Raw genomic sequence first — 243,793 nt, 5'->3', positions numbered from 1 at the left:
CCTTTCAGCGCAATTTTTATTTTATTGAATTCATTCAAAACTTTTTGACACTTTTGAACCCTTTTTTATAACTAAGAATTTCATCACTTATACACTAAATGTTTTAATTAGCATCACGCATTGCCCTTTCATTGAGCATTTTTGAGACATTTGAAGCCCCATTTTCTACTTTTTATTTCCGTTATCGCAGATAATTAATTCACAACTTACACTCTTGATTAGCATCATCAAACATTACCTTTTCATTCTGAGCATTTTTGATGGCTTTGAACCTCTTTTCACCAATTATTTAAATTCTTTATTTCATCAATTAAAGTAATCAGTGATTTCTTGTCATCGTCTATCATACACCAATCAATCATTAATCACAGGAAACACGAATTACTATGAAACGATTTTTCTCATGCAGCACCCGCAGATAATTGCAGATGTCCACTACGCAGACGGCTTTGCAACGGAACAAGCTGCATAATCTATCGCTAAAAGAACAGGGCCCTTAGAACTTTTTCCTTGCATGTAATAGTGTAATTTTGTAAAAGAATGATGAATTTGTTCTTGGCTGTGAAGCACGAGAAATGTGCGGTGAGTCGTGTGAAGCGGAGATAGTAGTAGTGACGCATGTGTGCACGCTGACCAGTCGACTACAACAAACATGGCGGCGGGGCAACTTCTGGAAAATCGGCGCATGCGCAGATCGGTCTATTGGAATCGCTAGAACGTTTTAGACATCGATCCTTCCCCTGCACCCAAAAAAAATTGAGACCTATTTCCACTGTTCTGTCCCTTTAAGTTTTACGACAAGTGAAAAAATTAAAATGTACAAATCCATTAAAGCTTTTAAATTTGACTAAGCGAAGAGCCAAATCTGCTTGAGGGCGTTGATGGGCGGCGCACTGTTTTAAGAAGCAAGTAAATTGTGACGCGTCTGTTCTTTTAGCAGCGCTGTCACCTCTGCAGACTTGCAAGTGATATGTTAAAACTGTATCAAGAGTTATCGCTGCACATTGCGTTGTTGCAAACCTAAGTTCGATGAGTTATGTGCATTTCAAGCAGACCTAGGTTGCTGACACTAAATTTGTAAAACATATGCTCGCTGGGTGTGCTGTTCACGCTGCGAATGTGTGAAAGTATTTGCTCGACCTTCTGTCCCCTAAACTAAGCAAATGTATTGCTTCACTTTACCACTGGAATAGCACCTGTGCAAGCTTCGATCAGCAGTTTGCCGACTATACTGCCACTAGAAATGTGCGTTTTGCAGCAATGCCAGCTTTGGAATTGGAGCAATTAATGCACTGTTTCTTCAAGATGTGTTCTACCCCAGCGGTGACTAACAACAGATTCAATGAGCTGCAAGCCGTGTTGCGCACAATGGGCAGCCGGCCACTTTTGCTATTGAGCTGTTGTATGGGTGAATGCCTGTTGCAACACCGAACAGGCAGTGTTATGTCCAGGAGTATAAAAATACCGCTGCAGACTCCACAACGACAGGTGGATGTGGAAGTATTAAACAACTTGATTAATCTTTACAGATCACTTCCAATGTACAGCGGGCATCAGATACTGCGCGAGCCAATGCTCGCCAATACCACCGGCGACCTCCGACATGGCAGACTAGGTGTGACGATGCTCGCGCCATGTGTTAGTACAGCCTCAGTGAATACCTCTTATACAAGCTTCGGTAACGTGGCTTTGGGTAATCATGACATCACACATGGTGGATCAGGTGGTGGTGGCCATTGTACAGATGGTCTTGACTTGACCATCATCCTGAATCTAACAGCGACAGAGAAACGAACGAGAAACCAGCAAATGCAAGTAGCAAGAGACAACGCTCTTAAAAATCCTGCGCCTCTCCAGAGTATGCATCTGGGTAATTCGGCAGCGTCGACGGCGCTAGGGCGAAGTTTTGCTGCCGGCGAATTCATCTGCACCGAAAAGCCAGTACCTGTAGAAATAAAGTCGCAGTGCAGCCGGTGCGGCAGAAAGCCAATGAAAGCTGGGCAAGCCGCTGATTGTGCAGCTTAGCCGATTGAGCGCTTGAATACGGTGGAGCGTTTGCCTTGTAACTATACTTTTCTGCACTCGTCTAGGTGATTTCTAAAACCCTCACAACAAAAATGCTTGCAGAGGCATAGTGCACACTCATAGAAAATATGTATTTTAAAGCAAAACTACTCCTCCTTCGACTAGTTCAAAATGAAGTAATCGACACTGGAACAAGCTCTTTTTCTACCCCTGGTGGAATGTCCACAAAAACAGAATCAAGACGATGAAAATGGGATCACTCAGGCATGCACATTTGCAACTGAGCAGTACTGGGAATGTTATTGCCGAGTACAGCTGAGTGTTGAATTTTGGGTGCGTGTCTCTGGCTTGCTCTGCAGTTCGAGGTTTGTGGCAAAAATTCATGATGCGGCAAGACGTGGATGAGACCTATTCCAAGAAAGTGGCTAACTTTACCTCTAATCCAACCTCTACAGTGCCATGCTGATACTGCAAAGCTTCGCATGCTTACATTTACTCTCGACAAGACTGTAATTGTGCTTACAGCACAACCTGCTAAACATAGGCTCTTTAGTGGACATAAACAACAGCTTTTGCCAGGCTTAGCATTTGCAATTTGCTCAGTTCTTGGACAAAAATAATTCCTGAGCAAGCTAGTTGCTCTATTTCTTTCAATCAACCTGACAAACACCTCCCAGTGCACAAATGGGCTTTTATTAAAAAAAGTGCAACACATTAGTCTGAAATACTTAACCTCCACGTTGCTTCATCATGTAATATATGTAATATATATATATATATGTAAAATTACTGAAACAGTCCAACCAGCCAGACTGAAAGCAGCCTTGTAGCAACGTCCTCTCTGCAAGCAACACTGTTGACCACAGGACAAACACTGACAGTTACGGCGCAGAGCCGTAGACATGCACAAGCAGTACGGTAAACATCGTGGATAGCCAGCAGCCTCTCACAAAACAAACAGCAGGAAAGCCTCCCAAAAAACCTGTCCCACCTTCAGTCAGGGATACATTCCTCACACAAACTTGATCTCCTTTCACACAAACCGATCTCCACAAGAACAAGCGAGCAATACAGCAATGATAAAGATGATGCTTCGGTATATGGTGCAAACACTGAACACTTATGTCTAGTCGAGCAAAACAGGCAAGCGTCCTAAAACACAACACAGGCCAGCAGCAAGCATCAATTTACTTAGCATACGGAAAGGTTGCTGCAAGGCAACCCAGCTTTGACAGCAATGTGCTGCCGTCTGTCAGCTACAATAATTACCATGACAGATGTAGTAGTTTCCTATATCGTTAGCAACGCACATTGCAAAGTGTTCACAATATGTGGCAAGTAGCCTGCACACAAATGACCATGTTCAGAGAAATTGCTATGACATAATTGACTGACAGAAGTCAGCATGTATTCACTGTACTATTTTCCATAAAGACAAGTTGTAGAAGGCATGTTTTTGTGAAAAAGCCCAGGCAATTAGCCTTTGGTTCAAAGAGTACAAATGAAATGTCAGAAAAGAGCATTTAAAGAAAACTGTCTTACAAATTTACAGCTCATGAAAATGCCAAAGATGGGTCACATTTATTTCTCACATCACAAAGATGTTTCATAATACTTCCTATGCTAGACTACAAGCATCAATAACAGCTCACAGGCACCTTACGGCCAAGCTTTACAGCACATAATTAGTGTTCGAAATCACTGTTTGTGTGGGCTTTACAAGGTTTATCTCGTCCATAAAAAGCAAGTCATTATGAAAGTTAAAATTTTTCTCTAGTTTCTGCCTTCCAATCCTATACACTGCAAAGGTGACTATTATTTTATCAACATTAATAATCCCGGATGAACCTCCAGACAGCGAAAAATATTAGGCCGGTAGATAAAAATGACTAATGGCAAGAAAACTGAGCAGTGTCATTGGTGCCTAACCGAAGTCATATCTATAGATAAGAAAATGCCTTAGTGATGGGAAGGCAATTTGTAATTATCTGAACACAATTTCCCACTAAATACACCAGCAATAAAGTTTGTTGTCCTCACCTCATAAGAAATATTAAAAGAGGAGCGACTAAGGAAGTGACGAGGTGCAAAATATTCTTAGTTGCCAGTGACAGCCACCACACTTCAACATAAGGAATAGACTTGCAATACAGCCAGCATTACTATACAGTCTGAGGTTGCCTCTGTGAGGTAGCACTATTGGTCTGCGGTCCCAGCAGCACTGGTGATGATGACTAGTCGATTTATCATATGCAATGTGCTCAAATGACCACTAGCATCTGATGTTGCTGTTGAAGCATGGAGCCTCACTAGTCTAAATACGTAACTGGGCATGAATACACAGTGTTAGTTTACCAGTGGCCCTTGAGTACATACTGACTCTAGATTATTTGATCTTCACAGCTTAGGTTTGACACAATTCTAATCTCTTTGCCGTTTCCTGCAAATGACGAGCAGGCAGTAATGCGCAAGTCATGCAGTTAACATGCAGTACTATAAAATAGCACCCAAGGTCAGTTTGATAAAAAAAAAATGCAATATAAAAGAAAACTGAGCCACCAGCAACGGCATAGTTTGCACACACCCAGAAAGCCTTGTTTTGAGAGATCACTTGGGAACAATGAACAAGATCGTGACTTGTAAATGTCTAGCTGGAGTGCCTGTCCTGACCACTAGCGTATGCTCAAGACAAGTTTTAACATATACCAAACAACACAGACGACAACACAAACAAAGGAATCTAACGTGTCCCAAAGGATCTTGCCAAAAACGGCCTCCCAAAAGAGGCGCCATACACGCAAGTACAAATGCACTGTACAGTAAGTCACAGTACACATAGTAACTACAAATTCCCCCCAACAACCACTTGGTTACAGGTACATTTTTTACAAACGTGAGAAATCTCAACACCTTGTACACCCAAGGTCACCTCATGAGCAACGAAGCTATACCGCAAAAAGACACAATCCTGCTGTATGCTGAAGTGGAGCTTTTCTTTGGATGACAAGCTAAAGTAAATAAACTACACAGAACGAATGACAAGCAGCCGACAACATTAACAGCCTGAAGCAAGTGACAACTCTCTGAAGCAATTTTTTCAGGAAAGGACTCGCAGGCTTGTAAAGAAATATGCATCAGGTGTAGCCAAATTGACTCGAAAGAAAAAATAACGCCGAGGCCTTTCATAACGGTCTTGCTACATGGAACCACTAGCCAACGTTATGCTACCCAATATTTAAACACTGTGCGTTGGTCTCATCTTTGTTGTTTGTGCTCACGAGATAGATTGCACTGCAATTACACTAGCCCTGAACATGCGGTAAAAGAGCCTTGGCTTTCATCAACAGCTCTAGCTTTCAAGACCCGGGCATTTAGGATTTAAAAATATAGGTGTACATCTATCTAAATTAGCTTAACAATAGAGTGCTTGCATACGACCACTGGCCGCAACAGTGAAAGTCGGAACAACCGTACTCAAGCACCTCAGCTTCGCTGACAGGGTGCCCGTTCCTGTACAGGGCACTAACAGCACCTGCAGCAACTGTAAATGCTGAGCACTTTGCTCAGCAAAGGCCATCATTGAATGGGAACTAACTCATGACAATCTAACTGCTAAGACCACACATGAAGAAAACACCGGCTTGCAACCAGAGCGCCTGAAAATGTGAACCCGTGTGTAATCCTGGTTTCCTTTAACCAGGAACAACCGATATCTAATCAGTGGTAGCAAAAAAAAAAAAAAGGTTTATATTAAACAATAATCATGTTTACAGGCTGCAAGTCCGACGCGACGATCACCTCCGTTCAATGATCACTTTAGACCTATACTTTGACGCCATGTGCGAATGCTGCCCGCTGAGAAAATCTATAGGCAAACACTAAATCATCAATGCTTTCAGTCAAGACATAATAATAGTCAAGACAAGTCAATCTGCAGATCAACACTGCCTGTTACTTTTGTACTCGTGGAACAGTGCAGAAGTTAGTGCCTTGAAACTAAAAAAGTTACACAACTGAACGAGTGACAAGTAAAGGAGGCCACGCAACTTTCTCGCGAACAGCCCAGGAAAGAGCAATGCCCCTGCACTACCGCAAAATAAATAATGTGTCCGTATTGTATTCACCAGATGTGCTCAATAAGTTAGATAACACCGGATTTTACGTAACATGCCAAACATGCAAGGGGCGCTTTCTAAAGACAGAAAAAAAAAAGAGAAAAAAAGTGAACAAAAAAAATTTGCTGACAACTCCCAACAATAACACGACAGTTAACGGACAGTAAGGAGGCCGCAGAACATTCTTTATATATACAAGTGAAACGCGCTAATCTCGTGTGGAAAATGCTGGTGTAAAAACTCCCCTACAAGCAACTCTGCTTTCTTGCAATGTTCCCATTTTCAAAACAAATAAGTTAAGGAACTCTCTTCTGTCCCTCTGGCTCCCTAGAAGTCATTACAACATCTGTTCCAATCCTCTCGCATGCATTCGTCTCGTGAGAACCTCGTTGGTGAGATTGCTTACAAAACTCCGCCTTCAGCTCACCCATCACACAACAAAGCCAGCCTTCAAGTACAGGGCAATATCGGCACTGAGTTTTCGTTTTTGCAAACTACTTTCAAATGAACTATCAATAATTGTCAATCCCGAACTGAGAATAAAACATGATTTTGCACCCCAGCATCACCGGTAGTGATTGTTCCCTTTAGAATGGTTGTGCAAAGAGCTCACCGGCCAGTACAAAACTGTCAGCCCCATCAAAATGGCCACAGTGTACGAGTCTTAACCAGATGATGAAGCTAACAATTAGCCCAATTTAGACCGGAAACCACACTCCAAGCTGCAGTTTTTTTCCTCACAATGCTTAGAACCAACTTCCCCTGACAATACGCGGTGCCAAAAATGCTGTGTTTCCGCCCGCGACTAGTCCCAGGACCAGGAAGAATGCCGCCATCATGCCAGCGATGGGGGCGTGCTCGGGACTGGTGGCCGCGCGGGGTGCGTACATCATGGCCAGACTACTGAGATAGCCGCTCGACCAGGCAAAGACTATCATGGCGGCCACGAAGCCCCAGTCACTGGACACCCAGACTGGCAGTACTCGGTCCTCGGGCAGGTAGTTGCAGAGCAGGAACAATGGCAGGAACACCAGGCGGGCCACCACGGCTACCCAGAGGAACCGTGGACCGGGCTGTTGTAAAGAGGGTGGGCAGTGCCATTTCATTTGTCGAGCAGATGAGCATCTTATTTTGTTTCAAAACCATTCAAAACTGCTCCCATTACAAGGACAGCAACGATAATGTAGTCCCAAATTTGTTTTTAGTAAAATTCTAGTATTGGTAAGATGCCTGACTACTGTGTCGGAGTGCCCGGGTCAAATTCAGATTGCCGGCGGCTGCGTTTCAATGGAGGCGAAACGAAGAGGCGTGCGTGTCCTGTGCATGTCAGCACACGTTAAAGAACCCCAAGTGGTCTAAATTACTCCGTAGCCCTCCACTACGGCTCCTCTTTCTCGCTTTCTACTTTCACTCCCACCTTCCTCCCTTCCCTCACTGCGCGGTTCAGGTGTTATTATTCAACTATACATTCAACTAGGTGTTATTATTCAACTATACAAGTTCACCTTCCCAAGTTGGTTCTTGTTTGGCATAAAGTTTATTGTAACAACATTAGCATAGGTACATATTGGGGCCACTTTTTCGACCTACACCAGCTACTCTAGCGTAGCAAAACTTAAATGGCCCTGCTAATTTGTAGAAGACACTTCCTAAGCCTGTAGCTCTTACACACAGTACAACTGTGGAATGAAAATAAAAAATCAAGCAGCAGCAGCAGTAAGATGCACTCAATTAATCAAAAAAAGAGAACAGATGAATGATTTGGGAACTTGAGTGGAAATTGTTGGATAATATTTATAAGAAGCTAATAACTAGTGGAAGTAGGTGATAATGCAGACTGGCTGGCCTCAGAGATCGACGCCCAAGGAGTATCTTGTCGTTGTCGCAGTTAGCTTGCGAAGAACAACTCGTGGCATATTGACCACTCTATTTCATTTCCTAAACTCTTCTAACTAACGGAAACTCCATTTCCAGCCAATCAGTACAGGCCAGCTTCAATTTGTCCCCAGTGCCCCTTTAAAATATGCATTCAAATAGCAAATGGTAACCAAGAGGAGAAAATGTGGCCACTTTCAGTGGTGCCATCCAAAACATTGGGACGATCTATTAGTGGTGCCAGATTGACTATGGTTGAGATCATCTCGCACTATTAGCACGTTCCGTTGAGTTCCAAGTAATCAGCTGAATTGGCTGTCCGAACTCTTGAGATACGCAGCCGACACTCAGGCGAAATCTATACAACCTTGTCTTGACTAGGAACAGTTCAACGAGAGCCATTGTAGAGAAACAGCCTCATCTAAAAAAAACAAGGCAGGACATTAGTTCAAAGATTGCCAAGGGACCATTTTTTTCTTCATTAAGTGTTATCACTCAGCTCTTTATGATGTTCAAATAATGGTTCGACTGATGGGGCTTAACGTCCCAAAGTGACTAAGGCTATGAGAAACTCCGTAGCGGAGGACTATGGGAATTTCAACCACCCGGGGTTTCTTAACATGCACTGACTGACACTACAGAACACATGGGCCCCTTGCTTTTCGCCTTCATCAAAAAGCAGCTGCTGCAGCGCAATCTAGCACTCTAACCACTGAACCACTGCGCCAGGACTGTTCGAATAAAGGTCTTGCATATGCTAAGACGGATAGCAAATTGGCACAAAGTAAGCAAAACAAGAAGCCAGATGTCGAGAAACAGTATCCAACAATTTACACTAAGGAGCCACACTCCCCATGTGCAACGTCCTGTCGTGATGACTCAATGGTAAGGCTACTCAACTACTAATGCATGCTGTGCACTGGGAGTTCTATCCCCCCCCCCCCCCCCCTCCATATTAAAAAGAAGTCAGCAAGAATGTGCACTTTGTGCAGTATACTTTTGGTCTGTGTGAGGTCTGTGCATGTGTGTGTCTAACCAAGAAAGTGTGCTGCAACACAGGTTCCCACAGTGTTGCACGGGGGTGTGAAAGCCATGTTGTGAAGGTACACGTTCTTACCACAAAGGATTTTCCTTTAACATTTTCCTCAAAAACAAAAAAGCAGTACTAATTTTGTACAACCTTGATCAAATATTTCACTCATAAGTTTTACATACAGCAGCGGTAACTCCATACTTTGTACTTGGTTAAACCGAAATTCCTGATGTTTCAACGAATTTCTATGGTTCTGAAATTTCTGATGTAAATTTGATTCTATCGTTAAAAACAGTTGCTTGCACCAGTCTGGTTAATTCAAAGACTTGGAGTGCTATGCAGGAAGGCCAAATCCCAATTTTGTTGCAAACCAGTTACCGTATTTACTCGAATCTAACGCGCCCTCGATTGTAACGCGCACCCGTTTTTCGTGACCCCCACCCCCGAAAAAAAAAAAAGCTCCGATTGTAACGCGCACCCGTTCTCCGCGAAAAAGAGTACCGTGCACCTAACGCTTTCATACAGCAATACAACTTCGTCTCGTTTGGAAAAGCAAAGATTTAATCTCGGTGCACTAAAAAACACACACACAAAAGGAAACGGCTTATCTTGCCAAGATTGTCACTATGCCGGCACAAGGTTCACTCGTCGTCGCTGTCAGACAACTCCTTGTCACTGCTGACGGACCAAAGCATCTCATCCTTGGTGCCGTCCATGGCATTCGATATGCCACATTTTTTAAAGGCCTTGATGACCATGGCAGACGGTATCGTGCACCACGCATCTTTCGCCCATCCAGTGAACTCTTGCAGCGAGGCACGCTTCATTCTGTTGCTGGGAGTGAATTCATGGCAGCCACTCACAAGCCATTCGGTGTAGAGCACCCGAATCCTATCTTTCACTGGCTTGTTCAAGCAAACATCGAGCGGCTGGAGCTGCGATGTCATGCCACCTGGTATCACGACAAGGTCGGTGTTGCACGCAGCGAGCTTGTCCTTGATGCGTTGGTCGAGATGGCACTTGAAAGCGTCGAGCACAAGCATCGCACGCAGGCCCAAACTGCCGCCGGGTCTCTTGCGCCAGACGTTATCGATCCAGTCGGCGACCAAGTCCGTTGTCATCCAACCTTTTTCATTGGCGCGCACAATCACGCCACTCGGAAACACGATTCCTTTCGGGAGCGTCTTGCGCCTGAATATGAGATACGGGGGCAGCTTGTGTCCATCCGCGGTGCAACAAAGCATTGCGGTGACGCGTGTTTTTTCGTGGCCGGAAGACAACACGCGCACTTGATTCGCCCCCTTCTTTTCAACGGTTGTGGTGGCAGGCATGTCAAAGTACAGCGGTGTCTGATCGGCATTTCCAATCTGGCCGAGGTGGTAGCCTTACTTGCGGCGCAAACTTAGAACGAACCGCTGAAAACTGTGCAGCTTTTCTTCGTACTCTTCAGGTAACTTCTGGCATATCCCTGTCTGCCTTCGAAGAGAAAAGCCTTTTCTCTTCATAAAATTAGACAGCCAGCACCTGCTCGCTTTAAGGGGGGACACGGCTCTTTGGCACCGAAAATCGGCCTGAAAATCGGATTTTCAATTTTTTCATTTTCGTATTCCTCGCACCATTCCGCATCTGCACGCAAATTTTCATCCTTATACCCCGCGTATTTATGAAGTTATAGCGATTAAAAAATGCAGTACCACACCCACTGCCCTTTAAATTGTGGACAAACGACACCCAATTTCGATCGCCCGGCGCATGAGAACTACGCGCTCCACCGCGGCGATTTTGGTCTCGTTCGAAAGCGCGCGCTTTCGGCTTATTTTTTCTTTCGGAAAGCAACCCTGTGCGCTCCGCCTTCCCCATAAAAAACAAACAAAAAGATAGCATGCAGCGCGCGCTACTATTGGCCGGTTAAGGCACGTGATCAAAATGGCGTCGTTTGGTTGGTTCCGGCAAGCTAGCCCTGAAATGCGGACTCCCAGTGACGCCATTTTGTCTTTCTGCCGACCACGCTAGTGCAACGCGAGAGTCATGCCAGGCGCGAAGAAGTACCGCTCTTTGCACAAGTTCGGGCGAAAGCAACCAAAGAAACGCGTTAAGAATGCGACTTCGTTGCATACTGTGCAAGAAGCAAGTGCCAGTGCTGCGGGATTGTGTGACGATCACGTTGCGGGCGGCGACGCTTCTCCGATTCCGCTGGACAACGGCGCCGTTCTTCGTGCCGACTGCAGTCGTGTACGTATTGATACCGCGCCTGTCACTAACAGTGACATAACTCAAGTGAGTGCCCGTGAGCAGGCTACGCTTGATAGACTGGTATCGACGCCGGCGACGGCACGAAAGACCGCGCTGTTCGCCGATGCAAGTGGTGCGTCCGCAGAGTCAGATGCGGACGGAACAGCCTCCTATGCGGTAATTGACCTCAGCATTGTGAATATCCTTCTGGATGCCGTGCGGTGCAAAACGTGTCGTGGATGCGTGCGTTTAATTACCAGCGACCGGAGCTATGGCCTCGCCGTAAAACTGATCGTGCTGTGCGACAACTGCGGTGAGATTGCGGCCGAGTGGAACTCGCGGAGGGTTGACGGCGAGAAAAGGTGCAATCCTTTTGAGCTGAATATTCTGGCTAGTCGAGCAATGCTGTCGACCGGTAACGGCCAGACAGCAATGAACGATATCTTTTCGGCGATGGGGTTGTCGCGGCGCGGGATGCACAACAAGACTTTTCAACGGCATCTGAAGAACACACTGCAACTCGCTGCTACCCGAGCCGCCACGACCGTTATGGCACAAGCCGCGCAGGCAGTGGCGAAGGTCTACGATGACTTGTGTTTTGGGCATAGGGGGGAACATTGCCGTGTGCTACGACGGCACATGGATGACGCGCGGACACTCATCACATATAGGCGTCGGTGCCGTGGTGGAACTCTTCACTGGTTACGTGCTTGATTATGTGGTGTTGTCAAACTTTTGTCTGGGCTGCGAAATTGGTCCCAAGCCAAACACTGACGGCTACGAACTTTGGAAATCACGCCACCAGTGCCAAAAAAACACCAACTCCAAGGCTGGTCAAATGGAGGTAGAGGCTGGCAAAATTCTGTTTGAAAGATCTCTGCAGCGCCACAACATGCGCTACACAACCATGCTATGCGATGGGGACAGTCGCACGTTCAGTGCTCTTAAAGATGCTGCAATCTATGGCTACATTGAAATAGTCAAAGAGGACTGCATAAATCACGTGCACAAGCGTATGGGAGCAGCTTTGCGCAACCTCTTGCAGAGACACAAGGGTGCAGGGAAGCAAAGTCTTGGCGGCAGAGGAAGGCTGACAGCTGATCTAGTTGACAAGCTGGCAATATATTATGGCCGAGCGCTTCGATCAAATGTAGGTGATGTGGATGCCATGCAGCGAGCTGTGATGGCGACATATTACCACATCACATCTACTGATGACTGCCCCAAACACAGTTTGTGTCCTACCGGTGAGAAGTCATGGTGCCGCCACAACGCTGCAAAGGCAAAAGAGGAGCCTGCACCAAAGCACAATTACAGTCTGCCAAGAGATGTGGCTGATGCTCTTTTGCCTGTTTATAGTCGTTTATCAGAGAAGAGCCTGCTGCAGAGGTGCATTCGGGGGAAGACCCAGAACTCGAACGAAAGCTTCCACTCGGTCATCTGGACCTTGATCCACAAAGAGCGGCACTCATCACTGTTTGCTGTGGAAGCAGCCACAGCAGAAGCTGTGCTGCGCTTCAATGCCGGCTGCAAGCATACAGCAGCAGCAATTCTGCAAGAATGCAGTACAAATGTGACAGCAACTGGGTCCAGGAGAGCTGAAGAAAAGGACTTGCACCGTAGCGCACGTTCTGCAAAGAAGCGGGCGGCTTCGCTTGGCGTTGCTAAAACAGAAAAAAGAAAACACCGCGACAGCATGCACCCCGACTATGCTCCTGGTGCATTTTAATAGCATGAGGTCTTTGGGGTTGCCCTTCCTGATTAAATGCCGTGAGGCTTGAGTGCTTCCGACAATCCCCCAATTTTGGTAGTGTTGCATTTTTTAAAGATCAATATCTCTGATCCTGTTCTTGCTATTGCTTTAAAAATTTTTTTTCTAGAAAGGGAATCCTGCGAGTCTCATGAAACCAAGGTAAATGCAGTGACCACAAAAGAAAATTTGCTGAGAAGGTTATGTTGTCTTCGGTACCCAAATGGAATTTTACTTTCAAACGTTTCCTATTGCGTAACTTTGGCTCAAATTGGCATAGGCCATTAATTTTCGCTTCAGATCACTTTCCACCTGTTTCTGATCTTGTTGACATATCAATCATTGACATAATTTACACCTACATGCTGTGAAGTGTTTTTCCTCGTTTTCTCAAAACTGCAATTTTGAGGGTGCTGCAATTTTGGAGGAGAGATATCTCTTAGTCTATTTGTGCTATAGCTCTCATTCTTGTCTTGTTAGAAAGAGAAAACCTTCGACAGTGCCGTAGGACAAAAATATGTACAGTTGTTATGCGGCAACATTTACAGAATTAATTATCAATCTTAGGTGCCAACCTGGGCTTTTATTCATAAAAGTTTGACTTATTGTAACTTTGGTTCAAATTCTTCTACCACGTTAATTCATGACTAGCGGCACTCTATGATCCTTCTAGATCACTCTGGCAGGGCTATTCTCATCATGCCATAAAGTGTTTAGTAATTAACTCACCTCCAAACGAAGAACATGAATTAGGCAATATTTTGAAAGCTATTTCATCTACAAGAAAACTAACCAGATATTTGAAATCAGCATGCAAAAGTACATTAATGGTGCAAGTTTCAGTCAGATCCACCCATAAATAAGGAAAAAAGTTTTAAGAGGGGTGTCCCCCCTTAAAGTCGCTCCGCGTTAGCCCTGTTTGTAGGGCTAGCTGCATCACCCGGACTTTGAGCAGGTCCGTCGTCACTGGCCGCTGCGCCGCTCGCTGCTCTAGAACATATTCTGCGAGCCGCTCTTCTATTTCGGTGAACCGGCCCTGCTTCGGTCCACTGAAACCTTTTCGTGTAGCCTTGCTGCCGAAAATCTTTTCCTTCTGCTTGCGCCAGTCCCGCACGCATGTCTCCGGAACTCCGAATGCGCGTGATGCGGCCTGATTTCCGTCCGTCTCTGCACACACGATGACTTTCCTTTTAAATGCGGCATCATGATGAACTCGACGAATCTTCGGCACGTCCATACTGGTCGGTCAATCGCAGAAAACGGGTAGGCTAACCAAAGCACATGTACCAAAGCACACGAAGGACGCTACTGCAGCTAGGCATAGACAGCTAGACCAGCTAGTAGGCTCGATGTGCATACCAGGCGGCCATTTTGAAATGCCTATGGCGATATGATGTCGGAGATTTAGGGTCGTACTCGATTCTAACGCGCACCCAATTTTTGGACACGATATATCGGAAAAAAGGTGCGCGTTAGATTCGAGTAAATACGGTAAGTGACGACCACTCAGGCACGTGGAGCGGCGCTGTAAAGCGATGCCAGAGGTCTCTGATACGCCCTAAAGCTCCAACCCTGGAACTCCCAGCACAGAACTGCTGTGTCCGGTTTGCTGGCTGATGCACGGTTGAGGAGGAGGAGGAGGAGGAGGAGGAGGAGGAAAGTCTTATTTCACCAATGCAGACAGGCAGTCGACGGTTGCCGCTGCCATGGGAGAGTGCGAAGTTCACAAATGCCAAATGCCAACCAGGATTCGTACAGATTCAAAACAGGCAAATTCAAGGATGTTCAAGAATTTCAAGGCACAGTTGGAGTATTTTCAAGGACTCAACCAAATGCTACATGCAGCAGTTTTCAATATCAGGTACCAATTGTACTGAACAAAATAAAAAAAGAAACATTTCAAGGAACAGCTTGTATTGCGCTAAGCCAACATGTACTAAGCCAGCATAATAAAGCCAGTATTGCACTAAGCCAAAATAATTTAAAAATATTCAGTCTTGAAAAACACCCTACAATGCATTGCACCAATGTCGAAGAACAATCCATTCTGCAAAACTGCTAATGGCAACTTCAGGGGGGTTCCTGCTGCTTTTCCTGAATCTTCTCGTTGAGGTTACACAGTTCCTGTCTTGCTTCGTGCAGCCTTCCTCAGGCTATTGGACCTGACAATTTACTTCAGATCATTAGCTGCCTCTGCCTTTTGAGCACATGTATCTGCTGAAGCCGGTGTGAAACCTGTGCAACAGCAAGCGGTGCAAGCCGGTGAAACTCGTGTGCAACAAAGTTCAGGGGAAAAGTCTCCTGACCGGTAACTGCTGAGAAGTCTTCCCTCCTTGCAGAAGAACCATAGAAAAGCACGCTCAGATTGCAGAAAAGACAGTCAACTCCCCACTTGCTGTAACACCTGCCCTGTAGGCGTTGTGCATGGTGTGGAGGCCACAGATCCCAATGTTCAGACATTGAACTTGGTATGCTTGATGCAGGTGCCCTTGTAAATTCTTGAGTAACTTAAGGTTAACATTGTGACCATCCATTGAAATCTGAAGAATTTTCTCAAGAGGGAAAGGCTTGAGCGCACTCAGCAGCTTTTCTTGGATGCCCTCGGATGTAGAGTGCCCCATAAACACCGAGGTATAGTACCTCGTTGCCGCCTTGTGAGACAAATTCTAAAACCGGATGTGAACATCCATTTGTTTCCACTGGAGATAGTAATCACAATCTTTCATCTCCCGCTGCAAAGCAGATAAAAAGAGGGGCCTCAGACCACGGCACGTCACGTAGGCACATTTTTTCTCTCCGCAAAAAAATGCTTTAGCCACGTCACTGTCCGGGAACATACGCTATAATAGCTGGCCTGCTTCCAATGATGACCGATAGGAGAAATGCGATGTGACAACCTTCAAGGTCCACAGAATCTCTGCATTCATCACCAGCTCATGTGCCTTCACGGCTGATTGTTTGCTCGTACTTGGAACTAAATACTTTCGCACCGAGCTGTTGGCTGCAATGTTCATGACACCAGCATGCTTAGCACTCTTCATATGGCTCTTTAATGCCGACTCGCCCATGGTGGTTATATCGAATGTCTTGCTGCAAGGCCTGCATCTTGCGCGGTGCTCCCTCGTCGTATCTGGTGCAATCCAGTCCTTGTAAGTGTCATTAAGCCACGTGCCTTGAAATTTGCATTTCTCAGGCATTAGCTTTGCAGTCGGATGCTTCAGCCGCAACAAGTCGGATGCAGAACCAACGTAAAAATACAATGCCATCAACCACCGTAACAAAGCGCTAAAATCAGATTGGATTGAATCAGCTCAAGTTGGCTTCAGAGCGAAAGGTTCCAATGTGGCTAACAGTCACGCGACGTTGGCTATATTAGCATAAACTAATTTTTTACGCCTGAAACGCAGATACTGAAGCACATTATTGAAAACGTAAATATGTTGACCGTGTTTTTTTCTGATTAATAACCTTTTGCATGTAGTACGCTAGGAATTCAAGGATTTTCAAGGAGCAGAAAAAATTCTAGGATTTTCAAGTCTTGAAAACGAAATTTTCAAATTCAAGGGTTCTCAAGGTTTTCAAGGACCTGTGTGCACCCTGATACCAACAGAGTATTCTCAGAGACAGGGCCGTCTATTTTCTCCGAACCTCAATGCGCGCGCGTCAAATGTGTGTGGCTGACTCTGCGGCATGGAAGTAAGGCTCAAGTAGGAATATTTTGACGAAGTCCTGCAGCTCCAATCGTGTGGACAAGGCCTCACTTTGACTTTGAGAGCCAATTCAAATTTAAACGGTTTGAGAACTGCGGCTTTACAAATTAGTCAAGATAGTCATTAGGGCATCGGCCAAGACCACGCATGTTGTTCGAAATATCGAGGTTTCTCAATATTTTTCGTTACAACATTTAAGAGTCACCAAATGTGCACGAGTAGGTGTAGAGCTGCCAAACACAAAAAAAGGAAAAAAAAAGAGGGGGAAGGAGGGATTAAGGAGTTAACAAAGACACCCTTACAAGCAAACTGAGAAAACATGGTGAGAAGAACTTACCCAACGAACCCATATTGGAAGAATATTGCCCAGCATGGCAAATAAGTTGAAGAAGAGAAAACAGACGGTCGCAGTGAAGTACTTATCTGAAAAAGGCAAGAAAGGCCAGTAAAGGTAACTAGGGTACCCAAGACAAGCATGTTTAACAATCACACTGCAAGTGCAGGAATCATCAGCCCGATCAACTAACACTTTCATACTTATACACCCTCCTTCAATCCTCTAATACAGTGTAATCCACTTATAACGATACCAGATATAACGATATATCGGTTATAACGATCAAATAATTTAGATTTATCAATTTTCCCATTGCCCCTATGTAAAAATAAACCACATATAACGATACGATTATCGGCGATATATCGGATACAACGATAGAATTTTGACCGCCTGGAAAATATTTACTAGCAAATTTCGTATAAATATTTGCGAAAAATAAAATTATTTGATTAGAATGACGCGAAAAGTGCCGCAAATAGACCGTTGTGGAGAAATCCGCAAGGAGGCGATGCGTACGGCCTTTGGAAGCGAGCGCCATCATCATCGCAATCGCTGAAGAGAGAAGGTGGGGAGAAGGGGAGCGCGTCCTTGGCCGTTGTACGTGGAAGATGGCGCCGACTAAGCGGAAGGCAATCTCTCTCGAGGTGAAGCACCAAATTCACCAAGATTTTCGGCAGGGCTTCAAGGTGGGAAGCCTCACTAAAAAGTATGGGCTTTCGCAGTCGACGGTTTCAACCATAATCAAGGCTGCAGATGTCCTCGAGAAAGCCGGCTCCAGCGGCCACGACGACCAGCGAAAGAGGGTTAGAGACCCTTTGTACAGTGATGTGGAAGAGTCTCTCTACCAGTGGTTTCTGAACGCTCGCAACCAGAATGTTCCCATCACAGGACCGATTCTTTGTGCAAAGGCGAAGAAATTCGCTTTTCTTCTGGGACGAGAAAACTTCGAGCCCGGCGGAGGATGGATCCAAAGATTCAAAGATCGCCACGGCATTGTTTATAGAAACGTGGTCGGGGAGGCTGCCTCGCTGGACGTGTCGGCGAAAGACGAGTGGCTGGCGACGAAACTGCCCGAGCTGTTGGAGCGCTATGAACAGAAGGACATTTTCAATGGGGACGAGACAGCGCTTTTCTACGAAATGCTGCCTTCAAGGACGCACGCTCTCAAAGGAGATCCGTGCAGCGGTGGGAAGCACAGCAAGGTCCGAGTGACTGTGTTTTTGTGCGCCAGCATGGACGGTAGCGAGCGTCTGAAGCCTTTTGTGATTGGGAAATCGAAGAGGCCCCACTGCTTCAGGAACCAACACATTCCGGTCCGCTATCGGAATAACAAGAAAGCGTGGATGACTCGCGACCTGTTTCAGGAATGGCTGCTTGAATTTGACGGCCTAATGGAGCAAAAGAAGAGGAAAGTGGTTCTAGTCCTCGACAATTGCACAGCACACAGCGTCAGCGTGAAGCTGACGTCTGTCGAGTTGCTGTTCCTGCCCCCGAACACCACGGCAGGTCTGCAGCCCATGGACGCAGGCGTAATTGCCAATTTCAAGGCCCTCTATAGACGTCGTATGCTCGAATGGCTGATCTTAAAAATAGACCGTTTGGGATCGCCAGAGGATGCTTCCGGGCCTGCTCACCTGAAGGTGAGCTTGATCGAAGCGGTGCGGTTTGTGTATGGTGCGTGGTACGAAGTGAAGCAGTCCACAATCCAGAACTGCTTTAGAAAAGCAGGCTTCGTGCGCCACGACTGTGCGGTCTCAGAAGGGACAGATACAGATGACTTGCTCCCCGAAACTGCCGATGTGTGTGCACTATGGGATCATGTTGCATCTTCCGACAATGCCGGCGGCGCGCTCTTGGAAGACTTTTTAAACGCTGACTGCGCTGCTGCTTCGTGTGAGGAATTTACCGATGAGGCCATTGCCGAGGAGCAGCGACAAAAAGCGGCATCGAGCGATGGTGAAAATAGTGACGACGATGACGGCACCATGGACAACGATGGCAGTGACACCACCACGCCAGCTCCATTGTCGTCACGAAGTGCCGTACAGTCCATCCAGTCGCTGATAGGCTTCATCCATGCTACAGGACTGCCGCACATGTACGCGCAACAACTGGAGACTATGCAGACTGAAATTATCAAGCGTCAGCTGCCGCTCAAGCAAGCGCGGATTTCAGACTTCTTTAAGCGAGATTAAGTTATTTATTCCCTTTATATATAGTACAGCAATAAAGTGTTGAGTGTTCTTTAGTGACTAGCTTTGTTTTATCCGATTGAATCGTCGCTGGCAAGTAGGTAAGTCTGCATGCACGGGCAAATGTATGTGCGCTCTCTTGTTTTGTTTTTTTTTACTTTTTTTTTGCCGGTCCAGATATAACGATAATCGGTTATAACGATCGGATTTTCCCGTTTTCTCAATATCGTTATAAGTGGATTGCACTGTAATACTAGCCAAAAGGGAATGCTGAATGTTAAAAGAAAAAAAAAAAGGAACAAAAAGACAACAATTTTTACTTTGCCATTTCCCAGTTGCATACTCGTGCAGTGCAGCAAAATGACAAGATAAAAAAAAAATCTTTTGCAGTTGACCCCGAATACCTAGAACCTGGATATTTTGAACTGCTGGCTATATAAAGCACACAGACTATCCCCTTGAATATCCTGTGCAACAGAGTAAGGAAGCGAGAAGGGTTCAACACTGCTGAACCGAATGTGGAGCAAAAGCATTAGCTGCAGGTGACCGAGCGTTCTTCGTCTTTTTTTCTTCGCTTTCTTCCGTGCCTCTGTATCGTGTGGAGACTCTCCGCTCGAGTGTGGCGAGCAGTCTTTTAGTCGGGGCTAACGCAGGATGAAACAAGTGCATTCGTTGTGTGTGGTGAACGATGCGTTTCTTTTCAATTGAAAAAGACACCTCTGCCAGCCAAAAAGCACAAATTTTTGTCACTGCCAGATGAGGCTGCCATTACTGCCCAAGTAGGAAAAGGCAGGAAGAAAGATGCATGTCACGACGAGTTTGGAATTCCGTACACCTCGCTCTCTACCATTCCGAAAAGTAAGGCTGCTATTCTTGGAGCGCTCGACAATGGTGCTCATGCGCAGAACAGAATAGTGACGGCTACTGCCTTCCCGGATGTCAACAAGGTGGTGTTTTATCTCAATCTCGTTATCTCATTCTTGCAGCAATAAATTTCTTGCAACAGCGAACTTTTTTTGCTTTTCCCGGAAATTTCATTATTGTAGGTTTCGCCTATACAACAGTAAAAGCCGTGCAAAAAATGTTACACTGTTTTTATGACTGTGCTCCACATGGCAATGAAAGTGACAGGTGACCAGAAAAGTCCTCACAAGCTTACCATCTAGTGGGAACGCTTTGTCGATGCGTTTGATGTCGGAGGTGACGGCAGGAAATGCGGCCAGTGTGACAAAGAAGATCAAGAAAACGTTAAGGCACTGGGGCCAGACCTGGAATGCAAGAACAGCCCTCATAAATAGACAAAAGTGCACCAAAGCAGAGAAAAAGCAGAAAGCAGAAAGACTCCAAAATTAAGGGATGTCCCTGCTTGAGTACAACCTGGGGAAGCCAACAGAAAACGCCACAAATGTATAAAACCCTTCGAGCTCCAATGAGGTGACTCAATAGGCAGTATATTCTTGCTTACTTCATTAATTAAAATAAAATGGAAGGTGTTAAGCAGTAAAGCAGAGGAACAATATATGACCAAGGGCGTAGCCAGACACAGCTCCATAAGCAGCATTTTGGTGAAGCTTTGACAGTGAAACTGACTATGTCTACGTACTGCGCTCCTAAAGTAGTCAAAATCAGCTAGGTAAATCATAAACACTGCATTTTGAAAAGCTCTACTACTTTCATTTTTTTTTAAAAGAGTAACAACTACTTAATTCAACTCCACAACATTCAAGGAATAAGGCCCATATATAGGCAGCAAGTAAAGAATTTAAAGCTTTTTTCTGTGCTACCATTCAAAGTGCTGACATAGTCAACGAATAAAAACACGAGCTTCTCCTCACTGCATTGGAGCAGTATGGAATGGCTTGCCGATGTCACAGATGGTGGCATTTCTAAATTCCACAGCTGCCTTCGCCCACACCTCCCACAGAGCAGTGGTGATCACTGCTCTGAAGGAGGCCCTGCCTGTTGTCCCACTCAATGACAACAAAGGGTCCCTCAGTGATGATTCATTTGCATAAACTGGGGCTTCTTTATGCAGTACAAGTCTACTACAGCAAACTGAGATATACCTTAATGAAACTAAGTCCCAGTTCGTCTTCCATAGACAACTATGCATTTTTTTATGTTTATAGTAAGACACTTTTAATAAAACTCAGTTATAGTCAAGCGTGTCAGACTGCACCAACATACCTCTTGCTGCACATTGCTGCACACGCACGACTTTTTTTTTTCTTTTAGAAAAACAAATAGCGGCGTTTTTTTAGAGGAACAGAACACTGCACTTTAGGCGCTCCATTCTGTTCCATTATTTTCAGCACAATGAAAAGCTTTCTGTCTCAAGTGGCCGATTCCATAACAACTTTGTCAGAAATGCTGTGGAAACATTTCATCGAGAATTTTTCGGACAGAGCATGCACCCATTTTGAAGTAGTTTGACGCTGGAAATAAGGAGTAGCCGCCGTGATGACGACTGCGGATTGGCAGAAGTGATGTACCAAAAACTAATATAAACCTCACCTGGCAGGCAGTAAGTAGACATTTTTAGTACACAACAGCATTCATTTTATTATCTGCCGGTTACGGCACAGGAAAGTACACCTCACTGACAAAAGCATTAGTGGGCTAGGTTCACCGCTGTATCTGAGGAATTCAAAATATTGTGCCGCCATCTAGTGACAAACGCTAAAAGCACATCATAGGCGATGCGAAAGGAAGGTGGTTTTAGCAACCGACGGATGCACCGGAGAGAGAGTGCAAAATGTAGTAAAACAAGGCGAGCCCACTTCAAAGAATAGAGAAGGCTGTGCACTTCCGAAAACCAGTTACAGTTTCCCGAGATGTGGTCACGTGGGTTACTACAGTAATAATTACAGCGTTTCGCCGCTGCAACAAGAGGCCACTTCAGTCGCTTTCCCGCAATTTTCGGTGTGAAATTAAAATTATAAATCCTCCTTCCTCGGAGAACGTAGTGCTCGATCTATACCAAGCAAGATCTTTTCATTTCCACCATAATCATGCGGCATTTCATTCAATTGTTTTAATAAATTAGTACAATGATCGACAACGGCACGCATTGTCTCATTCTGTCATAGTTTATTTCGACGAAAACAAAACGAGGTCTAGAGCTTCGAAGCAATCTACGATAACGTAGTTGACGTCACTCTCGACGCAAATGTGGCATTAGTTTCAAAGGTTTATCCATATTTTGGTCAGTGTTCTGTCCCTTTAAGGCAAAAGCACTTCTTGGCTCATGGGAGATGTAGACTGAGAGCGTCCGCAGCAATTTCCCACTGGAAATGTCCGCAAGAACTAACATAAAGAAAAAGTGTCTCCAGCAAGAAACTATGTCATGCTGGACTCATGAAAATCAGATTGTAATTCTCCTTGTCTAGCAAGAGGACGATAACAGCAATAACTGCAGCTAGTGATAATGACAATGACGGTAGCCCTGATGATAATGACAGTGCATTTAGTTTATATTGACGAGAGTAGCAATGACAATAACGATGCAGTTAGTGAAAGCAGTCCTGCAATGTGGCTTTCACCATTTCCGCTCTTAAGCCGACTTAAGTGCAGTCCTGTAAATTTTTTTTCTCTAATGGTTTTACCAACAGGTTCTCCAGGTTCGAGGAAAAGCCATAGTGGAAAGAAAAAAAAAAAAGAGTAAACCTGCTATGAACACGAAAGAGAAAGGTGGCATGGTCTAGTGAGAAAGTAAAAAGAGGAAAAGTGCAGGAAGAAGTAGGGTGCAAAAGAAATGACTGAAAGTTCGCAGCACCGGGCAGTGTGAAACACGAGGCAGTGGTGGCGATAAGTGGAGACGCAGCATGTGCAGTTTTGGCACACTTAACTGTGTTGCGCGCGTTTATCAACTATTGCCTCTTAAACCACATGAGCAGCAGATGACGACACTGTGTGAATGCAAAACGTTAGATCTAGCTCTCCTAGTATTTTTAGACACGTTGCATTCATGCTAAAGAGGTACTTCCACAAAATGTAAACATAAAATATGATAAATGAAAGAAAAAACTGCATAAAGAGATGATGAGAGACGGATGAAAGGCATTGCGAAGTGTTTCTTTTATAAACCAATGAGATGTGTTTAGTATGTAGCACCTTCAGGGCCATGTCATCATGAAACAACTGATAAAGGCCCTGATAGACTAAACATTTTTGCTGGTCCAAGTGACTACTATATAGGGATTCTACTGTAGTCTAGCTTTGAAATGAAACCTAGACGGCTGCCCTGTTTTTTTTCCCGCATGTCATGCCCCGCTTGGGGAGGGCGTCGTCCACTGACAAAATCACTGGAACGCGTGGTAGAAGCAAACTTCTTTTGAAGCAAACAATGCTAAAAGTCAGAATCATAATCATGGCTGATTGCGTGCAGAGAGACATGGTGATAGGTTGAGTGAGTACCACTGTGCCTAGCTTTATTTGAAGCAGTCTCATGGGAACAGTTAGTGAATGAGGTTTAAAATAGCGAGCATTCGGTGCAATGTGTACTCAGTTTATTCATTTCACCTGTTGTGAATACAGTCGAACCCGGATATATCGAACTCGAAAGGGATCGCGAAAAAGTTCGATATATCGATAATTTGATATACAGAAATAGGCTTGTGATGGCACTTACGATGCAAAAAAACGATACCGTATTTGCCGCGTAGTCAACCCACTCCCATAATGAACCCTCTCTCCACTTTTGCGCCCGAGAATTTGAAAAAAAAAAATAAAAAATGCTTTAAGGCCAGCTCGCTCACATGCAAGCGATTGAGCGGCAGAACAGCGACGAGCGGCAGCGACAGAGCGAAAAATTTCCAACTTGTTGGAACTCGCCGCTCAAGCCACCGCAGCAGCTCAAAACAAGGTTTCTGTGTCGCTGCGGCAGAAAATCGCGAGCGTTTTCGCTTGCATGCCGATGGCGCGCGTCACTCTGTTTCGGTGGTCTCATCCACAGCTCATTGGCAGCGTGCCAAGATGTTGCGCAGCGATAACGTCAGGGCGCGTTTATCTTTTTATAGCTTCTCCGGTGGCGAGGAGCGAACTTGGCAGAGTGCCCGTGATGGATTGATTGCACAAGCCTGGTTCGATTTATCATGCCGCGCTTGGGGCGGGCGTCATGATCGCAGCAACTGACGGCATGCTTCCATTGATTCAGACATGCAAATATAAATGGCTCCCGCCAAAAAAAAGAAAAAAAAAAAGCCTGCCGCTTTTTAACGTCCGCAGCCGCCATATCTTACGCTACGTTGCGCGTACAGCACAACGATAAGAAAGAATGACTCGCAAAAAAGAAAAGAAAAGAAAAAAATAAAAACCAGAGCTGCCACTTCTCAACGTCCGCAGGCGCCATAATCACGTCAGCAGCCGCGCGCAGAGGGTTCACAACACACGCTGGAGAAAGCGTCCCACGTCTGTCTGAAAACGGGCTGAGCTGGCTTGGCGCATGCGTAGCGCGTGCTGAAGGAGAGAGCTCGGCAAAAGAATGGGCACACCCACGCACATGGCTTGCAAACGTCATGTGTTGGCGCGCAGAAAACGATAACTGCAGATACGTGCCTTTGGAGAATGGAATGGGCACGGCGCTGTCCAGAACTGTCCCCTCTCATTCCTTCCGCGCGCGGCTTGAAAACGCCACGCGGCAAACGGCCAAGAGTGATGCGATCGTCTTTGGAGAAGGCACACTTTCCAGTGCGTAGTGAGGAGTTCGATATATCGAACGACCGGCGAAATTGAGTTCGATATATGACGCGGCTTTCCTATACTTTTACATGGGATTTTCAACGGGATATTCCGTGAGTTCGATATAACCAAAATTCGATATATCCGGGTTCGATATAACCGGGTGCGACTGTATTTGCAAAACCTCGATACCAGTACTTCAAGAGGTTTAAAACTGTGACACTTAAAAGTGAGATGGTGACCGGTTTTTCACACACACACACACACACACACACACACACACACACACACACACACACACACACACACACACACACACACACACACACACACACACACACACACACAGACACACACACACACACACACACACACAGACACACACACACACACACACACACACACACACACACACACACACACACACACACACACACACACACACACACTCACTCACTCTCACACTCACTCACTCACTCTATGCTGAGGCATGCAAAAGGAAAGAAACAGACTGACAGACAGACAGACAGACAGACAGACAGACAGACAGACAGAGAGAGTCTCACTGCAAAAAAATGACCTTCAAGTCGATGAGAAGTTAACCAAGATCAGACAGCATATTGTACCATTTTTTTCTTCACAAAGTTCAAGTGCGGGCTGTGGTCTGTGCTTGTCTCAATGTGGCGTTTCATTACTATAACACTGAAATTCAGTCATTGGCTTAATGTGCACTAATATCACACTGTATATGGCAAAGTGCGGCCACAATGCCCCGATTGAACCGAGTCGCCCGTCTCAGTAGTCGAGCGCCCTAACCATTGAGCCACTTTGGCAGGGCCTAAGTTGGTGGTGAGTTGTACATTCCAGGCTGAAGGTGTATGGTGGGAACGGCAACTGCTGAGCAGCGCTGTAGTTCAATTAAAGCAAGAATGAGAGAGTCATGAGGAACAGTTGGGAGAGAGAAATGAGTGGGCCTCAATGTTAGACAACATATTATTTATGGATTATTAAGAAGTCTACGCTTGGCAGAGGAGATGTGCTTGCGTTCGAGACAAAGAAGATGAATGTAATGGGGAAAAGTTCCTCGTGTTGCGGAGATTGGTATAACGTTCAATTTTGTCTCAATGTATGCAAAATGCCTCTGCAGGACTGCCTTTTTCTGGTCCTTGGAGTGCTTTAATTGCTTCTTATTCCGGTGTTTGTTAAGCGCCTAAAATTTGGGGACCCTACTGATGCTGCTGACGAAAGGGCAGAGAGCGTATACTCACCTGCTTGAAAACGAGCCAATAGGGAGGCCTCCTGGAGCGTGGCGTCCTGCTGCTGGGGGCAGAAGCCATGGCGGCCAGCCGCTGGTGATGCCGGTAGCAGCGCTGTCATCAAAAGAGGGCACACAGGGCATGATTAGTGAAACTGATCCTGGGATTGGTCATAGTCAAACACCAGGCCATTGCACCGGAAAGGCACGGTGGCATATGCAGGAAAACCTGGCAGTATCACAACGAAAGATAAAGAGCTGACCAACCAATCTTTTATCTCAGTTCATTCTCGCCTGAGCAGCACACTTGAGGGCATGCTATAGCCCAGCAGTATGCATAGTAGTTCGTTTTGCCTTTCTTAAATTCATGCCCCAAGCCGATGCCAATGGCAAGCGAGTCAGCCAGTCACACCATTTCAGACACTGTTGTGCACGTCACAAGCCTTTTAGTTTTATTTCGGGATTACTTCCCACCCGTTGAAAGACCTACTCATATTTTTCCCTCTAGCATCCAGATGCTTGCTCTGCTCTTCCAATATGCCGAGTTATTGCATTTTGAAGAGACTTCACTGCACGGACAGTGGATTTTGCAGTGAAGCATCCTCAAAATGTGATAGGACAATTTGTGGAGGGGCACCAGTGCTACTGCTTCGTACAGCAAAAAGGGAGGCACTTACAATTTTGCAGCTATTTTTTGACACCCCAGGAAGTGTGCTAAAAATAAAGCCTTTGATGCAACCACAAAAACACTGTCGCTATCGCTTGGCATTCATCGCAACATATTGACAACTATGTTCCAGTTGTTCATTACAGTAGACTCTCGATAAACGGAACCTCAAGGGACCGGGAAAATATGTTCCGTTTATCAGGAGTTTCGTTTAAAGAGAGAATAGTTTCAGCATTGCGCAATCCGCTTCCGCGTGAACCCTACGCGGTTGGCGCGCGCGCGCGCAGTTGGCAGTCTCAGCGGATCTCAATTTTCGAAATCTAGGTAATAAGGAGAACGGTACACTATGAGAACAAACTTTATTAGAGAAAAATAAGCAGTGAAGTTTTGTTCTAGTAGTACTAGTACTGAAATTTAAAAAAAAAATTTCAAAAGAGTGGGAATTACCACTTATTGGCTAGTGAAAAAGGATTCCTGAAGAATTCTTGTTAGGCTGCTTTTGGGGACGGCGTACTTCGTCGCTAGCGCCGTTTTCGTGAAGCCACCACTCTCGAGTCGTTGATGATCTCCATCTTCCTTTCCAACGCAAGTGCATTGTGCGGTCGTTTTTGCGCTGCCATCGGACCGAACAAAAGCTCTAGGGCTCTAGGGCTTAGGCCTAACTCAACACAACCGCCGTGAACGCGAGCGAGCGATGCGGAGGGCAGTGTACGAGCAAACCGGAAACCGCCGGAGACGGAAACCGGAGTGGTGACGCGGGGAGGAGAAGGAGGGGAGCATTGATGCGTACCGCGATGGCACTGCGCTTGTCCAACTAGTTGCGGTTTCGAGTTTTTCGGTTCCGTTAACGCGGTGGTCGCAAAATTTGAGTTCCGATTAACGAGATTTTTTTTACATTGGCTTAATACAAAACCAACCAATCGCGAGGCGTTTGTTCCGTTTAAGCGGTAGTTCCGTTTAACCGATTTCCGTTTATCGAGATTCTACAGTATATAAAATTACTATGATGCCAACGGCTTTCGCCAGTTTTCTAAGGCCATTCGATAGTTCAAATTTTTCCCGGTGCCGTGAAGGCTGAACTAACAAGATTTTACTGTCTTTACGTTAAGCGCGAAGATATCAACAGTCATCATCATTATGCAGCTGAGAACTACCAAGTCTGTAACGAAGGAGAAACAGCAACGGCCGCTCACCAGCAACGGCAGGGCAAAGTAAGAGTCAAGGCACAGTAGCAGCACCAGCAGAGCCGACAAGAAGTAATAGATGGCCGCCGTGCGGGCATTAGGCGAGGCTGCACGGAAGACCAGTCATCACAATCAGATTGCAGCCGAGGGCCCGAGCGAGCAACTCCCTCTTTCAAGCTTAGAACCACACGCACCTTGAACTAGCACGCCTACTACAGACTTTTATTTTCGAGGGCGCAACTTAGGAATTAAATTAAGCATTGAAAAGAGAACGCATAAACACGTTAGCCAGCTGGAAGAGTGATACGTGCAGGGGTGGTTACTCTTTCTTACGAGTACACTTCATCCGAATGAAGTCAGATGACACTTTTTGGCATAGACCAGCCACATACAATGCAGTTCCTTTAGAATGAACATGAAGGAATTATGAAATTTTTATCTTGTCAAAAGTGTCCTCAGAAATGATTTGAGAGATTGCGAGGTGCATTTCAAACATCTTTTACATTACAGCAACAAATCGCATTACCCCAAAACGAGAAGGTAACTGCAGAGTGGGCATTTATCACATTATGCACAGCATGAAGTAAGCTGAAAAGTTATGGTACGAAGAAAGCTCATGTCGCCTTATTTGAAAACAGCATTTGCATAGCCTCTCTTTTCCCTTTTCTCTCCTTTTTTTTTTTGCCATAATCACTGCTCGCAATCGCTCCCCCCCACCCCCCCCCCCTCCCCTTTTTTTTTGTTAGCCTGTACCTGTGCGGGAAGTGGTCATAGGTAGCTCTGTTTTTATAAGTTTGCCGAAACCATGGTATGTGCGGAGCAGTTTGTCTTAAAATTTTGACTGATTTATTTTTTTTAACAAGCCACATGTTCTAATGTAGTCTACTGCACTATGAAACGGTCATCAAGAAAAATGTTTCAACTCGAAACAGACAATAATGTTTAGTCTAATAACCCGGCAGGTTGGTTCTGCCAATAAGTAATGTAAGCATGTACACAGCAGCAGACTATCTTTGCAGCCCAAGGCCTTGACAGGCGTGGGTGCGGAGCAATGTTTAACAATTTTTTTTTCTCTCTCGCTTTGATTTTTTTTCAAGCCCAGAAGGTATACAGGCTCTTTCACTCAAACTTATCAGTTAATCTGAAGATATTTCACAACTAACAACTAACATTCACAGATATGCATGAACAAATCTGCCTCAACCTGATCAATCTCAAATGCAGTGCTCAGTAGAGACGAGAGACCCTCTATACGCCTTGTTAGACATGCAAAAGAAAAAAAAACGCTTAAAACCTAAAAAATAAATACAACAATAATGCCAACAATGAGATTATTATAAACATAGTATATACCTCACCTGCTATGGTAAATATGTTTAGGAGAGATGTAGCGGTACCACTGATATTCTGAAAAGAAATATTCACAACAAAGGGTTAGTAAATAAAGCAGCAGTTCTGAAAGCAGTCTTCAACTTCTCTATATTAAGGCATGCTAGCAAGAGTGTGGTTCTCTAACAGTTTTCTGGGGGACAGTGCGACAGCGGGCAAAAGAAACCAAAAAGTCTGGAGAGTGGTAAGAGGAGGTTAAGATTGCCAGCCACTCCAGCAGTGATAAAATTAGGGTGACTAAGAGTGCAATCTCAGCAGCACGTCTTGATACACTAGGTGCATCTTTCATAAGAGAAAAAAATGTGCCAAAAAAAACTTCCTAAGACACCTCTCACAACATGACGCTGGCACGCAGCCGTATTGGCACAATTTGAACACACGCCATATAAGAGAATGTGCTCAACAATGTCACCATCATTTCCTGTTTCATGCATGTATGCCCTTTGTAAAAAGTTTAGAGCTCAGGGGGACTACTTTTGAGCCATAGTATGTGGCTCGTAATGCATTCCCAGGTTTCCAAACTTACTGAAGGCAAGAAGATTTTTCATCCTACCATCTCCAATGGCTAGGACTTCCACGGTTGTTAAACAAGTCATAATATACGGCTTAAAAGCAAACCTGCTGGGCTCTAAACTTTTGACTAAGGCTGTACCTGTGCCCTCTATGATACAGGGCACAAGAAATTGGAAAGGGCCAGCTGGGAAACCAAGCGGTGATGCCTCGAAGTATCGCCGCTTAAGTATGAGAGCATGCACACACGCAATTATTTACTTACAGAACCGAGGACGACGGCATTCGAGTATTTGCCCGGGAGACGAGCAGCAACGCCATAAATGCTGTTCTGGTACACACCGCATGCCACTGCAATAAGGAAAATCAGAATGGTTTGTAAGAAGAGCCAAAACGATAGAAACTGTAAATATTTACAGAAAAGTGAAAACACACAAAGCGGGTACAATGATTTCAGAAGTGCACTGCAGGCACCTTTCAATCCATTCCACTAGGGAACATGCCCTTTGAGAACATTGTTTTCTTTGAAGGGAGTGAACACTATACTATATTCAAGTCAAATTTTCTGTGGTGCAGAAGAAAGCTGGCTGTCTGAAGCCGTGAATTCCACAACAATTTTGTTAGAAATGCTGTAGAAAATTTTTACAGAGAATGTGTTGCTCATTGCACTCGCCCGCATGTTTTTATGTAGTCTGGTACTGGAAACCATGATCAGCGAGTGCAATGGCAATTGCGCAGTGGCAAAAGCGATGTACCGAAAAATAATAGTAGAACCTCGTTGATATGTTCCCGGTTCATACGATTTCCCATTTCATACATTCAAGATTGCGTGCAGTAAAAATGATCTCCCTTAGAGTTACACATTTTTTCTCCTAGTCAAGGGGGGACGCGGGCTTCGAAAGTCGAAAAATCGTGAAAAAGTCAGCTTTTCAAAAAGTACATATCTCGGCTGTATATGTTATAAACTACCTTTTCTATAATTATAAACGCCTAATTCATCGTGGAACTGCGCTAAATTAAATATACAACTGGGCACGGCAGCCTCAGAGTCGCGAGTGAACGACAAAAGTACCCAAACTTCGCACGCGCGCCATTTCTCTGCCACTGAACCGAGCGCCGCCATCTTGGTCTTGTTTTGTTTGTGAATGCTTGCCCTTTTCCAGGTTGCCTTCGCCGGTGGCATCCGCAGCGTAGCAGAAGCACGGCTAGCTTGTGATTGAGGGCCTCGCAGGGATTGTTGAGCTTCCCGCGTCTCTAATTCGAGCTGTGATTAGCGCGCGCTCCATGAGAATGCGGGGGATCGCGCAAATGCTATTGGCTGCTGCACACGCTGACGCGGTGGCCCCTCCCCGGCGCGACGTCTGCTCCGGCTGCCTATTGAGCTGGCGTTCTTTGTGCGCTTGTTGAATCGCTTCACGTTTTACCATTTTTGAGATCGCCGTCATCAACGCTCGTTACGGATTCTGGTGGCGTTTTTAACAGTTTTGTGCACCTTGTGGATCATCGCACAGTCGGCCACGATGTGTGCTAAAAGTTCATGTTGTTTTAAACTTCAAGGGCCATTTTTTCGGAATGAATTTTTTTCATGGTACGGTTGCTTATTCCTACAATATCTCTGGAACCACTAATCGGATTCCCATATGTTTTTTCAAAACAAACTTTAGACTTGAAAATGTTGTTTTAAACTTCAAGGGCCCTTTTCTCAGAATGAATTTTTTTCATGGTATGGTTGCTTATTCCCGCAATATCTCTGGAACCACTAATCGGATTCCCATCTGTTGTTGTTTTTTTACTGTGTGCCTGAATAAATTTCTGATGGCAAGACAAGCTCACGTTTTCAAAATATTGAATCTGGAATTTATAATAATCAAATTTCAGTTTAGTTCAGTCGTTCAGTCGTGTACGACTTTTCGTGACCCTATGGACCATATCACGCCACGCTTTCCGGTCTCTCACTATCTTCCTAACATCACATAACTTCATCTGCAGTGCCTCGAGGATGCCATCCAACCATCGCGTTCGCTGCCTACCCCTTCTCCGGCGACCCTCAACCTTTCCCAACATCAAATCTTTCTCCAGCGACTCCTCTCTTCTCATCAGATGACCAAAGTAGCTGAGCTTTAACTTTAGAATTTGACCCTCCAATGAGCAGTCAGGGTTTACGGTCGACAATATCAAACTGATTTGATCTTCTGGCAGTCCAAGGAACTCTCGAGTCTCCGCCAGCACCACAATTGAAACACGTCAATTCTTCGGCGGTCAGCCTTCTTCATAGTCCAACTCTCGCATCCATCAAAATTAGGCTAATGCAAGTCCAATTGGTGGAACTAACCTCAATGCAGTGCTAAAATTTTACAGCAGGGAAATTCAAAAAAAGGGCTCTGTCTTGCCCTGTGGTACCTATTCAGGAACCTTCATAATGAATTTCATAGCGCCAACACATTTTGCAAGTTCTCCAGGCATGGTACAAGGAACCCATGCGAACCATTCTGATATGTTTCTGTAACTTGAGTACCAATGTGCGCAGCTTCGTGAAACTCTGCAGTTATTCAAATGGCTGTGCCATGAGTTTACCCTGAAAATTTCATTCAATTATCTCAAGAAACAAAAAAGCTGGTATACAAAGGTAGCCTCCCCCCTTAATATGTTCCCGGATAACACGATTTCCCAGTTACTACATTCGAAATTTCGGCAAACTGTGGCAATATAATACATTTTGCTATCAACCAGACATATGCTAACGAGCGCTCGCGACATGAAGAACTGATCAGCAACGATCACCCGCCACAGTTGCTTTCCTACAGTTCCTATGTGCAACGGGGCAAAGCATCAAAGAAAGCAAACCAGCCAATATACAAGGCGCCCGTTCCCGCGGAAACATGACTTCATGAGGAGAAATGCGGTAGCTTCTTTTGCGGTACCTTAGGGGCATAAGGATGAACCATTTGATAACTACAACTATAGTGAAAGCTCGTTAATTCGAAATAACACCATAACCGGTGCGGTGCCGAAGGGTAGGGGTTGACGGCCTGCTCTTCTCTTCTGCGCAACCTCTGAAGCATGCAACTAACTACTTATTAATTCGACCCTCGTTAATTCAGAAATACGGATAAGTATTTCCGTCGGAGAGGTCCAAACCAACATCATGAAAGGCTATGACGTCGGACGGGCGCTACGGGTTTCCAAAAAAAAACCAAATACAGTCGAACCCGGTTATATTGAACCCGGATATATCGAATTTTGGTTATATCGAACTCACGAAATATCCCGTTGAAAATCCCATGTAAAAGTATAGGAAAGCCGCGTCATATATCGAACTCAATTTCACCGGTCGTTCGATATATCGAACTCCACACCACGCACTGGAAAGCGTGCCTTCCCCAAAGACGGTCGCATTACCCTTGGCCGTTTGCCGCGTGACGTTTTCAAGCCACGCGCGGAAGGAATGAGAGGGGACAGTTCGGCGACGGCTGGTCTGGGCAGCGCCGCGCCCATCTGCAGTTGTCGTTTCCCGCGCGCCAACACATGACGTTTGCAAGCCATGTGCGTGGGTGTGCCCATTCTTTTGCTGAGCTATCTCTCCTTCAGCACGCGCAACGCATGCGCCAAGCCAGCTCAGTCCGTTTTCAGACAGCCGTCGGACGCTTTCTCCAGCGTGTGTTGCGAACCCTCTACGTGCGGCGGCGCGGCGGCGGACGTGGCTATGGCGCCTGCGGATGTTAAGAAGCGCTAGCTCTCTGTTTCTTCTTCTTTTTTTTTTTTTTTGCGAGAGTCATCCTTTCCTATCGTTGGGCTGTACGCGCGACGTAGCGTAAGATATGGCGGCTGCGGACGTTAAAAAGCGGCAGGGATATTTTTTTTTTTTTGCGGATTGTTTATTTATTATTTTTTTTTTATCGTTTATCCTTGCATGTATGAATCAGCGAAAGCACGCGGTCAGCTGCTGCGATCATGACGCCCGCCCCAAGCGCGCCGTGATAAATCGAACCAGGCTTGTGCAATCAAGCCATCAGGGGCACTCTGCCAAGTTCGCTCCCCGCCACAGCAGGAGCTATCAAAAGATTAAACGCGCCCTGACGTTATCGCTGCGCAGCATCTTGGCACGCTGCCAGTGAGCTGTGGATGAGACGACTGAAACGGACTGACGCGCGCCATCGACATGCAACACAGAAACCTTGTTTGGAGCTGCCACGGTGGCTCGAGCGGCGAGAGGTACGCAGTTCCAACAAGTTTGAAGATTTTCGCTCTGTCGCTGCCGCTCGTCGCTTGCATGTGAGCGAGCTAGCCTTAACACATTTTTTTTTTTTTCAAATTCTCGGGTGCAAAAGTGGAGGGTGGGTTCATTATGCGAGTGGGTTGATTACGCGACAAATACGGTAGCGTTTTTTCGCATCGTAAGTGCCGTCACAAGCCGATTTCTGTATATCGAATTATCGATATATCGAACTATTTCGCGATCCCCTTCGAGTTCGATATATCCGGGTTCGACTGTAATTACACGGTGACAGTCGTTTATCCTTCCACCCGTAAGTCGGATCCTGCCCCAAACACGACACAATAAATTGAAAACAATGCCTGCATAACCGGACGTGCGCAGGCACTCTGTCTCAAGTTGTCCACCCCCCCCTCCCCCCCTCCCTACTTTCTTTTTCCCGATAGAGCTAGCATGAAAAGAAAAACATGCCATGATGTTATATAGCTGCATACAGCTGCGCAGCTCCTTGGCGCACTGCATGATGGAATGAAACGATGACGACGTCGCAAAACAGAGGAACGCACTAACGAAAGCTTTTACTTTTTTTTTTTCAAATACTCAGTGGCAAAAGTGGGGGGTGGGTATTATTCGAGGAGGTCGTTATGCAAGTAAATACGGTACATTTACCGTAATGCAAATGGTTTTTGTCAGTTCTTTTCAAGGACATGCCTCCGGGCCCTGAGGGTAAATAAATAAATAAATAAATAAATTCAATAATTCTAATTTTTATCCCTGTTCCGCGAAGTCAAATAAACGAGGTGATAGTTCAAATTTTTATCCTGGTTCCATAAAGTCAAATAAACGAAGTTTTAATCTATTCGCTTGCATACGAATGGGCCGGGTCTGTGGGAAGCAGCATGAGCAAAACCGCAGCGACTGTAAGCCATCGCGATGGTTTCCCCACATGTTACTGTTGTAAGGGGATGAAGCACCACATGTTACTGGTGAAAGGGGATGAAGCATCCTGAAACAATTAAGGAAGCGATCCCTGCTCGTCAATCCTTCTGTGAACCAGATGTGTTGTTAAATCTCTTCCTTTAGGAAAACACAAATATGAACTGAATTCTGCAAAAGTTAAAAAAGGAGCTGCGCATACTTCATGTCCGTAAGTGCTAGTCTACATTTTTATGAGTGAAAGTTTCCATCCTAAATGCCTTTGTACCTCATTCAGCAATTAACTTTTTTAATACTAGGCAGTTCGGATTATACCTGTTCCCGGAAAATGCGGTTTTTTCCGGCATTTTTTTAAATCTTATCAATGAGGTTTTACTGCATCTCAGCCACCAGAATGTAATTGGACATTTTTATAGTACATGGAGTAACCTTAGTTTCAGTTGCTACATGCAAGGAAGGCGCAGGGCATAAGCCTTGTTGATGAAACTTTCAGTCAGCTATGGTTACCGCTTCATTCAAGAAATTCAAAGCAGCGTGGCGCCATCTAGAGAGGAAAGCTAAAAAAACAAAAACAAAACATAATCATCGATGTGAAGGGAGCGTTGTTTTTTATTGAAGGCTGCACTGAGACCGCACAAAATGTGATAAAACATGACAAGCATTTGTGAAGTAAAAAGAACAGTGTACTCCAAGAATTCGATGATAATTTTTCAAAGGTGCGGCCACGTGGTGGACCTCACCAACAATGGCAGTGTTTCAACACGATTTTCACTACAAAATTAGAATAATAAATCCCGTATTTTGGTCACTCGAGTGTTCAATCTGTGCTATATGAGGAAAGACCTTTTCTTTTGCACCAAATCTCCTCATACCTTACCTGTGTTGGTCAGTGCTCATTCGCTTTAATATTAATGCTAAATGAGTAAATATTGCGTTCTATATAGATATCAATCTTTTAATTAAAATAGCTCAATGCTTTCTGTTCCTAAATGTCACACACAAGCAATAAAGAGTACATTCATGGCCTTTGGACATGGCAAACACTGAAAAATGGTTTTTCTGGTTGCTAACACACCACTGTATACAACAGAGCAAACTATTGTCATTTGATTAGTATGCATCATTTAGGGACAATTTCTTGTCTGGTGCATAGTTTTCAATAGCTGGTGCCCGAATAAGAAAGTTTGAGTCTTTAAAAGAATGCATCAAAAACGCATACAGTTTAATCCTTATGCTGTAGAGATTTTGCACGATGAATTGGGGCTTGATGCGACTACAATAACTATATGAACTGATATGTATCAAAGCCGTTTGACCTCAAAACAGAGAGGTTTAGAAAAACAAAATTAGAAGTTACAAAAAAAAAATATGCTTTATTGGTGAAAATGTTCCTTTATTTTTATATTACTTCAGGGATAATAAAGTGGCGAAGCTGGCCTTTGAAAGTAAAAGTTCAGGCCTACCAGCTTGCATTAGCCTGACTGCACACAACACCATGATTTGACGCCTCACACACTTCAAAATGGGTCAGATCTGCACCTCTGAAAGCAGCACTATCACAGAGCTGCAAATAAGGCTTAGGTTTTAATAGCTCCCCTCGATATTTGTGGCTCTGATCTTTTCATATATGAAAGAGGCTCGATAATGGTTGCTCAGAAATCAGAATAATAAAAGTCATTAAAAAAAAGCCTTTTTTCAAAGTGTGTGCCTTCTTTTAAGCTTTAAGGCTGCCACCCCCTCTGCACACAATGCCTCCCAACACAAGCGGCTTGGAATGACTTACTGTTCAGCAGAACAACAAGAGCCATGGTGACATAGAAGAACATGATTGGCCCTGCAAAAGGAAAGACAGGAGGCTATATCAATTCAACTAGACAATATGGGTGGGTGCGAGACAGCCTAAAATTAGCATTAGAAACTGCCATAACATGCTCCAAATGTTAATGAATCCATATTTCCAAAGAAAAAAACTGCTACCTGTAGCCATTTTTGCGAGGCTAATGAATGTCAGTACAAAAGGCAACAACATATAAATCTTTGCCCCGAGGCTTCAGCATGAAGCCCTAATTTTTCACAGAGATGTCATGCAAGCGCTGCTTACATGAGGAGGAATCCACCATGGCCAACACAACAGTCGCAATGAACACAACAGCCTCAATGAGGATACTGATGACGATTCTTGGCGTTAGACTACGATCTCTGTTGGGGAAAAAAAGATGAAATAATGACATGGCATGTGGAAGCAAGTAAAACATCCATTTGCACCTATGCTCGGAAGTTGGACACAATGGACTGCTTGGCTCTCTGTGACTATGCTGATGCTCGCTCGGCGGCAGAAAAATGCATTATTTGCTGATGAAACTGAGTTTAAAAGTGAAGCATCTTTCCCGCATACCTTGGATAAAGACTCGTGATGTCAGCAATCCTAACGGCCACCTCAAAGTAAATGATGGCATTGCCTAACCTCAGAGGCTGGCATGCAAGAAAACTGTTTCCACGTCATCACAGTTTGCTTGCGCATTCAGCTGATGATGGCAACATCCGTGTTTTAGTGTCTTTCATACACATGCAGTTATAGTGCTGTCAACATGGCCAAGCCTGCCAGCAAATATGATAAAAGATGTTGGGGCCCCAGACAGCATTCACGGCGGTCAGGATGACATAATACCGTATCTGCAAGATTATAACGTGCAGTGTTATTTAACGCCTGGAAACCACGAAAATAACTTGGTGCCGATTCTACCGCACACAAGGAATAATGCAGTGAACAAGTGTCTGAAAGTTGATTAAAACGTTTAATGAAACAAAATCGGCATGCATAAACACAATCATGAGACATGAACATCATAGGCTATGTGCCGTCAGAGTCGGAAGACAGTTCTTTCTCACTGTTTGTTCATCGACCACAAATGGTCATCTTGTGCAAGCATGACCATTGATAGCGGAAGCGTCGTCCATGCGCCGTGAATCCATCTCACAATGTCCCCAAGCGTCGCCCCCCTGAAATTGCGCGAGGGCTTGCTCACAGAACCAGTCGCTGTACGCTGCGCACACGCAATCCTTTACAGACTTATTTGATGTCATCATGATTTGAAGCACACATCGAGCGGCTGGATAAACACAACTCAACCGAAAAACACGAGGTGGCTTACTGGAAGCGTCCATGCCAGAAGCAAGACCAATGGCAATGTGGCTGGCTATGGTTTATTGAGCTGCTTTGTTTCGGGTTTTGAGATTTCGATTCCGGTTTTGAGTCCAATTGTAACGTGCATGTATTTTTTAACGCTTATTTTCGGGAAGTAAGGTGCGCGTTAGAATCGTGCAAATACAGTATGTCTGCTAGCTTAACGTGCTCTTGGTCCCTTACTCTGCCTACGTTTAAATGCAGGCGCATCGTCATAATTTCTGGTGACCCAATATCGGACCCAACCTTCAAGCCAACCGCAGACAAACATCACCATCCCAGTCAATGTTTTATCACGCCACATTCCCCTCTCAAAATTCTGGCCATACAAGTGCTGTTGGGGAATCCAAAAGGGCAATGTTTCCAAGCATTCATTCAAGCCTACTCACATCTCTTATTCAGCATATACCCAAATGATAACTTATTGCCGAACAACAAAGTGTCCACAGCATCCCCATAAGCCAATCCACATCCTCTTTTTCAGCATTACCATCCCCAGTATCACTCAGATTATCAGCATAACCCAACAAACTTACAGGTCCCACCCATTTCTCCTCTCGACCTTCAGATAATGCCCCCCTCCCCTTAATTTATCCTCCCTGCCACCATTGTATACAAAGCCTTCAAACCAAAGCAGAACCAACAAATCTCCTTGGTTACTCTGAGAAAAAATAAATTAACGAATAAGAAAAGAACACCACAGACTGATCAACACCCAAACCTGTTCACAGAATACTGCAATAATGCAAGAAGGCAACTCTACGGGAACCCAGCATGACAGTCCGATGTTTTACTACTACCTTTGGTGCACTCACCCAAATTGAAGAAAGAGGTTCAGAAAATTGCACAGCAAATTTGGCAGCTGTGAGGCCAGCGTGATGTAACCCATAAAGTCATTCCTGTACAGCGTGAGCTCATTGGCCGCCGCCGAGCCGTTAGTGAGCCCGCCTGGCGCCAGCTTGTAATCTTGAAAGTACTGCAAAGGCAACAGCGCACCGGAAGCCAGTGTTTTCCAGAGGCTATATACCAGACACCCAAAGAAATGACAGGGCAGAGCCATGGGAACCCATTTACTCATTACTGTATTCTGGTCATTGTTTAAGCATCAGTAATCATTCATTCCTATAAACGCTTGTAAAGACCTCAGTAGGAATCACCTGGGTTGGGGAAAGACTGGAAACACACTTCACTAGAATAGTTCGTAACAAATATATACAAACATACACACCGACTTCATAAAGGTTTGAAGTGAGACAATTTAAATAAGGAACAGAAGTGAAAGGTACAGTCTTTGTCAAAAGTACACTGCCCAGGGGTTTTCCTTCTAAGCCCCGTAATGGGGCTCGTATCGCAACACTGGCGTTCAAAATCTTATAGATAACAAAGCTCGTCCTCATTCTGCTCTTGCTTACAGTCATATTCCAGAATTGCTACCAGGCGCCGCGTTACAGGGCTTAGAAGCGAAACCCTTGGGCCGTATATTTTTGACAAAGACTGTACATCAAACTTTGAAAAGCTTGACAAATCCAAGTGATACCAAAGAAATTCAAAACAGTAAGGAACAAAAAAGAAAGATTTAAACATACAGCAATAATAACAGGAGCAAAATAGAAGCAGCATGCAAAATGCACTGACACAAGACGCAGAAAATTTAACATGCTCTAATACAGGTTACCCTCTAATTTTAGGGGCAATATGTGATTGTGCCCGGCAGGCTGCATAAAGAGATGAGCAACTGGTATGGTGTTTAGCTTTGTAAAAGATGACCTGGACAAGGAAGTAGCACGAAAGAGGGTGATTAAAAATTTTCGCACAAGCCACAAGAAGCACTGCAGTGAACGAAAATAATATTCCGAGCATCAGCATACTATTGCACCAATAACCCTTTCAAACTAAAAGCCCTAAACATTCAGTCTGAAGCCAATACTTTACAGTCAGTCCAAATAGATAACAGTACAACAAGGGAAGCAACTTGAGAGACTGGGGCAAAAAGATATGCTGACCAGCTTTACATAGCAGAATTTATTTTCTACCTGAAGGAGCCTAATTGATGAAAAGCCTGTTGGCTTCGCAACATAAATCACTCGCACGTTCAGCGTTCCGAAGAAAAAATGCAGTGCGAACAATCATCACTCCAAATTGTGCAAATAGACCTGACTAGATCACTCAAACGGCAAGGGGCCCCTGTCTCTAATTCTGACCTTTCCCTATAGCATACATACCTGCAAAAGCTTGCAAGGATCCCCCCCTTGATTGCTTATTGCAAATGTGCAACTACAGCACGGCAAAGCCCTTGGACACTCACCGATTTCGCATTGATGAACATGTTCCACGGCATGAGCGTGCCAACGCCATGTATGAGCATAATCAAGTACAGCAGGTTGTAGGAGTCCTTGGGGCTAGTCTTGACCGCCGGCAATCCATTCAGCTCCTCGCCCCTTTCACATACGTGCCTGCGTCCAGGGCAATTTCATCCAACGAGCCCATCAAATTATTAAGTAAAAATTGAATTGCCTCAAGAATTACACATTGCGTGCAGACTGTACGATGAAATTACGCTACTTTGAAAGCAAATGCAGTGCCCTCGAAAAATGGCATCTAAGCAGTAAAGAGCGATTCAGAGTCTCCAGAATTACTCTTTCTGAGCATAAAACAAATGAAATGAAAACGGAATTCAGCTGATAGGCACAGGGTTGCAAGGTTTGAACCCAGCCATGATGGCACCAAATGCAGTATTAACGCCTATGTGCCATCATTTTTTGCCAACTGAAGTACGCCATGTGGCAAAAAGCAATCCACAGCAATATACTGTGAATTCGTCACAACCAAAGACACACGCAAGAAGTGCATATTAATGAGACCTCATTTGCATTTTTCTGAAACAGCAGTGCGGTACAGTCCTTACGCATTAGATGTGCGGTGAACCGTTGGCGTCTGACTTGGCGGCAGAATGAGGACTTGGTTTTCCTCGAGCGGACGCAGCGGAAATTCGCTCCCTCGCTCCCCCATGGCGGAACTATGGATTTCAGCTCGGTTATTTGACTGGTGGAGCTAAGCCTGCAAAAGAGGAACAATGAAAATACAAATGACACGACGCCGCCATTCCATAAAATCATTTCTTAACATGCAATGAAAGATGGAGCTGAATTGGTTATTCCTTTCGGATTTATATGCTGCCAGCACTGACGTCACATGATCACCTGCATGCCATGGCCGTCACAGAACAGCAGCAAGGCTGCGCAGTCTAAACAGGTTTGCATTCAAAGCTATCGATGATGGTTTTAGCGCGAGTCAAAGCATCAAATTCATACACTGGAGCCTGTTATTGTTGTTAGCATAGGATAGCTGATCTCCTCCATTGAAGTGCAAATGTTTTTGTAACCCCAGGTGAGGAGTGGTATGTCAAATACCATAAATAATTCAAAAGTGCTGCACCATACTTCCGCACATACAGCACATGTTGCTTTGCTCTTAGACAGGTCACTTGGGATGTAGACACAGCTGTACCAGCATAAATAATGCTCACAGTTCAAAGTTGAGTCACACACACAGCTGTTCATTCGGAAGCTTTAAGCAGTGTCTGTCAACAACGGCAAGCACATATGTCTGTCAGATTTATTGTGTATTTTATGATAGTGTGAGCCAGCAACTTAAATTCCTACTAACGTGTGCAAGCTTCCTGCATAACAAAAGTCAGGAAGCTGCAAAACTGCAGCCTCACAGAGCTATCCCCTCTCCACCATGCAATTCATTGGCCTCGCGATACCAAAAAGTAAAAGAAGTATGCACAGATAATTAGTGAGGATGAGACTTATCGCTATCACCAGCAAGACCACTGTACAATAACATTAGGGAGATCAATTTCCAGCTTCGCTGCCTTACCGTTGTGATTACACTTAGCAGAGAACTCAGTGATCAATATGCAAAAAGCTTAATCAGCATGATTACTTCTCCAACTTTCTACACGAAGTAGAGGAAAGGGATCCGAAACAAATGGAGGCTATAGAATTGTACAAAACCAAAAATATTCCCAAATGATGCCACAAAGAAGGCTTATGTTTTCCAAGAATGCAAATGTTGTAAAGACAGATGAATGTAAAACACTGGCGCCAAGGTCAGGGTAAACAGGCTAACACCCTCTCACATGGACAGTTGAGTGGACAGAGATCGAACTCAATGGGGATCGGCCACTGCCACACAGCAGTTTTTAATGACCATTGAACTCAATCGACATTGACTCAATGAGATTCGCAAAGGACTATTAGAATGCCAAGGAATATTGAAAGCAGCCTCGCGCTCTCCATAATGTGAAAAACGCAGAAACTTAAAAGTAACAAAAACATTCTCTGGATTAAATTATCTAGACTACATTAACCAGTTCATCAACTAGTTTTTCAAGAGTCCAAAAGATCGCCTTGTAGAATGTGTGATGGTCAGACGTAAACAAACTGACGCTGTTCTTCTAAGGCGGTGTGGCGTGCCACAGCGTTTTGCTCATCTTCGCCTCTGAGAGCACTTTGAGACAACCGAGTACAAGGAGAGCCCCACAAGTGCTTCTAACGATAGTGACTATGAACAGAGCAAAGACGACCGCCGAGCTATGGTGCCATCGCTGGCGCGAAATGAATGCGGCAATTGAGCATCAATAGCCCATCGGCGTTCTGCCGTTGCTTGCCTATGGTGCCTCCGGATTATGCCGAGCTGTGAGGTATTCGATTACCCTCCTGCAAACGAACTTGCAAATAAAAATAGCACTCAGGGCAACATCAGCCTCGTTTTATCCTGCTTGACTTCATATTTTTTTACTGGATGTTGTTACCAGTGGAGCCACCTGTCAAATGATGAACTCACTACTGAATGGTTATTGAAATTTGTCATAAGGCAGAGGTGCATCACTATGACCTTCGAAAATTTAGATGGCCATTGACTCAATGGTCACTGAGATTGCCTTTGTGACAAAGGTATAATACACACAGTGTCAGTGGCACTGTGGTAAGGAGTTCTATCCAAAGTAGGTAATACATTTTCTCATTTATATTGGCTGGGGCATTGGACACTTTATCACTGATTCTAATCAAGAAGCAGTGGAGAGATTCATGTTACCAATAAGATACTACAACAAGGCTACTGGACTCTATGCAAGACTGGATAACACTGAGCAACTGCCAAAACAAAAACAGCAAAACCAAACCATGAGTCAAATAGCTGTAAAAAAAAAATGTTCACTGGCAAAAACACATTAGCCACAGACACAGAATCCATAAAACTATAAAAATATAACATTTTTCCCTGCCACACCACATAACAAAATAGAATTCAACAGTTGCAATAATGTGAAAAGTCAATTCTTTTTCTTTTTTTGTAATTTGTCGGAGGAGGCATGGACATAGAATCATGGCATTGAATCTGCAAGGAGTGTAACCATAACTAGAAGGAAAGGAAGAAGAGAATGTGCACTCCAGCACAAAAAAAAAAAAAAAAAAAAAAAAAAAAGACTAAGGAACTTCACAAGACACGAGAAGCAGCCTTGCTTTCACAACTCGTACAAAGTCGAAGCCTACAGGCAGGCACCATCAGAGAGCAGAGATAAAAAGGACAAGTTGTGATAAAGAAAAAAAGAACATCACCTTAACTTGGCAGGAACACGCCCGAAACCTCATACACTGTACAGCAGTAATACTGAAGGTCCTCGCACATCGAAAAAATATCCGTTCCAGTAGACACACGTGGGCAACGGACCTCACAGTTGACATCATCCATTCCATCCCTAGGCAGGGCAGTAGCCCTGCCCATTGCAACAAAAGCAGGAGCCTGCTGTGCGATACTCGCACTCGTAAAACAAGGAATGTAAGCCAGTCAGCGTTCAAGTACCGCTCAGCACTTGCACGGGTCATCTGGTGTCAAGACAGCTGATAAGCACGGCTCTCAAGAGTTGGACGCGTGGACGTGCCGTAACGCTCGTGCATATCCCATGCCACAAAGTACGGTAATATAAAATAAATTTTCCCCCCAAAAAGGATAAACTAGACGAGAAAAATGAGAAATGCACTTTTAATGAAACGTGAGAGAAGTTCAAAACAATGAAGCAAAGATATGCCGCACTCTGCGGGACCTAGCACCAGCTTTAATCCCCTCAGTGAAACAAGCTAGGCATAAGCCAAGATGAGAGAGGCCACACATATGTAAAATCGATTTGAAGGAGGAGTTCACTTTCATCCCGAGCTAGGAGACAAAAACTTGTCTGCAAATGGGCATTCCAACTGGCGACAGCTGCCAACGTGTACACGAAACATAACCAGTACTAGCCAGATGTCTAACATATATAGATATATTTTTCATTCCGGCCCACTTGTTTCAAAGCTATTATGCTCCTCAAATGAGGCCAGATAACCGGGCACTTCTTTCAGTCAAAACACATGCCCATGCTTTCATTATTCATCATTCACTATGAAACAAACTCAGAAATGATTTAAAGGAAGCTACACTATGAGGTTGATGCAATATCTGCGTAACTTTTCTAAGAAGATGGAGGGCACTATGTTTAAACTGTAGAGATTCACCCAAAATATGAATTGGGCACGCAGTTAAATGCTGCAATGCAGCGGCCTACAACAAAATAGGAGACATAAGCCATTAAACCTAATTCTTCTAATAGGAGACATAAGCAATTAAACGTAATTCTTCTAATAAGTTCTCACAGCAAACGACTGTGTTTCGTTAAACCAAATGAAGTTCATCCTTCAGGTCGATCTCATCAACCATTTTTCTCCCTTGATCCTCCTATTACGTGCAAGCAACTGGCTCTAAAAGAGCGTTGAAAACCACACCCTGCACACCACAATGAAAAGCACTTATTATTACCAATTGATGCACAATGTAGCTTATAGCTGGATATAAGCTGTTGTGTCAGATGTATTCCATGCAAAAAAAAAGGAAACACACACCGAAAACAGCCCAACAAAGTAGGTGAACACTGTGCTTACGCTGCATATGGAAATTCGCCTTGTCCAATCAGCTTTATAGGAAAAATTGAACTTTTGCGCATTAGTACATAAGCGACGGGTGCACAAATAACATATTGCAGAAGTAAAAATAGTAGGTTAAGCAAACATAAGCTGCCACATTATGTAAAAATCGTAACAAAAAGTCAAGGACAGCACCTGGCTTTTTGTGCATTCCTCTTCTGACGTGATAGCTGTTTCTCCACGAACTTGCCTAACATGACAACATCGACATGCTTAAAATGCCGGGCAGTCTAGATACAGCAATCAAAAGAGCACTCTTTTGTTCATTGAAGAATTAGTAAAGGGCCATGACATGGGCCTCAGTGGAATCATTTAAATAACAGACCTTCTTTCCACTCCAATACCAATCAGCTTTAGTACAACTCCATCATTTGAGCAGTCTGTCAGCTTCCTAATGGCTCCACACACAAAACTACCTTGACCTCAGTCTAGCCTTGGCAGAACAGCACCCTCTGTGTATGATAATAAGCAGCATGACTGGCTTATGAAAAACAGCACAGATATGGTTTAGCAGTGACTATTTCAGCGCGGTCGATGACATGTAGTACAGCCGCACTACTAGCCAGACACTGCAAATTAGTCTTCACTATCAGATTCATTGCTCCAACTTAAATGCTGCTACAAGAGAAAACCTGGCTAGGTGAAAAGAAGCAAAGAGTATGTGACTTTATAATGTGAGTGCCAACTAGATAGACAAAAGAGATCTTATCATACAGTGACTATCCACTTAGCTTGACAAGAGCAGACCTAGATGCCAAGATGCCAACATTATGCTAGCCCAACAGATCTGACTCTATTCTTCCCAACATCTATCTCACATTCAATATTTCACGCTGATTTGCTACGATTTCTTTTTTGACTAACACTTTCACTTTACAGTACCTTACATATCTGAGGCTAATTATGGGCCCTTACGATAACAATGTGGTGACAGTTAGACGGTTCCGACGGCGACGGCCAGCATTTTGGTGTGGCACAGAAAGCAGAGTTGATGCCCCCCACCGCTTGCTTCCCTTTAATGCTGACACTGGATAAAACACATTTGCCAGTCATTTCCACCATTTTACCTATCAGAAATACTAAAGAGGACCTTAATACAATGCTTCAGATTTCTAAATAAGCAGAGAGTCAAGTTTTCTTTACCCAGCAAGAAACTCCTAACACTTAGTACTACGCTGCTTGCATAAGGTTAGCATCACAGAAATTTTGTTACACTATATTATCATTTGCTGCAAACCTTGCACATTGCAGCATGGTTCGTGTTTTTTTCTGAGGAAAAACTTCGCTCCTTTATGTTATTTATTTACTAATTTATTTATTACATAATACCAGCTCTTTCCAGGATAAGGCAGGAGTAAGGTCAATACAAGCATAGTGGCAAAATACTAAGAGAAACAGCTACAAAAATCCCATATTGGAAATATAATTGCTAGATGCTACACAAACGATCATAAAGCAAGATGAAAATTGATCATGAGATATTGCACACAATGTCGGCAGGTAGCTGACTCCAGTCGTGGGAGGTCAGTGAAAAGAAGGAATATTTGAAGTAATCTTTAGCACCAATGAATTCTTTGACATGCTGAGTGTGTTTATTATGAGTTAAGCGAGACGTGCACTCCTTAATGTTTTGTCAAAGCTTACTCATATATAAATAATGAGAACCACCTGAATTTAACTGAAATCACACACAAAAATATCTGTAAAATCTGCACATTCCTGCGCCTCAACAGTTGACCCCAACCAATCCAAACACAGTTTTAGGTGTTACCTTTTTTTTTTTTTCTTCATAAAACATTAAAGTTTTGGACTGCCGGCTAGATTTTTTTACACCGAATTTCTTTTAAACACTCTTTCGTCCAGAATCTGCAATAAAACCTCGGCATACGAACTGCAATATGAAAAAGCAAGACTGACCAACCCAAAACCTGGGCTTGAGCTCCATGTGAACTGGCGCTTAAAGTCTCCTTATAAGCGTCAGGGCGAAAAAAATAATAAACGCGCTCAAATGTCAAGCCTCGGCAGTCTATTCTCCTTAATAATTTCACTTTGCGCCCAATTGGAAGGTTTTGTTATTACTTGTCATTCGTTTCGTCATAGCGAGAAACTTGCCCAATAGAAGCGTCAGACCAGTCCTTTCATGCAGCTATAAAAGAGTTCATGAACGCTGCCTCCTCCCTTCAAGTGCCCCCAATTTTTGCGCTCAAGTTTTATTTATTCCTAATAGCAACTACTTAAAATGCTCAAGGATAGCTCCCCTAACCTGCTTCCAGCGTGGACTCAGTTCTGCTATTTTCAGATTGCTGTAACGCGAAACAAAGCAAAACTCAAATATTAAAGCAGCTATTTTGGACAGAGAGGCACGTTATGCAATATATAGGTAGGCGGTCAATCGACATATGCGAAAGGTGAATCTGATTCTACGCTAGAAGTGCACGTCGTTAATGATTGCACAAACCTGACGCGCTGTGATGGTGCCACAACCTGTTTTTTAGTGTTTGACGCGCAAGGTTTTCTTTCGTTTTCTGGTGCGGAAGAGGTAGGCGACCGCATGCCTAGAAGGAAAAACGAACACTTCGGCGCCGTAACGCCGCTACTATTCTTAGAGCTTAAAGGCGGGAGATACCGTGGCTTTGGCGACCGGAGGAAAGCATCCATCGTCCGGCAGAGCGAGGTGTTTCAGTTCGTGAAATGTAAAAATAAAAACTAGGAACACGCCCTTAAAAATCTAACAGCAAGAATCATTGATAGGAACACTGCCACAGCAACCAGGCAAATTAACAGAATAAATAGAGGTTAATATGCATCCCTCCGCAAACGCGCCCGGAGACTTTCTTGAACAGACAATAATACGTGGACTACACAGACGTAGCCAGCCTTAAAAACCAGTGAACAAACATGTGCCGATTTGCAGGGCGCAGTCTACACGCGCTGCGCAAGCACGTTACAATAGCCGCGGGTTTCAACACGTGAGGCGAGTGGACCACGGGCGCACGCTCGGCGGGCTTCCCCGCCGACAAGTGTCGCTCTGAGCCGACAAAGAGTGGCTAATTGCGGCACATACCTGATAACGCCGCGCGACGAGATGTTACAGATGAGATAACAGCATTGTTAGCGGCGGCCACCCAGGCACCGCAGTTAAACTCCAATGTGCCCGATGAAGACCCAGCCGCAGGACGCGACGTTGAACCCCGCGTGCCCTAACACCAGCAACGCTAGGCGCTAGCTGGGAAAAGCGTGGGGGGAAGCCATCACTAAAGGTCACCGGTGCCGGTGGCGTCACTAGGCGACACCGAAACTTTTTCCGGAGTCGAGTTGGTTGCCAGGTTTAAAAGCGGAAAGCGCGGAGTTCGGTGTTCGGCACTCACAAATAACTAATAACAACGATCATTGTATCATTGTCAATGTTTTTTAATGGTTTGATTGGAATTTAACACCCCGAAGCGACTCAGGCTACGAGACGCAGTGTGCATGGCTCCGGAAATTTCGACCAACTCGACCACCTCGCGGGCACACGGACGCGATTTTAGATTTAAAATCGAAAAGCGTTCGCAACGGCCGACCGGGATCTTAACAAGAGCGTGAACAGACTGCTGCGTCTTTAAAGCCCTTGATATATTATACTAAAATTCTAGCACACCGCCTGAACTACTGTTCCTTTCTAGAAACTGATGCTAACACACGAATGATATTTGCCAAGTATGACTCGCTTAGTGGCCTGGTTAGAGCAATATGATTTGAGTGACGACCTAAACACTTAAAAGATTGTCTACTCCCCTTTACCCCCATCCATGGCCATGAGCCTTCCCATTCAATAAAGGACATTCAATCAATCTCGGGCCCTCGGCTTGCGCTGGTATCGCGACAAGCAAATATATCTGGTTTGATTACTTTAATTTAACTACATAGCAGCGACAGCAGTAAAGCCCACTTAGGCTCAGGAGATTATTACTTTAATTGACTTGCCTTTATCTAAATCAAACACTTCTTCATAAGCTCTAATTTTCGGTTAAGTGTATGAAATGAGCAGTAGCTGCGGTAGCTATGTGACATTTCTTTGTGTAGACCTGACCGCGTCGTAATGGAAGTGATCAAAGAGAGAGGTGCCATAGTGGAGGGCTGCTGATAATTTAGACCATGATCTTAACATGCACTAACATGGTACCGACTACTGTGCCGGAGTTCCCGGGATCGAATCCCGGCCTCGGCGGCTGCGTTTCGATGGAGGCGAAACGAAGTGGCGTCCGTGTGCTGTGCGATGTCAGCGCACGTTAAAGATCCCCAGGTGGTCGAAATTACTCCGTAGCCCTCCACTACGGCCCCCTTTCTCTCTATCCACTTTCACTCCCACCTTCATCCCTTCCCTTACGGCGCGGTTCAGGTGTCCACAGAGCAAGTGTGACAGATACTGCGCCTTTCCTATGAACCAACCAACCAACCACTAACATGGTACAGCATACGGGCGTTTATGCGTTGTAAAATGTAAAGTGGTTTAGAAAGGAAAGGCGCAGTATCTATACCTGTCACAGCGCAATGGGCCCAGCAAGGACAGCTGAACCGTACCGTTAGAGAAGGGGAAAAGGTGGTATTGAAAGAAGGAAGCAAGAAAGAGGTGTAGTGGAGGGTGCCGGAATAACTTCGACTACCCGGACATTTTTAACGTGCCCTGACATCGCACTACACCCAGAGTGAGTAAGTGAGTGAGTGAATCAACTTTATTGTCCGACAGAAAAGGGCTCTTTCCTACCCCAGGCCCTCCCCTCTTGAGGAGGACAGGGGCAGGTGGGAATCCGTTTCAGATGCTGACCAAAATCCCTTGTATCTTGGCGGCCTCTTCAGCCAGTGAACCGCTAGCAGCTGGTGTTCCGGGGTTGGGCTTTCCAGCAAGGACTCCCAGGCTTCTCTACTATCAATGTTGTTTGCCCTTTCTGGGGAATGCAAACACTCCCATATTATGTGGTTAAGGGTACCCCTCTGTCCGCAAACTCTGCAGCTCTAATCTTCAAAATTTGAGAATATGTATTTTTTTAAGACCGGATTTGGATAAACATCTGCTTGCAGACGCCTCTATGCCGGCATCTATTTTCCGTCTAGAATTTTTTCTGGAGAGGGTAGTTTCAGACGCTGCCTTCTATAATATTGCGTCACATCATAATACAACAGCAGATGCCCTTCTCTGTTGTAGCCTTTCTCAGCTTGCTCATTCCGACCTGCTTGGCAGTAGAGATTTCAAGCCAGGTTGTGAGCAGCCTTGCTGCCACTGACAGAATCGTGAGCCGGAGTCCAAATGAGATTAATTACCCTATCCAATTCTTGCCACGGGAGACATCATCCTACTACCAAATGTTTGAATTGCAGTTTTACTGTCGCTCAACACATACGTGGCCTTTGTGCCGACGCGCAAGCAAGAGATGCTGATCAAGCCCCCTCCCCCGTCGACTACTACCGCTAAGGTGACTTCCCACATTTTTCCGCCTGTCGCATCTAAAAATGCGACCTACTCCCTGGGATTCTTTGAATATATGCGTTCCTTAGCCTCAGCTCTTTTCTGCCTTCTCGATTAAACTCTCGTGCCTTCCATCCTATGGTGGCCTACATACCCCTTCCCCTAACCGGATTTAGCCCTGCTTTTTCCAAAATTACCTTCCCCACCCTTGTGGTGCTGAGCCTTTCTAGCTGCGAGACATTACATTCCCATAGCCAACAATCTCTCTGTGGATGCCGTCATAAGTAACCAAAACCCTCTTGATACACTTTCTCATAAGCGCATCAATTTTCCCCCTTTCAGCCGCCTCTAAGTTCAAGTAGCTCACAAAAACCGAACAAACCAATCACCTTTAAGAACATGCGCCCCATATCGCTCCCCTCTTGGATCGGGAAACTCCTTGAACACGTCGTGTTAGCACGTCTTACAGCAGACATGGACGAAACTTCACAGCACCCACATACTATGCTAGGCTTTCGACCTCGGCTGTCCGCTCAGGATGCCTTACTTCAGATAACTAATGACATAAGCGATCCGAACGCGACAGCACACACGAAGGCAATTTCTAGTCATTGACTTCAAAAAATTTTTCGATAACGTCAAAGACACAGCCATTCTACAAGCACTGATGGAACTCAACGTTGATACCAAGGTACACGGATACGTAAAGGCCTTTTTACAAAACCGAACAGCGACGCTGCACGTCGACAACATCCACATACAACCCTACACGCTGGCCAGCGTAGGAACACCACAAGGTTCTGCCCTATCTTCGTATTTATTATAACGCTTATTCCCCTTGCCCATAGATTAGAAGCTATCCCCCACCTTCAGCACAAGCTATATGATGACGACATTACTCTCTGGGCAACCCATGGGTCCGGCGGAGAAATCGAAAATACCCTACAAATAAAAGCGGACACCATAGCTACTATCACACATGCCATCGAATGTTCTTCAGAGAAATCGGAGCCGCCGAAAGGGGGATCTACTACACGAACATTGTAATACACATCCAAGGTAGATGCGTCCCTCGTGTGAACACGCTACGTATACTTGGTATGTATCTGCAGAACGACGGGGAGAACAAAGAGATACTAACAAGACTGAAACAAACCCTCGCCGCAACCGCGCAACTAATAAGATGAGTCACGGGGAAGGCGCACGGACTCAGAGAAGCTGATACTCTTCGCATAATCCACGCTTACACAGTTAGTCGTATCTCCTACGCGACCCCTTATCTTAGACTTACCGCAGGCGAAACTCAGCAGCTAGACGCCATGATTCAGCAAGCGATAAGAACTGCTCTGAATCTACAAGGGAACAAAAGAAACGATAAACTGCTTGCCCTGGGGCTTCGTAATGCAATACGCAAATTAAGTGAAGCACACCTTCAAACCCAATACACGCGCCTTGCTGCCACACCCACAGGTAGACAAATATTGCACAAACTTAACATCCTGATCCCTGCCAACGACGCAAAACTAAGCACGCTAAAATCCCACATCAGGGAATCTCTCTACATCAAACCGCTACCTCGAAACATGCACCCTTTGCGGGATAAAAAAAATCTGATTGATTTATAGGAAGGTAAAGGCGCGGTAACTGTCTCACTTGTTTTCTGTGGACACCTCAACCGCGCCGTAAGGGAAGGGAAGAAGGCGGGAGTGAAAGTGGAAAGAAAGAAAGAAGAGCCGTAGTGGAGGGCTGCGGAGTAATTTCAACCACCTGGGGATCTTTAACGTGCGCTGACATCGCACAGCACACGGACGCTTCTTCGTTTCGCCTCCATCGAAACGCAGCCGCCGAGGTCGGATTCGAACCCGGGTACTCCGACACGGCCGCAGGAATATACGGGCGAAAGCACTGCACAAGTTGTACGGGACGCCCCGGATGCGGTCTGGGTAAATGCAGCTGTAGACGACTGGGGAGCTACGGCCGTAGTATACCAACCAGATACCGACCCCCTCAGTTTCGAACTGCCACGAGGCACCACAGCAGAAGAAGATGAAGAGACCGCCATCGCCATGGCCCTGACGCCCTGACAGACCACTGTACAAAACTACAAATTTTTGCATCATATTTTTTCATTCAATAACTTTTGTGATCTTAAACCTTTTGTTTTTGTTTAGTTGTCAATTACTTTATTACACTAATTCAGTTTGTGTAGGACATTTGGCAGTCCACACTGAACCCTGGCCAATCCCCCTTCGTGGGTATGTGCCAAATATCAAGGTAGAAGAAGAAGAAGAAGAAGTGCCAACTACATCATCAGTGCGTCCAATTTTAGAGTTCGGTTCAGTCTTGTTTTCTGGATCAGCAACTTATAAAATTCGACCGCTTGTTCTGTTGGAGCGAGAAGCACTTCGGTTGTGTTTGGGACTTCCAAAATTTGTTGCCAACAATGTGCTCTATCTTGAAGCCCGGATTCCACCCTTGATATATAGATTACAAATTCTAACCGTTCAGACGTACTTAAGGATATATGAATCAGAGTTTCACCGATCTATGTCTATTTTTTGCTGTCAACCGACCTCCTTTTTCGGTGTCCATTGGTCTAAATTTCACACTCCGCAGGTTGTTATGGTAAAAAATTTGCTGGACCCTTTAAATGTTTCCCTTCCTAGTATTCTACCCATACAAACCATCGGTTCATCTATTAAAATTGTCTTTGACGACATATTCCCGAATAATGCTAAAAACTTATCATCCGTTATTCTAAACGGATTATTAGAAGATCATTTAAGAAGTCTTTCTGCTAGTTTAGTTGTAGCTACTGACGCATCTCAAAGTAATGAAAAGGCGGGTGTGGGTATATATTGTCCACATTTAGACTGGTCTTTTTCTGTCCGGCTTCCGGACTTCACCCCAATTTTTGAGGCGGAGTTTCTGGCGGTGGTACTCGCTTTACGGAAATTAGACTCCTCTTTTTCTAAAGTGGCAGTAATTTCCGACTCTCTATCCTTGTGTTCATCTCTCTCTTCGTCGGTGGATTCTGCAATAGTAAAAACCTTTGTCTCCCTGATCCCTAGACATTTGAAAATTTTACATATTCCAGGCCACAGCAATGTGACTTTAAATGAATTTGCTGACAATTTGGCAAAAGAGTCCCTTAATGGCCCCGTATTATCTATCCTTCCGGCGACCGCGTACATCACCGCAGCGAGGTTTCGAAGAAACGTCTTATTAAATATGAAAAATGGACATCTTTGAAGATCTGATGACTACCTGCATCTAAATTATTCTTGGAATAGAAAATTATGTCATTCACGGCAACTTGAAATTTCACTAACAAGGCTGCGATGCCGTATCCCACCTTTAAATTTCTATCTTTACAGGTCTGGTTTGGCACTGTCTCCCGTCTGCGCATTTTGCGGTGAACAAGAAACATTAGATCACTTTTTATTGTTTTGCCGCCGCTTTACCACGCTGAGAAAACAGTTGATGGAAAGGCCATTGCAACAGCTTGGCCTTAGTTTAAGCAGCCCGACATTGTTATCATTTGGCGCCACCATCCTTGGGCACAGTCACAGGTCTGTGTTTACCGCCATGCAAAATTTTTTACTGGACTCAAATCGTTTGCCTTGCTAAATATTTAAACATCACTTGTTCTACAATTGTAGTGTCAATCTCCCGTGAGTGTTACCACTTTTCATTTTATATTTCACTTATTTCACGTTTTGTTTCCTTTACTCTACCCCTCAAATCATTTTTTTTTGTAATGCAAGTATATTAAAAAAAAAATTCTTTGCTACCCAATTCTTGGCCGATCCCCCTGTGTGGGTATGTGCCATAAGTTATTTGGACAACAACAATAACAACAACAACATCAGAGACTCCAAAACCGCAATCTTAAATTACGCTAGAGGCAGGGTACATCTCTCTGCCAAATGTCTGCTAGCCACACCAACCCCCCACCACCCCCGACGCGCTGAGCTCATCTGGGTACCTGCGCACTCGGGAAATCACAGCAACGAGGCCGCCGACTCCTTAGCCCGAGGGTCAAGAAACCGGGTTCAGGTGGAACTCGGGGGCGAGGGGGGGGGGGGGGGGGGGGGAGATTTCTCGAAGGAGCGCATGTATACCTTCGCTGAGCTTACCGCGCACTTCCGCGCCGAACGGAAACAATACCCACTACCACACTCCTCTCTTACCACCAGGGAACAGCATCTCTGGCAACGATTACAAACGAGGACCCTCCCCACTCCCTCCCTATTATCTCACTATCAATAAATCCGCAAACCTGCCCCTTCTGCCAAGCCCCTAAAGAGACATTGACCCATATCTTACCAAACTGCCCGACGTCTCCTCCTCCCCCGGCAGATCGGTGCCACTCCGGACTTGGGAAGACTGGGAGACCGCACTACGCTCCAAGGACCCGGCGAAGCAAAAGATCGCAGTTTGCCGGGCTGCTGACGTCATGGTCAGATTGAACATGAACGTTTGAGTGTGGTGGGGCCCATGCGGGGACCCAGGGGGCCGGGGGGTCAATACCCTTGCGTCAATAAATGTTTTGTCTTCCTCGCCATAGTTTCTGGTTAGATTAATGTTCGACCTTCCTTAGAGGCAGATGAAGCCGCAATTGCCTTGCCAATCTCCTCAGCCACTGCCACACTAATCATTAGTGATTAAAAAGCAGCAATCCGCAATTTTGCACGAGGCAGGATTCACACACCTGCTTTCAAAATTCTCAGTTCCATTCAACCCCCGACCAGATCAGCTCAACTTCCATGGTTACCTGCCACATGGGAACCCTGGGAATGAAGCAGCCCGCAATGCAGCTCGAGCAAACGTAAGTCGATCAGGACCAACTACAGACCCAGGCAATGCACGCAAACGCCTGGTTACATATAGGGAGCAACGGCTCCAGTATCCACCCCACCCCCTACAAATATCTTTAAGCTCTAGCAGGTGACCTGGCGCCAGATCCAGTTCCGTATCTTCAGCTCTCCTCGCATGTATCCACCCCGATCGTTTGTCCCTTGCATGCACCTTCTGCGGGGCACCCAGAGCACACTTTGACCATATAACGTACTTCTCTGAGCTCCATCCACCCTAAGAATAGAAACTAATCTACATAGAGCGATGAGAGATCGTTTACAGTTCGATCCCAACTGACAAAAGCAGCTGGCAGGCTGGGCTCTGATCATCGCTGAGAGACACAAGCTCCCGGCTACCCTACGCGATATCGAGCCGACCCATCAGTATAGGCTGTAACTCTAACTCTTGAGAATCGGTAAAGTTTCGAAGCCATTCCAAAACCAATTAGTTACTATATTAAATGGCCAAAATGTGGACGCAAAAAGTGAATCCACAACGGTTCAAGTGTTCAAAGAGAAAGTGCGAGAGATGCAGCACTTGTGCTTTCCTGTAAACCGATTTACATTTACTTTGCCTTCGTTTGAGGTGTTCACAAAGAAAGTGTGACCTTGGTGGTCTGTCAACACCGTGGTATTCTAGAGCACTGTGACAGCGGCCGCAGCTTCCGAGTCGCCATCTTAGCTCGATCGAGCGGTCGCGTGCCGTTGACATGTACTCAGCTATGCGTGCTTTCTTTATACCCGAGAACCTCACAATATCTCGATAAGAATTTTTGGTCACTCTTGAGCTTCAGCGCTGTTTATACTGCTTATATTTCACCGATTGTCCTTTCTCGTCATGAGAGCCAGCATGCTTCCTACCGCGTCTTCTGTTTCGATTGGAAGTTTCGTTTTGGCGATGGCAGGAATCGACACAGTATGTGCGAAAGAGTCTAACACTGTCCCGTTGTCGTTTTAATGCATGTATTTAGACACTGGCTCAATCTTCACGCATTATCATCATTGTTTATTATTGCGAAAGCAATACTCCAACAGCCAGCGAGACCTCGGGTGGCCGCAGCTACGCCGTGAAGAAGTGTAGCTACGGTCTCCTCATAAAAAAATCAGCTTGCCATGACATTTGAATTCACGTGACTCCTATTCCACGGGCAGGAGCTGCCAAATCAGATCGATCCTTTAATATGGGAGGGTGATGAGCTTAAGTGCCCCCAATAATGTAGCACCTTACAATGATAGGGCGTGATAAGGGAATAATGTAGCCGCAAAAGAATATTCCGCCGTTGCTTTCGCAATTCAACTAGGGTTAACCAGAGCTTAACCACAACTAATTTTTCTTATGTGTACCAATATTTTGGTAAGGTAATGAGCGGTTATTTTACCCTGCCTGCATCTGTTGGCCGGAGCAACGTGTGTGGCACTGCATACTTTCGTATACGAGACCACGTGTACTGAAGTACGATCGTTGGTGAGCCTCGATCAACTGCGTAGTGCTAATATCCCTTTAAGCACAAGGTGCGATGCATATCGTTTTATTTTTTTTTTTGCGATGTTTATTCCTCGGGGCATAAATGATATATTATGATGGCTGAAGGGTATGATCAAACAAATGTATAAAAGTTAGCTGATGCAATGAAATGCACGAGTGAACGATGATGCGGTCCCTGCGTCCAAGCAGCATATGACGACGGATTGTGAGAGACCATGCTGCCTGCCACCAGGTTCCGGGCCGCGTCAGCTTGGGCGCTGGACATTCCCACAGCGTGTGGTGGATATCGGCTTCAGCATCTCAGGACTTGCAGACGGGACACCCAAGGTGGGGATACAAATCTCGAAACTGAGGCCGCTTTCGAGTCATTGTAGGTATTATGGCCACACCAACTTGAATCCTCGAAGCGCAACCTCCTCTGCACGGACTAGACCGCGGGGGAGGCTTACCATGCGCGGAGGTATGAGACCAAGTGTATGGAGTCGAAGGTGCTCCTTTCTTGTTAAAAGGAGTGTAGCATTATCCAATTTAAGGAGCTTTGGCGATGAAGAGGTTGGGGTGAACAGGCGGGTCGCAGAATCCTCAAGGCTTTGGGAACTCAGAAGGACACGCGGAATTCATTCAGTACGAATTTGCTGCGGAATGCATGCCGCTGACAATATATACTTTGGAAGATTTCTATGCTGCTACTTACGTCCCTAAGCAGCTGTGTCACCTGAACGGCATCAGTGAATATTAAAATACGGGCCGTGGGAAGCATGTGTGAATGACGGTCACGGAGCGAAGTGCCTCTTTAATACCAAGTAGCTCCAATCAAAAAGAAGATGGAGGTTCCGGTAACTGAAATCTTGATGTCTTATTCAGTGAAGACATAAAAGGACAGTAAACTGCAGCTGTCACTTAGCAGGCCTGGTTACATCAACGTAAATTACGATAGCACCTTGTGGCAACCGGGCGTCTTGTTCCATAATTCGGTGGCGAAATGACGACGACGATTCCTGTGTTCTTGATCTTCGTAACTCTGTTGGCTTCTTGTCACTCAGTTGTATAAAACGCCAAGCAGCAAGAACTGACAGTGGCGGCGTTAGAATGGAATGCGATGAAGCACAAGCCCTGATAGCGCACGTTGCGTGAGAGAGGGTGGCCTTAATGCCTGCGAGCCTCACGTAGTTGCTGCACCAGTTCATCTATTGTGTTCAGCTGTGTGTTTCCTTGGAGCGCCAAGGTTGGAGTGAGGAAGGCAGGTGATGAGCCTCCTTCTTCTTGATTTACAACTTCAAGGCGATCCCATTGTGCCCTTGTGAAATGTTGAAGCTTGATAAACAAGGATTGGTTGCACAACTGCCCGCACCAACTGTCGTCCAACATTTAAGCGGACACCCCTTTTTAGGAGCAATGCGTCCGATCAGATCCAGCGTCTGGATCGCCTGTACTTCAGCGTGAGACAGCCATGCAATTCCAGTCCCTGACTCGTGATTTGTTAAATCCAATATTTTTACTCTTTTGGTTTTCTGAAGTGGTGTTCTGGACAGATATAGACAAATAGGTGTTGCAGCTAGTTTACGGCGCCCGTAGCGGTTGGCGACTAGCGTGAACGTCGTTTTACTGGCGGCAAGTTAAAGCGCAATGGGAGAAGCATATGTAGACCACAGTGGAAGATGTAGACGTAATATACCTAAAGCTGATTGCAAGGCAGTGGCTTGAGTCAGTACAGGTCCTTGTGTGTGCTCCGCGCCGTGTTGTCATCAGCGTATATTAAGAATTTTACATCACGCACATCATGTAACCACCACGCAAGGGAGATAAATGCAGTAATAAGTAATGTTGATGACAACACTGATCTCTGAGGTACGCCGCGAAGAGCGGCTAATGATCCGATGGCATCGCCACTGACGCGTATTGCAAATTGTCTGCCTTCAAGGAAATATTTAACAAAATTGCGTACACTAAGTGGTAAATGGAGCATGTCGATTAAGTCCAGAATGGAAGCCTGACTGATACTAAAATAAGCCTTTTGTACGTTCACGGCGAGGACGGTGCGTACATTGTGGTTGTGGGTGGATACTGAGGACGCCAAGACATCCAACCTTATGGATGGTCTTTTGTACCTATAATGGTCGAAACCATGTTTGAGTCGGTTGATGGAAACCGTGATGTTAAAGGCACAAGAGGTTCGTGTAGTGAACATTTTTTTCAGCAAGCTTGAAAATTGTTGGAGTAAATGATATAGGTCGATTATTGCTAAGGTCTGTTGGCGCTTTCCCGGCTTTAGAATAGGAATGATGCAGATTTCCAGCTCTCTGGTACTTAGCCGTCTTTCCATACATTGTTAATGGTGTCAAGGAGTGGAGGAAGTGCATCACAACTGAGGTTCTTGTAAACCTCGTACGTAATGGAGTGCAGACCAGGGGCTGTCTTTCGGGTGGCATCATCTACGGTTGCAAGCAATCCAGGCATGGAGAATGGGATCACGATTCCCTTTGTGTCAGCAGCAGATGGCAGCTTATCGATATGGGCTGGCATGCCCAGCAAGTAAGTTCTTGTAACTGGGGCAGGCAACACATTGTACTTGGGGAAAAACTTGCGCGCTGTTTATCTTGAGAAATCATGCGGAGACAAGTTTGCTGCAAAGCATGCTGTAGCCTCTGCATCAGGACGACGGCAACCATGCTCCATGGCATGGAAAGTTAGCCAGAGAGAAGCATTCGATGAGTGTGTGGAGAACTGCTCGCACTACAGATGTCATATTGCCATCGTGAGATATCCCACTCATATCTTCGACGTTTAGCAGGAATGTAATTAAGTCTTGCATGTGCGTGCGCGGAAGTTGAGTCACTAGTTGCAGTCAGTTCCGCTTGTTGACGAGTGGCCCACTAGTTGAGCAGAGCGACATCCGGTGCAGATCGACCAACCTCCACCCAGGTGACGGTTGTAGACTCATTCAGCGCGCTTTTTATTATTCATTCTAAAAGCAATGATGTCGACTGTTTTGAAGAATGGTGAGGAAATTGTCCCAGTTAACCACTGAATGCTTGCGGCGCAATCGTTGGGCTTGTGACAGATAGAGGCCGATGATGACAGGGTGATGGTCACTTTCCCAGGAGTCCGGCTCCAAGTGCCATGAGGGAGTGCCGTGTCCTGACTACCACTTTAAGTTCCACTTCGAGTATGAAGCACGGCCATCGTTGTTGTATGGGGACGGTTCAGGAGAACAAACAATGCATCCGAAAAGGCGTCCTGCATTCGCCTGCCACGAGGACTTAATGTGGAGCACCTCCAGTCAGAGTGAGGGGCATCGACTCACCGCCAACTAAAGCTGGGCATCCCTAGTATTGTTAACGAATATTCAGTAACCATCAGTATTTATGCCGGACGGAGAGCCACCGCCAGGTTTTACAAAAAACCGACATAACCCCGACAGTTGCTTTACTAAACTTGACTTCCACTGCAACTACCTCCTGGTACACCAGTTTTCCAGAGCAAGGCGGACCTGAGGAAACCGTGTATCAACACACTTCGCCGCCTTTCCCGGAGGTGTATCCGTGTACACACATCAGTCGCACATTGAAGGAGACACGTACAGCAACTGAAACCCGGTATGGCTGGCAACGCGTTGGTCTCCTGCAGTGACAGGGCCCATACGTGGAGACTGTTCATTCGAAGACGGTATTTGAGCTCTCCAACCTTCGTGCAGAGCCCTCTACAATTCCACTGAAGCACACCGCAATATCCTGTAGTCGCCATCTTGATTATGAGTCCAGGTGTTGCAAAATCACAGATGTCAGGTTAGATAACTGAGTGACCATAAACCTCAGTAAGGATGTAGAGTTATCAGGCAGGGTAGAAGACTTGTGTGAATCAGTGAACCACACAGGAGGATGGGACATAATTGATAGTGAAGCGGCATTGATATTCATCATCATCATCAGCAGCAGCAGCAGCGTGACTATACCCACTGCAGGCCGAAGGCCTCTCCCATATTTCTCCATTTAACCCGGTTCCGTGCTAGCTGCATTCACTTGACCCCTGCGAACTTCTTAACCTCATCCGCCCACCTAACTTTCTGCCGCCCCCGGCTACGCTTTCCTTCCCTTGGAATCCAGTTTGTTACCCTAAGCGACCATCGGTTATCCTCTCTTCGCACTACATGTCCCGCCAATGCCCATTTATTATTCTTGATTTCCACTAGAATGTCAGTAACTTGAGTTATTTCTCTGACCCACTCTGCCCGCTTCCTATCTCTTAATGTTAACCCTACCATGTTTCGTTCCATTGCCCTCTGCGTTGTCCTCAACTTAAGCAGAACCCTCTTGGTTAGCTTCCACGTTTCAGCCCCACAGGTGAATAATAGTTAAGATGCAACTGTTGTATACTTTCCTCTTGAGCGATACCGGTAAGATGCTATTCATACCTGCAAGTGCTTGCCAAATGCGTTCCCTCCCAATATTATTCTTCTTGTTATTTCCTTTTCATGGTCCGGATCTGCGGTTACTACTTGTCCTAAGTAGACATATTCGCCTACTACTTCCAGTGCTTCGCTACCTAACGTAAACTGCTGCTCCTTCCCGAGGCTGTTGAACATTACCTTAGTCTTCTGCATATTTATTTTGAAGCCTACCTTTCTGCTTTTCCTGTCTAGGTCACCAGTCATTCTTTGCAGTTCATCTCCTGAGTTACTTAGCCAGGCAATGTCAGCAGCAAATCGCAGATTACTGAGGTAGTCTCCATCTACCCTTGTCCCTAACTGCTCCCATTTCAAGTCTCTGAATACTTTCTCTAAGCAAGCTGTGAATAGTACTGGGGAGATCGTGTCTTCTTGCCTAACACCTCTTTATGGGGATTTTGTTACTTTCTTTATGCAGAACCATGGTTGCTGTGCAGCTACTATATATATCTTCTAGTACTTTCACGTACGGCTCGTCTACTCCTTGATTTCGCAATGCCTGATCACCGCCGAGGTTTCTACTGAATCAACTGCTTTTCCGTAATCAATGAATACTATGTATAAGGGCTGGTTATATTCTGAGCATTTTTCTATCACCTGGTTGATGGTATGGATATGATCGATAGTAGAGTGTCGTTTCCGAAAACCTGCTTGATCCTTTGCTTGATTGCAGTCTAAGGTTGTCCGGATTCTATTAGCGATTACCTTAGTAAATACCCTATACGTAACAGGCAGTTAGCTGATTGGTCTGTAATTTTTAGGGTCCTTTCCCTTTCTTATGAATCAGGATAGTGTTTATGTTCCTCAATAGTTCCGGTATTGTCGATGACACCCGGCACTGTGTATACAGGGTGGCCAGTTTTTCTAGCACGATATCAGCGCGACACGTGTAAGGTAGCGCGAAGGTCGGACTTGGCGGATCAGGTTTTATTGGAGACCTGAGGCCCAGGACGCACACTGTAGCGAAGCACACTCCGCGATGACGATGGGTATCTACAAGAGAGAGCAGGATGAAGATGAAGCTGCACGTTCAACCGTATGAAAGATGAAGCGCCACAGAGTGCTCACAATATGTAGTCCCAAGTGCGCTTTGTGATATGTACCTCGTTATCAAACTCCCACATTAAGCCATAAAGATTAGAACTAGCAGCACGTACGGGGCTCATTCTGCGCTTGTGGAACTTCAAAACTTGTTCAAAACACTGAATTCGAGATACCACTAGACAAGAGGTTCATCAAGGGATGCCTGAAGAAATTATTCTTTCATATGTTAGAAAACCGGGACATTAAGAAACTCTTGACGCCGATATAAAAGAAGGAGTGAAAGAGCACAACGATTGTATTAATAAATAATTACGAAATACAAGCGTATTCTTTCACGCGCCCTTCACTCGAAAGCATCGCACAGATCCACTACACGCTTGCTAACTTTGACTTTCCTGCTTGTGGACTTTAGAGAGCGTGCAAGCGCAGGCGCTGAAAATATGCCTTGGACTGCCCAGATGTACCTCTAACAAAGGCACAATAGAAGAGGCACATGCTCGCCCAATATTCATATACTTGTTGCACGAACCACTTCGTGTATATTTACAAGCACTTACAAGACACCGTTTTCACGCACTCAGTAAGATTGTGAATGAGCGGCCGGACTGCAGTTTTACTAGTGCACTCCGCTGCCATCAGTCGCAAGTACCGAGAGGATATACCCTCCCATATCGTCCCGCCCAACCACCATGGGCGATGGATAAACCTTTGGTGCACCTTCGTGTTCCCGGAATACTAAAGAAATCAATGGTGCCAATTAGTGGACTCAAACAACTTACTCTGGCGCACATCTGGTCAGAATTTCCTAATTATATTCACGTATACACCGATGGATCTGTGTCAGCACAGGCATCCGCTGCAGCTGTGGTCAGAAAACGACTCTACATTTCCTTTTGGGACATACTTCTACATCAACCGCTGCTGAACTTGTAGCCATTCGGGAATCTATTCGCTACATATGTGGGGAACCACCTCAAAAATGGTCACGGACTCAAAGACTGCATTGCAAATTTTGGAAAACTTCTTACGCCACACCTGGCACTAAACATTATGCAGCTCCTCACATCTGCTCAGCTCCAAAATCACAGGATAATGTTCCAATGATTGATTGGATCCCTGCACACTGCGGGCTCCACGGGAAGGAACAGGCCGATATTGAAGCGAAAAGCGCACTCAGCAATGGCCTCCAAACAGCTGTGCCTTTTTCAAGAGCGGATACGAGATGCCTTCTTACGAGTTGCATGAAGAATTCTGCAGCAGCTGCCTAGCCAGACGCACGACACATTCGTCTAAAAAGGCTCGATCGAACATTGAAATTTTATGTTCCGCGTTATATTCCGCGTCATCAGGCATGCTTGCTACATCGACTTCGTTTAAACGCGGCTTTCACGCCCAAGTTTTTGCATTTAATTGGACAGGTGGACTCACCGGAATGTTCAACTTGTGCCATCCCAGAGACTGTGGACCCTATATTATTGGTGTTCCCAGTGTATGCGGCCGAAATAAGTGTGCTAGCCGCTTCCTTGAAGCGTTTGGACAAGAGGCCTTTGTCGGAGGAATGCTGCTGAGCGCTTGGCAGGACAAGGGGAAGGGTGTCCAGGCAGTGAGTGCTGTGCGCCAGCGGACTTGACTCGCGCTTATGAAGCAAGCTAGCTGCTGTGCCTGTATATATATGTCATATGCCTTCTCCCACATTGTCACCCATCATGATCTTCTTTCGTCTCCCCTTCCCCTTCCCCAGTGCAGAGTAGCAGGCCAGATTTGAATTATTCCGGCCGACCTCTCTACCTTTCCATTCAATAAATCCATCTATTTGACGCACAAACACAAACAGTTTTTGCACCGTCGCCTCTACACACACACACACACACACACACACACACACACACACACACACACACACACACACACACACACACACACACACACACACACACACACACACACACACACACACACACACACACACACACACACACACACACACACACACACACACACACACACACACACACACACACACACACACACACACACACACACACGCACGCACGCACGCACGCACGCACGCACGCACGCTCACAGAACAAACAAATGAAACATACATCTAAAATTCCCCTGATTTCATTGATTGCCCAGGTGCAAGCTACGATGCCAGTACACGTAAATAACCACGGATGGTTGGTGGTCAAAATTATCTGGACTCCTGCTCTACGATGTCCCTCGGAGCTTGAGTCACTTTGGGATCTTAAAGCTTTTCTTAAACCAAACCAAACCTATCGAGCCCCTCAGCCCTTCATCTCCCTGTCCGTGAACAAGTTGAGGGCTTTTGAAAGCTAGGAGCCTGCCTACGTAGCAAGTGTTACAGTAACATAGCTTCCTCCTAATCGCATCACCCATACAGGCAAGGGGGGTACGCATAAGGTCCAAGTTCACGGCGAAATACGTGCGCGCAGTGAGGATATGCGTCCACGACCGTGCTGAAAACGGTTCCTTCCCGACCAGTGCGGCACGCGAGCTCGCGTCGGCTGCGCAGGTTCCCACCGCTTGGAGGCGTGCGCTGCACTTTCCCCCATCGCGGCAGGCAGAGAAAATAAACAGAACAGAAATGAGGATTAAGAGCACGCCTTCCGTTCCTATTTCGGTGCCCCAAAGCCGGGAAGTGCATGTATACGTAGATCGTTATAGAATGCCCCGGTGCTTAACTTTAGCCACCGCATCGATACTGGTCAAGGGGCAGGTCACGTGGTTTAAGGCCTGTCCTATCAAAACGCCGCTTTTCCAGAACAGCCGCCGGCAATGCGTGCCCGCCCACAGATTTCTTCGGCCATTGCTTTAACCGAGAGCGTAGACGAAAAACCACTCATCATCTCAAGAGAAGCCTGTTTCTCTTTAACGAATGCTGTTGCAACGAACGTGCGGCCGGTGGAGCTAGGCCTGAAGACCCTTTGGTGCTGAAGTGGTTTGGGCCTTTACTTAATCTGACCTGCGGATTGTGCTGGCATATAAGAGTCCCTTACTTCTCTTTTACTTGGACGGAGAAAATATTGTGAAGCAGGCAAGAGTACCTTGTGAAAACATCCTGTCGGCACAGTGCGGAAATATATTTATGTATGCCCCACTAGGGCGAGTGACTTAGTCGTACTGTGCAAGCAGACAGGTCACCGTTGAAGCTTCGCTTGAGCTAGGGGCTTTCGACTAAGCAGCATACCCAGCGAAGTTCTTGAAGGCGGGTTGACCCAGCGGCGACAGCGAACAAGAGCCGAAGAAGGATGAGTTCGGAGACGCACCTGTCCAGTTTCGACCCTCGGCGGCCGACGAGCCCCAGCTACCTCCGCATGGACCCGGAAAACCGGCCCCGGCGACTGCTGGACCCCGAAGAGATCCCCTTCCTGCCCAGGGCTCGCTCCTGGCGGAGGGTAAGTGAAGGAGAAAGGGCGGCCATCTTGCCTCCGCTCGTCGCGTACTACGCTTCTCGTTCGACATGCTCTGAAAAGAAAAACGGACATGGTATCAAGAAAAATATGGAAGGAGAAATATAAAGACCCTGTTCTCAACATCCATTAAAGGGCACGCTGACATCCCTCTATAGAAGCCAAGCTTTTCGGGAAAGCTCGTACCCTCTCTTAGTTGATTGATTGATCTCTCTCTACCTCTATCTCGATAGCGTTCCCTGTAAAGTGTCCCGATACACTTCCCTTCTTGTTGAGGGCTCTAATACTTGCATTAGCCTGCTTTTTATTCGTGGTATAAAGAAGTGAAAAAAGTAAAGGTAAAAAGGAATATTAGGCAGGATTAGGTAGATTTTAGAAGCTCGGATAAGCAAAACTAACGCATCAAATCAGGAATAACACATCAAATTAGGAAGAGCTGGAGAAGATTAGATTTCTGATGGAGTAAGATGCTAATGGAAACACTGCACCACCTTTCACACAAATTAAAATACTATAGCCGAGAACATATCAAGGAAAATTTTAGAAAAATGAAGATCCAGAATCGGGATGAAATTTAGATTAAGGTACGTAATAAATATGATTGACGGTAATAATAAGGGATGAGGGGTGGTAGCCATTAAGCCCGAGCTCAGGAGAAATGGGAAGAAAATACACCCCTACAACGAGGACGTGCTCAAGCCTAACCGTAGGGGTCATTAAAGTAGGCGACTTCGAACTCTGCCGAGCAAGTACTCTGCTTGCTTTGGGCATCAGCGGTATTTGGTGACGCCATTTCCAACATTTGAGCTGCCCAACCATCTTGATGCCTTGAAATGTGTCGCAGGTAGGACAAAGAGAATATTTGGGATGCCACTACATCCTCGCACGCTCCGCCCCATAATTACCCGTAAAATTCCGAGCAAGAGCCATCTCCCCCATTTCCCCAGGCAAGGTGAAACTGACGCCAAAGTGGGGGAAGGGGGGGCTGCCCAGGAATAGTACAGTAATTCAAGATGGCGACGACAAAATCTTTTGCTCCAACTCCTACAGCTGCTCTTTGACGGGCGCGAAACGGTTGTCTCGCTCGTGGTGGGGAACGGACGCCCTCCGTCGGCACGCAGACCAGAGAGTCAGGGACGTTTTTCCTGGGCGCAGAGGAATGCAAGTCGGGGGGGGGGGGGGGGGGGGGGGGTGCTCCTGCACAGGTGGGGGGCTTGTTCGGAATTTGTGGCACTCTCGTACTGTATAATATACTTCACATGAACCGAGCCTGGTGGATTACCGCGACTGCAGTTGAGGGTTACAATATGTGGTAGTATGATTACCTCAGATGGCATATTACCGCAAACCATTTTAATCTTATTTTCTTTCTGACAGCAACCACTGAGCCTTATCATTTCGCTCGAAATGCTAGGAACTGTCTTGTCCTCTTCGTTTTTTGTTGTTTTGTTTTTCACGCTCAGAGACGCCGAGACCCGCTTTTATCACTCTTGTACAGCGCAAGACGCGCCGAGAATTGTCTCGAAAGGCTGCTTAAACGCCGTTGCATTTGTACTGCTCCAGATTATTCTAGCTTTTTTGGCCGGTTGATCCAGATGTTTCTTCACAGACTTTAAATTCAGCTCTGCCAAATGCAGACATTCGTAGTTCGATGACTGCCAAGCGCGTTTGCTACTAGAGTTTTAGCTGAACGTTTTTAAGGCCAGCGGAGCTGAGCGGGCGAGCGGAGACGCCTCTGCGCATGCGCCAAGCGCAGAGGCAGCCAGTTGATTTATATAATTATTTATGGATTTATGAATTTATGGCCCGCTGGGAAGCCCTCCTCAGCGGAACCATACGCAGCGCGCGAGAATGCGCAAGCGCGCACGAGAATGCCTGCAGGATACCAAAGCAGAGAACGCCAATCTTATCCGCTCGGGAGGATGACGGATCCGCCAAGCTAAAACTCTTTTCTCGCGCGACGCTAGCTGATGTTTCCGTTGGACGTAAAAACGTTCAGCTAAATGTATCTACTATCGTCGCCACCGAGTTGCTTAATTCTCTAGCAACAGAGTGAGTCAGAGTGAAACCTTAGCCTCTTCGTTTCTTGCTTTCAGCGTTGTCTCAGTAACGTGGCAAAATAATCATTAGCCCGGCCTGCCATTGGACCCATCTGTGATGTAGAATGCACTTTCTGAACCGAGAGGACCAACGAACGCCTGCGATTTACTCTACAATGTAGTAAAAACCGAAAAGTGTTCTTCAAGCAGCCTTGATGAAGGCGCGGTGGAGGAACACAGGAAACTCCTCGGCTGAATTTCATTCGCACAGATAGCCCCAAGAATGTCACACCTATTTAGAGGGAAGCAGCGAGCATTTATAATATCAGAAGCAGAAACTTCATGCTTTCTGTCTATTTTATCCGGATGCCACGGGAAGAGAGAAGAACATGCGCGGACTGATATACAGGAATAGTGCACTCGCTAACTGATTTCCCGTCACAGCCTGTTGTACGATCGGTGTACGGGAGAAAAATGGGTGCTAGGGCATCCTACTAGAGTGGCCCAGTCGACAGCAGCGTGGTCACAGGCATTATGATCGATTTTTTCTCTAATCATCACCATCAGCATCGCATGTATAGAACTGAATTCGCGGTAGCGCAGATGAAGTTGATATGTATCGCAGGATTCGCAACTCGACCCAGTTTTGCGAATTTCTATCTACCTTACACAACAGTTCATACATAACCATAATATATGCACGTTTAACCAGTGCTTATATGGGCCCACAGGTCAACCCAGAATTTTAGGTCACGACATATTGCAGCGCCGATAAGTAGCGCAGAGAAAATCCCCTGTACATACATTACCCTGAAAAAAAAAAAAAAGGATTTCAAACTCATTGCCACGTTTGTGAATGGGGTGACCATGCACTATAGCCCAACAGCAATTCTTGTACGTGAACTTGCTTGGCTGATGCCGGTGATGGGAACGGGTGGAACCGGAGCCGCACACCGCGCGAAATGCAGCGAGTGAAACGACAATGGACTGACTATAGCATGGTAGGCACGGAAAAAGGTAGGCTCTGGCAAAGGGCGCTTGCGGTAGACACAAAAAGGATGCAGTACGCGATATTATTATCGCGGTTACGCATGTGACTTTAAGCCACAGAGGAGAAGTATCGTGGAATACTGTAACAATGAGATGAAAAAGCTCAGAGGTGGATTTTGCAAGATATTGACAAAAAAAAAAAGAAACTTAACGCCACCCGATTTGGGGAAATCAACAGGGGGATGGATGAGTGGGCAGATATGTATGTATGTATGTATGTATGTATGTATGTATGTATGTATGTATGTATGTATGTATGTATGTATGTATGTATGTATGTATGTATGTATGTATGTATGTATGTATGTATGTATGTATGTATGTATGTATGTATGTATGTATGTATGTATGTATGTATGTATGTATGTATGTATGTATGTATGTATGTATGTATGTATGTATGTATGTATGTATGTATGTATGTATGTATGTATGTATGTATGTATGTATGTATGTATGTATGTATGTATGTATGTACGTATGTATGTAGTTGGTAGGTTTGTGGGGTTTAACTTCGCAAAGAGACTCAGGTTACGAGAGACGCCGTATAGTGGAGGACTCTGGAAATTCCGACTACCTGCGGTTCTTTAATGTGCATGTGTGTGTGTGTGGGGGGGGGGGATGCATGAGTGGATGCTGCGATAGAGGGCCGGACAGAAATATGAATGAATTGGACGGATTAATCGGTGGGTGGCTGGATTGATGGGCGGATGAGTGGGCGATTGGGTTAATAAACCGTTGATGGGGGAAGGGGGCGGATTTATGGATAAAGGGATGGGCAAGTGGGTGGATGTATGGATGGTGGGATGGAGGAACGGACGCATGGGTCGATTTATGGAAATGAGCGGATAAATGGATGGATTGATGGTTGGTTCGATGAGCGGCCAAATGGATGGCTGAATGGGCGGAGAGGTGGATGGATTGGAAGCTATAAGAGCGTCCACTTTGAAACGAGGTGATGTCAAGCCGCTGGCGAAGCGGCCTCTCGATTCTGTGATAAAAATAAAACAAATGAAGTGATCAGCGCGCAAGATATGATTATTGTTATCATCTGGTAGTGGTCGTTACATCTGAAAGTGGTTGACAGCAGGGACTATCGTGGGATGACCTTCTAGCAGTGGTATATAGTGCCACTGTTGCACGGCCCAGAAATTTCATTACCAAGCAGTAAGCTTCAGGCAAATGTATAGCGCATCGTGACCGCGGAACATCAACCCGATATCATAAGTATCACATGACTATGACTGGCAATGACGTCGTCAGTCAGACAGGTGGAGTCTAGAGCAGGACAAATTCCCATTCATTGACAGGCAAGTAGCCAGCTTATAAACCAGCCGCGACTTTACCCTATCCTACCATATTTCCCGATATCCCTTCCCACGTTATCTTTGGGCACCTTACGCCTAAGCTCCGCTCATTTTGGAACCTACTCTTTTTCCTAAATGACCAATTGGTATTCACGTCTCATGCTGTATCCAAGTGCATTTCCCCGCGCTGTGATTTCGCCTAGGGTATCCCGATATAGAATGGTCTGATAACGAGGCACCGTATCCACTTAATGCGCACATTGAGGGTTCAGCAGTTCCAACTCCAAGCCCATATTTTTCATTTCTCGAGGCAACTGCTGAAGGTTAAAAGGTGCCCGTGGAGGTCGAAGAGTCGCCGCACGAGAGTTCTTCAGTCCATGCCCTCGTCAGAGGCCATAGTTGGGGCTTTTGAGCCTAAGAATTCGTCGAACTTGACCCGTCGGTGACCAGAAAGTTTAGCTCTTTAACGAGACTCATAAAAAGTAAGGAAAGCGTTTGAAGGCACCGCGCACAATGGCGTCGTCGCCACTGTTTGCTTTGCTTCGCGAGGGTTCATTCGCAGCCCGTGAACTTCGCGGTCACAAGCGACGCGAATCGCTCAACGCCCCACCATCCTCTTTTTAACGCTCTCATCCAAAGGCACGAGACCTGGTCACGAAGATTGTGGTCGGGGCTAGCTTGCACTCCCCACTATAAAGCATATGTAGCATATTTGTACTCTGCCACGAGACGTGAAGTTGGGCATAAGCTCAGAAAAGGGCCCTGGGATGTAGGACATCAATGAAATCCATTCAGAGTTTTATTAATCGACGCGTGTTACCGTGCCTTCTCGTTATGGGAGCCTCGGTCATGTTTCTGATACTGGTGCCCGTCATTACATATGGTCTGAAACGTGGTCAACGTGGGGACTACAGCTGGGCATTCAGTTAGAGTTAAAAAGCATCGAATTGCTGGCGGTCTTCAGCAAAGCGTGTCTTCTGAAGACGTTACCCCACAACCATTTTTAAAAAGGGTAACTTATTCGGGAAACCTCGATTTCATGTCATAGTAAGAGAAGCGCGCTTTTTGCAGGTTTATAGTTGCGAGAGTACAGAAAGCTATCGTTACACCTTTCGTAGCAACAGCAGAGTAAGTGACGGAACACATCTCCAAAGTTATCGACGCCTGTCGTGGTATATGTCATAACTACAAACCACTGCATTCACGTGCGTCCTAAAGAGAATGGAATCACGATCGGCCAAAATCAAAGCGATAAGTTAGTGTGCTAGCAAATGCTACACCACTGGTCAGGTGATCCAGGTGTGCCTCATGAACTGGTCCATCTATCGGAGCACGTGAAGACGGGGAGCTAAGGATTCCGCTGTCTCTTTCCTGTCCTCTTCAATGGAGAAGAAGGCGGAAAGAGACTCCAAATCTTTTGCGTTGTCCGACGATGACCTTCGCTTCTTTCGGTCAGCAGCGGTCAGCAGCTTGATATTGCGCTCTGTGACCTCAAAACTGCGTCTCAGCGTCTCAGCGTCACAGCGTCGTCGCCCAAGCCGCCGTGGGCAGCGACGTTCGTTCATCTTCCGGCAAGGATGTCACGCCGCTCCCGGCAGCGGCCAGCTGGCTCAAAGTGCGCCACCTGTGCCAACGTAAACACCACGTTGTCGCCAGCGGCGTCCGCCAGCCTCGTCGCGTAAGGTACGCACGCTACTACTCGCATCGGCGACGGTAGCAACTGAACCTCCGTCAGCTCGCTGCTGCGCCTGTTATACGCGCTGTGAGTGCACTTCGTTCCCTCGCCGCGCAGCCGGTCGACCGGTTTCCCGTGTACGTCGTCGTCGGTGTTTCTGGGCCGCACGAGAGAAGCGCGGCCCACAACGGAAGCGTCGTCGCATTCCGACCGCGACGGGACTTGCTGCTGTCGCCGCTCGTCAAGATCGCCGGCGTCGACAGCCATGGACGCTTAGAGCGCCAGCCGCCGCTCAAGGAGTACGTACCCCGAACGCCTTGCCGGAAAGGCGCCTTCTTGAATCGCGGACCGTTACTGGCAGTATTTATCGATGAGGTAATGATCTCTCCCAGGCATGCTATATGTCGCGACTGTCTTAAATTTTTATGACATTGCGCTCGAGCGCGCGGTCTCAAAGTTTTGCGCGAGTGTTTTACAAAAAAAGAAAAATGAAAATTTGAACACATTTAGAGATCCTCATATCGTTTTTCTGCGTGGCATATTTTCCAGTCTTAATCAGTCTTAATAGAGGACATCTCAAAAGAAAAATGAGCTAATGCAGCGACTTCATTTGAAGTGTGGTGGACATGTATCCGCCTGGCCTTCCCGAATTTTAGTGCTTTCAATGACTCCATCTTCACCGTCCGCTCTATACTCTGACGTCGCAAGTGTTTTCGTTAGCGCGTAAGTACGCGCCGGCGACTAAAGTCCCTGAAGGGGCTTTACCGGCGATTAGCCAGCCCCGCCCCTCACGACGCATATGCACTTCATTCAAGGGCAGGTGCACCTGACAGTTCTGCGGGTGCCTTAGAAAGAGCAGTGCGCCCCGAGATTTATTAAGTTGGCCGCTCTGAGTACGGCCCGTCGGATAAAAAACTTGGATGTGCGCATTTAAAATGTGCGATTTTGGAGCAGGGATGACAGAAGCTGGCCACGCGAAGCCAAGAGCCGCGCTGTTTGGACCTGTGCGGTTTGGCCGATATAAACGGAGCGTCCGGCGAAAGCCTTGATTGCGGAAGCTTTGGTGTACGTCGCTGTCAGTATTATTGAATATAAAATGTGGCGTATAATGATTATAACCAGTAGGTTTGTGTGCAGTATTATATGTGCTATAGTATTAAAGCGAAGAACATTTTTGAACAAGAGTTAAGAACGAATTATGGTATTATTTCTCTCTTGAAAATGAGATTTCTTGCTGGTGCTATTCGTCCGAAGGAAACTTATTTTGAATAGTAAAAAAAAAAAAGGTTTGCGTAGTAGTAGTAGCAGTAGCAGCACTACTAGTAATAGTAGTAGTAGCAGTAGTAGCAACAGCAGCAGCAGCGGTAGTAGTAGAAATAGTAGTAGTAGTAGTAGTAGTAGTAGTAGTAGTAGTAGTAGTAGTAGTAGTAGTAGTAGTAGCAGTAGTAGTAGTAGTAGTAGTAGTAGCAGCAGTAGCAGCACTACTAGTAATAGTAGTAGTAGCAGTAGCAGCAACAGCAGCGGTAGTAGTAGTAGTAGTAGTAGTAGTAGTAGTAGTAGTATAGTAGTAGTAGTAGTAGTAGTAGTAGCAGCAGTAGCAGCACTACTAGTAATAGTAGTAGTAGCAGTAGCAGCAACAGCAGCAGCAGCGGTAGTAGCAGCAGTAGAAATAGTAGTAATAGTAGTAGTAGTAGTAGCAGTAGCAGCACTACTAGTAATAGTAGTAGTAGCAGTAGTAGCAACAGCAGCAGCAGCGGTAGTAGTAGCAGTAGAAATAATAGTAGTAGTAGTAGTAGTAGTAGTAGTAGTAGTAGTAGTAGTAGTAGTAGTAGTAGTAGCAGCAGTAGCAGCACTACTAGTAATAGTAGTAGTAGCAGTAGTAGCAACAGCAGCAGCAGCGGTAGTAGTAGCAGTAGAAATAGTAGTAGTAGTAGTAGTAGTAGTAGTAGTAGTAGTAGTAGTAGTAGTAGTAGTAGTAGTAGTAGTAGTAGTAGTAGCAGCAGCAGCAGTAGTAGTAGCAGTAGCAGCACTACTAGTAATTGTAGTAGTAGCAGTAGTAGCAACAGCAGCAGCAGCGGTAGTAGTAGAAATAGTAGTAGTAGTAGTAGTAGTAGTAGTAGTAGTAGTAGTAGTAGTAGTAGCAGCAGCAGTAGCAGCACTACTAGTAATAGTAGTAGTAGCAACAGCAACAGCAGCGGTAGTAGTAGCAGTAGAAATAGTAGTAGTAGTAGTAATAGTAGTAGTAGTAGCAGTAGAAATAGTAGTAGTAGTAGTAGTAGTAGTAATAGTAGTAGCAGTAGAAATAGTAGTAGTAGTAGTAGTAGTAGTAGTAGTAGTAGCAGCAGCAGTAGCAGCACTACTAGTAATAGTAGTAGTAGCAACAGCAACAGCAGCGGTAGTAGTAGCAGTAGAAATAGTAGTAGTAGTAGTAGTAGTAATAGTAGTAGTAGGAGTAGAAATAGTAGTAGTAGTAGTAGTAGTAGTAGTAGTAGTAGTAGTAGTAGTAGTAGTAGTAGTAGTAGTAGTAGTAGTAGTAGTAGCTGTTGTTGCTGTCGTATTAGCAGCAGTAGTATGAAAATGAACCCGAGGTACTATACGTCCACAGTGCCCGTACGGTGTACTGGCAGTGGCGATGTAGAAGGAAAAGCGTTGCGAGCATAATCGTACGTGCTCAACCTGTAACTTTTGGCCAAATAAAAGTTACAGGTTGAGCACATATGATTATGCTCTTAACGCTTTTCCTTCTACATCGCCACTGCCAGTACACCGTACGGGCACTGTGGACGTATAGCACCTCGGGTTCATTTTACACCGGGCATATCAATCCAAGAGCACCGTTATCGGGCCATCATATGAGAGCGCGCGCGAGAGCGTCCTGTTTACCGTTGCAGCGCGGCACAAATGACCGCGGCCGTCAAGTAGTAAAACTTAGGCCGTGTCCTCGAGATCACCGCGGCGTGTCGCCTTGTCTGCAACGTCGTCACGACTCACGCAGGCAGCACGCGAGTGCACGGTACGTGACACGCTGCCGTGCGCGCATCGTTGCATGCGCTGACTTATCCGACGAGAAAGGCCGAGCGTGCAGGAATTCTGCTCGTGGAGAGATCGTTTAGAGTCAGCTGACAACGCTGCTCGTATAGCGACCCACATCGCCACCTTCCATTCGCCCCATAATGTGTTAGAGCGCATTGATTTGTTGATCAAACGATATTCGAAGCGAAATGGCTTCACTACGACATGTATAGCCAAGGTGAACCTGGTAGGCCGTATGATAGTATCATCCATGTTGTACCCCTACTTGACCTTTGACGGCAGATACAGGATCATTTGTTCCCTCTTGTATCTGACTGCCTCCTCAATTCCATAGTCTCGGCAATTAAATCGCTGCAAAATCATGCTTACTCATATCTGAACCTAAGCCTAACCGAATCAAAACCAAGCAAAACGACGCTTTCGTTTCGCCTAACTGGGTTTAGCAGGGTTAAATATCAGTAATTTTTGTTTCGACATCTGAATGAGATGTAGTTGGGGAAGTCGTGTAAAAACCCGCGTAACCAGTCTGAGCGTATATAATCATAGTACGGTACAACTTAAGAAATAAAACTGCATTTCATAAATTATGGGCAGTGGCCCTGGATGTATATATGTATTACGCCACTGAACCACAAAGAGGTCAGCTTTTTTTTTTTTTTTTTAGTATTTAACTATACAAAACAAGCCAGAGGCATCGAAGTTATGGAGTTTTTAATCGGTCTGCTGGTTAACTTTTACCAAACTAATTTAATAACTAATGGTTAACTAATTGACATAACCAGCAAAGCCTTACAGCGAACTACTTTCTGCCGCGGAGAAATTGTGTGTGGCGGTTACTGCACACTTGAGTTGAGTCCGACAATAGTGTCCTCGCTCCAGCTTGTCACTTACGGCATCTTCGTTAGGCGACAGATGTTTCTGATAACTGACTGTATGTTGAGTTAACAGTACTCCACAGGAAGGGATGCGTTAGAACAGGGCAGCATGGGATTCTGATTGTTTGGTTTGGTTGGGTCGCAGAGACGATGCATCCGGCACAGAACAAGCTGGGTTAGATGGAGATGCAACGGAGGCATCTTCGACCCGAGATGAAGTTAATCTGGATGTTCGTAATAATAGCAACGATGCTTCAAATACACAGTGGTTACCAATCAAATATGATGATAGAGACACCTAAGCTGGCTAGATCTCGTCTGTAAGCACAATTTTCAGCGCATAATAAATCTTTGGAGAAAACCCAGATGAAGGCCTCTTGAAATTAACGAATAATTGTCTTCAAACAGTGCCTTTAAATGTGCCCAATGGGAGAACACTGTTCTTTTAACCGAACAAGAATGAATAAACTTTTACAGCCTTCTTCGTACCGACGCCAAGATGTCCATGAGCAGGCTGACTGACGGTGTGCTAACGGTACAATTGAGAACTTTTCAGCCTTCGTGCTATAAATGCGCAGCACACTTTCCCGCATTGCGCCAAATTTTCCTGGACTTGCGGGGCGACAGCCCAATCCATAGAAAAAAGGTATTACCGCGGGCCCGTAATGCATGTCAGCACCACGTCCAGCAAAAGACGGCAGTATCGTATACAGCGCAGTGCATTGATATCATATACTTTCTAGATATCGTCCGTTCCTGAGTGCTTTCACCCACCAGCTCCACGTTGATCACCCACTTTAAGTACACTGCAAAATAGTAAACCTACCGCAATGATTCCCAGCTGATATTACCTTCCGCCGGCCGGGACCATTCTATCCCAGCAGTTTTCCTCGTAGTGTTTACCTGCCTTAGTCCAGATTTTTTTTTTTTCATGGCTTACAGAGTCATCTTCGAGCGTTGGTATAATGGCACGTTTTGTTTCCCCTCCACTAATAAAAAATCCTTCCCAAGAAGTTAGCGAATTATCAAACATAACTGAATTACAGATTATCGGTAGTGTGACGCACATTGTAAACACTCTCGAGCGAGCACTCGTGGCCAGACCGGCAGACGTGGGAAATCGCTCAGCGGTTGCGTTAAAAGGTCGCAATAGTCTGCGTCACTCTCCAAGGTTGCGAATCACGGAAGTATCGGCAGCCTGCCGAGAGAGGAACGTGCGAAGAACAGCCAACCGCGCAGGGAGGCACAATTCGGACAGATACCGGGTTGGCGCCTTACCAAGCGTGGGGAAACAACAGCGAGCGAGCTCACCTGGTCTGTGGGATCGTCTACGGTACGAGAGGAAAGGTGAATACTTCCTTCATTAGCTCCGTTTGGAGTTTACCTATAGCACGCGATGCAAAAGTTGGACGTGGTTAATGTTCCTTGTGATGTCCCAGCTGCGGGCGTGAGCTGGAATCGTATCCTGCTTTTGGCGAAGGCCTGGTTGGTGGAAGGCGCTTCGCATTGCTCCTTATATGGCGTCCGAGGCGCTATATACCACCTCCACCGGTTCTACGCGCTGTTAGGTTAATGTCAAGGAGAAAGGGTGTCAGATTGACTAGCCGTGCTATTGAACTTGCTTTTGTATAGCGTCGCTTCCAGCCACCTGGGATTGCAAGCCAGCACCAGTTTGAAGCAGGAAACTTTAACCAGCAACAATGCCTCTCAAGGTGTGCCTTTGGTCATACTTACGATTAACTTTCCAATACGGTGCTGCTCCTCATACTCTGTGTGCAGATTCAGAATCTTGAAGCATATACATACCTGTCTCAATCAATACCTTGGTGGTCAAAACTAATACACAAGCAAGCGCTTAGGGCCGTGGCATGGCATGGGCATGGCAGAATTACACAGTATTTGCTGCACAACATGGGTAACTATTACTAACGAATATCAATTACCAAAAGAGCATATGTAGCCAGGATAAGTAATAAGGTGTCACCTCTGAAGCTCTTTTTTAACCTTTCGTAAGCCAGGTACAAATCAGCCGCTGGTAGTGGAAGAGATAAACGAGTAGAACTGGAGAATGGGCTGGCGACCACCATCGACTGAATTCCAGAGAGAGAGAGAGAGAGAGAGAGAGAGAGAGAGAAAGACATTGTTACCGCCTTCATTTCGCCACGCACCCGAGATTCATTTACGTGCCGAAATCGTTATCATAGAAATTGATTCAACCCAAGCGCCTTCGGCACTCGAAGCTTTTACTAGGAATGCAAAGTAACTATATAACTTCAGCATATACCGTTCCCAGAAAATCGTAGAGCACTTTACCTTTCCATGGTTATCTGGGTATTTCAATATGTTTCGCCAGAAGGTACGCTCACCGAAATGTTAGAAGAACTTTGTAACTGTTACTAATACGTCGTTTCTGGGGGAATTCGGGGTTAAATGTTTACTTTACTTTTGTAACTGAGCGGCGAATTTTATAACTTCTACAGAACCAAGAGAGTCGAAGTGGCATGCCTTGATCCAAACCACGTGCACTGGCATTAGCATAAGATCAGGGCCTCGCAACAAGAGGTGCAGGGGAGAGACATTATTTGTAGTTGAGGTAGCAAGGTTCCCTCAATCAGAGCCGTGGTCATGGCTGGGCGACAAAAAAAGAACGAAAAACAAAAACAAAACAAGGATGTTAAGCGGATTGTGAAATACCTTCGAGGCAAACACTGTGTGAGTAATGAATAGTTTTGTATTTAATGGTCAGTTATGCTTTTTACTTGTTATCTTGTTATCTCTACATTATCTCAAGTTAGAGTAAATCCCTTGGTTTAAATTTAGCTGCCCAAACCGGGTACTATCGCATTTTTTTTTTTTTTTTTTGGGGGGGGGGGGGGGGTAGCACGGCAGCATTTAAACACTTATAGGTGAGGTAGAAGCCTCCTTACCAGAATCTCTCTCCACGGAAGTGACATATGTGACGTGGCTTTACCACGAAATGTATACATTTGAGCCACATAGCCTATTGATCACGAGGCATTTTTATTAGCCCCCAAGAAGTTTGAAGTTATGGCAGTATGATTAAATAGATTATCGTTAAAAAAAAAAAAAACTCAGCACAAAGAATGCCTTTTTGGCACAACCTTTAAAAATATTGGCCGCAGAGAGCAAGTAAAGGTATAACAGCCATATGTCGTGATGATGATGATAATAATGGCTACAACAGCAGAATAACCGCTCAGCGTGAAAAAATAGTTCCTCCCGTTACAGCCTGCAAAAACAATATTGAGTACGAAAAGGATTGGGTCACGAAGGGGGTTAATGCCGAAAACAGCACACGTGTGACGGCGCTCGCGGTTCTGTTTATTACGCGCGTCTCCCTCAGGTTGGAATAACCGGATGTTATGCCGCCATGTCAGCAATATCTCCCCGTGAACAATATTACCATCGCTGCAGGAGATGACGTCGCAGTAGACCTAACGGTTAGCTCAGGTGTTTTGAAAGTGCTTCAAAAGTTTTCGTCGCGTTTGCAGCCTTGAACCGCGAAGCAAAAAAGAAATCACTTTAGAGGTAGATAACCGATAAATACCGTATACGTATGGTAAATAAATGCCCGAACGCAAGGCTACAGGTTCGCACCTGTAACTCCCTCGACGCGAGTGGCTGCTTATGCATACTATAGGGTTGGCACGCAGTTTATGACCAGCTTATTGAGCAAACACCACTTTCAGACTTTTACAAGGCGCCAGAAATACTGCAGTGAACGGCGTAAACTAAATCTGTGGGCAAGAGAAAAAATGCTTAGCGTTCGTGCGCCGAACGTGCGCCGCTGACAGAAAGCTGAGCAAAGCATTCGAGAGGATAGACGAGTTGTACCGTGCTTTGTCTAACCATGTAATACACTGGATGGCACGCACAGTTCAGACTGTACGATTGTCAGTGTTTTCGTGTTAGCGTGATAAATATGCCTGAAATACTACCAGTGCCTTACAAAGCGAATTCCCTAACTCTTTCCCAGCGCAAAGTAGAAGTGCAAGCTCCTGGGAATACAGCAGGCTGGCCGAGAGATTGCTGTCTCCAGACGTCAACCTCCCCAGCGGAAAAGGTCTTATGTTCTGATGGGTTTTCAAACTTTCTCAAATAGCGTGATTTGGTAGTTATTTTTCTCGCAGTAATAAAGTTTTACCTAGTAACCATGATAGATTTTTTTTTTTTTTTTTACATCTTTGCACTGTATATCGTGCTACAGTATAGAGACGCAATGATGGAAATTGTTTTATTACTTTTTCAAAACTTGCTTTCTCAAAAATAGGCAGGGAAACTATCAGCTGAAAGGCAAACTAATTTCACAAACAATGCAGGGCATAATATATGCACGTCGCCACTGACCGCAGGTAAGGTCTACTATCACTAGGCAAGGCATTTCCATTCGCTTCGTGCCTAACGTCAATGCTCGCCAAATGTCTCGTTACCGCGTTGTACAGCACAGACTAACAGCAGGGTTGATAACAAAAACGACGTCCGAGAAAAACAAAAAGTAATCTTTTACGGCTTCCTTCCGTCCGAATTCCCGTGAACAGTTTCTCGCACCACGGTGATAAGCGTTATCGGTCCTCACGTCTTTTTTACTGTCATCGGCAAGTACTGGCAAAACCGGTGGAATGCGGGATTACATTAGTTCAAATAATTGGCTAGACGTATTTTTTTCTACTGGTGGCCAAGGGCCTCATTCATTCATTCATTCATTCATTCATTCATTCATTCATTCATTCATTCATTCATTCATTCATTCATTCATTCATTTGATACATTTCTTCTTTGTCGCTGTAGCTCTGTTTTCCTGAACTCTTTGTCGCGAAATGAGTCATTGCAGAAGCCACAGAAAGGGGCTAAAACGCCAGTATAACAATTAAATCTGTCGCAGTTCGCTGAAAACAACGTTGAAGTTTGACACTAAAAGAGTCTGAATGTGTCCGACGCACTTTGTGTTTCGCTCTGCACTTTAAATGCTTTACTGGTTTCTTCATTAATTCCTTCGCTCTGTTTCTATCCCTCCCCCATTCATTTTCATTCGTCCTTCTGTTTATTTGTATCCTCAGTTTTCTTTCCTATCGTCCTCTATAATTTTTCCCTTTCTGTTCTTCCTGCTTTTGTTCACCTCTCACAATATCTTTCCTTTTCCCCCGTTAACAAATTTCTCTCTTCGTTTCTTTCTGCTTGTGTCTGAGCTGATGAACGTGTTACGCAATAAGCACGGACAGGGGCAGTTCGGTCCATTTCAAAGTAACGCCGACGGGACTAAGATAACTGTGCTTTCGCCAGCGCTTAATAATAAGACGCAGGGTATCTACAATCGGCCCCAGCACAGAAACGGAGAAAGCATGGCATTGCGACGCACATACACTCAGGCGCCTTGATCACTTCTTTCCTTCTCCAGCGAGGCCACGGTGAGCGACCTGTTTTGCGGTACGTGTGAATGAAGAAGCTCGCTCCGTCTTGCACCACGGGCGTGCAACACGTGGTTCTGCCCTCCATAACGGCCGGGAAGAGAAGAAACTTCCTGGGGGGAATTCCTGCGAACGAACGGTTTCCTCTGTCACTTACCGTGCGGAGACAAGCGCTTCATATCCTGCAGATAACGGAAGTAAAACTACCAAGTCCACTACGCCGATGTTTAAACAGCCTGTAAGAACCCCGCCGCCCAGGCACGTCGTCGCGTACACACGATACCGGTTTCGCCTGGGGCGACTGTCCACGGCGCTGCCGTAATGCGAGGTCATTGCTTCTTTTGCATTGCGTGTGGGCCATGCCAACTGATACGTGCGCTTAGCCGAACTCGTCCCGACCGCGCAGCCACTTTTCGTGCTAAGCTAGCGTATCCATTATCTGCTCACTGATGCCATAAAGAACGGCCGTATCCCATGGCAGACAACACATGCGTTAGAAATTACTGCTGCGATATTCAACCGTTATTCCGCTATTTGCTCTGTTGAAGGGCCCACGTTACTGTAACTGCCTTGCTGCGCCTACTCTACAGCCTTGCGCTCGAAGCGTTTCTTCCCACCCTAAAGATGAAATTGATTCGAATCATGTGGTGATCGTGACGAAATGCCAGCCAGCTGCGAAGAAATGAATACTCTCTTTTCTTCTTCGCTTCTAACAAGCAAATGGCAGGAAGCTAGACTAATAAAGCCAGGTAAGAGAGAGAGAGAAAGAGACCCTTTAATGAAGAACAGAGATTTTAGCCGGCGTTTAAATTTCGCTGACATGCTACTCTGTGTAAGAAGGGGAATTGGGGAGGAAAATATGGAAAAAGAATCGTGAGGAGATTATAAGAAATGAAGGGGGAGATAAAATGCGACCATTAAATGCGCTCTAAGGGGCATCGTGGAGTAATGGTATAAAATGAAAGGATGAAATGCATAGTGATATAAATGTGCTTATAGAGATCCCAGCGCAAAAAATGTCGAAGGGTAGCATTCAAGGTGAACTTAAAGTTTGTCTAAGAGTCCAATGTCTTTTAAATACGCAAATAAAAAGCTCATTGCGAATCTCTGTTGCCTAGGGCAGGCTAAGAAACCTAAAACAATGTCCATTGTTAAATGCACTGGGAGGAGGGGCTAAAAAAACTGCTACCGAAGCAAGTTATCGGCTTTGGAGCTTGCCGACAAATCACAATAAATTTCTCTACTCGAATGACCCACATCTAAGATCAAGACTCCCTCCGGAATTTCCTCGCCAACTAGAAATTCTTTACCACCGACTCCGCCTGAACTGTGCATATAGAAGTAGCTTCCGATACCGTTTCTGTCAAATGAACAGTCCGCTTTGTGACAACTGTGGTTCGGTTGAAGCTATGCACCATGTCCTACTCGAGTGTCCTGCGTACGCTGACGAGCGTGCGTACTACGAGCATAGCATGGAAAAGCCAGGTAAAGACCATGGAGCACCAGTAGATTAGTGTGCATAACTGCAGTTAGACATTTGGCTCAAATCACCAATTAGACAAATAGCAGCTCATTGTCTGCTATGTTATTGATGGTGTTTAGTGTAAATCTTAAGCACCTGCAAAAAGACGATTGCTAGGGGCAAAGTCCAACACACTTGCGCCGTACTTCATCTTAATTAAAGCTTTTAGTCACAAAGATTAACTGCGACTAATTAGCAATAATATCGTTTTTGCGCGAACGCGAAAAGAGAAATCCCGATTTAGGAGCGATAATGACAGCTGAAGTGATTCGTCTAACCCCGATGACAGGAACTGCTCTAAGCTACTTTGCCAGTTATGTTTTTGAAAGACATCGAAAGCAGTTAGGAAAAAAACCTTGGAGAGAAATTTTGAGTTGCTGCCGAAATAATTATTTGAGTGTTATATGCAAGTGATTTGACTGGTGAATATGAAAATGGCGTTATTTAAAAATTACAATGCGGCTGTGATGACCCGTTGTGCGCCGATACGCCATGTCCCTTTGCGCATGAATGCAGTAAATGTAATGTTCGCTGTGCTCCCAAGAGGCAAGCAAGGCAAGAAACTTGCATGTAGATGAAGTGTGAAAACTATGAAAACGTTCCTATAGCAGCATGGAAAGCTCCCCAGAACTCTCACAGGTCCTTGCACCGGCTCGTTGTTCCGCTTGCTTGTGGGACACAGCCCGTACGGGTCTTTTTTTTTTTTTTTTCGGTGACATGTCTGTCAAGGGCGCGTCAGTGAGCCGTGTCGCGTTTAACAGGGTGTCAATTAGCGCTTGCCCTGACACTGTGCGAGGCAAGTGCTTAGTTCGCACCTTCAGCGAAGTACCCCAGGATGGTATACGCACGCCACGAAAAAAAAAAAAAAATAAGCAAAGTTTAGTCTCAGTGTAATCATTATGACGAGGCCGGATAGTAATCGCTGCATCACTTTTCTTTGCCATTGGCATCGCAGGCGAGCTGCTTTACTCCTAGCATTCAAGGACAGACATGTTTCGCAATAGCGCACAGCACGCACGATTACCATGTTTTTTCTCTCTTTCACTTTTTTTTTTTAATGATTACACAGCACCAGGGAATAAACGTACTCCTTCGGTTGTTGCAAACGCGTAGAAAAGGCTATTACAGCGCATTCACTAAATTTTACGACGGGGAGCAATCGGGACTCCTCGACAGCGCCCACCCTTGACGCACAGTGTGCTCTTGGCGGAAATGTTCACGCGTGTGCATTCAGGCGACTTGAATAGCGTGACCCGGAATCCATGCGAAGTGAGATTAGCTTTGTCGTTCCTGGAATAAACAGCGAACTAAGAACTTCAAGGTCGCTACAGGAACTGCAATGGAAGAATGGGAAAGGTAATCATTTCATCGCTAATAATCTCATCACAAATTACCTTATCACTAATTATCTATCTGTCGATATCTTATCACTGCTTATCGTTAATTATCTTCATCATTAATTGTTATCGCTACCAATCATCATTTTTATTATTACATTATTATTACCATTAATCACTATTGTTAATGACGAATACTAATAATCTCATCACAAAATTCCCTTATCACTAATGCATATCGCTAATTGTGTTCATAAATAATTTTTATTACCACCAATCATAATTTCTGACATTACATTATTATTACCATTAATCACTATTGTTAATGACGAATACTAATAATCTCATCACAAAATTCCCTTATTACTAATGCATATCGCTAATTGTGTTCATAAATAATTTTTATTACCACCAATCATAATTTCTGACATTACATTATTATTACCATTAATCATTATTGTTAATGACGAATACTAATAATCTCATCACAAAATTCCCTTATCACTAATGCATATCGCTAATTGTGTTCATAAATAATTTTTATTACCACCAATCATAATTTCTGACATTACATTATTATTATCATTAATCAGTACTATTAATGACACATGGCTCAATATGACATCACCAGGTGATGACGTCGCATCCGGCGACACATTTTGATGACAGATCTTGCGGACAGGTTTTGCGGGCCCAACATGCCTAATAAAGTTTTCGCCTTAATAAGAGGCAGGCGTTCACGTGGGTAAGCACGGAACAAAATTTCTATTAGAGCGATGAGAAGCCTCACGCCCTTTGTGGGGTACGACGATATCCGACTAGATGCCGTCACGACTACCGCGGCTCACGCAGGCGCAGTCATCGGCGCAGGTGATCGCCGTTCTTGTAAGCCACAGGTTGGCTCAGATCTTTAGTAAAGCAAACAGAAGCGATAACAGAACCAGGTCAGAACTCTTTTGATTCAGTACTATTGTCTCTCGCTTTCCGTCGCTGACTTAGACACAGCCACGGCAACTTAATCAAGATTAACCACTCGTCGCGGCGAATCATTATAGAAGTACAAATTTGAAATAAAAAAAAAAAAGCTATTTTATACTGGCCCAGTATATCAAAGGTCGAACCGCACGTAGGAGTGATAAGGCACGTTCAAGTTCGAATGATAGAAGAGAACTTTACCATCCTATTACAATTCGCGAGAATCCTATTGCAGTTTCTATTGTGAAAAACTGCGCCGAAATAAACACACCACAAGACAGAGGACGGGACAAAGGCGCTATTGTCCCGTCCTCTGTCTTGTGGTGTGTTTATTTCGGCGCAGTTTTTCACAATAGAAATATGAACCAACTAGCCCAAGAAACGGTATTAATGCAGTATCTTTCTTCTACAGTGGGCCCTTTCTTTTGTGTTCCGCCTTCTTCTCGAACTAAGGACCTTTTATTGACGCACATCGTGGACGCAACCTGCCAAGCAAGACGGTATGCCTTCTGAGCGCCTTTGTCCCGTCCTCTGTCTTGTGGTGTGTTTATTTCGGCGCAGTTTTTCACAATAGAAATATGAACCAACTAGCCCAAGAAACGGTATTAATGCAGTATCCTATTGCAGTGTATCATATAACTATGTCCGACCACTGCGCGCAGACTGCTGCCAGAGAACAGCTCCTACAGACGCTGTGTCTTGTAGACGTGGTGCGAACCCTTTCAATTAAGCCCTAGCCTGCCCGCAAATGAGGATGCGGAAAAATGCACCTTTAGCGTATCTAACACAAGGGACATGCCAAACGAGCGCAGAAATCACATTTTATTTAGACATACTGCAGGCCAGCACATTGGCCCAAGCAGGAGGAGAATTGGATAAAAATACAGATAGCTAGCGAGCGCACAAGACCACTGTACAACAGAACAATAAAAACAGGCATCCAGTTCACTCTACAATTGTTTAAAATGGTTTCCCAACATTTGCATAAACGCATCCGACTGAAATATGTCAACGGGGAGGGAATTCCAGTCTGCAACCGTTCGCGGCAAAAAGCTGAACTTATGAGCGTTTGTTTTGGCAAAAATTGGGGCTAATGAATGGTGATGAGTGGGTCTAGTTTTTCTAGTGTTAAGTGTTTTCTCACAGTCAGGCAAATGGCAAAAAAAAAAACAACAATATATTTTGCTAATTTCTACTCTCGTCTTTACTTCTTAAGTTGACGACAACCCAGAGGGCTATGGAACGAAAAATGGTAGGGGTAACATTAAGAGATAGGAAGCGTGCAGAGTGGGTCAGAGAAATAACTCAGGTTACTGACATTCTAGTGGAAATTAATAAGAAGAAATGGGCATGGGCAGGACATGTAGGGCGAAGAGAGGATAACCGATGGTCGCTGAGGGTAACAAACTGGATTCCAAGGGAAGGAAATCGTAGCATGGGGCGGAAGAAAGTTAGGTGGGCGGATGAGGTTAAGAAGTTCGCAGGGGTCAAGTGGATGCAGCAAGCACAGAACCGGGTTAAGTGGAGAAATAGGGGAGAGGCCTTCGCCCTGCAGTGGGCATAGTCAGGCTGATGATGATGATGATGACTCTCGTCTTTCATATTGCATTTTAGTTTGGGTAGTTACAACCATCCATAATAATAAACTCGAGCGACTGCAAAAAAAAAAAAAAGTGCTACGAATTCTTGAAAACTTTTATGGAAACCCTAGCCAGCTACCTACTGATCTCTTGTTTACTGAACATAATATGCTTAAAGCAACTAAATTACATGATTACAGACTGTCTCTCTATATGCATAAACGTAACCTTCCCAATGATACGCACCGTCCCTTGCATGCTTACAGTTTACGCAGGGAACTAAAACCAGTGCCACACACACGAACAAATTATGGCCGGGTCACTCTTGACTACCGCATACCATCACTTTATAATAAACTCGAAGTCCACATTCTCTTTACTGCCCCGCTTAACACATTTAAACACAAATTAACAAATTTTATGATGAGGCAATGAATATTACTGCGATGTTCATATTGATTTCTGATATCTGATGTGTGTATAATTATTTAGGAAGTGCAGGCACTGTTTTTGCTCTCATATCCATTTTTAAGTGTGCTGTAAAATCCACTGCGAGATGCTGCCTGCAGCCCCCCCCCCCCCCCCCCCCCCCCCCCCCCCCCCGGGCCCAGTCAAGCTGTCTGAGAAAGCTTTTTTTCCTGGGGGACCCCCAAACAATTGTAGGTTGGAAATAGTGGATTTGGATATTAATTTTACCTGAGAGTACCTGAGTCAATATTGTCGACCATAAACCCTGACTGCTCATTGGAGGGTCAAATTCTAAAGTTAAAGCTCAGCTACTTTGGTCATCTGATGAGAAGAGAGGAGTCGCTGGAGAAAGATTTGATGTTGGGAAAGGTTGAGGGTCGCCGGAGAAGGGGTAGGCAGCGAACGCGATGGTTAGATGGCATCCTCGAGGCACTGCAGATGAAGTTATGTGATGTTAGGAAGATAGTGAGAGACCGGAAAGCGTGGCGTGACATGGTCAATAGGGTCACGAAGAGTCGGACACGACTGAACGACTGAACTGAACTTTACCTGAGAGGCTTTTGTGAAGCAACAGAAGACGGTTGATATTCCTTCTTATCTCTAACGTTTGGATACTATATATATATATATATATATATATATATATATATATTTGCATTAACTGAGTTGGTGAATCATCCCTTTTATATTTGCCGAAAATATATCCAAATATAAAAGGGATGATTCACCAACTCAGTTAATGCAAATATATATATATATATATATATATATATATATATATATATATATATATATATATATATTTTGCATTAACTGAGTTGGTGAATCATCCCTTTTATATTTGCCGAAAATATATCGGGTCGCCTTTCTTTGTACTTGCTCTAATTGACTGATGTCTTTCTTAGTATGAGGATCCCACACTACAGCTACACATTCCAGTCGGGATCTTGCGAGAGGATTGTAGGCTGTCATCCTAGTACTTACTGGAGCACCTTTAAGTTTTCTTCTAATGTACCACAGCTTCCTAACAGCCATTGAACAGATATCGGAAATGTGCGCTGACCATGTAAGATTGTTAGTAAGAGTAACGCCTAGATATTTGTACTTATCAGCCTCTAAAACAGATTTGCCGCAAAGCATGTAAGAAAATGTACTAGGATACTAGAATATATTTTTTTTTTTCTGGTAATGCGGAGCACTGTACTGTTCTTTCACTGTTCACTTTCATCCCCCATTGACGGTCTCGAAACTACGTCTCGCAGTTTTCGTCTAACCTCAAAGCCACGCCTAGAACCAGCATAACAATGTGACCACTCAGAAAATGCTAGCGGCCCACAATTGGTGGGTTGAACATCAAGCTTATTTAGCTTCTGGCCTAATATTTGTACTATATAGGAACATAGTGCTAAAATAAGTGGTAGGAAATTTGACTACAGGTCAGTGCTACAGCAGCGAGATCATGTAACCGGAGCTCGAAAGCTTAGATGAGTTTGATGGGTTTTTCTTTCCCAGAAGAGTTTTTTTCACGCATGAAGTGCAGTAAGTTCCAAAGTGGACGGCTCAATGTTGATACTGTTGCTTGAAAGCTTTAGCTGAAACCCGTAAAGCATGGCTCGGTCCATATGGGCAACCATGTCGTTAGGCAGCAAATAGAGAACTTGGAAACTTTAGGTTACGTCGCACCTCGGCCGGAACTTGCTTCAACACGGGGTAGATTTCTATTAGGTGGGGTATATATACAACTTCGAAGAAATAAAAAATCAAAACAACCAGAGTTCGATTATCCTTTCCCTTCAATACCAATGTCCTTTCCCTCATCCTCGAGTGCGCGCCTGTCTTCTCTCGAAGCCGGAAGCACTTGCTCACAATAATGAAGCAGGCCAAGGTCTACTTGGTGTCCTTCCCTACAATGATTTTATATCTATTAATAGCGATGCCTAGTGTCGTCCTGCATACGAACTGTCGGATCGTTATTACGCACGCGCACTAGCAGACGAAAACTTACGCGTTCGTTGCAGGATGCCGTCGCATCCTGAAGAGCTTGTGCTTCATGGCTTCGCTGCTAAAGAGCCGAGAAAAATCGGAGCTGGGCGAGCGAGGCGCGCGCCACTCTTCGTGAGACAATTACAACAGAGAGGCTATTTGTTTTTTTTTTCTTTATTCTGTTCTTTGCTGTGATTGCAAGCGAACGCCGACGAGATAGTGTTAGCCTAGCCGCAAACAAAGCGTGGAGGGGCGCGAGCAGACGGCTTTGCTTCGCGGAGCAGTTCTCTCTCGACTCGTCTGCCTTCTTTCTCTTACGCGACGAAGATAAGTCGTTGTTTAAGCGCTCCACTATTCACACGCATCGGGGGCGCTGTGAAGGAGAGAGAGAGAGAAAGGAATATTGTGTAGCTGGAGTGAAAATGTCGCACATATGTGTCGCAGGAGCCATGTTGCGAAGTGGCGGCTGCTAACTCGGAGTTATTAGAGTCGTGTGCGCGCGATGAACTGCGGCCACCGTGTTTGACAAGACGGCTATACAGCTGCAGGAAGTGGTCAGCTGATGACCCAGGTGATCGCTGCTCTTTCCCACCACGGCGTCGGCTCTGTTTTCTTGACGGCCGCTTTATTGTTTGTTTATTTTTGGCTCTGTTGCTTTTCTCGACGTTTTTGACCGAGAGACGTCGCCAGTGTCGAAACTCTGCACGCTGCTTGTGATCAGCCTTCACCTGTCGGTCGACGCTTACGCCGTGAGAAATGGTTGAAGGCCCAGCAACGATGAGGCTCGTGAGTTTTTTCGATTAATTTATTTTCTTTCTTTGTTCTTACACGAGTTCCGCCAATTTCCTCGCCGTCGGGTGATTCCTTCTCATCAGTCGTTCGAGAAACGTAATAAACTTATACAAGCCAGGAGGATGCCGTAGATGTCTTTATTTGGCGAAAGGCTCGAGTGCATCTCTAGAAGATCGTATTGCGCAGCTCCGGGTATGCGTAGTTATATTTCGTAGAATTTAGGCAGAAATGGAAACATGCAATTGACGAAAATTTCACTGGCCTGCTTTCTTTTTCTTTTCTTTTTTTATTTTCAAGTCCCTCGCCGATGACATATTTAAGGAACGCTTACATTGTTCACACTTCAAACGAGCCTGGTAGACGGAGGCAGTTTGCTCGATAAATACAAGCAGTGTAAGTGGCGAAACTATATAAGCATAACCAGACTAAAATGTTTCGAGTCCAGAAATTCAGACAAAGATAACTCTTCTCGTTGAAATGCAGGACAGCGGACAGGTACCCGCTTTTCCAGTCCTTTAACATCTTTTTTGCCTATCCCTCCCCCCCCCCCCCCCGCATTTATAATTAACTTGAGAATAAGTTGATGGTCCCTACCGTATTGCCACAGTAAAAAGTCGACTTTCTGATTGCAGCCGAAGTACACGCGTGTAGCCCAACATATTAAGGACAGCTGGCTGCCATTCAGTGAGGCGCGCTTCGAAACACGTGGTATGGTTTTCTGAAAAACTTCTTCATATTATTGGACAGTTAAGCATAACCTGTGACGTGTGCTAACATTTGGCTCGAAAGTTTTGGATATTTATCTATCTACGTTGTGAGGCCGAAAATCCCCTTCTTCCTTCACATAATCATTCTCCTTGCTTCTCTTTCTTTAAAATAATTAATGCGAAAGCCTTAATCCGGGAGCTACTACCTCGAGGAAAATCCTGTCATGGTTGTGAAGCAGCTGTATAGTAACAGTTGCATAGCAACAGCTGCACAACAATGCGTTGCCGAGGCAACGGCAAGTCCTTGGCTATGGCGCTGCAGTCTCGCAGCCAATCAATAAAATCACAGATTTACTTGCGACAAATGGGTTCTCTATTCCAGCCAGCTACACAAATCTAGGCGACAGAAGAGCAAAGCCTGTGCAACATCGCTTTAGCATAATATTAGAATTTTAGCAATATTTTCACAATTTATTATTTTTATTTTCATTTCCTCATTTCAGAAAACTGGGTCGGCTTATTACGGGGAATATCTAGTATGCGCAATGAAAGGGGGCCAACAGACGTGAAAATAAGGCGTTCATTGCGTCCTCGCGTCTTGTCTTATCACTTGCCTCCTCTTTCCCAAGTTGCTCGGGTGGGTCCAAGCAGGTAAACTATAGTAGTCGGTCAAGAATAAGAAAATATTAGTGAATGATGCAGAAATGGGCTCTTGGCATCCCAAAACAATCACCGGCGCAGTTTTTGAGAAGTAAGACCCCTATTTAGGTTCTTTTCCAAGAAAAAAGGATCTGGATACAGTGCCTGCGATAGATGGAGAGCACCTGGATATCCCTTATAAGATTCAGTGCGGAGCCCGTGCGAAAAACCATGAGAGCATTTGGCACAGTTGTGCCTCATTCGTGATGTTGCCAGTTGCTTTACCTTCCTGAATACGTTTTCGATTGCTTTGAAGGACTTATTCGCGCTACTGGTAAATGCTAAGAAAAAGTGTTATTGTGCAAAAGCAGTAGTGAAGAACGTATAGACACTTCCTTTTGTTTCTTGTGCGCGTCCGCATTTTCCCTTTTACGGTAGAATCATTCACATTAGGATTTTCAAGCTTATTCACGGAAAGATTTCCGCTTGCTGAAATTTTGCTTGTTCCAGCGCGGCGTCACAGAAACGTTGGTATATTGAAACATATTGTTCGCAATGCGGTTGAATTTGAGTGCACGAATTCTGGCGGAGAACTGCTTTCCACTATGTACGCTGGCCGCTCGTTCTTACTCGGTAGGTATAAAGAGTGAACCCTTTTGACCCGTGTCTTTCTGACGAAGCACAAGGAAAAAAAAAAAAAAAAAAACAGGCACAGGGCAAAATGAGACGCTAAGGCAGCGCGCTAAATGGGAAGTTTCTGTACCACTCGGGTAAATTTTATCACTTCGATGGTTCACCGCTCACGATGTCGTTCCCTAGTCCTTCGGTGTCCAAGTGTACTTGCATGAACTCATCTAGCTCGTATATGCAAGACACCCATGAGCCCTGATACCCCCAAGAATGATAATGACGCGCTGTTTCAACGCCGTAAGACGTTTGGATCTCTCGTGTACTTTGGTCTGTCAGGAGACGTGTCGGCCTTCTACATTTAAGTCGGCCAACAAAATGAGAATGGGTCTTTCTGGCGGGATATTGGTGATCCCTTTTAAGCGCTTTCTTCATAAATCTTCCAAAAGTCACGCCTTCGCAATATATGATTTAACGGGAGTCAATTTCTCTACAGGAGAAATATGGGAGAGGCCTTAACTTGCAGTGGGTATAGTCGGGCTGATGATGATGATGATGATGAATTTTTCTACAAAACGAACGTTAGATTTTATGTCGTTATCTGATTAGGTTTACTGTTAAAAAAAATTATTCCCTCTTCACTGTTCTCAGTACACCAGTGGAAGCAAGATATGAAAAAGAAATAACAAAGAATCGGACAAAAAAGGGGCATGTCGAAAAGGTGCGAGCATAAAACACATAATTTCACACGTTTCCTCACCGCATCCTGAATAATTAAATCGTCAGTAACTCTTCATCGTTTATTTCTTTTTACATCGTTAGTTGGTGTCAGATAAGTCATAGCCCGATTTTAGGAATATAGGTGGTCTAAAAACAAATCTCTCTCTTCCCTTTCGAAACATCCGGATTCATCCTTCCTATATGCATAGTGCCAAGTTATATGTACAAACAATCGATTGTACATGTAGGTGGTATAAACACCCCATTTTCAATGTGTTTATTAATCTAGCTTGTAATGCATGATACAACGAAAGGTTATAATGACACAGATGTGGAAGAGTGAACCGTGGCCACCTCTACTGCAAAATCCTCCTCCAACCTCACCCAAACACAACCCTGCTGTCTGAAATCCCTCTTTTCCTATGCACCGGCATTCCCAGAATTCGCCTCACGGATTCGTAGTTGCACTGTGCATTCTCATTTTGATTGTTTCAGCCTCAAATGTCTTAGATTAAGACATTATGCGACAGTCGGGGAACCTCAGTGCGATACGGCAAAGCGGAGAGGTAAAACGATTGTCCGTATTTATTGACAAGTTATCCAATCTGATGCCCACATCACTGATTACGCGCTGAACAGCACATTTGAGGCCATGAAAGCAATGCTCGACGTATTCCAGCGATGAAGCACGCGAAACGAAACGACGCCCGACTTCTGCCTTCATGAGAGTTCAGTGATAGCGGTGCCGAAGACTCAAGGGAACGTTCGCTTTCAGACTGACGTTTAAAGCGCGGGGCCGCTTATGTCGTTTGACAACAGGTGGCACACATCTGTATACACAGATGTAAGCACAACATGCCACTCGTTGAACTCGAGGTGAAATAGCGGGGTTTGCACGTTGCAGCGATGACGTCAGATGTGAATTGATCACAGATGTGCCTCCCGAATGCGCCGACGCGTGACGCTGTTCAACGAGACATGTATACACTTGCCGTGCAGTAAGCCGGCAGGCAACAAAAACGCGGGTGAGTTGCGCTCATTCAGCGTTTCGTCGTTGCTGACTTCTACATTGAAGAAATAATTAATAAACGAAAGGTGCCGCATTCTTTGATTGAAAAGGGATGCTTAACATTCGGAAATTAGGGAAAGCATTGCTGATCAAGTCAAATGAAGAAACAGCTTGCTCCTGCCTGGATGCTTCAGTTAAATCAATTGCAAGGCTCAAAATCACTCAATCAACCCATCAATCTAGTTCGTTCAACTCCTTTAAAACAATAGAGGCTATATGCAAATTAGTGAAGTGAATTGTTGAAGACTGACAGCTCGAGCGGCTTTATTGATAACGAGGCTATAGCATTCAGCCTTTTCTGTCGTTCTCCTCTGTCTTTGCATGGTTTTACTTTTGTACGCTGTATGTTTCTCATTTAAATATGACTTAGTTATGCATGTAAGTCCAGTTCAATGACCAGCTAAGATAGCTTTCAGTAACACTCTTTAATATGTGTTCTAACTTCACAAGACCACGTCGACGTTTGTGTCCAGCGCCTATCCGTGTACAATGCCCCTTTTCTCGTTCAAGCGACCTTCTTTGTTTAAGCGTTTTGTCTAGACATGCAATCGCTGGCACCGCCTCCCGCTGTGCAGATCAGTTTTACAAACATTTGACTCGACCTGTCGACATATTTCATTCTTGTTTTACGTTTAGGACATCTCACTTTGAGGGGGTCATGTTGATTTTAAAGCGTGCCCACTTCAGCAAGCCTGATAGCTGACATTTTTCTTTGAAAGATGTATTGGGAAACACGATTCTAGAGAATTGTTTATCTTCAGGAGAAAGAAAGAAGGGAGTTAAATGTCTTTCATGCAATGTTATGATAGTGCTTTGCGTTCAAAACCGAGGAATGTGTTTTTAGTGTTGCCTGTAGAGAGCGTGACACCGAGATGCCCAGCCTCAGACGTACGCGCTTCAGCCCAACTTTTTCTGTCAAAACACGCTGCCCCTGAATTGCCGCCATCCTGCACGCAATCGAAGTGCGAAACCATTGTTTGTTTGTTTTTTTTTTCTTTTGACGCGAGTAACAGTGTATCATCATCATTTAGGGTCCCTGTCAAGGTATTACATAAGGGGGATCGAAAAAAAACAAAAAAAGCAAGGTACTGAACGAAAGGTCACGGTGGGTATAACATAATACCAACAAAGCACAAAAAGAAGCAAATAACGCGATAGTCCTGAACAAGGCTTATTAATATGCGATGAACATCCCACTCGCTGGCGAGAGGAGCGGGCAGCAACTACACAGTAATTACAAAATAAAAGATCAATATAGAAACAAAAAAAAGTACAGGAACCGAAGCAAAATAAGCAAGTCAACCCAGAATATATCTCAAAAACATCTCCTTAAGGCTCATTAGCGATTTGATCGGGCAGCAGGTTCCAATCTTCGATTTCGGCCGGGAAGAAGCGTTAAAAGTGTTAAAAATTATTATTAAAAGTATTAAACCAATAAAAGCATTAAAAGCGTTAGTGGAACCGTGGAGTTGTTGGACGCTATTAGAACTAAACAGGCAGCATGATGCACAAAAGGGAGGAGTTATAAGAACCACGTAGATAAGGGAAACTGATATAACTTATGAACCAAACACAGACACGCAATTTTGCGTCTCAGAGTTATAGGAGTAAGGCCAAGTGGTGATTTGATGACAACTGCGCTGGATTGAAAGTCTTAAGTTGGCGATATGAAGCGTGCCGCGCAGTTCTGAGCGAATTCAAGCATGGTAATTAGGTAGGACTGAGGGGGACTCCAAATCGCGGATGCATATTCAAGTTTACTGCGAACAAACGTTTCATATGCCAGTTTTCGTATGTTAGGAGGGGAAGTGGAAAGTGACCTGATAAAAACAAGTGTAGATGAAGCTTCGGAAGGTATTTTTGTGATATGGTCTGCTCAAGTTAGTTTGATCACGATAGTAACGACAAGGTCACGATAATGATCTACTTGCGATAATTCTCTTCAGAAAATAAACTGTAAAGGTAAGTTACGTTCGAGTGCTTCCGTGAAATTTGCAAATAACTTCCCTTCCTAGTATTAGGTTCATCATCTGCAATGTGTGCCAGTTTTCAATGAAATTCAGAAGGTTTTGGAGGGCAACTTGATCATCTCTGTTAATTATACGTCCGTAAATAATGCAATTGCCGGCGAAGAGGCGATTGATGGATGGTATTTTGGAGGGGAGGTCGTTAATAAAAGTTAAAAGAAAAAGAAGTAAGCCCGACGCAGACTCTTGTGGAAGTCCGGAAGTTATTCTATTAGAAGACCGCCTTTTACATAGGGCGAGCAGTGAAAAAGTTAAGTATAGAACAAGTGGGTGGACCTGAGAATTTCGACATAAGATGTTGATGGGGGACACGGTCGAATGCTTAGGAAAAATCGAAATAGATGACATCGGTGTGGAACAAAGAATCAAGATTTAAGAGGTCCACAGTGAGCTCAAATAGTTCAAATAGTTACGATCCGCATCAATAACCAAGACGAAAGCCATGCTGATTTTTGAAGGAGTTGGAATTCAGGGGGCACGCAATATTGGAGGATATAATATGCTCGATAAATTTACATGAAATGCAGGCTAGCGAGATAGGACGGTAATTGGACGCGGGTCACTCCGGATGTCTGCCATGACATTCGTTTTTCAATTACTAGGTAATGAGCCATTAGCTAGTAAAAAAAAAAAATCAAAATAGATGACATCGGTGTGGAACAAAAAATCAAGATTTAAGTGAAGGTCTATGGTGAGCTCAAATAATTGCGATCCGCATGAATAGCCAAGACGAAAGCCATGCTGATTTTTCAAGAAGTTGGGACTCAGGTAGTATGCAAATGCAGGCTAGTGAGATAGGACGGTAATTCGACGGGTCGCTTCGGATGTCTGCCTTGATGTTCATTTTCCAATTACTAGGTAACGCCAAGGGAAGGAAAGCGTGGCAGGGGGCGGCAGAAAGTTAGGTGGGCGGATTAGGTTAAGAAGTTCGCAAGGATCAAGTGGATGCAGCTAGCACAGAACCGGGTTAAGTGGAGAAATATGGGAGAGGCCTTCGCCCTGCAGTGGGTATGATCAGGCTGATGATGATGATGATCAATTAGCAAGAGATTGATCAAATATTGTTTAAAGAAAGTGACGGGATATATTTTTGTGGCTTTTATTATCTTCGGAGTGATGTTATCTTTGTTTGTCTACCAGAACACAGATGTCAGCTGTAGTGATGTTGATAGCAGCCATCTCAGGGTAGTAAAAAAAAGAAAAACAAATTGTAGGGTGTGTATTCCAGGCAGGTAAAAGACCGTACATATTTAGTTTAATCTCTTGCGACATATCTGCGCGGAGGGCTTTCTAGGTATTGCAATACAAGGGCTCACCTCCACTTTGCTTGCACAGCTGAACGCCATATGTGTAGGCGGCCAAGCCAGTATAAGCAGGGAGGTTAGCACACACGCACGCGTGACCTTTAGGCCAGTCTGAGCCATTAAGCCAACAATAACACAACAATGGGTGACGAACAACGACCACGTGAAATAAATACGGACGAATGCTAATATTATAACGAAGAAGGGGATACATTTATAATAACGTGAATTATCTGACGACATCTACAGGAACAGGCAAAACTATCAAAGGCGTCTACCATCCGCAAAGCCTCATCCCTTGTTGGATCCAAATGTGGATCGCGACGGCTATTCGCAGAACAATATGAAAGACACGCCGAGAAGCTGGGTGCAGTCACGTGTCAGCCGCCTGATGACAATGCCGCCCCTGCACCTGATCTCGTCGGCAGAGGTGTAAAGAGAGACGACGACGACGCACGAATGTCGCGCGCGCTCACTTGAGGGTGAGGGCGGTCCAGTCGAGGGCGCCTCTACCGCACAGCTCTAGGAAGCGCCGACGGGAGAACCGCTGCTGTCGCCGATGTGGTTGCGCCTTTCGAAAGCGCCTTGCTTGCGTCCCACTGCGGCACGGTGTTGGGCTCCAGGGAACGGATGAAAGGCGCCGTGCTGGGCGGAAGTCACTGGCTCACTTCTCCTCTTCCCTTTCCTTTCCGACGATATTTGTGGCCTCGGCAAGCATAGGATGTCCACGTCGCCTGTATTGAATGTCCGTCCGGCGCTACAATATAAAGCGTCAGTACTGCAGTTTCATAGGTCTCTCATGAGGTGCTTTCGATTTTGACGCTCCATTTGTTTTACTTGCAGTAATGTACGTGGTTATTTATGTTACGAGGTCTAAACAACGAAACTATTCGGCGTTTCGACCTAGGCTGTTGAGGTTGTGAGTGAGTGAATAAACTTTATTCAATTAAGACAAAAACAAAGCTAACGTAAGTGGGCCCTTAGTCCAGAGCCACAAAAAAGAAAAATGATTAAAAAAAAGAATTAAGCACCCGGAAGGACCCTGTTGAGGTTTGAGACGCTTGTCATTGATTGTAATATTTGGCTTCGTGAAATGCAAAGCTAATCTATATTTTCCATTAAAATATTTGAAGGCTGACCCAACGCCGACCTTATGACTATAACAAGACACTCATTAGAGCGATGACAAACCTCTGAGCATTGTCAAGAGGGTATCATCTAACCTTGAAAATATTAGAGTGACGGTAAGTTACAAAGGAAGTATAGGATCAGTGATTTCCTTCAAAGCTTTCTTCTGTTCTTTTTGGGCGGCTGGGTAGACGCTGCAAAGGCAGTTCTATAGTCAACATAATAGGCACGCTGCATATCTTGCAGGGGAGGTGCAGCTCCCGGGAACGTTCCTGGAGGAGTATAACTGCTTCGTTAACAGCTTGTTAGAAGTTGTTAGTAGCACTGGGTACGTTTACTTCGTTTACATCATCCCCACCTTTCAACTTTAAATGTCCGGCAAGAGATGTAGCTGTCAAAATAAATTAAACATGGTAAGGCGCGCAGCTTGAAGGTAGAAAGGAACTATGTCGCCTTTTTTGATAAAAACGACAATAAGCGCGCCTGCATGCTGTTGCAGCAACAATCGCAAAAATATTAAGGCGTTGGACGAGACGTCGCATTATTAGAGGCTACTACAACTCTTGAAATCAAGAAGCAATGGTGCTGGGCAAGACATGTAATGCGAAAGATGATAACCGATGGTCGTTAAGGGCAACGGAGTAGTTCCCAAGACGAGGAGAAAAGCGCAGAGGCGTGCGGCAGTTTAAAAGACGAGATTAGGAAGTATACGGAGATAAGACGATGTGCAGTAGGTGTTATGTAAGAGAGTGTCGATTGGCGGTTGGTGTGAGAGTCCTTTGGGCTGAGGTGATCGTAATTGGGCTGATGGTAATAGTTACCTAGAATAAAAATGAGAGGGGTTACGCCATAGCTAAGCGCAAGTTTTACGCTCGAAAGCCAGAAGTGCTTTCACACTAAGTAAAATTAGGTTATTACTCTTAGCTTAGCATAATCAAGCCGAGTTAAGGCTAGGAAGGCGTAATTACGATTAGTGTATTCGGACACGTTCAGACTCCATTCTTTAACCCGTGTTTCACAAGGTATATAATAAGTGTTTATTAGTCGTAATTAGCTTAGATCTAGGTAGTGGGAATTGTACTCGTGGCAGCCAACGTCACTCATGAAAAGTCATGCAATAACCATATATAATAGAAATAGGCTTGCTTGTTGCCATAGCAACACTCGGTTAGGAAATCGGCGAAATCTATCGTGCTAGGCTAAAAGTATTATCTCACTGAAATGGCATCTAGTCGAGAAATCATAGTTGCATATTTTGATCAAACGCCACTTTACCTTGCAAAATGTATATGACCGTCTATGAGCGCAAACTTTCGCACATGACAAGAGGCACGTGTGCCATAAAAGAGAAAACAATATATCGGGAAAACATCTCAGGAGAGGCTTGCATTTTTCTACCATTTATGGTAAAAAATGCACCCCAGTGTGTTCTTATGATATACTGAACTTTGAAATCAACATTTTTCTACGTATCAAATGGTGCTGACGTCAACAACAAAAATTCGCCAGAAAAACATTCCGAGCAACGACGTTTCTCAGAACTGCCAGCACACCCAATGTTTTCAGAAGAATTGGCGGTGGTAGATGTTTCCTGACCTGAGATGTTTCACGTGGCATGACGTCTCAGTCAAACTACACCAAACGCACCAGTTTGGTTTTGTTTGCGGGGTTTAACTTCCCAAAGCAGCTGAGGCTATGAGAGACGCCGTAGTTGAGGGCATTTCGACGACCTGGATTATGAACAGCACACGAACGCCTTGCTTTCCGCCTCCACCAAAAAGCGGCCACTGCTGCCGACATTCAATCGCGCGTTCTCCGTGGTCTCTCATCTGATGTAGAATTCCAAATCATTTATATCGTGGAGATCATAGTGTTGCTCTGGATGCGAGCCTCTGTCTTCTGGTAAGCCATCATAATAATTATTGTATTGTTTATGGCAATCAATAAAGATATATAACTAACATTAATCATAATAATAATCATTCTAGTGAAATTTGCTCAGTAAGGAGTATTGTATGAGTATTTCGTACTTTTTGTGTCTTATTTGTCAAAACTACTCATTAAAACTGCTTTACATTTGTTTTCATTTCTTGGCCTTAGTGGTGAGCATTTTCAATGCTTTCTTCAATGTATGTATTTATCAGTGATCTTTTTAGTGTTATATTCATTCTGTGCTTGGCTCGGCACGTACGTAATGCCACTGTTGCCTGCAGCTCCGTTCACAAGCATGTATGCTTGAGCTGACTGTTTACTATCTTGTATAACTTCTGCCACTAAATCTCGTATTATTATTATTACTGTTAATATGATTATTATTCGGTCGCGAAAAGAAATTCGATAAATTCATTGATGGCTTTGACAGTTGTTAACGTAATATGCAGTGAATGAGTGTTAACCGTGAAATTGTGGTCGCAAGAGACATCTCTTGTCACAAGCCCAAAAATAATAATAAAAGAAAGAGATGAGATGCTGAACCTTGAAAATAGCTTGCGTGTAACTGCACGTAATTTCGTGTCTAACAATTACCAGTAGAGGTTGGCAAGGCGGACATGCTTTGCGTGTAGCTGGTTGTCTTTGTGATAGCTTATAAGCCAGGTTCGAAAATAGGTGAATGAGACAATGGCATCCTGTTAAGTGAGATGCCTGCCTACTTAGTGACGCGTGTAGGACAATGAGACGAAGCAAACAACGAGTTCGTTCGTTTCTGCGGGTGCTGCTGATTGCTCCATGGCACGCCAAGGTTGATCCGAAGGAGGTTTCCACCCATTTTTATCGAGAACGGACCACGTGTTCTTCCACGTACGGACAATGACGACTCTTCAAATAATGACAGATGAGTGGTCGTACTGCGACAGTGATCGAGTTTCTGGAGCAATCGGATTACATAAGTGAGCCTTGCGATGTGGCATAGGAGGTGAATTTACAGGAGAGAGAGAGAGAGAGAGAGAGAGAGAGAGAGAGAGAGAGAGAGATAAAGCGCCTAAGGCTATGAGAGACGCTGTTGGGGAAGACTCCGGAAATTGTGACCATCTGGGGTTCTTTAACGTACACTGACATCGCACAGCCTCCATTGAAAAGCATCCGGGATTCGACCCCACATACCAGGGCACAGAATTCGAGCGAGTGAGCGAGAGAGAAAGAAATAAAGTGGATAGAGATCGAGACGCGATTAAAACAGGCTTAATGAAAGCAATAAAAGTTTATTGTTTAAAGTATTCCATTCAGAACAGTCCCGAGAAAGCGAATATTTGAAGCAGTTATTCAGAGTGGAATAAGGAGTTATTTTTAAGACGTGCCTTTGTCATGTAGCGCATCCTGTAGAAAGTGAAATTAAATGCGAGAAGCTCCTTTATACTGACCCTTACCCCTGAGTGTATAATGAATGTAAACAATAAATTCTAAGGCGCTAAATGTTTTCCAAAACAGTCTTAATGCCTTACGCTCCCCAGCGATCGGCAATGTCTGGGAAATCGATGCATATAAATTAATTAAACTCCATAAGCTCCGAATGTGCGGGACTGTTTCGTTCGCCTTAAAGGCACTATCGGATGCAGCTTGCATCTATGTTGAACTCGAAGTCGAAATGAACAATAGATAACGCAAAGCTGAATGAAAGCACCCACACAGTGCTTGCCATCATATAGCACTCCTCACACTGTTGTTATAATCTGCTTAAGTAGATTAATTTACCCAAATGATTTATGCAAAACTTGCCTTATTCACTCCGGGGTCAAGTACGCCTTCTTATGCTGCAGAGCGGTTCGAGGAACAGCCGACCCATTTTAAGGGGTCACCTTTTGCGACATTTAGGGAGTCTGCGAAATATGAAGGGACGCCACAGGATTGGTTGGTTTGGTTTGTGCGGTTTAACGCCCCAAAGCTACTTAGGCTATGAGAGACGCCATAGTGGAGGACTCCGGAAATTTCGACCAGCTGGGGTTCTTTAACGTGTACTGACATCGCACAGGACACGGGCGCCTTGCTTTTCGCCTCCATCGAAAAGCTGCCGCCGATGACTGCGGAGGACGGCACAGGACTCTGCGCATGTACTACTAGCGTTACTGGTAACCCATTCCCTACCACACTGCAGTGCTCCAAACCGCGTTTTGAACGAACGGAATGTGTACACGTACCGTATCAATAGCCAAAATTAACGGCTGCTGCTCAATTTTACTATTACATAATGACAGAAATAAAAAAGAAACGCAAGCTGCTTTAAACAGCGCAACTGCACTGCTTTCCTTTCATTTTTTTACTGTGTCTGCGTGACATGTCGTAAAAGCTCCATCAGAATAAGCTGTAGGTGGCCTATGTATCGCATGTCGCAGATTAAGACACGCGTTTCGCACGCCGCAGCAGCATGTGCTGACGCACTCTCAAGACTGTGCTGACATCAGCATCGACCGCTCACCTCGTTACGACAAACACGTGGGCTCCTTTTCTTTATTTTTTTTTGTAACGATATTTATTGCCTCAGGGCATCAGTAGGGTGTGAGATAAAGAAGGAAGAGATGATTAAATTATGGAAAAAAGATTGGCTGATTTCCAGCAGTGAGCGAAGCGTTAAAAATTTGCTTGCTCATGTAAATGCTATAAAAGAAAGATGACCATGTCGGAGATACGATAGCAGAAAAAAAATGCATAGGCTGCATCTCAACCACACCTACTGGTTAACGAAACACACTTGGCCGTGAAGTGAATCATTGAAGTTTTACATTGTATATTTTAGCTAATTTGGTGGAGATCAAAATTACTGTCAAGAACGCCATGTGGCGGGGAACAATAAGTCGTTGTTTTTATCCACTTGCTGTGTAGTTATTTTTTATATTCTTTGTTCAAGTCACGTGAAATTCTCTGTATGCACGAATTTACAACCGCGTGCCCACGGCTTCGGAAGCGTAGTTGCCTTTAATTTTCACATCTTCCCTGTCCTTTCTGTTTTTCTTTTTGGTTTATAGTCTGTTCGTTTGCAAATCCGTCTCTAGGAACTGGTTCCTCACCGAGTAAAGCTTGATCGTTGCATTAGTGTTACACTACCCTATTGTATATGTGCATGTGACAAGCTTACGAAAGCAACCATGCGCCGTTTGTCTTGTCTTCAGTATGTCGTCCTGTGGTCGTTTGTGTGGCGTCATTTTATAATCAAAGTTTTCTCTACACCGACTAGTATTGCAAGTGTTGAACTGCAGCATTTGACGTGTCCACGATGAGGGTCAAGCCTTGATGCGCAAGCAATTTCAACGCCACGAATGAAAAAGCACGCTGACTTTCGGAATATAATACAGCGCCACAGCAGTGAGGTAGATACAGGAAAATGCATTACAACCAAGCAAAACTTCGAACGGCACTCACTTCATAAAAAGAAGCGACATCACCGAGTCTCGTCTGGCAACTGGCGTCGAGACTCGCTGGCATCAGTGACGTCAGAAATCTCTCAACAACCAAATAACAAAATAACAAAAATTCGCATCCTCTGAGGAGCGGAAAAGTAAACGAAACATAACAGGTGTACTTTTGTTTTCTGGTTTATAGAGCGCATTAGCCTCCGGCAGTTTATCACCCGATTAGCTAAGGAAAACAGTCGGTACATGTTTATGCAGTGAAAGCTGCAAAGACAAAGAACAATGAGTCGCACGCGAATAGAAACTGATATATCGCTGTTCGATGAAAGGGCACCCTTGAGTGTTGAGAACTTGGAACAAAGCACGTGTTTTCCACATTTCGACAAACAACAAAGCGAACATATGCTGATGCGCTTAATCTTTGTAAGTGAAGTTGAGTGTACCGACTGCGGCCCTGGAAAAAATGCGCGATCTAAGGGTGATGGACTGGGTAAATGCATACTCTCCCTGTCTGGGTAAGGAAAGCGAACGAAAAAAAAAAAAAAACTGTATACCTATTCCAAGCCACCTATCTCTCTGTTCGCGTGGGCTCTTGGGCGCTTGCCGCTTGAGTTACGAAACTGGTTTTTTCCTTCGGCGAAACGCCAGACCTGCAGACAAAGGATCGATTGCATCTCTTCGTGAACGTCACCGAGTAACTTCAGCCTGTCCAATACGATACGGCCAATAATCGTGTGGCACTGACTCACACTCTGCTGGAATAAAACGGTGTGGGGGTTTCGTTTCCAGACAACGCAACCTAACCCGAGCAGTTCTGGCTAGTTATAGGTTTTATTACGAGACGCTTCACGAGGGTTATAGAATTGACGTCCAAATGAGGACACAGAACTCCTCGTGGCATAATTTTTTGCTTCATGTCAGATTCCTCAATGCGGAATTAGAAGGGGACACGAACAGTAGTCTTTCACGACGGCGAGGGAAAGTTTTCTGCTTGGGAGACGACGACCAGCAAAAAGATAAAAAAGGACTCCACTGTTATTTACTAATAGTTCGAGCGTGGAAAGTCAAACGATTTACTTGTGTGCCTTCCAGTTATCTGTGGGTTACGCTCAGATGACATTACAACGATGGATGGAAACGCTAATTTCAAATGCTTATATTTTCTTCTTGAACAGGTTGTGCCTTGAACCAAGATAATTACTGTTTAATTTCACTCTTCATTTGACACTTTTTCAAGTGGCGTTTATTTTTGAATCGCTTGTGAAAACAGGAACGTATAATTCGGGATCGGTCGACTCCAGAGTTTCCAGGTAATAAATAAATAAATAAACAAGCAAACAAACAAACAAGCAAACAAAAATAAAAAATAAATAAATAAATCATCAATCCACCAATTCGGTGTGCACTGAATTACTGAATAGGCGGATGCTTTGTAAATTATAGGCAATGTTTAGAACACTTTTTTTATGCAAGCATATCTGTTAAATGTTGTTCATATATAATGTAAATATCTTTATTTCTCAAATAAACTTTTATATAAGCCATGAATGACATTTACGAAGCATGTATTGCGAGATAAAGGTGCGTTTAAGCTTCATTTTTATGTAATAAATAATTGGTGTATAAACCTCATATATTCTGGGATCAAAAACATTGCGAAAGCAAAAAGAAAACATGCGGTAATCTATGTCCCGAGGTACAGGAAAAAACTGAAAGTTTTGACATTGACACCGAAAAAGACTCCGCGATCAGCGCTTTTCAAAGTGATCGGCGACGTAGTGCGGCTTATAGGTTTCCTTTCACACAAAAGTAGCAACGCCTCCCCCCCCCCCCCCCCTCCTCCCCCCTCTCCCACTCCTCTCCCTTCCCTGAGAAAAAGAAACTGTCTCGAAGCGCTGCAAGTTAAATGCTGAATGAAACGCTGATATTTGTTTTTTGCCCATTTCTGACTTACAGAACTTTTGTCAATTCTGGGAGTAACTTTATTCTTTTTTGTTAGGCTGATTGGTCTATTGGTAGCGGCTAACTTTAATCTGCACTCATTGTTCGTTTAAAAGGACAGGTGTCATATAGCTTTTACACCGGGCGGCGTGATAAACCGTTTCCATTTGTCTTTGTTCCGTAGCCGGGAACGACTTGATAAGATTACTGGCTTTATGCCGCACATCCAAGCTCGCTTCGATGTGCACCGATATCGCTTCCATACGAAGTTTCAGGGAAGTTGACATTTTGTGGAGCAAACACGAACCTGATTTCTAAAGCTTCATCACGACACAACTGCCGCCTTGTAAAAATCAGTGATGAATGAAACCACGCTGTATGCAAAAATACTGGTTACAACACGGTGACCCCACAGCGGCATTTGTATGCGCACATTCGTCGTTGCAGTGCTGTGAAAAAAAAAAAAAAAAAGGAAACGTGATTAAATAGAACACAGCAACAAATTGTGTGCGCGCGTGCGAAGGGAAAGTTAAACCAGGAATGAAAGATAGAAAGGAAGGTTAAAAAAAACAACAAAAACGCCGTTTGCTGACGGTGCTGCTGAGTTCCATGACTTCAGATGTTGTTTTTTTTTTTTTAGTCTGTTATTTCTATTTTTGCTTTCGCGCACGTGTTCATCACCCCTTTTAATTTGTTCCTGGGAGTTATTTTTGTTCTATTCACGAGCAAAGTGCCGGTATGTGAATGCCATTTTTGCGTTGGAAACTGTAGTTCCGAATCAGAACCCTCACGCCGCATTCTTAGTTCTCCTTTCTGTTATTATTATCTTTTTTTGCCGCCTAGTCTTCCGGAAATAGGAACGATGTTTATGTTGACAGCGAATGGCACCATTAGTGCTATGCATTAAATTAGAGAAATTTTATAAAATTAATCTAAAATAAGAATTCAACTAATTTTTCAGTAATCACTCGCTAATAATTAACTAAGCATCGCCACACATCTGCAGAGCTGCCTGTACAGCAAAGCAGCTTCGTGCTGTAGAAGAAAACTTGTTGAAGGGAAATAGGGGGGGGGGGGGGGGGGGGGGGTAGATCGCAGTCAACTAGGCGGCTAGCAGAGGGCAAGGTGCGGTCTAATCGAGTAAGAACTCGAACTCGAAACGAGACTGATATCATCCAAACGTATTTAGTGCCAACACGTTGGAGGGTGTTGCATTAAGGCCCGGGGGCCGCCGCGGATTTTAGATAACTTGTATGGTTTACTTTGGTTTGGTTTGTAGGATTTAGCGTTCCAAAGCCACTCAGACTAAGAAGCGACGTCGTATTGGAGTACTCAGGATAGTGCGACAAACTGGATATCTTTAACGTGCACCGGCATCGCACAGCACGGGCGCGGCGCCTAATTGCTTTTCGCCTAAATTAAAAAGCGGCCGCCACGACGGGCATTTACTTTTGTGTATTGGAATGAAAATTAGATTTTTTGTTATATTTCAATGACATCTTTTTGTACAACTCTTTCTCTATTTTGTCAAAATCCTGACCTATACTGCGCGTTTTAAATCTGGATTATCATCCATTGGGCTCATTGCACCCGCCACCGCTTCGGCGGTGGACGACGGCTGTTGCAGCGCGCGTCTTTCTCTCTTCTTTTTTCTTTCTTCTCTATTGCCTGCACGAGGCAGCGGAGATGGCTCAGCTACAGAGCCAGTAGCAGGCCCGTGCATTTTCTTTTCCACGCCGTGATGGAATGGAGCGAAAGCGAAAAGAGAGAGAGCTGACATAGTGGAGTGCTTCGGAGTAATTTCTATCGCCTGGGGATAACGAGCACTGGCATCGCACAGTACACGGACACCTATCCGTTTCGCCTCCATCGAAACGCAGCCGTCAGCGGTCGGGTTCGAATCTGGGCACTCCGATACAGTAAACAAGGGTCTTAACCACTGCGGCAAACCGGCAAGACGCACTGAAGGTCGTCTCGCTAGATTTGGCACGTCTCCCTCTTCTGACGGTGCTTTAGAGGTGTCCACCACGAAGAGAGATAGTTTAGTGCCTTCTCTGTTTTGCAACAGTTCAAGTTCACCTCCATGTTGATGGTGTATTTGGGGTATCCAACCATGAGTGAGACAGATTGAAATATAAATGTTGATTTGTTGATAAAAGAGCGACAGCTACGGCGCCTTTATTTTCTTCCAAGCCAATTTATATTGTTTAACTCGCGCGCGGTTATGCCGTTCCTCCAGTTGATGTCATGCTTGCGTCTACTGTCCACACTGAAATCGGCGATTTTCGTATCCCATTTGCGCTGTCAGCTTGTTCCCTTTCTGTCATCGCCCATAGTAAAGCTCCTTTATGTATGTTAGTTATGATTTTTAGAAAAAAAGTCATACGCGATCTAAGAAATGCAATGTATGAATTCAGCTCTTCTTGCGGCACTACAGAAGAAATTAGTTCCCGGAAGGAAATTTCCGGACTACCCTATAAATCAACCATGGTTGTCTGGCATAATATTAGGGCTTGTGTAACCGTGCATTGGGCTGTGAAAGCGTTCTACCCTATAAATCAACCATGGTTGTCTGGCACAATATTGGGGCTTGTGTAACCGTGCATTGGGCTGTGATAGCGTTGAGACAGATAAGGAGTACGTTGATATGGCTTGTTAGGTGCACGCCTCAATTCAGAAAAAAGAACACTGCATTTCGGAGGAGGAGGGAGAGGACAAAACATATATATGTAGTCAGCGGGGGGGGGGGGGGGGGGGGGGCTGCAGTAACAGCGCGGCGAGCCAGCCATTGCTGGCACTCCGGGCAGGGGCCCCGCAGGGCGGCCTCCCATTATTCCATGCAGGGGTAGGGGAGTGGACTCAAAGAAGGGGTAACTTGGCACGCCCAAACCTTGTGGTAGAGAGTTGCCCGCTCACCGCAATGTGGGCAGTCAGGGGAATAAAGGGAGGGGTACCAGAGGCTTAGGAGAAAGGGTGTAACAAAGATATTACTTTGCAGGCGGCGGTAAGCTGCTGCTTCTTGAGCAGACAAGGTGGGAGAAGAGGGTGGTGATGTAGCAGTTCTGTGTATGTAAGGATCGGGGAGGCATACGTGCGATCTGGGAGAGGTGAGGCTCGGGGAAGGAGCACGCGAGCGTGTCGATGGGCAGCTTCATTGCCGGGCATCGACTATTGTCCCGGAATCCAGATCACACTGATCCTTTTGGGAGGGTTAAGAGCAGCCATCGCTCTGGCCGCCGCCACTAATGCGTTTCGGAGATTTCAAAGAAGACTTGTACCTATGGTGCGTCTGGGTAGATGGCCTGAAAGTACTGGGTGTTACATTCCTGTCGTCTGGTGAGGCAGCTTGCACCACCTGGAAAGAAATAAAACACAAAACTGAGAAACCTATCGAGGTAGGCAAGACATTCCACCTACCCTTTTTTTTTTTTTTTTGAGAGAGAGAGAGAGCACACCTAATCAAGACCAGTATTGTTGTGCTCCCTTTTTACGTAGCCAAAGTGGACCGTCCTCCTCGTAGAGTTCTGCAGAGGTTAGCTACTGCTTTCGCTCCTTTGGAGCAAGTGAGTTTCGAGGGCTCTGGTACACTTGCCAAAAAAAAATGGGCAGTTTCAGTATCCCAAACTTTGAAATAATGTGCCGCGTCTTGGCCCTAAGAGCCACTCGGGACATCATCGCAAATGTAGCGTACCGTGGCAAACAACTTATTATCTGATGGAGACCTCTCGCCGTCTGTTTGGAATGGCGGTATGTACGGGCCCGGCGGCTGAGAGACCACTATAATGTTGTACATCTACATTGTGAAATCGCTGAACCTACTGCAAAACACATTACAAACTGTGACCCTAAGGAAATGACCCCACAGACATATGTGAAAACATGGCAATTAAAAGTCTGGAGGACATCAGCGCAGGAAGGCTTATAGAAGCGGAGGCCGATTATTACTGCCTCCCTCTCCGCTGATGTCCGCGATTTCCTTTAGTTAAAAGAATGGCAGGCACTACCAACAGACGACCGCCTTGCGGCGCGGGGCGTGGTGCCCTCCGCCTCATGTAAGCAGTGTGGTCAAACCGAAACCCTGAATCATGTCTTGCACGATTGGTGCGTGGCGAGTACGGTCTGGTGCCTAGTGACGCGCATGTTTCATGCAAGAATGCAGTGGCAAGGTCGCCACAGAGACATTTTCATAGCGCTTGTCATGTGCATAGACATGTATGGGCTTTGGAAGCTGAGGGGCCTGGCTGTTTTGCGGGGACGCCCGCAAAAAAGCCATGTTTCCAATTCTCTATAAGCTAAGGACAATGCTATACATACATTTAAATGAGGAACTGACAACACTGGGGGAGGAAGAATTCCTCCGACGCTTTTCTACGAGGTTTATTCTTGTGGTGAACGGCAGAGTGACCGCGCCCATCCTTCCGTACTAGGAAGGTAGCAAGTGGTTTTGGGTGGGATGATGTCCGATTCGAAAGAGTTTGGCTACACAAGTATTTATAGCAAAAAGCCTGTATGGCATGTGTATTGTGTGTATGTGGATGACTAAGTGCCTGTCAGACCAATAAGTGTCCAAGAGACATGTGCTTGAGTTTTGTAGATAGTTATGAAAAATAAAATTCCCTTGAAAAAAGTCACTTCTTTTTAGTTACATGCATAGCAGACTTAGGGGTTGCTTTACCACGAACGTTTTCGTGCTTCACACTTACGCCTGCGTGTAATGCTGTAATCGCGGGGAAAATTCTTACGGGGGATATCCTACTTCGATGTTTTCTTAAACTTTATCTCCCACGTGCGCTTTCCGAGATAGGTTACGAGGCTATAAAAAGCCTTGAATGGTAAAGACGCGGTTCCTTCTCACCATAGAAATAAGCATATCTTACTCATGCACTTCCCCGTGGAGGTTACGAGGCTTTGAACGAAGCCTTCAATGATACAGATATTCCTCACCACAGAAATAATTTGGCGCTTCATGGGTCCAATAAGCGATCTTATTAATGCGTGAGCATTATGTGGCTGTGTTTCAAGTTTGTCACCAGAACTTTGTCGGCCGGATTCGGTCAAAGTGAAGGGAAATAGGAAAACGCGAACGGTTGCAGTTGATAAGCGATAGAAAAAAATTTTCATCAGGGAAACAAATTGGGCCCACGTGAAGCCATTAGTTAATTAATTAGAGCTAATTAAGCCAAGTAAACGTCTAAATAGCCAAACGGGGTAATTTCGACGTCCAAAGTGGTGACACATACCTCACTCGGGGGTCACGTTGCCTATGAAGACATCGAGATAGTGACGTAGTTATGTCGACATCGGGGATGTGACGGCTTAAAACCGGAAATGGACGTGTTTGGACATGAAGGAGCCGAATAAATTAGTGAAAATGATCAAAAAGTTTGTAAAGGAAGTTAATTAATCAAAGGAAGTACAATTGAACACGGTAGCCGCTTGGGCATGCTGGCTAAACATCGGTACAGCGCATACGACGATCGTTTCGATGGAGGCGAAACGGAGAGGCGCCCGTGTCTTGTGTGATATCAGTGCACGTTAAAGATCCCCAGATGTATACCAGATGTAATGATGTATACCTACACAGCACGACTGTTGACTTCAGTTGGCAATTTCGCTATGGGCTACACCGGCGGCAGACACAAACCGACATTCGTGTATCAGAGGTAAATATACCAGCCCAAATGCCAAATGTCACGTCCCCCATGTTACATAACGTTCATTCGTGTGACCATGCGTGAGCAGGGGCACACGTATCCATACGTCATTTGGCTATGTACCGTCTTTGCCAAAAGTAACCAGGCTGCGTGTTCCACCTCTCAGTCGCGTAGCAGAGAATTGGTACCACTTCTCAAGCTGTAAATCTCTGCAAAGTAAAGGCGAGCTCCTAGTCCTCACTTCTCAACAAGTTGGGATCCTCTGGAAATCCATGTTGGCTTTAGAATACAAGCGAGAAGCAAAACATGCAGCCTGGTTACTTTTGGCAAAGGCTGTACATGGAAGTTTCGCCAAGGGCACCTATTTCGAGACAAGTTCGAGCTTCACAAAATACTCGTGATCAGACTCGATCATGTGAGGTAGTGATTTTGCAATAGAAATTTAATTTGTCGGGAATGTAGGGGTGATTTAACATAGTCAGAATTGCGGGTCCACTGCCGAGTAAATTCAGCTCGAAAACACAGGCGATCAAGACAAATGCAAACGCAGGCAAGCTGCTCGAGCTTCTACTAGAGCCAACGCTTGTTATGTACGTTTTGTGCATCTTTACGTCGTTTCTACTGGGTTTTCGTGCGCAGGGAGATAAATATGCAAAATATAAGGAGTAAACCTCACTAGTTAGCGCACTCGGCTGCTGTCGTGGGTTCAATCCTAGTCTCACTGCATGAGGCAGCTCCTTCCAAATCCCCTCCCTTTCTGATCCTTGATCAATAATCATTCTAGAGAAGCTTAGGGGGGGGGGGGGGGGGCGGTGCTGCTGAGCTGCCATGATCTCAGTTCCAATGGACCTTGGTCACCAGGTCTCGAGTGGCGTTAAGATGCCATTGGGGCTCCGAAATAGAATCTTAACCTAGATTTGTAATGACCTAGGACAACAGGGCCTCAGGCCAAACACATCCTTGTATATAAAATTTAAGTAATGTATACCACCACCACGATGTAGGCGAAATGCAAGGCGCCCGTGTACTGCTCGTGATTAGGCAACATTACAACACACACCAGGTGGTCGAAAATAACTCCGGAGCCCTCTACCGCCAGATCCTCTTTCTGTCTTCTCTTACTGCCTCTCTCCTGCAACCTCTGCCTCATGACATAGCTGATGTGTAAGACGGTTACTGCTCCCTTCTTTTCCTCAAAACCCCTTTTTATGTTATGTCCCGTGCGCAGTCGTTCCGAGGGGGCATGTACCGGAGCACGGCGGACGGCTCAAGCATGTCCACAACCAACCTTGCCGAAGACGCGGCGCCTCCGGCCGTCCACCTCCCGCCTGCACTGCCTTCGCTGCCCACGCAGGGCTCCAAGGAGATGGACGCGGCCGAGGAGGACACCGAGTCGGCGGGTGGAGTGGCCCCGCATCGTGGAGGAGCGTGCCGCACCTTCCTGCGCCACAACCGGCTCACAGTGGCCACCATCGCCGCGGTGGTGGCTGGCATTGTGCTTGGCGTCGTTCTGAGGCCACTCGGTGAGTGCCGGCTGTGAGCGCCGAAATTATTCCATTCGCGAAGCACGCCTAAAGCCCCTGTCCTGCCTGCTTTGTACAGGGACCTCCACTCCTAATGCGAAAACCTTTGCACGAAGTAGCTCCCTTCAGATCGCCGCTACGGACTCCGAAGCGGCTGAACATCGCTGTGGTGTAGGAACAGATACATTTGGAGGCGGTGTTTAGCATGACCTGCCGATCCGCTTCATTGCACGAGATCTGTATTGCTGATACAAGAGATATCTCTAGGAGACGAGCTAACATTAGTCTAACATGGGCACTGCACTTATTCTAAGACTAAAAGCAGAAATTATGAGATGAAAAAGTACAGAAATATGAAAAGAAACACGGGAAACACGGCCTCCGCGCTTTGCAAAGCGCTGTACGAACGCAAGACGAGAATGCGTGGCACCAAGGGTATGCTCGGGAGGAGCAGCCGAACAAGACTACTTTGGATGCGTCTTTACCACTGATTCTTCGCATTTGAAAGCATGGAGGCCACGCGCTCCCGTGTTCCCTTTCATATTTCTTGTAGCTGTACACTGGCACCGCTTTCATCCTGTGACTTTTAAGAGCGACGCTACATCTATGCTCATTACGGTAATGAATATCCCTATAGCTACATGATGCCAATATCCGGTTTAACTGAATTGATTTCTTCATAACTACAGGGCGGCGGCACTCTTTTTCCTATCGTTGTATATTTTTTAACTCCATTTCTGTCATCTAAATACTGCGCAATCGCAATATTAGAGAGCTATGACAGTTGTAGACGGTCAGACATCATGAAAGTATCGAGATGAACACATGCACTAGAGGAGAACCAAATAAGCGCGTACGATTTGCGGGTTCCTCACTGTGCCACCGCCGGCGGCCATGTTCTGACGTAGGCGAAACAGAGAGGCATCCGTGTGCTGTGCGATGTCAGTGCACGTTAAAGTTTCTCGGGGGGGGTCGAAATTACTAAATAGCCCTCCACCACGGCTCCTCTTTCTCTTTTTCTACTTTAACTCCCACCTTTCTTCCTGCATGCCCTCGCGGTTCATTTCAGACATCCCAGGAGAGTGTGACAAATGCCGCGCGTTTTATTTCATGACAAACCAATTTATTATTTACATTTATTATCTCTGGCGCCTTTCCTCGCAATCATCTGTTTCATGGAATGGGTGTAATTTGTGCGTATATGTCGAACTATCACTGAGGGGTTTATTTGATTACCTTTCCGACATATAAGTATACAGCCGGGAAGAGTCCTTTGTATCACTATGCCACCTTATATATAATAGCCGATTTAAAAATTTCGGAGTTTCCTTGTTCATTCTCATGCTTCCAAGGCACCACGAATCAATTCTATGTTTTTGTTCCCCCTTTAGGAACTAAAGCACACAGGAGACTTTAATAGTTAGTAAATTATGATTGATTAAAATAACTTTAGTTTCGTATACAACGGTACACATCCGCTTAAATGGAGGCTCAGAGCTCTTGGGTCCGGACGGCGTCTTCAGCTACTTGTAAGAGAGCAAGCTGTGTTGTCGAGTCCGAGCTGAGCATCAGAGCCTCCCAGTAGGTCTGTTCTTTCTGCGGGTAATTTATCTTACAGCAGGCCAAACTAACGCATGTTCAATGTTTGAGTCATGTTTGGGCATGATAAAGAAACTGCCGCGCCATCTTGTGCTCTCCTGAATGTCTTAGTCCCTCCCGCTGATTTCGTTCAGTGCGGTGCACACATGTGAATCCTACACTCATCGTTAACTGTGGCGCAGGGCCGTTCAACAGGCGCCAGCTGATGTACATCAACTTCCCGGGCGAGGTCTTCCTGCGCATGCTTCGCGGTCTAATCCTTCCCCTCATCACCTCCAGCATGGTGGCGGCCGTGGGGGCGCTGGACGCCCGGCTGTCGGGCCGCATCGGCCTGCGCGCGGTCGTCTACTACTTCTCCACCACCTTTCTGGCCATCGTGCTAGGCATCGTGCTCGTCACGGGGCTCCAGCCGGGTGCCGGGGATGGAGATCCGGCCGCCTCGAAGGAGTCCAAAGCCCGCCTTGTCACCACCGCCGACACCCTCATGGACCTCATCAGGTGCGCCAGAGTCTCGGATGTGCAAGCACTAGTCTTCAAAGCAGAAAGCATTTGATGCGACATCGAAAGAGGCCGACGCGAGTTTAATGACAATTGTGGCATTAAAATTATGGAGGACACTTAAGCTCCGCCTTTAGGGGATCGACGCGATTGGCTTCCCTAGCAATGCATTGTTCTCATGCACGTAGTCTCTGCTTGCTTAATTATCAATCTCTTGCTATCTTTAGTATCTCACACAATCTTATTAGCCTACAGTCGTAAGCTACAACGTTATCGAGATAGCGGTCGTAATCGCCCACCAAACATAGAATAAAGCCCCTCTTTATAGTCAATCCATGCGAACACGCCCGCATGGCCTAGAAATATGGCATTTCTGACTCGGAACCCAAAGGCCCCATAGAAGGTTGACCCCACCCTACCGCCTCGAATGCGCAAACCGAGTTGGCAACGCCTCCAAATTTTGTGACATCATGTGGTACCATTGTCGTGCACTTCATCGAAAAATCGGTGTTCGGCCATGTAACCTGCCGACTGCATCCTGCCAGATACAAGCTGTGATTTTTTCACTCACAACTCAGACAATGGCGGATTTTATTAAAGAAGGAACCAATAACACTGTCACGTTAAAATTACGTGGGACGTTTAAGCTCCGCGTATAAGCTCCGCGGGTGTATAACGCGACAGTATTGATAATCATGCATATTGCTGCCTCTCTATCACAAATTCCTTAATTTGTTACGCTATACCTCGTGCATACACATGAGCACGCAGTCGTGAGCTGTAGTAACCTATCAGGTAGGAGACCAGATTCGACCAGATATGAAGCCCCCTTTTAATTAAGATACATATGTATACTTGCGTGGCTTAGGACTAATTTGTCTGAATCGGGATTTATGAATACTGGGAGTTCCGTTCCAATTTCACCCTTCCCGTCGCAAAGGAGCTAACCTACCAACTCGCCCATGCCTTGTGGTCTTGGAACGCTACACAACCCAACGAGCAATCATTTTCCGGCCACGTAACAATGCCAGCTGCCACCTGTCTGAGGCATCCCTAGTGATAAAAAGCCGTATGAGTCGTAATAACTCATACAAACTTCTCATACTAAACTCATACAAATGTCATACAAGCTTAGAAATTTCTTATACGTTCAATGAGATTTATACGAGTTTATTATGAGTTTAGTATGAGAATATGTATGAGGTTACTGGGGCTCACAGAGATTTTTTCACTAGGCATGCCAGTTATTTTCCGCTCACAATGCCAGCGCAGACCAGGGGCGTCTAACGCTGTTAATAGTAAAGCAGTTATTCATTAGCATCTTCCCAATTAGGCGCAGTCATACGGCTACAGAAGAAATTAGCTGCACAGCTTGCAGAGAAACATCGTAGTAGAAAAAAAAAAACGTAGAACAACTTTCGCTTAGGGAAATTTTACACGATCTAGAAAGAAATGTAACACAACTCTCCCCGCCACCGGAAGCGCGCGCTCCTATCGAGACCGGAGACCTTTTCATGACGCGGGTCTCGGAAACTATAGGCGACATTGGCGCTCGCGTTCAGAATGCCCACGGAATCCTTTTTGTTCTTGACTAAGCGAGTTTCAATCGCACGAAGGGAGGAAAATAACCTCTTTTTGAGCCGAACGTTCTCAGAAACAGATGTCCATATTGCTTCCGAATAAGAATTAGGTGGTGAAAACAAAGCGAAGTAATCGACTGTGGCCAAGAATGGTAACATTAAGGCTATATGCTCCCTACAGCCGCTTTGTAAGTTGGGCAAACATTTCTGCTTGGCGTGCTGAGACCTAAACCCCTTTCACAGTATGTTGTCTGAAGTTTTCCGTGGGTGGATCTATAGGGGAGGATTGAATATGTGGGCACAACATGTATCCTTGTACTGAATCTTGCCCGTCTACTTCTTTTCAGAAACGCATTCCCGCCAAATGTGATTGAAGCTTGCGTCACACAAGTAAGTCTTGCCTTGCTGCCGTTGTACTTTAGCGCTGCCTCAGTTGTGTGCAGAAAACCATTACACGATTTTTTGGGGCGTTGCTTTATTAGACAGCTCGCACAGCGAAGCAAAATAAGCCATCATTTTGCATCTCACTCTATAAAAAGCGAACGAACACATTTGTCTCGCAGAGCACCTCGAGGTTGAGGCTGATAAAACTTTATTCACAATAAGTGGGAGGAATAGGGAAAGTCAGCTAGCGTGCCGCAGGCCGTGGAGACTTCTGGCAACGCTGGCTCATTCGATGGCCTTGAACTGAATGCCAGGGTCATCGCTGGACCTTAGCTTGTCCCAAGCTTCTTTAGAGGGATCAGGCAAGAGTTCTGAGGGAGGCTTATGGGCTTTGCACGCCTAGATCATATGCTCGAAGTTATCTTTCTCTCCGCAAAACCGGCAGATGGGATTCATATCCTTATTTATGAATTTTGATACGTAGTTTGGATTGGGGAGGTTTCCCCTCTGTAGAAAGAGGAACACTGACCAGACCACCTCGAAAATTCCCGAGATTAAGTTGAGCCCCTGATTAGCGCTAAAGCTAACTCGCCTCCAACAAAAAGGTTTGCTCGATAGTTCCAGCAAAGCAGTACTTTGCAGCATTGTGTCTGAAAATAAAATGAGCAATTGATGGGCTCGTTTCGGACTCGAAAAAAAGAAAGAAAAGAAATTCAACTAGAGTAGATCTTGCTTACAGCCTTGAACATATTTAATATTAACTGTTCACGTGATATTTCCGCAGTTTTCAACCATCGTTATCAAGCCACCAGGAAATGCAAGCAACAGTAAGTGCTTTTTCTGTCACACTTTGCAGCAATTGATCAGAGGTTAAAGAGAGCCATTTTTCGAGTGATACAGGATTACCATGTCGCCATTATCAGCTAGTTCATATCTTTCTCTTGCTTCCTTGATTACGTCTCATTGGATTTGTTCTCATTTCTTATGCACCAATCTTTGAACTTCTGAAATTAATTTTTTTTTACTATAAGCTGCAAAGCACACATGACTATTAACCATGATAAACTGCAGCAAGGTCTGCTCCAATTGTGTCACGCCATCTGAGCTGAGTTTCTAAACCTCACCCGACTCTTTACCGGCCGCGGCTATGCTTCTCAGTCCACCAAAAAACAGCTACCCGCCAACCTTACTATATTTTCTCTGCTGAATTTTCGATTCGGAACTGGAGTTAGTTTTATAATAGATGTCGGTTATTATTATTTTTTTGTTTAGCTCTCAACGCTCTCCCATCCGATTCCCTTTATCGTTATCGCTATTTTCAATTTTAGCCTCTTCGTAAAACTCCTGTCTTGTGAGGCAGGATCTTCTGCCTTCCCACTTACCAGATACTTTTGCGTGTAAAAGTGAAACGTTGATTAACGTGCCCACCCTGTCAGGTGAAATAGAGAGGGGAGGCATATAACAAGACGCGAATTCATTGTCGGAGTATTCCCGGCAGTCCTGCAGAGCCACGCGATGGAGACGAATCGGTTAAAGCTGCCAAGTGCAGCGATGCAGTGGCCACATAGAGGTGTACATACATTTCACAACCGCAGAAATAGCATATAATCACGTCAGGTTGGCCCAAGGCACTCATGCCTGCGATGGTCTCCGAAGCCGAGGAGGCTAAATGAAAAGAAAAAAAAAATGCTGTGGTCTTCAAAGCGCTATACCCTAATGGCGCAAATATTACTATCGAGGCTCCACCAGACCAAAGAATGTGTTGCATATTAGCACTTCTGATTTGACCGCGTCAGACAGCTCGCCCCTTCAATGATTCGGAGAGCTATTCCAGATCGCTAATTGGAATGCTTAATTATTTTACAGGCATGTGGTAGTAAAATAATCCTAAGTGTTGAACCAGGAACGTCGTTGCGGGGCCTGCTATGATTTCGTTCCTTTAAAAAACTCGCCATTGTACTCCAAAGGGAGCAAATAAATAATAATGTGGTGATTATGCTGGAACCAAATGTACATATATAATAGGAGGGAATCACTAAACTGTCTCAAATGGATTGGTAAAGAGAACATTTACTAGGGCATCTATGTACGCTCTGCGATTGGCAAGTGCACAGCTTAGAACTATGCATCTACATGTACGCTTATAGTAGAAGCAAACAAACGTGTTCAGTGAATAAATTACAATGTACATTTAGAATAGGGGGGTCACTAAACTGTCTCAAATATAATCGTAAAGAGATCGTCTACTAGTGCATCAGTGTACGCTGTGCGATTGACAGGTGTATAGCGTGGAACCATGCATCTACCTAAACGCTTATAGCAAAAGCAAACACACTTGATCACTGAATGATTTCAATCGGCTACTGCATTTGCTTCTCGTAACTTTTTCCAGCGTCAATGTACGAGTGGGACTACAAGACGGTGCATGACCCCGGCACCAACATCCTCGGTCTCATCGTGTTCTGCATCGCTCTTGGTGCCACCGTAGGCCAGATGGGCGAGAGTGGCAAGCCGCTGCTCGACATCTTCACCTCCCTCTCTGACGCTATGATGATCATCACTAAAGTGGTCGTCTGGTGAGAGCGTCTCCCATCCTGTTGTAACTAGATTGCTGAAGGGCCACCTCTTTCTTCGCTGCAACTGTCCGTAACGGGCTAACATTTTAACGTTAACATCTTTGCGTTCATGGCTTTGCGGCGGTAACATTCCTGCATTCCTGCCTCTTCATTAACCAATCATAAACGCCCGGCGTATGGCTGCTGACATACCTCTGGGAGAGACAAGCGAGTCATTTATGCTAAAATTCCTGGGTCTGAATTCGTGACCTCGAGAATATTATGCAGAGTCTGTCTTTAAAGTCCACTACGGCGCCTCTTTCTCCCTTTCAACTTTCATTCCCACCTTCCTCTCTTCCCTTACGGCGCAGTCCAGATGTCCACAGGACACGTATGACAGATACTGCGCGTTCCCTTTCCTGTGAACCAATTATTATTATTAAATTGTACTTACGTTCAGCGTTCAACTTTGGCAGCGTTCGTGCGAACATGCTTGACGGCGAACTAAGCTTTCCTCTCCGTTGTTGAAGTGACTGAATTCCACCCGCGATGATGGGAAATTCTAGCAACGTGTGCTTTAAACCTGCAGAGTCGGTGTGATGACCAGCGTGGTGATGACCAATCTATGCGGCGCGAACACGACACGAAGCATCTAAGTGTGATGTGACGCCCAGCTATGTCCTTTTTGTGTGTGAGCGGACAGTTTTTAAAGAAAAGGGCTCGTAATTGTAATCGAATCCTGCCGCAGTTTTAAATTTTATCCCCGTAAGCGATACGAGTAGAAGGACCTAGAGACGATTCCGAGGACAGACTAAAAAAGTGTTGTTATATTTTAAAATAACTGATGATCTTTTATTTTCGCCAAATTGTTTGGCAATTGCACAATAACACATGCAGTTAATCACGGCACCAGTGAAGTGCTTAGACGTGATTCAAAGTTAACGCCTTCGTACGTATTGCCTTGCAGGTTCTCCCCTGTGGGCGTGATGTTCCTGGTGATGGCCAAGATGCTGGAGATGGAGGACTTCACGGTGGTGGCCGGCCAGGTGGGGCTCTACGCCCTCACCGTGTTGCTGGGCCTTCTGCTGCACGGCTTCGTGGTGTTGCCGCTCCTCTACTGGCTCATCATGCGCCAACCGCCATTCCGGTTCCTCGTGGACATGCTGCAGGCCATCACCACCGCTTTCGGCACCGCGTCCAGGTACTAAACGACGCAGAAGCGGTACCTAACATAAGCGGTACCTAACATAGTACCTAACATTCGTAAATACGGAGGACTTGCTGCTTTGATAGCTGTATATTATAGCGCGATTTAAATGTAATCGCTCGAGCGTTGACCGAGAACATGAAAAGTGTCATGGTCCAGAATATTCTCCCGTGGCGAGGTAGGTATCAGGCCAGCTTCCCTCACTCTCTTTGCTGTTCCTTTGGCAGCCGTCACTCCCCTCCGGGCGAATAGCTTTATAATTTCCTTTTTTTTTTTTTAGTGTACAAGCAGTGATCGTATTGTCGTGACATATTTCTACAAAATTTTGTTATCGTCCGCGAAGATAAGAGGCAATCAAGTTCACACTTTATCATAATGACTGGAAAGCTTAGAATAGAAATAAAGGGTGGTGAGTTCATCGTGGAGGTGATGGTTGTAGCACGGAACCTGCGAAAAAAGGAGAGAAGAATGTGAAATCGTGATTTTCGCTGTTCCTAAACCAGCCGCTAGGCGTCTGGAACGCTGGCTGGTCGACGCTCGCGCGATAACCTTCAAATCGCGCTAAACTGTACTGCTAGGACCGCTGTGCTTGGGCCGAGTAGCACTTATACACATGCTTCGTGTTTCGGGGTTGTAATATGGATGTCTGCAATCTCGTGGCCTTATGGAATTAAGCATACGTGGCTTGGGCCTCATGTTTTCCAGCTCTATTATCGTTCCTTCTCATCTCTTAATCACTTCGTCCACTTTATCCCTTCTCTTATAGCGGAGTTTGTGTATCAACACAAAGCTAAACAGACATAAGGAGGATATCATCCACTTATTTTTCTCTATAAATGTTGATTCTCCGGCTCTTTGAGCTGTGTGGACACTAGTGCCGAAATAGTATATTTAGGCAGGCCTGCCTATACAATTGCATTAAAAATCCAGCCAGCCGATTCAAACACATGTTTTTCTTACCAAAAGGACGGACTGTCATAGTGTTGGGGTATATGGCAGTGTGCTATGATCCATGCCCAAATGTTTGTTCGAGCATGAACTTGCGAGACAGACCGATGTCAGCATCATCTGCATACCGTTTCTTTCTTTTGTAGCTTGTAAAAGCTCAGTTTTTGGTTAGAATGGCCTCTTTGTGAATAGAGCGCACTAAGGTGTGTAGGGACGAACTTATATTTCTTATAGGATATCTTTAAGCAGGCACCGCATCGTGCTTCTCCTTAGCTGGGGCACTTGTAACTTGCTCCTTCTCGAATAAAGTAGCATTCAGTAACTGCTCTATGCAGTCAGCCAGTAGGTGGTAGGGCCCGTGCAATTTTGAAATTTTACCTTACTATTAGACGGTATAGGATTCTCGTGTGGAGGGAATTTCGGCGAGTCTTCTCCGTGGAGTGGTGGTTACCGATTCAACAGCTTGGCTCGTATGAGGTTTCTTTAGGCATACAAACTACTATCGCAAATCAATGCCCATGTTTTATTGGCTGCACCCTCGATCGTGAAAATCAATACTGAATGCTGTGTCTATACTTCCGGCGAGGTTCTTGCGTCCGCGAGGGGACCACCGCACAGTCCTGTCCGCAAAATTTATGACCTTTTCACAGTTCGGCCACGCTTCCGGTGACAATATCGACTCTGGAGGACAAAGTGAAGGTAGATCCGAAGGTGGTCCGTTTCTGCATCCCCATCGGAGCCACCATAAACATGGACGGCACGGCGCTGTACGAGGCCGTGGCGGCCATCTTCATCGCCCAGGTGCGGAGAGTACCGCTGGACATCGGCAAAGTCATCGCCATCAGGTACGCCGCCAGCCAACGCTTCTTTGTGTGGCGCTTCGCCGCCAACCATATATGGTGGTGGCTACGGACATGACGGGGACAAAACTATAACAGCACCGGGTTTGATGTCTTACAACGCATTTAAACGCATAAACATCTTCGCTGAACATGAGGGTTCTAGCTCTAGTGTGTGGGACGAGCATTTATAGCGTCTGGACAAAAATGCAATGCGCGAGAGAGAGCTGTTAACGCCATGACTAAAATGTGGACTGATTGGCTGTGTACATAAATTGTATCAAAAGTCGGGAACAAATGTTTCCAGTTCGCATAACCTGCAAATGAAGGCCATAGCTCACTTTAGCCACGGCTCCAGACCAGTTTTGAGGGGGTGATGAAAGTAGAAATCGCGCCCTGTAATGAGCAGTAGCGAAACTAAGTGATCACTTAAAATCATGGCGCCTGCGGCCATTAATTGCTTTCCGAACTTATTAGAGGCATTGGCTCTTTAGATTACGAGGTAGCTCATCACAGAGACTTGACACCTGTAGTATATATGCAGCAGTCGTTGAAAACAAACATAGTGATTATGTTAATGCAATACCATAAAGTCTTTTTGAAGAGTATCCACTACATTGCAGTGTTACGGCAACGGCTGCCAGCATCGGTGCCGCGGGGATACCCCAGGCAGGCCTGGTTACCATGGTTATGGTCCTCAACGCCGTTGGTCTGCCCGCCGACGACATCACGCTCATAATTGTCGTCGACTGGTTCTTGTAAGTATACAGCTCGTGTGTACTTTGAAACGACGCTTCGCGACCCCGCGTGATTAGCTTCTCCTTCTTACATAGAAAGCGCCGAAAGAAGAAAAAATGAAAAAAAAAAAAAAAGAATTGTGTATCTTCAATACAGCTCGTGTGTATTGCTTCAGTTTGTTGTAGTTATGTCCGAGAACACAAACCGATTAACCCGAAAGCCAGCCATACTTCCACATCCCTCAGCTCTGCTTTGTTTAGAACCTATAACATATGCTCCGGCCCGGTGGCTGAGTGGTTAGAACGCTCGAGAGCTGATCCCAAGAATGCGGGTTTGATTACAGCTTTGGCGACTGCTTTTGGGTGGAGGTGAAAAGCACGTCCATGTGCTTTTCGACGTCAGTGCACTTTAACGAACGCCTGGGAGTCGAAATTTCAGGAGTCCACTATGGCGTCTGTCACAGCCTGAGTCGATGTGGGACGTTGAACACCTATGAACCAACCCAAACCTGTAATGTATAACACCCAGTAGTCGCAAAACTACATTACCTGAAGATAGAAACAGGGTACATTTTAGGGGATGCACGAGACGTCTGATGCCATAATGTCGGCGGCTCAGGATTGGTCACGCCTCTGAATGTTTAACTTGTCAATGCTTCTCTTACGCTGCTGCGTTTTATTGCGAAATCAATACTACGCCAGGTCTAACTACTAATCGCTGTATGCCGTGTCCGTGTCTGTGTCCATGTCCGTGTACGTGTCCGTGGTCCCTAATAAAAAAGTCAGCCTGTTATGACGTTTGAATTCACGTTATCCCTATGCCACAGGCAAGAGCTGCCAACTCGGGTCGCTCATTTCATATGGGAGGATGATATCAGAATCAGCTTGCCAGGACCGCTTGCATTTTCGTTACCCCTACGACACGCAGGCACGTAGGAGAATAATGTAGCTGGCCAAAGAAGCTTCCGCCGTTGCTTTCGCAACTCTACTAGGGTTAACCAGAGCTAAACCACACTTAATTTTCTTTTTTTCATAAACTAACTTGCTCAGAAGCTTGGATTCCTTGCACTTCATTGATATGCTGTGCTACGAACCTATAAAGTAGCACACTGTAATTGTGGAAAGTGAAGTTCTTGAAAGTGGAGATATAAAAAGATCCACTCAGGCTGCTTTGAAACGATTTAGTATTTTGAATACACGGTATTTGGCACGGGAATGTGTGAACTTTCTCACTCCAACGTTCGGAGCCATGTACAGTCGAGCGCGATTTGAATGTTATCGCGCGAGCGTCGACCAGCCTAGCACTCCAGGCACCTGGCGGCCGGGTTTGGAACAAGAAAAATTATCATTTCGCACTCTTCTCTTTCTCGTTCGCTGTTCCATACAACAACCATCACCCCCGCGACAAACTCACTGCTCTTTCTCTCTATTTTAAGCTTTCTATTTGTTGCGATAAAGAGTCCAATTTCAGATAATACCGAAGAATACGTCGTGCGCACAACGGTCACTGCCTGTTCGCAGAACCAAAAGAAAAAAAAAAAAAAAGAAACTGACGTTCCTGGAGGGAGTGACGGCTGCTGAAGGAACAGCAAAAAGAGTGAGGGAAGCTGGTCTAATACCTCCCTCGCCTCGGCAGAGAATTCTGGGCCATGGCGCTGTTCATGTTCCCGGTCGGCGCTCGCGCTATAACCTTCAAATCGCGCTCGACTGTACAGTAAGCTCCGGCTGGCGCCTCACCGCTAGTGTAGAGGACGTTGAACCTGAAGTGACTGTCAACATTATTTCCTTCTTTCACCAGAGACCGTTTCCGCACGGCCATAAATGTATTAGGGGACGCCGTCGGCGCCTGCATCGTGGAGCGCCTCAGCCTGAAGGACCTGGAGAAGCCCGGACTCAACTCTGACAGCAGGGGCTCCAAGGACACCGTCATTACATCTATGTAAATGGCGCCTGTTCCTGCTGGCCCGCCGCGTGTGAAAGTAGCCAATGTTGCGCGGCTAGTATTGAGTTCGTCGAGCGAAGTCAGATGCTAGGAACCAGCTTTAAACCTTCAAAGCTTGTCCCAAAGCGTGACATTGACCGTGGTGGTCAGCGAACCTCGAGATGGGCTTTGACACTGTCCCGTACCTTAGCATCCTGGCAATGTCTCTGAGAGGCTCGTAGCCCAAATAGTAGCCAAAGAGCAGGCGCGCAAGGACCTCGAATGATTGCTCTTTCTCGCGAGCACTTCATCCAGCTCCTGCATGTCACTGAAACATATGCCTGCAATGATGGGTGAACCTCGGGACCAGCCTCTGGAAGGCTGGAACGTCTGTTTTGCCGCATAATTTAGACATTTATCGTCAGCTTTGTTATTTCTTTTTCTGCAAAAAAACATAGCCCACGCTTCGAAGCTCGAACGCTGATCTTGACCTCGAACTCTTTACTATTTCAAGATGGCGGACATTCGGTGCAGGCTTGCGGACATTCTTGAAATTATTTGTTACAACTCCGTTTTGCCGGAACCTTCTGCTCGCTCATCTGTACTATGTGGTAAACGGCTAATCATCAATGAGGTAAAGATTGAGGTTTGTACAGTGACAGAGCAGCGGGCTACTTTAATTTAACGATGTCAGTGACGCTGCAATATCTTTTTAACTCAATGCAGTGCTACCGAATGGAGTACTACGTTAACATACTTGAGAATTGTACGAATATTGAGTCAGGAGAGGAAAGCCTGACACTTTTCTTTAGTGCAGAAATACCCCAAAACCGACTATTTGGATGGAGACTTTCTATTTATACTCCCCTTAGCTAAAGTAAAGGGCGGCTGCTAAGAAGGTGCAGCTTAAACGATTCGTGATCGGTATGACAATAACTATTTTAGTGACCTAAAATCGTTACAAAAAAGATCATATATTCAGGAGCATGTCACATTGTTGAGGTTTGATTATGACCACACTTACAGCAATGAGAACGCAGAAAAAATTATTGCACTGAATAGCTGTATGCTTGTCGAAGTTTCATTATTCAGATGATTCGTGAGCATACGAAGGCAAAATCTTTTTAAGCGAAACCACGATGCAAAACGCTGTCTTCAAACTTCGGAGTTTTATAAAACTTAAATGCTCTCGGCAGGTAATACGCCTGTCACAACAGAAAACTTAACAAGGCAGTTGCATAACCTTTACTAAGAGGGAAGGCGAAGACTATCGGAAGGGTGATAAAGGATCAGCAAATAAATCTGCGTTCAAGGGTAGGAGTCAACTGGCGAGGGGTCATCTCGTGACCCGATTCATATCCGCGCTCGGACCTTCTTCTTTGATCATTTACCGCCAATCCGGTATTCGTGACGTAAGCTGCGGATAGGCTAGGGTTGTCCAGACCACGGCGGTGACGGTTAGCCCAGCAGCAATAAACCGGTGTGACGTAGCGCATGTGGCAATTGCCACCTCATTGAACCCTACCAAACATAATCGCCTCATCTTTCATCGCTTGTCGGGCTTTCTGCCATGTCTATCGTGTGCTGTGCGCAGGTAGCATGATCAGTAAAAATTTTCACCGATTTTTTCTCCCAGTTCCAACGTCGGTGATGTCCCCCGCGTGGGTTGCATAACTATGTTTCTCTCTTCGTGCATTGTACAAAGTGTTTACTTTAGATCTGCGAAGAAATTAGGAGAAGCGTTCAAGGTAATTCATGTCAAAGAGCAAGGACAGCAAGAATATCACTTTTAGCGCAAAGGTTAGGTACTCTAGTACATAACGACGCGCAGTGGAAGAGGAGCATGCTGGGTAGTGCGTCTTGAAGGGAGAATGGTAGTCTAGTAGTGCGTTACATCGGGTCACTCCCTGAGACGTTCATTACCATGTGCACATGGCGTATTGTTAGTAGCGATGGTATGCAATCGAGTCCAAAAATTCTGCCCTTGTAATCCCCATGGTGACAAGATCCATTGTCTTAAGCTTGTCCCAGTGTTTTCCCCGGTTCAACATGCTGTCAGTGTCGTCTCTGTGGGCAACAATTAATCGTTTAGTGACTTGACTTCACGGTGTGCAGCGCGGTTCTCACTTACGGAAAATACATATTGGGTATTCTAGAGTCGAATACTGACCATCACTGAGAAGATATAGGGCAGCGTAATGTTTCTGCAATTTACATCCTTGTGACGCAGCATATCAGTCACTTGATTTCATGTGCGTAAGAATAAATGTTGCAATAACGAAGACTTCATACAGATTATGCGTTTTCTGTAGATGTGGAGCGTGCTGTACATATCGGACTATGTAGTTCCGGCATTTGACGCTTCGGAGTACTAGAAACGTGGTGAAAAAATAGTTACTATACAACCCGATGTCACTTCCTGTCATGTACTACGGTGGTCATTTTACTTCCGGCAAAAGCTGTAGGTGTATTATCAGAATGCTATAAGATAAGAACAATGAAGTGCTCGGTTTCTGATCGTAGTATGGCAGCCAGGCGTGTCATGATTCGAACTTGAGCCAAATGTCTCTTGGTTGTCGCCGAGTGGACGGTACCTCGCTGGTTCGTCGCCTGGTTGCAAGAAGTGTGGCAGAAGCGCTGCGTTTCGTTTTCCGCATCTCAGTCTACTCTGAAGATGTGTTAACTAGCACACAACCTACATTCCTCGATGATCATTACCATTGTTAAATAAAACCTTATTTATTTCACATCTCGACTGAGTCTTGTCTTTGTGCGCGAATAGCTTCCCTTTCAATGTAGTGTCACGTGACCAAGGAAGATCAATCGGAATTTTCTAGACAACATGCATGCATGTCTATTCACAATAGCTCTCATCTCTGCTCATTGCTTCTCATACTTTCCCACAGTTTCTTAATAAACAATGTGTTCTTTCACTGCGCCAGAGGAGTTTCAAGAAGAGGTTTCGATACACAATCACGACGCTGCATTTCTTTAGTTCTTCTGTGCTGTTTCACGTTGCAAGAACCCCAACGGCTCAAGGAAGACCTTGAATATCAGCCCTGATTACTTGTCATGGCCCGACAGCCTTGCATGTGATACCTGTGTAACTGCATGCCGTACGCTACCGTTAATGTGAAGCATTTGTGTGGATGTCTTGTATGCAGCACCCAAATCATGACGAGAAAGAAAAATGCATACATTTGTCGCAAAATATGAAAATAAAAGTTTAAACATGGCAGCGGCGGACGCCCTGAGAACATGTTTAGGAATGTTATTTTGATTAGTTTGTAATGACGTAAATATTTCTTTATTATATAAAAAAACATTACTGGGAGGGATCTCAACGAGCTCATGCCTAACATAGCCGGCTGGTATACAACACAATTTCGCTATACCCCTGCACACCATAAAAATTATTATTGGTAAATTGCGTAGCCAGTAGAAGTAACCAGCCATCGAAGGGTTGTTCCTGCAGAAATCTGGATCTGGCACCAAAGCGCACTGCTCTCGGCAAATAGCGTTCATCGGTCGGGGTAGCTTGGTATGTTTGTCCTTCATACGGCTCGGCCAGAGCAGACTAGTCCTGTTAACAAAAACGCATCACACATGTTCTCCCAGAAAGTAAAAAATTAAGATTCTGTACGGCGTAATCATTTGAGATCTTTTTCCTCACTACGCAATGAAAATGTAGCGATGAGAGAAACCATTCAAACACATTCAGGGGCGCCGAAAGCGGCAGGAATAACGCGAGGCAAACGTGTACAAGTCGCAAATTGCTCCGTTGCGTAAGAAATAGTACATCGCAATAAAAATGAAAGCATATACAACGAACACGAACATTTAAATTGAAATTCACTACATCATATTGCATTAATCGGGAACCTAACACACGGCATATGAAATCGTAGGGTATGTAGCAAACTGATAAGCGTGGCAAGGCAATCACAAAGTTTAATATAGATGCGACAATCTACATAATCATTTAGCAAACATGGCAAAGTGCCATTTAGTACAGGAGGCGTACATTTTTCAATACTGTGTTGGCCTGGTGGTGTATAATGGGTCGGCTTGAGATAATCTCAATGTCGTCGCAAAGTTTTCATACAGTATGTCTCAAAAGAACATTGCACCATGGCATGCACACGCACACAACAAAACAATGATCAATGATGTTTTGCTTCCCACACAGGCGGCAGGCTTTCTGACTAAAGGATTAGCGCGCCCTTAACAAAGCAGCGAGGTGTTATCAAGTAGTTAAAGATTGAACAATTTTTTTTTTTTTTCATTTTCAGCACATATAATACACATCCGTTTACCTGGTTTTATCACACCATACGCTGCTGGTATAGTGTATATGGACTGCTAAAGCCTGCATTGTCTGCATTCTGGAGAGACCTCAAAATTAGCGAGAGAGAAAAAAAGAGGACACGTGCCGAGCAAATGAAGAGTTTCAAAACAAAGTATTGATTGAACAGTCAACGATCGACCCTGCACACAATGCTACGCCAGACTCCAGACACAAACGTTTACCTCGATAGCGCTAAAGGCTTAGTTGGACAGGAAATGCAAACTACTAGGCATTTTGAGCGAAAGATCGCGGCACATACTCGGTAGCTGGTGGCTGGAATGACCACACACTGATTGGTCATATGGTTATATAACGTTACTCGACCGCATGGCATGACCAATATGGCAGGAGCTGCTAACTCTGTCTTCTCTTTTCAATTGGGAGAATGAGATCAGAATCTAGCCTTCTAGGACCCTAACATTTCTATTTAGGCTACTTCTAGGCTACACAGGTAAGTTAATATACATTGATTAAAGCAGGGCTTTATCCGAAAGGTTTTGAAAAATTATCCCGGAACCCCGTTTGCGGTTAAACCACGCACAAAAGCTTGAGCATTGTTCCACTTTTGGTGGCGTAGTAAGTTTAACAATAGTGCCTACCTGATTTGGTCGCACATGTAGACAAAACAGAACCTTCTGTCACGATACTGAGGGAGTGAAACACGCCACCGCCAAGTTTCCGGTTCCTTCAAAGTTCCTTGGCCATAGCAGCCCTAACCACTGCACCACCAAGGCGCTAAGCGTTACGTTGGCTTGGATAACTCGGCTGCATGGCCCTGTCATCACGCGCACGAATGTGCCGATGGCGCGCTGCATCTTGGTGCGATGGCAAGGTCTGATGTGCGGTGCGAACAGAGGAAGAAGAGTTGACGCCATCTGGCATCACCAAACGAAAGCGCCGCAGCTCCAAAACGCTGAGGTAAGCTTGACACCTTTCCCAAATGGTGCTAGATGGCGCCACCTCTGGCGCTGGCGTTGGCGTTGGCGTTTTTCACTTCTTCAGTGTCGTCCCAGACGGTTCTCGCGCGGTGAAGCCAGGCAAGCACCTTTGTAAAACTTACTACGCAACGAAAGTGTCAGCAATGCGCAAGCTTTCGCACGGTTTCATCGCAAACGAGTCTACGGTTGAGACGGGAGAATTTTTCAAAACTGTTCTGATAAAGTTGCAGAACACTGTACGTTGGGTGGCTTTTCACATAACGTGGCAGCTTGAGAGTGTATGCTAAAGGTCACGAGTGAGATAAAGACGGCATAAATTACGAAATCAGCAATATGGCGGGTACCAAAGTGGATATACGCGAACTAGGATACGCAACGAAAAGTGGCAAATGGAAGCCATACACGCCTGTGCGTAATGAAATTGAAGACGGAGCCTAAGTGTCCCCGGTAATCATTCGTCACAATGGGGCATCGATGAAACACATGATAAAGGTACGCGATAAAACGTCGACCGTATGTTCTCGGAATCTTCCTCTTCAATAAAGAAGAAAAGGGAAGAACGAGATAACGCGCTTTCGAAGCAGAGCGTGGCCACGAGGAAGAAGAAGCTTGCTTTGCTTCTGTCGAAGGCACTGCAACGACCTCCGCAATGAAATCGTCCAAGGAAGCATTTGATACGAGGGTAAGTAATAGCGTTATGGCATATGTTTTTGCGGAATGCACTGTCCCTTTCGTTTCATTATACGGCAGGGGTTCTCAAAACATACTTCCGCGGAACTTCGCTGGCTGCTTTCATGTGTTTCGCAAGCTACCACAAGACTATACCCTCAACTTCTACGCATGCCGACCAGGCGCAGTACCTGGTACATTAAAGGCCAATTTAGAACGTTAGCTTTTCTGATCCTAGCTTCTTTCTCTATTTCGCCCGCACATCAGACCTTGTCAAGCCAACACACCAAAATGTAGCACGCCATCGGCCCATTCGTGCGCTGTTGGTGACTGAAGGAGTGAGCCATACAGCTGAGTTATCCAAGGCACCATAACTCCGGGCGCCGTGGTGGAATCACGGCCGCGGCAGCCGCTTTTCGATGGCAGCGAAAAGCTAAGCGCCAGTGTTCTGAGCGATGCCAGGGCATGTTACAGAGCCAGTGGTTGAAATTTCGGCAGCCCTCCACCCCGGCGTCTCTCACAAACTGAGTCACATTGGGACGTTAAGCCCTATAAACCAAACCAATGCCAACATAGAAAAGAGGGAACGTCTCACTGCTTGTTTTTCCGTGCGTTTCCATGGGGCTGCCGTCGAGCCGCCACCACTAAGATCTTGACAAGACCAGCGCACCCCAGCAGCCTGTTTCACGACTGCGGATGGGTGATAAAGAGTGCCAGCAAATGAAGCTGCGAGCGCAAGCCTTAGTCGAGTCACGTGGTGTACCTTGGCCACTTTAACCAAGCCAACGCTGCTGGTCCTTTATCGCCCATCCGCTGTCGTGACGTTTACTGCTGGGAGAGCTGTCATGCACCGGATGTTAGATTCCCGGTGGTGACGGTCGAGCTTGTTTGCGCCGAAAAAAAAAAAAAGTGCGTCTGTCGCAGTATAAAAATATGCTTACGCCACGCTGCCGCTAGAGCAGGGAGGGGCAGGTGACCAATGAAAAGCCTGGCGAGCCAAGGCATTTAGGTGATGTTGACTGGCCACGCATATGAGATGACATGTAATGTTGGTCTTTTGTGTACTTCATGTTCCTTCGTGCTTTCCTTCGTTCCTTCGTCTTGTTACGCGCTGCAAAATCGATCTTGTGACTAGTTTTCTGCTTTCTTGTTGCATGAGTGAGCGGAATGCCACAGTCGAGAAAGCAAACAGATGGTAAAAAGGTAAATTAAACGAGAAAAAAAAAAAAGAGCAGGTTGGGGTGGGGGGGGGGGGGGTCGAGTACGTGCTCCTTGGCACATGCTGGAACGTTTTGGAGTTGGAGACAGACAGACAGACAGACAGACAGACAGACAGACAGACAGACAGACAGACAGACAGACAGACAGACAGACAGACAGACAGAGACAGAGACAGAGACAGAGACAGAGACAGAGACAGACAGACAGACAGACAGACAGACAGACAGACAGACAGACAGACAGACAGGCAGACGGACGGACGGACGGACGGACGGACGGACGGACGGACGGACGGATGGATGGATGGATAGTATTTTACTTTTTGTTTCAAGGTGGATTTTCTATCGTTTTCTTCCCCATGAGATTTGTATTTCTTTGCAAGCCATCTGGTTCTCGTCCATGTCGTATCAATACTACACTGGTACAGGTACCTGAAAATCTTTGCCGCCCAGCTCTTCTAATTCATTTACCTCAACCGTTCTTCATAGTGCACTTCACTTTTCGCCTCCCGCGCTTCAAACGTCGGCCATCCCATATCACCTTGAATTGCCTCATTAGTAGTGACTCCATGTGCCCCCAAACTAAGTCTGCCGACTGTCCTCTGCTTTATTTCTAGCGCCGAAGTCGTGTCAGATCCCAAGCACAGCACAGCGTTTGCAAACGATAATGCCTTTCCGCATTCCTGGAATGGCTTAATATTTTTTTATATCCCCAGAGCCCACGACTTTTCATGACAGCAGCGTTTCTTATTGCTTCCTTTACCATTTCCTTCTCTAAGATCCCTCAGGTAGTACGCACAATCGTTTATCCAAATACTAAGTTACTTGTGCGCTTCAACTGTAGGTAACTCTAAGTTTATTAGCGTGATTGTGCCGAGCTCATCAATAACACCATTACTCTTGATTTTTTTGCGCTTAATATGAATCTCAGAACATCTGATTCTCTTGCACAACTGTTTGCCAAGTCTTGGAGGCCTTTCTATCTGGTAGAAGAACAATATCATCTGCATCTATCAATCCGGGTATGCGTCTAGTTTCCAATTTATCCCCCTTCTGCCATGACATCGTAAAACCCAACCCGGTCAATTCTAACTTTCGTTCAATCACTCTGATATAGGCAACGAATAAAAGAGGTGATAAAGGACATCCTTGCCTAAGTTCTCCTTTAACTGCAACTCTTTTTGCACCCCCCAAGGCCTGCCACTTCACTGCTGCGTTATTCTCCTTGTAAATCGCTATCAGTAAACTTCCAGAATTTGATAGAATTTGCCACATCAGAGCGTGGTTTATACTATCGTAAGCCCCCTTTAACATCTAAAAACGCCATCCATAGTGGTCGTTCTTCAATTGCTGCGATTTCAATGCATTGTGTGACGGCGAACAAAGTTTGTTTAGTAAGTAATATTCTGAAACGGGTCTCCAATCTCACACTCGTGGCCTCAGCCATTATTAAGAAGTTGTGTAATTATGAATTAATCACTTAAGAGGCAGAGAGAGAAATTACCTGAGTTACAATGTAGGCTAGTGGACAAAATATTGCATCCGCTTCAATTTGCGCCCGAAATGCTTCCAATTTTCAAAACCGTGGATCGAGTGACATGGGACAAGATGTTGATCAAGGTTGACGCAGAAAAGGGATGACAAGATGCAAATGTCAGGGGCTTTTTGTCTTATAGTGAACGTAATGCTGGTGTTCCTGATGAAGACGGCTATCACGATGTTGCTGGTGCAAATTAACATGATAAAACGCAACAGTTTATTCAAAAAGTTCTTCTTTGCGACCACGAGATGGCGCTACTATACTAAGTGATTCGCGCTGCATGTGACGCCAAACCGGGCGATTTCTTGCGCTCTTGCCCCGGAAAAGTTAGCGACCTTTCACGCGTGCTGGTTTGTGCTTTTGTACAGTATACTTCCGTGATGAAACTAATTAGCCCGAATTGATGGTCGTGGCCACGGCCACGTGACGTGCAGGCCACCACCTTCCCGCGTAGCCAGCGGTTGGTGTCGATGGCGCCCGTACAGTCCGGTCGCCTTATTCGTCGTGGCAGCAAGGGCAGCAAGTCCAGCAAGTCCAGCCTGGCCTTCGAGAGACCGCGCAATGACAGTACCCGCTACCTGTCCGACGAGGGCATCGGTTCTCAGGCACGTCGTTGGCATGCACCTCCGCTTCCACACCCTAACACGAATTACTCTATGTTTCGGAGCAAAATTGTGTAAAATGCTCTCTAGCGCATATCTTATAGGAGCAGGGTATTCTTTTTAATTCCCGGGATCGATTTTCGGCACTAAATAGATAAAATGATGTACTCTTGGCAAGACAGGCAAATTCTCACTTCAATCAACACTCATTTGATGTAATCAGGGATCGCAGATGACAGTTAACCGCGGCACTAGTAATGTTCAGGTTAGCAATCAGAAGAGATCAAAAAGTTCTGCTAAAATCTTGAAAAATGTCGGAGCTTCGCACTTTTTAAACTTGAAATGAGCTTTTGTCGCCGACGAAATGTATCTCGAAATTTCAGTGATGATAATCTACTCCACAGCTTGCGTAACATATCCTGCTTCTGATAGGGCCTGCGCTGGAAGGCATGTTAATCCCGTTTTACTCCATTATAGCCTGAGCTGGAAGACACGTTTCTCCCGTTTTACTCCATTATAGGGTTATTCGTGTTCAGAGTTCTGTATACTACTTTGCCCGAACACGCTGCAAAGCGAAGTAGGAAAATATCAGTTAATTTATTAGCACTGAGTTAGTTATTTAGGCTCAGCACTACGAATTTCTGAAACCTTTGTTTTTAGTGAAACGCGAATAGAGCACGTGGTGCTCTTACAATTGCGCTCCTACCGAAGCGTGGCTTTCGCCAATGGAATTTCATCCGTCGGTTTTATGATCGGCAGCCTATATGCAATATCAATGTAAGTCCGGCGGCTAGATAGGTAGAAAAAAATATTTTCCTTCTGCGCTGATCTCGGTCAAGTCTGCCAAGCGGTTCACAGGCGATATAACAAATCACTAACGGTATAGTTGCGAATGCGGTACCCGATATGAGGTTTCATTTATTGGCATGGAATATACATGAGTTCTTAACTGTCATGGAGACATCCTGTTGCTAAGTGCGAGACTAAAACGCTTACCAGTAGGTAGGTCAATAGAGAGATTTAGCACACCGTGATCCGCCACCGCGCGTTCCACTGCGCATGCGCAGATCACTTTGATGTCAATAGATGGCGCCACATACTGGATGTCGGCACATAGACCTGCCGCATCGGAACCAACCAGCTTTTGCGCCCTGCCCACGAGTGGTAGTGAGTCACGATGGCGGATCGCGGATCACGGTATGCTAAATCTCTCTAATATCCGTGCTGCAAAAATTTTCCGTGATGCAAAACGTTTGAGAACCCCTGCATTGCGTGCAGTTACGAATTGTGTACGACACTGCTACTAAAGCGTAGATAGCATCAGCAGTGAAAAGGCTAAAGGCTGTTCACCCTTTTTTGGGCTGACAGCGATATCCGAGATTCTGCTCTGAAAGTCTTTCATATACATAAAACGTTCCGAAACTCCGACCAAATTATACAGCGTTAATGTCATACTTCACCATCTCTTGTATATATAGCTACCTGTGACATGACTTTGATTTATATATTCTTGCCGGAATCTCCGCTTAAAGTGTAGTGCATAATTTTCAATGTCGCCTTGAATTTGTGCATGCTCTTCCGCGATGTTGAGAGTCATGCTTTTTTTTGTTTTGTTTTTCATTCTTGATCAGGACGAGATTAAAACGAAGTTTCTTATATTCAACCAACTCGGCAAATTATGTGTGTATATTTTCTTTTGGTGAGGTGCTGTTCTGCTTTTGCCTGCCAGCAGCTTTTTTCCCGCTGTCCTTTAATCAATTATCTGCGGTGGAAAATAAATTATTATTATTATTATTATTATTATTATTATTATTATTATTATTATTATTATTATTATTATTATTATTATTATTATTATTATTATTATTATTATTATTATTATTATTATTATTATTATTATTATTATCATCATCCTTTGTGCTGCAGCACGAAGAACCCATGGTTGTTCCTGCGCACATTGCATAAAGATTGACTGATTTTATTATTATTATTATTATTATTATTATTATTATTATTATTATTATTATTATTATTATTATTATTATTATTATTATTATTATTATTATTATTATTATTATTATTATTATTATTATTATTATTATTATTATACACTGCGAAATATTATTCACGTCCCTTCCTGGGGTAGGACGTGGAGCAGCACAAAGACATCTGCGAAATCGTCATGGACAACGTTTTGCTGATTTTTGTCCTGCTCTCCGTGTTGGCGGGTTTCGCTTTGGGGGCCATACTGGATCCTTCGAACTTATCTGCCCGCCAGGTGAGATGCTCTTATTGCATTATGAATATCTTACGTAACAAACGCTTTCAACGCCAAGTTGCATTGATGAATTGCTTTCCACTTCGCAAAAAGTGGCCACAACGTGCTGCATGGTAGCAAATAAATTCGTTGTGCATACGCAAAGCTATGTTGTTGTTGTTGAGGCTGTAGGAAGAAGGAAAGAAAATGCACGGGCCTGCTACTGGCTCTGTAGCTGAGCCACCTCCGCTGCCTCGTGCAGACAGAAAAGAAAACAGAGAAGAAAGAAAAGGAAGAGGGGGAGAAAGACGCGCGCCGCAACAACGGCCGTCGTCCACCACCCAAGCAGTGGCGGGTGCAATGACAGCCTACAACAGAATAAATTCGGTGGCTGGCTAGCCCCGGAGCCGCGAAGAACCAATACCTCTTTGCCTGCTTCTGATCGCGGATGTCTCGGCTCCCGTCCCTTAGGCCTGCGTGCCGGGGGCGAGGATTGGGGGCCTCCTTATCTGGTGGAAGAGTAAAGTTGTCATCACATCACACCGGCGCTCCTCTGGCTTGAAGGTCAAAATATCTGCGTCGATGACCCTTCGCCAAAAATGGCGTAGTGAAGCTTTCCACTCCAAAAAAATTCCATATGCATTTCTTGACGGTTGTTGGCTCTTTTCGCCAGCCTTGCCCATGCCGTTCGCCATAACGCGCTTGCAGCTGAAGCTGTTGCGGCTTCCTGGCGAGATGTTCGAGCGCTTTCTGCTGTGCGTGGTCGTGCCGCTGTCCATGACGAGCATAGTGAGTGCTGTGGGCGGACGACCGACGGCGCAAGGTGCTCGGCTCACTCTGCGTGCGCTGACCTTCTTCATGCTCACCACGGTCTGGTCCTCCTTGTGCGGCCTTGTCCTGGCGATCCTCATCAAGCCGGGGATCGGCGCCGGCGAGCTGCCGCCATACCCCAAACTGGATGCATCGATGGGCATCGATTCGCTTCTCGATATCCTCAGGCGCGTGGGATCTAGACCACAATAACTCCCGTACTAAGCACCCTAACTATCATTATCGTATTCCACTGCAGCAGCACAAGATAACCTAAATACACTCATTGAAGGATTACGCTCTCTTCCATATCGCTCCTTTGTCTCACTACTTTATTTCAATCACCACCTCACTTCGACCTCTTCATCCGCCCGCCTGACCTTCTGCCACCGCTTGCTACGCTTGTATGCTCTGGGAATCTAGTGAGTTATATGCAGGACATAGCGAGGAGTTCAGTCAGTCCCCTTTTCGATGAATGTGCGTTAGCCATTCTGCTACATTACGTTTCTCTGTTTCATGATAGTGCTTGAGCCTTGCATTAGGTTTGAAATTTTTCCTTTGAACTTACGCCACCTTTATACTGAGCTGTAGCGATTGACAAATAATCGCGCTTAACTGGTTACAAGAAGACAAACTATCAACGAAAGAACAATAGTAAATTGAACAGTCAGCTTGTTCACTGTCTTTCAGCGGTATTAGTGAGATTTGGCTTGCCAGATACGCACCAGTGTAACCTTATAATGGTATGCCGTACCCCTACTGCACACTGATGTTGACATGGATGGATTCAATCCGGCCCCAGCGCCTGCGTGGGAGGGGTCTGGTAAACCGGTATACGTACGTGTACATTGGTATAGCCTTCGGCAAGCTAATTATCTCTACTAGCGATTGAGTTGGTAATCAGTATTTCCCTAAAACGAAGACAAGTCCCACAGCGTGTGTCCTGCAAATCATTAACCCGTAATTTTTCCCCCATCAAATCGACACTAACAGGAACATGATTCCGGACAACTTCGTGGAAGCATTCATTCTTCTGGTGAGTATTACATAGCAGATTGATTGGTACTTGTGTCTATAGGGAATGCTCCTATACTTGCATGGTGGTAAGGCAATACGGTTCCAGAAATGGGGGAAGGGGATCCATGTTATTCTATGGGGACGAATAAATGACGGCTAGATTTAGGAAAACTATAACGAAAAATAATGAAGCGATAAGATCCATTAAATGGTCAAAACCGCAGCTGCATCAACTTAAACCAGCTGTCGCGCATGTGTGGCTCAGCGGATGTAGGAAGTGCGTCAACTGTGCAAAAGCAATGACGCCTTGTTTGTCGTACTTGTTAGGACATCAAGCTCAATGGAATCAGGCGCATTTGCCCGTGTTCTACGAGGGAAAGACGCCTTTATTTTTGCTAGGACATTTGTGACGGTACAGGCTTCGATGTAAGGGTAACGCGCGATAACCATAAACCAGTGCTGAAATATTTCACAGCGAACGCGTATAGATTTGAGAAGTGCGAAGTTGTATATAGATTCAAAATGTAATAATTTCTCATTGGTCGCAAAGAGAGGGCCGTCTAATATACAGACCAAGTATATCCAAAATATAGCACGTGTCCGGACAACCAAGCGATGCCGTCCTAGAGTAACGTACAGTGGACAAAATATATTCGCTCTTGCAAGCAGCCTCTGTCTCCCAGAGCTCGGTAAGACGCCCAAATGACTATACATGCCGCGTTCGCGAGTTTTGTTTTGTTTATTTAATTACTTAAGATGGCGTGCAATGTACTTCTAAAGAAAATAAGACTGAAGGCGTACCCGCGGGTGTTCCAAGTAAATTATTACAGTACCGTTTTTTTTCCCCCTATATAGCCATTTTCGGCTTATGCGTCCTATGTCAGCAATGGACGTCAGCGCGCAGAACTACCTTAAATCGTGGCGTTGTTTTTTTTCGTCCATCGTCTGCATCGAGCACCTTTTTATTTGTGGCCTTCCTGCGTAGCGTATTTTGGTGTCACATCCCACTTAAGCCCAAACTCTGGGAGAGAAACGCTACTGCAACAGACTACATTAAAGACTGAGGCACGGCACGTACAATTTTGTGGCATAGATACTGCGCATCGTTATGACGTAACCCGTTTACTGAGAATTTAATGCCAATACACGGTTTTTGACGTTTGCGAACGGACGTGAGGCAGGACATGATAGTAAGCCCTAAAGCGCACTTCCGGCATCAATGGCACGACGTGTGAGGAGGCACCGATAACGCACGCACAGACGACGCGTACGTCTGCCGCAGTGACTGAAAAATTCACTGATGCAGACGATGCATATGTGATGAGGCATCCCGCGCGGTGTTGGGTAAGCTTGGCGCCTTTGTTCGCACTTCATCTTTATAGAAAAAACAAACAAATTCGCCCTCTTGAATTCTTCAACTGAGAAATAGTTTTGGGTTCAATTGCAGTGTGGCCAAAAACAGGAGTGCACTTAAGTAGGCTTAGGTGCGGAAATGCGAAAGCATTGCGTGTCCCGTGCCTAGTTCCGTTATGAGCTTGTTCTGCGTTTTGTTGCTTTTCCGACGTTCCCAACTTTTATTTTGATATTTTATTTATGTGACAGTTCCATTTTCAATTTATATTTTTACTACTTTTGTTTTCTTCTTTGATTACTGTTTAGCATGCTTAATTTTTTTTTTTCATTTTTCACTTTTTAATTGTTGATTAACGTTGTGGCTCGGTTCCACGAATTTCTTGGCTGTTGTGATCCCATGACTCGCGACCATTTGCAGGGGTCAAGTTTTGCTGGTAACTTACGGCCTCAGATTTGGCTCCTCGTGAGGCGCATAAGACTTTCGCTTAAAAGCTTTTGCCAAAGTCATGCGCACCTCCTTGAGCAATAATGATAAGGAGGTTCGTGCTGAAATGCTCAACGCTGCAAACTCTAGCTAACGCTTAATTGCTCAAACATGCGCGCTTGTGCCTTGTTTAAAACGGCCGCGACCTCAGAATTGAGTAGTTCTAACGCCACACCCAATCTTGCTTCGATCCGTCACAGACACAGACCACCTCCGCGACCAGCAACAACACCAAGTCGTCAGTGCAGTTCGACAGAGGCCATCCTCCTCCGGGCAGCGTCGTAGGCGAGTTACTACTTTGCTGGAGTGCTTTCTATGCGTAACGTACCTAAGATTGATCGTTGTATTAATGTCCATGTCCTTCGAATCTTTAAAATAACTTAATTTAGCTGGGAACACACTAAAGGCTTGGTTTATGGGGTTTAACGTCCCAAAGCGACTCAGGCTATGAGAGACGCCGTAGTGGAGGGCTCCGGAAATTTAGACCATCTGCGGTTCTTTAACGTGCCTGACATCGCACAGCACACGGGCGCCTTGCTTTTCGCCTCCATCAAAAAGCGGCCGCCGAGGCCGGGATTCGATCCCGCGTCCTTGGGAACAGTAGTCGAGCGCCGTAACCACTGCGCCACCCCGGCGGGTCTCATTGCAAAATTATAAGCCCTCTATGACTACACAATGTCATAGGCAAGCTGTGTATTTTTTGGCATAAAATGTAGCTATACTACTACATTTATTTAACGTTTATTAGGTTCTTACCTTACTCCTTTACTGCCTTTTATACTGCACCTCACTTGTTGTTGATACTCTTTAAGCTTTGATAAGTCCTGATTCAACATCCTGATAATCGCTTAGGCCTACGGTTAAAAATTAGGTGTAGTGGTTAAACCTAGTGTGAAGCGATCGATCATGCATGTCTCGCCACGCAGCTGCTCACGCGTAAAGCTAATTCCCACGTCAGTTACCCTTTGACCTTGACCTTTGGTTGGAACATAGCTACTAAACGTGGATGTGGCTTAAGTTCCAATTTGACCTCGAAGCTGTATGAAGGTCATCGGAAGCACACGGTGACCTTGGCTTTACTTCTTGTAGTGAATTCTATAGCTTCGAAATCGGTTATGCTATTTGTACTTTGCTTGTGCGGCCTAAGAATTTTATCTCACTTTAAATTGCTATCTACAGAAGGCGCCGAGGAAGCAGTGGTTCAGGGCAAGGTGACTGACACCAACGTCTGTGGCTTGCTGTTCTTCTCGCTGATGGTCGGATTCGCCCTGTCCCGGTCGTCGCCAGCCGGTCCTCAGCAGACGACATTCAGTACCATCAGTTCCCCGGATGCGCCGACATCCGGGAGGGCACGCACCAACATGCTGCTGCGCGTGTGCCGTGTCCTCAGCCTCAAGTTCATGCGTATGTCCGAGATGACGCTGTGGTACACGCCCTTCGCGGTGAGCGTGCTCATCGCCGCGGACATGTCACGCGTGGAGAACCTCTCCCGAGTGCTGTATCACCTGGGTCTGTACGCCTTCACTGTGCTCCTGGGTCTCTCGTTCCACGGCTTCCTCTTCCTGCCCATCCTGTATTTGTCCAAGGTAATTAAGGCGCTGCTATGTACGGGAGGAAGGGGCATCATGCAACATTCTATTGTAGCACAATGCACGCATTTGGACAATGGAATCGCCGGTGGTCTTTTTGGGTGAACAGCGCCTGACAAAAGAATGCCAGAACAAGGACGGACCGGACAGTACCAGCATCACGCATAACGCATCTTTGCAAAACAATACGGGTGCTGTTCTGTCACACTGTGTACCAGAAAATGGTGAGCTAATTGACTTGTCAGTATACTTTGTGTCTTCTAGGCTCTAATAACTTTAAAGTTAGTGTCTTTAAAAACGAGTTCTAACCTTGCGGTGTCCTCGATTTAGGCTTGTAGAGAATGTCAGGAGGTGACGCACCAGCTTATTTGTATGTCGGTCCCTTTGGACGCCTCGCACTGTAGCAGCGTGCCTTTGGTAGGGGCTGTTTTAACATCCGCGTTATAATTATGCAGCCCAAGGTCGTTACGCCTCCTCGGTAGAGTTGTGCGGCGTACGGTTTCCAAGCAAGAGGACACGGGATTAAATCCCTGCTTCACCGGCCGCGTTATGATAGAGGTGCAGCGCAAAATACGCCTGCGTTTCCTTGCGAAGTTAGTGCACTTAAAGCGGCCTAAGTTTTTAGAAATTGCTCGGAACGGTTAGATAAGCCCTTTTTATTGTGCTGTTATCACAGGTACGAGCAATTTAAAAGCAAGAACTTCTAATTTGCTCAGAAAATGTGTTATTATTTCCGAACTAAACATGATGAGGTAAGATAGAAATAATCCAAAAACGTAAATATCAATTCTTAACAATAAACTATTTAAATTATCAGTTCTTCCCTTCAAGGAAGAGAAAGTGATGTCGTAGTAGTGGAAGGTTCCGGATTAATTTCCACCCCCAAAACGTATGTGTCCGCACGGTTCCGGGCTCGTATGGACAGGATTTAATGTTCGTTGATATCAGGAACTGGGGTGGTATTTCAAGCTTCTATTTCTTTTTCATTCCATTTTGTCGAGTGTCAGCATAATGACAGGATGAGACAAAGAACGAGCGACCAGTGACAGAAATCAAGATAGCGGATCCCGTCGTGAGGGCTAGCTACAACCACTGGTCACACAAAGTGGCTAATAACTGGCATCGTCACGCAGCCAGTGCAGAGGTGCGGTCGCTGTTGGTTCGGCCACTTGTCATGGATACGTGAGAAGGATCCCCACTGAAAAAACCCTTATGATTTTTGTATAGGTCACATATGAATTCATATAGGACACACATCAATTCTTATGGGGGCAAATTAACACCTTATGTAGCACATATATAGCGCTAGGTGTAGTTCATATGGGTAGTGATATGTGGTCACATGGGTCCCATATTGTACCTATATGCATACGTATTGTAGGGCATACGGATTATATAGGCTCCGGGGATAAGGGTGTACGGTTCATACAGGTGCTCATATATCAACCAAACTTGGATCATCAGTGGGTCATGTTGCCGTATCTGATGCAAATGACATAATTTCGGCCCTCACACGTAAACAACGTAGAACTTTAAACTATGACATAGGTGCAACGTTTCTCCAGATTACCAAGTTATACTATACACTGATGGTACAATCTGTCAGTCTCCTCAGTTCTGTATAGAGGGAAGCTGCTGCAGAAACGACACAGCGAGACAAATAATAATGAAGTAGTTACAATGGTCGTTCGGTCGCACGGCACTAAATAAGCATTCATGAAAAGATGGTGCTTTTGGATTGTTGATTAAGGCCACAAGCAATACGATTATGCTTATGTACATTGTATGAATGGTTGCAGTTAAAGCACTATAGTTCCGAATGATGGAATCATGGATGTCGTTAGGAAAAAATTTCAATGATGCAATTCATTTCCAAGAACAAGACAAATATTCAGCTTCCACATTGACATGCAAATACTAAAAGCAGACATCTGCACATACGACTCAGATATGGACAATTACCTAATAAAAGCAACAAATACCAAGAACCTAACAGACCATGTATTGTTGTACACGTCAAATATATAGCAAAGAAAATTTAGAAGGGAGCTCATTTTCCCGGATATGGCAAAGAAATATAATGCAGTTTTGAATACTGCACTGTAAGGTACTTAGAATTGACAAGGGATTCAGCAGTGCATTTGAACCATTTTGGAAAACTATACTGGAAACGTATGCTCACGCTTCTCATAGTAAACAAAAAGGCAGTGTTTTAATTTTATTAGCCTTACTTCAGCCCTCATAATTATTGAGCGATGTGAAAATTAATTTTGGTTTCTTCTCTCAGCGCAGGAAACATTCAAAATGATGTAGAGATCTTGTCGACTTGGAGAAAGCTATAAATGATCTAAAAAGAAAAAGTTTCGAAGTTCAGGCTTGAAACCCACGACTTCTTGTCACCACCGAGATTGTGACAAAGGCCAGCGGGATTCTTAAGCCTGCGTTACGACTGGGAATGGGCGATGAAGATGCAGCAAATGAAGCCTGGACCGCGGATCTCTGACGAGCCACGAGGTGTCAACTCGCCACTCGAGTCATGCCCTCGGTCACAGGCTCTTTGCTGAGCCTCTATCACCCTTCGCAGTTGTCACATTCGATGCTAGGAAAGAAGGTCATGCACCATCCTTGTTAAGTTCTCATTTGCGCCGGGCTTCGTCTCCCAACAAACGCACGAGGAAAGGAATATGGAAGCTTGTGCAATGTCGGCCTCTGCATTGATATTTGAACGTTTAGTTCTAAGCGTTCAATTCACATCAAATGTATTACATGATAAAAAAAAACCGAGCACGAAATTAAATTAAAAGTACATTAATTAAATTATCTTCCCGGAACGGTTTTCGTTTTGTCGTGAAGAAATCGGCGCTTTTCAGCCAGGTTTCTCGGAAAGGAAAAGTAGCGATTTCCTCTCCCCTGCTGCCTCCTTATAGGCTGGTGTTCATTAAGTATCGTTGCTTTTTTCCTTTAGTTTGCCCTCAAACCCTTTTGTCGACTTAGGACAGGTAGTAACCGCAGATCCGGACCAGTTCTTCTTAAGTTGAGGACAACCCAGAGGGCTATGGAACGAAAAATGCTAGGGGTAACATTAAGAGATAGAAAGCGTGCAGAGTGGGTAAGAGAAATAACTCAAGTTACCGACATTCTACTAGAAATTAAGAAGAAGGAATGGACATGGACAGGAGATGTAGTGCGAAGAGAGGATAACCGATGGTCGTTGAGGGTAACAAACTGGATTCCAAGGGAAGGAAAGCGTAGCAGGGGACGGCAGAAAGTTAGGTGGGCGGATGAGATTAAGAAGTTCGCAGGGGTCAAGTGGATGCAGCTAACGCAGAACCGGGTTAAGTGGAGAAATATGGGAGAGGCCTTCGCCCTGCTGTGGGTATAATCAGGCTGATGATGATGATGATGATGAAACCCTTTTAAAGGTAATTGTCCAAAGAACCTGACGAAATATGAAACTTTCCAACGCGCTTTTTTTTTTTCAAACTGAACGAATTTCTACGCAATCGGCAAAGAGGTTTTGCTTTTGAATGTGACTCACATGGTGTTCGCAAATGCAGGTGCGCTCTCGTCACACGAGCTCGTTCTTCTTGAGCTTGGTGCACCCGCTAGCCATAGCGTTCGGCACGTCTTCCTCTTTGGCTGCGAGCCCCGTTGCCATGGCGAGCTTGGAGAAGAAGGTCGGCCTGGACCCGGACGTGGTTCGCCTGGTCATCCCGCTGGGCGCCGGCGTGAACCGAAACGGCACTGTCCTGTACGGGACGGTGGCCGCCATGTTTGCGGCCCAACTGCAGGGCGCCGAGATGGATTTCGTTTTGCTGATTACGCTTGTAACCGCTTCCTGTGTGGCCACAGTCGGCCTGTACGGTCTGCCGCCCGCCTACCGAGGTATGTACATGCGACGTTGGCAGACACTAGCGACAGTGTAAACATACGACTCGTATAGAACGACGAGACACTGTCCAGGGCCACTACCTCCGTGGCAAGGGCCAACAGAAAGTGACTACGATAGGTACAACGCATTGTACACTATTCGTCTTTATGGCTGCACCTTCTGCCGATCCCACCATGTTCATAGACACCACAATAACTAAATGCATTTTAGAAAAGGCTTACATGGCTGACTTTGCATCCACCGACACGAGTAACTTCACTTCCACTTCCAGCACTTTTCATTCTTTGCCGCATTTGGTGATTTACCAAGGCGCCCATGTGCTGTGCGATACCAGTGCACGTTAAAGAACCCTGGGTAGTCGAAATTTCCAGAGTCCTCCACTACGGCGCCTCTGATAGCCTGAGTTGCTTTCGGAAGTTAAACCTTATAAAACCAAACAAAACCAAGACCTTCTGGAAGGCGCTGAGTTGATTTCGCGTCGAAGTCAGCCTCCATCTAGGCCATGGGTGCTGCTCGCAATGATTCCTACTATCTTAAGCCTTGGCGGAAGTTTCGCTAGCTTTGGCCTCGGAGAGCCACGCCGTTTCTGATTAACATCCTTAAGGCGGAGCTTAACTGCATGGAATCGCACACCATTTCAACTGATATACAAGGTGATTTGCGCCTGCGTAGTATAGAGAGGAGCAAGATGGCTGTACATAAATGATATTGGCTTCTTTAGAAGGAGTCTTTGAAGGGAAGCAATTTCAGCCATTTTGGGTTGTGGGGCATAAGTGGTATTTGCATTCCGTATGTATCATGATATACAGGTAGTTTCACGTATCTAAAGGTAACGCAGATCAAGAACGGTACACCGAAGATGGTTAAGCTAACGACGTGATACTAGCAGCCACGTGACACTCCACTGAGTTTTTTATTTATATTCTGCGTAAATAGGTAATTACTTCAGATGATTCAAGCATGCAAAATCATCCTTTTTTTCGTCAAAACCGTTTCGTTCACCTATTATCTAGGTTAAGGAAAAGCCGATTCAACTGTGGCAGCAACGTATCTCATACGCGGGCCTTTTTGCAGGTATTTCTAGGAATATTTATTGGAAAAGCAGCACGGGCAAGAACAAGGAGCGACACAACGTTTACTGCACTTGTCCTTCGTCGATCCACTTCTTACGATAGTTGTAAAAAGCCAACTCGCCTAGGAATATACCGTAGCAGCGCTTTCTTTGGACGATGATAGCGGTGCAAAAAGAAGAGACGGCGGCCGCTTGCTCCTGTATATTACTGGAAATATTTTTTTTTTCAATTTTCAATTTAATTCATTCAGATGGATGAGCATTTGCAAAGTACGGTCAATGCATGCAGCAGACAGGGCACTGGCTTGGGCACCGGTATCAATCAGGAACACGCTGCCGGTGGTCTTAATATAGTTACATAGAAGAGGCGACATGGTTCGATGCTTTGACCACCCGTCCATCTGCCACCAAACCCGAGCGGGCACGGTTGCATGCACATAGTACTTACTATACATTCCTGAATATGGTAGGTGTGTAAGTAAATGGAGCGGCACACTCAAGCAGCTGCTTCCTGATATCCCGGTTGAAGGTCTTTCGACGCGGGCAACACATGACGCGGCTTCATCGAGTGCTGCAGTTGCCAATCCTCCGCCCCTTTACTACACGAATACACCACCGACACACTCTTCACTTGTCGCTCTGCTCCTCGCTTGGAAGCCGCCGGGGCGGCGCAGTGGTTACGGCGCTCGACTTTTGTTCCCAAGGGTGCGGGATCAAAAAATTCCGGCCTCAGCGACCACTTTTCGATGGAGGCGAAAAGCAAGGCGCCCGTGTGCTGTGCATCATCAGTTCACGTTAAAGAACACCAGGTGGTCGAAATTTCCGGAGTCCTCCACTATGCTATCTCTCATAGCCTGTGTTGCTTTGGGACGTTAAATACCACAAACCTCTCTTGGAGGTAAGGAGGAGAACACTGTAGTAGCGCCCTCTCTAGATGCAAAAGCTCCGGAAAAAGAACAGGCAGGAAGCGACGTGCCGTGAACGCTCGGGCTACAAGTTGGTTCGGAGTTGAAAAAACAAAGAGCATTTGGCTTCGGGTCCTGCCTCCCAAAGGCGCTCTACAATAACTTGCCCCATGTTCATTTATAATACAAGAGGCCCCTTTCCCTCCACAGTTCATTGTCGTCTTGTGCTCTCTATTAATCTACTAAACTCACGAAATTCAGCTTCGGACACAGTATCTTACCTTTTGAAGTTCTAGCTGCCTTCGGACCACCCACGCCGGCGAAGGGAACCAGAATAAGCGCAGTTATACACCTCGTGTTTGTCCGTCGTCCGCCAGCGCTGCTCTTGATTCCTTGAATGATTGTAACTAACTCAGCCTTAGCCGCACACTCTGGTGCGTTTTTCAAAAGCCGTGAAATGTTGAAAAATAACCACCCGTGACAGCGCTTCTTCGCCGCCTTGCCGTGCTGTAACGCTGCCATCCGCGTTTTGAATGAACCGTGCTGACCGTCTTCAAGTGAGCGTCGAATGACGCTGTCGAATCAGCATGCCCTCTTGAAAATGCGTCAGCACATTGTTTCGAAACATGGTGAAGCTGTCGTCATAATATAAGGTAAGGCCACTGTCGTCACACAGACAACACGAGGAAGAAAGGAAAAGCGGTGGAAGCCGCGTAGCTTAAGACAACCTCCTTTATCTATTTCTTAATCTTTGTACGGCCCCTCGAAGTGAGCTATGTCGGCTCACTTGATAATGCACGCTTCGTTCGTTCAAAGTTACAGTATGTTACGGCAAAAGAGTAATCACGTTCGTCTTTTTTTTTTTTTTTACCTCGCAAGATTTCTTTAAATGCCGGAAAGAAAGGCCCTCCTTAGGTGCGGACGTAAATAAACGAAACCCGCTGTTTCCTACCATTTGGAAGCACGCCTTCTCGGCAGGACGCAAAGAAGCATTATTTATTCATAAGAAAGCGCACGATCAACTACCGCATGTACTAGATACTACAGCTACCGGTTTCAGTTACGCAAAGCGTGAATAATACTAAAGGCAATAGCTTTCTCTATGTATGTTTGTTTGTACCTAATCGTTAATTTATTAATGGATATAGTATATCTGAACCTTTGTGCAACGTAGGAAGACTTGCTTGCACCTGGAACAAATCATAAAAAAATTGGGTACATTAATCAGTTAATTAAACAATTTACAAGAGTTTAAAAACATGTTTTGTGCTACCTTGAGCTGCGCGTGACGAAAGCTGACAACGTCTCGCTAGATTGAAGTGTCTGCGACGTGGCACATTGTTTTTAATTAGCTGGTCTCTACTTTTGTGAACGTTATGCATAAAGGCAAATAAGAGAAAAAGAGACGGCGTCCCAGTAGTGTGAGAAGTCGGGAAGGGATTGTATCTGCCCCAAAACCGATTCGAATCCCGCTAAATTAGCTGTGGTGGAGCCTATTTTCTGTTTGGCTCAAGTTTAGTTTAGTTTTGCTTCGGCGTGACCGTCAGCGCAGTTTCTGTAGTGCGGACTAGTAATGTTCGCCAAGAATTAGAGGTTAAGATTTGGTAGAAAAATTAGACTGCTTCAATGTGACAACGCGAAAACATTAGTGCGCAACACCTGTTTCGTCTTCAAATCTGTCCGCCTTTTAACAGACAATATACAAAAACTACAGCTATACAAACTCGGGTCATTCGGCTCACATTCGATCACGCATGTATTCCGGAAGGGTTTAGAACAAGTACCCGAAGCGGCCTGTGGCAACCTGGTATGCAGCCTTAGCTCGTGTTCTTGCACCCGCTTGTTGTTGCAGTGTGTAAAGTGTTGCCTCTTCTTCTCGTTATCTCATCTAGTCGTCATGGTCACGTTGGCATTGTTCGCCATCGTTGCCGTATCTCAGCCATCTCAGCCTCTTGCTGGTGTTTTTGTCGCATTGTCCAGGTCTCTAGTAGTCATTCCTTGTTGCCATGGCGTCGAATACGCATATAACAATGTAACATGCTAAAAAAAAAAGACATTTTGCTCACATTAAGCTATCCTCACAGCAAGCACATCTTGTCTATGTGGACAGTCCACTTTCTATGTGTGTAATAATACGTGAGTTTGGGAAGAGCAGACAGCGTAGGAATACAAAGGGGTAGTCTTAAAACTTGGATCGTTGATGGGGTTTAACGTCCCAAAGCGACTCAGGCTATGAGAGACGCCGTAGTGGAGGGCTCTGGAAATTTCGACCCCCTGGGGTTCTTTAACGTGTACTGACAAATCGCACAGCACACGGGCGCCTTGCTTTTCGCCTCCACCGACAAGAGGACGCGGCTGCCGGGATTCTATTCTGCATCCTTGGACGCAGTAGTCGAGCGCCCTAGCTACTGCACCACCGCGTCATAAGTTTTACAGCTTTATTTTGTAGGTTCCAAAAATGTCAATGCAGTGTCTTGGTAAAACGCTTGAATCTAAAAAATTTCGTTCGCAGCCGAAAAATGAAGCCTTTACGGTACCATTAAAGAACAAAAACTTCTAAAATTCTAAAAGACGCTTTGTTACTGCGATGAGAAGCCATCTCGTAGCAATGGGAAACCCTCTGTTTATTCGATGATGCCGCGACGGCTACGTATTGTGTGAAAGACTAAAACACTTTGGCTTCAATACTTTTTTACCAAAACTGTATTACCGTTAAGCGTTAAGATAAATTGAATTTTCTCTGATAGCGCCATGAAACGAAACTATATACTTAATCGCAACACAACTATGTGAGACTGAAGGTAGTAATTACAAGATATGCTGACGATTGCTGAGAAGGAAGAGGTCGTTCCGAGTTAAATGGTTCGAAGAAACGACCGTGGTCAGAGTCAAGTTTTTCGAGTGCTGAATATTATATCTTTAATGTACATTCTTGGGCGCGTCGATCGTCTGCGTAACTGAGGAAATAACAAAATTCAATGTGCCCACTTTGAAGCGAGATGGCACGTCAAATGGAACGCCGCAGAACTCTTTCAACTTCCCTTTTTCGTTTTCTTACATTCACGTGGCGGCATTAGGGCGAATCAGAATCAAATGTGCATTTTCTAAAAGCACGAGTAACAAATGCCCCTTCCACGAACTACTTCCCGGGCACTCTTTCTGAACTTTCTCGCTGAGGCCGCTAGGTGGCCACGGATGATCTGGAGTAGCAAACAGGCTCGCACGCATACGTCTATGGGCCGCAGCTTTCCATTCCTCCATGCGTCCGCGCCCCGCCGGGGTGGTGCAGTGGTAAGACGCCCGACTACTGTGCCGGAGTTCCCGGGTTCGAACCCGACCGCGGCGGCTGCGTTTCGATGGAGGCGAAACGAAGAGGCGTCGTGTGCTGTGCGATGTCAGCGCACGTTAAAGATCCCCAGGTGGTCGAAATTACTCCGTAGCCCTCCACTACGGCTCCTCTTTCTCTCTTTCCACTTTCATTCCCACCCTCCTCCCCTCCCTTACGGCGCGGTTCGGGTGTCCACAGAGCAAGTGTGACAGTTACTGCGCCTTTCCCTTCCTGTGAACCAATTTTATTTATGCGTCCGCTGGCTTAATTCTTACCGCTGCCGACGAGGGAGAGAGTTTTTGTACAATATGGGTAGAGAGCCTTGAACAAAGACTGACGGCTTTTTGGAATAATAGGGCTGGTAAAGCCTTTGATATAACACAATCCGCTCTTTAAGGTCACTGAAAAATGTTCTACTTCGCCGGAGCGATGGGGTCAAATTTATCACATATGACGTGATGAATTTCGCGTAGTTGTCCGAACCTAAAAAGGCGCCTTCTTGCTTCCATAGCTGAGCAGGTTGTCATATGGCATCGCAGGTGCGGCTCTTACGGCTTTGTTGTTGGCCGTGATGGGACTGCCATCCGATCAAATGGGCTACATGACCGTCGTGCACTGGTTCCTGGACCGCTTCTGCAGTATGGTGAACCTCATGGGCGACTGCGTCGTCGCTGCCATCTTGCACGAACTCCCGCCGAACACGTCACAGGACCTGCGCTCATTGTCCTCACGCAAAGCCAGCAGTGGCCCCACAGCTTTAAAGGAACGCCGGTCGACGGTTGTCATCAGCCCGCCACTTCAGCGAAGACCTAGAAACGCCGCGAAATGAACCTTCTCTGACAGCGGCTACTCAACTACTCAGGCAGTCGAGTGCTTCCCGTTTTGAGGGTATAAAAATACAACCGACAAGTTTGGAAAAAATAATATCCTGAAGGCCAAAATCGAATGCGTAAAATATGTGTATTCGATTATTATGAAGAATACTCACTTGCCCAAGTGTCGCAGTTTATTAGCGTGCTTCGTTTGATTACGGAAGATTGCAGTTCGAATCACCTTATTAATGACGCTTACTTGGCTTTTGTAACCGCGGAAATTGGAGAACAAAAATGATAATTTCTTCTTGGGCTGTGTTCTCCTTGAGGTTGCATTCGGTAATGCTTTCGAGTCACCACCCTACTAAAAAACCTAAGTTTCTACGGGGCAATAACCTCAATCTCATCTAATCGCATAGACTCTCATACGATGCACATCATTATCACAAAATATCGTACATAATGTATGATAATGTGCAAGAAACTATGAGACCTTATGCAATTATATGCGACTTGTATGTGATTTCTGATGTGAATTGAGTGAGATTCTGTGAGAAAATGTGAGGGTATTGCCTCATACATTTTTTTCAGTAGGGCAGTCTCGCTTAAACTAAGAGTTCGAAAGCTACTTCTCTCCCCCTGTTTCTTTTTAAACCTTCAAATAACTATCTTCTGCTCGCAAATGGTTTACAGAACGTGCTCTCTACCCTTTAGGTCGTACTCTTAAATGTCCTGCAGCAGGCGAGAGCCTGAAGTTGATTGCGCATGCACAAAACACATGATCGTCAGTTGGTCGGTGAATGTCCGATCCCTTCACGGTTGGGAGATACGCACTGACATGCACACTTCATTTTGTCGTTAGTTCCCATTCAAGGAGTGGATGGCCGCACGCTTCCTTCAGCGTTGTGGACAACGACTATTTTTTTTCTTTTAACCCGGCTTCAAGAAGGCATTAAAATAGTGCACCGAAAGCCGAACAATTCAAATATAAAACCAAAACATGCTTCTCATTCGTACCTGGCGAACAATTGCATTGTGACACTGTGGTTTTCTATATGGTGCCTACCTGTAAATTGGATAGTGATGCGTTTTTTTTTTTTTTTTAATGCAGAAACATTAATACCGGCATTCTTCGATTTCACCGGGGTGGCTTAAAGCCTACCACTCAAAGAAAAAGGACTTGTCAAGATAGTTACCGCAGTCCGCGAAGAAATATGCAGAACAGTTTTAAAAATACAAAATATTTTGTGGGTTTTCTTCAACGTCAGGTTTCCTGTTGTCGGTAGTTATTTAGTCTACTAAATAACATGTCTACTTAGGACAGGTAGTAACCGCAAATCCGGACCATGAAAGGGAAATAACAAGGAGGATAAGACTGGGATGGAGCGCATTTGGGAAGCACTCCCAGATTGTGACTAGCAGCTTACCGGCTTCGCTCAAGAGGAAAGTATACAACAGTTGCATCTTACCTGTACTCACCTATGGGGCTGAAACGTGGAGGCTAACCAAGTGAGTTATACTTAAGTTGAGGACAACGCAGAGGGCTATGGAACGAAAAATGGTGGGGGTAACATTAAGAGATAGGAAGCGTGCAGAGAGGGTCAGAGAAATAACTCAGGTTACCGACATTCTAGTGGAAATTAAGAAGAAATGGGCATGGGCAGGAAATTTAGCGCGAAGGATAACCGATGGTCGCTTAGGGTAACAAACTGGATTCCAGGGGAAGGAAAGCGTAGCAGGGGGCGGCAGAAAATTAGGTGGGCGGATGAGGTTAAGAAGTTCGTAGGGGTCAAGTGGATGCAGCTCGCACAGGATCAGGTTAATTGGAGGAATATGGAAGAGGCCTTCGCCCTGCAGTGGGTATAGTCAGGTTGAGGAGGAGGAGGAGGATGATGATGCGCTAGTACATTTCCGTTGAGACTACACAAAATTTTGATGTTACTACAGAAATGTGTTCACAATAGGAATTCAACATCAAACATTGCACAGAAATTCTATTGTGACATTCTATTGTGACTGTTCTGTTGGCTTTTTGACTGAGGAGAAACAATTCATTCTGTCGTTGACGGAAGACATTGCGCCATTTCTAAATCTCTCCATCGCATCAGATTTTCATTGCTCACCTTATGATAGAGAAACCTGTCGTTATTCAGGCCCTTTTGTGCAAAACACAGTTCCAAGTACCTTTGGGAGAAAGTGTTACTTTCTTTAGGCGTCCGAAAAAACAACCGTCTTGGCAAACCACGCAAGGTGAGCTTTTGTACCACCACGCAGTGGTCGCCGTGAGAACATTGTGAAATGGTGAAATATTAAAGCGTTTACGTGCGAAACACCTCATTAGCAGAAACGATACTGAAACCAAATAACGTATTTCTCCGACCAGTATACTTTTCAGTGCAGTTAGTCCTTGCTACGAAGTACATCGTGGTGACGTCTTACGGCACTATAACTTGAAGTTATATGATCTTTGCCAATTTGTGAACGTGCTGTTGCACATATAGTTCTCTACTGTAGCTCAAACAAATCCAGCGGTCAAGCCCACAGTCACTTGTATGTCGGAATTGCTTACAAAAGCTTTCAATAGACCCCGCTGGGGTGGCGCAGTGGTTACGGCGCTCGACTACTGTTCCCAAGGACGCGGGATCGAATCCCGGCCTCGGCGGCAGCTTTTCGGTGGAGGCGAAAAGCAAGGCATCTGTGTGCTGTGCGATGTCAGAGCACGTTAAAGAACCCCAGGTGGTCGAAATTTCCGGAGTCCTCCACTACGGCGTCTCTCATAGCCTGAGTTGCTTTGGGACGTTAAACCCCACAAAACCAAACCAAACCAAACCAAAAGCTTTTAATTGTGCTCGCCCTGTCAGTATTGCACCAATACGTCCGCCTGGACAGATTAGGCGGCATCGAAGGCAAGAGAAGGAACCACGATCAAGGCTGGGAACGAGCTACAAGAAAGTCCAGTGCACAGCCGCCAGTGTGGCCAAGGTTGTGGATCTTTCTGGATTATGACTCCGTAAATAAATAAACAATTTAAGAAAAAAAAATATCAGTCTGCGACGCTATAATCCAGTGATCGGTTTTATTCGATTCTATAACATTCACATTATAAGCATCACTTAAAAAGTAACGAGGGTGTGTCTCGGCTCAACAGGTGACAAACAGCTGGAGGACAGAATATCGAAAGGAGTACAATCATTCTCTAAATTAGGTTGTTCTCATTAACGTTTTCTTTACCATCTGGCGTCAAAACGTTTCCAAGCTGAGCGCGGGGTACAAGACGATCTCCGTAGATGCAGTCACTTTGAAATGCGAACTCCAGTAGCATGCATTACATACTCGATCTTGCACGATGAGGATGCTCTATCGGGTGAGCAGGGTGCAAGTGAAATAAAGAAGACACAGTGTAATGGAGGTTTAATTCTTCTGTGAAGAAATAAGCATTTACAGGCACTCAAAACACACGTGACACAAGTCGATACGCGGACCCACGTCCGTGATTTGGCACTTTGTGAAGCACAGACGTGTGTTGAGAGCTCGTCGCAAGCTCTTCTTAAACGATTTTTTTATACAAAGGAAACTCTCTGTGGGTGCCTTCGTCTATCACTTTGGTGTATCACCCCAGACCTGTTTCGAAAAAGGCTTTTCACCCTAGCTATGAACAACGGTTAAGTGCAGTCACTTTCAACATGAGAACAATATTGAGCGGAATTTGGTGCGAGTAAATCAGGCTGGCGGAACACCGACGTCGTTTTCGCGACGTCAGAGCTCGCAAATCAGAAAAAAAAATGTCGATGCTTTTTATCCAGTGGCTTCAGAACGCCCTGAAGATTTTGAAATAACTGTTGCTGGTGTGACAAATGAGACATAACTAGTGCTGGTGTAGCAAACAATACGTAGTCTTTGAAATGCCAACAGGTCACGTTAACAACTTGCACATATATACAAGATTACAAACTAACCGGCTGGAGAAAAGCGCAAACTACTTTTGTCGACTAATAGACGGAGACTTTTTTTTTTTTTTTTACATTTTTCCCCGCCTGTAAACGTCGACAGTTATGAGTAAGCTGCTTTGTTAGATGCCACCTTCGGTACGGTAAGTGTTTATTCCTGTACATCAACGTCGTAATTAGGTTTCATCAGTTTATTTTGTAATGTGCTCCAGGGCTCATTTTTCCCGTCTAAACTTTTTTAGCAATGTATGCAACAGAAGAACTCTTATAATACCTTTCAACACTGAGCTATGATCCATGAAAAAAAAAAAAAAATGGGCCACGTTTATAGGTCGAAGCGAGTGTACAGCGCGCAGACTCTTATCTTGCTTATAAAGACAGCTGTCTCAATGACAACCTCCACGCTAGGCAACCTCCTCACGCGGGCTTAATCCCTGTAAGTACCAACAGGGCAGAAAGTACGCATATAGCGCGTATACGTAATACTGCACATCGGCATGTACTTACACAGCACCACTGATCCTGACTGCAAATGGACCGCACTAATTTCCAGGAACTGACTATGGCAGGGTGGGCCAAGCATGCGGCAACATCCGGTTACTTGTTGAATAGCACCACGGAGTAGTTTTTTGTATTCGCGTGGAAAGAAAAAGATACAAATTTACTTATTCCCTCAAAGAACGAAGTGCTATAGCGAATTTCATTCTACAAATGCTTGTCTAGAGCAACAGAGCTGCTCCATCAAATAGAAAACGAAGCGAAATATTACAGCGGCCACCGCGTGTTTCAAGAACAACTTGCTAAGCTGCAAATACATATGCAGCTAGCGGTCTATACATACCTCATTGAGAGACCTGTCTAGGCCACTAGACATATATACATACCTCTAGCAGTCAAGACAGGTCTGTTAATGTCTGTCCTATTGGTACAATATACTTGGTCATCAGCACTGAACTACAGGAGAATGCGGACACTTCTTTTGTGGCTCATTCTCTGTTTACTTTGCATTGTTTCCGCCACCGAATTAGGCACTATAGGAACATGCTAGTCCAGACATCGCCTAGGAATTGAAAAATAAAATAAAAATTACACAGTTGGATTATTAATAGAGGAACAGCGGCACCCAAGCATTTCAGAAACGATAGGGATAGATATCCTGCTCAATTGATAAAAGCAAAATTCCCTCTACAGTGTTTTGTCTATTGGTAAGTAATTTGAACTAACTCCTCTCTTACTTTGACGACAGTCCTTGCAAGACTGCAGGCTTAAATATTGTTGCAGGAATTTAAGACGAAGTGAAAAAGTTTGTCGCAAGAAATGAAAGCACTATGTACATCCGAGAAGAAGCCTGTGGCTTGCCAGTGCTTTCAAATGGTTATATTTTCTTGCAGTATGGCCCAGGATTTTTAGGGCCACAGTATAATACTAACACCTCTAAAGCCGATACGTGCGATGCACCAAAATCGAAATTATATCTTCACAGTTTGGAGCTCTTGTGTCGCCCAGACTGAATCGGTGTGAAGCTTGTAGAGGTCATTAACCGCTTCCGCCAACGGAACGACAGTAGTGGGACAACAACCGAACATAAAACTTAGGGTACGTACACATTGTGACAGCGCAGGAGGCAAAGACAAACCATAATCGTTAAACAGCGAAGACGGCAATCCGGAGAAATGTCAGTCATGACCGCCAATGGGTCGATTAGAGATTGTCAGCCGCAGTAACTTATGCGCCGTGCAAAAGAAATACTTGACATTAAAATGCATGTAAGCCTGGTCTTACATCGCAACTCGAAGTATTAATAGCCTTCCTTGCAATGTCACCAGAAAAATTTGCTTTGCGTCGGCGAAAATTGTGTTTGTAGAGCACATGCAGCACATATTATATTCGTAACCTCAATCTCTGCACCTAATCATCACAAACTTCAGTTCGTACAAGGGAAGCTGGTGGGAATATTAATCGAAATGATCGAATGGTTATACTCCCAGAGCTCCCACTATGAGACCTCACACATAAAGCAAGACATGCCAGCGAGGTCAACCATTACGTCAAGAATGGCATTCATGAAAAATACGAGACCATATTATAGCCGTAACCATTCGGGACACACGGGCTTGGTGTCACCAGCAACTACTGAGCAGCGACAGCTTTTCCTTCAGCACTCTCACTTCACATATTCCTTTCTGCTCTGAGGGTCTTCTGTCCATAAACGTGTTGACGCCCAATTCTACATCTTTCATTCATAAACGTTCCTTGGGGCTGAGTGCATTGTCACCTTGGTGCTCCTTTTGGGTTCACACCATGAGATGTGACGTCGGCACTTCATCCATTTTTCTCATGATTATTCGTCCCCATTGCGGCCGCTGTCGTTTCGCAGCCTCTTTCGGGCTACTCGGAGCATCAAGCACACATAAAGGAATAGTGTATTCCTTACACTGTCCGCCTCACGAAAGTTTTCTCACGTTAGCACTCCCACCTCTGTTCTTTTAAGCTCGGGCCCGCCAGCTAGCATGGAAGTAGTGTCCCCATTTTATCGCTACCCTTCCTCAAAGTTCGTTCCCTCAGTTTGCTCATTCAGCTGCGACTTCGTCGGCTGCCCCTATTGGTGGCAACCGCGCCAGAGGACGTTCCCGAGGTGGTGGCGGTGGTGGCGGGCTGCCCCACTGTCATGCGGGCCACTCCAGCAGCTCAGCGGCCAACCGGGCACCCGCTCTGGACGGCTGACAGCGAATCCCAGCGTCCAGATTAAGCGATTCCAGCTGCAAAGGCCTGCGCGGCGGCGATGGCTCGTCGTCCGCCACGGCGGCCACGGGTGGGAACCAAGCACCTTGCTTGCCCACCCCAGTGGTAGGTAGCGAGCGGGTGGCCCGTATATCAGCCGCAGCACCCTTGTGCAGCTGGGCCGCCAGCTGTCGAGCACGCATTAAGCCGCCCAGAGTCGCCGCAGCCCTGGCGGTGTTGCTCGCCTGGCATTCCCTAGTGCCATCTGCTGGGAATAAAAATATTTTCGCTCAGGACCCCTCATTTTAGTACCTCTCTATAATTCGTTTAGTCTTAACAAAGGTTCGTCCCTTCCACTGTCCCTCTACGCCGTGCCCTGACCAATACTGGTACTCTCCTCGCCTCAGGCAGACATGGGCGTATCATTACATCCGGGGCTCGATGCGGCCGTCGCTATAATCGGGGAGCAAAACCACTTATGGTCATGTCGCGGGTTCATTGCACGCCTAGCTATGCCGTAGTCATTGAATACTGGCGATACTCACTGAGTAGTTCTTCTTGTCGATGTGGCTTCTTGAATATGCTGTTAACGAAGTCGCTGCTGATGGTAGGCTTCTGCAAAAGCATAAAAAGTACAAAAATAGGAATAACTTACTGGTCAATCAGCTTTCACTATAGCTGCCTGCTGCATGATGCGTTTTCTTTTAAAGGAACTATGAAACGACTTGCAAGGTTGCAGGTAAATATCTTGAATGTTTAGAACGAACGGTTTTGAGCATACAAATTAAGTATAGGTTCCTGAAACGGAGGCGGCAGTTTGTACAAATATAGGTGAACAAAATATTGCGCTGACTGCCTGGCAAACAGGTATATTGACACAGAAAATAAACAACGCGTGTGGTATTCACTGGCGAGGCGCAGCCACAACGTTTTCCCTTGAATTCTTTTGCTCGCCGCATGAGCTGAGGGAAGAAGGCAGAGTAGTCATTTTAATCGCCGGCACCTTCGGTGCCTATGAAGCTAACTCCGAAATTTTTGCGATGGACTAAGAGAACTTCTTGTGAGCTAGTTTGTTGGGCCTGTTGGACCGCGCCCGGTGCGGTCCCGCCCCGGGCGCTGCGTCCTGTGTGTAGTCACGGCGGAGTTCTCGATTACGAAATACGACGGGCTGGACGCTATGTGCACCCCCATAGAGATTGCGCCATTATATCGCTAATGTTCTTAAATCAGTGACCGCAAAAAACAAGAAAGCTTGCAACTTCTTGCAATAAATTCGGCATCCAGTTATCATGCCATTATACCGTGAGATTGAGCGGCGGCACCCGATAGGAAGCTTTAGCACCGTCATGCGGTATATATGTTTAACTACGGTAACTACAACTGTATGGCTAATGCTTTCAAAACAGTGACCCACGGCAGCAAGGAAAATTATTACCCCATTAGCGATACTATAGCAGTAACACTGCTGGGACCCCCTTAGGTTGGCTGAACGTAGCGTTCACTGATATAGCACACCTGTAAACACTTCCTCGAGATAGAAAACAGGGAAGGGAGCTAGTGTTCCTACTACGATGAGCTACCGTGTGCTGCCCTCCCTGGCGTACAGAAGCGAAGAGGGCAAACGAAAGTTCTCAGTGCTGTGAGCAGACGCCGCCGCAGATCCGTACTGTGGCGGGCTCCTCTTTTGTCCTCGTTACGCCAACCATGCCAGAGAGCCAGAAAATGTGCCTCTAAAGGCTGTCGCTGTAAAAAATAAAGGGCCCAGGTCACGTTTTTCAACAAGCTGCAGATGGTCAACCACGAACTCCGTCGATAAAATGCAATGGCATATAATCCTTTCAGATGTTCACTCTAACTGAAAAAATACCCTCACGAAACCACATCAGTACACTTCAGCGGCTACCCCAGGCAAGCAGCAGACTGTTCGACAGGAGGCCCCTGAAATAGCCTTTTCTTTTATTACGTAATCAATTATTATCTACTATAGCTCATGTAAGCGTGCACTCACATTTCTCGGGGATGTCGCTTGAAATGTGGTAGCGAGGAGGCTGGTGCCATCACTGCCATTCTGCGTTACTCTGCTTCCAAGCTGCACTCCTGCGAGGAAGAAACGAAGCACTGATCTATGCCGACGCAGTTAGCTTCCACGGTATGAGACAGCTCTTTCTTATAGCGTAAGCTTTACTACCCTGTATCCTATGTCCATTCATCTTCGCCGTCGTGACCTTGAGCGCGCAGCCGCTACTTGCACACTGCTTCGTAGATTTCACGACAGGGGGCGGGCCGGACGAATGGCGTTCTACGCATGGGTGTCCTCAGTAGTGAAAGATAAAGTGTTCTAGTTCACTATAGTAAAAAGCTGCCCCGCCACGCAGCTGAAGAATGAGGGGGCAAATTTCCGCCGCCTGGCGCAGGGTTGCCAACTGTAACGGTTCAACCGCAACCGCCACTCTCCAGTGCGCCGAAAACGCCTGTGCGTTCGCTTCAGCGCAAGTGTCAGGCCGAATACGAATATCCAACGAAGATACCTTTTCGGCAAGACATTCTCGCTAAAGCCAGAGACAGCAGACGTACCTGACATGCCGCCGAGATCACTGAACAACGATAAACTAATCTAGCCAGTTGCCAAGAAGCTTACCAAGAGCGGAAGCGAGCCGAGATCGAAGCCGCCACAGCGACTGCGGCTGCAGCTGATGGCTTACTCACATAAAACTTGGTTCAAGGACAGCTGAACCTCTCCAATATTTTTTCTCCTTGGAAGCCTATAGTGACACGGAAGTGGCATTAGGCAAAATTGTCGGGTACAACAGCCCAAATCATGCGTGCGCGAGGGCCGCCTTTTTTGTGCTCCTGCGCCTGCAGATACAACTTAGCGGAAAGGCAAGATTAAGGACTTGCTCAGCCCTTGCTTATACTTGTACTTTTCGAAGCTTATTTCCTTTGTAGCCGTTACGCACGCCAGTTAAACATTTGGGTGGCTGTTCATGTATTAAATAAAAAAAAAACACATCATCGCACTTACTTTGCCTGAAATACATCACATTGATTTTGGTCCTGGCGTTGTAACCCAAACAATACTTAATAATTCTTCTGTCGAAGGCATCAATATGGGTTTTAGTTTAGATATGAGCCAAATCGACCAAAATAGTTGTTGCAGCTAAACAAGAAACCAGAAATCTCGAATGTTGCGTATATGTGCATAAACCCCAGCGCTGTGATGCACTTTACAAGTTAAAACAGCTCGAAGTCTTCAGGTACTGAAAAAGTAGGCAAATATATTTTGTGCGTTAGCAAGACAGCAATTCATTTCCCTCTTATATGAAGATAGATTGTCCTTAGCGTTTTTCCGAAAACCATATTTCTGTAGTACTAATTCTGCTTCCGTTTGTGAAAACAACTCCCAAAATGCTTATGGTGGGAATTCAGCAGAAAAGGCAATTAGGACATTTATTCTTCGTCATGAAGGGCACTCCTGTCTTCCACAAACTCATACAAGTACGAATTGCAGGCTTTAGTAGCAAGCGCTGATGTGAGAGCCTTTGTTTACTGCGTTCCCACTTCGGCAACGGACAAAAAGTGTATAATTTGTGGAAACTTGAGTTTGTTCACTTTATTGTAGCCTCTTAAAATCATGACTAGGAATAAAATGGAGACGCAAGGAGGATACAAATTAACAGAACAATCACTAATAGCACTTTGTTAGTCCAACACAGAAGAAATACTTTGGATATCAAAGCAGAAAACATGCATCCTTGCTTTTTACATGGCGGGCTATGTTACCTTCAGCATGGTTTTCTATAGGCGTTCAGATCTCCCAGCAATTTCTTCATATATTCCTGGCGTTTCGTTATGAAGTAGCATTAGAGAAGGAACAGTAACTGAAATCACGCTCGAAGCTGTCTCACTTATGATGTTCAAGTTGACAATCACGAGTGGATTTGGTTCATATCGATCGATACATAAACGTGATTTGACTCAGTTTTCTTCCTGAAAAAGATTTATGCTCAAGATCTCTGGACGCGACGTCATTACAGCCTTCATTAAACGATAGATCAAATATAGATGTGTAGATGTGCTGTTCGTTACCGCATAATTTTACTTACTTCCGGCTTCCAGGTCTGGTTCATTTCGAAGAGAAAAACTGCTCTCATGTAAGCGTTGACGTATGCTTATTGATGATTGATGAATGTTGAACAAATTGCCTAGTTGTCAAGAAGCATTGTACCTCACAGGAAACCCGATGGATGAACAGAAAGGCACTAACCGGCACTAACTAGCTAGTAAAGTAGTTAACATCTGTAAGCGCGTTTACGTCAGTCCGTCCCGTCTCTATCGCATTTCAAATGATCGATACTAGTCTTGCAGCATTTAATTGGAACCATCAACACCTAATCCTTGTGTCCTATAAGCATAATTTTGTCGTACAATTGCTATTTATGATTTATTTCTCTCTACACTTTCCTGCAAATGCAAGCTAGCAAACCGGAGCAGCTTCGGGCTTGCCCTCCCACTATCCTTCTGCTCCTCCCTTTCCATTACCTTCTCACTTTCCCTGTCATAAACTATTTAATTAATCTATGTCCTTGTAGCGCATAGCGACGCTGTAACGCGGAGGCGCTAAGATCAGCGTTCCCATCCGGCGAATGAAAATAAAGTTGAACGGCGCGTGCTGGTGCACACGCACGACACGGGCTGTTCGGTTCGAGAAGCCTGCCAAGCTGATCCTCTTGTTCTGATGCTCCGCTGAGACCCCGTAAATTTCCTGCATCCCCGTTTCAGTACCGCGCAGTACTGTAGCGTACTCCTCTGAACAGTGCCTTTCCTGTTCTTCTCAATGGGCAGTGTTCGGCAGTCCGTCAAACTATGCCTCGAGCTCGATACACCCCCCAGGGTTCAGTGGCTGCGTGTGGCGTTAGCGAGTGTAGCAATGAGGCAGCGATCTCTCAGCAGCAACTAACGGTTAACAGCGAGGTGGGGCACTGATCTTGAGGTGCATTTAGTGTACCCTCACCGGCGGCTGGCGGCAACTTTGTCTGCTGCACAGTAAGCTCCGGCAGCCTCCATCGCTGGGCATCCTGGTCCCATACGCTCTGTGCTTTGACGGCCTCCAGATCGGCGTAGTTGGAGTCGCGGCGTATGCAGGGCTGCACCTTTTCCAGGATCTGTGAAAGAAGCCGCAGTTGCTGGTCCTGGCGACGAATTGTCTCCAGGTAGTCGGTACGCTCTGTCTCGAACTCGCTCTGCAGGTCACGGACTTCCTGCTCCAGTGTCTGGATCTGCGGAAGGCAGCGGCGACAAAAAATTGGCAGGGTCTTAGCTGGGCTGTGCCAGGATATACGTAACGAAGGTACGTCTCCCTGGCTGAGCTTGTTGCGGTGTCTGTATGTTTAGCAATGAGATACAGTTAAGTTCAGTCGTTCAGTCGTGTCCAACTCTTCGTAACCCTATAGACCATATCACGCCACGCTTTCCGGTCTCTCACTATCTTCCTAACATCACATAACTCCATCTGCAGCGCCTCGAGGATGCCATCTAACCATCGCGTTCGCTGCCTACCCCTTCTCCAGTGACCCTCAACCTTTCCCAACACCAAATCTTTCTCCAGCGACTCCTCTCTTCTCATCAGATGACGAAAGTAGCTGAGCTTTAACTTTAGAATTTGACCCTCCAATGTGCGGTCAGGGTTTATGGTCGACAATATCGACTGATTTGATCTTCTGGCCGTCCAAGGAACTCTCAGCAGTCTCCGCCAGCACCACAATTCAAACGCGTCAATTCTTCGGCGGTCAGCCTTCTTCGCAGTCCAACTCTCGCATCCATTAAATCACAACTATAAAGACCATATCACGAGTTATACGGATCTTGGTTGACAGTGTAATGTCTCTGCTCTTTACTATGCTGTCAAAGCTAGCCATGTCTACACCTCTTTAATTCATTTTGCTTGACAAAGACGAAGACTGCCTCAATGATCTGTGAAGTAGTATGCAGTGGTCTGAATTTTGTCGATACAGTATTTCGATTTGGTAGAATCTCTTTGATATACAAGGTCTCTATAGTAGTTGATCCCTATTGTGCATTTTGGATGTGACGTTCCGAAGCTAAATTAAAGTTAAACTTTTCTTTCATACACTGACTAAATTCTGCATATCATATCGATAAGATTTTACAGCACGACAAAGTTACAAAGGTGGAAAACTTGAAAATGTCGCGAAACACGCGGAAAACTAGCGGGCAATCAGGCGACATGCATATAATGTGCGCAGTGCCACTATCAATTATCTACTTCATTGTGCCTGTGTTCTGTACTTTTAATATTATGCTTCGACGCTATGATGAATACAGCCGGGAGCCGAAGACGCATATAGGCGTGAGAGCACTCACCTTTCGCTTGGCCTTTCTGATCATCGAAGATTTGACCTTGAGCTCCGCGTTGATGTCGTCGTAGTCGGGCAGCATGGTACGATCTTCGTCGTCCACCTTGGCAAGCGCCTCTGCAGATGACACCGTGTGAGTATACGCGTGCGATCTTTAAGAGCGTATACGAGGGTGGACTGAAAAATAACTGAGCTTTACGGAAAAAGAAAATTATCTACATTTACGTGAAAAACAAATTCACCCCTTTCAAAGTACTCTTAAGCTGCAAAGTATCCGTGAATTCAATTTTTACACTGTTTGATCCCCTGAATTGTTCTCTTGTGATGCTGTCGGGCGATATCTGGAGAGCTGAATTTGCGACGGGTTCATCATTAAAAGGTTGAACCTCCAATTGTAAGGCGAGAGCTTAAGGGCCCCGCGTGTCGCAGAAAATCCGGTGTCGGCGTAGTGGTTGTAACGCGAAAATAAGAGGAAAGTAAAGAAACAATAAAAGATTAGTGGAAAGCCGCGGAGTCGAACACGGCTTCTAAGCACTGCGAGGAGAGCGCGCAACCACTCCGCCACAGAACTGCATTGCTTGTCTACGAATAAAGGTGGTATGCATACGCTTATGACTGACAGCTAATGTTTATGTGCCACATTAGAAAGAAACTAATTACGGAAGTAATAGTTAAGCGAGTAGCAAAGAACACTTCCGCTTTGTTTACCTGCGATGCGCCGCTCACTGAAAAATTCCTTCTATCATTCGCCGGTGCCGCAATAGATGGCGCGAGTCGCCGCCCAATTCAAAGCAGTATACATCTGTCCATCTCGTAAAAACGTTAGAGTTTAAGGACAGCGAACGGGGCCCGAAACGCTATCGCGTTGAACTTTTAAAGGCGGAGCTTAAGCATCCTTCCTGTTTTTGTTTTTTTCTCCTTCCTGGACAATAAGGAAAATCGTATGATTTCAGTTACGTTGAAGATAGTGGGCGGGGAGCGACAGCCCATCGTTGCGATATCTGACACCACCACCCACTCAGCGCAGTGCTTGTGAGGGCATTGCCGTGAGGAAAGCATCATTCACCACTCCACCACGGATTTCGCCGCTTCCTTCGAATGTTCCCTCGCAAGCGCTTTAAAAATCTTAGTAAAAGCTCTTAATGAAACATCTGTCCAGCCCGGCGCCTAACCTTTTTAATAAATTCATTTCGTTCTCCAGCTGAGACAATATTAAGATAGACAAATGCCCAAGAAGGTGAAAAAGAGGACCAGGATCATTTTGACTTGTGACTGAACTTGCGTTTCTTCTTTTGGTTTGCGTCGGTTCGCGGGTCATTTTCTTAAACAATGCGTTTTGGGTTCCGCGTCGTAGTCGCAAAACCAATTTTCATCTCCTGTTAAAGTTAAGTCTGCAGTGATTTCCTTTTTAAATTTTGCAGTAATTAACAACTGGATTTGTTTTTGTTCTCCTGTCAGCAGTCTGGGGATGAATTGTTCACTGCAAAGCGCCTCATTTGAAATATTCCAGTCAAAATTGGTTGTCATGTATTTCAAATATATAACATCTGCGTCCTCTGATAACTTGCTGACTGTCATTAGATCATCGTTGTTCAATGTTTCCCGAACAAAATCAAAATTCCGGCCTGTCCCGACACACTGGTTGAAGGCCGACCCGAACTAAGTTCATCCTAATCCTTTTTCTGCCGCCATTGCATGAACAACAACAGTCGTAGACCTTAGTACTGCTCATGGCTTGTTCCTTGAAGGCTTCTGAGGGTTTGTTTGAAAGGTTTTACAAAACTAAAACCGAAATTGAAGCAGGCAAGCCGGTGATTATGGTCACACTTGAAAACTTCACATTTGTATGGACTTCCAGCCCTTTGAAACAAAGCAATGCCAGTACGACTTGCTTCTACGGTGGCTTCCACCAAGGCATTGACAGCAGAGGGCAGTATACCACACATAATGGTTGGATATGGAAGTAAAGCCGTTCAAATCTTTGACTGCCGTGCTCGATGGCCACATATTTTGTGCTCCAGTGCCTTAGCGCGGATAAAACTTGTCACAGGATCAAGCTTAAGCAAATGCTTACAAAGCCCTTGCTTGCAGTTGGACGTCTCGTAGGTTCACTCCTCGGTAACGCACAGAATCACCGAAAATGCGGCCGCCAGGCACCCCAGCTAAAGATTTAGGAGCCTGTACACCTACATGAGGCGTCAGATCGGAAGTTCGGATTCTTTCGGGTCCCCCCTCGCATTGTTTAAATCCAATGGTAAATGCAATTGAAGTATGATAATGATGAACAAGCGCTGTGCCAAAACAATGCTTTTTCCGATTTCCAAGTGAAAATTTTAGATACCTGAGGAAGAGGCCGACCTGGCCTTTTCCTTCAACACCTTTTAGCCACGCTTCAAAAATACTAACCCTCCATGCATAAAAGTTACAACGCACTACGACAAACAACCTGCACTGAGTGCCTTAGCAGGGTCCCAGTGTTGGCATGGTTTTGTGCTCAAAACGGGTGCACCGGTGAACTAGCAAATAGTCTACGCACAAAACAAAAAAACAAATTTAACAATGTACTCTGCAACTGTTGGAGCTTGGGCGCTCGTTCTTTGTTACCCTGTTTCTCGTGGCCTAGCTCTGCCCATGAGCCGCGCACAGAGAAAGCCGTGCTCTAGCGTAGTGTGCTCTGGAGGCTACTGAACAACAAGGTTCAGCCCCCTAATTTCCTCACCTGCCAATGCGCGAATCCTTTTCTCGGCGAAGCTTTTCCGCTTAGCGCGTTTCGCCTTCAGCTCGGCGTCGTGTTTCTTCTCACCACCTAACATCCGGCCCTGCAGCTCTTGCAGCCTGCGCACAGATCGGAAGCCCCGGTGACGGGTGCAGGCCAAATAAATTGCTAAAAGATATACAAGATGATGGTGATGATGGTTATCACTAGATCGGTCGCGTCCCCTGGAGGACGAACGATCGTCCCAATCAAATTCTATCAGCCATGTTCTTCGCAAGGCTCCACCACCATACTCCCACAAACCTCTTACAGTCAATTACAAGGCAAGAATGGAGCGGCAAATTGCACTCAAAGGAGGCTTTCCACCCAATGGAGTCGATGCTCAACGCTGCTCCCCTTCAAAGGGGAAGTACACCAGCCTTTGTCCACGTCTCACAAGGCTGAACAGTTTCTTTCCTTTCTTCTGGGGACTGAGCACAGTTAGCAAACACAATGTCCTTCGTCATGTACTGGCAAGAGGGGGAAATTGCTTCATGGCTCATTTGCTGGGAGGTTCTCCTCTGCGAACGCCATTGGTTGGCGGGCCTCCTTTGAGAAATTTCGGCGCTGCAATGTGATTTGTAACTTATTATAGCTTCATCAGTCATTATGGTGTTCCACCTTTCTGGGCAGATGTTCTTGAATATCAGATCTGTGAGATGATTAGGAAGGAGCACAGTTTTTAGGAGTGATAAAGTTTTGCCCGATTAGGAAGCTGGTACACCAGCTCGCGCTGGTTACCCTGTCCGGGTTGAACAGTAAGTGTTCTCATTGTGCTGGCGTGTGGCTGGAGGGGGGTGGGAGTAGATGCTGATAGTGAGAAACAGTCGATTGTAGACATAGTGTGCCCCAAGCATGCAGTTTTGTTAGACAATTCTGACAACGTGTGCTTACTTCTGCGCCGAGTTGTTATTCGCAAAGTGCAACAGGCACGCTACCGCGTTGGTGCGAGTGGGGACGACGCATGCCGATAGAAAAAAGAATGCTATGAGGAATAAAAAAAAAAAAGTGTACGTGCCGTTCGAGGGCCCTTGCTTGCATCTGGGCGAGGCTCGCTGGGTCCCTGTGGAATGCCGAAAGGACAGTCTCAGTCACTGCCTAGAGTATTAGAGCCACATGCGATGAAAGGCCTACATTTTGTACAAAAACGTTAGCCACTACTCATAACCCTAAACAAATCATCCTCTATCCGGAACTCTCCGGGCTCTCATTAAAATTCCATTCTCTCATACTTGTTCAGTACGTGGCTTCAGTTCTCGTGCTCTCACGAGCATACTGATTAGTTTGCGTGAGCAAAAAGTTAGTTACAGAATGTTTGGCAAGCACAAGACAAAAGAAAATGTTCTCTATTTCTATTCCTAGGGCGTCCCGCCGTGTTGGTGCAGTGTTTGGAGCGCCAGAATTTTGTGATAAAAGATGTGGAATCGAATCCCCAGCTTGGCGGCCACTATTCGATGGAGGCGAAAAGGAAGGCGCCCGTGTGTTGTGCGTTGTCAATGCACGTTAAAAAATTCTAGGTAGTCGAAATGTACGACGTCCTCCACTACGGCGGCTCTCATAACCTGATCCACTTTGGGACGTTAAACCTCACAAACCAAACCGTTCCAAAGGCTCCTGTTTTTCTCTCTCTTCTATCTACACACTATTGTTACGTTGGTAGGACAATTTTATCTCGATTTTATGCATATTCTTGCCTGCAAGCTGTATCTGGTTCTTCAATCCTGTCCAAACAACCGCTAATACTGCCGAAATTTTTCGCAACAAGAAGTGCACCCCATTCATTGCACTGCGTGTAATAAGGTGAAGACGTGCTCACTCTTGGCTTCCGAAACACGGCGATGCATTGGGCGCGCGGATCGCTGGTTTCTCGGGTGATCCAACTGGCTCGGCCCATCGCCCCGTCGTTTCCTGGTCGTCCACGTTCAAATGGTTGTTGTTCACCTATGCACAACAGGGCGGTACATTACTCTTATTTCTTTTTTCTTTTTTTTAACGTCGAAGAGCTGTCGTCTCGGATACAGGGGATAGAGTGGAACAACCATGGTCGCAATGCACCGCTAGCCCAGAATTCAAGGCTTTAGTTTGATCCACTTCCAGTGCATTCTCTCTTATTCCCCGCCGTGGCTGTACTTTCATCCAAACGGAGAGAACTGTGCCCCGTAGCCCTTAATTTATCTTGCAGTCAATTGCGCGGACTGAGCTTGGAGTCAGATATGTGGGCCTGCTATGTGAATGTACAGTTGCCCAAACATTTCACTAGTCTGCGCAACATCAGCCTATTCTGTACTCCTCTGCGCATAAATGTACTAGCTTGCGAAAGGATGAAGTCTAAGCATAGGCGCACCAAACATCAAGGCGTCCGTGTGTTGTTCGATGTTTGCGCACGTTAAAGAACTCCAGGTGGTCGAAATTTCTTTCGCCCTCCACTACGGCGTCACTGATAGCCTGACTTGCTTTGGGACGTTAAACCCCCAAAGAACCAAAACCAAACCATTCGTCTAACCTTGTCCTTTCGGCAAGTTTGATCTGTCCCAAAAGTGCAGCGGCACAAAGAAGGTCACCGTCGCACGCACCAGTTAAAGGTTTGAATGGTTGTACATGCTTCGTAATTATGTTCATGAATGTGTTACGCACATTGAATCGTTGTTCGACCCAAACTCAATGCGACGATTATAAACAAATATATTAACAATGGACAGGTACTTTTGAAGAGCTCCAAAAACACCCTATCACTGCTACAACTTCTCTTGCGAGTTTCTCTTGTGAAGCTTAGAATAAAAATTCAAGCGCTAACGATTTCCAGCTCATGTGTTAATTTACATAAAAGAGTTGTCCGGAGTTCTTCCTTCCTCTTTTGGGCTGCCCATCCTACACACATCAAAAATAGGAGTACTCCAAACAACAAATTCAGTTTTGCATGACGCAACCTTTCTGGAAACATTGTGTATACTATTCGCTGGGCTGACTTAGTTGCGTCACCGACAAAGTAACTTTATGGTAGCGGTGTCGGCTAGCTGTGTGTGAAATCTATAGCAAAGGTTACACGGATGCGGGAGAATGAACATATGGATAAGAACGTTCCCCATTCTTTTCTCTTGGTTCCTCAGCCCTGAATTACCCTGAGACATAAACGACAAATTCATTCAGATTGTGCCGAAAAAGAAAAGTTGATTCTTTGACTGTCAAGGCATTTCTCTGTTTATAAGGCCAGATTCTCATGACTATGACCCATGACTATACTTACCTCTTGCGAGGCTTCCTGAGTGCGCTGCTGTTGCTCCGCCTGCTGCTGCTGCATCTGCGCCTGAAACTGACTGCGCATCTGCTCGACGTCCATCATCAGCTTGGCCCGGCTCTCCTGTTCCTCGCGGTACTTGTTGCGAAGCTCGGTCATCTGCGCCTCGTAGTCCTGCGCAGCAGCCACGTATGATTGCGGTAGCTCTGGTAAAACTGGTTCCATTCCTTCCGGCCGAGCACTCACGTTAGATGTCATGTTTAACGCTTGACTGTTGTAGACGAAAGAGCGGCACAAGAAGGAAATACGAGCTAGGGACACAAGGCTGTCACAAGCGATGTAACCATCATAGCGAATGAGGAGCATTGCGGAGGATGAAAGCGAGCGAAGGAAGAACGCAGCGGATGGTGAAAGTAGAAGGATATATTTACAAGAGTGCGATTAGAAATGTGAAGAGAGAACAGAGGAAACACTAGCAGAGAAGTGGAGGAGAAGGGTATGATGAAAGCATGAGGAAGAGAGCAGAACAGGGTGTAGCGGAGACTGGTGGCAGCACAAGGAGAACAGGTCGAGGATCATGCTCCCCCTGGAAGGCTGTTGCAAAACGCTACGGGGGAGCAGAGGCCCGCAGCCGTTCGAAGCGGCGAGTGTCCTGTGTGCAGTCGAAATGGTTTAAATACTTCAACAATAGCAACAAAGCTCGAATTTCGCATCGACGAGCATAGTAATCGTCAGTCATTTTTTTCACCTGTTTCTTTTCTCTACGAACAGCAGCTGGACCTCACTGAGAGGTACTTACGTTCTTCAGCTGGTTGACAGCTTCACTGCTGCTGGTGCTGTCAGGCTGATCTGTAAAACAGAAAAGAAAGACTGCATTCATAATCAAAATAAGTCTGAAAGGAGTGACTGCCCATATATTATTTTCTAGATTAGCCTTTCAAAATTCGCTTCCGGTGTTACCTCACAGAAAAGCGAAATTTGAACACCTAGAAATCGCACTTGGGGAAGGGATGCAGGAAAAACAAACGGCATTTTGACACAGGGCCGCACGACGGAGAAATTGATTCCTATATCCACGTGCTACAGTGCACTGCAAGGCCTTCGTAAAGCTCAAAATGACATGAAGGGAAGTTGCACGTGTACTGATGATAACTTGGTATTCCGCCGTCCCAAGATGTTGCTCCTGACATATCGCGTTTCTGCTTGTTTATTTATTCTTATTTTTGTTGAGGCTTCGCAAAAGAAGAATTAGTTTGGTACGTCCGATGCGTGACCGTTGACGTTAATTCGCATCCTCTATGACTGTGCACGCACACTGGGATTTGTGGAAGTTGTGAACAAACATTTAAATCGGAATTTTCATTCCGCCAGGATTATTTGAGAGGGCAGATTTGCTTATAGCATTGCATAGTATTTTCCATTGTTCTCGCGTGTGTTCCGTTTCAGCATTGTGGGACCTATTAAGAAGACCTAAATATAAAGCTTCCTGACCCAAGCCACGTAAGTAAAACAAGCGTTTCTCAGTTATGTGCATGATACGGCGCACTAGTTGTCAAGCCTGTATTGTTTTCACTGAGAGATGTCTTTGCCTAGGACTGAAAATACTGTTTTTCATAACTATTACGTGAACCTATTTCGCTGGGAAAAAGTCGAAGTGGACAATAGCGCGGGTCGGAGCACTGATATGTGTGGTCAGAACCAATATCAATGCGATCACTTTTAAACTGAGATAAGGTTCTACACTTGGGTTCACGCCTGTAGGAGAAAACAAAATGCATGAAGATAGTCACCTTCATGATACCAGCATCATTGATCATTACTTCCACCCACGGTGCTTTCACTAACAATAAATAATCCTCAAATCAGCAAAAACTGATTCATTTTTGTGGGCCAACATGAAAACGACTTTTGAAATAACGTTCTCGATACAATAGTGCATCCAATATGTTAGCCACGTACCGTCTTTGCCAGGAGTAACTAGGCTGCATGTTTTGCTTCTCGCTTGTATTCTAAAGTCAACATGGATTCCCAGAGGATCACAACTTGTTAAGAAATTACGACTGGAGGTCGCCTTTACTTTGCACCAATTTACAGCTTCAAAAGTGGTACGAATTCTCTACTACCCGACTGAGAAGCGGAACACGCAGCCTGGCAACTTTTGGCAAAGACGGTACCCTATTTTGTGTCAAATTATATAGTTTTAGTGAGACTGCTGACTAATGCTGTGTACAGAGTTCCCGAGGCCTATATCAGGCCTTCTCATAGCCTTCAATTCCGGCCTCGCTTCGTAAACCTAGGAACATAGTAAGATGCGTGAAACCCATTTCATTACTCAGGGTCCAACAAGCATATCACACACGAATGCAGCTCCCCTTACCGTCGCACACTTCAGCGGTGGAGTCCGATGTGGCGAACACTGGCGGTGTTGCTGACGGCGGCGCCCTGAATGAGCCCCTGGAGAGCAGCTGCTTTAGGCGCTCCAGCTCCTGGCGGTATTCCCTCAGGAGGGCGTCCTTGGGGTCTTCGTTGACGCACGGCCGGTTCTGGATGTTCTTGGCGCGGCTGGCGTAGCGCAGAGTGCTCAACGTCTCGTCGTAGTTGGCGTCCGCGGGTGATATGCACGCCAACATAAGGGTGCGCGTATTGCCACCCAGCGAGTCTTGAAGAAGCCGCGTGAGCTTCGAGTCCCGATACGGAATGTGCTTGCTGCGGCCGTCCACCAGAGCTGAGATGACGTTGCCCAGCGCCGACAGGGACAGGTTGATCTTGGTCGCTTCACGAAGCCGCTCGCCGCTAGCGCCTGCGCGGACATGTAGGCGCGTGAGTCGTGAAAATGCAGGCCCCTTACACCTAAGGTTTCTCTTGACTCATCGAACCTTACTCTTCAGTTAGGTAGCTGATCTTACAGCCTTGTCTCTTGAAATGTCGTTACGCGCTGTTTTTCATCGCTGTTTCCTGATCGCCACGTCCACGTAAATCATCTGAGAAGCAGGACTGAGAAACAAAGTAAGCAGACATGTTGCTTACTTTGCTTCCCAGTCCTGCAGCGGAGCTTTTACTCCTCAGTTAGAGTTTTCATTCTGCTTAAGCTGAGAAGAACCCTACCCTTCACCTTTCAAGGCTTTTCATCATCAAGAAAGCCATAAAGGCTTTTTTATACAGATGAAAATCAAACCATTGTTACGTTTCTCCACCGACAAGTGGGACAGCTGACGCGGCCACCGCATAGCAACAGGCAGAACCGCGAGCGGATCGGCCATTTCGACGCCGTTCATCGGCCGCGCAACGCTTCCTTCCGCGGGCAAGACTCGACGTGATCCTGCCACGCACCAAATGTGTGTGCGCGCGTGTGTGTGTGTGCAAACGCCGGCCAAGCCTGGAGCTCGTGAGAGAGTGCGCCGCCCTCGCCCGTCTGCAGGAGGTGGAGGAGATGCGTTCGGACCATCTGCGATTGAGTCATCCCATCTTGCCCAGACGTGTTGGGCGGTCCATTTTCTGTGAGGGTTTACCCTTTCCCAGTGAACTGGCATGCCTATATAAAGCAGCGGCAGACTCCGCTGCGACAGAGACTACTTTGACGCGCCGTTGAGACGACGCTAGACACCAGCTGTGTGAGAGTGTCTAATCTCTCCGGGTCAGCTTCTCTGCCCGTATCTTCTCGATGTTGTAGTAAAGGTTGTTTCGTTAAAAGACGCCTCGTCTTTGCTGGAACCATTCATGCCGTCCGCCGTCCACGGAGCCGCCAGGCGAACGCTACCAAGGGGCCGCGCGCCGCACGTAATAACTGCTGGCAGCGGTACGCTACCCAGGCGCACGCGCGCCAAACCTATCAATTGGTGGCAGCGGTGCGATACCCAGGCTCGCGACCCAAACCTAACACCATGTAGCATGGATTCTTGGATTGTTCGATCAGTGTCTTATACCACTTCTCTCAAACGTCCCTGCGGGCTAAAATCCCTCAGCAAAAATTGTGCTCGGTGAAGATTGTTAAACTTCGTGTTTAGAAGAAATACTGGATTTCCCCTCTAAGAAAATTAAAAAAATTCACAAATATAGAACCTTAAACAAGGCTTTCTAAGCTAACGCAATAGCAAAATATGGAAGCTATACTGGCCGTATTCGAAAGCACTATGTAGCTTATCACAAAAGGCTAACCCACGCGTAGTGTTAGTACCCACTACAGTAACAGATGGTACCTTGCAATTACGAACACGGGAACTGGAATATTTGGAAAATTTTGAGTGAACAAACTATCTCGTCGATATGGTTTGTTGTACGCTCATTTCCGAGTTCACCATTTTCTTGCAAACAGCGCGACTACAGTGATCAGGAACACTAGCGAATCGACGAGTCCCAGCAAGGGCATTTCTTTGCGGGCCTTGTGACTACTTTGACGTACATACATTGAGCACAAAACGAGCAGCACGTATTTCAAAATATAGAACGTACAGCTTACAATAAAAAGGCATATTATATACTCAACGATTTTATACACTAATCACTGCAAATAATAGGTGAACAAATATGATCTTTTCCTCCAGGTAAGCAAATTTCAGTCGATTCCTCTCTAAGTTGTCCTTCATAAAGAACACTCAGTTCGTAAATTTAATTTTTTTTTTTGAAAACCGGTCATGTTCGTAGGATGCGTTTATCAACGCGGAGAGAAAGTCACGTTGGCTTTCTATTTACGTCACTTTAACCTTATAAAATCTGCTGAGTAGCATCCTTATTTGCGGTTACATTTCTAAATTTCTGCTGTACGCACAAAGTTGACGTCATATTAGGGTCCAGGAAGAGAGTCTTCATAAGGTCGGCTGTATGCATCCACACTGCCTATGCACAGAGGAGGCGGCCGTCGCCCATGAAAATCCGCGAGTAGAGAAATTCGAAATTACGTCAAATAATCACAAAGCTTCACACACTTTAAAAAGAATGCTATACAGGCATGGCAGAATTACTGACCCTTCGAGGCCTCGATTACTTTGCTCAGTGGTTCCCTCATGGTGGTGTGATGCTTAGGGCGCTGGTATGCTCTGTCCGAGCATGCGGGGTCGAATCCTGGCTGCTGCGGACGATTTTGAAAAGCAAGGCACGCGTGTGCTGTTGAATTAGTGCACGTTTAAGATCCCAGGCGATCGAAATTTACGGAGCCGTCATGTTAAGTTGGACAAATTGGCAAGCCGATCTGTTACCGCTTAAGAGAGCATACAAGCCTGCTGGAAGCGGGAAGCACCCGCCAGCGGCGCCCGCAAAGCTTACCTTTGTTCGGCAGCACAATAATTTTACGTCGAAAAAAAAAAAAAAAAACCTGCGAAGCGAGGTTTTTTTTTTAAATTTGACTGTTGTTCGTTCAGAGCCGTGTGAGCAAACCATTTTTGGAACTCTAGAACAAAAAACCACTGTCACTCTCAAAGAAATTGTTTCGAATAACGACTTATATGTCGCTCAGTGAGGCCGACCTTTTTTAGATATTCTTTCACGAACATATGCTTTTCTCTTTACCTCACTTTGTGAAGTTGCTTAGCATACGTGGGCAGCAGTTCTAATTTTACGACTTGAGCTTCAAGTACCATTCACGTTGCTGAGCCTAAACACCTTATTGGAATGGATTGGCAGGTGGCCTGCAACACTACCTAGTCAACCTTTACAGTCAAGTTTTCAGGGTAATGTAGCGTCAGCTTGTAGACTGGATAGGGCTGATTTGTGGAAAGTCGGATAGGTCTTCTTCCTGCTGGTTAAGTTATTATTGCACATGTTATGTATAAATAAGAGACACAATAGATGCTCCACAGAAACAGGATAACAATACAGGTGCCCCATGGTCATTGACCTGCTTAAGTCCTACAAATGTTCCCGTTAAAAGCTTGTTTACACTGGCGAATCGCAGACGTCGCGCGACTGATTCGTCGTGAACGTACAGTGACGGAGTAGAAGCTATGCGATTGTCCAGCCATGCGTATGAGGTCGCAAAGCGACTCCTCCAATCAGTGGCATATGGAAGCCACTCGACGACTGTTCCATCCTGCTTCTCGTTGTAACACCCCGACAATTCTCCCAAATGAGAGAGATTCTTTGGAATGGCAACCAGCAGGCCATTTCTGTCAGTGTGAGACTCGCTACTACCACAATGTCCCATGCTGTCAAATCCCAACCAGTCGCTTCCGCGGCTACTCGCTGTGTGAACAAAGGACCCGGGAGCAAATTTAAGCATACAGTCTACCGCGTTCTAATGAAACAGAATGGGCTGCTCTCAATGTAACAGAGCTTCAATAAGATAGAAAGTGTAAAATATATCCTGACATATGTGTCGATGCCAACGCGTCTTATTGCAAGTGAACAGCGGTGACGTCCACACAGTTCACCGCGCGGATCCTTGAGGCGACGTTGGAATACATATATATTTTTCTCGCGATCACTGAGTCCCTTCGGGCCCAAACGTTAGGATTTTTAATCAAGTGGCCGGCAAATAGTGTCTCATTTAAAATCCAATTTCCAACAAATCAGCTCCCATTGAAGAAACTGGGTGAAACTGTCCCTTTAATTTGGAGTACCCGCTCGCTAAGCTTTATATAGGCTACGCCAACTGAACGTACCGGTCTTGGTCTGGCGTTCGCTGCCGGCCAGGTCGACGAGGTTGAGCTTTCCCGTGCGTATGCTCTTCCTTCCGGTGAGCTCCATCTGCTCCAGGTGGATGGTGAATATGGAGTGGCTGCGCGACGAGTCCGCGTTCATGAGCGTCGCACCGACGGAGCGGTTGCGCCAGCCGCGCTCCATGACCGCCTCGCAGGAGGCCACGTCATGCACCGGAACAAGAGACAGGCCTGCGGAGAGCATGATGTCATAGTCATCAATTAGCAACACTTTCCCCCTACCTGCAAGGATCTGTAGATATAGAATAAAGGGAGACCTTCCGTTTTGAAGCTGCTGTCGTGTACGTGAGACATTAGCGCGAGCGCGAGTTTTCCGGGAATCCGGTAGTCCGGCCCCTCAACATGTGAGCGAACGGTGTATCGCAGACTGCAAGGATCATTTTGTACTCTTTGTATTTAGCTTCAGGCACACCGGCGCAGAACATTCCGCCACTTTCCTGGACCTATCGCTAGCATCGAAATGTAGCCTAAGAGGCCGGGCTCGATTCCGCAACCGCCGGGCTTAGCAACTAAACGCCACAGTCAATGCTCCCCTGCGACATGCCTCGTACCCGTACCTTAGTTTCCCTTTTATTATGTGGCCTTCCCGTACGTCTTCTCAGTCGCAGTGGACGCCTCGCCCATTCCAGCACTTACCGGGCACATAGACTCCCTTGTCCGGGTGCTCCTTGAGGTCCAGTCTCTTGCGTGGGTCATCGGCCAGCAGGTCTCGGACGTCCTCGTTGTAGATCTCGAGGTACGAGGCGTGCACCAGGTACTTTGAGGCGTCGGCAGTGGCGATGGCCTCGAAGACATGCTCGAACGAGCGCGGGATGATGCCCTTCTGCTGAGGCACCCGTGGAGTGCCTTGCATCGAGAAGGACTTGCCGCAGCCTGTCTGGCCGTACGCGAACACGGTGCCGTTGTAGCCCTCGCTGACACTCTGCAATTCGTCCGTCAAGCGAACGGAAAGAGCATGGAAATAATTCTCGCGTTCTGCGTGTGCACTGTCGGCAACTTTTGGATGCAGATGTTCATAACACGTAGCTCATGTCAGGTACAACCGCTTATACCCTTCCCGTGTCAGAGATGTTTGCTTTCGGCTAGTTGGTAGCAATTTCTTGAAAACAGCGCAAATAGAGACAAGAACGACACAGATGCAGAGAGGACGTCTGTGTCATCCTTGCTGTCTACATCTGTGTCGTCCTTGTCTTTATTTGCGCTGGCTTTCAAGAGACTTCCCGTGTAAGCTGCGTGAGCTTGCACCACTTGTAGTAAACATTATGCGATTATAGGCGAAGAAACAACGTTAGAAGGACAGCAGAAAAATTGGGGCAACTCGCAGTTAACCACAAACTTTATGCCGAGAATACAATGCACAGAAAATCTGCCTGTAGAAGGCATGCACATATACCTAAGCTCGTCATTATTATTTGATAGGGATAGAGACGGATGTTGGGAGGTTAGCGCAGAGTCAAGATGTTGTCTAGAAGGCTTTACATGGGAGTTCGATAGATAAAATGCGAAAAGAATGTGTGTTGCCGCACGGACGTTCTGCATGCCTTCCGAGGCAGTGGACCTTGGGAGCTGACATTTCACTCGCGTTGAGTGAAGCGATGAAGCAGGCATGGAGGGTAAAAAGACAGGGAAGACGAGAATGTAGAAGTGGAGCAAGACCAGATTTTGTGGTTCGTTAAAGAATCCAAATCAAATGTTGTTCCGCAACCTAATATATGAGGACTGCAGATGACCTATCTGCACTGTCAGCCAGGAAAGCTTGCGGCAGAATAGGAAGAAATCAAGTAAGCTTAGGAGTAGTTGCGTTGATTGCTAAAACGCTTGGGAAGAGTATCCTGGCGAAAAAAGAGAACGCGCAATCATTAAAGAGAACACTTATAAAGCCCGTTAAGAAGACTACTTCCTACCTTAGCTAATATGCGCTTTGAGAAGAATTCCGCGTACACAGGAGTACGAGGAATACGGAACGAATACCTTCAGAACGTCAGCAGTGTGGTTACAACATGCTTAAGAGGAGTTCCTGGTGCGAAACGAACACCGCGTACTAAGAACACAGGAAAAACTCTTAAGAAAACTTCTAGTTAGGTTCGTTGGTACGCGATTGAGAGGACTGTTGGCAAAATAGAGCACGAACTTAGTAAAGAAGATACTGGATGCTAGCAGCAATACACGTAGCACTTTTCCATGGTATGTCCTTTTCACTTGCGCCTGAACATTAGAGAGTTTTAGCTAACCATGATCCGCGATCCGCTACCGTGATCCGCCGCGCATTCCACTGCGCATGCCCAGATTCCTTGACGCCGATAGATGGCGTCACATACTAGATGTCGGCACATAGACCTGCTGCGTCGGGACCAATCAGCCCACACATGGTAGCGGGTCACGGTGGCGGATCGTGGATCACGGTAAGCTAAATCTCTCTATTGCTGTCAAGCGTGCAACGCCTATTACCGCAGGTACTCGCCTCGACGATGGGGTACACAATGTCATCGTAGATCTGCTCCGTAGTGGAATCCCCGTCGTACGCCCCGTCGAAGCAGAAAGACTTGGCCGGCGCCGACCGGTCAGCCGGGTTGGTCAGGGTACACTGGCCCGCGGCGCTGTCGATCTTCACCACGCTCTGCGCCACGCCACCCACCATTTGAGATGTCGTGTTATTAAAGCCGTTGATATTGACATTGATGAACAGATGATACAGGTGTCAGTGACGATGAACCTGACTAAGTATTGATCGATTAATCAGTATACTTAAGCTGTGCCCCTTTGATCGCAAGTAGTGCTTGTGATTTGGCTATTTGGAACATTTTAGACAAAGATGCATGTGCTGCATGATTTTTTTTATCAAGCTAAAGTCACGTATTTGTTTCCTTCCCTTTTTCCACTTGAATGGAATACACTTCAGTTGATAGATTGCGTTTACAAATTCATGTAACCTTTCAACCCCGTCCTTGTACATCCATCCAGCCCATGTATCTTTTGTCGCTTTGATCCCATACCGGCAGTGCTTGACCAGTAGACAGATTCAAACTCGATGTCTCAATTGTTTAAGATGACTGTTTAGCGCCTGACACATCCTCAATTATGATGTATATTGTGTTTTACCAGTCCAACGACCACTGCCAATAAGCAATATTCTCAAAGTGTTTTCCTATGCCCTATGTGAAAAGTGCGGCCCTGGACTTTGAGCCGAGTGCAGCCCATGGCTCGTAAACAAACCCATTACTTTTTTTTTTTTTTGTGAATGGTGCTACCTTAAACATATATCACTAGCGGTTGACTGTGACTGATTTTGTTGCATCACAGTGTGTGATATTGAATGCATAAATATATCTTGTCCGCAGCAATCAGTTGTTGACTTATAATGTATTATGCGTTTGCAGTTATCTGAATTTCTGGAATTATTTATCGTGTGTGCTGTGTACGCTACACTAAAAGCGCTTCAAAAGTGCAGCCAGATGATCAAGCAAACAAAAAACGGACTAACTAACTAAATAACTAACAAAGACGGACGGAAAGAAAACAAACAAACAGCCTTCGTGTATGGCTCACCTGGCACTTCTGCTCCCGCTCCTTGGTGTTCATGGGACGGCATCGGACCACGACCCTGACGCTCTCCTGCGCCATGGCTAAATTATACAAAAAAGTAGAACGACGAGAGAAAGGCTGTAGAGCCACTGAGCAGCTTTTGGCGTGCGTTCTTTCTCTGAAAACAATTCTGCGTTATACAGCAAGGAACAGGCTGCAGGACTGAATGCCGGCGGTTCGCTGTCCCGTTGCCTCCTGGCACAGCGGGTCCCACCAAAATATACTTGTGGAGACCGGATGAAGAGTGTCTGTGGTTCATCTCCACAAGGCAATATTATATATCGAAATTCAAGGGCGTTGTCATCAATTTGCTTCGTCAGCAATGCATCTGAAAATATCTGACGTCAAAAATGTGCATCGGAAAGCTCGTTGAATAGCTTTTCACGGACTGCACATTTATAAAATGGCGTCGCTAAGTGTGTTATTTATACAAGAATCCTGGTAACATCTCCTAAATCATGAAATACATAAGTGACGTCTGGATTTGATCCAAAATAATGAAAGTTACATTATTTTATATTTTTACGGGGCGGCAAGCCTATGACTACACAGAACAGAGAACACAGAAATAATGTCCAATGAGTGTGAGGTAATTTTCATGAATCGCGGCGGGCCCAGCGCGAGCGCTCCAGCCCGCACCACTGCTTGCTTCTACCTCGTCTGTATCAATATTGTTCTCTGGCAGTTTTCTCGGAGCTGTTAATGCTTCAGATATGTCTCATCAGCAGCGTGCTGATCCAGAGTTACGAGCCCTGATCGATTATTTAGAAGGTCAGCCAGCCACAATACCTAAGTGCTTTTCTCGGAGCCTCTCAACTTTCTGCCTGAGAAGTGGTGTACTCTATAAGCACAGCTCTAGATCCGAATCGAGAACCTACCTCCTCGTGGTACCCGCGGCTCTGCGAGAGGAAATCCTTTCCGCGTGCCACGATGAACCAACTTCTGGCCACTTGGGCTATACTCGCACACTTGCTAGAATACGAAAGACATTCTACTGGCCCAACCTTAGCACTGTCGTTAAGCGCTATGTTAAGAGCTGTCGGCAATGTCAGCGTCGGAAGGTTCCGCAATCAAAGCCTGCAGGCCTTCTCGTGCCCATAATACCACCACGCGCACCGTTTGATCAAGTCGGCATGGACCTTCTCGGTCCTTTCCCTCGATCCTCCGGGGGCAACCACTGGATAATCATCGCCACAGACTACCTGACTCGATATGCCGAGACCAAAGCGTTACCTAGTGTTACAGCATCGGAGGTTGCCCATTTCTTTGTACACCAGATCATGCTGCGGCACAGTGCTCCGACCTGTATTATTACTGACAGAGGGACTGCCTTTACTTCACAAATGATGGCCGAAGTTTTTCATCTCAGCGGTACGGCGCATCGAAAAGCTACTGCTTACCATCCGAAGACCAACGGGCTGACGCAAAGGCTTAATAAGACCATTGCGGACATGCTGGCGATGTATGTCGACGCCCAGCACAAGACTTGGGATGCTATCCTACCATATGTGACATTCGCGTACAATACGGCAGTCCAAGAGACGACACGCTTCACGCCGTTTCGCCTAGTTTACGGCAGGGAGGTTCGGACGATGCTGGACGCAATGCTCCCTTGCGAAACAGATACCGAGCTTTCTACCGACGCCGAACACTTTGCCCAAGATGCTGAGCAAGCACGCCAACTAGCACGCGTCCACATCGCCCAGCAACAGGATAAGGATTCACGCCGGTACAACCTCCGCCACAAACAAGCTTCCTACAACACCGGGGACCAGGTGTGGGTGCGGGCTCCTGTTCGACGCCGTGGCCTATCAGAAAAGCTGATCTGCCGTTACTTCGGACCATATAGTCTTGCGGCGCCTCAGCGACGTTAACTATGAGGTCTTCCCAGATGGCCCAGAGCAGAGAGGCCGTCGGCTACCTCGTCTAGAGACAGTTTATGTCCTATGCATGAAGCCGTATTTTACGCGGTAACTGAAAGACGGCATCTGCAAACTTTTTTTTTTTCGTTTGCTTTTGTCCACCTGTGTGCACGTGTGCCGTGTGCGTCACGCTTAAGGAGGGAGGAATGCCAGGGGGCGCTCGGAGCGAAAGACGTTGAAGTGGCGCTCGGGGAAAAAGGACGAAGTGAATCGGCTCCGGACTAGAAGGACGTACCTAAAGCTTGGACCGTGTAATTCCACCTGCACCGGCTCTGATAACCTAGCCCTAGTCGCCAATATCGTGACAATATGTTTGAAATGCAGGGAAGACAACTGAATGAGTTGTGTTTCAAAAGAAGACAACGAGAATATCTTTGTAAAGCAAGGCTACTTACTGCAGCTGTGGTTCTGTAGTTTTTCTGACGCCAACGGTCTTCCGCTTGTGCTGCCTTTATTATGTTCCTCAATGTTTTGATTCATCTATACTGTCGCCTAGATGAATTTGAAGAAGAATATCGGCATTAATATTTTATTGAGATCGGTTCCCGCCACCAGAGGACAACTGTGTAGTAACTACTTTATGTAAATGAGCCTCCTCAATCTCGAAAACAGCCACGCGACAGGTTACCGTTCATCACAACCGCCGTCGGTGAAGTCACCTTCCCCGGGAACAGTACAATGTATCAGTTCGTTGTTTGCTATCCTCAGTAAAAGCTTAGGGGATGCATGCTCTCGCCCATAGAATTACTGTGGCGCTTCCTCGTGACGCAGCCGCCCGAATGTACGCACTCTAGACGTCCACTAGTTTCATCCGACAAAATCATAACGTTAGCTGATGTGACTGCGCAGAAGTTTCTGTATGCATCCGCACCCCGAAAATTCTGGCCCCTTTGATGCGTAAACAGCGCAAAGAAAATATACCAAATATCTTCATACCCAGGACACCTTAGCGCATGCAGCCGAGCTTCTGCACTTCATATTCCCAACGCATTCATTTTAGTAGCGAGAGCTTTTAATTTCGTTCCTTCCGACTTCTGTAGCTTCGGTGTAACATGGCGAAACACCTGTGTCCCTGTGACGTCGTGAGTAACCGCATGCTGACGTCATGCGTACAGTACCAAAGAAGACTACAAATAATAGCGATAAAATGGCGTTATATTAAACCCAGCAAGCAGATGTTTTATGTTTATATTTTTCTTTATCCTCCCCCTTTCCGTCAGTGTATGGCACCCCACTTCCTCGACTTTCTTTCCATTGTTTCTCCCTCTTTTTAGCACGGTATCGTCCATCGTACAGGAAATGGCGACATGTTTATGGCAACAATGCTACGCCATTTACTCGTATGCCTCTTTCTGGGATTCATCAATTGCTTACCCCATTTCCAACGACCACACCGTGTGACCAAAGGCGGCAGTAAAAACTACTGCCCATCTCTGACCAAACATCTTAATGGGCAGTAACCAAACGTGTTTAAGGAAGCGGTTCGTTGTATTTCGCCGTTAGCAGCTGCCAAGGTCTCTCTTAATTACTATCGGTCATTCCATTCAACGATGAGCACGTACCGTGATCGCATAGTCATGTTATTCCGCTGCCCTGCCCAACCCTCCTCCATATTAAAGCTTTCTACTCTTCGTTCCTCTAGTACTGCAATAGGATGTGCCGTATATTTTCATCTGTTTCCGTAAATAACTTCAAAAACAAGAGCATTGCAACACGACGCATTTATGATACTTGCGTGTCGAGGCGCCATTGCGTGCGAGCGAGCGTCTTCCCTTTCAAAGTGCAGGAACACGTCCAGTGCGCATATATTGGTGATTTTCGGGCTTTGGTTATCTTAGCAGCGTAATTAATTAGGCTATTACCTGCCCACTTACTGTTTGTTTATTTATGCTTTTACTACCTACGACCCTATTGCAAAGTATATAAAACAAATTATCAGTGTGCTTGCTCGGAATATGTGGCGTAGAGCACAGCATGCATACAACACTGCGTGTTCTAGTCCATACGCTACAATTCCGAATGGGCCGCGTCATGAAACGAGCTCAAACGGGAAGTCAAGTCTGTCGTCACGGGACAGATGACGTATACACACGTTTCTCTTACGGTACACCCAAACAATGCATTGCTGGAACGGGGGACATGCCAGCATTGTTGACCACTGCAGTCTCAGCTTTCCGTCTTTTCTTGGTGCAGATTTTTTCTCTTCCTCAAGAAGGTCGAACTGCCGGGTTCCCTTTCTCTCCCCGTTTATGTGGCTTGGGAGGCAACAACATGTTGGGATTAGCTATAAAACTGCTCATAAATCCAGCTTTATGGCTTCATCGCGTTCAACCGGGTCGCACAATGAACCAGGCCTTATGGGAACAGGGAATGAGAGGGACGACCTACGAGGTCAATAAATAGCAGGTTGAAGGGGGGCGAGCGTCGCGGACGGTGCGCGAGCGGCGATTGTCATCACGCGCGATGACGCATTCTCTCGTGCTGGCCTTGGCACGCGTTTCCAAGACGACGGCGACGTCTACCGGCATGGCCTCTGCCCGTGCCACCGTCACCAGAACCACAGGTGGTGCCGCCAGCCGGTCCCGGCCACTCCCCGTGGAGAATGCACGACTTCGCGTGCTGTCATCGATCATGTGCTTCCCAGCACAGACGGGGGCACGCGGTGCGAAGCACGCTTTTCGAGCAGCTTTGACAGAGAGAAAGAGAGAAAAGGCAAGGGGGGGGGGGGGGGCAGTTGGGGAGGCCCATTCATCGCGTGAGCACTTCGCGAAGGCCGAGAAGGTACCAGTGTTCTCGCCACGACTCGGAGGTCAATCACGATGCAGTGCTCCAGTTTTATCGTTGTGAGAAAGACAGAGATGAGAGGTGGTGAGGCATATGTTCTTGATATATAATAAAATAAATAAATAAATGAAGGAAGGAAGGAAGGAAGGAAGGAAGGAAGGAAGGAAGGAAGGAAGGAAGGAAGGAAGGAAGGAAGGAAGGAAGGAAGGAAGGAAGGAAGGAAGGAAGGAAGGAAGGAAGGAAGGAAGGAAGGAAGGAAGGAAGGAAGGAAGGAAGGAAGGAAGGAAGGAAGGAAGGAAGGAAGGAAGGGTCCACTAAGGGGGAAAATAGGAAAATAATGACATGAAGAAAGCACAACAAGAATTTTTTAGTTAATGGGCTTGAGCGCACCTTAACAGCTTTGTGGTCTACACGGCACATAGTCCTCTATATATCTGGTTTAACGAAAACCACTGGAGGTGATTTAACAGGGCAAAGTAATCTTCTCAGGAAGGTCTTTGCCCTTCGGTGTCATCCGAATGCATCATGCACGGCCACGACCGAAACCTCCACGTAATGAACAACAGGCAGCTTCCACAGGCACTGAGTGAACAGAAATAAAAGGAAAGAAAGAGAAGTAAACCAAGAACAATGTGAAAGCAAATATAAAGAAAGAAGGAAAGGACAGGGAAAAAAAGGAAAGAAAAAGTAGTGAGAGTTGGACAAAAGAGGCCAAAAGGAAGAGAGAAAAATATGGCCCGCATTCGATTCCGAGAACAGCCTGAAATGGCTGCCCCGAACAGCACCAACATCGATAACTGGGCGGATTCGTTCACTTCCATTGTTTGGTAGCACAGCTGTGACGCGAATGATTGGTATTGGCCCGTACTGGGAGAAAAAGAACAGCACCAACATCGATAACTGGGCGGATTCGTTCACTTCCATTGTTTGGTAGCACAGCTGTGACGCGAATGATTGGTATTGGCCCGTACTGGGAGAAATGCGGACTCTAACAATGGAGCTTTTATTCGGAAAAGTTGTCCTGATGCACACGTCGGCATGAGTGCACGAAAAGCGCCCCCTCGCTGCTTCCATGCATTAATGAAAGCAGCGAGGGGAAGCAGCGCACATGCCTTCCTTAAGCCTCCCTCCTTGCGTTTAGGGAACAAGCGAAGCGCGCGCCATCTGTCGCCTTAGCCTTCGCCTTAGTGAGGCCAAGACCTTTGACCAATCTCGGAAGATGAACCTGCAGATAGAGATCTATTAACTGGGTCGGTATGAAAGTTGTAGCTAATTATCGTCTCAGTTCTGAAACAGATTTGGAGCGGTTCCATGGAAATTAGAGACAAAGAAATTGGAACAGCAATTAAGGAGAAAAACCTACAATAATAATCCGTGTCCATTTTCCTCTTTAAAAAGCAAAGTAGCCACGTTGTGGGTCACGGCAGTTTTTTTTTTATTTATTTATTCGCTGCTACAGGTGACCTCGGTTAAATGTGCTGGGGAAGTTTAAGTTTCGCAGCTTGTGTACAACTCCGTGAACTCGAGGTAAGGCTTGGTGCAAACCGTTGTCATTCTTAGTTGGAACCTTTCCCGCTTTTTAAGGATAATTTCGCCACAGGGTCAAATATTGCTTTCTTCCCAACTTTGCTGTTTTTAACTGCTATCTATTAAGATGAAAGGTTAGGTTTCCCACTACGGCAAAACGCGTATTAGTTATAGTGGTCGTCATTGTAAACAGAAAACATTCATTTCCTATTCATGCAATTTCGACGGCTCACTGAAGTGGAGAGGGAGGTGGCCGCCACCATTTCGGAGTGAGAAAAATTAGCCGGAAATGGTATTGGAGAGGAGATTATCGTGCGAGAAATTGAACTTTGGTATTGAAGAAAGGGAAGAAATGACGCGTATATGTCTGAATTCTCGATAGAAACGCCCTGAACCGCTGAGGGAAGGGAGGAAGAAATGAGATGGAATGATGAAAGAAAAAAGGAGGAGCTGTGGAAGGCTGCGAAATAAATTGGACACCCTGGGGATCATTAGCGTGCCCTGTCTTCGTACAGCACATGAATGTCTCATGTGTTTCTCCTCCAGTGAAGTGGGGACGCCATGGCCGAGTTCGAACCCGGGTACTCTTGCTCAGTAGCTAAATGACCTAACTTGTAAGCTACCCCGGCGGGTAGAGTGTGAAAGGAGATTGGAAGAGAATCGGAGTTGGTGGATAGCCTGCGCCGACTTGGAAAAACCACCAGAAAGGGACGGAGCTTTAAATGGAGCAGCGCCCACATCGGACCACTTGCTGCATGACATAGTCGCGTCAGGGCTCACGCAATAAGAAGCCTGAAGTGTCATGGAGAGGAGCAGCGCAAGGAAATAAGGACGCAAGATTACACGGAAAAACAGGACTAGTGCTGCGCTACTCCTGTTTTCCCGTGTGTTCTTGTGTCCTTGTTACCTTGCGTTGCTCCTCTCCATGATGCCTCACCGACTGGCCCACATGAAGGTATTAATCGAAGCCTGAAGTGTCTCTGGGAAGAGTTGCGCTGCCGCGCGCGCCTCACTCCCACACCGATTATAATAGTAGCACAAAACTTTACGGTACGTCGAAAACTTTATTCGATACCACTTAACCCCTCAGACTATATGCTTTTGTATTTACGAGGGTAAACAGACTTAAGCGCTCTTGTTTTTTTTTTTTTTTTCTGTTCGCTTGAGAAAGAGCACCCAAACATTGCGAGCTCTGGTGAAGAATTAGTGAGATAAACGATTTAATACTTTCAGGGGAAAAGTTGCCCCTGAGGTACTTATCGGGCTTCATTTGGCAACAGCCACAATACAGACAGCATTTCCAAGTAATTTTTTTTTTAAGTGTTACGCTCTCCAGATCTCCGAAAATCTTGTGAGAACTTTTTCATTGTGTCTATATAACTGTGAACTGTCAAAAAGGATTGGAAGAGCGCATGTGTAGCTCCGATTCACCAGAAAAGGGGAAGAGTTAAGTTGATTAGCTTTAGGTTTGGTTTGGTTTGGTTTGTGGGGTTTAACGTCCCAAAGCGGCTCAGGCTATGAGAGACGCCGTAGTGGAGGACTCCAGAAATTTCGACCACTTGGGGTTCTTTAACGTGCACTGATATCGCACAGCACACAGGCGCCTTGCTTTTCGCCTCCATCGAATTACATTTTATACATCCTGTAACTATTAGTGCATATTTTTGCCCTCTCTATTGATAGCGTTTTTAACGAAATGGGAATTTATTCCCTCTGCCTCCGTTTCAGCGTGAATTCCGGAAAGTATGTGTCTGCCATTGCTCCACTAGTTCAACAGTTAATGACTTCCTTGTAAATGGAGAATTCGGTGTAGGTAGGTGTAGGTAGGTGTCCTGTTTTTCGATACGAAGAAAGCTTTTGACAGCATGCCGTATTCAAAATACCTTTATAAACGGCAGTTAGTCAGACTTTTGTCGCCTTTTGTCAAACGGATCAGAACATATTCAAGTGATATAACGGAGCCTTTCGACCTGAACTAGACTTCCTTTGAACCGCTTGGTGTTTTTCTTCACTGTCCCTCAAGGCTGCATGTTCGAAGGTTATTACTTACGTATAAAGAAATGATATCAGCTTTAGGCCATCAAATTTTTCGACACAATTTGCTCAAATCTTCTCAAAGGCATGTAGAATGAACAGAAACATTAGCGAGACCTCGCAACATGAATATCTATATACGGATGGCTCCTACCAACTAACCTGGGGAGATCATATCACTGATATGCTTTCGGCTGCATTGTCAAAGCTTTGCTATTGCTAGGCTATTGGCTTGCAATACCTCCATTTAGTGTGAATTCGAATACTGTATTAATTTGGGACTGAAGCGGTAGTAAATTCCCAAGAAGTGCTCATTTAGGGGAAAAGCAGCCCGTTTTTGTTTTGTTTGTTTGTTTTTTTGAAGATGCAGTTGCTCTGACTTTCCAGGAAAGCTCATGAAAGACAGTAACATTCCGTTGCTTCATGTTCACAGAAAAGTGTGCAGCATTTTTTTATGAACCGTTGACAGGCGAATTTAGCATTACTGCCTTCATTTCTTCGGCGGGTCACTAGTGGAAAGGCCCCTCAGTATAGTGAGCGCTGTTTACAGCCTAGTTTCGCTTCAGCATGCGCCTTTAAGACGTTTTCTTCCCTCAGACAATCGAACTCGCTTCCTAAATCGACTTATCGCTCTCCTGACGTAAAACAGGCTTGTATGGCTTGATTTATAGGGTTCAACATCCCAAGGCGACTCAGGCTATGAAAGACGCACTAGTGAAGGGCTTCAGAAATTTAGGCAGCCTTGAGTTGTTTAAAGTGCACTGACATCGCGCAGCACACGGGCGACTTGCTTTCCACCTACATAGAAAAGCAACCACCGTGGCCATGATTCGATTCCTACACATTTTTTAATCCGAAAGCATTGCCAGCATTGCTTTGCAAAATTGATTTATGCCGAGGATATATGTACATTTAATTGCATGCCTTTCAGCGTAAGTGTAGGCACCCTACTAGAAATGAAACAGATATTGCGCCCTCCTTTCTTTAAAAACCAAATAAATTGAAGATGGTTCTTTGCAAACTCTGTGCAGTCTCACAATGCTTTTCGATGGAGGCGATACAGAGAGGCCTCCGTGTGCTGTGCAATGCCAGGTAGCCGATATTTCCGGAGCCCTCTGCTACGGAGTCTTTCATAGCCTGAGTCGCTTAATTTGGGAAATTAAGCCCCATAAATTAATCTAAAATAAACATTTACGGAATAAAAATAAGGTTTTAAACACGATTTAAAGTATGCTGCTGAGAAGAGGGATAAGCTTCCTCCTATACTCGTCATTATAAAGACAATAACGTTTTATACTCAAATCACCACTATTTTTGTGTCATTTTTCTTTGTTAAGTCAAGTTTTCTATTCCATTTTTGTTTGTAAGGTGCAATGAAATCCTCATCCCATGTTGCCGTTGTTTGTGTTTCATACACCGCCTTCTTGAACCAATACGGCCTGCAGTGTTGAAAAGTAAAATTAACTCAACGAGGTCATTTTTAAAAAGAATGGACTCCAGTGACGGATTTTCATTTCGCTGAAATCAAAAATTGACATATTTTAACAATTACTACCCACTCAGGTCTCAAAGTAGAGATTTGTTCACTTACGCAGGCATTTTTTCCAAAAATATCCAAATGGCTCACCATACATCAGTCACTGAACAGTCTATGCAGCACACCGCAGAGATATGTGTTTCCTAAAAAATACAAGGCTCCTTCATTTGTGGACTAAGATTTAAACGTGCAGACTTGTTGTGGTTGTTCCTTAGTTTCCATTTGCTCGTCGCCTAATGGGTAGGTTTCTTTATTTTTAAGACATGCGTTTAGCGTTCAAGCAAAATTTTTATCACTTTGGAGTTGCTGCATCGGTCCCAAAACGTTTTGTCTCCTGCACCTACCAATCCAAATGCAACAAAGTAACAGAAAGCGCTGGAGGTGATCTCGGAGGCCATGCTTTGAACAACTAAAAAGAAATTGAAAAGTGTAGTCACCTGGCGCACCTGGACAGAGAATGTTACATAAAAAAGCGTGCTGCTGCTAATTGATCACTACTAATGTAATCATCCTGTGGTCATTGCTGAGCCATGTCATGTGCCGACAGAGAAAAGCAGCACTTGAGCTACAGCCACTATACAGTCATCGCGAATCAGGGCCAACTGCTGAACGAGATAACGCTCCATACCTTAACGTTTATACCCCATCCTGTACACACACACACACACACACACACACACACACACACACACACACACACACACACACACACACACACACACACACACACACACACACACACACACACACACACACACACACACACACACACACACACACACACACACACACACGCACGCGCGCGCGCGCGCACGCACACACACACACACACACACACACACACACACACGCACGCGCGCGCACGCACACACACACACACACACACACACACACACGCACACACACACACACACACACACACACACACACACACACACACACACACACACACACACACACACACGCGCGCGCACGCACACACACACACACACACACACACACACACACACACACACACACACACACACGCGCGCGCGCGCACGCACGCACACACACACACACACACACACACACACACGCACACACACACACACACACACACACACACACACACACACACACACACACACACACACTGGAAAAGTTTCTGGACGCAGTATTACCGACAACCCTTAATTTCTCAATTTCGTTGCTGATTTTGCATACAGCTTGGAAGAGTCGTACGCAGCGACATTCTCAGTGCAAGATTTTCAGACTGCACTGTTAGGTTGCAAGCGCTGAGTCCTGGATGTAAAAAAAGAGATCTCTTGCCCAAATGTCATTTTCCGTAGACTGTGCTAATGGCGTTTGTATGCCGTCCATACAGACGTACGCGGTAAGTCGACACAGCTAGGATGCGACTATTCCTGCTTCCTACTAGAACGCAATTTTTCAATCCATTGTAGGGCACGCTGTCATGGAGACAAACAGCACCACATATATTTTTTTCTTCTTCTTCTTTCGCGAAGAAACACTAATAGGAATTACGCATGACATGAAGTGGCTGCAATGTCGTTTCCCAGTGACCGGCTGGCTGCTCTATTTACTTCGTGCCTTTGTCTCTGTCAGCCATTCTTTACGAAAATTCAATAAGTACTCATTTTTCTTGTCCTTCTTATTAGCATGGGCTCGACAAAAACAGAGCCGTCTTTTCCCAAACGCACATGGCAGCTCAAAGCACGCCAAGCGGCCGATATGAGTAATGATCAACCCTAACATTTCGTCCGCTTCTACATAAAACAATTCACAGCAGTGACAGTGCACGCTGCTCGATTATATTCATGGCGGAAATAAATAAATAAAAGAACGTGAAACTAGGACACATTTGCAGTCAGCGCACGCAAGAGTGTGTTTGCTCCCGAATGGTAGATGTACACATTGGCAGTCTACGGGAATCATCAGGTCGATATTATTCAGTCATTTCGTCTCATTATTTTCAGCGGCGACAGATGGCTATGCTGTGTTTGTCACCCGATTGAATGCTAAAAAAAAAACAAAGACAACAACAACAACAACGAGAAGCTGCATTTCCCCCCAGTGCCTTTTCTACCCCCTCCCTTGCTCGGGTGTCGGTTGAAACGCATGACATCGACGTTGGTGGATTGCGATCATGGCAGAGGTGCGCACAGACGCTGATACTACAATAAATCTATACATATCGCTGTGAAAATGCCAGATAGCCAGGCGTGTGATTTTACTCGCTTGGCTTTAAACATAAACGTGATCTAAAGCGAAAGCTTTTGAGGTCTATGTTTCCAGGTCGCGTTATGAGGTGCAGAAAAACGGAATGCGCAGGAGAAGAAAAACAGCAGTGCCGGAGGAAGTTTCTGAGAAAGGACAACAGAGCTCCGTCGGAGAGTTGAGGAAAAAGCTAGCGGTGGGGTCGAAGGAAGTTGAGAGATATAATAATTGGTTCACAGGAAATGAAAGGCACAGCATTTGTCACACTTGTTCTGTGGACAACTGAACTGTGCAGTAAGGAATGAGAGAAAGGTGCATGGGGAATGAAAGTGGCAAAAGGGAAAGAGGTGCCGTATAGTGTAGGGCTGCGGAGTAATTTCGACCACATGGGGATCTTAACGAGAGTGGTGGTTGCTCCTAGCCCTCGGGAAAGGCCCCCGCTGGGGTTTGCCTGCCACCTGTGGCTGTACCTGTTGTAAGCCGTCATTGCACCCGCCTCCGTTTCGGTGGCGGACGGCGGCTGTTGCGACGCGCGTCTTTCTCGCTCCCTCTTCTGTTTCTTTCTTTTTCACTTGAAGTTCTCCTCTGTCTGCACGAGGCAGCGGAGGTGGCAAGGGGTTTGAGAGAAAAGGCAACAGCGGTGCTCGAAAGGAGGAGAGCAATATTGGTGGTGGCGCCATCTCTGGAGGGAAATAATCGTGACTGCACTCTCGCAGTGCGCTCGCCTACCTTGTATACTTCACCGTGTGGGCTCAGAGCTTTATTACACAACGTTAGGGGTGACGAAGCACCAGGCCCTAGGCGCGGGCGGGGAAGACTGAGAAAGCACGCCATGTTGGAAGAGGCTACTGCAGTTCGAAATACCGCTCGTCGTCTAGCCGCCATCGGGAAATGGGTGTGGAAGATATGCGCTGTGGTGATTGAAGTGTGAACGAGAGTTGCATGTCACAGAGTGGTAATAAAGATGCAAAAAGCTTAACGAAACGACCAACCAGACTTTCGCTCTGACAATTCTGACCATTCGTTTCTAATTTACAGTAGTACCTTTACAAAGAAGAATGGCAGATGTTTAGGAGCTCTGTAGCTGTCAGTGGCCAGTAACCGAAGATTGTGACTTTATAGCGTCACTTGACTACCATCCAATGGTAATTGATGCAGAAGCAGCATTAAAGTGGCACTGTGACGTCACGACATCGATGATGCAATCGCGGACCACTGACGAGAAGTATTTATCTGTACAGTAAAAAATTCCAGGGGAGCACTTAAGTATGCTCAAGTGCAGCAATGCGGAAGCGCTGCCAGTTCTATCAGGCTGCCTGGTGCATTCGTTCGACACTACGCTAGCGGACCTCTGCCGCACTTGGCGAGATGGCGTATGCGTATGGCATATTTACTTAGGGTAAATGAAGTAGCGGCGCAGATTGAACTTAATGAGGACAACGACAATGTTTACTGCACCGTGCGAGAGCATGTTGCAGCTCGAAAGCGATAAAGATGAAAATGTTTACCGCGAGCGAGAGAGTGTGTTGCAGTTTTACATGAGGTGTGATCGGCTACTGCGATAGTATGGTCACAGCAGCCGATTACGCCTCATGTAAAACTGCAACGCACTCCTGCGATAATATAGCTGAAAGCTCGATTTTCTTTACAATAATTTTCTAGTGTTACAATAAGGTTTGGTTTTGGTTTTGGGGCTTAACCTCCCAAAGTGACTCAGGCTCTCAGAGATGCCGTAGTTGAGGACTCCGGAGATTTCTATCAGCTGGGGTATTTTAGCGTGCACTGACATCGCACGCAATTGAGGGTCGCCGGAGAAAGGGTAGGCAGCGAACGCGATGGTTAGATGGCATTCTCGAGGCATTGCAGATGAAGCTATGTGATGTTAAGAAGATAGTGAGAGACCGGAAAGCGTGGCGTGACATGGTCCATAGGGTCACGAAGAGTCGGACACGACTGAACGCCTGAACTGAACTGAACTGACATCGCACGGCACATGGGCGCCCAGCTTTTCGCCTCCACCGAAAAGCGGCCGCCGAGGCAGGGATTGTTAAAAGAAGAAAACTACAAATACGCATGTGTTTTGTTGTATTTGTTTTGTAGCCAGTTCTCCTGTATCGTTCGAAATACGGCGCCGTTCCTGGGGGTGACGTCTTAAAAAGGGTTAAGAAAATGCCCATTCGGTCTTCAGCGAAAACCTTCTTCTTCCAGCTTCACACTAGTACGTAGCCGGTTAAGCCCTAGCTGGAAGAAAAGGGCATTTTTGTTCTTTGTTTTGTAAATTGTCCTCTCTCTATAAGACCGGAGACCATCGAGCACATCTTTCTTGAATGCTGGGACGCGATTTTCCTATGGGACATCCTCCAACAACTTAAAAAAAAAAATGATTTTCTATTGTCTCGTGTCATCCGGTTCCTACTTTGTACGAAAAAGGACAGCTTGCTTTCGTATGTATTTATACTGCTGGGACTGCACAGTCTGTGGAATGTGCAAATGATAGTTCGCAATACGGACGAGGATGTCCGTCATGCGAGGCAGTACTTCATTGAGAGTATTGTTTATACCAGAGATGCTTACAGGAGCCAAAGCGAACCTCCCGAGTGCATATGTATAATGAATGAATCTACAAAACTGAAATAGTTTCAATCAATGCTGTATTGTTTTACTTAGGTTGTACAGTCCTTTCCAAGCTGGCTATAAAGGAAAAAAAAAGAAGCTTCGACAATATAGCGTCTTCGTGCCTGATGCAGGGAAGATAATCTGTTGGCTCTGGCACGGGATCGAAACACAGTCGCGGCAATGTTCTTTCGTTTACTGTTACTGCGAAACTGTGCCGTCCATGCTTAGTCGAAGCCAGCTCTTGCTCCCAAGATGCCATGTCGTCATCATCATCATTATACTGACAAGTTCCGCCTCTGCACAAAGCTCATCACACATTTTCCACAAAATGTTCATGATCATTCTGACTCACGCCATTTACGATACAGAGTTCGTGGTTACATACGTACTTTCCAGCGCGAGGCTAAAACACGCACACCTGTTTGCTCGAAAACACGGTGGACCTGCACGCGGTACCGTTTCGACCTGCCCGGCTGAGTGGTATCTATGTCTCTTTTCACTGCTTCGAAAACTTTCTTTCGGACACGAAGACATTGATCCAGATAACGGTCGAAACACAGCTGAGCCTCTGTGTCATCGATCAGTCCCTGTTCCATATTCCAATGCCCACTGTACTCTTGACATACGCAAAAAAGGTGACTGATTTTGCGTACTACTCATCGACCGGTTTAATTTTTTCCCGATCTGTGGCATAACGTATTAGACGAGCAGCCGGGTCTTCGCCTAGCGCATAGTAGCGGCCACAAACATCAGCATGTATAACGGCCGCACTGTTCGCTGTATGTTTTGTGGTCAGCCTCATACCACAAACATTGACGCAGAGCAAGGAGACAAAATAAGTTCTCATAAGGGGAACGCTAGGCGCATCGTATTGCTTTATTTCCGGCCGTTTACTTTCGCTCCTGATATAAGATTACATCAAATGAAGGGCCCAACAATGGACGGAAGCCGAGTGCACTATAGGCCCGCTATCGACTAAATTCGCAGGTGTGCAGAACGAGCCATGTTCGCTCCGCTGGTTCATTTGGAGCAGTGGATACGCGACATGAATTGACCGCAGCTTGTTTTGATGATGATCATGATGATGTTTGTTCGTTGCGCACTGACATTTTCAAACGGGAGCGTTAGTACACCCTTGTCGAAAAACAACATGTCCGCCGACACCGGCACTGCCGACCGTTCGACCTCGCAGTCTCGAAAAATCAGGAATACGCCTCTAGCCGGTGGCAGTTGGCAGCTGGTAAGCACTAGGGTGCATCCATAGTTCCGCGTCTCTCCGTTGCTGCTATTGAGGCACTGCTATCGAGGCACCCTAGACAAACACACGGACCGTTACCTCGCCCTCGCCCCCTCCACATGAAGCCTCGTAAGTTCGACGAGTAATGAGCATGCCCTCTGGAACCTGGTATTTAACAGGTGACGTAGTCAGCACTGATAGGTCTGAGGAGCAATGGCGCGGTAAGGCTCATTTTCCTTACGTTGATGGAAGTCGACGGACGCATGATTGGTCGGCATGTCGAGTGACGTCACGAGACAGCGTAGCACGGTAGAGTAGAGAAAGAAGCTGGAAACTGAGGCAGCTTTATTCAAATGGAGCGGTGAGATTGGAATAAAAAACACGACTCTAAATTTAAAACATGCGGTAACGAGGAAACTCGGCGCTGGATGGAAGGCGATAATGGCTGCGCACAAAAACATCCAGCCCATGCAAGCTATCTGTGTTGATTTCCTGCCCTTACCATCCTGCCCCCTCGCCTCGGTTACGTACAAACGCAGACATGGTTATACGGTGACCCTGAGTTCAATTCGTTTAGCGAAAGTTAGGAGAAGGCCCACGCTTTGTATGCATAAGGTGCTCATGTTGCCGCGCCTACGTGCAGGTTGCTTCCTGGCTCTTGCCTTCCGGCAACGCTTGGCTGAAAGAACACATTTTTTGACAACATAGACGGCGATCACCACTAACAGGTGGCACTCTTTTTGGTGTTTGGCTTTCAAACTGTCTCATTCGTTTACTTTCTGGAATGACGGCATCCATACAAACATAAATGAGCCTGATTTCATCATTCTTTCACTGAGCTACCTTGTTAATTATTTTCATTCTCATGTCCACGACAGCAACCAACCGGAAATCGTTCACGGCTAGCGTCGCTGGCGCTTTCTCAATTTCTCAGTACCTTTATATTTTCCATATGTTTGTTTGTTTCCGTCACTTGCCATTGTTTCTCATCTTTTGTACTCTCGTCCATATCCAGGCTATTTTTCACTCTCATTTCGTTCCCTATTTTTCTCATCGCCTTATCTACCTAGAGCTCCTAATTTTCCTTCGCTTCCCTTTTCCTTTCTTCATTTTTCTTTCCCTCCCTCCTTTACCTACTACCTCTCTCTGCAACATTTCCGCCAGGATTCGGGCTACTGCTTGCAGTTATTGAGCTGGTCGTTGCCCGAACTGCGTGCTATCAAAATTGACTCCGAGATTCTTTAATAAGCGAGCCGCGGCCCCCGGCGTGCGTGCAGTGCCAGGGGAAGAGGTGGAGGGGGGGGGGGGGAGGGGGGGAACCGCGGGCGACCTGTTTCCAGCGCGGCGGCCGTTCGCGGAACGGCGTGCTTTTCCCTGCACAAGAAGCGGCCCGTGCTACCGTCGCGTGCTCGGCGCAAACGCATCGACCTCCAGTGGTCGATGGCGTTTGACAGCGAATAGCGGCCGCCACGTCGACAAAACTGGGCCACGCAGCTCGAAGACATCCAAGGCATTGGACTGCACAAAGCTGCTGCCGCCCCATTTGGCGTGAAATATGCGCACTATTGTTCGGTTGCTGCGCATAGCCAAGCGGCTATGTACAGAAACGAATCTTTGGTGATGGCGATGCATCTTGGTTCAATGAGGCAACAGAAGACCGAACAATCTCCGTTCCTTAATCCCGTCCATGTCATTAAGTTCGCTTTAGCGTCCCTGTAGGCAAAGCCTGACGAAGAAAGCTCACTGCATGGCTACGAGTCTGCAACGCGAATGTTTTACCTTAGCCCTTCTAAGATACTATAGGCAACGGTTTTTCGCATATGCAGTTGTAAGTTTTTTGTCGCGAAGTCAAACAACCAGAGGCCATTCGGTACTTTTTTAAAAACTGCAGTCACTCCCTGAAGTGAACACCTTTTGAAAGATCGCTTAAACAATGACAGGCGACATTTTGCCTTCTTAGACACCGTTAGTAGAGCGTACAAACTTAAACCCTCGTGTTAACACAGTAACGCGAGCAGCTTTTGCCATGTTGGAAGCTCAGAACTGAATGGAGCCCCTGAAAAAACTTAACAGGATTTACGGAGTCTCTTCCGCGTGCCGAGCAGGGGGACGGTTGTACCCATTCTTGTCCGGCGGTGAGTTTCGAACCAACCACCTACCGCAGCCGAGATACCCAAGTAACCGGGTCGCACATCTCCTGCCTCCAATTATCCCGGTTTTACTCAACCCGCCTCCAAATAGAAGAAGACAATTTTCATCTCTAGACTTTAGTAGCTGTCCTTTCAGTCTCGCGCCGTCATCGTCATCATCATCATCATCCGCAGCAGACAGATACGCCCACGGCGGTGCAAATATCTCTCCTATATATCTCCTATTAAGCAAGTCCTGTCCCAGATGCATCAACATGAGCTCCGGAAACGTCGTCTCACCTGCCAACCTAACGTTCTGCCGCCCCCTGCTACGCTTTACCTTCCCTTGGAATCCAGCCTGATATCCTTATATGGTCATCCTTCACCGTGCCTTCCATTTCGATTTATATGCCCTACATGCTCAAGCTTATTTTATTTATTTATTTTTATTTCGGCTAGAATGCCATCAACTCGCATTTTTTTTTTCTTGATCCTCAATGCACGCTACTTGACTCTTAGCGTTGCATCTACCATTTCAAATGAATAACCATATGCCTTGTCCTCAATTTACGTTCAACCCTTCTGTTAGCCTCCATGTTTCTGCCATATAGATGGGTACTGGTAAGATGCAATTGTTGTATACGTTCCTGTCCAGGGAAACTGGTAATTGCTGTCATACGTAATCTGAGGGTACTTTACAAATGTGCTTCATACCAATCTTATCCTTCTGGTTATTTTGATTTCGTGGTCAAGATCTGCAAACACTACCTGTCCTAAGCAAACGTATTTCCTTACCATTGACCGCGCCTCGTATACCTATCGTAAACTGCTGTTCTCTTCTGAAGCTTTTGAACAACAGTAGTGTTCTGGATATTATATTTAACCGTACCATTCTGCTTTGCCTCTCTGTGTCGTTAATCATTCATTGAGATTGCTCCCCTGAGTTACTTAGCAAGGCAATGCCAACAACTAACTACAATGCTATTCTCCATCAACACCTGTCCCTAACTGTTCCTAATTCAAATCCTTGAACACTTCCTTCAAGAAAGAGGTTAATAGTACTGGAGAGATCAAGTTTCCTTCTCTAACAATCTTCACTAAAGGAATGTTATTAGTTTCATTATGGAGCCCTAAAGTTTCTGTGTAGCCACTACTGACATCCTCAATACTTTTACATAAGGCTAATCTATATACGCCCTGATTCCGCATTGGCCACATGACTGCCAAGGTTTCGGCTGTGCTAAATGTTTCCTCGTAATTTGTGAAAGCCATACATAGAGGCTGATTATAGTTCGAGTATTGGTCCACCATCTGGTTGACAGCGTGGATGTGACCTATACTCAAGTAGCCTTTATGAAAGGTTGTCCGATCCTTTGGTTGGCTGAATCCTAAGACTGTCCGGACCATATTAGCGATTACCCTATTAATTCCCAGATGTTTTTTTTTTCCTTTTACATTTCTTTACGCGCAGAAACGAAGGCTAAAAATGCAAAGATTACCGGCCGTGACCATGCTCCGCCCACAAATCCGTGACCAAGCTGTTGGTTTGTTTACTTCCGGTTGGAACGCTCGCTCCGTTCGCTTCGTCTGTTCACCGGCTTCTCTCCGACATGCACCCGAGCTGAAGCAGCTCGGAGGCTCGGGTTCATAGAAAGATGCGGCAGCGGTAATCAGGCAATTGACTATGAGCCGATTTATTCAGATGTGCGCACGGTGACCGCTTACGTTTGCTAAAACGGCAGTGGCTGTGGCGCGGACGCCTGCGTGCCTGCAGCGAACCGGGTCACACCGGCGCTTTGTGGAGATTGTACCGGTAGCCTGTGATGCAAGCAATTGTCGATTACAGCTCACTGTAGCCAAAACTTTACTCGATCGCCATTTTAATTTATTAACTTGTGAAGGTCGACGCGTACGGCGCGCCGATGGTCGGCTGACGCCGTTAATTTCAGTCGCCGTAGCCGAGACCACGGAGCGGCGCCGCAGTGAAATTGGTTTGATACGTAGCACACACTCGTATCAGAAATGACAAATATTATCATAAGGACTGTCTTCTATACTCGTGCAACAGCTATCTCTTCCCAAGTGCGGAGCTTTAGGCAACGGCTCCTCCCGCGGGTGCGTCGGATGCTGCGTCTGCATCCGTATCTGCCGTACTCGTCGCTAGGCCTCGTCGGTTTCAGCGGGCGGCCCTTCGAAATGGTCAGAGGCCTCACTGTAGCGCAACAGAGGTTCACCTTTCGTCATCGCATTACAAGGAAGCCCACCTCATAATAAAATAAGCTCGACAAGACACGCGTTTGGCGACCGTCCTCAATCGAATTAATTTGCGCTCCACAAGTGTCGCCGACGACTCTTGCCAGCCGCTTCCAGTATGCTTGGGAAAAGGTGTCACGGCCCAAACAGTTGCGCCGATGTGGCAGTGATCCGTTCCGCCATCGGACAACAATAAGTCCGCCTCGCGCGGCAAAAGCCCATTCTGCGGCCCCCTTTTTTTTTTTTTTTTTTTACTGCTTGAACCAACATTTTGGTTCATGGCCCCTTTTACCAAGCATTTACCGTATTATCACAATAATGTCACATAACTTTCAAACAAGTTTTTTCTTTATATACGTACCGCTTTGTTCCCATTCAATTCATGAGTGTTTTCATATGCCCGTTGGGAAGATGTATCACTTTGTATACAATTTTCAAATACTTTATTTTAACAATACCTCTTTTGACTACTTTGCTGTACCAATAATATTTCTTATAAGTTTATTCATCCATCCATAGGAGGTCCCGATACAGCCTTGAGCTCTGGGACCTCCTTCTGTATTATTTATGTAATACCTGATTTCATGAATAAACAAACTTTCTTCATCTTAATTTCACCCCAGAAGAGTCGAGCACCAGGCCGGGGGAAATCTTGTATCCATTGGAAACCGGTGGGTACCCGGCGGCCTGGGGATCGAACCCCGTACCTCCCGAATGCGAGGTGGATGCTCTACCACAAGGCCACCGCTTCGCTTCGGCGTCCGTGTGCTGTGCGATGTCAGCGCACGTTAAAGATCCCCAGGTGGTCGAAATTACTCCGTAGCCCTCCACTACGGCTCCCATTTCTCTATTTCCTCTTTCACTCCCATCCTTCTCCCGTCCACTACGGCGCGGGTCAGGTGTCCACAAAAACACGTGTGACAGATACTGCGCCTTTCCTTTCCCGCGAACGCATTAAAATTTAAAAAAGCACTCGTTCTACGCACTGAACGCGTTTTTAGTGGCCTTATACCGCCTTTTTGTGGCCCTTTAACGTTCATGCTCACTAATGTCGTTCAGTCTTTTGCCATTGAAATGGCCGCTTGCATTCGATTCCGGTAGGAAAGTCGCGAGGGGTCGAAATTAATCTGGAGTTAAACTCGAAATCATCGCATAAAACAACAGTGCAGTGTAGGAACTAACGAAAGAACAAACCACTTTATGAATGAATGATCAAGGCCCATCCATGCTAGGTGCACGCCACAGCAAACGAACGAACCGACGTACGAACGAACGAACCGACGAACGAACGAACGAACAAATAAACAAACAAACAAACAAACAAACAAACAAACGAACGAACGAACGAACGAACGAACGAACGAACGAATGAATGAATGAATGAATGAATGAATGAATGAATGAATGAATGAATGAATGAATGAATGAATGAATGAGCGAGTGAGCGAGCGAGCGAGCCAGTTAGGCGCCCCACGGTATAGCCATAGCTGCGGTTGGACTACCATTTCTGAAAACTTAACCGGAACGAGGACGCTTTAGCAAACAAAACAAACTAAGGAGATAACCATTACGCCAACAGAGTGTATGAATTTCAGAGCACGTGTATCGCAATGGCGAGAGAAGCGGGTGAGGGAGGGAGAGAGAGTCATTTCCGCGGAATCGGCAGCGACAGCGGCTGCATCAGCGCTGCTGGCGGCTGGCGCAGGCCTTGGACTTCGTGCGGGGCCCCGGCATCGATTGACGCGCGCGGCGGCTGACCTTCACATGTCGGACACTTTCGACTCGAATGATAATTCACCACGAGTGCCGGGCTCCAAAGGGGGAAGGGGCAGGACGAGAGAATCGGGCTGTCGCACTTCTCGAGTGAGCAGGGCGCAGATGGCTGCAGTGATGATGGCAGTATCTGCAATGATGACAGAGCCATTCCGTTTGCTTTGGTGGTGTCTATAACGGGATAGTAAACAGTGCCAAATGGAGTTGTATTCATAAAATATGGAATTACTCGTCGTGCGCATGCCGTTCGCTGCGCTACCTGTCAGTAATCTCGCGAAACGTAGGCCGGCGGCCTCTGCCGCCTTCCCCGTCCGCTGGTGTACGTTTCCGAGATACGCTTGTACTTTGCTAGCTTACGTCGGGTGATGCGTTAATTAATCGCGGATCTACCCTCATGTGACGGTAGATAACGAAAGAGGGCATAGTCAGTAGGTCCTGGCTCTCCGGGGGAAACAAATAAACAAACACAAACTGAGGGACGTTCTAGCTTTGCCTAAGAGGAGAGGCGAGGCGCCTTTAGTTCAGTTCAGTTCAGTCGTTCAGTCGTGTCCGACTCTTCGTGACCCTATGGACCATATCACGCCACGCTTTCCGGTCTCTCACTATCTTCCTAACATCACATAACTTCATCTGCACCGCCTCGAGCATGCCATCTAACCATCGCGTTCGCTGCCTACCCCTTCTCCGGTGACCCTCAACCTTTCCCAACATCAAATCTTTCTCCAGCGACTCCTCTCTTCTCATCAGATGACCAAAGTAGCTGAGCTTTAACTTTAGTATTTGACCCTCCAATGAGCAGTCAGGGTTTATGGTCGACAATATCGACTGATTTGATCTTCTGGCCGTCCAAGGAACTCTCAAGATTCTCCGCCAGCACCACAATTCAAACGCGTCAATTCTTCGGTGGTCAGCCTTCTTCACAGTCCAACTCTCGCATCCATACATCACAACTGGAAAGACCATAGCACGAGTTATACGGATCTTGGTTGGCACACTAATGTCTCTGCTCTTTACTAGGCGGTCAAGGCTAACCATGGCTCTCTTTCCCAGAAGCAGGCGTCTCCTAATTTCATGGCTGCAGTCTCCTTCCGGGGTTATCTTGGAGCCCAAGAAGAGAAAATCTGTCACAGCTACCACTTCTTGTCCATTGATGCTCCAGGACTTGATAGGGCAAGACGCCATGATCTTTGTCTTTTTAATGTTCAGTTTAAGCCCAAACTTCTCACTCTATTCTTGTACGCGCATCAGAAGTCTCTTCAGTTCCACTTCACTTTCTGCCATTAAAGTGGTATCATCCGCATATCTAAGGTTGTTGATACGTTTCCCAGCAATCTTCACTCCAGCTGAAGACTCGTCCAGACCGGCCTTCCTAACGATGCACTCTGCATATAGGTTAAATAGGCAGGGCGACAGAATGCAGCCTTGCCTCACTCCTTTCTCAATCGGAAACAAATCAGTAAGACCATGCCCAGTTCTGACTGTGGCCTCTTGCCCTTCATACAGGTTCCTGAGGAGACAGATGAGGTGAATTGGAACTCCCATCTCTTGGAGAGCTTGCCACAGTCTGCTGTGATCTACGCAGTCAAACGCTTTCGCATAATCAATAAAGCAGAAGTAGATGGGTTTCTGGAACTCTCTTGCTTTTTCCATGATCCAGCGAAGGTTGGCAACTTGGTCTCTCGTTCCTCTGCCCTTGCGAAACCCAGCTTGCACGTCCGGAAGCTCCCGATCCACATACTGCTGCAGCCTACCTTGGAGGATTTTCAACATCACCTTGCTAGCACCTTTAACACTGCATTTAACTATTCAAAAAGCCTGCTTCAAAGGCTCGAATGGACGCAAAAGGCGTGCCATGGGTTACTTTATTGTGTCTTTTTCATGCCTCACGGGATCTAAACACACCTGATGTTTCAGTGGTAGTTCGGTTAATGAAACAGAAGGCAAAGGAGAGAAAAAAAGATTAGAAAGACGCTTAAGCTTCGCCTTATCAGCATACACGATTGCTGGCTATCGGTAGTTCGGTGGCTGGCTAGCACCCACCGCAAGCGGCGTTGACCCGTCATCCCAGCCCCGTAGGGCCAGGAACTGCAACCCTTCACCACCTCCCATTCAGTCACTCAGTACGCGAGTACGACCTTCCTGAAAACACGAAAAGCGGGGCTCATTTAGAAGGAGCTGCTGCAGAATTAAAGGGAATGACTACAATGTGGTTTTTGTTTCAATGAATTTAACCCTATATCCTTTCTCTATTTGCCAAGATTTTAATTCTAATCATCCATAGAATACTTAGTGTGGAGAAAAAAAATTGCCGACGATTACGTTACTTCCTAATGCGAAATTTGAGCGCTGCTCATCAGCTGTGTCACCTTTTCAATAGATTGAGACAACGATTTCGAGCGAACCATGTCTGCACAATTACAGATAACGTCTTTTTTTTTAAATTTTTCACACGTATTCCTTCAACAAGCACTCCACTAACAGTTCTTGACCGTCATGAAGGAAGCTTTGAGGTCGGAGGAATGAAGAGAGCAATTAGGTTTTCGCGAGGTCGCGGGAGGCAGCGCGTGGGCCCATAGGTACGTTGTGCGGCGGATAGCAATGACTCAGTGATGCCGCTGGCGCCGCTGGCCAGTCTAGTCAACGTGGCTATGCGTTTCGGCTTGGGATGCACGCACCGTGATCTGCTGATAGCGAGCCGGCGCTTCGGCAACTGGAGAATATCGTCGCCGCCACGGAGGAAGAGGGGGGGGGGGGGGGTACACGCAGCGGCGAGCGGTGGCGGCAGGATTGCACGCTGCTCCGGCTGCGGAACAACGAAGTAAAACAGAAACGGGCGCTCTAAATTTGAAAAAAAAAAAAAAGAACGTTGATTTTTGTCGCGCAATAGCTGCTTTAGAAAATAATGATAATTGATTTACAAGAAAGGAAAACGCAGTATCTGGAACACTTTTTCTGTGGACCCCAAAACCACGCCGTAAGGGAAGGGAGGAAGGTGGAAGTGAAAGTGGAAAGACAGAAAGAAGTGTCGTAGTAAAGGGCTACTAGTAATTTCGTCCACCTGGGGATATTTAACGTGCTCTGACATCCTAAAACACTCCCACTTTTCTCCCTTTCCTTACAGTGCGACCTAAGTGTACACAGAAATGTGACAGATAGTGTGCCTTGAATTTCCTGTAAACCAATTATTATTATCATTACTACTACCACTAATATTAATAACAATGATACTATTATTGAGTCATTAATTGAATGTGAGTGTTCTTTGCCATTTAATCTTGTCCTTGTTTATTTTTTGTTGTCTTCACCTCTTCTTGAATGCTTGTACTTGGTGGTGAATAAAGTTTATTATTATTATTATTATTATTATTATTATTATTATTATTATTATTATTATTATTATTATTATTATTATTATTATTATTATTATTATTAACAGGACAGGCGCATGACTCACCCATTAAACAAACCATCCCAATACGAAGTACTTCGTGAGAGGCCAGCATGGCAAGTACGGTAGAGACAGCAGGAATTTAAGGCGTACCGCGATCAAGGGCGTATATAAATTGCCTGTGATTTAGCTTCGGTTAAACATATATCTGAAGTGATAGGTGAAACATGGTTACTTCCGACGCTCTTTTTGGCTTTGGCCCCTTCTCTTCTCCTCCGCAAACTTTCAGCTAGCAACACAATGTCCACCGAATCGTCAGGTGCAGCCAACCGACGATCGTAACTAGCACGTCCACAGTTGCTCCTCCTCCGAGTCCATGGCGCGGCTCCAGCCGAGGCGCGCAGCGCGTCTTTAATATACTCGAGATACACGTCAGCGATCATGCATGCATCTCGCCACGAAGCTGCTCACGTGTTAAGCTACTTCCGCGTCAGTTGACTTTTGACCTTTAATGGGAATATAGGTACCCAAAGTGGTTGTGGCTTAAGTTCCAACTTGACCGCGGAGCTGTCTGAAGGTCATCGGAAGCACACGGTGACCTTCTCTTGACATGGCGTAGTGAAGCTATCGATTCAAAATAATGTCTTTCTTGGATCTACTCGCGATTGCGGAAGAGGCAATTTTTCTGTTATGATTTCATTCTTTATGCGTGCATCACTTAGTGCATGGCATCCCACTGGGATGATAGCAGAGTGGTTTCAGTGCCTCAGGGGATTCGGTGGAGCGCAATCTTTCCTTCAGCGCATGTGCGAAGCATAACATGGGCGCGAACCGATTAGTGCAGATAAAACCCGTCGTTTCCGTTTCTACACATTGAGTTTTGTCTTGTGATTGTTTTGAGTTCCGACTGCAGACGAACCTGGAGGGAATAACCTGAAGTTGATGCAATATAGTGCCGCGCATGCGCACAACAAGAACTTGCTACGGCGGATGTTATGGGGGCTTCATTGCCCTAATGTCTCACAGGTTTCCCCATGAGAGCCCCATTAAGCCCCAAGAGATGGTGCTGAAGCTGCCAAAACTACGGAGGTTTATGTACGTTAAATATTACTTTCAGAGAGCAAGCACTGTTAAGTATGGCTAAGCATGAGCCTGATGCCTGAGCCTAAGCGTTGACGTATACTCGAACCGACACTCAAATGCATGGCGAGAATGAGCAACCAAACGCCGGCGAAGGTAGTTGGTAAAGCCCCGACTAGTCACATGGTCAGTGCACGCTGAAGAACCCCAGGTGTTCAAACTTTATCCACCATGGTGACTCAGTGGTTAAGACTAGAATTACTGGCAAAAAACAGTAGTTTAGCTGTGGTTAAAATGAGTGGTCGCGATAGCTCGACGTGGCTACGCCAGACAAAGCATTACGTTTGCGCCTAGCTGCGTCGTCGCGGCGTCGTTTTGCGAGGCGCCGCTCACGTCCTTCAGGTGTTGCGGTAGCTCTCTTGGCTTTGCTGCAATCACATCTCTTCTGCACACTTTCTAGCCACGTATCTTCTTGATCGGAGTCAGGCGAGCAGTCTTTGGATGGCGTCTCCAACGTCGACACAGTGGCGGCGGCAGCTGCAGTTCAGTTCAGTTCAGTCGTTCAGTCGTGTCCGACTCTTCGTGACCCTATTGACCATGTCACGCCACGCTTTCCGGTCTCTCACTATCTTCCTAACATCACATAATTTCATCTGCAGTGCCTCGAGGATGCCATCTAACCATCGCGTTCGCTGCCTACCCCTTCTCCGGCGACCCTCAACCTTTCCCAACATCAAATCTTTCTCTAGCGACTCCTCTCTTCTCATCAGATGACCAAAGTAGCTGAGCTTTAACTTTAGAATTTGACCCTCCAATGAGCAGTCAGGGTTTATGGTCGACAATATTGACTGATTTGATCTTCTGGCAGTCCAAGGAACTCTAAAGAGTCTTCGCCAGCACCACAATTCAAACGCGTCAATTCTTCGGCGGTCAGCCTTTTTCACAGTCCAACTCTCGCATGCATACATCACAACTGGAAAGACCATAGCACGAGTTATACGGATCTTGGTTGGCAGACTGATGTCTCTGCTCTTTACTAGGCGGTCAAGGCTAACCATTGCTCTCTTTCCCAGAAGCAGGCGTCTCCTAATTTCATGGCTGCAGTCTCCTTCCGAGGTAATCTTGGAGCCCAAGAAGAGAAAATCTGTCACAGCTTCCACTTCTTGTCCCTTGATGCTCCAGGACTTGATAGGGCAAGACGCCATGATCTTTGTCTTTTTAATGTTCAGTTTAAGCCCAAACTTCTCACTCTCTTCTTGTACGCGCATCAGAAGTCTCTTGAGTTCCGCTTCACTTTCTGCCATTAAAGTGGTATCATCCGCTTATCTAAGGTTCTTGATACGTTTTCCAGCAATCTTCACTCCAGCTGAAGACTCGTCCAGACCAGCCTTCCTCATGATGCACTCTGCATATAGGTTAAATAGGCAGGGCGACAGTATGCAGCCTTGCCTCACTCCTTTCTCAATCGGAAACCAATCAGTAAGACCATGCCCAGTTCTGACTGTGGCCTCTTGCCCTTCATACAGGTTCCTGAGGAAACAGATGAGGTGAATTGGAACTCCCATCTCTTGGAGAGCTTGCCACAATCTGCTGTGATCTACGCAGTCAAACGCTTTCGCATAGTCAGTAAAGCAGAAGTAGATGGGTTTCTGGAACTCTCTTGCTTTTTCCATGATCCAGCGAAGGTTGGCAACTTGGTCTCTAGTTCCTCTGCCCTTGCGAAACCCAGCTTGCACGTCCGGAAGCTCCCGATCCACATACTGCTGCAGCCTACCTTGGAGGATTTTCAACATCACCTTGCTAGCATGCGAAATAAGCGCGATCGTGCGGTAGTTGGAACAATCTTTGGCACTGCCTTTCTTTGGAATGGGGATGTAAACTGACCTCCTCCAATCCTGTGGCCACTGCAGGGTTGTCCAAATCTTCTGACATAATGTATGCAGAATGTTAACAGCGTCATGGTTGAGGTTTTGAAGCAACTCAGCTGGAATTGTATCAATTCCGCTAGCTTTGTTCTTAGCAAGGCTGGCTAAGGCCCATTCAACTTCACTCTTCAGGATGCCCGGCACGAGATCAGTGACCACAACCGTATTATGTTGGGTTTGCACATTCGGGTCCTTCTTGTACAGTTCTTCTGTGTATTCCTGCCACCTCTTCTTTATCTCTGCGGCTTCAGTGAGGTCCTTGCCTCGTTTGTCCTTTATCACGCCCATCTTAGCACAGAAGCTTCCTTTGATATCTTTGATTGTCTTATACAGAGCTCTTGTGTTCCTTAATTGGCTGTTGTCCTCAACTGCTTGGCACTGTATGTTCAGGAAGGCATTCTTATCTCTCCTTGCTATTTTCTGAAAATCCGCATTGAGAACCTTGTATCTTTCTCTTTCCCCCATAACTTTTGCCATCCTCCTTTCCTCAGCTATTTGCAAAGCCTCTTCAGATAACCATTTTGCTTTCTTGCATTTCTTTTGCTTTGGAACTACCTTAGTAGCAACTTCTTGTATTATATCACGAACATCAGTCCACATCTCTTCGGGCTCTTTGTCTTCTAGATCTAATTCTTGAAATCGATACACAGTGGCGGCGGCAGCTGCAGCTGCCTCCAATGTACGGCGTGATGTGATGTGATAACAACTTTAATTTTCCACCAGATAAGGAGGCCCCGAATCCTCGCCCCCGGCACGCACGCCTAAGGGACGGGAGCCGAGACCTCCGCGATCAGAAGCAAGCAAAGAGGTCTTGACTCTTCGCGGCTTCTTCCGCCAGGCGGGTGGCTTGTTGCTGTGGAGCAGGGACCTCGCTCCGCAGCAGGGCTACCCAGGCTTCTCTACAATTTATATTTGTTTTAGTTCCTGGGGAGCTAGCACAAGCACTGTGGGGAGAGAGGGACCCTCGACCACTGCACGGCGTTCCCGTCTAGCTGCGTCATCGCAGCGTCGTTTTTCCGGCGTTTCGGAAAAACGTTTTTCCGGCGTTTCGGCTGCTTTGTTCGCTTTGCTCCGATCACATCTCTTCTGCAGACTTCCTTGCCTGATCGCTATGTCTTCCGGATCATCACAAGCAGCCAGTCTCATGACGTACGTCGTGCGGCGGTTCACGCCTTTCTCGTTGTCCGAGTCCATGACGTGGCTCTGGCCGAGCACATTCATTCTACGCAGAACCTACATTCATGCGACCGGCGCTTTCCCGCTTCGCTTTCTAGTGCGATTATATTAATTAAGCGCTTTCGTAGCGAAAGCTGCACTATAGTCAGATAGCGGCACATTAAGAAGAAGAAGATGAAGAAGAAGAACAAAAACAAAAACAACAACAAGAAGGGAAGAAAGAGAACAGGGAGGAGAAAAAAAACACCGGTCAAATGGAGCAAGAAGATTCGGAACACCCCAAGAAGACGCACCGAATCGCAGATCACACCCTACGGTTTGTAGCCAGTGCATCGGCGATGAAAACGTTAAAAACGGATTTTGTGAACAATCCTTTTGGCAGCTTTTGCTACGCATTAATCGAATTGAGCAGCCATCAATTTTATTTTTTTTTGACGGCTAATGCCATCCGAATCGCCTTGTTTTTCAATTTGGTGCCAGCATTAGTACTCCAAGCTTGTTGCCCGACCCTCATCTAGATATGCGGCAGCGTAGGAAAAAAAGATCTCTGATAAGACACGATTAACATGGTTTTCTTTAGCTTGCTGCTAGTACGAGATAACAACTAAACAGGTCAGAGAAAATTTCCTGCTTGTTAACTGCACTTACCTATCTATCTGCCGCTTCGATAGCATAGTGTTCAGTTTGGTAGCTTCCAGTGGTATGGTAATCTGTATGGTGAGCTATTCGACAATGGTCTTACGTGACATGAAACCAAAAAACTTGCCTACTGGCGAGTTCGATATCTTTTCCTGCTGGTGGGTCACACTACACAGATGGCAGAACCCTGCTGCATTTACATAATGGTTAAACACTTCTTTCTTGTGATCTACTAACGAGCGGACCTACAGGCGGTGTTCATATGAGTGACTTGTAGATGGTCTATTAAGAAAACCGCACGAAAGGTCAAATCTAGTCAAACCCCTCGACGCGAAATCGAAGGAACAACTTACCGTCTTGCTGGCCGACATCACCAACGTGGCAGACAGGCTGCTTATGAGAGAAATGGCCCATTGACGGTGCACAAAGAATCAAATAATCGCCGTATATAATTAAAGTATCTGTGCAGCCCATAATAATTGAACATGGATGGCGTATTACACGTGCAAAAGCTTGAAAAGTCCATCTGTCTTCATAGAATGTAATGTCCAAACATTCACACTATGTGCCAACACTTGTTGCACCCATTATTTGGGAGACTCCAAATACTAATCGTAGTCTGGTTCTCACTTCAATTACCACTAGAATGGAAGCAAATTTCGGCAGATAATGTCTCAATAATCGAATCCATTTTTCTCACCAGTCACTATCTGCATTATTCACTTGCAAAATAATTATCTCGATACGTAGTCCGTTTCCTGAATTACTGTATTATGAAATGTTTGCTAATGCTTGTATTTTGCTCTAGCTTTTTGTTCGAAAATTTGGTGTTTATCCTTCGTTTATTGTAGTAGTCTTCGCTTACTAGATTTGGCGCGCTTTGGGAGTCCCGATGAATATGAATTGATGCATTCTTCTCTGTATTGTGACGATGACGTAAGGTATGAAAAATAGGTAAATAAATAAATAAACGCGCAGCAAAAGTTTAGCCGGATACAGGTCCTGCCCACCGCTACGACCGAAAGAGCGGCTGACACCGCTGCGTGGCGTGGCAGTGTAGGCCGCTGAACCAGCCGCAGGTCCCATATAGCAGCCCCCCTTGGGCCGCTTCGCACCGCTGACTGCGGCGGTGGTTGCGTCGACGCGCGTGCCACACATGCCAACGACATCAGGTACCGGAAGACGTAAAATGCTCACCCTCCCTCTCCCAATCTCTCTCGCGTTCTATAGCGACACCCGATTCGTACAGGAGGCCGCCGTAGGAGCAACAGATATATGCACTGGTACTCGCGTTAATCACGTTACATGTGATGGAACCATCACTGCAAAACGAAAAGCAGCTATCATCCTTATCATCTCCATAGTGCATACACCAGAGTACGAATCCCTGCTCCAGAAATATCCCCTTGCTTTCGGAAAAAGCTAAGGCGAGACAGTGACGAGAGTTAATACCGATTCGAGTGTCGATGTCTCCCAAAATGGGGATGATGCTAGCTCTTCTTCTTCGATATTTAGTGGTCCTCAACTATAGGGTACTAGTACTCACCTATGGGGCTGAAACGTGGAGGCTAACCAAGAGAGTTCTACTTAAGTTGAGGACAACCCAGAGGGCTATGGAATGAAAAATGGTAGGGGTAACATTAAGAGATAGAAAGCGTGCAGAGTGGGTCAGAGAAATAACTCAAGTTACCGACATTCTAGTGGAAATTAAGAAGAAATGGACATGGGCAGGACATGTAGTGCGAAGAGAGGATAACCGATGATCCTTTAGGGTAACAAACTGGATCCCAAGGGAAGGAAAGTGTAGCAGGGGGCGGCAGAAAGTTAGGTGGGCGGATGAGATTAAGAAGTTCGCAGGGGTCAAGTGGATGCAGCTAGCACAGAACCGGGTTAAGTGGAGAAATATGGGAGAGGCCTTCGCCCTGCAGTGGGTATAATCAGGCTGATGATGATGATGATGATGATGATGATGATGATGATGATGATGAACTATACGGTACTAGTGATAAATGGTTTCTAACGCGACTAAAATTGACCCCCCCCCCCCCCCAATGAGTACGAAACACTTACTGAGACTTTCCAATAGTCATGAATAATTTGTTAGCTGATTTATTGTAATGACAACTCCATCATTCTCCTTTCTATGGTTCATTACGCTGAGCACATTTTAATTCCCAGCCATTTAGAGAGCATCTAATTTCATGCCTCGTACGCGAATTTTGGTAAGAACATATGTCGTATACTTTCCACGTAAGTGACAATTAGTAGGCGGTCATTCGTGACCCTGCTGTATTTGCCAAGACAGGCACTGCGCTTGCCGGAACTCTCCCTTCAGCATTCATTCTCCTGGCTACTTCGCCCCAAGGTGCTGATCTGCGGGTACTACGTCTCGGACAGATATATCTTCTTTTAACTCCTGCAACATTGGCAGGTAATCTTTTGTTCCATGTCGAAACTCCTGAGTGCTGCTTTACTTTCTTTCATGTTAATATTTAGTTCCATAGAATAAGATCAGGGTTTTCCGAGCCTCCGTTTCGCTCTGCAGTAGAGTCCTCAGTATTTAGTATATATATAGACTCCGATACACATATCGATGTAAAGGAAACAATGCATCATAGGAGAAGGCCAGCGGTTGTTACTGAAAAAAGTGCAATTCATGGTATATATAGCTGAATAATTGGCTCACAGGAAGGGAAAAGCGCAGTATCTGTCACATCTGCTCTATGGACACCTGAACCGCGCCGTAAGGGTGGGGAGGAAGGTGGGAGTGAAAGCGGAAAAAGTGGAAAGTTGAACTATTGTTGAACTCACAAAGCGGAAATGGGGACACATCATCTCCGATGGTCCCTAATGGCAATTCAGTGGACATTAATCGAACGCTAACCTACAAAAGGGGGCGGCAACGAGTTAGTTGAGGAGATCAGATGACACCTTTGTTCCATATTGGTCGTAACAAGGCTTCTGCTAAGGATATTGATACTTCAAGTCTTGCTCAACGCATCAAAGCAAGGTTAACGTTATTTATGTAGGGCGGCCAATTAAGAGTGCAAGTGCAGGCTTGATTCCCATGGTATTCGAAGCAAATAAAGGTTTAATACCCACCACATTTCGGGTGCGTTCTTCGGTTTGATATTAACAGAGTACAAATAATTTTCACGCTTCAGAGTGATGTATGTATGAATCTTCGGTAATGTACTAGTACGGTAGTGCAACCCGCTTTCAACTCGGCCTTTTACGCATTTTAAAAATGAGGTCAGAATCAAACGTCCTCATTTCATGAATTGCCCTGAATTAGCCTGAATTATCGGAACAGTTGCCAGACATATACGCGCGCTCCATGTGTCAGGCACCCTTGAATTCGTATGAACACAGCAGGCTACGAATTTCGTGCACTTGAACGCGCTACATACAGGAATGGGTAAGGATTTTATAAAGAATTTCACGTGGTTAGGCTTTTGTCAGAATTTGGTATTAAGAACTTTCTTAGCGCGCATAAATGAACCGAAGTACCTAGGAAGCAGATCATAGGCAAGAAACTATTGAAGTTGTTTGTCTCCTGTCGGTCACCTGTCATTCTTTCCGCTTATAACGTGAATAGCAGCATTACAGAGCCTGCTAGTACGCATAAATACCTCAGAGTTTACCTTTCATCTTATCTACGTCAAACACCCGTAAATAAAACCAACCCAAACCAAACCAAACCATCTTTCACAAAATCACAAATTAACCTTAATCCAGCTTCGGCTAAGTGCACATTTCGTCTTTTAAAGCGAAATCTGTAACAAGCCGCTTCCCGCGCAAAGAAACTTAACATTAATTCTTCTGAAAGTAGAGTACGCATCAACCATCTCGGACCCGGACCATGCTTACACCTTATCAACAATATTCATTATTTATAGAGCCTGTGCCCGCTCGTTTCATCTCATCAGATTATTCACGTTTTACCAATATAACATTATTAAACAAAACGTCCAGAATTCGTTATATTAACACATATTGCTGCAAGCTTTTCACGTCCAGCACTTCTCTATAACCTTTATCATCGTCTGTAGCTTCAAGCTGACTTCTTTCAATCACCCTTAGCATTCTTTCTATGCCGCGATCACCATTCTAACGTAAAGTGTGCCGCATGTTGCGCATTCCTCTACTTCCAATCACTCATTCCACGCACAATGGCCGATTATAAAAACCTGTTTGAGAATTTGTTAGCGCTGGTACTAGTGCTTTATCTCTCTATCATTCCTTCTCCTGGCAGTGTTCCTTTTTGTAAAACTGCATATACTGCCTTGAAGCATACGTGTCCATTGCTAATACCCGTATTTTTATCGCACCGTATTTATGTTCTGCCTAGACTTCATATTTTTAATTTTCCTTGTCTGTTCAATGCCTAAGCTTACTTTTATTTTTACCCATATCAGTATTGGCATGCCTTATTTCGCGCTTCCTTATTTTAACTTGTCCTACTCTGTTTTCTTGATTTTTGTTTTGTTATTGGTCTAGGTATTACGAGTAGCAACCCCCACCATTTTTTACCCTACAGTCATCCGAAAAGATTTAGCCTTAGTTGAAATGTCTAAGCGAATAATGTTCGGAGTGTAGTCGGTCAAGAGTCGATGAGCCCGGATTTAATTTTTATTATACTAATATACATTTTGACTTACATTAATTTAGTGCAATGATACAGCAATATTTTAAAGGAAGTGTTCGTCCAAGATAACGGAGAGAATTAGACAACATGCCGTAAGTTTCACTGACACGGAATAACTCATATTACTAAATACACTGTAGCATTTTTGCGTTCAGACCGATGATAAGCACTTAAACTTTCCATTCCTTAGCATGGCTTTAAAAAAGTCCTCTTCGTCTGGACGCAGTTGTAAAAGTAAATATACGTCTATTTATCATAACGAATTAACACAGGCGTTCGGTACAAGGTCCCGACATCAATCCAGGAGTCGAACTTAGATGTCAAGCGGGAGAAATCATTCCAGAATCCTTGTAACGGACACTCAGTACATATACGATATGATCCATAAGTACCAGACCATCAAGCAAGGTCTTCTGACGCGATGCAATCGCAGACATTCAGCGATGCCACTACGTCAACTTAAACGATGTTTCCGTACAGCCTCATTATTTCATAACACTCAGTGTGGTTACTGCCTTCCTCCGCATTAGTTGAAACAGTACACTATGTCATGCTTTCTGTGCAAGGAATATCCCATACGCTCCCTCATTGATACATTCTCCCCGAATTGTGACGTATGGAAAAGAAAACGGCATTCAAAAGGAGGGGGGCTCCCAATTCTCTAGCGCATTACCACACATAACCTACTGCTGCTATCACTGGCACAAGGACACTAACCCACAAGGTTGCGGCCCGTCTGACACCATCTGAAAATGAAAACAGTCACCTGCGCGAAGCGCGTTCTGCCCCGTCGGTCACCAGACATCATGACGACATGCTTTACGAAAACGCAAAGTGGTTTGCGCACCGACACACATCTATCACCAACAGCTGTACGTAGACACGTCCCGTGTAGTGACGGACCTCGTATACGTACCTGCTTCTAACGTCTCGATGCACACAGGTCCACTCCAAGCGGGGAAAGCTCGCCAACCCAATGTCACAGCTGCTTCGCGTGTTGCCCGTCTCCCCGCGTCACCAATAAAAACACGCGGCGGCACGTACTCAGGACGAAGAGCTCAGACAGCCCGCCGGCCATGGGCGCGCTCGGGCGACTTGGAGAGCCGGCGAGGGGCACCTCGTAGATACGTGTCAACAAAGAGCCGTGTTGCTACGGGAGCACGAGTCCGCCCCTGGCGGCAGCGCTTTTTCTCTCCCTCTACCACACAGGCTGAGAACGATGCAAACGCGCGATCTTCAACCTGCGGAGCGGCGAAAATGTACTCGCTGCAGGATGTCATCATGTTGTCCACGTCAGCATCTTCAAAATTCCCTGCAGTCTTTGTCGGTGCTACTTAACAGGAAGCCGTACAAAAAACTGTCTAGAACATTATTGGCTGCCCGCCGAGGTGGCTCAGCACTTAAGACACAACTACACTGAACAGAAGTGTCCGGGTTCGAACCCGACCACCGGCGGCTGCATTTCGGTGGAGGCGAAACGGAAAGGCTTCCATGTGCTGTGCGATGACAGTGCATGTTGAAGATACCCAAGTGGTCGCAATTCGTAGAACTCCACCAGGGCACCGCTTTCTCTCTTTCCGCTTTCACTCCCACCTTACGCCCTTCCCTTACGGCGCGGTACAGGTCCACAGGGCAAGTGTGACAGATACCGCGCTTTTCCCTTTCCTATAAGCCAATTTACATTTACCTTAGTGGACTGCAGCGGACCTATCCTCAGTGTGTGTGTGTGTGTGTGTGTGTGTGTGTGTGTGTGTGTGTGTGTGTGTGTGTGTGTGTGTGTGTGTGTGTGTGTGTGTGTGTGTGTGTGTGTGTGTGTGTGTGTGTGTGTGTGTGTGTGTGTGTGTGTGTGTGTGTGTGTGTGTGTGTGTGTGTGTGTGTGTGTGTGTGTGTGTGTGTGTGTGTGTGTGTGTGTGTGTGTGTGTGTGTGTGTGTGTGTGTGTGTGTGTGTGTGTGTGTGTGTGTGTGTGTGTGTGTGTGTGTGTGTGTGTGTGTGTGTGTGTGTGTGTGTGTGTGTGTGTGTGTGTGTGTGTGTGTGTGTGTGTGTGTGTGTGTGTGTGTGTGTGTGTGTGTGTGTGTGTGTGTGTGTGTGTGTGTGTGTGTGTGTGTGTGTGTGTGTGTGTGTGTGTGTGTGTGTGTGTGTGTGTGTGTGTGTGTGTGTGTGTGTGTGTGTGTGTGTGTGTGTGTGTGTGTGTGTGTGTGTGTGTGTGTGTGTGTGTGTGTGTGTGTGTGTGTGTGTGTGTGTGTGTGTGTGTGTGTGTGTGTGTGTGTGTGTGTGTGTGTGTGTGTGTGTGTGTGTGTGTGTGTGTGTGTGTGTGTGTGTGTGTGTGTGTGTGTGTGTGTGTGTGTGTGTGTGTGTGTGTGTGTGTGTGTGTGTGTGTGTGTGTGTGTGTGTGTGTGTGTGTGTGTGTGTGTGTGTGTGTGTGTGTGTGTGTGTGTGTGTGTGTGTGTGTGTGTGTGTGTGTGTGTGTGTGTGTGTGTGTGTGTGTGTGTGTGTGTGTGTGTGTGTGTGTGTGTGTGTGTGTGTGTGTGTGTGTGTGTGTGTGTGTGTGTGTGTGTGTGTGTGTGTGTGTGTGTGTGTGTGTGTGTGTGTGTGTGTGTGTGTGTGTGTGTGTGTGTGTGTGTGTGTGTGTGTGTGTGTGTGTGTGTGTGTGTGTGTGTGTGCGCGCGCGCGCGCGCGCGCGCGCGCGCGCGTACGTGTGTACTGAGTGAACGTGAGGTTCTTGAATAGGAGGGGGGGGGGGGGAGAAGGAATATGAAGAATTTGGGGGCGCAGCCCTATAACTGTCTCCTAATAGAAATTAGGGACCACCGCAACGGTGCTGTGCAGGGGAGGGGTAAGTGGAGAGAAGTTAGAAATAGTGAGAGAGGAGAAAGGGATGGCAAAGGGCAGGTAGGGGGGAGGAGAGTGTATAATGCACGAAGAACCAATGCAAATCGGAGGATGCTTCAGCAAAACTGGTTCCAGGTTTCCATGCCGGGCTGACCACATATAGACTTTTGCGTACAGTCATGTCGTACCAAATTATGTGAAAGTACGCGCCACACAGGATCCAAGGGACCCGGAACTCTCGATTCCGATGTCACTCTTCCATCTTCCAAGGCAAAGCCCGAGTTGGCACGATCTGCCAACTTGGCCATGCTGTGTAGTCTCGCAAGGTCTCACGAGACGACGACCAGTAAGCCAGTGCCCGGCCATGTCACGTGCCAGCTACCACATGCCAGAGCCATGTGATTTTTCGCTTACAACACAGACGCAATACTGTATGGAGAACAGGGCCTTTAACGTTGTAAACGTGAAATAAAATCGGAGTGAACTCCTTCCTTCAGCGGCCCTTTGGATTGAGCAGCACCGTTCGCCCTGCTTACGTAAGCATTATCTTCAACTGCATGCTCTAACTGTTTCGTTATCAAGAATGTTTCATTGTATTTTTTTTTGTCATTTTCTTTTTTTTTTTTTTTCATTTCACAGCGCCTGTATCACATTATATGCTGTATGTGTGCAAACATGTTAAGTTTGCTTTTTGTACTTTGCCATTTTAGCATGCATTTTTCTTAACGCGACTCCGACAATAGCTCCAGCAGGTGGCGCAGTATGTGAAATAAATAGAAAATAAATTGAACAAGTAAATAAAATACATTACACTAAGGCCTGACGTCATTACGCGGTAAGCACAGTTGGGTCCATCTGAGTATGTGAAATGTAGCCATCTGTGATTCAGGTACGTGGTGTTGCTCAAGGAGCTCTATCACCAGCTCAGCGGCAGTCTGCATTGGCACATAGTTTCTAGACGTGACGAGAAAGCAGGTCATATTGTTCAAGAGCTGATTTGGTGACAAAGAAATAAAGGAGGCATCTAAAGTCCTTTACAGCAAGAAATACTTCGTATACTTTGCGCGCTCTAGGCGACGTAGGTCGACTTACTGCAGAGCCACGAATTTTGTATACACAACAAGGCACCACATTCGGCTCTCGGAGGACTGATTGTCATTTCAAGGCAGGCTATAAATTTGTGCCAAAGCGTTCTTCTGTGTCTATTGCTTTATGGAAATGTGCATGTGAAAGATAATGTAACATGGTTATCGCCATAAGACGTGACCAGCAGCTACCACAGTGTGCGATAATACCAGTGTTCAAGAGGAATGATAGGATAACACTATTTTCAATACTAACATAAGCCGCATGCTGCTGTTGTAAATCAGTATCAAGATTAATATTCTATTGTGGAATATTTTACAAATTACGTCTTTATTCAAACAAATAAAACTACGGTGAATTCTACAGCTCAGCGGAACACAAAACGGGTATTCCTCAATATAAATATTATCTTGCTGATATCGTAAGGCAATATTCACAAACTTATGCTGGTTAAGTTCCATCTGCACATGCATCTTTCTCGCCCTGTGTCTAGGGACGGCAGTGGGGTATGCAGCAAAACTTCTGCCTTTCCATTACGACAGTCTATCCCCCCTGAGAAGACTGAAATCACATTGCAGTCTTCATGTCAGATTGCACAAGCCGAAAATACTGGCGTAATACCGATGCCCTAGACCCGCGTGAAGTATACCACACAAGGGTCATCCTCCATGACATTTAAGGGTTGAAGTTCAACGGTGGACATTTTGTAACCGTGGTTCGGGGCGGCTACGTGTCGGTCCTCCTGTTGAAAGCCAAAACAGAGGTTTAAACAAACATTCTCAAGCAGTTGATTGTGCATTAGGTGCGCATAGTCATTGGCAGCCGAGACAATAATTTGGATTTCGGAAACAAGAACGGCGCCGCGCACGGTTCTTCTTTGCGGGTACATCACACACATGTGACCAAGCGCAACAATAATGTAGTGATGCATCGTGTGGGGTCATACTGTCATGTCCATTGTATACACTTCGAAGTGTAGGATCATCTAAAGCGTCTATGTACCTTTAATATGCGGGGAAGCAGGCCGACTCTCCTAGCTTCAGCGCCAGAGGACTCGACAGGCGGAGCGCATCACCCAGGTCGCCATTCTTTCGTTCTGGACAGAAAAGCGACAAAAACCTCGATTTTGATATTTACACACCAAACATTCCGTTCCAATTGGCGCTCTCATCTAAGCATGAGTGCAAATGTGGTAGGCCGCGGGCTGGTCAGTCAGGATACACTTGTCTGTCAGGCCTACACGCAGTGGCTGAGCGTGCTTCCTCTTCATCTATTAACATTGGCTCCTGCATGATTTAATTTTTCCCGTTCTTATAAAGGCATAGAGAGGGCTTTTTCTCAACTGAATTAAGCCAGCCTTTTACGTGTTCGACTCGCCGTTTAGAGTGCTTTATTGGAGTGCTTTATTAGAGCGCGTGGTCTATTCTACGCACAGAAAATCCCAAACATGCGCGTCTGACCTTGAGTCTAGGAGCGCCGTGGTGGAGGGATCCGTAAATTTAGACTTACACGGGCTGCTTTAACGTGCGCTGAACCATGCTTTGCTTTGCGTTTAGATGTGTTTGATGAATGGCCCTTGGAAGAGCTCAATAACTAAGGCGTGGAAGCATTCTTGTCGCAGTATATTGCAGTCATCGCCACTGTCACAAAAGGACCAAATTTGTCCGAGCGTGAAGCTGGGATAGCTGGTTTTGCGTGACTGATAATTCGCGCGCAGGACTGGACGGGAGGAATAGGCACAAGCGCTACTATCAAATGAGGTTACAAGGATGGTGGATGCAAAGCAAATCTTCATGACTGCAAGATCCTAAAGAAACACCGGGATCGTGAGTCACGCGCTAAACCGTTGAAGCACTTGTTATACGTAAAAGAGTCGATGATTGTGCTAGCGCACCTTAGCGTTAATGGAAATGGAGCTTGCCTACAGAGATAGTCTCCGTAAATGTTTTCGACGTTGCATATCTTCACGTGCTTTAAACTTGTGTTGTTGTTTAGGTAATTAGAGTAGGTGTGTGCTGTGTGTTCGACAGGCTTCTATTTGCATCGTTCCACATTAATGCAATAAACTGTTAGTAACTCTCGCATCATGTCGCTTCCTCCCGTACCCTCCTGTGCGGACATTTTTAACAAAATTTTATATGACCTATATCTCTTTTTCCGACTAAGCGATAAAGGAGAGCTTGAAAATTTTCTATGTATTCTTTCCAGTGAGAGCAACTGAAACTGCTGGACAACACATTCCGAGATAGGATCTTACCTTAAGTTTCTTTACTAATACTGAACTAGAAATAATAATTCCTAGCAATCACAGATGGCCCACTCTCACTGGTTATCACATTATCACAGCATTGATTAGTTTTCATGGGAGAGAAAGCTATCATGCGATGCCGTAGCAATGATGCCCCGAAGCTCACTGTTCTGAACTGCCATCTCACCAGCTGCCATTGTTATTTAATACTGACACAAATTCAGCGAGACGACAAGGGACTTCGCAATGCTTACTGACACAGTTCTAGTTGTGAAAGAAATAAGCCATGGTTCTCACGTGTCCACTAGGCTTGCCATCTGGTTGGAAGTGGTGGCGTTTGCGGGGCACCTGTCCACACTAAAGTGCATCCTGGACGGTTCGATGCGACTGAAGAACCTACCGGCCGTCTGCCATATCTGGACGACGAGCACTCCTAGGGATACCACGGCTGTGCTCTGAAGCGTGGAGCGAAGGAGTTGGCAGGGCCAAAAAAATTTTAGCAGGGCTAATCGATAAGCTGATTAGTTGTCAGGCATAATAGGGCATTGAGCGCAACACAAGCACACACGAGAAAAAAGGCACCACGAGTGCTTACTACAACTCTTCAGGAGTAAACAGCGGAAATATATAGCCTTCTCGGCTATTGCGCTCGCGTATAAGGCATCAGCGAAACAGCGCGAATTTTATCACAGTAGAAGTGACAGAGCATTTTGCTCAGCCCCACAAATGAAAACGGACGTGCCACTGACACAGCTCGAACCTGCCTTTTTGAGATAAGAGGCTTCAAGTTTTTCGCGAGTGGCAGTGGCGGATACGCTCCCCAAAAAGACAAAGGATAGGGCAAGCAGGAAATGAATTGGCGGAAAAAGATAGGCCTGTTGTGGTCCCGTACATCCACAAAGTTACTCGGGGCGTGAAGAAAGTGGCAAACCGGTTTAATGTGCCGGTGGCATTACCTTCCCCCGCCCCCCATCCGCAAATTTGCCCAGCTATGCCATCGCATAACGTGCGAAAGTCAAAAGGCATGGCTGTCAGAAGGGGTGTGGCCAGCGACTGCCTGTGTTGAGCTAAATACCCTGTTATTGTGTGTTGCTTGATATGACCCTTCGCTCATGCATATCACCGAGAAGGCACAAATTTTGCGCATTCTTCATATAATTTCAAAGGGTTGTAGTGAGGCCGCATACATCTTAGGGGACATTGAAAAGAAGGGAACATGGAATGTTTAAATGCCAGCACATATGTATGAAGTCACGTCGCGGAATACTTTAGCGTTTGCCCAGGAAAACAGGAAGGCGAGGATCATGATGGCTGAGAATGGACCCGAAGTTGCGGAGTAAAGGGCGATGAAGAAGTGCGCAGAAGCATGAAATGGAGTGGAGCGAACGAGACGACACTGTACAGAAATAAATGACGCAGAAATGATGGAATAAAGGGTCGTTACAAGCCCACGAGAGCATTTCACAGCCGTGGGAAAAATGGAAGTATTCGTCGAATTGAGGGATTCTCGCAGAGTTGTGCTCAGAGCGTTGACTAAGGGTAGTTTACATTATTACCCCACCTAAAGAGCAGCAAGAAGCAACAAAGCAAGATTTCATGTAACTTGGCGAAATTTTTGCAGTGTGTAGTTCTCAGATTTGAGTGACGTAGCTTTGAATTCGAGGCTTCAATTCGTTCATACTAGCTGCTTGAAGCGTTTGGACAGCAGGCCACTCTTGGAGGATTTACTACTGGTAGCTTGGCCGAACAAGCGGAAAGCTCTTCAGGCATCTCAGAGTAGGTGTTGTTGAGTAGGCTCAGGAGTTTAGGGAAGAGTCGGGACAAGATTTCCCGGGAAATTTTAGAGGCATTTTGGATACGGAAGAAAGATGGCACATGTGTTAGTGAAGCCTCACTGTTTGCACGCAGAAAAGAAATTTTCTTTCTTGAGGAATCTTCTTGAGTTGTTGGAGGGATATGTGTTTATTAGAGGCGCTTTTGGATCGACTTGTTGACTTACATGGAGAGAAGGAGTGAACGTGAACGTTATATGTGGCAGCTGCAGGTGTACGGTGGTTTTCTTTAGTGTGTGTCTACTGGTGGAAGTTGTGACTGTCATGCTTGGAAGATGTGTGGGATGGACTGGAATGATTGTGCTGCTAACATTTATTGTTGCCTAGACATCTGCTTGGCAAAGAAGAGATGCGCGAATGAGATGTACTTGGGTGTAGAAGAGGAAGTTGTGGCTGAGTGTGAAGAAAAAGTGCGTGTTCAGTTTAATATTACAGTTGGTAATGTGCGCCTGTGTTGTGTTTCTATTCACGTGTTTGTGTACGTTGCACCGTATTTGCTCTGCAGGCAATGCGGGCTTTTTGCCGATGGACACGGTATTGTACTCGCGCTTGTGAGACAAGTTACCTCTTCTCATCCCATCGTCTTCAATCATGACCCTCTTTCTTCTCCGTTTCCTCTTACCTGGTGCAGAGTAGCAGGCCAGATGCTCAATTTTCCGGCCAACCTCCCTGCATTTCTATCAATAAACTCATCTATCCATCATGTCATACAGATAAGCTGACGCTTTTCATATATCTTATTCATGACCTGGGCTAAGGCTGAACAGGTTAGCAAACTGAAAATAACGAGGCGCGAGTATGTGCTCTGCATGGTGTAACAAGGCTATGTATTTTAGCTTTCATGCTGCCTCAGATATTTCTCTTTTGCAAATGCTTTTCCTGCTTTCGCGGGCTTTCGTGCATTTAAGATATCCTCGCTTTTATACTTCCTTATTTATGCAGAAGTCATTTTTTCAACCGCAATTTATTTATTATATTAGACGTTTGCTCATCTTTGCGGGAAAAATAGTCTAAATTAGCAGCGTGCTCGATGTGAATCATCACATTACCGGCAAAGTAAAACTGAGCTGAAGTAATGACAAGATTCCGCCCACATTTCTACTTTCCAACCTGTTCAGTACCGAGAAGTGCGGCGTGCCTACAAGACTTTCCAAAAAACGCTCAGTGCCAGTAACTAGTTCACACACATTTAGTCTCGCTAATGCGCAGGCCACAGCAGTGTGGCCGCAACCAAGTTTGCTTCGAAATTTTGGTCCCTATAGCAGAAACATGAACTTCAAATAAGCACGATTCTCTACATTGAGCGATGACAAAGGTGGCTCGCGAGGCTGCCTACTCCGCATTGATATTACTCCTTTTTCACACAGCGCCATCTCGTCCCGCTTCGAGCGTTGATTAGTGAAACTACTCAATTCTGTTTGCGACCGGCACACTTCCTGATAGTCTACGACACTAATTCAGTTGCAAAAACTGATTTTTCTTTCGTCACCTGATCGAAGCACTCGCGATGCCAACCAGAAACAAGCATCAAAGTCCGTCGATGGATCTCGCGCTTTTATTGTCGTAGTAGGGCACGATTTCAAAGAAGACAAGCGGCTTGTAAAGACATGTTAGTGTAATCTGAGAACAGTGATCATACCAGTATTATCACTGCCACAGAGCCAATGTATTGGACAAGAGCAGTCTGACTGGGGCGAAAATCGGGAATGGGCAGCGAAAAGATCCCTGTGCAAATTACTGCCTTAAAGACGAACAATGCTGCGCAGAGACTTGGTGGAAAGAAAGGAAGCAGTATGGAAATGAATTTAAATAACACAACTTGTGGAAGTTTTTTAATTGCAGCTCCAGGCTGGCGTCTCCGTCTCCTTATTTCCGCATAGTAACTCGCTGGATATACCCTGCTATAGAAGCGATATTTGACATTGGCTTCTAAGAAAAACACTCACACCCAGCAAAGCACACACGAGACCACCCTAGTGGGCCTCTACAATGCAGCTCTCAACTTCCTAATCCCCACAACTACCACCACCAGCGTGACCTTCGCAAATCGAAAGGCCCATGAAACATTTCTATGACGGCAAATGAAATGGCGGTTTTCTCCCGCGCACTGTAACCTACTCTGCGAGAGAAAATAAATTACAAGGGGCGCTTGATGCTTCCCGACTTCTACTCAGACTCTATGACATCCAACTGTCCGAGTACACACTTAAATCACGACAGCACATATCTTGATTTATTGATTTATAGGAATGGAAAGGCGCGGTAACTGTCTCACTTGTTTTCTGTGGACACCTCAACCGCGCCGTAAGGGAAAGGGGGAAGGTAGGAGTGAAAGAGAAAGAGGAGCCGTAGTGGAGGGCTACGGAGTAATTTCGACCACCCGGGGACCTTTAGATATCGCACAGCACACAGACGCCTCTTCGTTTCGCCTGCATCGAATCAAAGAAAGCGCAGTATATGTCACACTTGTTTCTCTGGACACCTGAACCGCGCCGTAAGGGAAGGAAGATGGAAGTGAAACCTGGGAATTTTTAACGTCCACTGACATCGCACAACATTAAGTTTCGCCTCCATCGAAACTTAATTAGAGCCAGTTAAGTGGTTTACCGGAAAGGCCCAGTATCTTTCACTCGCGGAAGAACTTGTTGGTATGGAATATGCGTGAAAAATAAAAAGTTGTCTGTAATTATACGTCCGAGTCTTGCTCGAATTATTTGCCTCAATATATAGAAAGGCTGAAACAGCTGTTGAGCTACGCTCAAGTTCCGCATCATGAAGTAACCTAATCGTCGGCACATTCTTATCTCTACTTTCGCTCCCTCCTTCTTCTTTTACCTTGCGGCGCGGTCAGCACTCCACTCAAAAGTGCGACAAATGCTGCCCATTTTTTTCCTCTGCATTAAAATATAGCTTTAACGCGACCACGTTGAGGTCCCCGCATCGAAGAAAAGCCGGTGTCGGCATTGTTCTCCCTAACGCGAAAATCTGCGAGGAAGCACAGAAATAAAAACTCTAGATTGCTCGATAGCACACAACCGACACAAGACATTTGCCTGGGTGAGTTGGTTCATGGCTAAATGGTGAAAGAACAGCGCGAGACAAACGAGGACGAAAAAAGACGTGAACATAATACGGGCGCTATCCTGTCTTCACGTGTTTCTTCGTTTTCGTTTGTTTCGAGGTGTTCGTACACCGCAGAATATTTTTCGTTGAGAGAGAGAGAGAGAGAGAGAGAGAAAACTTTTAATGAGCATATAATCAGTAAATATTCGTAGGAGCTGGGTGGTCGGTGCCCCTAGTCCAGGGCTCCGCTGGCAGCAGCTGACTTGCGGACTAGCTGGATAATCCAGGCTTGCTGGTCCAGGTTGTCGCTGGTCAGGGCCGCCTCCCACTGCTCGTGTGTCGGGCATGGCACTATTAACGTTGGGTCAGGTTTGTCCTGGCATTCCCAAGAGATGTGAAAGAGTGTGGGGCTTGCACCGCACCAAGGACAGTAACTCGTGTATTTTGTTGGGCTTATCTTATTTAAAATTTGAAGATTAGGGAATGTGTTTGTTTGTATTTTTCTCCAGTCTATAGCGTCCGAGGAAGGAAGGTGTTTGTGTGGTGGTGAGAAAATTCTTCTTTCTAACCGTAGGTGTTCCAGCCTGTCGCCGTAGGGTCCTAGGAGAGGGGTGAGGTAGGGATGGGGATCCGCCCGGTTTGTGAGAGCTCGGGCTAGATCATTCGCTACCTCATTTCCTTCTAGGCCTTCGTGTCCAGGTGTCCATGTAATTGTGTGCGTCTGGGAGATGGAACGTAATATTGCACATGCTCTTTTGTGAGGTTTTCCGGCCAGGTAGTCCCTGCAAGCTGGTTGGGAGTCCGTCACTAAGTGTGATGATTTATTTTGGTTGTCTTGTGTTTTTATGGTGATGGCTATTGCCAGTGATTCCGCTTCCGCAGGATCCTTGGCATAGATCGAAGCCTGAATAATTGGCCTCTTCTTGTGGTCAACTGCAGCTATTGTGAACTTGCCAGGTTCGCCTTAAGCCCCTATGTCCACGTAGACAACTTCCGCGTCTTTAGACAATTGTTTTTCCAATGATTTGACTCTGGCTTTCCTTCGACCCTTTTGTAACTCATGGTGCATGTGCTTGGGTATAGGGTTCACATAGATGTTGTTTCTTGTGGATGTCGGAATTTGTGATTTGATCTCAGAAGTTCTTAGTGCCTGCCATAGCCCTAGTTTTGACAGGATTTCCCTACCCGCCTGCGTTGTTGTTAGGCGTTGTTTCTGACTCTCTAGAACCGCCTCCTTGAGCTCCTCGAAGTTGTTGTGAGTGCCCAAAGACGTTCCGTTGATGTTGTTGGCGGGAGGTTTAGGGCCGTTTTATAGGCTCCTCTTATGATAGTGTCAATGGCCCTTTTATCAGTGAATCTAATTTCGTGATATGGGAGCCCGTAGGTAATCCTGCTAACGACTAGGGCCTGTACAAGGCGTAGGGTGTCCTCCTCCCTCATCCCTTTCCGGTGGCAGGTCACCCTTCTAATCATTCTGGAAATTTGGTTGACTGTGGTTTTGAGTGTTTTGATTGTATAATCCACTCTCAAATTGCTTTGCAACCACAGCCCCAAAACTCTGATCTTGTCCTTCTCTTGAATTATCTGGTCTCCTAGAGAGAGCTGAATTTCTCCTGGGGACTTGTAATTTCTTCTGTGTAGCCTGATAAGTTCGGATTTTTCTGGGGAGCATTGAAGACCACTCTCCCCGGCAAATTCCTCGACTAGGTCTATAGCGGCTTGCAGAGCTTCTTTTTGCGCCAAGGATCCCTGAGTAGCCCAGATGGTGATGTCGTCCGCGTATAAAGTGAAGCCAATATCTGTGCGGGTAAACAGTTTTTTTTGCTAAATTTATCATTGCTATGTTAAATAGCATTGGAGAGATTATAGAACCCTGCGGTATTCTTGGACAGAATACCTATAAAACAAAATTGCATATGCTATGATCCCCTTGTATGTACGGGTTTTATAATGAACCAACCACACCTGGCTTAGCCATTTTAAGATTCCCTCACGGACAACAGAGGCTCTACCTTCAAGAGTCAGTCAGGAACTTAATCAGCTCTTTTCTGCATTTCCACAAGCCAGTGCATACTTTTGTGAAAATAGATTCGGGCGGGCCTTCCATCTGGTTCACAATGGTATCCAGCCATTATCGAAAGCCAGATACTGTGGAGGCCAGTAAGTATAACTGTGTCGTAAGGCACTCTCTCATCGTTTTCAATCGCATTCCAGCAAAGAAATCGCATTCCATATGGGCCCAGTGGAAGGTATTTCTAAATTGTCCTTTGCAAGACGTCTCATAAGTATACACCTTCCCAACAATGTAAATATACATACAGATTGCATAAGGTGACAGTGAATCCCACCCTCGTCGCTAATTTGCTACTGTTCTTTTAATAACAAAGTGGAGACGTAACACAACGGCAAGGCCGCTCCCAACCAACTGTGTTGATGTTCTCCGTGAATACAACCAAGGTGCTTCCACAGGATGCTTCCTCACAGACAAGTGCACAAGTCGGCCTGTAGGAGGAGCCGACAAGCTGCTAATACCCTGGACGGAAGCTAATCGATTTTGGCGAAATAATATTTGCAGAAAACAAATTGGGTTAGGGACACATACGTTATGCGCTCTATTGTTTTGACTAGCACATAACAGAGAAATCTCGCTAATGTTGTCGCTGACAAACCTGAGACGCATTTCTAAATAGATGTATTGCTTCAATAAGTTTATGTGAACCAAGAATCCAATACTTTAAGGAGCAGTTGAACTTATTTACGTCCAGAATGTTTGCGGGAAACGTTTCACAAAATGGTTAACATGTTGGCAGTAATACCCCGCCGTCCTGTTTCTATACGACTTCGTAGAGGCATAAAAAATACCCTGAGCTTGCCGGAAATAAGATCGCATTATAAACACAATATGCAGAAAACCATCATGAATGCCAGATCAAACTCGGCTGGTTTCCTCGCTACTGCCACCATAGAGAAAGACGACAAAGAAAAAAAAAAATTCCATGTGGCTCGCGCTTCTGTGCCTCGTGAAGATTAACGAACGATGCCAGTCAAGACGAACGCTCGTTAGTGCTGCTCTCGCTCGCCGACAGTTAAGCCTAACTGTTCCTCGTCTCCTTTGATTTCAGCGCCTCATTGCTGCTGAAGGAAAACCAGCACCCGATCCCCTGCGTGCGGGGATAGTTTCTCGGAACGACGATTGGCAACAGCAGAGACCGTCCGCCGTTTAAAGTGAGTCTCTCACTATTTCGACCTGGATGCTGTTTGTCTGCTTAGCCATGCGCCAACTGCCCTCCTGAAAAGCTCCTAACGGATGCCAATCAGAGAACAGCCTGGAAGGCGCAGATACTTAGTGATTCCACGGGAACAGACAGTACTTACATATGTGGCAAGAACATCACCTGATCGTCCACAGCCACCCCGTAGAGAGAAGTTGGGGAGTGCAGGCAGTGGTGTGTGCGCAAGTTGTAGACAGCTGCACAGTGTGAGTTACGCGTCACGTGGGAGTTTGCCACGCTAGGCCATATCACTAAAGCCATTGCAAGCAATAAGATAATTTCATTTTCGAAAAAAAAAAAACTAATTTTACACCGCGTCCCTGCTCCAATCATCCACCCGGCTTTGCCTTTGCTGTAATAGCAGCCTTTATAGAAGCGCTTCCCGTCGGTAACCCCTTCGTTTTTCTCCTCGCGTCCAGGGCGAAGAGAGTGGATATTCCTGGTTACCCGCAAGCGCCGCAAGACAAATGAGAATTCACTACAATCGCGGAGGTTGGATGGCAGAGAAATCGGTCAGCACGCCGCCTTCTTCCAGGCCATTGCCTGTACTACCAACGACGCTTTCGGCGCATCAGCCTCCTGTACCTGACAACGATGAGAACGGGTCTGAGACGCCGCCGAGTCTTTCCTGCCTTATTCCTGGCCGGAGCTTGCCGACAGCACCACATCCAATGCGGCGTCTCGCCCGGCCGTCCGTCATCGAGCGAGCGGTTCCAGGCGACCGATGCCCGGTGGCCCTGCGGAAAAATCTTGTGTATGCAGAGAACTTCGAGGCCTACTCGGAGCGACGGCAGCCAGGAGACTCTCTCATCCGGATTTCCAAGTGGTAAGCCGGTGACGAGTGCTCGGCGCGTTCTCGTACCTGACTTCCCCCCAACCTACATGTAGTCGATGCTGCCGTTGTGAGGATCAAACGCGCAGCTTAAAAATAGAGTTAGAAAAACGAAAAAAACGTTTGCCGACGATTACGTTGCCTCCTAATGCGAAAGTTTTGTGCAGCTCACCATCTGTTTCAGCTTCTCGATAGACTGAGGCCAAGCATTCGAGCAAGACATGTATGTACAATTAGAAAATTTGTAATCTTTCGCACATCTTCCAAACCGATTATTTCCTCTTCCGCGAGTGATAGATACTAGGCCTTTCCTTTCCTGCAGACCACTTAACTGGTTCTAATTAAGTTTCGCAACGAAGAGGCGTCCGTGTGCTGTGTGATTTCAGTGCATGTTAAAGATCTTGAGCTGGTAGAAATTGCTATGAAGCCCTCCACTGCAGCGCCGTTCACTCTTTCCGCTTTCACTCCAATCTTCTTCCCTCCCTTTACGGACACTTAAGGGGACCACAGAACAAGTGGGACAGACATTCCGCCTTTGCTTTATGTGAAGAGAACATTATTGTTATTCGCTCTAATTAATTACCTAGCACATCAATCATTCTGTCACGTGCACAACTTTCCTTGACGTTCTAGCCTATGGTACCACTTTTTCCCCGATATACCAACCAGTTTCTCTTTTACAGCGCCGACAGTCATGCACACCATTCCTTGACACTCTGTTGCGAGGAACAGCGACGCCGACGATTACGTTACTAGTTATAGCTCTAGTTAATTACTAGTTCCTCTTTTACAGCGCCGGCAAAGTCAGGCGCACCTTTCCTTGACGCTCTATCCTATGGTATCATTCTTTTTTGGCTGCGGAGCTGGTTACAAGGGAAAACGGTAACGCCGAAAAACGCAAGGCCGGGCGCCAAAGTGCTGCGCCTAAAATATCGAGAGCACTCTCGAATCTGCACTGCCTCAGCCTAAGCGTTTCTGGTGCACACGGTGCATCCTGTTTGCTCTCATTATCATCAACTAAATGCACACTCATTATTACCTGTGGAGACAGAATTTATTTATTTATTTATTTATTTATTTATTTATTTATTTATTTATTTATTTATTTATTTATTTATTTATTTATTTATTTATTTATTTATTTATTTATTTATTTATTTATTTATTTATTTAGCTTGGTTAAGAGGGCAACGGCGACGCTGCGAAACACAGGAGCGGGCGACAAAGAGTTACGCTCTAAAATGAGTCGGTGGCTCAGTGGTTCAAACAGTCGGCTGCTAACCTGCCGTTCCGGTGTTCGAACCTCACGATAGCGGTCGCGTTTCGACGGATGCGAAACGGAGAGGCGCCCGTGTGTTGTGCGGTGTCAGTGCGCGTTGATACCCACGAGGTCGAAATTAATCCGCAGACCTCCACTACGGCTCCTCTTTCTCTCTTTTCACTGGCGTTACCCTGCTTCTCTTACTGCCGGGTTCAGTTCACGAAACACGTGCCAGAAAAAGCGCCTTTTTTTGCTATAAGTCAAGTGACAATTTCATTTTGCCGCCCTTGCCGACAAACTGCACTGCTTCTTAACAGAACCAAGGTGCGATTATGTTACCAAACGTAGTTTCTTTCCGAACCACTGTACCTGTACCCACGGACTTATTCGCGGTACTTTTCAGAAGATGTCGGTCATACAAATGTTCTAGAGTGTTCACTACTGGTACGTTTTTCAAGTGGCTAGGTGACCAATGTAACCATTATTCGCTTCTCTCGTGATGAAGCTTACAGGCTGTAACACAACGTTTCAGTTTTTACGCATGCGGACGCAAGCAGATAGGTGGCTGCACTGCAGACAAGCAAGCACTTTAATAAATTTCTAATGTTGGCACGTCGCGTCTGACTTTCAGACATTATCCAAGTCCAAAACTGATTAATATCTATATAACCGGGTTCGAACCCGACTGCCGGCGGCTGCGTTTCGATTGTGGCGAAACGGAGTCGTGTCCATGTGCTTTGCGATGTCAGTGCACGTTAAAGAACCCCAGGTGTTCGAAATTACTCCTTAGCCCTCCACTACGGCGTTTCTCATAGGCTGAGTTGTTTTCAGACGTTATTTCCTGCTAACCACCCCCCTAATCATCCATCTTACGTAAAGAGCAGCACAGGTGTATAGCAGAAATTTTTCAGACAAGGAGCAATTGACTTGACCGGCCGAACTTCACCAGCCTTGTTTTATTACCCACCACATCAAGTGCAAAAAATTACAGCAGCGATGGAACTATGTACAAGCGATTTCGACATTTGAGCGTAATCTCCATTTCCGTATACTTTGCAACGTTACGGAAGAGCACCTCTCATTTGTGCGGAATGCACTTCCAACTGCCAGGGCTTCGGGCTGCGTACAACACAGACCGGTTATTTCCTATCTTGAGTTCTTTCGACCATACGTATGCCGAATCTTCTTAATGTTACAATCACAGATGTACCGCGTCCTGAAACACCAGCACTTTTACGCCTAGTTAAGGAGCAATGTTATTAAAGCGTAAGCTCTACTCTTCGAGCTGCAACTTTCAAGGTCACTCATTTGCACGTTTGACCTTGAGCCGAGGCACGCCGTAGTAGTGGAGGGCTCCACAATTTTCTGTGAGCGGGGTTTATTCAACTTGCACTGACCACGTGACTAAGCGGGGTTTAACAGTTGCTGAGCCGGCGCTTGGAAGCTCTCGCGGCGGATCAAATGCCTGCCGGTTCTAGTACATCAAGGCTTCGACGCAGGCTGATGTGCAGTCATGCTTAACAGAGCTTAAGCTTGGATAACTAGGTTTAACCAGGATGAGCCTCCGTAAATTTTCCTCTGATGGGACTAAGCTCTTTACGGAGCAGGCATTCTCACGAATAGTGTGATGCAGCTAGTGCTGTAATCACTCTACTCTGAAGGATGGCAAGCGGTTCAGTTTCTTTGGCGCCTATCATGTACTCCCTTATACCGCGCATAGCATAATTTATTTATTTATTTATTTATTTATTTATTTATTTATTTATTTATTTATTTATTTATTTATTTATTTATTTATTTATTTATTTATTTATTTATTTATTTATTTATTTACTGCATATTGTCCAAAGAAAAAAGGAAAACTTAGAAGTGTCATTTCAACCATAGTAGGGTGTCAGTGAGCAGGATGATGTCTTTTGTGGCGTGTTATTGCAGGAAGGAAAGAAGCCAACAGTCGGCGAGGCCAAGGAAAGCATTGGGGATTGTAATTTGTTGTTTTTTTTTTAATTTTACTTCGATAATAGGATTAGCGAAGTAAAATTAAAAAAAAAATTAAACAAACATAAATTACAATCCCTAATGCTTTCCTTGGCCTCGCCGACTGTTGGCTTCTTTCCTTCGTGGATTATAACGAGCACCCTCATTTCCCCTTCATTTATCTGCTTGTTATTGCAGGAGATATATAAGGGGACTGGTTTATTGGAAGCTAATTGTTACTTATCAGGAGAGAAATTCAAGCATCAGCTGTTTTCTGCGGGATTCAAGTGCTGGAATCGAATTTTCTAACATTGTTTGAGAAGACGACTGGCACCTTGCGAATTTATTAAATATAAACCGAATTGCCTTTCTTAGTATTTTTTCAGGGCGGTTGATATTTGACTTAGTGTGAGGATTCCATGCTATGCATGTATACATACTCTTAGATCTAACAAATGAGAAAAGAGTAACTTTACGGAAGAATGGACGCTTTTGAGTTTGTGCCTAAGAAAATGAAGTTTGCGGAAGGCAGAGGAGCCCATTGTATCAACTAGTAAGTTTCAGGACAGAGTAAAGTTAAGGTAACACCCAAGTATTTGTAGTTGCTAGTTCCGTGCAGCAGTGAAGTACCTAGGGAGTAAGGGAAAATAAGCGGGGCATTCTTACTAGTAATACGAAGAAATACTGATCTGTCAGCGTTTTACAACATCCCCCATTCATGGCACTACTTCAATATACTGCTTAAATCTGTTTCAAGGACAATATGACCACGTGGAGTTGTCACATATCACGGGACTTTTTTTATAATACGGAGCAATACCGATTTGTCAGTGTTTATCGACATCCCCCATTCCCAGGGCCACTTCAGTATGCTGTTTAAATGTGTTCGAAGGATAATATGACCATGTGGAGTTGTCAAATCTTTGTATAAAATAAAATCATCAGCAAACAGTCTGTTTTGCACACCCGGACTCGCAGAATTCACGATGCCATTGATGTAAATCAGGAATAGCGGGTAACCCAGAACACTACCTTGGGGAAACCCCTAACGTGACAGAAGAATGGCAGAGCTGCGTTCGCCAATTTTAACGCACTGTGTTCGATTAGAAAGGTAGGCAACAATCCAGTTTACAAAAATTAAAATGTCAGGTATGATAATCATTTTGTGTTTGAATATTATTTGTCATGCGGAACCTTATCAAACGCGTTGGTGAAATCTAAAAATATTACAGCTATTTGTCCATTATTGTCGAGGGATAACGCAAAATTATGAATTAATGATACCCAGTTATATCACAGTGGAATAACCCTTTCTGAACCCATACTGAATCTGTGTCATGAGCAACTTCATAACTGTTTAAAATACAACAAAATATACTGTAGCTCTGTCCTAACGTCAGAATTTTTGCAGTAGTCCTTTGTAGTTCTACAGTAGTTTTCTTTTGCTCCTACATAAAATTCTGAAATTACGTTAAGATTTCTGTAGTAACGTCAGAATTTTCTTTAGTACTCTTCTGTAATTCTATAGTACTTTTCTGTTGTGACTACCGAAATTTCTAACATTGCTACAGAAATATTTGTTTTCAAAACAGGTTTACTGTCAAAAACAGCACAGAAATTCTCCTCTGACATAAAAAAAAAAATCTACTTTTTCTCAGACTGTGAAGACTAAACGAATGCTGTGCTCCGATATATAATTACCACCGGAATTTTGGTTCTTTATTATGCACCACTGATTTCCTTCGGCCATCACAATTATGAAGTGCTTGAGACTGGGCTAGTTGGAACATCTTCTCATAAATGCTGCGCTGCTTAGTTATAGAGACAAAGGAACTGGACAAACGCTGAGGTTGCGCTTAACCTCGGCGTTTTGTGCAGATCCTTTGTCCGTGTACAACTAAGCATAGCATCATAGTTATAGCAGTTGTGAAAGCAGGAGGCATTTTAGGAGTCAGACTAGGCAGATAAGCCATTACAAAGAGCACGTTCTAAACGTGTTCAACATGCTAAACAGAAGGGTCTCTCTGGGGCCTGCAGGTGTCACGAGGAGAAGGTGCCCCCCGCGCTCAGCTATGCCCTGCCGCCGAAAACAGGCTGCCTACTCCAGCGCTGTCTTGTGTCCCGGCACGTATTGGAACGTTTCGATTCGCGCAACGCCCAATTCGCCACGGAGCGCAAGGCGGCTGTTATGTTCGCCATAGAGTGGTTCTTGGGCCTCAGCGCGTTCATGGCGCTCTTCCAGTCAGGACAGGTTCCACCTGAAAAGGCGAAGCTCCATCTTCTAGCTCTGGGGTGCGGCCTCCACGAAGATCAGCCTGGCGAACACCGCGATGTGTCTATGTGGGATAGGCACCGCTGGATGATCCAGTCCATGGTGTGCCTGTATAGACCGCCGCGGGACTGGTTCATTTGGGCCGTCGTTAACCGGTGAGCCTGTACCATCTCGCCCTATTGGTGACTTTCATACCGTACCATGGATTGCGGATTATGATATTTCTTGACGCAAGCATAGCTCTGAGCAAAGAGCGTCGTGGCGACTGCGCATTTTGTGAGTGCTATAACCATTTCCCGAGCATTTCCCCGCAGGCATGTCGTGAACCAGGCCAGACCCTAAATTTCCATGGTAGAGTGTCTTAAGTCCTGTGGATATCAGGCGGTCGAAATAAATCGCGCGTTCTTCAAACCAAATATTGAGCGAAAGCATTAGGTGCGGGTGACCGAGCGTTCTTCTTCTTCTCTTTTTCTTCTTCCTCAGCCCACATATAAAGCCCCGCTTTAACCAACCCGTATGAACGTGCCTTAGTGGCCTATAGGGACAACGTGAATGCCAGGATCCTAGCAGGCTGATTCTAACATAACCGTCCCATGTGAAACGAGAGACCCAAGTTGGCAGCTCCTGCCATCCCGTACCCTAATGTCACGTGGGGTGTGACGTCACAGCGTCACGTGAGCAAGACGTACGTGGATACCGCCGCGCTACGCTGAAGGCTCGAAACCTAGAGTAGTATTGCTTTCGCAATAAAATGAATCGCAAAACCTGCCCACAAACAGGAAATATATTTTCATTTCCACGAGAGGCTTTTCACTAATTAGCGACATCCACAAGACTGTTGGATTTTCACATTTGCTTGCTTTGCAAGAATCCCGCGGCTTTGTCGAGCATTTTTTAGCATTCATCTAAGTAGCGTTCGAACAGCGCTATTAGTAAATGCTATCAATGAACGAATCGCTTTGGAAAGAAACATGAGGGCGGATACTTCCGCTTTTCACCAAAACAGAAGCAGAGTGTGTATACGCTTCCTAATCTTTATGCGCAAAATCTCTAAATTTTTAGAAATCTCTCCAGAACAGATTCCTTGTATTTCAAGCTTTCTTCGGGGCTTATAACGCTTCTATCGTGCAATTCTGGAGCGTGAAACGTTACCAAATGTATGAGGAAAGGTCATCGGTCCCGTGAAAATACTATTTATGTTGTTCACTAATGGTACATCTATGAACAATTCAGCGTAAATATAAGAGAACTCAGCCTGCATCAGGATCACACGCTATAGATTGTAAGGTAAAGATTCTCATATCAAACTGTCTACCTCTGACGCTTAACGCAGCCTTCTGCCGTCGAAGGGTGGCGCGCAGTGCAAGATAAGCATAGCAACATATGTTTTGTGAAAAACAGGAGACTTTCACCATATCCTCTACATTTTCTCTGAGCTCCAGCCACCCTGCAATTGGCAACTAATAGACCTAGAGCGATAGGAAATCGCGGTGTCCAGCTTGAACACGGCTGCACAAAAGGAGCTGGTGGGATGGGCTCTGAGGGTCGCTGAAAACCCAAAGCTCCCGGCCACCCTACGCGATATCGAGCCGACCCATCAGTATATAGGCTGTAATTGTAAGGCTCAAGAACGAATAAATGTTTTCACCTTTACCGCCATACACACTTTGACGGCATTACTAGGACCCGGAAATTTAGACACTAAAGAACTCCGAAATAGGCAGGCATTTAGGCTCCAAAAACATTTAAATAGGCGCCATGAACAAACAAAAAGGTGCTTTGATTATTCATCTTTATTTTTACCAACACATTTTGATTCGTACATACTTTTTCTTACGAAGCGATGATTCATCTGAAACATGCTGCTTTATGTCCTTCCCCGGAAAGCTCCGAAGGTTAGTTTCGACAACGGGATATCTGCCACCGAAATTTTTTGAGACAACCCTTTGGCGAATGACGATTAAAGTGCGGGCGAACCCCTGTTGAAACTTCTGTAAGTAGAAGCTGCGATGTTCCCTTTGTCCTTCGATTCCGAATTTCAATGTCTGTTGGTATAGCGATTCGCTGCGCTACATAGCATCACTTCTCACTTAATGCTCAAGTTTCGCACGCTTAGCAGAAAAGAGCGTCAGTTGAAAAACCATTTCAAAACTGCAAAGCTTGCTGCCTACACCGAGCCTCTCTGGATGCATTTGCTTTCGGCATGAAAATACGCAATGAAATGTAGAGCACCGAAGAAGCAAACTTTGTGCGAGGCCACTTGATGATGGTAGGTTTAAATGGCGCAAGGTCATCTCAGGCCACTTAGGTCAGTCTAGTGTGATGTCGAAGCTGCAGGCGAACTGCCCTTTTTCTGCAGTGGGATAGGCGGCCGAGAGTCTACCGAGGGAAGAGCGAGGACTGCGCGAATGTGGCGAAAGTGCGAGTCTGCCACGCGTTGAGGCCACTGGCCTCCGCTGGACGACGCCGGTTCGGGCATTGGGCAACGCGTCGAAAAAAACGCTTGGCGAGAACCGCGCTTTTTTGCGTAAATCGCCACATCCTCCACTATACCTAGACGGATGTTGCAAAACAGAATAACTGTACTGAGTACTGAAATGCCAGATTTAGGTGTTTACAGGCAACAAGTTTGGTGAAATATAAAGTATTTTCTGAAAGACATGACCTGAAAGGCAAGCAAGTGCGAAAATTCTTCGCTTATAGGCATTTATAGAAATCTTTAGGCTAATGCCTGAACAAGGCTTAAGGGAGGAAGCCTCCGTTCGCAGGTCGAGCCAACGTTTCGACAAGTGGAATTGTGTTCCAGACGAAGACAAGTCCACTTGTCGAAATGTTGGCTCGACCTGCGAACTGAGGCTTCCCCCTTCAACCCTTGTTCAGTGCTCCTTCATACCGTGTAATCAATGTTCTTCCTCTCGTTCTACCTAGGCTAATGCCTGTATTTCCGGTCCCTAGTTATTACATGAAGAGGACTAGACTCGGCGACGCCTACAGGAAGGCTACGGGTTGCAATGGTGGAGCCTCGGCAAATGTAATTCAACCAATTAATAGGGGCTCAATCGGTTGTAAGTTAGCAGCTGTGTCAGAAATACGCTTCATAAATGCACTTCAAAAGACGTTCGTCCTGGTAGAATTACCTTGATGCCTTTCAAAAAAGTATTTTAAAGCTCCATTCGAAGACGCTTATATTTCCTGTTTCTCTTTTGTGCCTATAGAACTTAGCTCTAAAGAATAATGATTTAATGTTAGTAATATACATTTCAAGAGAAAACTAATAACTGCGAACGGGAACAGCATTACTCCTTGCAAAAAGAAAGAGCCTCTTTTCCGGCCCCATGGCTTCCAATACACTAAATAAGTCGTGCAGTACATTGAATTGGGCGCTAAATCGCAGCAAAATGACAGTTGTCGTATACGACTGTGCAATGTAGCGCCAATAGCTCGTTGCTTGTTTGCCTAAAGGTTTCATGGGGTGACAGCGTGCAGTTCGTTTCCTGCGCTCTCTGATCCCTCCTTTCTGTTACCTCCTGGCTGCTACGCGGTATTTCTTGGTTGTAAGTTGCAGTTCAGGTTTGTTCTCGCGGCTGTGGCGTGCCAAAACTCTGACATGAAATATATCAGTGCCTTTCACGTTGGCTTATGCGAGCTACGGCGAAAGTGGTCAGTTAGGCTACCTGCGCCAGTTAACGAATGTGCAGTCCTACGGTACTCGAACAAGCGTTTGTTAATACAGCGTTCAGGTCTGTCCAATTTACCGTCGGCCACGGGTGAGAAGAGTGCATTACACCACTCCAACCTGGCATTTAACTTGATGTTTGGTGTGCTTAATTTTGCACTTTGGCTGCTTCCTGGTGCTCTTTCTTTACTAAGCGGCAAATGCGTCCAAGCTTTGCGATTTATTCTTGGGCTGTCTGACGAGTATTCGAATCGCACTCGACTCCTTCAGGTGTGACCAGGAATATGTGCAGACCATCGATGTTGGTGGACTAGCAGCCTGGGACTCCAGCCCACACTGGCGACTCGCGGCAAAAACGGTCCGGAAACACACTGGCCCGTACAGAACCAAGACATCCAGGCGGCATTGGGGAATTCGCATGAAAGCGCTGGGCTTCGGTGGCTCGCTTGCGTACGACGCTTTCGTGGCGCAAGTCGAGTTCGGCCAAGCCACGCCGGTAGCGTCCCTGCTGCTGTGGTGACCTGAGAGCTTTCCGGCAGTCTTCCAGGTACAAGCAGCAGTCCACAGCCACGTGGATACCTATCGACAGAATATTCTTCCGATGCCCAATGTGACGAATATAGCTGTTAAAGCAACTAACTTCACCGCCTGTCGACACCAGCATACAAAATTAACAAAGAATGTCCAGGTTGTCTTTTTATAACCACCTACTTTATTTTCCGGAAAGACTTTAAAATATTATGGGCAGGTTCCATGGCTGACATGTCGTGCGACCCGTTTAGTTACAGGAACTCACCGAAATAACATGGCATAAGGAAATTTAACACTAAATCAAAAGGAGAACAAAAGAAATAAACACATAAAGAATAAAGCTTGCTAGTTGTATTACTATAATTACAAGCAATATACAGATCTCGCTAAGAGTCCTCCCGAGAAAGTATTAATAAGTGAATATGCAGAGTGGCTTATTTAATTAGTCATATATTATTCATCAAGCCCTGAGGCGTTACAGAGCGAAGTGATGATTACAAGAAAAGAAACAGAAGAAAAACAACCCTGACAAGCCAGTCAACCGCATATACAATGTTTGCCATGCTTACCATGCCGGTTAGAAAATGATCAATGTCTTCAATGCTGGCGATCAGTCTGAGGAGGTTCCAGTCCTTGGAAAAAGGGGATGAAAGAGTCGCTGAGTGTTTTTGTTCTGGATGGGGGTAACTGTGAAATATTTTATGGAAAAACAACTGCGCTAAAATTTTCGATGAGAAGCCGATGAACAGATGGTTTAAAATGAGTTTCACTGCTGATGTACTAGCGCTCCGCCGATAGTTTTATTTATTTATTTATTTATTTATTTATTTATTTATTTATTTATTTATTTATTTATTTATTTATTTATTTATTTATTTATTTATTTATTTATTTATTTATTTATTTATTTATTTATTTATTATCGTAGGAGAGTTAGTTGCAAACATAAAGCAAACAGAAAAGCGAAAGCGAAAGCATACGATCAGTTCTAAAAAAAAAACAGTTTAACGAAAACAATGGAAGCACATTCAATGCCAAGTGTAAAAGACATACCCAACAAAAATTTGTGACTCCGTTTCACAATAAAGTACACTGCCTGTAATGTTACACATATTCATATAATGTTCTCGATGAAAAGTGAAAAATTGGGCGCAGATAGACCTGATCCGGGAGTAAATTCTAATCTGAAATTGAGCGCAGAAAGAATGAAAACTTAAAAACATTTATGCGATTTTAATATGCCCTGATTTTTTTTTTAATTGTCTCGTCTCTTAGACTGATAATGAGGTTTTTTCAAATATGTGTTCCTATCAATTCCTGTGTTACCATTGTTAATGTTGTTCAAAAGCTTTACCCAGAAGATTTTCCTGAGCGTGGAGAGCAGTTTCCAACCTAGACTTTCCCTGATTTGAGAACCTCTAATTTTGTAGTCGTAGATAGCCGTGCAGTATGAATCGAACGGATTTATTCTGAACTATTTTGACGGCTTCAGTTTATCCTAATTGTGGTCCCAGGTGTTGGGCAGCATGTTCTAGTTTACTAAGGACAAGCGTGTCCCTCCGCGGTGGCGCTGTGGTCGATGACCGACTAACGGGAAGGAGCACCCGGTTTCGAACCCGACCGCCGGTGGGTGCGTTTCGATGGAGGCGAAACGATGAGCCGCCCGTGTGCTGTGCGGCTAAGATGTCCACAGGTAAACCAATTTATAAGGACAAGCGTTTTGTATACAAGAGGAGTTAGAGAGAGCTAGGGTCAAAAACATACAACGAAGGTCAACGAGCATGTGATTAGCAAAGTTATTATAGTGTCAAAGTGAAGTGACCACAAACAAAAAGCATGCATAACAACATGAAATCAGAAAGTTAGTTTGCTGTATGCAGAAACGCCATACACTACCGTCCAATTGGATTGCTCATTCAATTGATCAATCTAAAAATAGCAGCTCTACCATTTGTAAAATTACTGATTACCAAGAAAAAAAGAATCACGTGCCGCTTATAGGATCTCAACTCCCGATCTCCGTTGTTCGGAGGGCAGTAGATTTTTAATAAAGTGTATAAAAACTCCTCGTGGTCGTTCGCTAGAGGACAAGCCATTTATACTCATTTGGTGCTGTTTCTAAATGCAGCCCGCCACGAAGCACCAGCCCGTCTCAGAGAACGCATCTGCACTGGACTGCATCAACGGCCGTGGTGCGCTAGTGGTAGTGCTCGTTGTCTGGCGCAAGACTGTTCGTGACACGATGCCTGCTCCGTTGTCTTCATCCACGCCGGAACTGCCCATCGGTGAAGAAAGACAAGAACAAGGAAAGATGGCCGAATCCCGCTAGAGCTCTCTCCGACGACCTTTCTAATTAATGCGATACGTTTTCTGTAAAATAGTTTAATTATCATCTCTTAATAAATTAGTGTACGATCCCGATGTGAAAAATGTCGACGGCTTCTTAACCATTATGTGCTTGTATTTCTCAAAGAATACTTAAATTCGCCATAGAGTGAAGTGGAGAAAGACCCTTACCGATCTATGTTCTTGTGACGGTTAATGCTCCTGTCGTTTGGCTAATATTCGTTTTACATATACGACGGAACGTAGTATACCGCAGTGGCAATAGCCGGAAGTCAAGCGCAAGACCGCTCCTAAATTGGCTTGGCTTGTCTCTTTTCTGCCTAATTGTTCGCTGGTTGTCGGCCCAGCTTACCGCGTTCGGAAAACCCTCCTGATAACTTATATTTCGATAACTTATATTTCGAACAGCGGCTTTAAGAGCTGTATGGCGCACTGGAACGGTCACCCCTTGGAAACGTCACCGAACAAGACGACTTTTGAAGCGAAAGCTTCACTCCGCCAAGGTCAACCTGGCAGGCCACTTGACCTTCAATAAGCCAGA

General features: G+C 45.7%; 4 protein-coding genes across 5 annotated transcripts; 2 read left to right on the top strand and 2 right to left on the bottom strand.

Moving 5' to 3' along the window:
* Positions 1-2,696: 2,696 nt before the first annotated feature.
* On the bottom strand, positions 2,697-48,564 carry Ent2 (Equilibrative nucleoside transporter 2). 2 transcript variants are annotated; one of them, XM_084577477.1, is made up of 13 exons: positions 48,379-48,564; positions 41,195-41,346; positions 40,595-40,742; positions 39,105-39,265; positions 37,207-37,304; positions 36,889-36,939; positions 30,222-30,307; positions 29,416-29,464; positions 28,067-28,164; positions 26,220-26,321; positions 20,432-20,540; positions 17,078-17,163; positions 2,697-7,213 (listed from the first exon to the last, which is right to left on the bottom strand). In XM_084577477.1, exons 2-13 carry the CDS (start codon positions 41,296-41,298, stop codon positions 6,887-6,889), a joined length of 1,419 nt encoding a protein of 472 aa, XP_084433603.1. In that variant the 5' UTR covers positions 41,299-41,346; positions 48,379-48,564; the 3' UTR covers positions 2,697-6,886. The 2 variants fall into 2 exon arrangements, with proteins under 2 accessions (XP_084433603.1, XP_084433604.1); XM_084577478.1 differs by lacking the exon at positions 48,379-48,564 and adding an exon at positions 47,941-48,151.
* A 17,301-nt stretch (positions 48,565-65,865) lies between these two features.
* Positions 65,866-127,929, top strand: LOC146182390 (excitatory amino acid transporter 3-like). The gene is made up of 11 exons (XM_084575945.1): positions 65,866-66,012; positions 72,141-72,473; positions 112,476-112,770; positions 114,552-114,867; positions 116,795-116,837; positions 117,616-117,658; positions 119,224-119,407; positions 120,354-120,587; positions 122,192-122,386; positions 123,004-123,138; positions 124,916-127,929. Exons 1-11 carry the CDS (start codon positions 65,866-65,868, stop codon positions 125,058-125,060), a joined length of 2,070 nt encoding a protein of 689 aa, XP_084432071.1. The 3' UTR covers positions 125,061-127,929.
* Positions 127,930-134,223: 6,294 nt separating this feature from the next.
* Positions 134,224-151,891, top strand: LOC146182389 (excitatory amino acid transporter 1-like). Its single transcript, XM_084575944.1, has 6 exons — positions 134,224-134,358; positions 137,321-137,614; positions 140,477-140,561; positions 141,456-141,862; positions 145,423-145,750; positions 151,602-151,891. Exons 1-6 carry the CDS (start codon positions 134,224-134,226, stop codon positions 151,889-151,891), a joined length of 1,539 nt encoding a protein of 512 aa, XP_084432070.1.
* A 6,596-nt stretch (positions 151,892-158,487) lies between these two features.
* On the bottom strand, positions 158,488-181,177 carry LOC146182388 (osmotic avoidance abnormal protein 3-like). Its single transcript, XM_084575943.1, has 15 exons — positions 181,103-181,177; positions 180,018-180,173; positions 178,193-178,478; positions 177,500-177,727; positions 173,294-173,706; positions 171,706-171,750; positions 170,916-171,080; positions 169,488-169,612; positions 168,690-168,734; positions 167,636-167,751; positions 164,924-165,033; positions 163,554-163,818; positions 160,551-160,639; positions 159,088-159,157; positions 158,488-158,807 (listed from the first exon to the last, which is right to left on the bottom strand). Exons 1-15 carry the CDS (start codon positions 181,175-181,177, stop codon positions 158,488-158,490), a joined length of 2,508 nt encoding a protein of 835 aa, XP_084432069.1.
* Positions 181,178-243,793: the final 62,616 nt, after the last annotated feature.

This window comes from Amblyomma maculatum, chromosome 8, assembly GCF_055883805.1.
Source record: "Amblyomma maculatum isolate TAMU_Amacu chromosome 8, ASM5588380v1, whole genome shotgun sequence".
Lineage (NCBI taxonomy): Eukaryota > Metazoa > Arthropoda > Arachnida > Ixodida > Ixodidae > Amblyomma > Amblyomma maculatum.
Note: the sequence above shows the minus strand (reverse complement) of the source record. Positions and strands in the feature narration are given on the sequence as shown.

What these genes read in the sequence shown, in the direction of transcription:
- Ent2 (XM_084577477.1), bottom strand. Translation starts at nt 41,298, where the DNA reads ATGGGGGAGCGAGGGAGCGAATTTCCGCTGCGTCCGCTCGAGGAAAAC. An exon ending in TCTTGTTGTTCTGCTGAACA is followed by an intron (nt 30,308 to 36,888) that starts GTAAGTCATTCC and finishes TCCTTATTGCAG; the next exon opens with TGGCATGCGGTGTGTACCAG. An exon ending in ATGCCGTCGTCCTCGGTTCT is followed by an intron (nt 29,465 to 30,221) that starts GTAAGTAAATAA and finishes ATTTCTTTTCAG; the next exon opens with AATATCAGTGGTACCGCTAC.
- LOC146182390 (XM_084575945.1), top strand. Translation starts at nt 65,866, where the DNA reads ATGAGTTCGGAGACGCACCTGTCCAGTTTCGACCCTCGGCGGCCGACG. An exon ending in GGGCTCGCTCCTGGCGGAGG is followed by an intron (nt 66,013 to 72,140) that starts GTAAGTGAAGGA and finishes CGGCGACGGTAG; the next exon opens with CAACTGAACCTCCGTCAGCT. An exon ending in TTGAAGCTTGCGTCACACAA is followed by an intron (nt 116,838 to 117,615) that starts GTAAGTCTTGCC and finishes ATATTTCCGCAG; the next exon opens with TTTTCAACCATCGTTATCAA.
- LOC146182389 (XM_084575944.1), top strand. Translation starts at nt 134,224, where the DNA reads ATGGCGCCCGTACAGTCCGGTCGCCTTATTCGTCGTGGCAGCAAGGGC. An exon ending in CCATCCTGTATTTGTCCAAG is followed by an intron (nt 141,863 to 145,422) that starts GTAATTAAGGCG and finishes TCGCAAATGCAG; the next exon opens with GTGCGCTCTCGTCACACGAG. An exon ending in TCTGCCGCCCGCCTACCGAG is followed by an intron (nt 145,751 to 151,601) that starts GTATGTACATGC and finishes ATGGCATCGCAG; the next exon opens with GTGCGGCTCTTACGGCTTTG.
- LOC146182388 (XM_084575943.1), bottom strand. Translation starts at nt 181,177, where the DNA reads ATGGCGCAGGAGAGCGTCAGGGTCGTGGTCCGATGCCGTCCCATGAAC. An exon ending in CATCGGACTCCACCGCTGAA is followed by an intron (nt 171,751 to 173,293) that starts GTGTGCGACGGT and finishes TTTACAGATCAG; the next exon opens with CCTGACAGCACCAGCAGCAG. An exon ending in CTCAGGAAGCCTCGCAAGAG is followed by an intron (nt 169,613 to 170,915) that starts GTAAGTATAGTC and finishes TGTTGTGCATAG; the next exon opens with GTGAACAACAACCATTTGAA.